Source organism: Saimiri boliviensis, chromosome 10 (genome assembly GCF_048565385.1).
Source record: "Saimiri boliviensis isolate mSaiBol1 chromosome 10, mSaiBol1.pri, whole genome shotgun sequence".
Lineage (NCBI taxonomy): Eukaryota > Metazoa > Chordata > Mammalia > Primates > Cebidae > Saimiri > Saimiri boliviensis.
The window spans coordinates 190312-470142 of NC_133458.1; the positions used below are offsets into that span (position 1 = coordinate 190312).

The window sequence follows — 279831 nt, forward strand, 5'->3', positions numbered from 1 at the left end:
ATTTTTCTGGAATCCACTTGTTTCACCTTGCCTGAAATCTATTTTCCTGGATTCGACTTGCCTTTCCTTTTTTGAAATCGACTTTTCTGGAATCGACCTGCCTTGCCTGAAATTGATTTTTTTTTTCGGAATCGACTTGTTTGGCCTTGCCTGAAATCGATGTCTCTGTAATCGACGTGCCTTGTCTGAAATCGACTTTTCTGAAATCGGCTTGCCTCCCCTTGTCTGAAATCAATTTTTCTGGAATTGACTTTCTTTGCCTTGCCTGAAATCAATTTCTCTGGAATCGACATGCCTTGTCTGAAATCGACTTTTCTGAAATCGACGTGCCTGGCCTTTCCTGAAATCCATTTTCATAAAGCACTTAAAGCGGGGACCATTTTAGCTGCCTATTCTTAAAAACTTTTCTAGCCCTTAAAGCACGGACAGTTTAAGCTGTGTATTTTCAAAAAGTTGTCTCTAAGTGCCATAGCTCATGAAGTCAAAATGAGTGATCTGTGTCCCCTTGAGTTGAGCTTTCTTTTAGTAATAACGGATTAAGTTATATTTGAATTCTTTAGAAATGATTCTCATCTTGTCAATCAATGTCAATTTTGTGTGTCAATTTCTAGCAGAGGTAATAGAGCTAATCCAAAACCATAGGTGTATTCAAGTCTACATTGACAAGTATACTCAACAAACCAGGCACTGGGCTGGAAGAGGGATCATTTCCCAGTGGGCCTTAAGGCCCACATAAATCCCTGTGCAGAAATCGAGAAACAGAGACAGAAAGTGTCTAGACTAAGGCTTGTCACTTGAAAGTGAGTGGCTAACTGACTGGCAGAGGGCTGGAAATCAAATCCAAATATTTGGACCTCTAATTCCAGAGGGTACACTGCCTCCCCCAGGCTCACTTAAATGGCTTAACGAGAGCTTTACTGGATTGAAGTCAACATGAAAAGACATTAGATTCCATCGGCTCAGTCTTTGGCCCCTTGTCTCTAATGAGAATTTGCCTGGTTCAAATTTTAACAAGTAAATAGAAACATGGCAAAGGAGTTGAACCAATCCTTCACAGAAGGAAAAAAATGTGGAGGAATGGATGATTAAAAACATGAAGAGGGTTTCAGCCTAACAGGGTGAGATACCAGCTGACACCCAGATGACTGGCAAAAATAGCACAATCAGTGCAAGTGTTGGGGAGAATGGAGAGCCACAGGAATGCTCAGCCACCACTAAGAATGATGGTGAATTATTTTTGCTATGCTTGCTTATGAAAGGGTGTCTGTTGTGGGTTATCAGGACAATTACATTTCTTACTGGGATGAAATTTTAAAAATTGAAAGCCACTGACCAGAAGAAACTGAAGTTGTGTACAAAAGAAATGCCCAAGAACCTTCACAGTAACACAGTCCTAGGGGCCCACCTGGCCAAACATTCATCAGCAGGAAAACAAAGACATTTCCCATGGTCCCATCCACCACTAGAGATCATGCAGCAATGAAAATGAATCAGGTTAGTGTGGACGGGTCTCAGGAAGAGAACAGAGGATGAAAATAGACATGGAGCAAATGCTCAGAGCCAGTACAGCAGAGAAGCAGCCACACAGGAGACTTCTTCACATCAAAGTTCAAAACTGCAGCCCAGGCAACAGACCAAGACCTGTCTCAAAAAGACAACAGAGTGTTCAGAAACCACATGCAGTATTGTTTGGGGATGCACACAAATGTGGGGAAAGAAACACACCATGAAGAAAAGTACAGGAATGATAAAGACTAAGGCAGAAAGTGCCTCCTTCTGAAGTAGAAGGGAAGGGACTGGGATTCAGGAGGGGCTTCCAGGGAGCATCCAAAGTTTGGTTTCTTCAGATTCTATTCCCTAAACTTGGTGGAGGTCCCGTGTGTCCAATGTGTGAACATTCTTTATACCTGACCCATATTATACAAGTGCTTATTTCCTATACAGTATTGAGAAGACAGTTATAAACAAGATGCGTTAAAGAGCAAGATGGCAGATGAGCATCAGGAAGGAACCTCAAGCACAGCCGAGACGTCCCACCCACAGAACCTCACCATGGATACCCTTGTGCTCACAGGCCTGGCTTCCCCTCAAAACACAGTCAGTTGTCGGAGATCAGAGGCCACACTCATCACAGCAAAGGGGCAGGATCAGCTGAGACAGGGTCCTTCTGTGATGCCCACTGCATCCCCAGCTGTGTGAAGCGACCCAGCTGCCAGGTCTCACAGAAGATCATCGTACACCGAAACCGCGTGGGGAAAATGGTCCATTCTCCATGTGTCCATCAGCAGCAACTCTCAGATTCACCTCTGTCCTTCACCCCTTCTCCATGAAACAACCTTATAGAGCTTTACTTGGACCTATTTTTCTATTTATTTTTATTTTACTAACTATTGAAAAGACATATTGTGTGTATGTGTGATTTTGTCTCTATCAGTCAAGGTAATCCTGGTTAAATTTCTACTATTATTATTATTGCCAACATCATTTAGTTTTTTTAAGCTTTTCAATTCCTGAGGATATTGATCTGGGTCTTTTTGTCGTGTCAGACGGAAAATAAATCCCAACTGTGTAGAAGAAAAAAGAAAGCATTAATACCAAGGACTGAGACACTCCCAGGCTTAGCTTGCTTGGTGTGCAGTTACATCTACAGTTTCAGGTGCCCTTCTGTGACTCTCTCTCTCCTTCCCAACTTTGGCTCCATGTTTAGCTCCAAGAACCTCAGACATAACAGCATCACTGACTCCTCCCAAGGATTCCAGCTAACCTGTCCTTACTCTACAACAGCAGCACTGGATTCTCTGGAATCTCTGACTCTAACTAAAGCAAAAACCGCTCCTGCCCCCTCGAACTAAAGTAAGAACCACTCCTGTCCTGGTACTCAACTGCACGGTCCTCAAACTAAAGAAAGAACTGCTCCTGCCCAAGTCTGAGGCTCCGCAGCCCTCAAACTAAAATAAGCACCACTCCTGCCCAGGTCCCCAGCTGTGCAGCCCTAAAACTAAAGAAAGAACCATTGCTGCCCAAGTCCCTAGCTGCCCAGCTCTCAAAATAAAGTAAGAACCCTCCTGCCCAAGTCCTCAGTTGTGCAGCCCTCAAACTAAAGTAAGAACTACTCCTGCCCAGGTATCCAGCTGTGGCCATCAACCTAAGGTGAGAACCACATCTGCACAGAACCCCATCTGCATGGACCAAAGTAAGATGCCTCCTGCCCAGGTCGGCAGCTGTGCGGCACTCAAACAACACAAAGAACTGCTCCTGCCAGGTGTACAGCTGTCAGGTTCTCTAAAGTAGTAACTGCTCCTGCCAAGACCCCCAGCTGTGTGGCTCTCAAACTGCAAAAAGAACTGCTCCCACCCAGGTCCACAGCTGTGTGGCCCCAAAGTAACGCAAGAACTGTTCCTGCCCAGGTCCACAGCTGTGTGGCCCTCAAACAAAAGTAAGAACTCCTCCTTCCCAGATCCCCAGCTCGGTGGTCCTCACAATGCAAAAACAACTGCTCCTGCTCAGATCCACAGCTGTGTGGCATTAAAGTAAACTAAGAAATGCTCCTGCCCAGTTCCACAACTGTGTGGCCCTCAAACTAAAGTAAGAACTCCTCCTGCCAAGGTCCCCAGCTGTGTGGTCCTCAAAATGCAAAAAGAACTGCTCCTGCCCAGGTGCACAACCGTGTGGCCCTCAAACAACAAAAATAATTGCTCCTGCCCAGGTCTGCAGCTGTGCAGCCCTCAAGCAACAAACAAAACTGCTCCTGCCCATGTCCACAGCTGCCTGGCCCTCAAAGGACAAAAAGAACTGCTCCTGCCAGATCCCCAGCTGCGTGGCCCTCAAACAACACAAAGAACTGCTCCTGCCCAGGTCCACAGCCGTCTGACCCCAAAGTAAAGTAAGAGCTGCTCCTGCCCAGGTACGTAGCTGCATCTCCCTCAAACTACAAAAAGAACTGCTCCTCCCCATGTCTCCACCTCCACGACCCTCAGGCTTAAACAACAGCCCCACCAGCTCCTCCTGGGTCTCCAGCTTCAGGACCTTCCTGAACAATCCCTTCTCATGGAATTCTGCAGTCAACAAAACCACAGCAAAAGTAAATGAATAAACGTTTTGCTTTCAAATTGATGTGTCTTTTATATTCTTGCAAGTCAGTTAACTTTTCTACTTTCCATGAACCTTGCAATCTACTTCTATCCAATGTCAGATGGAAATACACAATTTGAAATGACATTTTAAAATGTAGCTATATTTTTAATATGATCTAATCACAGCTATGGAAAGAACCTTCTTTCTCTCTATCTGCGTTAAAGTCTTATGAACATTCAAACTATGAATTTACTTTGCTGAGGTTCCCAGAGTACACATTAACCCCAAATGTGACTCCCCTCCTTAAAATCTTTCAGCTCATTCCCATCACCGGAGCACAAACAGCAGCTCCCATCACAGCCCACGTGCCCAGCGCGGCCCCACTCTCTGCCCTGGCCTCGTGGTCTCCCTTGGCTGTTTCTTTTCTGCTGGACTGGCCTCTGTCAGTTCCTCAAACCACGCAGGCTCAGGCCTGACTCTGGGCCTCTGCCCCTCTGTGCCTCTGCCTGGGCGCCTTTCCCAGGCTCCCATCCTCCTCTTGGCCTGCTCAGCTCCAGCCTGCTGGTCGCCCCTCGGGTGGATGAACACATGGTATACTCGCACCCCCGGGCCTTTCCACAGGCTGATCTCTGTGCCGAAAACACTTCCCCCCTCACCACCTGGGTTTCCTTTTCTAATCGCCATTTATGCTTGGCATCTCCACTGAAATATCCCTCCCTTGGACTAACCCTGGGTAGGTCGCCAACCACTATCTCCTGACTTCAGGAATCCAGACGCTATCCCAGCACTCGGAACTTCCCCACTGCCACGTTTTGCAGCCCTGTGATTATTCTATTAGTTGATGCAGAAGTCATCATGGGTTTTCCATTACTTTTAATGAACTGCAGCACCGGCTCCTCCCTGCTTTTTTTCCCCCATTGCTATTAACGGCAAAAACTGCAATGACTGCTGCACCAGCCAATAGAATAATTTACATGTATGCATCCATCCTCTGTCTGCCCCTCTGGAAAAGACACCCCTTGAAAGCAGGGAGCAAATCTACTCAAATCACTCCACCTCCCCAGCATGTTGTAGATAATTATTTCCCATCTGACTGACAGAGAAACACCTTCATTGTTGTTGGGTTGAGGTGCATCACAGGACACGCCCCTTTGAAAGTCAATGTCACAGGCAGTCAGCATTTGCTTTTCACTCCTGCACCTGCGGCTTGGCTTGGCTTAGGCTGATCTAGTCTGGGCTTGGCTCCGGGCTGAGAGTTGGAACCACGTGTGCTCCACATGCCTCTCCTCCTGCAGCTGGAGCCATGGTTCTCTGGGGCATGCCCATCTCATGGGAAAAATCAAGAGCATTAGAGGGCAGGCCTAGCAGGGCCCACACAGTTCAGGCATCTGCTTGTACCATGTCTGTTAAAGTCTCGTTGGCATAAGCAAGTCGCCCAGCCACAAGCAACACCTCTGGGATGGATAAGTCCATCTACCCTCCCTCGGGCCCTGGTGAGGATGCGGATGTGTCATGCTCTTCCAGGGGTGGGGAGGTGAAATACTGAGGCCCAACATTAAATCACCCACAGCAAGAAATGTTAGCCTCTGTACCCCCATGCTGGAATCATTCTTCAGCCACAGGCTCCCCTAAGCTGACTTCCTTTTGCAATGGTCCCTGCCCAGGCACCTATGGTGCAATTCTGTTCTCCATCAGGGGTCCCATGGATGGAGAGAGCCTCTCCTCTTTGTCCCTCTCACTCTACGTGGCTCTTCTGACCTTTCAGATGCCTGAATCACAAAGCCTTTCTCTCTCTCCAATGTAACTCTTCTCTTGCTCTATGCCCTCCCTGCCACACCCACCTACTCCCATTCCCCTGGTGTGACCTTGTCACCTCTCACCAGAGCAACTGGAACATGCCTGCTGAAGGGTTCCCCATGCCCCAGCTTCCATGTCCCACAAACACAGCCCCGCCACTGCCAGCCATGCCTTCGAAGCCAGGCCAGTCCCTGATGTCATGAGAAACTGCCATCCTGTGCTGGGGGATCTGCTCCTGGCTCAATGGACTGACACCCTGCCTGGCAACCCAGAAAATGAGGAACTCCAACCTCAAACAACAGATGACAGCCTGGAGGCCGCGGGGAGTGAGCAGAGCAGACAGATGTGGGGGCTGCAGGCTGAAGGGAGACCTCAGAGCTGTGCCCATGACAACCCATCTCCCTGACCCCACCCATGAGCCCAGCCAGGCCCAGGCGGCTCTCATGTGCACAAAGTGAAGGAGGGAACTTGGAATGTTGGAGGAAGTGGGGCAGCCCTTGGGGGATGTGGTCTGAGATGATCATTCTCCACCAGTGGTAAAATTGCTTTCACCTTGGGCTTCATGTGGCCATTCAGAAATGCAAGTGGCTGCACTTCCACTCCAATTCCTACAAAAATGCTCAAATGCACCGCAACCCAGGTGCTTCTCTAAAAGAGGCCAAAAATTCGCTGGAGCCCAGCAAGGAATCATGGACTAAGAAACTTGGAGCCGATTGAACCAACGTGAAGTCTCCTAACATACCAAGTGATATCAAGCAACAGACATCTCACACGATGGATTCTGTGTAAAACCCCATTCCGCCTCCAGCTGCAATACAGAGAGCATCATCCTAATTTTGTCCTTGCTTTTCACTCATAAAATAGGTGTGGGCACCGAAATAAGACAGTGGATATAATAGGTCCAGAGTGAGGAACCGGCACCCATAACTCAGCCTGAAGTTCAGCGCCGTGCAAAAGGTTAATAAGAACCCCAGCAACTGGAGGACTGAGTTACATCACTTCTCATCGGTCCCATTTCTTTCCTATTTTTTACAATTGATGCAGGAAATGCATGTTTTAAAGATGGTAAAACAATTTATTGAGGGCTCTTAAAGGAAATAATTTAACAATTATATGGAGGACAGATTAAGGAGCAGTGGCATGAGCCCAGCAAGGAAGGAAATCACAGGACATCCGAGTCCCTTTCCCACTCATTGCTGCGCCCAAGGACACAGTGAGGGCAAGCGGTGTACACTGCCGTCTTAAAAAGTATTACTGCTTCTCTGAATAGTCTGATGCCCCTCAACAGACTTCATATTCACACAGAAATAGATATGCATGTAGACGGGTTTCCTCATTTCTGCACTTTTGTCTCAGAAATTCCTGAACGTTTCTTCCCTTCTAAATCCTCCCATGGCCACGTGTTCAACCTGCTCTGTGCTGAAATGGAACCAGGATTTTGTCATATACTTTGTACCTGAAACTCTCCCACAATGAGACAGATCAATCTTGTCACACCTGTCTTGGGAAGATGGGATTTTCACACGCATCATGCATACTTGCAAATGAGGAATGAGTGATACTAGTACAACGTCAGCCACAGTATGCAGGTTTCAGAATTCTGACTCAGGAATCCTTACCTTTTTTTCATAACCGAACGTGTGATTTATTTTTGAAAGAAAGTAATTAATACTGAGGCTTTTTCCAAATAAAGGGGAGAAATAACCATAGTAGATCATACCCTGGTTACAGGCTAATTACCACATTCTATACAATGTGGATATGCTAAACATGTATTCAATGATAATATGAATAATAAACGTTTGCAATTTTAAAATCACAAATCATTTGCCAATGTTGTGAATTCATAAATGTTGAAATAAATACTTAGAAATAAGTATCTTTTAAAAACTTTAGTCTCATAGTCTTTATAGTTCAACCCAAATATTACATACAAATAATGCAGCAAATAAATGGACATTTCTGATAATTTCCACTTGATTTCTTCATAATACTGCTGCCTGGTGTTGCATTAGTGAAGACACTTCCCACAACTACATGGACACCCCAGAGACTATGACAAATCACTTTATAGCATTCAAGGTCATTGACAGAGAATCCTAAATGTCAGTAGCCTTCATCTGTCTCAAAAAGATTGTTGTTTGTATATTTGCCCAAAAAATGTCAAACCAGATGATGTGTCAGTAAAGTCAGCCCAATATCCCTCAGCTTGAAGAGCATAGCAAATTTCGTTGGCACCACTGTCTAAAAGAACTTCTTTCAATTGCTACTTCTTCGTTCTAACCAATCATATCATTCTTAGTTTTTTGTGTTACAGTCAGAATCATTAGTTTGCTATTAGCAACTTCTGGAAGCAGTGATTCAAAATCTCTTGCAGCAATTCTGGGCATATCTGTATTGCACACTCTACTCTGGCACTTTCAAAGTTTCTGTGCTGTTAATTTTGTGTTCAACAGGTGCCTCATTACCCTAAAATTCATTCACACGTTGTGCCATCACAAACCTGTCTTTCACCTGATAAAGATTCTGCTAGAATATCAGGCAAAGTTTTATGGACCAGGCTTTCTTCAGTGAACCAGTCCCATTGAGGTGACAATCAAAACCTATGTTCCCAGGAAGCTGGAACCTCTATGTTGAGGTCCAAATGGTCCCATAGTTTCATCAGGCCACAGTGTTTGAAAGTATGTATCTGGAAGTGCAGAGGCCACATGAGACTCTTCAGAACCCGATGATCCTGCAGTTGAAAAGTCTTTGCAGTTGACAACCCTTTTAACTAAAGAACAAATCGGCCGGGCGCGGTGGCTCAAGCCTGTAATCTCAGCACTTTGGGAGGCCGAGGCAGGTGGATCACAAGGTCAAGAGATCGAGACCATCATGGTCAACATGGTGAAACCCCATCTCTACTAAAAATACAAAAAATTAGCTGGGCATAGTGGCGCATGCCTGTAATCCCAGCTACTCAGGAGGCTGAGGCAGGAGAATTGCCTGAGCCCAGGAGGCAGAGGTTGCAGTGAGCTGAGATTGCGCCATTGCACTCCAGCCTGGGTAACGAGAGTGAAACTCCATCTCAAAAAAAAAAAAAAAAAAAAAAAAAAAAAAAAAAAAAAAAGAGCAAAATCCTGGGCAATAGGAAGCCAGTCTGGCACTGTTCGAAAGCATATTGGCCATCTCTACTGGAAAGGACCGTTCGCAAAACAGCTTCCCTTTGGAAAGTTATTCCAGTTACCACCACTGCCTCCAGCTGTCCCAGAACCTGACTCTTTTGCTGTTAAATAGTGGCCTGAATCCTTACTTTTTACTGAGAATTTTCAGGAAGGCATTTCAGTGCTTTTGTCACTAGAAGATGTATCTCCACTGAAGATGTTCCTGCCTCCAGAAAGCTCTGACATGGTGTAACTAAGTGGAGAACCTTTGGTCCTCTCTCTTCTTTGGGGTGCAAAAGAATGAGACAGACAGGCATGTGGGGGGTGCCAGGACATCCTGGCCAGTGGGAGGATGTCATACAGTGGTTGCCTGTGCCACACTGGCTGCTGAATACATGTCACCCTGGACACAGGCTCGCCAGTATGGGGTGGGACATGTGGCAATTACGGTCAGGAGCAAACATCATCAAGTTCTTTTCATTGGGGATGAAGAGAAGAAGAGGGGCTGGCAACACCCTTTAGGATACCCTCTAGGATCCAGAGGGAAAACAGACATCACTCCCTCCAAGGCACGGTCAAGAATCACTGCCCTAGTCAAGGGGGGGCCAGGAACTTAGTTGGGGCCTCTCTTATCTAGGGTGGACCAGCATCAATGCCATGGCAAGGGAGCATCTGGAAGTCTGAAAATAACCAGAACAGAGAAAGATAAGTAACAGAGAAGGTTACCAGCATGTATCATCCGTCTATGGTGGGCCAGGTACTCTGCTGAATGATGGATACTTAGCATCTTATTTAAGTCTCCCAACTGCATAGTGGTTAAGAGTATCTGCTTTGGTGAGAACCTAGCTTCAAACCCTCTTTCTGGTTGTATGATATTGAGCAAGCCATTTGACCTCTCTGAGCCTCAGTTTCCTTCCATGTAAAGCAGGGTAGTGTTTAGTATTACCAGGAGATAGAGTTTACAAAATAAGTATCTTTAGTATCATTGAGGAAGAAATGAGATAATTGCAAGTGCAATTATCAAACTGTCCAGAGCATACAAATTACTCAGAGGATTTGATGAGATGCCTATTCTTCTTCATTTAATCAGAATTTCTAAGTAATTTGGGGTATAGCCTGAGAGGCTACATTTCTTGCAAGCATCCAGGAAATAACAATGCTGCTGGCCCAAGAACCACATTTTGGGTAGTGAGGATAAAATGACTCATAACATTCAGTGATATTATTGGTGTTAATATTTTAACATGATCTTCCTAGCAAGAGCAGCAGAGCTGGTAAGTGGCACAACCAGGGTACAAATTCAGGAATAACTCTCTTCCTCCCTTATTTGCCTCTCAAAAGGAGCCAGATATGTTTGGAACGAGATAAACAATGCCTTCATGGCGCCATTTCTTCAGTTATCTACCTGTCCAGTGACTTCATGTGACATTTCAACCCTGACATCTCAAAATCTCCAGAAAGTATAGCAGAGATGTTATGGATTCACTGCATCCTCCATCATATACTCTTATACTGAGGACTTTCTGAGTTGCCAAGAAAACTTCTGTCAGCAAAGACAGATTCAATCAAAAGTGAAAACTGAGATTTAATTCAGCCTGAGCATGAAAGCGATCAACCAGGAGATGGGAGATTAACCCCCTGGGTCACATCCCAGGGACACAAATGGGCTGACTGTTCCATGTTCATTAGAATTAATTCACCACTGTCTGCCTTGGGAATCACAGGGAGGAGCTTCTCTTCTAAGATTGAAGAGGCCCTGAGACATGGGCAAGGGGCTTAAATCTCATTGCCTCTCAGTGAAGGGTTGGACCTGAATAAACAGATATTTGCCTTTAGAGAGGGTATAATAAGGTTTCCAAGATGAGCCTGCCATTATTATTTTATACTTATGATACTTTTGAGGCAAAACCACTTTGCATTTTTAAATTATCTTAAAAATGCAAGTAGTCGTGGGAAAAGAAAGCAGAGACCAATTCTGAGAAAGAGAAAAAAAGTGAGCGATCTTTACATCCATCACCCTGACATCAGACACTTTAGAAATTGTGTGCACTGGAGCTGAGTGTTGCTGCAGATACATCGGCAGCTAGTTGTGAAGGTTTGAGGCCAAGTGACATACTTGCAAGCACAGCTAGTTTAAAACGGCACTAATAAGAGTTATGACTGATAAAAGGTGCTGTTCCGTCCCAGGCACTGTGTTAAGCACTGTAAGTGCTTTGTCACAGTACTCTCTCCAATCATCTTACGGAAGACGGCTCAGTTCTCCCTTTCTTACCAAGAATTGGAGTGGTGGTAATGCTACAAACAAATATACTTGTTTACCTGAATTGAATCGTTTGGTAGGAATGAGAGATTCAGCTACGAATCAGAGCACAGAATTTGAGAGAGAATACAAGACAAAAGAGAACAGAAGAGTCTTGTTGTTATTGGTCAACATCAAAGCACTATCACTGGGTCTTTTTAAGTTACATAAACCACTCAACAGAACACATGCGAGCTTTACCAGTGGGCAGCATGCTGAGAGTCCAAACCACTCCTTGATGTGGGTATGGTTTCCTAACAACGGGTCTCTACTGTGTCTAATTATGGCCAAACCCATTTGGGGAAGACAGTGATGATGTGATGGAATTCTCACAGGGCGTGGCATCACAAAGCCTGAGTTTGCATCCGGGTAACAAATGTGTCCAGGGAACTTAGGGAAAGCAACTAACTTTTCTGACGCTGTATCCTCTTCTGTAAAATGAGGCAAATGCTACTTACTATACAGAACTCATAACCTTCAGTGATTATTATTGGTGCCAGTATGTTAACATAATCTCCCTAGCAAGAGCAGCAGAACTGGTAAGTGGCAGAACCAAGGTACAAAATCAGGACTAACTCTCCCCCTCTTCTAGTTATCTACCCGCCCAGTGACTTCCTGTGTGACATTTCAACCCTGACATCTCCAAGTCTCCAGAAAGCAATTCCAGCAGAGATGTAATGGATTCACTGCATCCCCCATTGCGTTATCTCATATTGAGGACTTTCTGGGTCACTCAGAAAACTGTCAGCCCTCTCTCATCACTCCTATTCAACATAGTATTGAAGTTCTGGCCCGGGCAATCAGGCAAGAAAAAGAAATAAAGGGCATTCGACTAGGAAAAGAGGAAGTCAAATTTTCTCTACTTGCAGATGACATAATTGTACATTTAGAAGACCTCATTGTCTCAGCCCAAAATCTCCTTAAGCTGCTAAGCAACTTCAGCGAAGTCTCAGGACACAAAGTCAATGTGTAAAAATCACAAGCATTCCTATACACCCGTAGTAGCCATCAGAGAGCGAAATCATGTGAACTCCCATTCACAATTGCTACTCAGAGAATAAAATACCTAGAAATACAACTAACAAGGGACGTGAAGGACCTCTACCAACCACTGCTCAAGCAGAGACAGATTCAATCAAAAACGAAACATAAAGTCTAATTCAGCCTGAGGATGAAAATGGGCAAACAAAATAATACTTGTGAAAATGACTTCACCCTGTGGTGCAAATATTAGGTGTTGTCCTTAGAGGAAAATAACCTTTTATCCTTTCCCCCTGAGAAATTCTGAGCCGCAAGCAGTGTTTAGTTTTTAGTTCTTATGCAAAAAAATGGCAAGTAATGCATGAATCATCAGAGCATTTGCTTTCTGCAGGGTCATTTTTTTTTCTCTTTCTCCCCTTTCCACTGGCAATGAGGCCTTTTGAAAACTAACAGTTCTCTAATCAGTTGGTTCTCCCCTTCATGCCTAACCGAGGTTTTTTAGAAAGCAAGGAAACATGTCTTCTTTCAGCACCTTGAGAAAGGAAAGCTGGCAAAGGTAACTCAGAATCACAGGCCACTCGCTTAACACTGTTATGTCTGGCTTTTGATCATAGGCTCACTTCAAACATTTCAGGAGCAAATCAAGCACATACTTCTGCACACATGCACACAAGACATGCACCCACAGTGTGATGAGAAATTCCTGCCCTACCCCTTGCTTCTTATTAAAGCAAGGTCTGTCACTAGCAGCTGGAGGACAAACAGAAAGAAATGCTTGGAGGGGACATTTACATATGGTCATGAAACCAAGGCCGCGTTGACAAAGCAAAAGTAGGGCTAAGAATGGACTGAAGTGTTACTGATGTAAGAGAAGGACTTTTTAAACACTGGAACTCCCCCACCCTTTCACTGCTAACCTGGTCTTGCCTCTGGGAGTATTGATCTCCACACTCTCTCGCAAAGTCTGTAAAAGAAACTGGCTAAAGAAAATGTGGCACATATACACCATGGAATACTATGCATCCATAACAAAGGAACCTCTTTAAAGAATATATCCAACTTCTTATCTTGCTATTCTGCCATTAATTTTTATTTAAAGCTCTTAACCTACCATTCATTTCTTTGCCAAGGAATTGCAAGCTTATTCACTAGTCTCATCATACTAGCTGCGAACAAGCCCACTGCATGTCACACTGGGTGGCCAGCATGTCTGTGAAGGGCAGAAATTGGGGCAGCCAAACAGCTAAGGCCAGCCAGTAAGTACCCGATGCCCACTCTATAGAGGACTCCACACTAAAAGACAAGGTTAGCAAATGCCAGGCTGCGTCACCAGTTATTCCCCCCAAAACAAAAAAGTAACCCCGCCAGGAAACATGTGTGAGTACACACCTAAGCACAGGCACACAGCTACATGCAAAGGGGAAAGGCTGGGAAGGAACCAAATCCACCTCTGAACACCACTTACTTCTGGGGAAAAGGCAGGTGAGGGCGACTACCAGCATTCCTCACCTTGTCAACTGGTGAGCTTGTGTCCGTTTTGGCTTTTTTTTTTTTTTTTTTTTTTTTTAAGGCAATTTGCACTCCTTGGGTGATCACACAGGTCCTGCAAAACTGAACCATCAACAACCACCTTCCCATGAGGCCAAACAATGGCTTCCCTCAAAGCTCGGCCCACCCGCCCACCTCCCAGTCCTGGTCCCATGCAGGGGGCTACTGGCCTCCAGGGGTACAGGAGTCGAGGCCAAACCCACACCACAGATTCCTGGTGAAACCAGCATGTATCCAAGGACCTTTCCCCGACCTGGGTCATGTGCCCACTGCACAAATATGCCTGTGCTTGCTCTCCTAGGACAGAGACTCCCTTTTATTACAGTTGCAATGAGGAATAGGGAGTTCTGGTGCTGTCCTATACAGGTTGGATGCTAATCTGATGCGGTGCTGTTGGAGAAGCTTGCCTGAGTCAGGTGCGTTCTCAGCACATGATGTATGCTCTCCCTTCAAGTTGCAGGAGTCCCAGAAGGTAAGTGCTGCTGCAACTCCCATTTCCTGGTGAGCAGAGGTCAGGTGATCTGCAGCCGCCCAAGCAGCCGCTAAGTGGCCCACAGGCCGGATCTGCATCTCACTTGCAGAGTCCCTTCCTGGCTGCTGGAGCTGCCCTGGAGACTCATCCTGCCTCCTCCTCCTCTTCCCTCCACAACTATGCCAGCTTCTATCCACAGCTGCACTCCAGGTGGGGAACACCTGTGGATGTACCAGGGTACAACTACGCAAAGACTCCAGCGTACAGAAGGGCCCCTGCTCCACGTCATTTCCATATCCAAGCCCAAGCTCATCTAGGGCTTCAGCAAATCCAAGCCTCCCTGAATTCCCTGCTGAAACCAAGCTGAGTCGTATGAGCCCCACTACACTGGTTAGCTGCCGGTTCCAGATGCTGCTCCCCTTGGCCTCTGTCTGTACAGTTCTGAAGTCCTACAAAAATATTGAGATCCTAAGCTGACTCTCACCCAAGGAAGTAAACAACTAGGGGCCAGAGGCCACCAGGGGTAGGGAACATACCCAGACAGGTACTGCTGCCTTCAGGCTTAACGTTCTTCCCCTGTTATTCGCCATGCTTGCCAGGCTGCAAGGGGGACTCCAGAAACTTTGGAAACCCAAACCTGTAGCTAGCATGTGGATACGATGCCTGAAAGAGCACCACTCCTATCCATAAAATCCTCAGATGGAACCAGGTAATTGGGAAACACGTGGGTACCAATCCCAACCCCTAGACTCAGGTGAGAATTGCAGTAGTGACTTGCCCCCCTGCCACTCTGGCTGTACCACTACTGCTACAGGAGGAAGGCGCATCTGACCCCATGCTTGAGTGCAGACACTAGGTGTGAGCAGGTTCCGGTGGTTGCTGCAGCTGAACCTTCCCAACTGGATCCATGCAAGGTCATCTCAAGTGGGTGTGTGCCTGGGCTGGGCAAGGATACCCCTCAAACGTGAAAGCCACTGAGGAGGGCTGTCAGAGAGGCCCTTTTTCCTGCTCCAAGAACAGGTTGGGGGAGCATGGGGGACCTCTCCCACCTCCCTGCTACTTCCAGGAGCCACTTCTTTCAAGATGAGGTACGATACTCTTTGCCTGCTCTCATTTGCCCCCAGTAGCCCATTGTCAACATTCAGACAATAAAAAGAGGAGCCTCGCCTGTTTTCCCTGACACGTCTGAGGCAGGTGGGTATATGCCCGGGAGACCTGGGGTGAATCCTGTACTTCTACCCACCCCCTGGCTATACTGGCTTTGTCCTGTCTGATATGAGTGGGTGGAGAACTACCAAGATGTCATCACACAGGCCATGGACAAGTTCTACAAGAGCCACATAGAAGAGCACTGTCCCGGCATGCTGCCCAGCACCCAGCTCATGCACACATCTTATTTGACAGCTTCCTCGAAGCAGGTCTTGAAGTCCAGGCTCCTGAGAAGCCTGGGGAAGATACTCTGCCGGGCTAAAGAACCCATCCCCAAAGGTGCCACCCTCACCAGTCTCATCCTGACAATCTTGGATTACTATTGCCCTGAAGTTTTGGAGTGGGGGACAGACAGGAGAACGCCCATTAGCCACCTTTCCAGGGAACATCAGCCCTGCAGACTGGGGCAGGTCAGACCTCCGTGCAGGCATTTGTTTCCTCACTGGTTGCCAGTGGGGAAAACGGCACTTGTGAGCACCTGCCTGTCTTCCCAGGCCCTGTTCAGAAACCCCGTCTGTGCCTTTGGAGAGAGACTACCCCAAGTATGCAGGCCAGCAACTGCACCCTACAGCCTTCAGGACCCAATCCCCTTCCATATGGGGTTCACTGCATGTGAGTAGATGATGGGGTTGATTCCTGCCCACTAGCCCCTGCTAGATACCCTGGCCCACCTCCTTAAGAGAATGAGGCCACAGACACACCCAGGCCACTATGGTGAGCGGGTGGCTGGAGCCCTACTTGCCCACCCTTCATTGCTGGTTCAGGGCCAACTATCTGACCACATTCCTACCCTGAGATGATATGTGGGGAACATCATCCACCAGGGTCACTAACCACTTACAAAATTCCAGAAACAGAGGCCCAGCTGGTTCCCTGGAAGTTTGGTAAATAGGATAAAACAAGGCTTGCCTTCAGAAACGGGTTTCCCACCAAGTAGCTGTCCAAGGTCAAGGCCGGCCCCAAGTTTCCATGAAGCCTGGCTGCCATGTCCACAGCCCATGCTGACCCCCTCTAGGAGCCACTGGACTGCTGGTTCCTGGGATGTGAGAAGCCCAAGACAGCTGCAGCCTTGCAGGACCACTATGCCCATCTGGAAGAAGTATGCCCATCTGGAAGCAGTACCCAGAGGGCCTATAGAAAGAAGTTGGAGGTGAAACCAGATGCTATGAAGATATTTTATTAGGTCAAACTACTTGCTATGAAAATGCTTTAAAATGCAGCAGAAGATGTAAAGACTCAGAGAAGTGCGTAGTGACAACGGCTATCAGAATACACTAAAAAAATCCACACTGCTTCCCCCTTTACCTAGAAAAGGAAGCTTCTAGGCTACCTCCTCCTCCTCAACATACTCCTCAAACTTCTCAGCTGTGGCATCTTGGTATTGCTGGTATTCCAACACCAAGTTATTAAGGTTGCTCTCAGCCTCGGTGAACTCCATCACATCCATGCCCTCACCCGTGTACCAGTGCAGGAAGGCCCTGCGCCTGAACATAGCTGTAAACTGCTCAGAGATGCGTTTGAAGAGCTCTTGGATCACTGTGTTGTTACCAATGAAGGTGGCCGACATTTTTAGCCCCCAGGGTGGGATGTCACAGATGGCTGTTTTCACGCTGTGAGGGAGCCATTCAGCAAAGTAGCTGCTGTTCTTATTTTGAATGTTGAACATTTTGCTCATCCACCTCCCTCATGGACATGCAACCTCTAAAAATGGCAGCCACAGTTAGGTAGCGGCCACGACGGGGGTCACAGGCGGCCATCATATTCTTAGCATCAAAGAGCTGCTGAGTGAGCTCAGCCACGGTCAAGGCCCGGTATTGCTGGCTGCCCCGGCTGGTCAGTGGGGCAAAGCCGGGCATGAAGAAGTGCAGCTGGGCAAATGGAACCATGTTCACGGCCAGCTTCCGCAGGTCAGCATTCAGCTGGCCCGGGAAGCGCAGGCACGTGGTGACCCCACTCATGGTAGCAGACACCAGGTGATTCAGGTCACCGTAGGTGGGTGTGGTCAGTTTTAAGGTCCTGGAAGAGATGTTATAGAGTGCTTCGTTATCACTGCAGAACGTCTCGTCTGCATTTTGTACGAGCTGGTGGACGGAGAGGGTGGCATTGTAGGGCTCCACCACGGTGTCTGACACCTTGGGTGAGGGCAGGACGCTGAATGTGTTTATGATCCTGTCTGGGTACTCCTCCCGAATTTTGCCCATGAGAAGGGTACCCATCCCAGACCCAGTCCCCCCACCCAGGGAGTGGGTCAGCTGGAAACCCTGCAGGCAATCACAGCTCTCAGCTTCTTTTCTCACAACATCCATCACCGACTCCATCAGCTCTGCGCCTTCTGTGTAGTAGCCCTTGGCCCAGTTGTTCCCGGCCCCACACTGACCTGTAAGGTAGTACAGTCAGTCACTTGATGGCCAGGTATATGGTCATCGGTGGTCACCACCACAATGCAAAAAGCACCATTCACCCTGCAGGTGGAGCAAGTTAAACCCTCTCCCCTAAAGTTACAGGACAGCAGCCTTGCCTGTTAGAACCTAGATCAGGAACCAAACCTGAGACAGCTGCCTGTTAGCACCTAGATCAGGAGCCAAACAAGAGACTCGCTGCAGGTGGCTCCTGCCCGTTCCCAGCGAAGGCCGTAGTCACCGCCCCAGCTCAGCTGCCTGCAGGGAGATCACATCAGCAGCTCCTCACGTTGAGGAGACAGCTGGGCCTTCCTCCCCCATAGCCCATTTAGGAGAGAGAGATTGAGTAATTCAGAGGATGGGAGGGTGTTCAAGGGCCCCGATTTCACAGTTCCCACAGAGACGACCTTGAGGCACTCGCTGACTTTGAGCTGCCCTGGCTAAGGAGCCTCACCCCAGTCCTCATCCACATCTCACCAAAGATGAAGTTGTCTGGCCTGAAGATCTGCCCGAAGGGCCCTGAGCACACAGAGTCCATGGTGCCCGGCTCCAGATCCACGAGCACAGCGCAGCCACCTACCTGCCACCTGAAGGGAACGGGAGGGCATCGGTGAGGAGAGGGCTGGCATTCCCAGGAGGGCGGTCGGGGAAAGACTGGGCTCTCACTGCTGGCCTCATTGTAGTACACATTGATGCGTTCCTGCTGCAGGTCACTGTCCCCGTGGTAGGTGCCAGCACGGTCGATGCCGTGTTCATCAGAGATCACCTCCCAGAACTGCGAGAGATGCAAGAGGCCAGACAGGCCAGGGCTGAGTCATGGAGCTCAGGGAGCTGGAGTTGCCCCAGTCCATCTCCCACTTCCACCCCCACCCTCAGGCCGCTGGGTCCCTTGGTGTTCACCCTGGCAGCCTCGCCAGCCACCCAGCTCTACTGTGTCCGAGGCAGGGAGCCCAGGGCTGGCCATGCAGAGGTACCACACCCTCCACTGCCAACATCACCGGCCACCCTGCAGGCACGAGCTGGGCCCTCAGAGCCCCAGCCGCCAACCTTTGCACCGATCTGGTTCCCACACTGTCCGATTTGGGTGAGCACGATCTCCCGCATAGCCAAGGCAGGACCAGGCCAGCAACAGAAACGCGAGACGGAAGACCAACCACACAATGACTCAGCCCGCCATCTGCCGATGCTTAAATAGCCCCGTGCCCACCTCCCCCAGCCTTGGATTGGGCTCCCAGAATAAGAAACAGCTTGACTTTTACACAGGTGTGCCCACCTGTGACTCCCTTGGAGGTTAATGGCTATTGGAGAGCTCAGGTGGCCTTGCTGTGGTCCTTTCCACGCTGGGGAGAGCTGGGCAGCTGAAGAACTTCCTCCCATGTCTTTAGTGAGACTAAATCCCTAGCTGAGCTGAAACTGAATTTTCCTCCCATGTGGGAGGGGAAGTCCTTTGTTTCCATATTCGCAGAGTGCCTTTGCACGTGTCCTATACTGATGACATACTTTTGTAATTGATGAGTCCTTTCATCTCTTAGGAGAGCTGTGGTTAGAAAAGGCTTTCTGTACGCTAACTCAACAGGACCTAATTATAAGTTTCCTTTGGAGCAGCTGAAACCCATAGTAAGCCATGGGTGTTAGAGATAGGCCTCTTGATTTCGCTAGAGTCTTCTTTAGAGTTTTATTAGTTCTTTCACGTTTCAAGAGGACTGCAGTCTCCACATAGAGTGAAGGTGGTATTTGATTCCTAAAGCTGCGAACAGGTGTTGGGATATGTCTGCTGTGAAAGATGGGCCATTGTCACTTTGCACGCTTTTAGATGATCCAAACTGAGGAATTATATCTTCTGGTAAACACATTTCAGTAGCATGGGGAATGCCTTGATCTAACCAGTGAAGGTATCAGTAAGTATTAGCAGATATTTAAAGGCACCTGAGTAAATCAGAGTTTTCAGTCCTCACCTGGAGAGGTTTCTCAATGTTGGACAGGTTAAACTAGAGGAGAAGAAAATTGCTGGCTATTTGGGTTATTTCAGGCACAGAGCTCAGGGCAGGTTCACCTGTTTTAGTGTCTTGAAAAGATTTATTGCCACAAACCAATGAGACATTGACGGAAACAAAGAATCCCTTCTAGGGTGAAAACAATCATGTAAGTACTTAACTATTTTCCTACGATTAGTATTTGGAATTGGTAATGCATTACCATGAATCAGCCAGCCAGAGGGTTCTGGACTAAACTGCAATCCCTGGCCCATTCTTCAGAGCCTTCTGGCCCAGCTCTAGGTATGCTGACCGGCATGCCCATCAGCTTCGGTGCAGTGACCTTGACTACTGTATTTGCAAGGGCATTTTCTTTTACACGGTCAATCTCTCTTTTGATGTCCTCTGCAATGAATTATAGTCACTTTTCTTTGGCAGCCAAGCAGCATTTTAACAAGCTCAAAATCTGAGTGATGTTGTATGGAAAAGCCCTTTGTGGTCAGGAGTCCGTGCCCATTCCAAATTGCAGCATAAGCATGAAGTACTAAAAAGTCATACTTAGAATCAGTGTAAATGTTAACTTTTAAATCCTTCCCCCACTGCAGGACTCTGGTAAGTTCAATTAACAGCTTTTTGAGCTGAGGTAGAGGTCAGCAAGGCATGTGACTTGATTAACTTGTGCTGACTAATCAGAGCATATCTAGCCCTCCTGTTATCCTGATGCATAAAACAACTTGCATCTATTAACCACTCTTCCTTGGGATGGTCGAGGAGCTCATTCTGGCCCGCTAGAATAAATTTGTTTCATAACCTGTGACATGATTTGGCTCTGTCTCCAGTCAAATCTTATCAATTATAGCTCTCATAATTCCCATGTGTCTTGGGAAGGACCCAGCTGGAGGTAACTGAATCGGGGAGTGGGGCGAGTCTTTCCCATGCTATTCTTGTGACAGTGAATAAGCCTCATGAGATCTGATGATTTTATTTTATTTTTATTTCATTTTATTTTTTGAGACATAGTCTTGCTCTGTTGCCCAGGCTGGAGTGCAGTGGCATGATGTCAGCTCACTGCAGCATCTGTCTCTTGGGTTCAAGGGATTTTCCTGTCTCTGCCTCTTGAGTAGCTGGGATTACAGGTACCCACCACCATGTTTGTATTTTTAGTACAGACATGGTTTCACCATATTGGCCAGGCTGGTCTCAAACTCCTGACTTCAGGTGATCCACCTGCTGCCTTGGCCTCCGAAAGTGCTGGGATCACTACCCTTTATAAAGCGTAGTTTTCCTACACAAGCTCTTTTGCCTGCTACCATGTAAGAGATGTAACTTTGCTCCTCATTTGCCTTATGCCATGATTGTGAGGCCCCACCAGCCATGTGGAACTGTGAGTCAATTAAACCTCTTTTATTTATAAATTACCCAGCCTCAGATATGTCTTTACTAGCAGCATGAGAACAGATGAATAACAACCTGTATGCTGGGAAGGCTGGGAGCACCTGTGTGCTCTAGCAGATAAGGAGCTGGGTTTATAGTTTGTCAGACTTCAAGGGTTATCTCTGGAGTGTCTAGCAATAAGGACTGATACTTTAATAAATGTTCTCCTGTCATCCACTAGTGCCCTTTAGCTTCTAGGACCACCTTTTATTAATGTGGGGTCAAAAAACCTTTAGGTGCTTTCCTAATGTTTATTAGCCTTGCTTACTAGAAAAGTTGTAGCAGCAACAGCACTAAGAAATCTAGGACACCCTGAGCCCACCTGGTCTGTCTGCTCAGAAAAGTCGGCTACTGGCCTTGGAATGTTTCCCAGTTTTGGGACAAGATTACCCAAGGCCTATGCCTTTCTTTTTGGCCACATAAAGAAAAAATGGTTCATCCAACTTGTGGATACCCAAGGCTGCAGCAGAGCCTAATTTCTCTTTGAAAGTATTGAAGGTTAGCTTGCAGTTCTAATTACACTGAAGGAGCTCTAATATTTTCCTTTTAGTGTTTTATATAAAGGCTTGGCTACATGTCCAAATCTGGGCACCCATAAGCTGCAGTACTCAACTGTCCCCTAAAAAGGCCCACAGCCATTTGTTTGACTAGGACTCTTGGATGACTAAAAAAACATTTTTTCCTTCAAAGGATGTCGATCAGTTCCAGAAGCTAAGACAGATTCCAAATATTTGAGTCTTTGAGTCATAATCTGAGCCTTGTATGGTGACACCCTATAGCTGCCATTTCCCAGAAAATGTATCAATTTAACAGTATTATTATCTGAGTCTTTTTTAGTCAGGCTAGCAATGAGCAAGTCATTTACATACTGAATAATTGTGCCCCTTTGCAATTGTGAATTTAAGTCCTTAGTTAGAACATTTTCAGATAATTGGGGCTAATTCAGAACTCTTCAGAGAGGACTGTCCAGGTTAGTTTGGAAGCTAAATGAGTATCTGGATCAGTCCATTCAAAGGCAAACATATGGTGAATCTGGATGCATTGAGATGCAGAAAAATGTGTCTTTCATATCTAAGAATGTAAACCGGCTTGCATTCCCCGAGACTTGGGTAAGAATTGGGGACAATGGGGTGTATGGAGACAAGAACTGCATTTATTAATGCTCTAAGGTTTCTGACAAATCTGTAGGCTTTTGATCTGGTAACATGGGAGCATCGTAAGGAGATTCTCATGGTCTTAATAAGTCATATGGCAAGAATTTGGCAATAAGGGGTTGAATTTCCTCTCATGCTCCCTGCCTTAAAGTGTATTGTCTTTTCTGAGGGTGAGGAGCATGAGGCTGAAGTTGGATTTGAATCGGGGTGGTCTTTAGTGTGTTTCCCAGAGCCTGTGTGGCCCAAACCTCAAGATTTACTTGAGACAACACCTCAGGTGGTAAATGTGACAGCTACCCTTAACTTCTTCTCCCACCCCCCAGGGGTCAGGAACAAAAGTAACATTTTATCTGCTTTATGAATACACCACTTATTTCTCAAAGACAGAGAAAGAATATTTCCTTCCATTTAGACATTATATATATATAAAATAAAGAATTATATTCTTTATAATATATATAGTGTATAATATATATTTATTATATATAATAAATTATATTTTATATATTATATATATCATTATATAGATATTATAAAGAATATATATACACCACCTATTTCTCAAAAACAGAGGAAGAATATTTCCTTCCATTTAGGCATTCCTAAACTGCTGCCCAGTGAACCGTAAGCTCTTGGAGGAGGCCAAGGCAGAGCAGACCCCTCAGGTCGCGGGTAACGCACTTGACCTTGAGGACATCAGGTGCCAGGTCCGCCAGTCCCCGCCGGCGCCCCAGCCGCCTCTGCAGCGTAGGCGTGGTGCCGGCAGCAAGTGGCTGGACACCCCAGACCAGGTCCGCGCCCCCAGCAGCAGGGATCCTGGGGCCGGGCGCCCAGGCGGCAAAGTCAGGCAGTCCCCGCAGCAGCCACTCCATCTCCTCGGTGTGGATGCAGAGTCCCAAGCGCAGGGGCCCAGGATGCGGAGAGGTTTCCAAGCGGAGCGCACCCTCAGGCCGGGCGCGCTGCGCGCCTGCGATCCTGCGCTCAAGGTCCTGGGGCCGTCAGGGCGAGACCAGGAGAAGCCGGAGCCCAGGGGCACCTGCCCAGAGCTGCGGCCCCACCCGCCTGCGTGCGCATGGGAGTGACTTCGGGAGCGGGGGCGAGGGGGGCGGGCGCGCGTAACGACTTCGCCCGGCTCGCTCGGTCTGAGAGGTTGGAGGCTGCCGGCTCGCTGCTGAAAGGCTGTGGTAGACCCGGCTGGATCGCGGATTCTGCGCTAGAAAGCAGATTTGCGGATTGGGGGTTGTATCGGGGATTTGGGGCGGGGGGGGGGCGGTGAAAAGGTGACAGGGAGCCGGGCGCGGTGGCTCAAGCCTGTAATCCCAGCACTTTGGGAGGCCGAGGCGGGTGGGTCACGAGGTCGAGAGATCGAGACCATCCTGGTGAACATGGTGAAACCCCGTCTCTACTAAAAATACAAAAAAAATTAGCTAGGCATGGTGGCGTGTGCCTGTAATCCCAGCTACTCAGGAGGCTGAGGCAGGATAATTGCCTGAACCCAGGAGGCGGAGGTTGCGGTGAGCCGAGATCGCGCCATTGCACTCCAGCCTGGGTAACAAGAGCGAAACTCTGTCTCGGAAAAAAAAAAAAAAAAAAAAAAAAAAGGTGACAGGGAACAGCCGCTGCTCAGTAGCGAGTGGTTGGAGATCATTAAGTCACCGCCATGAAGAAGTTCCTCCGCCTCGCAGACGCAGGGGCAGGCGGTGCTGGGCTCCACAGACCTGTCTACACTGCTTCCGCGCACCGAATTCGGGACGCGGAACCGCGGAAGATCCACAGGGCGGCTGCAGAGGTGGAGCCGCCCGGCACGCAGGAGCTGAGACCTGGACGCCGGGACAAGCCGCACAGGTAGGGGTGGGGGGTCTCGAGGCCCGGCTTCTCCGCAGCCCGTGGGACCGGCCCTTGGAGGGCGCCAAGCACCTTCGGAGCAGCGCAGCCAAACGGAGCCTCAGCTGCTTTTCTTTTTTTTTTTTTTTTTAAATATATTTTTTTAATATTATTATTTTTTTTATTTTTAAAGACGGGGTTTCACCATGTTGGTCAGTCTGGTCTTGAACTCCCGACCTCAGGTGATCCGCCCGCCTTGGCCTCCAGAGTGCTTGGTTTACAGGCGTGAGCCACCGCGCCCGGCCTCAGCTGCTCTCTATCCCTCCTAATTCCCGGGCTGCGGCACTTGGTGGAGAATGTGAACGATTTAACTCACTAAGTTAAGCATATGCAGTGTTTTGTTGTTGTTCTTAACCTTCACGTTTAAAACACGGTGTTTTATACATTATAGGAGGTGCCTAATGAGAGAACTCATTCCCCTATCAAAAATACCGGGAGTCATTTTCAGTAAGCGAAGAGTTCTCAGGTAAAACTGCCCATTTTACATAGATTATCCACCTGTGTAGATCGGTTCTTTACTGCAGGTTCTCAGAGGGAAACTTGGAAGTGGGAGTGGGTTCTGTGTTCTTCAATGGGAAGAACATGTTTCTCAAAATGTGAGCTCTTTCTGTGTTTATCAATTTTACATAAACCGAATGAAAGTATCAAGGTTTTAACATTGTTGCATGACATCTGCTGTCTTTTAGTATTCTGATGATATTTTTAAAAATTTCATGATGCAGTGAAAAACCACTTGCTTCTCTAGATATTAAAATGTGCTATTAATTTCTTCAATTAATTGTTTACTAACAGCTGGAAAGACATAAATGCATGGAATAGTACAGGAAATCCAGAAACACTGAAATTATATAAGCTATATATAAGAATTGATCATGTTAACAGTTATGAATGGAAAGGATTAATTATTGATGAAAACATGTCTGCTTTTTGAAGAAAACTAATAAAATTTTACGTCACAAACATGAGTTCCTGATGGAATACAGATTGAAATTTTTACATATGCAAGTTACAAAAATACCAGAAGAAAACACAAATGCTTATTTTACAGGTACATTTTATGTTGATAAAGGCCTTCCTAAGAATTACCTCACAGGCAGGCATTCTGAAGGTTGATTTAGCAAACTAAAGATTAAGACTGCCTGTGTATCAGAAAAAAAAAATAGAACACACTTGAAAAGTATTGACTATATTATATATATTCAGATGAAAAGTGTGTTTTCATTTTACAGGGAATTCGTTATATATAGTATAATATGTATATAGTACTGATATGTATAACATATAATACAGATATATATATATTAGTTATATATACAAATTAGTTAAAATTTATATATATACACTTTAGATGAAAACTGCATTTTCATTTTACAGGTAATTTTTTCAGATCAAAACTCTAAAAGTGGGCAAAATACTGTTTTTCAGATCTGTAAGTTACTTATGTACATAGGAAAAAATCCTTTGTGTCTCTGGTATAAGAATTTAAATTAAAAGAGGAATGAAACTGTTTTCTGTTCAATATGTGTGAGGATGTTTGGTACTGCTGCTTAAAGTTAAAGTTACTTGTTACTTTTCAAATAGATAATTGGTGGCAAGTACTACCTTAAAAAAATGTGTATACCCTTTACCCATCAATTCCATTGTTGAGAAATGTTAACTTGTTGAGAAATGCTAAGTGTATGAATATTGTGAAATGCTGAATGTATGATAAAATATATTGTTTGCTAGGAAGAAAGACGGCAAGGAAAACCTAGCTGCCTCCCCCACTCCGGGTGGAAGATGACTTGGGGCACTCAAAAGTGGCAGGACAATATATAAATATCACACACTGGTTAAAACAATTCTTTAAGTGTGGGACATCTGACCCTGCCCCATGGCTTCCTTGTGGAGAATGCTTTCAGTTTGCCTGTGGTCAGTGGTAAGTGGGCACCAGCTGCCTACTTGGCATATTTTTGTGTTATGAGAAAATACTGGACATCTGTTAATAATCATCACCTGTTCAGAGAGAATAATTGCATGGGTCAGGGTCTGCCTGAGGCCCACAGCCTGGAATGCTGTCAGCCCCCTGGGGCTGTCATCTCGGAAGGCTGCTGGTCCCTTGGATAGCTCACTTTGTTGTTCTCTCTGGGTGTTTGCTTCTCAATTCCTTCAGCGCCACCTCCGTCGGGGTCTCTATGGCCGAGCTAGTACTCAGTATTGCATTATACTAAAATACCCTTAGGAAGTAGAGATACATGTACTTTGTTTTTTGCAGCACTTATTTTAAAAAGAACACATAAATTTCTGCTGCATCCATAGGATGGAATAATATGTGACCACTGAATGTGACAATAGATATAGAAGTATGTTAATGTGCGAAGATGTATTTTGTTATAGCCAGCAAGGAGAAAAGAATCAGTTTGATTATACACACACAGAACATACCATGGTCTTGTGTTAGCAAGAAAGTGTATAAAATATAAAATTTGTAATTTCCGGGCCTTTGTATTTTAAGTAAAGTTATTTTTTTCCTTTTTCTTATCTGTGATTGCTACAGTGAGCATGTATAACACTTTTAGTAAGAGTTTATTAACGGAATAATCCTTGGGGAGAGAGGAATATGAATCTTGAACAGATAAAAATAATTTCTCACTTTATATTTTTTATCATTGTGTGTCATCATATTTGAACTTTTTTCCTCTTCAGAAATAAAAAGGGAATGTTTTTATCTGTTTCCAGATTTTATGTATATAATTATGTACATGTTTATATATATATATGGATTTACTCCATATATTGTAAACAATGAAAGATTAATCATTTCATTTTACTTGTGTTCTTTAAAAATAACAATAACAAATATAAAGTAATCATTATTGCAAAAATGCTGCTTTATAGAAAATATATTTATATTAAATGTATTTTATTTAAAATTATTGAACTCCCCATCTGTATTTATCCATTCTTTCATTCCATTTATTCATCAAATGTAACCTGAGTACCTATTATGTAGCAGACATATTCTACTATCTGTCAGGACCCTTCCATACTTAAAAACTTCATGTTTATCTGTGCTGCATGCACAAGCTGAGAGATTTAAAATGGGGATATTAGGACTTATTCTCATTTAAACTTTATCTCCCACCTTTCAAACAAATGAATTTCTGAAGTTATAAAATAGAAGATAACCTTTAACTGCCCCTTTAAACGTTTATCATTTAAAAATACTAATATTAATTAATGGAAAGTCTGATTTGCATATATTTTGTAAATATGAGTCATACCTATTCATTTGAATCATGAGATTCCTTTGACTTCAAATTGTTTGAAAATCAAATAAATTGTTTAGAAAATGTGTTACTGTTATTTCAATGCTCTTTCCACATAGTACCTTTAAGAACTAAAATGTATTAAGTGCCACTTATATGCCTAGAACTGCCCTAGACCTGCTGAGTATACCATATTCTACTTAACATAAGGTCTCATGGATTGTGTGATGCCCCATTATTTTATATATCAATAAAATAATTTTTTAATGCTACCAATTATAGTTCTAATAAATCATGAATTATAGGTGGCATTCCAATATTAGAGGTGTTAAAATGTCATCTATTTAAGTCATCCTACAAAGTAGGTATAATTGTATTATTTTACTTAATTAAAATGTCATTGTTAAGTAGTAGTAATAATAAGAATTATAACATCTGGCTGAGTGCAGTGGCTCACACCTGTAACCCCAGAACTCTGGGAGGCTGAGGTTGGAGGATAGCTTTAATGCCAGGAGTTTGAGACCAGCCTGAGCAACAAAGTGAGATTCTTACTCTACATAAAATTTTAAATTAGTAGCTGGACATACTGGTGCACATCGGTAGTCCCAGCTACTCAGGAGGCTGGGGATGGAGGATAGCTTGGGCCCAGGAGTTCTAGACTGCAGTGTGTATGATTACACCATTGCACTCCAGCCTGGGCAAAAGAGTGAGAACTTCTCAAAAAACAAAAATATAATGATTTTCGAGTTGTTGCTGTAGCAACTATTCTAAATACTACATAAGAGTTTCTCATTTAAGCATCATGATGTCCTATGAGGTAGCTATTATTGTTGTCTTTATTAATGAGGAAGTTGAGGCACAGAAAGGCGAAGCAATAGCTGGTAAAAATGAGAGTTTAAAGTATAACTCAAGCCCTACTTGAACTGAATCCAAAGACCAAGCTCTTTCTATTCAAATAAGCTGCTGTTTTTATTACAGTAGTGAGCAATAAGGACTAGTAAATACCGTACTTTCTTCAAGAAAAATGAAGTATTTGTTTTGAAGGAAGAGGAAAAATGTGCTATTCATTGTTTACAATCATGTGAATAACTCTATGTTTTAAGATATTGCACTACAATTTCCTAAAAAGTCCTATTACTCTCGTAGAACTGCTGCTCTACATTTGACCTGTGCCAGTGGCTATGTGGAACCAGTCACTCTCCTGGTGAACAGAAAATGCCCGGTTGACATTTGTAACAAACAAATCAGCATGCCTTTGATACAGGTATATAGCAGCCAACTCTTTCAGCATGATATGGGTTTGATTTGTATATGCAGAATTAAAATAAATTTATCTCATTTAAATATAACTAGTTAGTGAAACCTGTGGAATGTGTATTTTGAATTGTTAGAATTTACACTCTATTTCTTGATCTAATAGGGAAAGGCTGCACATTGCCAGGAAGAGACTCGTGCCATCATTTTGCTGATTATGCTGTGTATAATGAGAGTACATTACTGGCAGAAAAACTGCTTTCTTATGATGCAAATATTGAAGCACTGGACAAGGTATAGATCAATCAACTTTCTTTTCAAAATATTTGTTTTAACCTTAACATAGGTAAGGGTCAATTTTTTACATTCAGAAGCTCAAGCATTCCCCAAATGCAAGCAAATTAATAATTAGCCATTAAAAATGATGAGTTCCTGTCCTTTGTAGGGACATGGATGAACCTGGAAACCATCATTCTCAGCAAACTGACACAAGAGCAGAAAATCAAACACCGCATATTCTCACTCATAGGCAGGTGTTGAACAATGAGAACACATGGACACAGGGAGGGGAGCATCACACACTGGGGTCTGTCGGGGAAAATAGGGGCGGGACAGCAGGGGGTGGGGAGTTGGGGAGAGGTAGCATGGGGAGAAATGCCAGATACAGGTGATGGGGAGGAAGGCAGCAAATCACACTGCCATGTGTGTACCTATGCAACAGTCTTGCATGTTCTTCCCATGTAACCCCAAACCTAAAATGTACTAAAAAAATAATAATTTTGAAATAATTGTCTAAAATTGTATTTTAAATATTGATACTTAGAAGCATTACAGGGCACAGCTTTTTAAAATACTCTTTGGAAAATATTTGTGAATTTCTTAAAGGTAAAACCTTTTCAATTTTTTTTAAATGCAGGGTTTTTTTTTTTTCTAATTAATGTAAAACAACACAGGAAAGAAAATGTGCCCTGAAAATAGGCTTTATCTTAAAACTCAAACAAAACTAAAGCAACTTACCATACATGGAAAATTTGCTGCTGCTGCTGCAAAATTTTCACCTACAGTGAAACACTGTTTCTGGGGGCTGCAGGAGAGTAATTGGGTGGCTCCTGAAGTTACTTTCCTTAGAGGGTATTCATGGGGAAAAGTAAGTCTCTAATGTGGGGCCAGACACATCAGGTATAGAAAAGGCATTTGTTGAAATTTAACACCTATTCATTATTTTTTTTAAACCTACTTTAAAAATGTCCAATTTTCTATACGAAAATTTATATTACGAATCCTAATCTTACTAATTTTCCAAGCTCCAATCCAGTCTAAAATTCTTTTTTAATCTTTTTCTTGAGATCTGGCTTTAGAGATTGCAAACCCTATTATACTGCTACATATGACAATTTCAGTTTTGCCCTTACCCTTACTACATGGAGCTCACTGCTAGGGAGTGTCCCTTACTCCTAAGGCATGGCCTTTCTGGGGTTTCAACTGTATTCCAATGGGATTAAAGTTTCTATAGTCTGGCTGGGACCAAATTACCATGTCTTCACAGCATTTGGTGAGCTCTGAAATCTCTGCTCGGTAATCCCAGCTACTCAGGAGGCTGAGGCAGGAGAATAGCTTGAACCCAGGAGGCAGAGGTTGCAGTGAGCCCCTCCTAGCTGTTTTCTCAGTGTCAACCTCTCCTGGCTGTTTTCTCAGAGGATTATCAGACTCTTTCCTTGTGCACCTGCTACTTAGAGTAAGCCAAATGTAACAGGGGAGTTTTTACACAGACTTTTGGGCCCACTTCATTGCAGCTTCCTACTCTTAAATCCCAATGACCTTAGCATTCTTGAATTTCAGGCTTTGCTTCCTCTGCCCAGAGAGACTACTGTTCTCTGCTTGGGTCCCATTTCCTTATGCTGAGATTTAGAAGGAGAAAGCTGGGATGAATGTGAGGCTCATGTGTGCACTCTCTTCTCTTGAGGATCATAGCCCTACATTTGTTGTGAAATGCTTGCCAAGACTTGCTTTGCACATTTTCCTCAGGTTTTATGTTTGTTTATGGCAGGAGAATTAGCCCAATATCCACTAAACCATCACAAACAGAACATAAAGCAGCTCTTTTTTTATTGTGTGGAGGATGTTATATTTAAATCATTAAAATCCTAGGATTATATTGTTGTCTCTTAGAATTATTTTGCTGTCAAGTGCCAGGAGCCATAATAATTCAGTTTCAGGGGTTGAGTTGAATCACAGCTAGATGTTGGTTACCACAGCAGCCTGCGTCTACTTCCAGTTGCCCTGTACCAGCAGGATTTCTGGTTTTCCAACCTGAAGTGTGGGGCTCCTGAAGGATCACTCCCTGCTGGGCCCTGGATGCCAACATTTCCCCTGTAATCCAGGAAGCTGTCAATGTTTTGTCCAGGAGAAGAAAGGCTATAAGCACTGGGTGACTTCTCTCCATCTCTATATTCTTAGCATGACCCTGGGGCTCCTCAGCGTCCTTGGCATCCTGAAGCTTCATGCAGACATATACATCTGTCCAGTGTTTCCCCTTGACTTCAACCTGAGAGTTGGCCCAATTATCTACACCAGGGGTCAGCACATGTGTTTTGCAAAGGGCTTGATAGTAAACATTCTAGGATGTATGAAGCATTCAGTCTCCTTCAACCCCTGCCTTCTGCTGTTGGAGTGCAAAAGCAGCCATAAGCGATATGTGTGAGCACATGGCTGTGTTCCAGTAAGTCTTTATTTGCACACAAGCTATCAGGCCAGCTGTAGGCTGTGGGCCATAGTTTGCCAGCTCTTGATGTAGGTTGTTCCCAAGGCCTCACTTTTCAACTTGTCATCTTTTTTGATAAGAATTCACCACATATGAATTCCTGGAAGAATGAACCAAGCTATACATTTCTTTCTTTCTCTTTTATAAATAAAATAAATGTAATTGTTTTTATAAAGAAAATAGATTTAATTGGCTCACAGTTCTGCAGGCTATTGCTATACATTTCTGAGAATCATTCTCTAGCTAAGAATCAAGCTGAGCACAAGCTGTGTTTAATAAATGTTGTTAAATGTTAAGAGAGACAGGATTGGTCACAAGGGGCCACTGTCCGCTTTCTGGTGGAGCCTTGGCTGAGAAAAGTGTTGTACATGGGAAATTGTAGCTGATAATTTTCAAGGCAAGATGTTTTTCAAATTTCTTAAAAGATCAGGAAATAGAACTTCTCAAAGAGTAATTTTGTGCCTTAGCTTTTACTAAATTACCTGTAAGAGGAAAGAGTCGGCATTAAAATATATTACAAAGGTTGTCATCTGTCAAGTTTTGGAACACATATATTCAGCTATCTTCCTTCAGTTGTTTGAAGTTTATCACTTCTAGGAGTTATCTTGATTTTTCCCCAATCATGCAATAATTTCATCTTAAATCATGACATCAACTATATTTCTAAAGACTGGAATGCTTTCAGAATTACTTTATATGCATGAAGAATGGTTGTGCCTCTTTTCTTAGATAAACTCAGTGATAAAAAACAAAATGCTGAAAAAGACTTCAGAATAAAAATTGGAAAAAAAAAAGATACAGTAAACCTTTCTTGTGAAGTAAAAGAGCATTAATTTGCAACATGCAAAAATGGGCCAGATAAAGTAGGTAAAATTGATATCTCCCTGAATTTATTTCAAAAATTGAAAATAAACTGAGTCTCTAAACTCAACAAACTAGAAGAAAAATATAAATCAATTTAAAATAGAAGGAAAATATGACAGATGTAAATAATTAGGAAATTAATTAACAACAAGAAAAATAGAATTGTTGAATAAAACCAAAAACTGGTCTTTCAGAAGACAAAGCTTTAAGAAGTCTCACCAAGAAAAATAGAGAAACCATAAACATTAAGAATGAGCTGAGAGATTGCACACAGATATGGATGAAGTGAAAGCAATTGTCAGTTTGGGGGCAGAAAAGTGGAAAGTCCAGAGGAAATAGGTGACTTTTCTAGGAAAAAAGAGAAGTTATCAAAATTGATTCAAGAAGAGGTAAACACATGAGTAAACTAATGACCAGAGATATTCAAACAGCCATTACTAAAAAGGAACAAAGTAAACATGGTTTTAAAAGACAAATCTTATGTAATCTTCAAGTAATACTTAGTTCTTATACATTGTGCTATGATTTGACTGTGTCTCCTCCAAAATTCAGGTATTGATACTTGATGGCCCATGTGAAGATATTAAAGAGGTGGGGTCTTTAAGAGGTGATTAGGTCATGAGGGCTCTTCCTTTCCTGAATGAAATTAGGCCCCCTTATAAAAGGGCTTCATGGAGGGATTTTGCTCTGCTTGCCCTTCTGTTTTCTGCCATGTGAAGACACAGCGTTCCTACCCTCTGGAGGGAATACAGTAGTGAGATGTCATCTTAGCCCTCACCAGACTAAACCTGTTGGTGCCTTGATCTTGGACTTTCCAGCCTCGACTGTGAAAAAATACATTTCTGCCCTTTATAAATTAGCCAGTCTGTGATTTTCTGTGACAGCAGCACAAAACAGACTAAGACAAGATGTAAATGTATAATATAGTTTAAAATTATTACAGCTTTGAAGGTCTTGAATATACTTAACAAATTTAACAAGAAATGTACAAGATCGACATGAGGAAGATGACAAAACTAGTAAGGCAAAATAGTATCTGAATAGATGAAGACACTGCTTATCTGCTTGGGAAAACATGTACATATGTAAAATATATGAGAGAATATATGCTTTTTAATGCAAAATTTAAAACAAAATGTGTTGTTTCCTTAAAAAAATGTAAGCTCATCTGGAAGAATAAATAAATTTAAAATGCCAATTTTTCCCCCTTGATATACAGTCTTACTCTATTGTTCAGGATGGAAAACAGTTGTGTGAACGTGGCTCACTGTAGCCTTGACCTCCTGTCCTCAAGTGGTCCTCCTGCCTCAGCCTCCTGAGTAGCTGGGAACACAAGCATATGCCACTATGTTCAGCTAATTTTAAAAATTTTTGTTCAGATGAAGTCTTACCATAATGACCAGGTAGGCTTCCTGGGCTCAGGCTCTTTCCTCCTTTATCCTCTATCCTTCTTCCTCAGCCTTCCGAAGATTATAGGCACGTGACCCTCAAAAAAATTTTTAATAAGACAATTAGTACTCCATAAATATCAGAACACAGTATAAAGTTAAAGTGATCAAAACAGCATGATATTTGTTCAAGAACAAACAGACTAGGGGAAGAATTAGGTCCTGAAACAGACCGATGTATATATAGGTACTTAGAATCTGAGTAAGGTGGAGCAGGGCTAAAATGGCCAACTAGAAACAACAACTATCAGAGGCTCCTATCATAAAGAACCATAATTAGCATGTGAATCTTTCACCAGCAACCAAGTTATCTAGGTTTTCTCATCAGAACTGACTAGACAGCTGATATGATCCACAGAGAGGAAGGAAGAGCAGTGTGGTACCATGGCCCACCTAAAAGCCTCACCAGGCAGGAAAGGCCTCACCTCCCAGGCAAGAGAGGCAGTGAGTGAGCATGCTACCTAGCTAGGAAAAAGGTACTTTTTCCATGGAACTACGCAACCCATGGACTGGAAGATCCCACTTGTGAACCCATGCCACTGGGGCCTAGAGTTCCAACCCAGGAGCCATGCAGACTTTCAGCAGCCTCTCAGCTGGAATCTGCCTCAGCCTGCTGAGCTTCCAGCTGGAGAGGTGACCAGCACCACAGCTGCGGCTGCCTACTGCCTAAGCCATTTGAGCTCCTTGTGGGAGGGGCAGCAGCCAGCACTGGGACTCATAACTGCTTAACATGCTACGCTCCCTAGGTAAGGGAAGGGTGGCATCCATTTCTATGGTTCCAGGCCATGCTTTTCCCATTCTGGATGGCTTGTTCCACAAGAGGTGTCCCCTACAGCCCAACACACTGGTCGTGGCAGATTGTGGCCAGAGTACCTCTTCAGGCCTGTCCCTGACATATCCCTCCCCACTGGGCGGGGTTTCCCTCCAGGAGCTCCAAGTTCTTGGGCTCTGTCCCAGAGGCTCAGGGACAGAACCCAGATCTCCATAGGCCTGAACCCCCTAGGGGAAGGGTGGCCACAGTCTCTGCAGACCAGTAGACTTAACTTTTCTTCCTGTAGTTTTGAGGGATCCAGTAATCTCAGATGAGTGGATTTCCCCCCAGTGAAACACAACTCCTCCACCAAGGGACAATCAAAGTGCTTCATTAAACAGCTCCTATTCACTGTACCACCCAACTGGGGTTGTCAGATCCCCTATACAGAAGCAATCCTACTGCATTGGGTTGGTCCCCCTCGAGGTCAGAGATAATCAGAAGAAGGAGCAAGCACCCATCTTTGCTGTTCTCCAGCCTCCTTGAGAGACATCTTAGGTACAGGAGCAAACCAGATGAATAAGGCTTGAAGTGAACCCCCAGCAAACTGCAGCAGCCCTACAGAAGAGGGACCTGACCATTGAAAGAAAAACAAATGGAAAGCAACAATAGCATCAACAACAAACAAAATGTCCCACAAAAGCCCCACCTAATGGTCAGCAGCCTCAAATATTGAAAATAGACAAACTCATGAAGATGCGAAAGAATCAACAACAACAGCAAAAACCTTAAAGGCCAGTGTGCCTCTTCTCCTCCAAATGATTGCAATGCCTCTCCAGCAAGGGTGCAAAACTGGATGGAGGATGAGATGGACGAATTGACAGAAGTAGGCTTCAGAAGATGGGTAATTTAAAAAAATGCCACTGAGCTAAAGGAGCAGGTTCTAACCCATACAAAGAAGCTAAGAGACTTGGTAAAAGGTTATAGGAGCTGCTTACTAGAATAACCAGTTTAGAGAGGAACATAAATGAATTGATAGAGCTGAAAAACGGCACAAGAACTTCATGAAGCATACACAAGTATCAATAGCTGAATCAACCAAGCAGGAAAAAGGATATCAGAGTTTGAAGACAACCTTGCTGAAATAAGGCATGCAGACAAGATTGGAGAAAAAAGAATCAAAAAGAATGAACAAAGCCTTGTAGAAATATGGGACTTCATAAAAAGACCAGACCTATGATTGACTGGAGTATCAGATGGAGATGGGGAGAATGGAAACGAGCTGGAAAATACACTTCAGGATATTATCCGGGAGAACTTTCCCAACCCAGCAAGACAGGCTAACATGCAAATTCAAGAAATACAGAAAACACCACTAAGATATTCCATGAAAAGATCAACCCCAAGACACATACTCATCAGATTCTCCAAAGCTGAAATGAAGAAAAAATGCTAAGGTCGGCCAAAGAGAAAAGCCAGGTCACCTACAAAGGAAAGCCCATCCGACTAACAGCAGACCTCTCAGCAGATACTCTATAAGCCAGAAGAGATTGGGGGCAAATACTCATCATTCTTAAAAAAAAGAATTTTCAAACCAGAATTTCATATCCAGCCAAACTAAGTTTCATAAGAAAAGGAGAAATAAAATCCTTTCCAGACAAGCAAATGCTGAGGGATTTTGTTACCACCAGGCCTGCCTTGCAAGAGCTCCTGAAAGAAGCACCAAATATGGACAGCCACTGTAAAAACACACCAAAATATAAAGACCAATGACACTATGAAAAAACTGCATCAGTGAATGTGCAAAATAACCAGATAGCATCATAATGATGGAATCAAATTCATATATAACAATATTAACCTTAAATGTAAATAGGCTAAATGCCCCAATTAGAAGATACAGACTAGCAAATTGGATAAGGAGTCAAGAGCCATTGGTGTGCTGTATTCAGGAGACCCATCTCACATGCAAAGACATTCCTAGGCTCAAAATAAAGGGATCAAGGAAAATTTTCCAAGCAAATGGTAAGAAAAAAAAAAAGAAAGAGTTGCAACCCTAGTCTCTGACAAAACAGACATTAAATCAACAAAGATAAAAAAAAGACAAAGAAGGTCATTACATAATGGCAAAGGGATTGATGCAACAAGAAGAGCTAACTATTTTAAATATATATGCACCCAATACGGGAGCACCCAGATTCATAAAACAAGTTCTTTGAGACCTACAAAGAGACTTAGACTCACACAATAATAGTGGGAGACTTTAACACCTCACTGTCAATATTAGACAGATCAATGAGACAGAAAATTAGCAAGGATATTTAGGACTTGAACTCAGCTCTGGATCAAGTGGACCTAATAAACATCTATAGAACTCTCCACCCCAAATCAATAGAATATACATTCTTCTCAGTGCCACATGGCACTTATTCTAAAATCAATCACATAATTGGAAGTAAAACACTCTTGAGCAAATGCAAAAGAATGGAAATCATAACAAACAGTCTGTCAGACCACATTGCAATCATATTAAAACTCATGATTAAGAAACTCACTCAAAACCACACAATTTCATGAAAAATGAGCAACCTTCTCCTGAATGACTCCTGGATAAATAATGAAATTAGGGCAGAAATCAAGAAGTTCTTTGAAACCAACTAGAACACAGAGGCAACATACCAGAATCTCTGGGGTAGAGCTAAAGCAGCATTAAGAGGGAAATTTATAGTACTAAAGGCCCACATCAGAAAGCTAGAAAGATCTCAAATTGACACCCTAACATCACAATTAAAACAGCTAGAGAGGCAAGAGCAAACTAATCCAAAAGCTAACCAAAGACAAGAAATAGCTAAAATGAGAGCTGAACTGAAGGAGGTAGAAACACACACACACACACACACACACACACACACACACACACACCCCTACCAAAAAAAAAAAAGAATCTAGGAGCTGTTTTTTTTTTTTAAATTAACAAAATAGGTAGAACACTAGCTACTATCAACACCTTTATGCAAATAAATTAGAACATCTAGAAAAAAAATGGATAAATTCCTGGATGCATACACCCTCCCAAGACTAAACCAGGAAAAACGTGAATCCCTGAATAGACCAATAACATGTTCTGAAATTGGGGCAGTAATTAATAGACTACGAACCAAAAAAAAGCCAAGGACCAGATGTATCTACAGCTGGATTCTATCAGAGGTACAAAGAGGAGTTGGTACCATTCCTTCTGAAACAATTCCAAACAATTGAAATGAAGGGTCTCCTCGCTAACTCATTTTATGAAACCAGCATCATCCTGATACCAAAACTGGGCAGAGATACAACAACAACAACAACAAAAACTTAAGGCCAGTAAACCTGATGAACATCAATGCAAAAATCCATAATAAAATAATGGTAAACAGAATCCAGCAGCACGTCAAGAAACTTATCCACTATGATCAAGTCAGCTTCATCCCTAGGATGCAAGGCTGTTTCAATGTATGTAAATCAATAAATGCAATCCATCACATAAACAGAACCAAAGGAAAAAAACCACATGATTATCTCAATAGATGCAGAAAAGTCCTTTGACAAAATTCAACAGCCGTTTATGCTAAAAACTCTCAATAAACTAGGTATCAAAGGAACATATCTCAAAGTTGGGCTTGCGAAACAAAGAAATATGCAGCAGTCTTGAGGCTAGATCTGAAGAATTTGGATACAGTCAAGCCCACTCATGAATGTCTGTACTTACACTTTCCCACCTCCCTAGAAGCATGAGGTGATATAGTAAGACAGTTATTTTTTTTGAACTAAGTCACCGAGTGCTGATAAAAATGCAAATACCTTTGGAAGCAGGATACAGTCAATGAACTCCATAGCTTAATTGGGTGGTGAGACCCTTTCCACTGAGATAGCCACTGAAGCAAGCCTTAATGGACTTGAAATCTTAGTTATTACATTCACTGTGCATAAAACCCAGGGAAAATTTGGAAGAGCTTAAGCAACCCAGAAGCCTCTGGGGAAATGGAGGCTGGGTAGTGAAATAAAGTCCAAAGAAAAATGTCACCGATTTTAAAGTTTTGCTTAAGGTGGACCGTAATGAGAGAAGTGTATAAAATCACCCACAGAGAAGACAGGTTGGAGATCCAGCAACCAGACTTTGTCAAAATCTCTAAGGATCTAAAGTGACAAAAAATGTAATTTCTGGAATTAGCATATTTTCTGTATGGACAAGAGCAATGTGATACAGCAGATGAGGGATCAGTGCGTGAGGCTGGGAGTATCGAATGGAAAGGGCCCGTTCATTGTTACACAAGCACCCAGGGCCCTGCCTCTCCACGGCATTGCAGGGTGCTGCAGTTCTCTGACGACACTTATGATGATGATAGTGGTGGTGATAGCAGGAACCACGTATCAATAATTTATTAGATGCCCAACACTGTACTGGGCACTTTATACACATTATTTCATGTACTTTAATTGTAACAGTTCTATGTAACAGTTCTATGAAGTTATTGCCATTATTATATCCCCAGTTATAGGTAAGAAAAATAAGTTTTCAAAAGAAATGATATGGCTAAAATCAACCATTAGTGCCACAGCTAAGACCCAGGCCAGCCTATCTCTAAATCTTCAAAACCTCACGCAGGGAAGATCAGTGAGACTTGCAACAGTGTCTGATGGGAGAGGCTTTTCACTTTTTTTTTCTTTTTCCAGCATACCAAGGTGCTTTTGCTCTCTCATGACAAAAATATAAAACTGCATAGAAGAGCACTGGCTAACAGAAGCCCCAAAGTCCCTCTGGCTCAACAATATTATCAACTGCCCCAAATAACAATAATCAAGTACCCCTCCACCTTTCAGTTTAAAAGGAAAATTGGTCTTTGCCTTGTGTTTGGAAATCACTGACTCCCGATAGTATGTGCTATTGCCTCCCAAATAACTCTTCCTTTGTTATATATGTAAATAAATATTATATATAACCCAAACCAGGAGTTTGGGCACCATGCTGGTGTAATATTTACAGTTGACATATAATTTCAGTGCATCTTAGCTCACAGCACCTTATTTCTTAAACTGTAGGTGGCATAAATGAAAACATGCAATATAATAAAACAACTTTTGGAAGTAAAAAGTTCAGTCCCACTGTGCCAGCTATATGAAGCTCTATACTATTCCAGAAACTGTGGGGAAAGATGGTGATACAAACTATTTCCTTCAAGTGGTTCATGATCTCATTGGTGAGATACTACATACAGAAGAAAGCAGAAACACATTAATGAATGAATGCTGAGTGAGCACCATGGTAAGACCTGTGGGGATTGTCTTAGGTTGACTTCCTCAGAAGCTAACCTGAGAAATGAGTGCAGGCAATGCTGTCAGGAGATGTTCCCAGGAGGCCTGTGGGTAGTGAGATGTGGAAGAAAAGGGAGCCTGTAGAATAAACTCTTATTAAAGTAACAGGACTGAAGTCTCCTGGGGAACTTTGGGAGATGGTACACAGCAGGCTCCAAAGTCTCCCAAAGAAGGCTGCTGGAGACTCTACCCACGGACACATACACCAACTGGTCCGGGGCCACTCCCAGGACTGCAGGCCCACCCTCCACACCATCAAGTGGATTCCAGAAGCCAAAGGCTTCAGGTCATAGGTGTTTGCAGTTGGAAGCCTCCAGGCTGGTATGCAGAGGGAGGCTGGGGGAATCTACAGCATCCACCGTCAGGGTCCTAGAGAAGAAAAAACTCTTAGGGATTGGGTCTTCATGGAAGGCTCCATAGGGAAGTGAGTCTTGAAAAACAGACTCCAGGCAAAAAGGAGGGCAAAGGCAGCAGCAAGCGGGATGGCCTGGTGGGGCATAGAGGAAGCCTGGCGGTGCTGTCCTGCTGGCAAAGAGGGAGTTGAGGCTAGACAGGGAGAGACCTGGCTTGTACTTTTTAAAAGCAAATTGAAGACCAAAGCACGGTACCAGCTCCTGCATCTGAACACTGGCAAAGCTGCCGTTATGTCTTATCTAGGGACTAGATTATTTCTTCTATCCAGGGTCCATTTCAAAGCCCTGAATTGCTTTCAAAATTCTCTAGATGAAGGAGCAGATGATGGTCTTTCTGTCACTCTGTGGAGACACTAACTTCTTTTCAAAGGCATCAGACCACATGTTTGGGAAGTAGGTAGTTTTAAAACTTCAGATGTGCCTTTTAGTGTAATAGTAGTGTAATCGATGTATGCCTGAGAATTCAGAAATACCAGGGATTTTACAGCTTCAAGTTCATTTTAAGTATACTAGTAGCAGGCTGCTGTACTCTCTCCACAGCCCCTCTAGGGGTGAAAAGAGACAGGGCCAGGGCCAGGAGCTCCCCCAAGCCCCAATAACACTTCTCTCTGCTCCTGTCCCTTAGATCCAGGGATAAGCCCTCAGTTTCTCTACATTATCTTGTGTATTTGCAATATTTACTTTTTTCCTCGTAATCACCAGGTTGGCCACAGAGAACAGTTATTTCCCAAAATAGTGTAGAGTTTTGTTTGGAATCCATTCAGTAACTGAAAGTTTTCCAGCATCCAAACTAGGAAAAAAGATTCATTTCTTACTGCTGTTTTCTCTATTGTTAGATGGACCTGCAGAGGCCAGTCAGCCCACTAATTTAATTTATGTTCCTAACAACATGCTTCTCTTGGCTGCTTCTTCACACCGGGATGGAGTCATCCAGGTTCCCTGGTCTGCTCCAGGGTTCAGAAGTCAAGGTTCGGAACCCCATGGCCACAAGTAGGTTCCAGGGTTTAGGGTGGGGGTGGACAATGCTACAATTTTTAAAATGTCATTTCATGTTAGAGCACAGATTGCTGTAAGTAAAGTGGGGGTCAGAGATTGGTTAGCGTTAGTGGTTAGAGTTAGGGTTAGGGTGAGGATGAGGGTGAAGGCAAGGGTGCAGGTGAGGGTAAGGGTCAGGGTTACAGTTTGCATTATGACAAGGGTAAGTGTGAAGGTGAGGGTTAGGGTGTGCTTATGGGTACTACTCTTCAGGTTATGATTCGAGCAGAGATCAGTGATTTGGTCTCCAGCAAGCTCTCCCTGGATGCAGATTATGAGACAAAGATATTAGTGAGATGATTATTCAGTTATAATTCACATATTATCCATTGAATAAAGGAGAGAAGCCAAAATAGATGGAACAAGCAGGGTGAGGTGTTGGGAGAAGCACTGGAGCCCTGCCTGGGCTTGGGTGGCGTGGAGCTTGGGTCATAGTGCTTCAGCGTTGCATGGGATCAGAGTATATCCTAACTGCAGGCATAGAAAGTGGGTATTTTATCCTCCCTCAGACAGGGCTTGGCTTAGGTTGGGTAAACTCCCAGACACATTTACTCATTTTGGGTGAGTTGACCCCATATCCAGGAACAATTCTCTGATCCTGCAGCAACAATACACCCAGGTCTACAGACAAGCAGGACCCTTGGGGTTTGGGAGGGGCCCAGGACTGAAACCAACCCAGGCAACCTTAGATGGTCAGGGTTATAGATTGAAGAAGCTGAAAAGCAGTGTCTTTGTATTATAAGGGTTACCATAACCTAGTACCTGAGACTGCATGACTTATAAATTTACTTGACTCACAGTTCTACAGGCTGGGAAGCAGGAAAAGCAGGCATAGCACCTGCTTGGTTTCTGGTGAAGGCCACGTTCTGGGTGAAAACATGCCAAGAAGGGCCAGGGGGACTGGACACCTGCAAAGAGAGAGGCAAACGAAGAACATTCCGGCTTTATAACCACCCAGGCTTGTAAGGCCAGCTCCCTCGCAGAGGGTTAAACGTACACATCCATCTCTCTAACTGCGTCATCACCCAAGCTCGTTATCTGGCCTTGCCGCAGCTTACCCGCACCCGCCTCCACATACCAGACCCAAGCCCACATTCAGCCCTAAATTATGCATTCAACCCCCAGCCCGCTGTTGATAAACTGCAGGAAAGTTTTTTGAAGAAGCCCCATCAGACCCTGCCCAGTAGCAGTCTGCTCTGCATGCCTCTGGAAGGCCCGCCTACCCAAGGTCCCGCCCACCTACCCATAACCACTAGCTCCAGGCATTTCCTGCTTCTTAATAGCCAATAAGATTGCCTTCACTTTGTTTCCCCAACAGCTAATCAAGGCCCACTTACCCAAAGTCCCGCCTGCCTACCAATGGCAACTAGTTTCAAGTACTTCCTGCTTCCTAATAGCCAATAAAATTGCCTTTGCTCTGTTTCCCAATAGCCAATCAATCGCCTTCCCTTCCCATAAAACCCCATAACCGAAACAGCCTGGCAAGACTTCCTTGGCCCTCCTCTGGACCACAGAACCTCGCCCAGGAGCTGAATAAATTAGCTTCTCATTTTCTTATACTTGCCTCAGTTTCCTCATTTTACCTCGGCAATAAATCTTACAGTGCTCACAGGTACTAATATAGCATGGCCAGAGCAAGAACTCCCTACCATGAGAAGGTACCAAGGCGGTGATGAGGCTCCACTCTAGATTCAAACGCCTCCCGCTAGGCCCCACCTGTCAACACTGTCGTGCCTGGACCACATTTCAGCATGAGATCTGGGGAGGAGAAACAAACCCGATCCACACCGCAGGTCCTCTCCACCTGCCTTTTAAGTCATCCTTCCTACTTCTCCAGCCCCACTCTGGGTCCTCAGAGGCCAGCCTCTGGGAGCGTACCCGGGTCCTGTTCCAGGGTTCCAGCCAGAGGGAGGCACCGGCAGCCAGAGGCGGGGAGGGCGTTGGTTTCTTCTGCTTCTTTCCTTCCAGTAGTGGGTTTTCACAAAGGCTGGGTTTCTCTCTGATGTTTCTCAACCTCAGCTGTACTCGCATTTCCACTCAACCATTCTCTGTGCTGGGGCTGCCCTGCACATGGGTGTGTGTTGAGCAGCAGCCCTGCCTCCACCACAGGATGCCTTGCAGCACCCTGGCCTGAGCCCACAGTGTCAGGCAAAACAACCCCATGGAGAAACAGCCCTGCCAGATGGTAATTTCTAAGATCAGAGTCCTGGGAGTGTCCAGACAGCTCATTCTCTTCTCACCCTTTGGCCCTGGGGTGTTAGAGGGTTTCTGCTATTGCGAGTCTGGGAGCATTTTACAGGCTTTTATTGTTTCTTTTGACTTTGCCCATACCTCTGTAAATCAACCCTTGAGTTTGCCTTTTTTTTTTTTTTTTTTCATGTACTTGGATCTAACACAGCCTTTTCCTACAGAAAAATGTCTACATGTTAGAACAGATCTTAGAAATTACCCTCAACCAATCTTGTTTTAGAAAAAGAACTCATGACTGTCTAAGTTTTAAACATAATGACCAGAATTGAATTTGCAAATATTTCGATTCTAATATCTTGATAAAACACTAAAGCTATAAAATGCTGGCTGACCATGAAATTAACATGGGATGTCCAGTGGGGTGAAGCAGAAGAGTAAATAAGACCCTTGACCCTGGTGGGTTGTCAACAATAACCCTTGCTCTGCTACTTTCCCAGTATTTTAGGGGCCATAGGACAAAGGCTCTGGCAGGCACTTGGTGAAAACTGGAAAAAGCCGAAGAAATAAGCCTGTGCCTCCTTTTGCAGGCATGGGTCCTGCATCCACAGACTTAGATACTTAAGAGCATTTAATGGTCTGGCTGCTGGTTAAAGCTGTGGTCTAAATATTTTCAACCATGCAGTACTCTCAGTGAAAACAAAGCATGCATCCAGTAACTGTGCTTTCCCAAATTAATTTTTCTCCTCCTAGAAAATGGATTTTATTTTTCTTAACTTTTATTTTAGGCTCCAGGGTACATGTGCAGGTTTGTTTTATAGGCAAACTTGGGCCATGAGGGTTTGTTGTACAGATCACATCATTACCCAGGTATTAAGCCTAGAACTCAGCAGTTACGTTTCCTGATCCTCTCCCTCCTCCCACCCTCCACCCTCTGACAAGCCCAAGCGTCTGTTGTTCCCCTCTGTGTGTCCATGTGTTCTCATCATTTAGCTCCCACTTATGAGTGAGAACATGCGGTGTTTGGTTTTCTGTTTTGCTGAGGATAATAGCCCCCACCTCATCTATGTTCCCACAAAAGACATGACTTCATTCTGTTTTATAGCTCCTTCATATTCCACGGTTTATATGTACCACATTTTCTTTATCCAGTCTGGCACTGATGGGCATTGAGGTTGATTGCATGTCTCTGCTGTTGTGAATAGTGCTGCAATGAACATTCACATGCATCTTTATCACAGACTGTTTCTATTCCTCTGGGTATATACTCAGTAATGAAATTGATGGATTGAATGGTAGATCTGTTTTTAGGTTTTTGAGGAGTTACCATACTGCTTTCCACAATGGTTGAATTAATTTACACTTTCACCAACAGTGTACAAGTACTCTTTTTCCCTGTCACCTTGCCAGCACTTGTTATTTTTTGACTTTTCAATAATAGCCATCCTGACTGGTGAGAGATGGTGTCTCATATTGGTTTTGATTTACATTTCTCTAATGATCTGTGATGCTGAGCATTTTTCCTATGCTTTTTGGCTGCATGTGTCTTTAGAAAAGTGCCTGTTTATGTCCTCTGCCCACATTTTAATGGGGTTGTTCATTTTTTCTTGTAAATTTGTAAATTTTTTTATGGAAGCCTGATATTAGACCTTTGTCAGATCAATCTATTGCAAAAATATATTAATGTACAGCTATTCATATCAACAAGAATAAATCTCCAAAGCATAGCATTGAAGGGATAAAGCTAATAATGGAGGAATACATATAGTTGAAATAAATTACTTATGTTGTGTTCTAAAATATGTAATACTCTACAACTACAAGTCATCATTTAAGGATATATACATATATTGTAAAACTGTAAAGAAAAACAATGGAACTAAAAACACAAATCTGGCTATGGTTACTTCTAGGAAGAGGCAGGGAATGTGACCAGAAATTAGCCCACAGAAGGCTCAGATGCCGGAGGTGGGGTTTTGTTTGCAGACTCCTAACACAATGATACAAACGTCTGTTTATTCAGCTGGTTTGTCCTTAAATGCATTATGTAACCATGTGATATGTATCACATATATTCTTTAGTATTTTTCAAAGATTTCATATCCAAAGAATGAAAAACATTTGTGCCTGACCAAGACCTATCCCTAAGTGGTCTACATATTTTATAGGCAGAGAGGTCACAAAAACCTATAACATACAAGGCTTTGACCCAACTATGCTGCCAAACAGCTCCCATTAAATTTTTCCTGTGAATTATAACACTTTATCTGTAGGAATCCTGTTTTCATGTAAGATTTTTTTTCCTGAAGGGCTTTAGTACCTTTTTAATGTATTGTCTACTTCGCTGTATCATAAACTGCCACTATAACAGCCAAGAAAGGAAGTAATGAGAGGGCCACAAGTCCACCAAGTTAATAGAGATGGGAGGAAAGGGGCAGGGGTGGAATGTTATTCAGTGTGGGTGGACTGGGTCCTGAACTCACTGCAACCCCATTGCAGAAGCAGCAAACAAACATGCAAAAGACACAGGAAAGGAGAGATGGGAAAGTAACAAACCATTGCTGCCACCTTCACAGGCTGCCCTGCAGAAAATGTACAAGGCAATGCCCATTCTCATGTTGGGACATTTTTTGCTTGAAAGAAGCTGGCCAGGAACAACATTAAATGGGAAATAAGTTTAACAACTTAGCAGCAAGGTGAACTACATGTCACCTGCACTCATGGTGACAGCACCATCAGAACCCCAGGTACTAAGCCTCTCACCCCACCAGCCCTCACAAGGGTATGGAGACTTGGAATGGGTGCTGAAATGGGCTCCTACTCATTACTGAAGCCATGGACTCCTTCCAGGTCAATGGCCTCCCCAGTTGCAGGAGAATGGCTTTTTGCCAAGGGGAGAAAATGTTCTCCCAACTAGGACCTCAGACTCACAGCCTTCCCAGGGAGGAACAAAGAAATAGAAATGACAAGCCTGTAATCCCAGCACTTCGGGAGGCCGAGGCGGGTGGATCACGAGGTCGAGAGATCGAGACCATCCTGGTCAACATGGTGAAACCCCGTCTCTACTAAAAATACAAAAAATTAGCTGGGCATGGTGGCATGCGTCTGTAATCCCAGCTACTCAGGAGGCTGAGGCAGGAGAATTGCCTGAACCCAGGAGGCGGAGGTTGCGGTGAGCCAAGATCGCGCCATTGCACTCCAGCCTGGGTAACAAGAGCGAAACTCCGCCTCAAAAAAAAAAAAAAAAGAAAGAAATAGAAATGAGAATAAGTACATATTATGAATAATTATCTCCTCAACTAGAACATGTAAATAAGAATGATAAAATGTTTGTAAACACGGAGGCATGTTTGTACATTCTCAGTAACATTAATGTTTCTAAGAGGAAATCTAACACTATATAAAGTAAAACCATTTATGTCATTTGAACTGTATTGCACATACCAAAAAAATTAAAAGAAAACCCCAAAAGAAAGTTGTAAATAATTTATTAAAGTAAAAAGTAAAACTGCAGTGTTTGATATTAAAGAAATGCTGGCTGGGCATGGTAGCTCATACCTGTAATGTCAACACTTTGGGAAGCCCAGGCAGGCAGATCACTTGAGGTCAGGAGTTCACGATCAGCCTGGTCAACATGGTGAAGGCCCAATTCTATGAAAAATACAAAAATTTTCTGGGTGTGGTGGCAGGCACTTGTAATCCCAGCTACTTCAGAGGCTGAGGCAGGAAATAATAATAATTGTGTACATGCTGTATGAGATAATGTAAAGCAAAAAATTAACACAACAATGTAAATAGTAATGAATTGTATCTGTGCATTCATTATTCAACAATGGACAGAAGATAATATAGGGTGAAGGAGATATTTAATTTTTATTAGGTTTTTTTTACCATCTGTGAAAGGAAAATAAATCTTGAGTCTCCTAAATTATGAACCTAACAGAAGTCAAGTTGGGAACTGCTTAGGACGAACTTCTCCCCTTTCTATTCAAAGTCACCCCTCTGCTTACTGAGATAATACATATCTGATTGCTTCCTTTGGAGAGGCTAATCAGAAACTAAAACAAATGCAACCACCCATGACCTGGAAGTTCCTTCCCGGCTTCGAAGCCTCCTGCCTTTGCTTCAAGCTGTCCCGCCTTTCCAGACTGAACCTGTGTTTATCTTGCACGTGTTGATGGATATTTCATGTCTCCCTAAAATGTATAAAGCCAAACTGTGGTCTGACCACCCTCGGCACATGTCATCAGGATCTCCTGAAGCTGTGTCATGGCCACATATCCCAACCTTGGCAAAATAAACTTTCTCAATTAACTGAGGCCTGTTTCAGATATTTGGAGTTCATACTCCAAAAGTATTTAAATTCAGATTTTGTAAAAACACTAAGCTATAACTTTATTTTAGCCACAGTCTTTTATTTCTGTGATGTGCCTGTTATTTCTGTGAATGAAGAAGACAACATTGCCCTTTAATTTTCTCATCCCTTCTCACCTGTGGAACTATAGGTGACAGTTAATTTTAGGTGTCAATTTGGTTGGGTTAAGAGATGTCCAGATAACTGGTAAGGTGTTATTTCTGGGTGTGTCTGTGAGGGTGTTTCTGGCAGAGACTGGCATTTGAAGCAGTAAAACTCCACCCTCCCACAATGTGGGTGGCTCCATCCCATCCATCAAGACCCAGATAGGACCAAATGGCATAGGAAAGGCAAATTTGTTATCTCTCCTGGAGCTGGGCACCATCTTCTGCCCTTAGATATCACGACTCCGGGTTCTTAGGCCTTTCAGACTCTAGGACTTACATCAGTGGCCTCCAATGTCTCAGGCCTTTGGTCTCAAACCGTGACTTACACCATCAGCTTTCCTGGTTCTCAGGCCTTTGAACTTGGACTGAGCTGTAGCTGATGTATCACTAGCTTCCCTGGATCTCCCGTTTTCAGACAGCACATCATGGAACTTCTCAGCCTTTACAATGTGTGTGAGTCAATTCCAATTAAACTGAGAGAGGGCCAGGGAATTCAAGCAGTTCTCCAAAGTGGGGGAGTCAGTGCCCTTTCCATGCTTGGTGTATGGGCTTTGTCCTTGTCAAAGTTTCTTGTGCAGAACTCATACCCTCAGCGTCACCTTACAGAGGCAGTGGGCTGCCTCCTGGGCTCTCGGACTGCATCTTACCTCACACTTGGCCCACACTTCCTGCCTTAGACTTCTCTGAGGCCTGCCCTGCACTCATGCGAGCACAGACAGAAATGGCGGGGAGTCTTTGCTCCATGACTCGTTTCTCAACCACTGGGAGTGGGTTGAGAGAGACTTGCTCTCATCTTCCCCCTGCTAGCAGATAATTCTGAGAAGTGTTTTATATGCCCCTAGAAGGTCCTGGCAACCAGCAGATCATGCCTTCCTGTGTCAGTTTTCCCCTCTTTTCCATTTCACTTCCTCTGCTCTTTCATTCCTGCTCTCTGGAATAGCTTTCCAGAAAACTGCATGCACACAAGTCCTTGCCTTCGGTTCTGATTTTGAGGGGAGTCCAGACTGAGACAGTCAGGCCCTTAGGATGAGGTTCTGAAGCAAGATCTGATGGCAGTGATGCCCACATTGTTAGTAAGTGTCATGCGTTGGCATCAGAGCTACTGAGCCCTTATCCGTGGAGAATTTGAATGGAAAGAGTTGTAATGTGTAGTCATTGGTCTGTGTGATAGCCCTGATTTAAGGGCAAACTAATAATTAAAATTATTTTAACGATTGCGGACTTAGTTGGCTTTTAAGTGCTTTGGATGCCTTGAAAACACAGTGGCAGGCTTAGGATTAAGCATCGTGGCAAGAACTGGTCCTCGTGGGCTGCTGAGATGGCCCCAGGACACCGTGTGTCCTCAGCAAATGGACAGGGACAGCAGAACTGCCTGGGCAAGATGTTGAGGGAGGGTCAGGAGGCTCAGAGAGGATGAGAGGGGGTTTCTCTTGTGACACTGATATACTCTGCTGGGAGGCCCTAGAGAACATGCCCCCGATAAGACTATTGAAGAGTTTCCTGAAGAGCAGACACTGTTTGTAACTGAGAAGTGTGGGGCGTTGGCCCTTGGAAGCTGAAGCTAGCAGTGAGAAATGCAGCCACAGAACTGGGTTCCTGGTATCAGTTGGGACTGCAGGGTTCTGGAATGGCAGCAGCCAGTTGTTACCAAACTGCTAGGAGCAGGGTGGGCAACAGCAACACAGCCATAAACAGCAAGAAGGAAACCAGGGGAGGTATGTGCCTGGAGCCCCAGGGGTCAGGATGGTGGCAAGTCACTCAAGTTGTGGAGAGACAGGTAGACAGCCCATGCTGACTGAGGGTGTTGCTTGAATTGCAAAACAAACAAACAAAAAATCAAGTTGCTGAGATGTTTGTATTGTGCTGTTAAAAGGTCACTTGGTATTGCAAAAGATAGGAAATAAGTATCCTACCTGCTAGGCTGTGGTCCAGGTTAGCAGGATAGGAACTAAGGAGAGTAGATGGACAGGGTCTGTTCAGAGGCTCTGGAAATTGCTGACAGATTAAACGTGGGGCAGGTTTGGAAGGAGAATCGATGATAATGCTTGTGTTTTAACTTAAGCAGTTTGGTGGACAGTGGTGCCAAGAATGCCAGGGCAGAACAGAAAGAGGAGCCAGCTATAGAGGAGCTGAGAGTTCTCCTTAGGACAGGCAACATCTGAGGTATCTGCTAGACACCCAAGGGGAAAGCCTGAGAGGCCATCAGATCCAGGAGTCTAAGGCTCCACAGAGATACAGACTTGGCTAAGACTGGCACTTCCCTCACCACTGTGTGAGAACACCTGGAGAGACAGTTTGGACAGAGTCAATAGAGAGCCAGTGGTATGTCCTGGTGCATGCTCGTGTTTAATTCTGGTAGAGGGGCAGGTTCTAGCACAGGAAGCAGAGCAGGCACAGCCAGGGAGGCTGCAGGAAGCCTAGCAGACTGTGGAATCGAGAAGTTGAGAAGAAAGTATTTGAAGGAGGAGGACATATAAAAGAACAGTGTGACCAACTGTTTTGAATCCTGCTGAGAGTTCAAATAACAGCTAAGGACAGAGGAGTAACTGGTGACAAGGTGGAGGACTGAGATGAGGGCACAATCAAGGATGGAAATGGTGCAAGCTGGAGGTCAGTGATGATGGAGAAACGGAGGACAGTGATGACGGTGAACTGGAGAGCATTGCTGGCGGCAAAGTGGGGGGCAGTGATGACGCTGGCAAAAGCCAGATCAATCGAGTGGGACACACTAGCCTTTCGGGAAAGGATTGAGGAGAACCTGGTGCTACCACTCACGGTCACGGTGTGGAACAGGAAACACATGGGCTTTCAAATTTGCAAGTCTTTATGTTCATTACAAAGAGAGACCAACCATATTTTTAAAAACATTCTGCTACATTTGTTACCTTAAAATACTTAGAAAAAAAAATTGATCTGACTTCCTAAAGAGACAGGGTGGTTCAATAGAGGACCTACTTTGTAGGAAATAGAAGTCTCACATGAGTACTGAGAAGTTCCCAGATTGAACTGTGTTTCTCTATTTTGAGAGTGGAAATTCATAAAGGTTGTAAAGAGTAAACAAAACAGATTGGATATAGATCTGGAGGATAGAAAAATGGATGGCAAGCCATGAGTGTCCAGGAAGAGATGGAGCTAAGGCCAAGAAGCTGCTCCAAGTCCACCAAGAAAGGGAAAGAAGATACAGCTGGATGGAGCCTAACACATTTGGCAATATGAATGACACATTATTTGAACTGGTAATATTTTAGTTCACTTTTATTTTTACTATTCAATTTTGAAATGAAAGTAGAAGTCATAAAATATACTAGTAATAAAGATTTACATTTGTGTAGATAAAATGTGTGTGTGGGTTAGGCATTACACACTGATCCCTTCATCACTGAAGTCTCAACACAACTTGTGTGTCATGCCTCACCACCCACCATTATTCACTGTGCTGCACCTACATGAATTATCGCCATTACAGCTGGGATGGTATGAAAAGATGAAACACAAATGCTCCTTTAAGATTCCATTTTCTAGCCATGAGTATATGGAGTGGAAATAAATAACATGTGTTCAGCGAAGTTCAAGTCTGTTCACTTGGAAAAGCTTTATTTGTAGCTCCACCACTACTCACCCTTACAAGAATTTTAAGAGCAGGCAACATTCATTGCCAATCTTAGTTGTAGTCAGTCATGAACCTTTAAAGGCCAAAAGATGCCTTGGAATACTGGGAATTTTGTTAATGATATTTTGGGAGGCTAGAATTTTTTTATACCTTCTAGGTAAGGATGCTCTAAGTCTTCAACAGAATGAAAGTAAGTTCTTAGCCTCAAATCAGGCTGTCTGGTTTCCATCTAACTTACCATAGACTGACTAGAATGGGAATATTTCATCTGACCTGGGTTTCTCTGCCGCGTTAATGATTATCCCAGGAGAATGTTATTTTTCCAGAGCAGATCCTGTTTCATTTTTGGTCTAGCTACATTTGGTGTCTTTGAACCATAAACTTCAAACCCATGAGAGGGAATGCTGTATTGGCTGATTGTGTGTGAAGCTGCAATTGAAGTTGAGTTCACAAGAAATTCCACATGTAGGTTTAATTATTCTACAGCTCTGCTGGAATACTTTTCCCTTGTGTTTGCCAACTACAACTTGCATTGAAAATTGATGTCTATAGTGGTAATAAAAAGCTAGAAAATCTATCACTTTTGACTTCCACATTTTCATCTGTTTAAGTAAAATTCTGTCTTTAGTAAATAAAAACAAATTTTGAATTACCAAAATCCTGTTTTTATACTAGAAGTGAGGCTTGGCTAACATGTAAGTGCTAATTTATCAAAGGAAAAGACCACAATGAAAACACTTGTAAACTGAATAATTAAAATGGTTTTCTGTGTGGTTCTTCACTGTTGCTAATATTCACTGTCTCTGTTTTTCTAAATAAGTGGATGTAGAGAATGCATTAAGCCACCTACCCTAGGCTTCCTCAGATTTGTAAACAATCCATGAATACACAAGATGAAGATATCCTATAGTGTGATCCTGAGCTATGATTTATCTTATAAAGAAAACACATGACATGAACTGATATTGAATCTCTTGGGGAAAATTGGGTCTTGCCTCCAGTTCCCACAGACAATGTTGATGTTTTCTGGGAGCACCGTTTGTGTGGTCACCACTTCCTCTCATGTGCCAGGAACACAGAGCAGCCAAGGATCTGGGGTCCGGCAGCCAGATCCTCAGAATCTTTGGGTTGGCTATTCAAATTTTTCCATTTCTGTCTCTGAGAAGTCAACTGAATTATAGGATTATGTGCAACTTTCCGACGTATCTCTATCTGGCACCTGGAAAGTCCATGCTTCTTGGAATTTGCTGAACAGAATGATCTGAAGCCACCTAACTTTCTCTTTGAATATGTTCACTATGGCAAGTTCGTTTTGAGTATGTGTAATGTAGCATATAGTAAACACCACTGCAGGATCCACTTCAGGATTACACAAAGTCAGAATAAACCCTTTCTTTGAGCCACCAGAACTGAAATTGTCTCAATTTGTTCCCTGAAAGTTAATATGTGCTTTGAGTAGAGTTCAACCAAAAATGGCCTGAGTGCATCCCAGAAATGTATAGAAATTAGAATAGTGTATAATTTTTTTCTTAAATGAGTAATTTCTCCATCTGCAAGCTGGTAATAAGCATGTTACTTGCCTCTTGGGATTATTGTGAGGATTAGATGAGAGGAGACAAGCCGCTCCATGCAGTAGGCTATTGAGCTCCAATCTGAAAACAAAGACAGGTACAGATCATCTTGAAACAAAATGGTATTCAGTAAGTGCTTTCCTTCGAACAGAACTCATTTACTATGTAACACATTTCAGTGAAAGTTAGAATGCTTGAATAGAGTTTCCAGAGATCTGAACTGGACATAGAATGGCTAGATTTTTTCTTAATAATGGTTTCTTATCTATTTTTCTTTTATATACTTTTAAAATTGTTTATTACTTTTTAAATTTATTTTTTGTTTTTAATTGACAAACCAAATTGTGTATATTTATGGAGTACAATGGATGTTATGGCACATGTACACAATGTAGAATGGCTACATCAAGCTGATCAGCATATATATCACCTCATATACTAATCATTTTTGTGGTGATAACATTTGAAGTTTACTCAATTAGCAATTTTGAAATGTGCAATACATTATTATTAACTAGGGTCACCATGTTTGCAGCAGATCTTAAAAACTGATCTCTCTTGTCTAAATGAAAGTTGACCCCTTTAACCAACACCTCCTCAATTCCCACCCCCAGCCCTAGGTAAACACCACTCTGTTCCTCTGTTCTCTGCTTCCGAGTTTGACTATTTTAAGCCCCAGGTATAAGTGAGATTACAAACTATTTGTCTTTCTGCAACTGGTTTTTTCTATTAGCATATGTCCTGCAGGCTTATCCATGTTGTTGGATGTGACAGAATTTCCTTCTTTTTTAAAGCTAGATAGTATTCCATTGTTAAAAACACACACATACCACCTTTTCTTTATCCATTCACCTGTTGATGGACACAGGTTTGTTCCATATCTTGACTATTTTGCATAGTGCTGCAATGAACATGAAAGTGGAGCCATCTCTTCAACACATCGATTTCAATCTCTTTGACTATATGGCCAGACATGGGATTGCTGGATCATATGGTATTTCTATTTTTGTTTTTCTAAGGAAACTTTATACAGTTTTTCATAATGGCTATACTAATTTCCATCTATAACATTCAAGAGTTCCCTTTTCTCCACATCCTCACCAACACTTATCTTTCGTCTTTTTGATAATAGCCATTCTAACAGGTGTGATGTACTTTATTGTAGTTTTAATTTGCTCTTCACGGAGGCAAATAATTTTTTTAAGCTATCAGTTTAATATTTTCAAAATATTAATGTGTAACACATATGGCTGTGTTTTATAAATTATAAAGCTTGTATAAATAGAAGTGGTATAAATATGATTAGTAATTACTTGAAGAAATTGAAAGTGAGAAGAAAAATGTTACAGACATTGCCTTTTGTCCAAGTCAGCCACCATTGTGCTCTGGGCCCAATAAGGACAGCAGAGGATCCGAGCCCATCCTCCAGTCTCTGCAAAGATCCTACAAGGGTGGCGGCTGGCCAGGAGGGTTGGCGATCCTGTGGGTCCACTGCCAACCAGGGATAGGATGCTTCTCTATATCGTAACTGTTGTTATGAACTTCCCACCGCAGGCCTAAGGTCTGCCAAGGATTGGCTGCACACTTCTGTTCTGAGAGGTCCACACTGAAGTCAGAATCAGCCTCTCTGTCCCTTGTTTATCATGAAAACAAAGTGTTTCTCCCTGTCATGGGAGCCTCCTCCTGAGCCTGATTCGTCCTTGGCACTGCGTCTCACTACAGAAGCCAGAAATTCTAATGGTCAAACAAAACAGAGATTTGGGCCAAAATATCCTGTAAAGTCAAGACTCAAGTTCCTGAAAAAGTAGATATATTTTACTAAAATTAGCGTCTTTCCAAATTAGATTATGATCTGTAGAGCATGGGCTATCACAGCCTAAGCCTGAATTTGGGATGCTTGGTGAGAGGTAGTCAGCACTTCTCAAACACCTACTGAAGTGTTGTAGCAGGATGGGGTTTTGGGGTCAGCAAATCCTTATGTCGACCTTCTCCTCATAATGCACTCCTAAAAAAGAAGACTCGGAAAGTTCTCAAGCACAGTCTTAATCAGCACTCAAGTGCAGCCACCGCCTACAGTTCAGCCACCCTTTAAACAGTGACTCGACGTGCACCGTGTTTGAGTGGGTGCCAGGCGGCCCCCTAGGGAATGCTAACCTGAGTGAGGCAGGACCTCTTCTCCGAACGTCCACATCTGACCCTAAACAGAGACATGCATTTCCAAGAGTTAAGTGCTCTAATAGAGGGAAGCGCAGGGACTCTGGACCCGGCTCCCGGGACCCTGCTCCCACGGCTTTTATATAGCACTGAGGACAAAAACCCATGTTGAACTCAACTTCCACAGAAAAAATCATCTCATTGACTTTATCCATCTCAATCCAATACAAATTCCAGGAGTACATGAAGTTCAGCTAACATGGAGCACTTTCTTTATTTAGTGTTTTATCTGAGTGGACATTCTCACCTCTGGCTCTGCCCTCTATTTTTGGAACACATGGACAAATTTTAGAAATTTGTGTTAGTCAAACAAATTATACTCAGGGATTGAATTCCAAGGCTGGTGGCCCCCTCTAATGATGCGTCCCCCTGAGGAATCATTAGAACTGCCCCTTTCTCCAGGGAGCTCATGAAAACCTCCTCAGGGTCACAGCTTCTCTTACCATGACCACTAGCAAAATTCTAAAAACTCAGCAGCCACTCTTGCCATTCAAACGTCTGCTTTACCTCAGAAAACAGCAGGTGAAGAAGCGTCTCACAGACATGTCTCTGTCACAGTCTGCTGAGGGAAACCCTGCGCCTGCAATGCCCTTAGGTGGAGACCCCAGGCCCTTTGCACGTCTCTCCATGGAGGTGACCGGCACAGCCACATTAACGTGACACCTCAAAGCTGGAGGAGAGAAGGAGAAGGCTGCTCCGACCACGATGAGCCCAGGCCTCTTTCAGCACTGGCCGGTGTCAGATGGATTGTCAGGGTGTCTTCCTCCAGGCCATCCATGATCAGGAGCAGAGAGTTCTGTGTTTACCTCTGTCCTCTCCAAACACCTGAGGAACTGACCTCCTTTCCCATCTGCTCCCATAGTGACTACACCAGGCGTCCCCAAACTTTTTACACAGGGGGCCAGTTCACTGTCCCTCAGACTGTTGGAGGGCCACCACATACTGTGCTCCTCTCACTGACCACCAATGAAAGAGGTGCCCCTTCCTGAAGCGCAGAGGGGGGCTGGATAAATGGCCTCAGGGGGCCGCATGCGGCCCATAGCAGTAGTTTGGGGACGCCTGGACTAGATCAATTGTGAAGAAATTAAGAGGGAGCCTGGGAAGCCTGAAGAAAGCTGCAAACAGCCCCTCACTCTGGGCCAGGCCTGCTCCAAATCTCATGCTGGCATGTGTGTGTCTTCAAAGCCCTCTAATTGTCAATCCGTTATATACTTAACATAAACTGTTATTCTGTACTGTGTACAGTATACAGATACAAAATCCTAAGTCATATTAAACCACAAGTCACTAGCAAATGCCTGTGCAGCTGTCACACACACACATGGAGTGGGACTGTCCTTGCAGCTGGCAGACACTTCCAGGATGAGTGCCATCACCCTCCTGGCTTCTGCCCTTCCCAGGGCACCCGTTTCTCAAGTGATGGCCCAGCCCTTGCCTGGTTGTCCTCAGAACATCCTGCCCTGCTTCCCTAACACAGCAGAAATCCTATTTCCTCCTTCTGAAGCTGGAGGAAATAAATCACATGCAAATTCTAGAACACTCCAAGTTCCAACTCTTTACAAGTCTTGCAGAAAATTTTATACCTGACTCATTCTTGTAAACTTATGACTTATCAGGAATTGGAAATTAACTGCTGCGAAGTATGAGGGGTTAGGAACAGGAATCAGAGGCTCCTGTGGAGATGGGATAAGGGGACAGGGGTGCATTAGCAGCTGATGGGAGGAAGCTCAGCCAGGAAGAGGGAGGAGGTAACTGAAATCAGGCATTCCAACAGCGGAGCAGAGACTCAGAGGCAGGAGGCCTTGGGAGTTCTAGGTACAGGTAGCAGAGGTCAGTCATTGACCTGGGGAAGGCCAGACATCCTGGCAGGGACCCAGCGAACTAGATAGAGGTGAAGATTCAGCCGAGGAGGAAAGCTGCCAGCACCAGTAAGGTCTGAGCTGGTAAAGATTACTTGGCTCACCTCTGAGTCAACTAGGACAGACTCTTGAGTTCTTCAAGCTCTCCAACTCTCAGCCTCATTCCCAGGTCTCAGAGCAGAACACAGACTGAAGGTAAACTCAAGGACTGCCAGCTGTGTGCAAAGTGGCCTTCAGATCAGGGAATGGGGCTGGTCATGACAGTTTTACGATGTTTTGCTTGCTGCAAGAATTCACAGTGTGTCATTAATGTCAGACACCAAAATGGGGTCTCCCTTGCTGTGTACTGCAATAAGGACAATTCTCATCTCTCTAAATTTGCTGTTAATAAGCATTAGTGAATGCTAGATGGCAGTTGACATCATAGCAGACACTTTTAGGTAGGTAAATTATGTTTGAATTATGTTTCAAGATAACATTTTAAAGGAGTTTAAAACTTAACTCAGAAAACAGAATTAAATAGGGATGGAGCATGTTTTTCTCTGTGATAATTGAGAGGAGTTCCCAGTGGCTCAGAGGTGCTGGCAAGTTTAGGTCAACAGGGAGAAGCAACAGCAGCATCCTCCTCACAGAAAACCATCGTGCAAATCAAGGCACCAGGATGATGCATGAGCACTTAACACATTTTATAATGAAAATGTTAAGACAGGAGAGAGATCCAAGATGGCTGATCACTAGCAGCTCGGGATTGTAGCTCCCACTGAAAGCGCAAAGAAGGAGAGGACGCCACACCTTCACATGAATTCTTGTTGCTCACGCACCAGGAGATTCCCAGCGGAGGAGCCCCACGGGTCGCCAGCGCGACTCTTGTGACCGGCGAGGCGGTTTTGCCGGCGCCTTGGAGCGTCGGTTCTCGGTGCAGAGTCGGAAAAGCACCCTCAATCTTAACGCCGCTGATTTAGTCGGTGCAGTGGGTTGCTCGGATTTCGGCGCTGAGAATCAGTAAGTTGGACGTCCACTCAGAAACCCAATTACAAAGACGGTAATTCTAAAGACCACAGATGGATGGATCTACAACGAAGGGAAGAAAACGGTCAAAAAAGGCTGAGAATACCCAAGATCAGAACGCCTCTCCCTCAGCAGGGGATCCCAGTTCCTCATCAGCAACGAAACAAGGCTTGATGGAGAACGAGTGGGTTCCAATTACAGAAGCAGGCTTCAAAACGTGGATAATAAGAAACTTCTGTGAATTAAAAGAACTTGTTATAACACAATCTAAAGAAACTAAGAACTTTGAAAAAAGGTTTGACGAAATGTCAACAAGAATACAAAATTTAGAGAGGAATATAAGTGAATTGATGGAGCTGAAAAACACAATACGAGAACTACGTGAAGTATGCACAAGTTTTAACAGCCGAATTGATCAAGCAGAAGAAAGGATATCAGAGGTCGAAGATCAACTCAATGAAATAAAACAAGAAGACAAGACGAGAGAAAAAAGGATAAAAAGGAACGAGCAAAGTCTCCAAGAAATATGGGACTATGTGAAAAGACCTAATCTACGCTTGATAGGTGTACCTGAATGTGACGAAGAGAATGAATCCAAGCTGGAAAATACGCTTCAGGACATTATTCAGGAAAATTTTCCCAGCCTAGTAAGGCAGGATAATATTCAACTCCAGGTAATACAGAGAACACCACAGAGATATTCCTCAAGAAGAGCAACTCCAAGGCACATAATCGTCAGATTCACCCGGGTTGAAATGAAGGAGAAAATACTAAGGGCAGCCAGAGAGAAAGGTCAGGTTACCCACAAAGGGAAGCCTATCAGACTTACAGCAGATCTCTCAGCAGAAACCCTACAAGCCAGAAGAGAGTGGGGGCCAATATTCAACATCCTTAAAGAAAAGAACTTTCAACCCAGAATTTCACATCCAGCCAAGCTAAGCTTCACATGTGAAGGAAAAATAAAGTTTTTTGTGAATAAGCAAGCACTCAGAGATTTCATCACCACCAGGCCTGCTTTGCAAGAGCTTCTGAAAGAACCACTACACATATGAAAGGAACAAACAGTATCAGCCTTTCTAAAAAAATTATCAAAAAGAGCATCAATATAATGAAGAATTTACATCAACTAATGGACAAAATAGCCAGCTAATGACAGTATTAAACTCACATATATTATTATTAATTCTAAATTTAAATTGACTAAATCCCCCAATCCAAAGACAGGCAATTTGAATAAAAAACTAAAACCCATCAGTATGCTGCATCCAGATCCATCTCACATTCAAGGATACACAAAGACTCTAAACAAGGGATGGAGAAAGATTTACCAACCAACCAGAGAGCTAAAATAAATAAATAAAAAGCAGAAGTTACAATTAAGCAACAAAGATCAAAAGAAGCAAAGAAGGACATTATATAATGATAAAAGGATCAATGCAACAACAAGAAGAGCTAAAGATCCTAAATATATACGCACCCAATACAGGAATACCTAGACATACAGGACTTATAAAGAGACTTAGACTCCCACATAATAATAGTGGGAGACTTCAACATTAATATTAGACAGATCAATGAGACAGAAAATTAACAACGATATTCAGGTCTTGAACTCAGATCTGGAACAAGTAAATGTAATTAACATTTATAGAACTCTCCACTTTAAATATACAAAATATACACTCTTATCAGTACCACATCATATTAATTTAGAAGTTTAAATGAAATCTTGGTTGGCTCCTTGTTTGTTATTCTCTTCCCTCATTTTCTTTCATGTCTCCATTATTAAGGACAATTATAGGCATACCCATATTTAGACTGCACTCTAGCCTGGGCAATAAAGCAATACCCCCATCCTCTCTCCCTCTTCCTCTTTCTCTTTCTTCCTCTTCTTTAAAAAAAAAAAAAAAAAAAAAAGAAAATGTTAAGACATAGAAAATAGCATAAGGATAACAACAACAGAAACCAGGTGACCATCACTCAGGATAAGAAGTATTAATGAATAGCTGGATCGTCCTGTGGCCCTGGGCATCTCTCTCCTGTGCCATTTCACTTATCCTGGCCAAGCCTGTGGGGAAAACTGTCTATTGTGTGCCCAGAACTAATTCTTGATGCCAGGACCAAAAATATTAGTGATCAGTGCTTCCCTCTCAAAGAGCTGCATCCTTTATAATATTTTATAATGTGATATTTTTGCAGGAAATATTACTATTCCAAAGGGGAGCAGTGGCTCTCTAGCTAAAGAGAGGGTCAGAACCACCAGGAAAGCCAGTTAAAATGCAGATGGCTGGGAAAATACCCTGAGTTTCTGATTCAGTAGGTCAGGTTGGAGAACTTGGGCATGGGCCCGAGTGATGCTGGTGCTGCTGGTTGAGGGACTACCCTTTGAAAACCTGTGCTGTGTGCAGAGTGGGTGGGAAAAATGAGAAAGGTAGACAAGCCACCTGAGGACGCAGCTGTGGACAGAGGCCAGCCTGGGCTGCTCTCTGGAGAACCCCCCCTCCAGCTCAGCTGCCTGGACGGAGGGTTCAAGAGGTACATGGACATTCTATTTCTCCACTCATTGTCCACTCATGCCTTGAAGTTGGAAAGGGATAAATTCAGTGGAAATAAAGACCTGAGGACTGTTGACCTATCAAATAAATTACATCAAGAAAAATCAGATGTTAACTACGTACACAGACCCAGAAAATTAGAATACACTCATGAATGACAGACTCCCAGCAGAATAGTAAGGGAATCTAGACTGTTTCATCAACAAATCTAGCCTTCAAAATTATTGTAAGAAGAATATCTGTCTGTCCATAGTGTGTCTTATGGGGAAACGTATGCAGTCAAGATGCTGGGCTGGATGCACAACTGATCAGACTGAATGTGACCATCATGGTCTTAAATATTCATCAAATTGTCTGCAAGAACTAAAATATACTAGTATCCTGGATGCTTTGATGAAAAGAACATAATCACTTTCCTGTATTTTGGAATAGACCGAGCAGGAACTTTACGTATCTTAATCCCTTAAATTTTTGTTTGTTTTGTTTTTCTTGTTTGTTTGCTTGTTTTTGATTCAGGACCTCACTATGTTGCCCAGGCTGGTCTTGAACTCCTAGAGTCAAGCAATCCTCCCACTTCAGACTTTCAAGTAGCTGAGACCATAGGCATGAGCCACAGCTCCCAGCTTGTATTAGTCCCTGTTTTGTCGAACTACCGGCCACATAGAATGCACTTTATGTATACTTTAAATATATACTTTGGTCTATAGTTTTCTTATGATGTTTTTGTCTGTTTTTAGTATTGGGGTAATACTGCCTCATAGAAAGAGTTAGGAAGTTTTCCTTCCTCTTCTGTTTTCTGAAGAATGTGTAAAGAGTTAATATTAATTCCTATTTCAATGTTTGGCAGAATTTATCAAGAAAACCATCTGGGCTTGTACTTTTCTTTGTGGTAAGTGTTTTGATTACTAACTCAATTTCTTGTTATAGGCTAATGCAGATTTTTCTATTTCTTCTTAAGTGACTTTTGGTAGTTCGTTTTTATTTCCAAAAAGTAATTTTCTATTTCATCTGTTATCTAATTTGTTGGCGTATAATTAATTATAGTCTTACTTTATAATCCTTTTTTTTATTTCTGGGTAAAGTTAGTAGTAATATATCCTGTTTCACTCTTGATTTTAATAATTTGAGACTTCTTTCTTTTTCTCCTGTTCAGTCTTACTAAAAATGTGTCAATTTTCTTGATCATTTCAAAGAACCAACTGTTGGTTTCATTGGCCTTCTCTATTGCTATTCTAGCCTCTAATTACTTTTGCTCTAATATTAATTATTCTGTTTTCTGCACTTATTTTTTTATGATTTCTTTATATCAAATGTGGGCTCATTGATTTGGCCTTCCTTCATTTTTTAAAATTTATTTTTATTTTCTTATTTTTTAAAAAAGATGGGGTTGCACTATCTTGGCCAGGCTGGTCTTGAACTCCTGACCTCGTGATCTACCTGCCTCAGCCTCCTGAAGTGCTGGGATTACAGGCATGAGCCACCACGCCCAGTCATTTTTTTTTAACCTTCCTTCATTTTTAACATAGATGTTTAACAGTTATGTTTCCATCTAAGCACTGCCTTAACCACATTCCGTAAATTCTGAATTATCACTTTGACTAAATTAATGACTGTCATTTTACAGAGACCTATGATCTCATTTTGCTCAAGTATTATAAATATTTCTTATTTTAATATCAGATGTTTTAAACCTTTGATATTTGAAGTAAACTTTAAAGAGGAGAGGAAGGAGAGATTGACTTGATTAGGTCTTTTGATCGTTTGGAAAACTGAATCACCACTCTACCAAAAAGTAAAAGTTCATGCTTTTTAAATTGTTTGATTTATCACTTTGACTAAATGAATGACTATTATTTTACAGTGACCTATGTGTTATGTTCTGTTTTAACTTATACTGTCTTTGCTAGATGTTTTATGGTCATAAACTATTGCTTCTATAGTGTTTTTACAGAAGCAAAAATACGGATTCATCTGTAAGCTAAAGCTATAAGGTCTGCCTGTGCCTGCAATGCCTTGCATGTATTGTACTGAGAGCTCATGTCTTTGGTTTGAGCCTTTAGAATCTGGGGTCTGGACAAATGGCCATGGTGAGGACTGGGAACATAAGTGTGGCCACAATGCTCAGCTCCATCCTCCCTGCCCTAACTGTGCCTCCTGGCCGTGCTGGAGGGGCCAGACCCTCCAGGCATTCATAGTTCTGTCCTCCTTCCCAGGCTCCACATCTTGTACATAACAATCAAAATTAGCAACACCCTAAAAATAGGGTTATTAACGTTAACATTATAATTAATGTATGTAATTAAAACTAATAAATAAAAGAGAAATCCTTTAGTATGCAAAGTGTGCAAGGAAATAGGATGTGTTTTTGGTAAGGATGGTTAAAAGAAAGGCATGAGAATGTGGGTTTTTTTGAGAAAAAAATGATTTGATTTAGTTTAGAATTTATTTAAATGTTTCAAATTGAACTGGAAATGATATAGATAAAAGTAAATAAATATAGAAAGTTGGGGAAAAATTTAATGGGTTGTAAAAGGTTTATGAAAATCTGATGTATTCAAAAGCTGACTGGGATTTAATTGGTTCGTTTATAAGTTTTTACTAAAATTAGTTTTAGTATTAATAATACACTGATGCAATGGTAAAATTTGGTTTTCTCTTTTGAACAAGATTTTCATGTAGTAAAAGATTTTTACTCACCTTTTGAGTAAACTTTAAAGAGGAGGGGAAGGAAAGATTGACTTGATTGGGTCTTTTGCTTGCTTGGAAAACTGAATCACTTGGAAAATTTTACTCTTTGATAGAGTACAATTTTATACTTTTTAAATTTGTTGAACTATCACTTTGACCAAATGAATGACTATTATTTTACAGTGACCTATAATCTCATTTTGGTCAAGTATTGTAAATCTTTCTTATTTTAATATCAGATGTTTTAAACCTTTGATATTTTACAAACCTCAGAATAAAATTTCTAAATTTAGTCTTTTTGACCTCAAACTTACATTTTGAACATTAGAGCCCTGGAAATCCAGAAGAGACACATTAAACTTACTTGGTATATTAAAATTATACAGAAAATATTGTCAAATAAGTGATGCTTAACTTTCTTTGAGTTATATTTGTATAAATGTGTGGTTAATACATTCCAGAATTGTATGAGATTTCTAAATTTCTGATGTCTTATTATATGTTATTAATGATAATTATGGTTGTTATATTAAATTATTGTAGGTCACAGAAATAACCAAAATTTATTGTCACTTGTGCCTTTAACCATGACCATATTAAGTCTTGTCCACAATTACTTAATTCTCACATATTTTTCTGAAAGCTCTTTTTAAGCAATTACAATCCGAAAGTGTTGTGTCTTCAAGGAAGTTCACAAAAAGGATGGAAACGATAAGCACCATTGAACACCAGTTTCCGGTAACTTTCAAACAGTATTATTTGGACTGGGTAAGAATTCTCAGAACTCTAATAAAGTAACTAACTGCTTTATAAAACTATTAACCCAAGCCGGACAATAATTAATTGAATTCCAAGAAAATACTTTGCCAGATTTTCATGTTAAATCAGTCAGTACTGATATTGTTTAAGATGTACAATTTGAATATGCTTTATGGTCCAAATCAAATTACCTGTAATAACCCAACTAATAAACAGTACCACGCACTTGCATTGGAGTAACAAAATTGATACTTAAGACAATACAAATCCAAGATTAAGCATGGGCTCATGGAGAGCCTGGATAGCCACCTGGTTCTTCCTGAGTCTTTAAAAATTTTATTGTTAAAAGCTCAATACTCCATAACTTGTCATGGAAGAGATAAAATGATCTAAACAGAAAATATATGTATGTATTAGTGTGGTGGCTTCTAAATTCCTAAAATGGTTTATAATCAATGTTTGCTTTGTCAAATCTATAGTCCTGAGAAAACAATACAAAATCCAGGTAAATTTTTGCTGCCTGATACGTCATTTGAACACTTAAAGAGAGGGATTTCCTTTAATTGCCATTTCAGTGCATGTTGACTGGTTATATAGAAACCTTTGCACGCAAGAAAGCTGATACTTCAGTAACTAAAAGCTTACTAGTAAATGTGTTTCCTTTATGGGGCATTCCTGGATAAATATTTAGTGATAGAAGTATTTGTTTCACTGGATGAGTTGTAAAGCAGTTAGATAACGTATTACAGACACAATAAGATCAGGCAAAACTAACTGAGTCAACTGGATTACCTTGGTTAAAGGTATTACCAGTTGGTGACAATCAGGCCCCTTTCTAGTAGAAAACACAAGTTGACCCCTTAGGAAGTAGTCATTGGAAGACCTGTGCCACTAATAATAAAATCTCATATTTTTTGCTCCTAAACTCTGATTTGTCTAAATGCAGTTAAACTTTCATGCATATGCCAAAGTATATTTTCACCAGATGAAGGAAACTTTTTATGGTCCACTGATGGAGAATAATCAAATCCTGATCTAGAACCTGGAGATTGGGTCTTCAAATATGACATCAGAGAAAGACTGTATGTGCCATCCACACTGCCTCAAAAGCACTGAGAGGTCAAACGCTGGGTCTGTAATCTTACAACTCAGAAGGTCCCCTTCCAACTCTTGAAACAGTACACCCATTGTTGATTTTATGGTAGAGATAACCAGAGAAGTTTCTCTCCTGAAGTAGACAGCATTCTAGATGTGGGCAGCTTTCCCAAAGTCATGGATCAAGACTCCTCTGCCATCAGGAAACTTACTCCTCTTTTTTTTTCCTGATGCCTCTGTGAACAATGGAACTTGGAATGGGGTATTGTGTGTACCCACAGGATATTTTATTTGTGGTAGATTTCACAACTAGCCTCAAACATGGGCAAATTTATACCTTGATGGATGGAAGATGAAGGGCTAATGCATCTTTTTATTTGGAATTTTAATGGTACTTTTGTTGCTCTAGTCAGACAGAAGCAGAGCATTGGTCCACTCCTCTTAATCTACATCATATGTCAAAAGGAGCACTGCCAGGAGCCATCCTCTGTCTGGCTGAGCATCATTTTTAAGTCTCCCTTTCCATATTTTAAAGTAAATGAGGTAATAATTAGAAATTTATCCCTCATCAATAGGCTCTGGCAGATTCTGCTACAAAGGCTATGATTGTACAATAGACTTGTTTAAATCCTCTTTTTGACTATAATCCTTCTTCTTATACTTCTTCTAAGGAAACTAAAATCATAGTATTTCAAAGACTACAGCTCATTCAACAAGTGCCAGCAGCTACATAGATCAATGACTTGATTGCGGTTCGTTTTTTTTTTTTTTTTTTTTGGCCACTCTGTGATGCCATCCCAAGGTGGCCTTTGGGTGCTCTTAAAATTCCTCACTGAGACGTATTCTCTTTCTTCCCAATGTTGACAAGGCTATTTGAGAATAAGCCTTCCCATAAACAAGGATACCTTGACACTCAGACTTTGATTATTGATGCTGTCAAGAAAAAAAGGCTTTTGATCAAAGAAGGAAAATGAAAATATGTGGGGGGTGTGTGTGTGTGTGTATTTATATGCGTGTGTATGTGTACATACATACTTTTTATCTGAGGAATATGTGCCCTTTTACACTATTAGGCCCAGAGAGGCATTAAAGTGAGCCAGCAGTCACGTCCCGTTTCCCCCATCCCTTGAGCTGTATAATCTTCTACTGAAACTGTTTGTATTGCCACATATGACTATCAATTAAACTAACGGTGTCACATGCCAGATACCATAACCCACATCCTATAGCTCAACAATGTAAAGCCAATCACTAATCAATATTATTTCTGTAAACCAGTAAGAATTCCTGACAAAAACTGTATCAGCTCGCTCCTTGTCCCCCTTTTTGCCTTTAAAAATCTGCTTGTAACAAAGACCGAATGAAGCACTCCCCAAGGCAACTTGAAAGTGTGTCCCGTGGCCCAAATTAACTCTCCGTATTAATTTTGCCTCAGCTTCTTCCTTCAGGTCAACAGCTAATATACTGAATTTTTTATTTCTGTCATTCTGTTCATCAATTTCAAAAGTTTTATTTGGCTCTATTTTATAATTTCTATCTGTTTGTTAATACTCTCTATTTGATGAGACATAATTCTTTTATTTTTCTTTAGTTCTTCACACCTGGTTTACCTTAGTTCTTGGACGTATTTATAATAGCTGATTTAATGCCTTTCTCTACTAAATCCAGTATTTCTTTCTGCAGAGAGTTTCCATTGACTATGTTTTTCTGCTTTGGGCCAAATTTTCTTTTTATTTGGAAGTCTCTTAAGTTTTGTTGAAAACTCAGCATTTTAAATAATATAATGTAGCAACTCTAGAAATCAGAACACTCCCTTCTTCACAGAGGCTGTTCTCGCTGTTTGCTATTTGTTTCGTGACTTCCTGGGCTAATTCTGTGGAGCCTGCGTTCTCTGTTGTCAGTGGCCACTGGAGTCTCAGTTGGATTGGAGGTCAGCTAATCACGGAACATAGATTTCCTTCAATGAGCTGAGTCTTCCCGCTGCTGCCATGGGCTCTGTGTGATGGGGGTGGTATTTCCTTACCCGCCTGGCAGGATGTTTACAGCCCTGTCCTCTGCATCGCTTCTTGCATGAGGCAATCACCAGGTACGAGACTGGGACCCATGTGGCATTCTCCTAGGCCTATACAACCCTGCATCTGTACAGGACTTTATTCCAGGGAATAGCTTGAAACTTTTCAAAGCCCCTTCTGGGCATCTCAGTCTTCAGACTTCAGATTGTCCTTTTTTTTCTTCTCAGCCTTTTTGTTTGTCTGGCCCTAATGCTGGTGTTGCCTCCGGCAACTGTGGTATCCCTGATTTTTTTTCCAATAAATGCCCCAAGGGAAAAGCTATGCACACTGAGTGAGCTCTGAGTCAGGTCAGTAAAGACAAGCCCTTGAGTGGAGGTTTCTAGGGAACTTCCAGGCATGTCTGTGTAAGGAAAATAAAATCTTGGGACCCCAAACTCACTATGCCGAAGGGAACGATGGGTGTGGGTGCTGAGCCATGTGAAAAGAAAACTGCTTTCCTTTTGTTCTCAAGTAGATGGCGGCAACATCAAAGGCTGCGTAGCTCCCCAGGCGGCCTCCCTCACAAACTGCTCACAAGAAAACTCCTTGGGGCCCCCAAATCTTTCATAATATGTATTCCCCTATAAATGAACCATAAAACAGAGTTGTATTAAATCTCACCGTGACAATGTAAATTAACAGCTTACCTCACAGGTATGAGGCAAAGACAAGACTAGAAATTATTCCCCCACCCGCCCTGATATAAGCGTGTATTTCAGGTCTTCCTTACCTTGGGCTTACTTCATCCTATGCAAAATGTCGACCCACGGACCAAGAGATAAACGCATAGTTGACTTTCTCCGCACTCCTCTCTTTCCACACGGAAAACGTGGACTCGGCCGGCACTAATCCGAGCCTCACACGAATCCAACTGCTCACCGCACAGTCCAACTCCGGCTCCTTTTTGCTGACTTTCTTTCCCTCCTGACCACTCTTTCCCCCTTAAACTCTCTTTGGAAAAAGCACTGGCCACAGATCCTTCGCTAACTTGCGTTCCTTCTTCCTAGGCATGCCCTCAACTGCGGCAAAATAAACGTCCAAATCTACTGACATCTGTCTCAGACATCTTTTAGTTCACATATCCGACGTCCAATCCCACAGAGTTACTGGGGGACAGGAGTCGGGGCGCTCCGACCCGTGCTGCTTGCTCTGGTGGCCACCAGGCTGCTCATTTCCACAGCAATCATAATTGTGCAGCTGTTTTTCAAGGCTACGGCAGAGCTGATGGAAGAAGACTCCGGCAGGAAAAGTTAAAGTGCTCTTAGGAAGATTCAGCATTTCTCTTGAATAAAAGCTCTTTGGATTGTTGCAAGAGTGGTTAATTTCTAGAGTCTTGAAAAAGCTTATTTTGACAATGTTTCCACTGTTCATATTGCCTTCGTGGAAGAACGTATTTTTGAGGTCCTTACTCTACCATTCTAGAAATGCTGTTTAATCTGCAAGTGGATGTCTTAAAACAGAGTGCTTACCTAGTAAAAGGTGCCTAACTACTCAAAATGTCTAGTAGTTAGAGACTACTAAATTAGCATAGAAGTAACAAATACGGAAAGCCTGAAGGGGAATGAAAAAGGCAGAAACTATTAGCTTGAAAGAGACCCTCCCACCACAAGGCTGAGATACGAATCTCTCAGAAAAGGTGTGGCTTCTCCAGGCGGTGAGGACCCTTGCTGCGGGCGTAGACTACGGAGAGTCAGAAGCAGGCCCTGTCATGCTTCTGCCGAGCCATCCACTAGAAACCACACTGAAAGCACACCAGATGTGATGCCCCTTCCTCTTGCTGGGGCATTTGCAGTCCTGCTAGCACTCAGTATTGACAAATCCTCACATTACCAGCTGGCAAAACAGATGTTTACACTGTCCAGCTCCAGCATCACAAAACAAAGCCAAGGAAAGTGAATTTGGAGCATAAAGGCAACGTGCTGATGGAAATGCAATCCTTTGTAATGCATCCAGCTCCAGGCCCCTGCCACCATGCAGAGGCCGGCAATCTGTAGGCATCCCCAAAAGGAAAGCTTCTTTATTCAAATGAAGTCAAGTCTTATCAAGACACAAGTCCATTTGATCCAGGAAGCCTTCATCCTATTAGTAGACTGTCATATTTTCTTATGCTCAGCTGGTAGGTTCTTTGAATGTGTCAATTTGTATTTGTTAGTATTCTGTATCTTAAATCTGAATAGCTGGTGGCCTAAAGTTGGTGAGGTTTAAATTCAAAAACAGAATTTGCCACTTTAGTGAAGCATATTCTACAGTCTTGGAGATTGAATCAGACTGGTTATATTTGGGTGGTATGACTAAGTCCTTGAGCCGCTGTCTTCAGTTCCAAAATGTAACCAAGTTACCAGCTGTTCTTCCTTACAGCAGAAACGAGCTCCAGCGCACAGTCAGGGCCGCATGGCAGCCGCAGACAGCGATGCCCCGTCCTGCGTGCTCACCACAGCTGGCTCCCAGGGTGTCCCGCAGGAAATCTCCTGTACGAATTTTTTAATAACTGTTTATTTGAGAAGTCATCTTCCAAAATGGCTGCCTAACTACAGGTTTATTTATAAAACAAAGAACTGATTTGGGGAAAACATGACAACTAAAAACAGTTGGCCATTGGACACTGTAAAGGATGGTCATTCGAACAATTTCTCCTGCGGGAGTTTGGCTGCTTCAGAGCGTTCGCTTTCCTCAGAAGTGATGTGCTGTGAATGTCCTTGTCGTCCTGGTGGTTTTGCTGTGGTTTCCCCTTATTCTCCACCTAGGAATATGATGGAAGTCGCCCTGAAGTTCATCTGCATTGGAATTTAAGGATGAAAAGTATTATAAAGTGTAATTTTCTGGAATGTGAAATGCCAGCAACAGGGTGAAGAGGGAGCAGAAATCGGCCTTCTTATTAGAAAGTCATTTCAGAGCACAGGCACTAACCCAGACCAGCGGGAGCCACGTCCACGTGTGTTTTCATTAGCTGGGAACCTCCGCTTTTGAGGAAGAAATCGTCAGTCTTGCTGGGGCTGTAGACGGGGCATAAGAAGGGAAAGCCAAGATTTGAAATGATAGAACATGGCATTTCTCCAATGGCCAAGATTACTCTGTAACCAGAGTCTGAGGTCTTCCAGGGAAATATACCTCTTTGAGGACTTGGCAGGAGATTATTTTCACCCTTAAGGTAGAATTACAGACAGAAACTTTTGTTCCATAATGTCAGTAGCTGAGGCAGCTGCGACCCCACTTCCCTGGGCATAGTCTCCCACAGAGGCCCCGAGTCCCTCTGCCTGTCTCATTTCCAGCAGTGGGTGTTGGGCAAGTGGGTGTCTCACAGCTCACAGGTCAGCACGCTGTGTCCCTCCAGAACAGTTTGCAAGTTTCCATATGGTGCTAACCACTGAGAACATTGGATGCCTGGCAGAGAAATTTTAAAAAGAAGAAGCATGGACCATGAAATTTTTCTAAGATTGAAAACCACTGGTCTCAGTTGGGGTCCTGATATTATCCCCTCTTAAAAAGAGGATATCATCATCTCTGGACTTTTGTTTCCTTATCTGCTCGAAAGAGGGGTGGATTAGGGATAGGCCAAGGGTCCGTAACTGCCCATGACTAAAGCCAGCTTGCTTTTCCCTTTACAAACCGTGGCCTAGGACAGTTTCATACAAACGTCAATGCGGGCAACACAGGCCTGATCACCGTCAGCATCTTACTTCATGGACAGCTGCCTTTCGAATAGTCCCATATTCCTTACCTTTTTAGCAGGCAGGCTCCACGCCCTGTTATGGCTCCCTGCTGGGAAACGCCCCTACCTATTGCTCCATCGGTACAACCTGGTGTGTGGATGAGCAAAGACCTCTCAGAAGAGCAGAGTTCTGAGCACAGTCTGCATTTCGTCATCCATGCTTGCTTTATGTGCCTCACCTCAAAGTTGAAACGGCTCCCTGCAGATCCCACCGGGCTTCCTTTGAGTCTTCTCCCCCCATGGACATTAAACTCTCTATGGAAAATACGTTCTGCAAAAACCGTATCTTCTCACTTTTAAAATTAGCTGAGAAGTAGAAATAATAGCTTTCTATTGTTATTCTTCAAAGGGACATAGCACTTGTACAATTCAAGGATAGAATTTCTCTCTTAATTGCTTTTTGGGGCTTAGGGTAACTTAAAATTGAGACTATCCTCAAACACATGTGGGCTTAGGAATCAAAAATTATTTTGTTTTTGGCAGTCACCACTTCTGAGCAAATTCAGCTCTTTAACCAGGTCTAATGCCAAAGGACTATACAGTCCATTGGGAAATCACATCTTTTAAGTGTCTGAAGAGTATTAATGCCTAAATTACTAATAATTACGCTCAACTTCCTCTGAAGCAAAGACGTTGAATGCAGAGAAGAGAAAACATGCTATAAGGCTGAACCATCTTTGCACTTGGCTCCTTATCTGGTTTAAGAAAAGTGTCTCAGGTCAACCGAATCTCTGATTGGAAAGAGAAATTTTAGGATACAATAGCAGTGTGGGTTGCCTATGGGCTGTTGGCTCCTTCATGGATCTGAGTGTCAAGCTGCACACACCCTTATGAGTTACATTCACATCACCATGTGACACCCACAGAGTCACTTCCCTCACACAGACTGATAAAAATTTCACATTGGGCCACTTTTTAATCTGTACCCTGTAAATTCAAATGCCATGTGTAGTTTGGCTTAATACAACCAGCGCACCTCATGGCTCTCTTTGGCCAGTCAACCCCACTGGCTTCCAGAGAATTCCCACAAATCTTCCCAAGGCAGGAGCTTCCATCCCCAGCCCCACCAGCAACCGCTTCTGCCCAACTCGAGCCACTGCTTCTCCTTTCTGATAGTCCTTCTAGTTGTTAACATCAGAGAGGTCCTGCTCAGCACTACAATCTCGGGGTTCTTTCTTTGAGGCTTATGCCATTCTAGGTTCATTACAGGGAAAACAATTAAACCAATGTAGTTATCCAGATTTCAAGGGCTGTGGTTGGGGCGGGTGAGAGGTAGTCATGGGAAACAGCACCTGCCTGTCTGCTCAGCTTCCAGGGCAGTCCTACAGCTTAAAATCACTTTCATGTGCCATTTGGTATTCTTCAGGACTGACATTTGATTTTAAAAGTTTAGTTCCTTTCAATTAACATTACACCTCCTTAGAGAGATTATTTTTTGCAAATATACACCATAATTTTGTTCTCCTAAGCTTACTTTAAAACTAAATTAAAAAGACAATCAACTAACAGGTATTTATTAAAAATTCATTTTCTGGGAAGTATGGCTATTCTGGGGCTGAGAGATACATATAGCAAAACTCTTTCTGGAAGAATGTGTGAGAGAGTGAGCAGAGTAACCAGGAGTTAAATCAGCAAGAAATTAGTTCACAGCAATGTGGATGTCCACAGAAGCCCCTGGCAAGGTGGGGTGAGCTGTGAGTCCTATGGCAGCCCCTGCCCAGAGCCACGGCTTCAGAGCCTGGGTCGGCTTATGCCTGAGGTCCTCTGCTGGATGCACAGAGTCCCTGAGTCCAATTACACCAGCACACTGTGCTGCCAACTGCCCCATGCTGAGGGATTTACTCTCACCCCTTCTCTGAGCATATTTTGTAAATACCTTTGTTATGTAACTTACTGCTTCAACACAATATAAACTTTTAATTGCTGAAATCATTCATTTTTTTTTTACTCCCAAGTCACAGCATCTGCCAAACACAGAATAGATCTTCAGTAAGTGATGAATCGAGTTGGCACTATTTTGTGAATTACATTAACTGAAAATGTTTTCACAAAGGTGGTAAGATTCCAACCGAGCATTTAGGATTTGGGATGAAATTTGGCCAGTTGAAAGCTGTAGCAAGCATGTTCCAGTGCATGGGACCATGAGAATACAGGAGGGGGAAATACAGGAGAGGGATCTAAGAAAAGGCGACTGTGAGAACAGGACCCTGGAAACAAGTAGACGTGCCCCCACTCTAGCTGGTAGCTACTGGGGGCACCTGGGTCTTCTGAGTGGGACTGGGGCATGCAGATGAGGGAAAGCAATTCTCATAGCAGCCAAGTGTGACAATGATGACTGACTTTCCCAGACTTACCCAAGCCAGGAGGCAAGGGCCTGGGATGAAAGATACAGAGACCAGCATTAGGAGAGACTAATCAAATATGAGAAGGATTGGCCTGGCAGGTTAGAAATAAATGATTTAATAGAGCTGCCTTTAACTGATGTTTGAATTTATCTCCCCATGACTAAGAAATTACTCAGAATCTCTCTTGGTTCTTGGAGACATGAGAATCCTTGACTAAAGGAGCTGTAAGCTTCCCTTGCCTGCCCCGGTTCCCTGGGCAACACAGCAGCAACACCCAGCCAAGCTTGTGCCCAGCACAGCCAGAATTAGACATAGCCCACAGGTGAGCACAAGTGGTAGCCTTGGAGAGAGGCCAGGGTCCGCATCAGAGGAGCAGCGTGACCATCAGACTCGGCGCCCGTGGGAGCTGCAAGCAGGTGAGCCCAAGTCCAGGCACCAGGAACACAGAGCAAGACACACAGTTGAGACGCATTGCAGCAGGTGATGTTGGCGCCAGTGTCCTGGGCAGTGGCATCGTGAAGACAGGACGTCTGTCCTCCTCCCTGCTCCACTGCTCCCGCCCCGGGCTCCTGCTCAGGGAACATGGCTGTTGTCAGAGCCAGGTTCATGTGCTGGTCTCTCAGAAACTCCAGCAGAAAGGAGGGATTTCCACTTTCCTATAATCCTGTCCAAACCAGGAATTATATTTTATTGACTCCACTAGGGACACAAGCCCATCCCCGAACTAACTGTGGTAGCCAGAGGGGATGCAAAACCCATAGGGCCAGGTGTGCCGTGGCCGCTCCTGGGAATACGGAGAACGGATGATTCCCCCAGGAAAATCCAGGTGCTATCATCCTAGGAAGAATGACTGGATGCAGGGCAGACTGAGAGAGAGAGAGAGAGAGAGAGAGAGAGAGAGAGAGAGAGAGAGAGAGAGAGAGAGAGATGCTCACTGCAGGAGGAAGGGGCCTTGCAGTAAGCACAGTTCCCACTGGGTGCTGGTTCATGACCCAGCTGGGGACCCCCACTCAAAGTTTCTAAAGGGCTTTGGGGAATCCAAAGAAAAGGAAGATAGTAGTTTTTCTTTTTCTATTATTATACTTTAAGTTCTGAGGTACATGTGCAGAACGTGCAGGTTTGTTACAAACGTATACACATGCCATGGTGGTTTGCCACATTCATCATCTCATCATCTACATTAGTTATTTTTCCAATGCCATCCCTCCCCTAGCCCCCCACCACCCTGCTATCCCACCCTAACCCCCTGAAAAATGGTGGCCCTGTAGACTTGGAAGTAGAGGAACTGAAATGACTGCCCTCCCAGTGCTTGCACCTCTCTAGCCCCTGATTTTCCAGTCACATTTAAACCAAGCTGATTATACTTACTCTGCACCAAATTAATTTATCATTTTATCATTTCTTCTGGAATTAACCTCTGGAAACATGCCATAGAAGAAATGGACTGTTAAGTTTCTCTGGATGAAAACACACAGTCAGGATTTAGCTTTTTCCATCAGCAATGCTTTGCTATCAAATCATACTGTATTGTATGCCTGCCATTGTACGGGAATGCGTGCCAAAATCATTTACGCTCAGGATTATACACAAATCCATTATTCAATGATCTTCTAATGACTTTTAGTACTAGTTTATACAGTAGTTGAATTTGTTAAAGTTTTGTTTGTATAAGAGATATCAATGATGGCTATATTTTCGTAATTCTGAAAAAATAAGTAAAGTAGCCTGGAAAGAGTTATTCTTAGTGAATCCAGAGTCACTGAGTTCCCACGATACTATTCAACTCTTGAAGCAGAGGCCATATTTTTCTTTCATTTTCTTTATTTTACAGTCATGAAATATTAAACTAAGAATTACATATGCAGAAGCAAAAACAACGCATGTCTCAAATTAGAGGGCTCAGACTATTGCTGTCATGAGTAGGGGTATCTGGGCTCCTTCAGGTCTGTGAAATATAGTGTGACATTGGGTTCTGGGCACCATAAATTGAAAGGCCCACTGAAAGGTCTAGAATGGCCCATGGGAAAGGGATATAGCTCACTAAAGTGAACATACAAGGGAAAAATAATACCTGAAGTTCCATGATGTGGAGGAGGTATTTTATCTGTTCTAGAAGACTCCCAAGGTAAGGGGACAGCCAAGGAAATAGAATCTCAGGGGGAGGTTTTGGCTCATTCAGAACTGTTCAAAGCTGATCTGGCTGGCCATTGGTTGAAGACATGGAGGGATTTCTTAGCCCTGAATGTGTTCAAGAGAAATGTGCATGACCACAAGATAATCATGTCATTAAAAAGAATTCTACTATGCAAAACTAAATTCTTTACCTGTGCCTGGGACTCCGTTCTTCTAAAGGATTTTGATCAGCCAATCAGTTTTAACATCTATTTCTCCATCAGCCAATCAGCTTCAATACCTATTTCTCCATCAGCTCCTCTCATTATGATGTACGTTTCTGCTTCTTAAAAATGAGCATAAACCAAAACCTGGCACTTTCAGTATCTCCTTCAGCTGCCAACCTTTCTCGTGCCGCTTACAGCCCCATTTTCCGTATGCTTGTCTAGATGCAGTGTGGATCATTTCACTGACCTGAACACACTTCACAAACCACTCAGCCTGTGTACCTGTCCTCTGAGTGTGACCTTGCCAAGGTCATTCATGATGTTCATGTCAATGAATCCACTGGACACACGTCAGTCCTCAGGGTGAATGATCTCTCACGATGACTCAAAACATCCATATTCCTGGTGCTCCCGTGACATTTTCCTGGTGTTCTTACCATCTCCCTGACCCCCGCTTCTCAATCCCATTGGTTACATCTTCCTCTTCTACCCACTCCTCAAATCAGAAGCCCAAGAACATGAATTTTAAGGATCCCAAGTGATCTGATGCCATGGTTCAGGGGTCACACATGAAGGAACGCTGCCATACCTGGGGCTGTTCAGGGGCCACATGCGGAGGATGCTGCTGTACATGGTGGTGTTCAGGGCCACACAGGAGGATGCTGCTGTACACGGTGGTATTCAGGGCCACACTGGGGGATGCTGCTGTACACGGTGGTGCTCAGGGCCCCACTGGGGGATGCTGCCATATGTGGTGGTGTTCAGGGCCACACTGGGGGATGCTGCTGTATGTGGTGTTCAGGGCCACACTGGGGGATGCTGCTGTACGTGGTGGTGTTCAGGGCCACACTGGGGGATGCTGCTGTATGTGGTGCTCAGGGCCACACTGGGGGATGCTGCTGTACGTGGTGGTGTTCAGGGCCACACTGGGGGATGCTGCTGTATGTGGTGTTCAGGGCCACACTGGGGGATGCTGCTGTACACAGTAGTGTTCAGGGCCACACTGGGGGGTGCTGCTGTACATGATTGTGTTTGGGGGTCACATGTGGAAGATGCTGCTGTTTATGGTGGTGCTCCCTAGCCTGCTTTCTGACTCTGCCTCCTGTACCACACATTCACTTGGTTTCAAGACATATAAGGTAAGGATTTCCAGAGGTTTCCCCCTTGGGGCCCTAAGCTGTAAATAGAACTGGCTTCTCAACATCTTCTCTTTGACCTGAGTAAACACATCCAAACTTCTCATCTTCATCTCCCAACCTCCGCTTCTTCCATATTCTCTGTCTCAGGCCAACCTCTTGGGGCATAGATGAGGTGAAACGGATCCTGGAGTGGAACAGAAAATAACTGGCGTAATCTACCTACCATTCCTCTAGTTGTTCATGCCAGAAACTTGGAAAACAGCCTTCGCAGATCCTCACCCTCACCATCTGACAGGCAGAGACTCACCAGGTTCTATGGGCTCTACAGGGAATCTCCTGGATGCTACACTGATCTACCCACTTCCTGCCAGGCTCATTGCCACCACCCTCATCCAAACCACCATCATTTCCCTCCTGGACTATGTAAAGGAAAATAAAATCTCAGGACCCTCAAACTCCTTATGCCAAAGGGAAAGTTAAGCCTGGAAGCTGAGTAGACCACACAGCCATCCTCGCCCCAGATGAATAGCTGTTATTTCAAAACCTTGTATCAAAACATTATACATTGGCCAGGCCCCCACAGAAAGGCAAAAGGCCTCAGTCGTCTCAAGATGACTGCCCCGACAAAATCACATTAAGCATATTCTTTGCCAGACTGTAAACTTTAAAAATGTGTATTCTCCCATAAAACATGAACCTGTCAGCTGTAGCTCTACATCTCCAATCTAATAAAGCCTGTTCGCCTCCACAGCGGTCATGTAGATTGGTAACTTACCTTCACAGGTGCACGATGAGATCGGTCGTTCCTCCACCTACAGAGGAATGTCTGCACAATCGATTCTTCCTTTACTCTGCCTTCTTCAAGTTCATCTTATGCAAAACATAGATTTACTGGACACTAAGTAAACTTTCACAGGAATCTAACCATTTGCTTCACTGCCTTCCCCCCAATTTTTTAAGGAAAATGTACAAATATTAAACATTCTGAAAACATCTTCTGAAAAAACAGCCATAGATGCATCTGTAATTAACGTTTTTTCCTGGGCATGCTCTCAAGCTGGCACAATAAATCTCAACTGAGACACCTGCCTCAGCCACTCATTTTGGTTAACAGCGACCACCTCCTCCTGCCTGGTACCCCTTCTTCAGAGGCGCCTGGTCGCCCTCTGAGCAGCATCCACATTCTCCATCTTCTTCTCCAAGGCCGTCCCCTATCACTCTCCTTTGCACCGTGTTCCAGCCGCCAGGGCCACTTTTTGGGCATCAGTGCATATGTTCTTCTCCTACAGCCTTCAGCACGTGTCGTACAATTTTTCTTTCTGGAACAATCTTTGTCTAAGTCCCAATCATTATTTGGGTCTCAGCTTGAAGGTTGATTCCTCTAGAAACCCTTTCCCAAACTCGTGAAAAATGCATTAGCCTCTGTGGTGGCCCTGACCAAACGATTTCCTATTTACCTTCACAGGTGAACCATAAGCTCCCTGAGGGCATGGCTACGTGTGTGTTCCCACCACAGAAAGTTGTAGTTTGGATCAGGCCTCAGAAGTTCTTCAGGCTGCAGAGAGAGAAAGGTGTGCGTGTTTGCCGTTGTCTCGTCTGGCCTTGGGCAGGTGCATGTCTGCCTTGTGTTCCCATCGTCTCTGAGTGGGCCCCAGCAGAGTCCAAGGGATGCCCTGTGTGCAGCGCCCGCATCACCTGCCATGCGGGCTGCCTCCTCCCCACCAGGCCCCTTTCCTTCTGCTGGGAGTAGTTCTACCACTGCCTTTGTCCTGGCTCCATCCACAGCAGCCCCCTTCTCCGCCATGGCCAATCTCGAATCTGGAACTGGACAATCTGGGTGAGGGGATGGAGGTCTTTGGTGCCTTGCATCGAATTCTGTGATCCTTTCTCCTTTGCTTTCCTTGGAACCCACATCTTCCATGATAAAGTCTACATTTGACAGAGCTTTGTGAAATGGTCACAGGAGTTGGGAAATCCAGGATATGCATGGCCTGCTCATTGTCTCTGAAGCCCCAGTGTTGAAAATGTTTCCACTGCTCCCTGTGCAATAATCTTCCAGGTAAGTAGACAATTACAATTACATTTAAGCAGCCAGGCTTGAGACCCATTAGACCCAAGACACAAAGGGACATTGAAAGACTCGGGAATATACATCTTTTATGACTCAATTATTCTAGGTCTCTCTGTCAATTCACTCCATGTCAGGATCTCTGTAAACCTCAAAGAAAAATATTAATAATGAAAAAAGCCTTGGAAGTGCACCCAAAGTGTGGGTAACTTGAGGTCCTCTGCCAGGAGGCATTAAAGTGAGAGAATCTCATTATAAACGAACGGGAAGGACCAGCCAGTGCAGGCTCCACATGGACAGTTGACCTCACATCATGTTTATGTGGAGCTGAATGTGAATGCTGCCCTCTGGGTATGTCAGAGGCCTCAGAAGGACTGGCCCATCAGGCTATGCTGAGCAATAGCTTCAGGCCTTTGTGGTGACACATGTGATCCATCTGTCCTGGCTTCTCCTTGGCACACTCTCTTGTGGCTTCCTGCCCCTGAAGCAGGGGCCCCAGCTGCTCCAACAGTTAGTGAGTGTGAGCCCAGGGACCACATTAAGGCTGGTGTTTCTCTCATGGATGGCGGAGGGTTGCCCTAGGGCCTCAGTGTCTAGGGGCATCCAAGGGAGAAATGTGTTGTTATATGAGCACGATTTGTTGCTATAAGGATGGCTGCTCAGAGAAAGGCCATTGATAATCTCACTGAAATTGATGTGGAGAAATGCTTTTTAATGATAACCTTTAAAAGGCAGATTTGTGTGAACTAATTCAGTTCAACGGAGAAAACACAGGCCTGGTTACTGGAGACCTGGATGGAGTTTCGGCCCTGATACCACTTGTGTGACTTGAAAAAGTCTCTTGACCCATGAGATGCAGGGCTCATGAGCTCACGCCAAATAGCTTCCAACTGTAAAGATTTGAAAGTCTTTCCCAGCTCACGATGCTGGAACTCTATGACTGTTCTTTCTAAAATCATATCAAACATGCTTCTAAACGTCTACTCTAATTTGTTACCTCTAAGCACTTGTTAAAAGTTTAATCCAAACCCTGACCTCATGGAAGTTCTGATTACAGATGACTTTTTTTCAGTTTTGTTTTCACTGCAAAACAAGCATTTAGAGCCAAGAAATAAACCCTCAAATAATCACAGCTGCATGCAGTCTCCCCAGAATTGTTCCTGGGGATGTACTACCAAGAGAAATGATGGAGAGAGAGGAGCCGGGAGCCTCCACCCACGGTGAGGAGTGACTAGAATTCTTTCCTCCAAGCAGCATGCAGCTGCCGCCATTTTCAGCCTACATGTGGCTCTATCTCCTGACGTATCTCCACATTTCTCTGCAGGATAAAAGGATCATCATTCATCTCAGAGGTCAAATTTCTAAAGAAAATCAGTTAACACTAGTAAAATGGACACTGATTTGAACATGAAAATGTTGTAGGATGTAGTCAGGACCTAGGGGGATATCGTATTCTTTAAGTACCTCCTTAGACTACACCTCCCGTCCACTTCCCACCTCCACAAACTCAGCAGTGGTGGTCCCAGGCCGTCTCCTCAGGCACAGTGTATCCTGGTTCCAGGCATCTCCTCAGGCTCAGGTCATCCTCATCCCAGGCTGTCCCCTCAAGTTCAGAGCGCCCTGGTCCCAGGCCATCTCCTCAGGCACAGGGCGCCCTGGTCCCAGGGCATATCCTCAGACACAGGTCACCTGGTTCAGAACTTTCTTTCTGTCCAGTTTCGTCAGAGTGTGGGAGATTAGGTACAATCTGCACTGAACCCCAGAAATCCCCAAGCTCAAAGCCCTTCTTCTCCATGTCTTGGCAATTCTCTGCCAGCAATTTATTTCATGTACTCTGTCTCTTTCTTAAAAGTTAAGTAAAGACCGTTTCTTTAAACTGCTGAATGGTTAGACTCTGATAAAAACAGGAACTTCCTTGTATTGTTTGACAGCTACATTTACTAAATATTAGGCCTGACTCTCCTTATTGCCACCCCAAGGATATTTTCATAAGTCTTGCCTCAAGAGCCTTCAAACTGCCCTGGGCACCTGCTCACCATACAGGGGACCAGCTGCATGGAGACATGCTCATGAGGAGCTTCCTGACTGCTTCCTCGCCCATCTGTGTGGAAGACTTGACTATGTTTAATTTCCAAGTCATTACAAACACACACTAATAAAATACCACAAAAATAAATTAATTTTAAAATATAATTTTAAAAGATATACAAAAGCAAGCCTAGGTTTTTATTAGATTTTAAACATGTAAAATTATGTTTCAATAAATATAATCAGAACATAGTATAGAACAATTATCAAAAATGCACAATTGTTCATTGAAAAGTGTACATATCAGTACAGGCATAACTTTTGGTCCTTTTGCAATCATAGCTAAATACAAACTTATGTACAAAACAGCCAACTTTCATGTCGTGCTTTGAAAGCATATTGCAAACATCAGTAATGGGTCTTTGATGAGACGTATTTCTTCTCTGCTCATTTGTCTAATCCGTGTGGGAGAGCTGGAGAGACACTTCACCCAGGGAGAAGCTCACCCACCCTGTTTCCATGTTTTATCTTTGGAAGCTCAGAAACCATCCTGATAGAGGTGTGTTGATGACATGGAAGAAGAGAGGTTGAATAATTTCATCAGGTTTAAAATTTTTATTTTGTGCTGGGTGAAGGGGCTCCCGCTGTAATCCTAGCACCTTGGGAGGCCAAGAGAGGATCCCTTGAGCCCAGGAGTTCAAGAACAGCCTGGGTAACATAGTGAGACTCCCATCTTTACAAAAAAAAAAATTTATTTCAATTAGTCTGGCATTCTGGTGTATGCCTGCAGTCCCAGCTACACAGCAGACTGAGGTGGGAGGATCGCTTGAGCTAGGGAGATCAAGGCCTCAGTGAGTCCTGATAGTGTCACTCCCACTCTAGCCTGGGCAACAGAGCAAGACTCTCAAAAAAAAGAAGAAAGAAAGAAAAAAAGATGTGATGCCTTCAGTCCCTCCACAGCAGTTATACTATGCATTCTGTAAAATTATAATTAATCTTAAATTATTTTTCAAGAAGAGATGTGGATTCTGGTTTTTATATGTTTCTGTTACAGCTGACAAGCTGGTCCTGAAACACCAGCAGTGGAATGTGGACAGCAGTAGCGGCAGCGTCCACTCACTGTGTGAGTCCTGCAGGACCCAGGCCAGACTCTGCCTGGTCACTTGGGTGACAGTGGGGTGCCACTGCCTAGTGGCTGGAAAGCCTCTAATGCCTCACTGCAGACCTCTGTTCTCCTCTGTCCATGGCTCTAACCAACCTTCGAGCAGCCCCGAGTCCTCTTCACTCCTGGAACTCGCCTGGAAAGGGCTGGTGGCTCCTTCACCCTGGCACTTCAGTGGATTTGAAATGGCCCTGATGGGAGAGTGTCCTGCATGTGAGACTTCTGCACATGCCTGTGTTTTGCATGTGTGCATGTGACAATGTGTGCATGTGTGCACAGGCATGCACATATGTGTGAAGCATGTGAAACTGAAGAGCAACACAGTAGATGCTGTTCGGTCTCCACTCTGCAGCTCCCTTGGCAGCAGTGTTCACCCACACCCACCGTTTTTTATGCAGCAGATGTTTTCACACAAAACTGCCCACAGACATGCACTGCATGAATCAGACAAAAGCCGAGCCGCTTGCTGCACAAGCATGGAGAGAAGAGAGACCCACTCCTGCTAGGCAGCCTCTGGCCACCTTCTCAAATCCCTCACCGAGCAGGGTTTGAACCCCCTTCCAGTTAGAAGGTGAGGAAAAGTGAGAGGGGAGTGTCCCGCTCTCAGCTATGGCCACTGTCTCCATGCTCAGTCATGCTTGGGAAGAACCCCACAACACCAGCTCCCCCAAGCCCGAGGTCCTCCTGGGGGCCCGTCCCGAACTTCACCAGGGACATATTCATTAGGACTTAGGTCTCAATGACAAATAATCAGTGACTTAAAGTCTATTGATATTTTAAGGGGATCAAAAGTGAGTGAAGGAGCTGCCCTCCGGAGGCCTCCTCAGCTCTCTCACACTCACTGGGGCCCACCTCCTCTAGCATAGGAACAGCCAGAGCTCAAAATATTTAACAAGGGAAGGAAGGAAAAGAGGAATAAATAAAGGAATGGAGGTAAGGAGAGAAGGGAGGTGAGAAGGAGACCAGAACCTTGTAAAATGCCCCCTTGCTGGCGACATTGAGGGGCCACCCTCCGAGCCACATGCACCTTGCAGGTTTGCATTTGTGCTGAATGGACTAGGCCCAGCGGCTGAGCCGGGAGGCTGAGGCTATCTTCTGCCCGTCACGTGTGATAACAAAAGTGCTGTGCAAACACAGGGTGTAAGAATGAGAGAAATTTATCATTCTCCCATTCTGCGATGAAATGAGTGAGAAGTGCTAAGTGACAGGACTGATAAGTGATATGACTTGCATTAAAACACATCCTCATGAACTCAGGGGACCTGCAGCCTCTCACTCATCTGTCCACGTGTCCAACGCATATTCCTGGAGCTTCTCCTGCAGGCCAGCATGGGAAGTTTGCGATGAAAACATGGCTTCTGTCTTCAGGGAGCTTGTGATTTCCCCAGGGACAACGAGGCAAACAGGTCATGAAGTCGCACAGTAACTGCTGAGGTGAGCAGGTACCGGGGTCTAAATAAACACACCTGGGAGAAGCCTCTAACTGGGGAGCTTTTCCTGGGAGGAGTCCGGTGAGCTGAGCCCTCAGGGACCAGAGGAAGTTAGCCGCATGGAGGGGCGAGGGAGGCCTGGGGAGGCTGTTCCTAAGCAGGGAGCAGAACACACAAAGCCCCCAAGGCCCATGAACTCTGTGGCTCTGTGGGCTCACAGCCCGCCCAAGCCTGGGTGGGCACTATGGGGCTGGCTCCAGCCTCCCTCAGTTCCACCACCCTGTCTGCAAGGAGCGAATAAACCTCAAAGCGCTTTGTCATCTCAGTAAACACAACAGGTGACTCAGGGCATTGCACCTTTGATTATGATAATTTGTAAAAGTAATACAAGCACATTTGAGAAAATGTTGAAAATAAAAGAGGAAAAATATGTACCTTGAATCTTGTCACTGAGCATGGTGAACATAACCCTTTAGATATATTTCCTTGTATCCTTTTGTATATGCAAAAGAGTTAATCATAGTTTATGCAGAATTTTATAATCGGATATTTCACTAACTTGTATACTGTAATCACTGGTGTATTTTACACTTGGCAGCCAGCACCATGGCATGAAACCTGGGCTCAGCGTCATCTTCCCAGACGTAGTGCCATGAGGGACCCCTGGGATTTGACGTGGAGGCAGGGGCGTCCTTCAGTCTTGCAACCCGCTCACTGAACATGTGCCAGGCCTGAGCCAGGAAGTAGCAAGAAAGACTCATGATGCCCCAGTGGCTCTGACATTTCAGCATGGAGACAGACAAATCAGGTCTTAAATAGTGACAGAAACCAAGCAAGATGGTTATTACAACATGCAATTTGCGTTGCGAAGAAACTATCACAAGATTTTATCAAATGAGATGATAAAGGTTTTATAAATTTGAAAGCCAAATAGAAAATTAATATTAAAGTGATTTTTATTAATGATATAGTTCATTTCTAAGATAATTGATATGTTTAGACTAAAATTTTCATAAGAAATATTTAATATTAATGGAAATGATAGTGTTTATTACAGAAGTAAAAGGGAGCAGGCTGGGTGACCTTTCCTGCTGATTTATTACCTTGTAAAGATTCCAGGAAGTATTTTTAAAAACACCATTTTCTGGTCTCTTTAAAACACATACACCGGGAAAGTGGCCAGGATGCAAAGTTGTAAGCTCTTGGAGGATTTCAAATATATCCCCTCACCAGGAGGTTAAAAAAAAAATGAAAATGAAAAATGGCACAGTCTGCCTTTGATCCCAAAGAGGAGACAAAGTTGTTTTATAAAAATTGCTTCTCTGGAATTTCACCAGAGTAAAGTGCCCTTGTCAAGGCTGGTTCAGCAAAACAGCGGAGCAGGCCAAGTTTGCACTCACACAGATTACCCCTCTTCCTGAGGCTTTCTGGTTGTCACACTCTTTTCTCACTTTCTGATAAGCTTTCCTAGGCTCAGTGGCTTCTGGCTTCAAGCACATGGCCACTTCCTGTTTGTTTCCTTTAACGGAAACTTTCTTTTACATACTCTCATCATTGTTCATGCAAAGCCTGCTTTTAAAAATTAATTTATTTAAACAACTCAGTAATTACCTACAAAAGTACCACCCTAAATGAAAAGCAGGGCATCAGGGAAGAACCTACCTGCCTGAATGCTCCCATCCCACCCTCTCCCTATATGGCTGATGCCTGTGTCTGGGCTTCCTGCACATATATGTCTATTTTGTAAATATGTCCATAAAAATCATGTGGCTTCAGTCTTAGTTGTGTTTTTTAAATATTTTGGGATTTTCACTTTCCAGGCAAAATTAAATTGTTAAAATTTATACATCTGATTGCATGTAGCTGTATTCTTCACTTGGAGTGCTGTAAAATAATGTATTGTTTGAATGTGCAACAATTTATCCATTTTCCTATTAGAAGGCATTTGCATTGTTTCCAGATTTTTGCTTTCACAAGAATGAAACATTGTTGCTCATGCCTTTGGTGCCCACAGGGAACAGGAACCTGCAGCTCCAGCACAGGGACAAGCTGCCGTCCAGCAGCAGCTCCAGCTTTATCCCCCAGGAATGTGCATGCTGTCCAGGCCGTCAGTGTCTGTCCCTGCGCTTGGCACCATCAGATGTCACCATGATTTCCCACTTGAATGGGAGTAAAACGGTATCTCTGTGATTTGGACTTGCATTTTCCTGATCACTAAGGTTGTTCAGCCTCTGCATAATTTGTTGGTTAGATGTTCCATTTTCTGTGAATCATGTGCTGCCTTTTGGACACTTGTAATTGAATTATCAGTCCTTTTCTTGTTGATTTATAATAGTTCTTTGGATTATAGACACTAATCCTTTGTACATTTTGTGCTGAACGTATCTATTTCCATGTTGTAATATGTTTCCAATTTCTTTAAGGTAATTTGATTTTCTGTTATTGATAACACTTGTTGGGCTTAAGAAATCTTTTTTTACTTCAAAGTCTAGAAGATTTTCACCTATGTTTCCTATTGTCTTCATTCCTCCTAATGAAATGGAGCAGTGTCAACGCATGCACAATTTCTGCTGCCTTCTCAGGTTGTGCCGAGCAGCAGCTTGGAACTGGTGTGCTAGCTTTACTGAGGCCATATGCTTTTAAGGCTTTTTACCTAACACGGAATGAAAGATCTGGATCCTTAATTGTGTGATTTAAGGTATCAACATAAATGGAAAGCATATTGTAGAGAGCTCCTCCCAATGTCTTTCTGTTTACTTAAAAGTGCCTAATTCCTTAGAATGGGGACTCCCAAAATGTCCAGGGCCCTCTGGGCTCCTACAGGATGTCATTGGAACAGTTGATATAGACTCATTCCTCTTTCATGAGAAACCTTTTCTTGGAGTGACTAAAACAGCATAAGACTTGGGGTCATCCTGCTCTGACTGCTCTTGCTCCAAAATCAGCAAAATTCCTTCTCGCTGTGAAGAGATTTTGAAAATATCAGTTACAAGTCATCACTGTGATTCATCCTAAAAGCAAAATTACTCTGCAGTAGATGCATGCCTAACTTTGATAATAAGTATATTGCAACCAGGAAAAGAAAATAAAATCTCAGACCCCAAACTCACTATGCCAGAAGGGAAAGGCGAGCTTGGGAACTGAGTCACAAATGAACAACTCCCTTTCCTTCTGTTAAACAGAGACCTCCCTGGGTGGCCTCTCTTACCCTGACAGTGTAAATCAACAGCTCATCTTTGTGGGTGCAGGACCAGAAATCATCACACTGCCACCCTGAGATGAATGCATGTTTGACCTCTTCCATCCTGTGTATATTTTATCTTGTTCCAGTGCAGATTCACTGAGAGAGGCAGCCACATACTCAGCTGTTCCTCTCCCTCCTTTCACGTGCAGCTTGTGGATTCAGTGAGCACTAATCAAAGCCTCACGAGAATGCAACTGCTTGTCTGATTTTTCCTACCCTCTCTTTTTTTCCTTTCCTCCTTCCTCTCCTGCCTGCTTTTTCCCTTTAGATACTGAGGCCCTCAGAACTCTCTTTGGAAAAAGTGTGGGCCACAGGTCCTACTGCCGTTGGTGTCTCTTTTTCCTGAGTACATGCTCAACCTTGGCAAAATAAATCTCTCCATTGATTGAGACCCGTCTCAGGCACTCTTTTTGGTTTACACAACATCCAGGCAACATGCACTATGATTCGAAAAAAATAATGTTTGTGTCAGCTATGCAAAGCCTTCCACTCTAAAAATGGCACACACGTTACTTTAGTCATTTCGAGCAGACAAAAAGAAAGGAGTCCAATTTACTGACTAAAAAAAATGAAAGCAGATGGATTGCACCTGGCTAAAGTATTCCTTGACTAACAAACCAGGAAATTCCAGGCTGTGTTAACATCCACAAGACCTAAGCAAGAGTTCAGACCCAGCCTGCTGCCCAGATCGCAGGAGACTTCTTTCGAATGTTTTCACATTTTTTGAAGTTTAACACAAGAAAATGTCCAAAGCGTAAACACAAAGCATTCATTCATGTCGTCACCACCCTGGTAAAAGCATGGAACGTTTGCAGGCAGAACCTGTGCCTACCTGACCAACACTCTTGCCAGCAGTAGTCTAGCTTTACCTGGCTCTGAACTTCATGGAATGAAAGGGAACAGAGTGCTTCTTTGTGACCTGGCTTCTTTATTAGCCCGTGCTGCAGATGCTGTAATGATCCACTCAGACCCCTCTGGGTTCTTGCAGCTGCTGGAAGTATGGACAGCAGGGGGCCTGCAGCTGCCCACTCCCCTGAGGGATTGCTTGGCAGGACTGTGCTGCCTTACCCAAGGCCACACCCTTTGTCCAGGGCTCCCTACATCCATTGGCCCACTCTGGGTGGGGTGAAAGGCCCACATTAAGGACCACGCGGGAGGGTCATTGCAGCTTCAGAGTTTCTGCAGGTCAGCTGAGGCCTCTGTTGAGACTGCATCCCAGGCAGATTCTTCCTTTGCCCAACTGTACTTCCCTCCCACAGGTGCACTCCTAAACAAACCTCCGGCATAACACTGTCTTCCCAGGAGCCAAGTCTGTGAAGCCCACACCAGCAGCGGTAAAAGAGAACAAACACTGGGATGCGATCTTGGAGCTGAATCACCTGCCACTAGAGACAGGTGCTACTGCAAGGCCAAGCAGCGAATGCCCCTGGAACAAGGAGCCATGCCAGCGTCAAAACTTGGACCAGAGGTCAGTGGGGATCACAAACCAGCAGGTGTGATACAAAAGACATTTGAGAAATATGGGGAAATAATAATTAGCAGAACCCAGAATCTCATGGGTGCCATCAACTCTGATAAACACTTTGAAGAAGTAAGTGATTAGTCAGCAACTAAAAGCTGAGTGTGAACCTTAGAGGGTTCCCAGGAGCATTAAAAGGGCTCTCAGACCCGGCGCAGTGGCTCATGCCTGTAATCCCAGCCTTTGTGAGGCTGGGAAGAGGGGATCACCTGAGGTCAGGAGTTTGAGACCAGCCTGACCAACATGGAGAAACCGCATCTCTATTAAAAATACAAAAATTAGCTGGGTGTGGTGACACATACCTGTCATCCCAGCTACTCGGGAGGCTGAGGCAGGAGAATCGCTTGAACCCAGGAGGCAGAGGTTGCAGTGAGCCAAGACTGTGCAAGATCATGCCATTGCTCTCCAGCCTGGGCAAAAGCAAAACTCCATCTCAACAACAAAAAGGCTCTCAATTTAAAAAACAAAAAAACAGCTCTCATCTCCTACAGGTGGAAATCATGATCCAGCTCAGGACTGGATCTCAAAAGTTGCAGCTCCCAAGAAGGGCAAACCCTCAACCTCACTGGATTTGTTGTGTCAAAGCCAGGCCCACAGATGAGGGAGAATTTGTCAGCTTGGAAGCACTCTCATGGAATGTAGGAGGGGACCCTAGGCAACAGTGAAACCCTGCTGGGCTGAGCCCTACGAGTGAGTGCTGAAAGCGTGAAGCTCTGCAGTGAGTGAGGTGTAAATTCTGTGCCAGAGCTTTCCTAGAGTGTGCTGATGTTAGGGGGCTCACAGGCTCAGGGAAGTGGGCGGGGGCAGACAAGCAGCTGGAGGACTGTGACCCCAGCATCTCCATCACCTCAGGCTGCTGTCAGACGCCACGGACTTGGTGGCCTCAACAGCAAACATTTATTTCCCAGAGTTCTGGGGGCCAGCAGCTCTGGTGTCTGCTGTGGGTGTCTTCTCCCTGTGGCAGAGGGAGGTCGAGAGAAAGGCAGCAAGAGCACTGGTCTCTTCCTCTTCTTCTAAGGGTGCTAACCCCATCATGGGGCCAAACCCTTATGATCTCATCTAAACCTAATTACCTCCAAAATGTTCCACCCCGAAATATCATTTATGCTGGGGATTAGGGCTTCAACCTGTGAATATGGGGAAGATACAGACATCTGGACCATCGCACATGGGAAGCCCCAGGGGAATGTGTGGGCGGCAGGAGAAATGGTGGCTCCCATGCAAGCTGGGCTGTCAGCAGCAGAGCCATCACCGAAGGAGGCTTTCTGACAGCTGTGGGGCAAAAGGACCCTGAACAATCTAGACTAGATGGCTGCACATCACCTTCAGGAGCCTGGTGGATGCAGTTATCTTCATCCGTGACAAAGCTGGAGTGGCCTTGAGGGAACCTGACCCACAGAGGGTTAACAGAACAGAGTCCCTGGATGCAAAACAGATGGGCAGTGAAAAGAGGCACTAGAAAAAGGCACTACACAGTGTGTGCAATGCAAAGAAATCAAGGAGGAAAATGAAACAGGCCATGGTCACCCCAGCACAACTCAGGGACTCAACCGGTTTCCAGACTCACGCCAGTGAGGGGACAATTTGAGGGAGCCACCAGGTCCACAAGAGAAAGGAGCTTGATCCAGGATGGTGAGTCCACATTGCACTAATTCCCTCAGTCCTTCCTGACCCACGATGGCAAGTACTCATGGTGCTGACTCCTCAGTCCTTCCTGACTTACAATGGTGAGTGCTCATGATGTTGACTCCTCAGTCCTTCCTGACCCTCAATGGCGAGTGCTCATGGTGCTGACTCCTCAGTCCTTCCTGACCCACAATGGTGAATGCTCATGGTGCTGATTCTTCAGTCCTTCCTGATCCTCAATGGTGAGTGCTCATGGTGCTGACTCCCACAGTCCTTTCATATGCAGGTGACTGCACCAGAGCAAAGGGGTAATACCCAGACTTTTCAAAGACCCTTTAGCACAAGTCAAGTTGACATTGATATCCAGTGGTCTAAAATGTCATCATGGCCCTTCTGTAATAGACCCTGCCTCAGGTTCAGGTCACAATGAGTCCACTGAATGCAGAGGTCACTTGGTCACCATCTCCTAGGTCCCCAAAGGTATAGTTAGAATATATGTGCTTGGCAGGTAACATAATCTCCATGTTGCTTCCTTCTCTGTCCAACCCTGCTCCCTCTCCTCTCCACTTCTGTTGATCCAACGAGCTTTTCCTAACAACGCCAGCATCTCCACCTCCAGTTTTTAATTACAGATTAAATTTATTTGGGAACCCTAGGGCTACTCAGGCTTTCTATTTCTCCTTGGGTTGTATTCGCTTAGTTGTACATTTCCAGTGACAGGTCCATTCTACCTAAGCTATCATATGTTAATCTGTTTTATTATTTCTAGTAGCTTCTTTTGTAAATTCTGTGGTATTTTCTATCTACACCATTATGATTACTGAAAGTAGTGCCAGGTTTTTTTTCCTATACAACCTATATGCCTTTTATTTATATTTATTCCTTTTTTCACTTACTAGGACTCCCAGTACAATGTTAAATTGGAGAGTACAAATGGACATATATCATGAGTGCACGTTGATTTTTATCAAATATATTTCAGCCTCTATTGGTCATATTGTTTTTCTTCTTTGTCTGTAATATGCTACGTTATACCATTTGTAGCATTACTATGTTTTATTATAATACGATGCATTACACTGTTTGATTTTCAACTTGAATAAGCCTCATATTCCTGAGATAAAACACTTGGCTTTCATGCATCTCCCTTTTAAAATATAGATTCAATTTACTAATATTTTGCTGAGGATTTTTGCCCCTCTATTCATGAGGAATATGGTCTATAGTTTTATTTTCTTGCCTTTTTCTGGTTTTGGCATCAAGAGAATGCTGGTCTTACTAAATTAATTTGGAAGAGTTTTCTTTCCTTTCTGTATTTTCAGGAAAAGAATGTGTAGAGTTAGTATTTTTTTTCTTTGAATACATGGTATTATTTCTTAGTATAATAATCTGAGCCTGGAGTTTTCTTTGTTGGAAAATTAACTACAAATTTTATTTCCTTAGTGATACAGTTATTCAGATTATCTTTGTTTTCCTGGATGAGATTCAATAATTGATATCTTTCAGGAAATTTGTCTATTTAATCTTAATTATCAAATTCATGGGCGTAAATTTTTCATAGTAACCCCTTATTTTACTTTTAATTTATGTAGGGCCTGTAGTGATATCCCTTTATTTAGTTCTGATAATGGTAATCTGTGTCTTCTCTCACTGTTTATGGGCCAGTATTGCTAGAGGTTTACCAATTTCAGCGACCTTTTCAAATTTTCTTCTAGTCATTGCTTCAGCTAGATCCCACAAGTTTTGACATGTTTCGTTTTTGTTTTTATTTAGTTCAAAATAGTTACTAATTTATCTTGATAGTTCCTTACTAATCCATAGGTAACTCAAAGGTATATTATTTAATTTCCAAATATTTGAGGATTTTTCATCAGTCTTAATATTATTCATCTCTAGTTAAATTCCCTCATTGTCAAAGCATATGCATTTTGTATGACTTCAATTAAACTCATTTTAAATTCATTTAAGGATTGCTTTATGCTCCAGAATGTGGCCTGTCTTGATGAATGTCTCATCTGTGCTTGAGAATATGCACTGGAGGCATCTTGAGACACCTATTCTGCTATTAGGTCATATTGTTTGATTGTGTTGGTCAGACATATAGATCATTACTGATTTTTTCTCTACTTTTTCAATTGATTACTGAGAGACAAGTATTGAAATCTCCAAATACAGTTGTGGATTACATCTCACTTCTATTAGTACCTGCTTCATGTATTTTCAAGCTCTGTTGTTAGGTGCATAAACACTTAGAATTATTATGTTTTCTTGATGAATTGAAAAAATACATTAATGTCCCATTTTTACCTTTTGGTTTCCCTCCTTCTGCAGACTACTTTGTCTGTCATTAATATAGCCACTACAGCTTTCTTTTGATTGATTAGTGTCTGCATGGCATATTATAACCCAGCATGTAGTTAGTCAGTATTTATTTACACAAATGGACAATCTTTGTCTTTTAATTGGTGTATTTAGACCAGGCATCCCCAAACTATGGCCCACGGGCGGCATGCGGCCCCCTGAGGCCATTTATCTGACTCCCCGCCACACTTCAGGAAGGGGCATCTCTTTCATTGGTGGTCAGTGAGAGGAGCACAGTATGTGGTGGCCCTCCAACCGTCTGAGGGACAGTGAAATGGCCCCCTGTGTAAAAAGTTTGGGGATGCCTGATTAGACCATTTACAGTTAATGTAAGTATTAAGATACCTGGATTTATTTATACTATTTTATTACTTCCTTCTTTGTTTCCCTTCCTGAATTCTATAGGGTCACTTAAGTATTATTAGTATTCTGCTTCAACTTATCTATCTCTTTATAATTTTTTAAGTGTTTGTGCTAGAGATTATTAAATCCCTACATAGTCAACTTAGAGTTAATATTGCACCACTTCAAGTAAAATGTAGAAATATTGCAGCTATCTTGGTCCTTTTACCCTCCCCCATTTATGTTACATTTTAAAAATATATTACATCTACATATACCAACATTCCCTGAAATTCTTTAAATTTTGCTTTCATTAACAGTATATGTTTTAAAAATCTTCAGATAAGAAAAATTGTTGTATTTTCCCATGTTTAGTCTTGAAGTTCCAGGTTTTCTTCTTTTTCTTTTCTACAGACTGAAGAGCTTCTTTTAGCATATCTATATTTCATTGAATATAAAATTCTAGGTAGCCAATCTTTTCCTTTGGCACTTTAAAGATGTTATTCTACAGTCTTTGGTTCTATAGTTTCTGATAAGAAATTCACAGTCATTCAAATTGCTACTTCTCTATATGTAAAGTGTCATTTGTTTTCTCAGCTGCTTTCAAAATTTTTACTTATCAGTTTAAGAAGCTTCTGGGCTGAGGTTAAGAAGTTTCCTACATTTGTTAATTTGTATATGTTGAACCAACCTTGCATCCCAGAGATAAAGCCTACTTGACTGTGGTGGATAAGCTTTTTCACGTGCTTCTGGATTCAGCTTGCCATTAGTTTGTTGAGGATTTTCGTACCACTGTTCATTAAGGATATTGGCTTGAAATTTTCTTTTTGTCATGTCTTTAACATGTTTTGATATCAGGATGATACTGGCCTCATAGAATGAGTTTGAAAAGAGTCCCTCTTCCTCAATTTTTTGAAGTAGTTTTAGTAGGAATGGTACCAGCTCTTCTTTACACATCTGGTAGAATTCAGGTGTGAATCCATCTCGTTCTGGATTTTTTTTGGTGGAGTGGGGTTGGTAGGCTATTATTGCCTCAATTTCAGAGCTTGTTATTGGTCTGTTCCAGGATTCAATTTCTTCCTGGTTCACTATGAGAGAGTGTACGTGTCCAGGAATTTATCAGTTTCTTCTAGGTTTTCTAGTTTATGTGCATAGAGGTGATCGTCATAGTCTCTGATGGTTGTTTGTATTTCTGTGGGGTCAGTGGTAATGTCCCCCTTGTCATTTCTGATTGTGTTTGTTTGACTTATCTCTCTTTTTTATTAGTTTAGCTAGCAGGCTATTGTATTAATTTTTTCAAAAATCAGCTCCTGGATTCATTGATCTTTTGAATGTTTTTTGTGTGTCTCAGTCTCCTTCAGTTAAGCTCTGATTTTGCTTATTTTTTGTCTTCTGCTAGTTTTGGGATTTGTTTGCTCTTGGCTCTTTAGTTATTTTAGTTGTGATATTAAGTTTTTATATTCATGTTAGGTTGTTAAGCTTCTTAAGCAGATAAAGAACTTCAGCAAAGTCTCAGGATATAAAATCAATGTGCAAAAATCACTAGCATTTCTATACACTAACAACAGTGAAGCCAAGAGCCAACTCATGAATAAAGTCCCATTCACAACTACCACAAAAAGAATAAAATACCAAGGAATACAGCTAACTCGGGTGGTGAAAGTTCTCTACAAGGAGAACTACAAACCACTGCTCAAGAAATCAGAGATGACATAAAGAAACAGAAAAACATTCCATGCTCATGAATAGGAACATCACTAACATAGCCATTCTGCCCAAAACAATTTATAAATTCAACTCTATTCTTGTTAAACTATCATTGAGATTCTTTACAGAACTAGAAAAAAAAATTTTTTTTAATTCAAATGGAACCGAAAAAGAGCCCAAATAGCCAAGGCAATCCTTAGCAGAAAGAACAAAGCTGGAGGCATCATGCTACCCAACTCTGAACTATTAATGTATTACAGGGCTACAGTAACCAAAATAGCATGATACTGGTACAAAAACAGACACGTAGACCAATGGAATGGAATAGAGAACTCAGAAATAAGACTGCACACCTCAACTATCTGACCTTTGACAACCTCGCAAAAATAAGCAATGGAGAAAGCATTCCCCTCTCAATAAATGGTGCTGAGATAAATGACTGACCATATGCAGAAGATTAAACTGGACCCCTTCTTCATGCTGTATACAAGAATGGACTCAAAATGGATTAAAGACTTAAATGTAAAATCCAAAACTATAAAAACCCTGGGAGACAAGATACCCAATACCATTCAGGATGTAGGCACAGGCAAAGATTTCATGAGGAAGATGCTAAAAACAATTGCAACGAAAGCAAAAATTGGCAAATGCTGTTATTAAAAAGTCAAAAAAATAACACATGGGTGGGGTGTGGTGGCTCACACCTGTAATCCCAGCACTTTGGGAGACCAAGGTGGGCAGAGCACCTGAGATCAGTAGTTTGAGTCCCACCTGGCCAACATGGCAAAACCCTGTCTCTACTAAAAATACCAAAAAAAATTAGCCAGGTGTGGTGGCACATGCCTATAATCCCAGCTACTCAGGAGGCTGAGGCAGGAGAATTGCTTGAACATGGGAGACAGAGGGTGCAGTGAGCTGAAATTGCACCACTGCACTCCAGCCCGGGTGACAAAGTGAGACTCTATATCAAAAAAAGTTTTTAAAAAATAACAGATGCTGATGAGGTTGTGGAGAGAAAAGAATGCTTATACACTGTTGGTGAGAGTGTAAGTTAGTTCAACTATTGTGGAAGACAGTATGGTGATTTCTCAAAGGCCTAAAGACAAAAATACCATCCAACCCAGCAATCCCACTACTGAAGGAGTATACATTGTTCTATTATAAAGATACATGCATGCAGATGTTTACTACAGTACTATTCCTAATAAAAAGACATGGTTTCAACCTAAATGTCTATCAATGATAGACTGAATAAAGACATGTGGTACATATACACCATGGAATACTATGCAGCCATGAAAAAGAATGAGATCACATCCTCTCCAGGGTCATGGATGGAGTAAACTAATACAGACACAGAAAACCAAATACCCCATGTTCTCATTTATAAGTGGGAGCTTAATGATGAGAACACGTGGACACACAGAGGGAAACAACACACACTGGCGCCTATTGGAGGGTGGACAATGAAAGAAGGGAGAAGGTCGGGGAAAATAACTAGCGGGTACTAGGATTAATACCTGGGTGATGAACTAATCTGTAAAACAACCCCCATAATACAAGTTTATCTATGTAACAAACCTGCACATGTATCCCTGAACTTAGAGGTTTTAAAAAGAAAAAAAAAAACCTTAAAAATTTTTTTTTATTTATCTTTGATTTCCAGCAGTTTAATTGTAACATATCAAGATGCAATTTGTTTTTAGTTTATCCTAGCTGGAGTTCACTATGTATTTTATCAAATTTAAAACACATGCTTTAAGGTTTCAGTCATAATTTTCTCTATCATTTTTTTCTTCACCAATCTATTTCTTTTCTCCTTTTGGGACTCCAATTTCGCTTTGATATTATACTTTTTGATATAGTCTAACAGCTATATCACACATTCATTATTTTAAGTATATTTTTTTCTCTCTGTGGATAAATTCTATTGCTCTATCTTCAAGTTCACTGTCATTTCCCTTTTTTAAAATCGCCATTCTTCTATTAAGCCTGTCCAATAAGGTTGTTTTTTATAATGATGATGATGATTATTTTATTCTCATTGTTATTTCAAATTTTGTAGTTTTCGGTTCTAAAATACCCAACTGGTTCTTTCTTCTAGTTCTATCTCTCTGCTGTGAATTTCCATACTTTCATCCTTTCAAAAGTATTAATCTTTATCTCATAGAGCATGTTCACAATAGCTGCCTCAAAGTCTGTCTTTGAATTCCAACATCTGAGTCATCTTAGGGGTGGCATCTGTTGATTATCAATTCCATTGAGAATTTGACATATTTTTGGTTCCTAGTACAATGGAGTAATTTCTAATGGTATCCTTGGCATATCGCCTATTATGTTTTGAGAGTGTGTGTTCTGTCAAATCCTCTGCAGATACTGACATTTTGTTTTATCAGGCAATCAACTTAATTAAGTTTAGACTAAAAATTTTCTCTCACTTTACATAGGTGGTAATTACAATATCAGCTCAATTGTCAAATCTTTTGCTATGCTTATTAGGTATACATATGAAATGTTTTCATAAATAGTATTTTCATTATTTTTCAGTTCCTAGTATATTCTAATTTCTCTTTTGATTTGTTTTTATCCATCACTTATATAAAAGTGTTTTTACCTGTTATCACAGATATTTTGAGAAATATACAAAAGGAGAGAAAATAGAAAAGAAAGCTACCATACACTTTCACTCACCTCAATAATTATCAACTTAGGATCAATCTCATTTTATCTGTACACTCACACATTTTACTGGATGATTTTGAAACCATTCCAGTAATGAAATAATTTTATCCATAATTATTTCAGTGTGTGTCTCTAAAAGATAAGAACTCTTTTATAAACATAACCGCAATTACATATTACACATTAAAAATTAAAGTCATTCATTAGAATCAAAAAGTATCCAGTTAGTGCAGAAGTAGATTTCTTAATTTATAAACAAAAAGGATTTTTCTAATTATGTCTTTCCTCCTTTTATTTTACCAAATGTATTTGAATTGTGATAAAAATATTTTACATAATTTCAGCCCTTAAAATCTGTCCTGACATGCTTTATGGTTCAATAGATATCATTTGTTGGTTAATGTTTCTTGTGTACTCAAAAAATATGTATTTTGATGTTTTGGGGAATATTTTTCCATAATGTTGATTACTTCTAATTTATTTAACTGTATTCTGATATGTTTAAATTGCCTGTTCTATCAGGTAGTGAGACAGAGAGCTAGCTTGCTTTCTTTTCATCATGTGGAAGATACAATGAGAAGTGAGTAGTCTGCAACCTGAAAGAGAGCCCTCATCAGAACCCAACTGTGCCAGCACCCAGATCTTGAACTTTCAGAACTGTGAGAAAAAATTTATGTTGTTGATAAGCCAGCTAGTTCATGGTTTGTTGTTATAGCAGCCCAAACTGACTAAGATACTATTTTTATCATGTACGTCTATTTTGAACCTCTCCAGACATCGTCATCAATGTTGTGTAAAGTTCACCTTTATTTGGATCAACCACAAATACTCACTTTTTTATTGTTATTTATTTCTCCCTGGATTTCTGAGATTCTATCATCCAATATTACTGTCCCTCTGGCTTAAAGTATTTAAGCAGAATTTATTTATTTTCTTTAGCAAATTAGCCCTTATTGTGACAAATTTTCTGTTTTATTTGTCAAGAATGTTCTAATGTTTCAATTTATTCATCAATGAAGATTTTCACTAGATATAAAATTTCATGTTGTCCTTATTTCTTATGGCATTTAGCAGTACCATTCTATTTTCTTCCTTTAAAAAATCCTGGTTTTTTTTCCTGTAAAATATCTTCTAACTATTGCTTCATTTAATAATCATCTTTTCCTTTTGACCACTAGAGAGATTTTCTCTTTATTATTACTTTCAGCAAGTTATACTATGGTGTGTTTTAATGTAACTTTGAATTTATTTTTGGGGTGATGCATAGTAACTCTTGAATCTGATATTTAACATCATTTACTTTTTCAAGTTGCTGTTTTTCCAAATAGTTTTTCTAACTTATTCTCTCTCCCCTCTCCTTCCGCAGTTACAATTGTAGCCATTTCATACTTTTTTTCACTGTATCTTTTATTCCTCTTAATCTCTTTTTACTATATTCTTTTTGTTCATCCTTCGTTCTGTGTATATTTTTTCTGAACTATCTTCCAATTCCACTAATTGTCTCTTTAGCGCTGTCTAAATTGCTGTTAACCTCATCCACTGAGTTCCTAGTTCCATTTATTTTACTATTCAGTTCTAGAATTTTTAGTTTGTTCTTTTATCTTGTCTCAATTTATCCATCAAAATTTTCAGTTTTGTCTTTTATTATCTTCATTTTATTATAAAGTATTTTCTGATATTTTCACTGATCTTGTGGATCTGTTTCTATTTTTTATTATTTAATTTTTTCAATCACATGTCTTATCTCCTTGAAAGAAGGGATTTTTAAGTTTAGGAATGTATATTTCATATATTAAAAAATACAGGAGTGTTTAAGGCCTAGGATGATGGTATTTTTCTTCAGAGAGAATTTATGTTTATTTTTAACCGACAGCTAGGTTAATAGGATTAGCAATCCCAGATCACCTTAATTCATCCTGAGGATTGAGAGGATTTTAATCTGGCTTTGGCCTTTGCAAGGACTGATCTATTTCTGAATCATCCTTTATATTAAGCAAGTCACTCATTTTCTCGGCAGACCCTAGGGTCCAGTTTTCATCCCAGAGGGGTCTACAAAGCCTCATCACCAGAACAAAGGTTCGGCTAAACTTCCCCATCTCTTATTTGCCTTTGCTTTTCCAAGAGTCAGAAAGCATCTCCATAGATAAGCATTACTGGGCTTCTTTCTTTTCCTGGATCTTGGCTCCATATCCTTGGTGGCTCTGAGTCCTTCAAGGAAACATTTTTATCTTTGTCCAGATTTTTTCTAGTTGTTCTCATAAGACAAATTACCTAATTACCACTAACAAAAGGGGAATTCCCCCAAAATAACTTTTAGATTTAACTCAGGAAGTTTCTAAATGCATTACATGCTGATTGTATTCGATAAAAAGACTGTGCACTAATCACACTGCAGCAGGGAAAAAACAAAATAGATCTTGCCCTTTGTGACAGAAATGGCCAACATATCTTTTCCCTTCATTTTCAGAAATAGAACATCTGGTTTGGTTTGGTTTCAATTTTGTTTTGTTTTGTTTTGTTTTGTTTGTTATTTTTTTTACTGGGCATATGGTCACCTACAATAGAGCCTTATTTTTCAACTTCTTTTATAGCTAGGTGTGGCTAAGTAGAGTCTGGTCAACGGGATGTATGTGCAATTTCTAGGCAGTGTCCTTAAAACGAAGAGCGTACCTTTCTTCATTTCTTCTGCCACATTTCTTCCTGGAATGGAGACACAGTGGCAGAACTCCAGCTCCTTACAGCCACCTTGGACAATAAGATCTTGGCAGTGGGAGCCCTGCATGACAATATGACAGGATGTGAGGGCCTGGATCCCTGATGCTAGGACTCTTTATGCCGATCTTGGGATATTACAGAGAAACAAAGGTCTATGTTATTTAATTCTCTATGGCTTTCTGTTACTTAGGGCAAAATATCCTCAAATTGTTTATAAAGATGACACATGGATTAATTTAAAGGACATCTAACACATGACAACACTTGGTAAGTGCCAGATGAGTGACATAAATCATACGTAGCAGGCAGAGTCCCGTAAGTTCCTTGAAGATTTAATCAGAGAGGAAAAATGAGTTTCACCTTCAAAGATTGATAGCATATACAAATGCAAAAAAGGAATGAATGTAGCAATGAGCAGAGGTTTAAAAAACTAAAGCCAAGTTCATTTTCAGGAAGCTGACCAAACTGGTGGAACCTATGAAAGCATTCTGGGGAAGAATAATCAAAAACAGGACTACAGGAGCTGGCTGGTGTATGATTGGAGAGGCCCTGAAATAAACCAAAATGACTGGATTATATTTGTTGAAAACATATAGACAAAGAATGAAGCTGAGAATATCTATTATGAGAACTGAAGTCACCCAAGGACTGATCAAAGCCATGAAATACAGTCCAACTTACCTTATATTAGTGGTTTTCCATTAAAGGATTTTCAGTTCCTGAAATGGAAAAATTGCTCAAAAAAATAATGAGAAAAACTTAGCTAGTGAAACCTATCACCTTAGAGGAATTGAAAATCCAAGCCAGAAATGTTGATGCTCTAAACATTTTAAAATCCTTCCAGCAGGTTTTATTATTACAGTGTAAGACGGAAAAGGCATTTGCCACCAAGTGTGGCTCTTCTTTAAGAAGGAAGAGGGGCAGCCTAGCATGCAAGATGAACAAATCTCTACTTATAAATTCTGCTACTGGAGATAACTCTGAAAAACAGGGCCAGAAGGAAGCCAACTGTCTACATAGGATGTGGTAAAGCATTTCTACACATCAGTATCCTGCAGATATTTACATTTTTTTAACCTGTTAGGAAGAAGTGGCAGGTTTGTTGTGAAAAAGAAAGAGAGAAAGAGAGAGAGAGAGAGAGAAAGAAGAAAGGAAAGAAAGAGAGAAAGAAAGAAAAGAAAAAAGAAAGGAAGGAAAAGAAAGAGAAGAAAGAAAGAAAGAAAAGAAAAAAAAGAAAGAAAGAAAAGAAAGAAAGAAAGAAAGACTGGTATATGTGAAAGGGCCTATTCTGGAAATCATCACTTTAACAATTTCATCATTTCAACTAATTATATTGTTTTCTTTCTCTTAAATGACTGCATTACTACTTTATACCTAGACCTGTGGGTGTTTGTGTATTGTGGTGTATGTGTGTATAAAGGAATAACAGAGACAACTTTTATTCTCATGGAATTCTTGACAAATATAAAAACATTTATTTAGGTTATAAAAGGAATCTACTTTTGAGCTTCATTGTGAAGAGAGCTGAATTTTGAGGCAAACATAAACACTGTGTCTTAAACTCATTGCTAATTCCTTCAACAAACCTAACAAGAGCCTTAAGTTGAGACAAAAAGTCCATGTCCACCAAAATTCTCCCCAACTTTCATTTTATAAAATGGAACTGAGTGCAGAGCTGTCTAGTTAGACTCCATTTTCCAGATTCCCTTGCAGTTAGGTGTGGCCATTTACGAAGCATATGCCAGCCAAAATGAGCAGAAGTGACATGCACAGTGTTGGCATGTGGGTCTTAGTGCTGCCTGTGCATCGTTCCCTCTAACCCAGCTGACGGCTTTGTTAGTATGTTCTCACACTGCTATAAGGAAATACCTGAGACTGGGTAATTTACAAGGGAAAGAGGTTTAATTGACTCATCATTGCATAGCTGGGAGGCCTCAGGAAATTTACAATCATGGTAGACAGTGAAGGGGAAGCAGGTGTGTCTAACATGGTGGCGGGAGAGAGAGCACAGGGAAACTGCCATTTTTAAACCATCAAGAACTCATGAGAACTCTCTCACTATCATGAGAACAACATGGGGGAAACTGCTCAATTCGAGATGAGATTTGGGTGAGGACACAGAGCCAAACCATACCATGGCTGCGTAACGTATCAATTCCATGCTTCCTGTTGTTGAGCCTCTCAATGATTCCCACTTGGCCTTCTAAGATCTTGCTGACCAGTGTGGGGGAGGGAGGAAGATTTCTTCCCAGGGGTAGGCAGTTCCAGGCTTCTCTTATTACACCTACCACATGGGAAAAGAGACACATTTAAACGGCTGGGCCTGCAAAGACCTCTTAACTGAATCAGACACTCAACCTTACCCTTCAGTGCGTAGGGGTCTTCAGAATCATGGCAATCTCCCTCCTCCTGCTGGGAGAAGTACTAGAGGCCACAAAATGGGAAGGTCCAACACAACAGAAAGTGGCTTAATTTTCTGAGTAGTAGTCAATTTTTTTCACAAATAAATTCAACCAACATTATGTTCTATGTTCTCTAGGTGCTGTGTTGAATACTGACAATGTATGTATGCAGTCAAGCTCAAGGAAGCTCAGAAGAGTAGGAAAGACAGATCACGACACTGTCATAAACCCAAGAGAAAAAGAATGCACATGGTGTGGACATAGTTCAAGGTAATGTCTTAGGTAGCATGAGCCAATGGATTTCTGATGATAATCCTGAATCCACCTGTTTTGAGGGATAAATAAGTGTTTGCTTGGTGGGCAGTGGTGAGGGACTCACTCCTGCGGTGTGAGATGTGAACCCACTAACTTTGAAGGATACTGGATTGCTGAGCTGTTTGGGTTTTACATGATGATGATTAGAAGCTGTTGTAGGGTTGAGACGAAGGAGACATAGGATAGGAATGTTGGTTTTGAAGGCAGACTGTGGTGGCAGAAGGAGTTAGAACCTAATAAACCAGAGTCAGGAGCCCCACTAGGAATTCAGTGAGAGGAGGCATATTGGTCTCTGAGATCAGACGGCAGAGGTACAGAACTAGGATCCAGTCTGGAGACAGAAGTGGCAGAACTCGGCGCTTGTCTGCAGACTAACTGAGGAGAGAGATGGATCTGGGACAACTCCAGCTTTCTGGCTCAAGTGACCTCCAGGCTGTGATGCCAGTAACAAACGCAGGGAATCCACTTGCACATTTAGTTTTGAATGAGGTAGAACTGGACATGCTGGTGAATGCACAAATAGCAGCAGTTGTAAGACACATGTGGTCTCTGCCTGGTGCGGTATGTATATCACCTTCACAGCTATTGCATCGCAGGTATGTTATTGTCTTTGCTTTGTAGATGGAGAGACTGATGAGGATGGGTAATGTGTCCAGGCAGAACTGAATGTAAACACAGACTGCTGAGCTCCAGAGCCTGCACTCCCAATCACTACACACAGCACCTCTATCATACACAGGCAAGACTTCAGGTGAAAGACATGAGCCCAGCTCAGGTTCTAAAGTCACTGAGTTATAAATGGTCACTACAGTCACAGGAGTGCATAAAACTTATTCTGAGGCCAACCAGCTGTTAGTGAGCACCTGCCTATGTACAGGGAAGGTCTTGAGTTGCCACTGAAGATTCAGAGCCATGACACACAACTTTCCTTCACATAGTTCCAATTGAACGACTTGATTTGGGGAAAACAGACAGGAAAACAACAATCATATTATAGCATGATAGTGCCAAAATAAAATGTTTATATATCTCAAAGAAACAGGTAAAAGGAATGTATAGGGAATTAGTTTAGAATAAGGAGAAGAGGGAATTCCAGAAACGCTGACACTTTAGGAGATAGTGGGAAAACAGGCCACATAAAAAGTGATTAAGTAAACTGGTCCAAGGCAAAGAGGGGGAGCCAAGGGTGAATGGCAAAAGATGCCAACACAGGAGCACCTTGAGCAGGGCTGGCCCCATGCCAAAAGCCACCGAGAAGCAGGCTGACCAAGGCTGACCCTTGAGATTGGACAACCCGGAGTCCACAGTGGAACTTGCCCACATGGTTTTTGTGGCATGTCAAAGAAGCCAGCAGAACTGCAGTGGAGAGAGAATAAGGTGTGCGATGAGGAAGAGATGGCAGTGAGCCTCGCTTACTCTTCAGAAAGCTTTGTGGAGACGCTAAGGAGAGAGCTTGAGAAGCATTTAGGTTGAGAATGCATTTGAGAATGTTTTACGTTTATATGAGTTGTTTTTTTTCCTCCTGGAATATGACAGATTTGGGCATATTACCAGTCTATGCTAAAGAGCTAACAGAGAAAGAAATGTTGAAGTCTTAAGAGAAAAGGGTAAATAGATGGAGAGGGTCACAGAGGAAACGGGGAGGTTATGAGTAAGTCAAGATCTCCTGCTGAAGCTGAGCACTCTTAATCTTCTGTAGTTCTTTGGAGGACTCAATGAGCCAGACACCTGTAAGTCCTATAAACGTATAACCCTTATGAAAATTCTAAAAATGTGAAAATAAAGAAGCTTAAAAAAAAAGGTACTCTTTCAAGTTTAATATCTGTTGATCTCTTCAGTGGTTTCTACTGCCAATAAGTTGGAGTAGGTTAGCATAGGTAACAAATAGCAGTTTAAGTCTAAATCAGCTTCTTTCTTGAGAGTTTCATTCTTGTTGCCCAGGCTGGAGTGCAATAGCGTGATCTCAGCTCATCTCAACCTCTGCTTCCCAAGTTCAAGTGATTCTCCTGCCTCAGCCTCCTGAGTAGCTGGGATTACAAGCATGTGCCATCATGCTCAACTAATTTTGTATTTTTTTTTAGTAGAGACAGGGTTTCTCCATGTTGGTCAGGTTGGTCTCGAACTCCCGACTTCAGGTGATCCACCCACCTTGGCCTCCCAAAGTGCTGGGATTACAGGCATGATCCACCACACCCAGTTTAGCTATGCTTTTAAAAACTCAAAAGCAAATGAAACATTTATGAAACTCCTGTTTCAAAAATAAATTCTTGCTCACTGTGTTCCTCCTAGAACCCCTTTTTAGAGGAGAGCAACCTGGACAACCCCTACCCACAGAATGCAACTTAGGAGGAGAAGGGTTGTCAGAAGATGTCAGTGACCCTGGCACTGAAAGGAGAGTCAGAATCTGCCCTACTGTGCCAAATAACCTCCTCTGAATTAGATCTGCTGAAAAGCACTTGTGTTTCATTCAATTTTCCTAACATAAATCTGTCAGGAGATCTGTTCTCATTTCACTTCAGACCATATGGTTTAGATATAGACTCCTGCTTTTCTTCTACCTTTCCATCTAAATATGATTCTATTTTTACTCAAGGGAAAATGCACTCGTAATCAAAGTGTGTCTGCTTTAAAGATGCAGTTCATTGCCAAAGAGATTCCCTGGGTGGTCTCACCCTTCCAGTGATGTATTCATTGCCTGCCGGTGTAGAAATGTGGGATTTCTACTGAGGTCTCTGATCTCACCAATGTTAGTTTGAGTCAGACTTTATGAGTTATTTCTTTTAAACAATTAGAGAACAGGAGGTCTTTGGTTAACAAAACAAAATATTCGGACAACCTGCTTTATTGGATTTATGTTAATATCTTTGTTTTCTGGTTCAGCCATACAGTATTTACATCAGCAAAAATGTTATTTTTTCAACTCAACAGAAATGTCCTGCCTTCTCTGCCTTTGCATGTTTTCAGAGTAAGTTCAAGGTAATACATAAATAAGTTTTAGCTTTGTTTTTTTCATTATCAAATCTAAATTTTGAACTCAATTTCATCAAAGTTAGATGTAGAATATTTCAATATGGCAATTTCTTTAGTTATGAAACAAGACTTCGTGGTCTTTATTATGATTAAATTTTATAACATCATTAAGTTTCCTTCTCTTTAAATGAAGACTCATTTGCTTAGCAATCCAATAATGGGTGCCTTAGGAAGTGTTTAGGATTAGCCAGTTTTAAGGAAAAGCAACTGAAATTTTCACCCCAAATTGGCAGGAAAGAAGTTACTTAAAATATTAAATATGGCTTTTTGACCAATTTTTCCTGAAGTATAGATTTTTTTTAATGTAGAAAAGCAATTTATTCCATTTTAAGCACTTACACAGTTAGTCATGGAGAGTAACAGGCCTGCTGGTGAAACAGGTCACCCAAAATGGAGATAGCACCAAGTTAGTGGTCAAGGACTAACTCCTAAAAAAAAAAAGAGAGAGAGAGAGAAAAGCAACTTTTATCAAGGATTAATTTAAGTTTTAAAGCAAATACAATCTCAACTTGATAGTCTACCTGTGGTATAACTGTCAGGTAAAATATACATCTTTACAACTTGGTGGTCCCAAGCTAAACAAACAAACAAAAAAAACCATTTCACAGAAAGGAAAGAAACAACATGAAAACAGCTCAAGAAATACACCATCAAGCAAAAATATTTAGGGAAAGAGGAACGTTTAGTTTTGACTTAACTGAAGAAACCAAGAGGAAACTGGTCTACATATTGAAAATGTGCATCCTGCAAAGTCAGGTGTCAATATTTGAGGAAGAATCCATATGACTTGAATCTCCCTTATTTCCTGAATAAAAGTGACATCTTTCAGTATTTATTCTTCGTGGCTCACACACCTACTTCATTTGGCTCTATTCCTTACTCACTCTAGCCTTTACTTAAATGAGTCTGAAAAACCTGGGGATATAGCATAAGAAAAATAATCACACACAGAATGGGAAAAAAATTTTGCAATCTCCCCATCTGACAAAGCGCTAATATCCAGAATCTACAAAGAACTGAAACAGATTTACAAGAAAAAAACAAACAAACCCATCCAAAAGTGGGTGAAGGATATGAACAGACACTTTTCAAAAGAAGACATATGAAGCCAACAAACATATGAAAAAATGCTCATCATCATCACTGGTCATTACAGAAATGCAAATCACATTGAGATACCATCTCATGCCAGTTAGAAAGGTGATCTTTAAAAAATCTGGAAACAGGCCAGGCACGGTGGCTCACACCTGTAATCCCAGCACTTTGGGAGGCTGAGGCAGGCAGATCACGAGGTCAAGAGATTGAGACCATCCTGGCCAACATGGTGAAACCCCATCTCTACTAAAATACAAAAATTAGCTAGGTATGGTGGCGCATGCCTGTAGTCCCAGCTACTCGGGAGGCTGAGACAGGAGAATTGCTTGAACCCAGGAGGCAGAGGTTGCAGTTAGCCGAGATTGTGCCACTGCACTCCAGCCTAGTGCCTGGCGACAGAGCAAGACTTTGTCTCAAAAAAAAAAAAAAAAAAAAAAAAAAATCTGGAGACAACAGATGCTGGAGAGGATGTGGAGAAATAGGAACAATTTCACACTGTTGATGGGAGTGTAAATTAGTTCAACCATTGTGGAAGACAGTGTGGTGATTCCTCAAGGATCTAGAAATAGAGATTCCATTATACCCAGCAATCCCATTACTGGGTATATACCCAAAGGACTATAAATCATTCTATTATAAAGACACGTGCACATGCATGTTCATTGCAGCACTGTTTACAATAGCAAAGACCTGGAACCAACCCAAATGACTATCAATGATAGACTGGGCAAAGAAAATGTGGCACATATACACCATGGAATACTATGCAGCCATAAAAAATGATGAGTTCGTGTCCTTTGTAGGGACATGGCTGAACCTGGAAACCTGCATTCTCAGCAAACTGACACAAGAACAGAAAATCAAACACCACATGTTCTTACTCACAGGCAGGTGTTGAACAATGAGAATACTTGGACACAAAGAGGGGAGCATCACACACTGGGGTCTGTTGGGGGGACTATGGGAGGGATAGTGGGAGGGAGGGTGGGGGAGGGATAACGTGGGCAGAAATATCAGGTATAGGTGATGGGGGGATGGTGGCAGCAAACTACCTTGGCATGAATGTACCTATGCAACAATCTTGTATAATCTGCCCATGTACCCCAGAATCTAAAGTACAACAAAAAAAGAAAAAAGAAAAAAATCACACATAATATTCCCCTTTCTGTAGCTACTTTAGACCTGGCTTTGTTACTAGAAAATTCCTGAAGAATTGCTTGTAGCAACCTTGCATCAAGCAAGGCTATCGGTGCCATTTTTCCAACAGCCTGTGCTTACTTTGTGTTTCTGTGTCACATTTTGATAATTCCCATAATATTCCAATCTTTTTCATTATTATTACAAATGTTATGGTAATCTGTGATGGTTGGTCTTTAATGTTACTATTATAATGATTTTGAGGTACCATGAACCATGCCCATATGAGACGGCCAACTTAATAAATGTTGTATGTTCCAACGGCCCCACCAACCAACCTTTTCTTCATCTCTCTCCCTCTCCTTGGGCCTCCCTATTTCCTGAGACTCAGCAATATTTAAATTTGGCAAGTTAGTAGCCCTACAATGGCCTCTAAGTGCTCACATGAAAGAAAAAGCCATACCTCTCTCACTCTAAATCAAAAGCTAGAAATGATTAAGCTTAGTGAGGAAGCCATGTTAAAAGCCATGACAGACTGAAAGTGAAGACTTATGAAAAAGGGTTAGCCACGTTGTGAATGCAAAGGAAGTGTTCTTGAAAGAAAGCAAAAGTACTGCTCCAGTGAACAAAGAAACGATAAGAAAGCAAAACAGCCTAGTCCAGAGGTGATAGGCCAAACTCTCTTCAATTCTGTGAAATCTAAGCGAGGAAAGGAAGCTGCAGCAGAAAGGTTGGAAGCTTGCAGAGGTTGGTTCATGCGGTTTGAGTAAAGAAGCCATCTTCAAAACATAAAAGTGCAAAGCAAAGCTGTAGTAAGTTATCCAGAAGATGTAGCTAAGATCAGTGATGAAGGAGGCTACACTAGATAACAGATTTTCAATGTAGATGAAACAGACTTCTTTTGGAACAAGATGCCATCTGGGACTTTCATAGCTATAGAGGAGAAGCCAATGTCTGGCTTCACAGCTTCAAAGGACAGGCTGACTCTTGTGAGGGGCTAATGCAGCTGGTGAGTTCATGTTGAAGTTAATGCTCACTTACTATTCCAAAAATAACTAGGGCCTTTAGGAATGATACTAAATCTACTCTACCTGTGCTCTATAAATGGAACAACAAAGCCTGGATGGTAGCACATCTGTATACAGCATGGTTTACTGAATATTTTAAGTCCACTGTTGAGACCTACTGCCCCAAAAAAATTCCTTTCAAAATATTACTGCTCATTGACAATGCACCTGGTCACCCAAGAGTTCTGATGGAGAATGAATGTTGTTCTTCTGCCAGCTGACACAACAACCATTCTTCAGTCCAAGGAGTAATCTAAACTTTTGAGTCTTATCATTCAAGAGATACATTTCATAAGTCTATAACATAGATAGTAATTCCTAAGCAAGATCTTGGCAAAGTAAATTGAAAACCTTTCAGAAAAAAAATTCATCACTCTAGATGTCATTAAGAACATTTGGGATTCACAAGAGGAGGTCAAAATATCAACATTCACAGGAGTTTGGAAGAAGTTGATTTCAACTCTCATGGAGGACTATGAGGGATTCAAAACTTTAGCAGAGGAAGGAACCACAGATATGGTGGAAATAGCAAGAGAACCAGAGTTAGAAGTGGAGCATGAAGATGGGACTGAGTTGCTGCAATCTCATCATCAAATTTACCTGGATAAAAAGATGCTTCTTATGAGTAAGTAAAGAAAATGACTTCTTAAGATGGAATCTACTCCATGTGAAAATGCTGTGAACATTGTTGAAATGACAACAGAAGATTCTGAATATTAAATAAACCTAGCTGATAAAGCAGCAGCAGGGGTTAGGAGGTTGATTCTAATTTTGAAAGAAGTTCTACTGTGGATAAAATGTCATCAAACAGCATCATGATAGAGAAATGTTTTGTGAAAGGAAGAGTCAATCAATGCAGCAACTTCATTGTTTTATTTTAAGAAATTGCCACAACCATCCCCAGCCTTCAGCAACCCCCACCCTGATCAGTCAGCAGCCATCAACATCAAGGCAAGACTCCTTCATTAGCAAAGAGATTTCAACTTGCTGACAGCTCAGATATCATTAGCATTTTTAGCAATAGTCTTTTAATTAAGGTATGTACAATGTTTCTTAGACATAAAGCCAGTGCACACCTAAAAGACTACAATATAGCATAAAAATAACTTTTATGTGCATTAGAAAACCAAAAAACTTGTGCAACTTGCTTTATTGTGATCTTCATTTTATTACGGTGGTCCGGAACTAGATCTGCAATATCTCTAAGGTATGCTGTATGAAAAAAACCTCAAATATCTAACAGGACTTCTCACCAGCTATCTGTAAAATTAGGATTGCTTATTTTTTCAGTTACCCAACTATGAGTAAATTTTATAGCCAACAGATGAAGCTATAATATATTCCTACAAAGAAAACTGAAAACAAAGCCCTTGAGGGTGGTAAAAACTTTTAAATCATTATGACCTTTGCCAACTGAAGAGCAATCAGGATGCACAATATTTTGTCATTATCAAAGTTTGTGCCTCAATCACGACTGTTTTGATGGGTAATTTTTGACAGGACACACACAGACAGAAAGGTGCTAAGTGCAGGCGGCGGTTCCTCCAGGGACACAACTCCTCATAGTGTGGGCCAGGGGCAGCTAAGTGTTCACACGAGGGACCCGGACAGCTCAAAAAGGAAAAAGCTCAAGTCACATGACCTGCTTCAAACTTGAACTCATGAGTAACTCTGAAATACATTATAATTCCCTGCATTCTTGAACGACAAGTTTGCAAATGTTAGGAAAATAGAATTTCTTCTGTCTGGAAAACAAAATAATAAATCCTGCTCCTACAGGTCAATCCACCCACAGGAAATTCGGAAGCATGTTCTTCTGGCTTGGTGTGTAGGAGCTTCTGGTTTAGCTGAGGATTCCAGGAAAATACTGCTTTTCAAGGACTCCCAATTATTCAAGAAGAAGGAAAAGTCAAGGCCCAAGAACAAAATGCAGCCTGCCAGGCTCGCCTCAGGTGTGGGGGCGTTTCAGATGCTGGCCCAATGCCGTGTCCATCAAACAGCATCATGATAGATGTCCAGCCTGCGGTCTGCCACATAGGGGAGAGGGAGGAGACTCTGCGCAGCCGGAAACGGAGCTGTGGCCACAAAGCCTGAAAGCTGAAGTGTTTGCTTTTCAGTAGAAGTTGCATTGCACACAGGACCGGCTGATTTGTGAGAGAGGTTTCCTAAGATGTGAAATCACCAAGATCAAGGAAAAGCTTTAAAGCATCACACACCAGTGTTACGCTCATGTGATCCTCAGAGCAACCTGTCAGTGATGCTGATTGTCCATGTGTTTCTGCTCACACGATCCTCATGGCAGCCTTGTCAGTGACGCTATGATTTTCTTCACCCTCCAGTGAGGTCCGGGGCCCTCTGAAGACTGCGTCACCTGTGCAGAGTGACAGGAAGGATGAGGCGGTACTGGGATGGAACCCAGCTTATGCCCTCCATCACTGCTTTCACTGACAAAGCCCGGGTGTGTGGAGAGAGAAGCCTGGAAATGGCTGTGGCCTTGCAAGCTAGGTGTTTTCCCCATCGCCAACTCTGTCAACTCCTGTATCCCGGGACAACCTTGATAAAGGATCAGAGCCTCCCAAATTACAGCCAGTACCGTGGGAAGGGTGTGGTGGAGGAGCAAGTGGTGTTGTGAGTCGTCTTTGCCACAGGAGACGTGGACTGCGCCCTTTCACTTGGGAGGTGGAATGGAGCTGCTCATGTTCCCTCAAAGTTCACCCTAGGATGCAACAGCGCTATCCAGGAACAGGCCCAGCAGGAACGCCCAGGGCCTGGACCTCTCCAGGCACACCTTTTGGATGCCCTGTGGACGTCGGCACTCACTCGTGCTCCCTGGCCTCCTGGTCTACCCATGGCATGCATGTGGCGTCTGAACTGAGCTTGGGCTGTAGAAACAAAGAGAGAAAATTTGAAATCATTTGAAGTATCTCCCTGTACTGGGAATATGTGGCCCTGAGCTTGTGAGAGGAACAGAAGCTGTAAGTGGGAGGAAGACCCTGAGGAGGGGTGAAGGCAACGACCTGTACATGAGCCCTTCAGGAGAGGATCGTTTCTTCATTACCGTTATAACACTTCCAATTGACACATTGCAATTGCGTTACATTTCTGAGGTAGGATTTCATGTTACAATATATATACAACATGGAATGATTGAATGGAGCTAGTTAACATCACTTCAAATACTTGATCGTCATTTCGTGGTGAAAGCATTTGAAGTTAAGAGAATTGCTCTCCTATCAGTTTTGAAACATATGCAGGCATCCCTTGGTATCCATCGGAGATTGGTTCCAGGATTTCTGAGATACCAAAATCTTACACTCCAGTCCTGCAGTTGGCCCTGTGGAATCCACAAATACCAAAAGTCAGATCTCCACATGCACGGGTTTCACATCCCTCAAGTACCGTTAACGCCAGTCTGTGTTTGTCTGTGGACGAGGAACCTGCCCGTGCAGACCCAACTGTGTGGACCTGTGCAGCTCAAGCCACATTATTCACAGGTCAGCTGGCATTAGCTACAGTCACCCTGCTGTGCAGTAGATCACTAGAACGTATTCCTCCTAACCAAAGCTTTGCAGCCTTTGACTAACATCTCCCCATCCCCCTTCCCTCTCCCCCTGCCCCAGCCCCTGGTAACCACCATCCCACCCTCTGCTTCTATGAGTTCAGCCCTCTCCGATTCCACGAGTGAGGTCATGCAGTATTTGCCTCTCTGTGCCTGAGTTATTTAAGTAAATGTCCTCCAAGTTCATCCATGTTGTAATCAGTGACAGAATTTTCTCCTTTTTAAGGCTGAATAATATTCCATCATTTGATACCACATTTATTTTAGCCATTTGTCCACTGATGGACACAGGGTGCTTCCACATCTTGACTATTGTGAGTAGTGCTGCAGTAAACATGGGGGTGCAGGTATCTGTGTGACATACTGATTCCATTTCATTTGGCTGTAAACCCAGTGGTAGGATTGCCAGAAACTCTGGTAGTACTATTTTTAGTGTTTTGGGAAACCTCACACCATTGTCCATAATGGCTGAACTAATTTACGTTTTCTCTAACAGGGTGCAAGGATTCCCTTTTCACCACATCCCCACCAACATTTATGTTTTGTCTTTTTGAGAATAACCATTCCAACAGGTGTGATGTGATAGCTCATTATGATTTTGATTTGCATTTCTCTAATGATTAGTCACATTGAGCATTTTTTTATGAACCTGTTGGCCACATGTATGTCTTCTTTTGAAAAATGACTATTCAGGTCTTTTGCCCATTTTCAAAATCAGGTTGTTTTCTTGCTGTTGGGTTGTTTGAGTTCCTTATGTATTTTGGGCATTAACCTCTCATTCGATGTATGGTTTGTAACCATACATGCTATGGGTTCTCAATTTAATGAGGAGGAAATAATTTCAATTGAACCAACATCTCTTACTAATTTGTATCAAGAATAAGGATGCTTTGTCTGAAATAGTTGAATCACTTTCTTAATGTCATTTTAGTATTAAACACCAAATTTGTGATTGAAGAAAAGGTGTTGAAGGAAAGGGGGCATGTATTTTGACTTTCACCTGTGACTTCGAAACAATGACACTCTGAGTACTCAGTGGGTGGGAAGTGCTGTCCTGCCCACAGCCCCTCAGCATTCCCCTCAGGACGCACCTTGCTCAGCAACCCCAACTTTCCACCTGCATCTCTGGTGGGGCCTTGTTGCCCCAGAAGCAGCCAGTGGCAGGTGAGAGAGGGTGGTGAGTGGCTTGGCATTCATGGCCCTCAGAGGGATGGTACTGGGGCACATTTTACATCATTTCCCAGAGAGGCTGGCAAGAGTGAACCCAGCTGCCACTCAGCGACTTATTGAGGCACCCTCCCCAAGCCCCTCGATCAGAGATAGTGCCAGCAGCCCAGGTCACAGGGTCCCCAGCAGTGGCCTGGGTGCCCTCCATGTGATTCGCCCTTCAAATGCTTGGCCAATGGCATCACGGAGGCATGAGCCCAGGAGGGAAGTGTCTCGAGGAGCAGGTGTCTTGGCAGCTGTTATTGACCGAGTGATCCCAAGAGCCACCATCATTTGTGACATAGAAAGAAACTGCAGTTTCCTGCTGACAGAACCAAGAGCAGTGTCTTTAAGCAATAGTGTCTGCAGCTTTTTCAAGGCATATTTCTGTTTGGCTTTCAGTTTTGTAGCATTTTGCTGTCCCTTGAAGCCACATGAAACGTGTAAAGTTTACAAGAAAATCCACCAACTGGCTAGAGGAATCCAAGTTAAATGTTAGAGTTCTCAGTCTTTCTCCAATGAACTCAAGTGTACAAAATTATGGGCTTCTATGTGAAGGCGTTTTCCTGTGACAACAAAAGTGTGTGTCTGAAAATACTGAGAAAATGAATGCACTTAACGTGAACAAACCTTAAGTATGTAACTCGATGATTTTATGTGCACAACACACACAGTACACATCACATACAAAACACACACCACACACTACACACATACACAACCACACACACCATATAGCAAACGCACCACAGATATACCACATACAACACACACCCCCACACCCCCACACTCCCCACAACACATACATACACACACCACACACATACACACCACACATAACACATACACACCACACACACCAAATAGTATACACCACGCAGACATATCACAGACTACACACACCCCCACAGACCACACACAACACACACACATACACACCACACATACACATACACACCACACACACACCAAATAGTATACACCACACAGACACATCACAGACTACATACACCACACACACAGACCACACACACACACACATCACTAGCATACCCACCACACATACCACACACTACACACACACACCACACATACACCACACACCACATATACACACACCACACATGCCACATAGCATACACACCACACAGACATACCACACACTACACACACCACACCCTACACATACACCACACACAGACCACACACATACACCACATACATACCACATAGCATACACACCAGACATACCACATACTATGCAACACACACACAAAACACACCACACATATACACACTACACACACACCACACACACTATACAACACAAATATACACATACTACACACACCACAGATACCACTCACTACACACACATATCACACCCCACAGACACACCACACACATACACACACACCACACACCACACACCATATAACATACATGCCACACATATACACAATATACATCACACATATACATACTACATATGCCAAAGGCATACACACACACTCCACATAGCATACACACCACACAGATATAACACATGCTACACACACACACCACACACACCCTGACACACACAAGCCACACCCTCATGATCAACATATAGAACATTTCTGACACCCAGAAATAGTCTGCAGTACCTCTTCCCAATCATCACCCCAGCCCCAGAGATAATCACTGTTCTGACTACTACCACAACAGAGACATTGTGTCTGCCCTCACACCCTCTGTGACTGGGCTCCTGCTTTGAAGACTTACGTGTCTGGCTTCCCTCCAGTTCATTATGTCTGTGATATCACCATGTTGTTGTTCTGTGTGCATCTGTTCTCTTCTGCCACAAAGGAACCCAAGATATGACCACAGCACAGGCTAACTGTCTACTGTTCCGTCAATGCATGTCTGGGTTGTTTGTACTTATTGGGTACTATGAATAAAATATAAGATCACTATTACATGTATATGCTGGTGGACACACACACACACATTTGTCTTGGGCTTGTACCTAGCAGGGGAATCTTTAGGTCATCAGTACATATGTCTAGTTTTTAGTACCTACTGCCAAATGGTTTTCCAAAATGATTGAACATATTTATGCCCTGATCAACAATGTGAGTGTAGTTGCTCCATATCATTGCCAAGACTGTACATGATCAGCCTTTCTGATCTTAGCCACTACACTGAGTGTCTAAGGCACTTCCCCAACAAATAATAAGAAATCATTTCATTGTGCACATGTGTATATTCTTATAGGCACATTGGTATCCTCTTTTGATACTACCTAAAAAACAGATGTTTTTAATTCAAAATAAAATAGTATTTAATAATATTATACCATAAACAAAGATAGTCTTTAGAAACCACAATGTTCTAAGTTAAACACATGAAGCACATCTGATACTACTAGATTGGCTATTTTAAAGTGAATTTAAAAGGAAACAGACATCAAAAATCTCTGGGCTGACACTGGGTGTTCTACAGGAACTGGCCTGGGTCCAGTTGGAAACCTCAGGCAAGAAAAATGTGAGAAAAACAAGGAATTGTGGGTTCGTCAGAATCCATGGAGTCTGGGACACCCCATCTGGAACTCCAGGTAATTTTATGTTCAGAAACTACAGACCCAGAGCCCGTGCCTTTCTAGAGAAATGGGTGCAGCTCAGGAGGATGGCTGAGATACAGGGGCCACAGTGGGAAGTTTATTCCAGATGAAATCATTCACCTATGGGCACATTGAAGAAAAGGAATCCTGAGTGCCTACAAAACCATGCAATACATTTTTCGATTGGTATACAGATTGATTTTAGACAGAATGACTCCAAAATTATAGCCTCTCCAAGGGAATTTCTACAGCATGCTACTATTATTTTGAATCTACTAATATTTGATTTCTTACCTTTTTCATGTGAAGAGTCTGAAAACCAACTTTCTTACAAATTAAATCCTCAGCTGAGCCTGGGGCCTCTGTAACAACTAACTCAGATTTTGACCTTGCTCACACCCCTGAGCTTATAAAAGCAAGGGGAGAAGGACTCCTCAACAGACAGGTGTCTCCTGGCCACTCCATAAACACGGCCTGCAGTACCAACAATACTGACCCCGACAACATGCAACTCTGCACGACTCCTTTCTGGGAAAACTTACTGTCCTTTGTCCCTGCCTTAGAGTTGTTGAAAGCTTTAAAATGCAGCATCAGGGAAATGACTCATCAGAAGGGAGAAGAAATGGGAACATTATAAAAAAAAAAAAACTGGCAAATGGAAAATCTTAAAAGTCCTTTTCATATGTATTAACAAAAGGCTTTGGCCATCCGAACAGGTAACTTTATCTGCCAAGAATACAATTTGGACCGACCAGTGAGTTTTATATTATTGTACCTGGCACAGGGCTACAATTAGAGAACAGAGCCAGCAATCTCTGCATCTGTCTGTTTGGTTATTACATCCATATATATGTATGTTGTTTACATGTTACAGCATTCTACCTCTGGATGCTATTATTAGAAATATTAAAAGAGCTCTATTTTACTGGCCTAAAGAAAAAAGTGCTTATATAAATTATTTTCTCAGAAGCAAAGGAATTAACCCAAATCATTTTCAAGGTGACAAAACTTGAGTAATCATTTTGTTTTCATTTTTCAGAGAGTCTTACTCTGTTGCTCAGGCTGAAGTGCAGTGGTGTGATCATAGCTCACTGCAACCTCAGTCTTCTGGGCTCAAACAATCTTCTCACCTCAGCCTCCCAAGTAGCTGGGACTGCAGGTGTGCACCACCACACCCAGCTAATTTTTAATGTTTTTTGTAGAGACAGGGCTCTCACTATGTTGGCCAGGCTGATCTCAAACTCCTGACCCCAAGCAATCCTTTGGCCTTCCAAAGTGCTGGGATTGCAGGCATGAGCCACCATGCCCAGTGAGTCATTTTTAATAAATGAGAATACTGACAATTTAGTAGAAATGGATATTCTTCTACCTAGTTGTAATGGTCAAATAAGCTTACATAATTTCTATTACAAAATTTGTCAACAAGAAAAACATCCTGAAATGACAAGGAGTTATGTCTGCCTACAAAGTTTCCAAAATACTTTTGAAAATTTGAAACCCTAAAATTATACCAATTTAAATTAAATAACAGTTATTAAGTATCTAGATCATGCCCAGAGATAAGATAAACTATTAAAACATTAAGTTTAATGTTTCATAAAATAAACTAAAGCTTAAGTGTTTTTTGGCATATTATGGAGGAGCTGGAGCTGCCTGGGTCTGCCCGTAAGCGTGTCCCGTGCTGCGGAGGCACATGCCACTTAATAACTACGGCATCATGTACTTCCTAATTTACAGCGGATATGAATGTCACTAAGGATTAAGAACTTGAATTAACATGTGCAATTAAAACCACTAGAAATAAAGATGAAGCAAACAACTGTATATGAAAAATGTGCAGAAAAAAATAGGATGTGCTTTTAATGAGAAAAAAATATACGAGGTCTGTGTTTAAGGAAAAAAAGAGATTTTGTCCTAAAGCAAGATAACGGACTGTTCCAGAATAAAGAAGAAAATGAGTAAGACAAAAATTTAATGTGTATAGAAAGTTGTAGAAGGTTAGAATTTGGCTTTCTCTCTGCTAAAAAGAGTTCTCTTGGAGTTGGTCTGCTCTTGATTATGAAAAGCTTTTTGGCCTTTTAAGCAATTGGCCTAGGAAACAATGATTTTATGTTTTACTGGATTAATTTCTTATGCTTCATGTTGTCTGTTATTAGGTCTTTGATTGTTTAAGAAAATAGTCTTTTCAATACTAAAAAAAGTTAAGTTTTTTTTTTTAATGCAAAGTTTTTTTTATTTCTATGGGGAGGGAGTAGGATAAATAGAACTGTTTTCCAATTTGCTCTCCACTGTATACACACATACCTACACACATACATAAACATACATATACCAAAAATACCCCAAACAAAGAAACAAAAAAACCAGGAATCAAAAACCAAAACACCCTCAAACTGCACCAATACTTCATATTTTGACCAAAAAAAAATATCCTGGGAGGAAGTGCAAAATGCAAAATCAAATGACCAAAAAATGCTGAACAGCATTATTAATATACAAAATATTTATATTACTGAACTAGTAACTAGTAACAGGTGATGTTCTCCGTGCCTGTAAAACTTTGGAACCACATAGCTGATTTGTTAAACCTAGTCCATGCCAGCTTCCAAAAACCAAAATTTTAGCTAGCTTCATTCTTTGATGCCTCATCAAAATTTTCTACAAGATCTGGAACATCATCATCCTCCTCATCAATGTCTTCTGGTTTTGGTGCTTTACTGTCTAAGACTTGCCATGGGAACTGTTCAGCTAACTTCCTAAGGCTTGCTACGCTGTCAGCACCAAGCTGACTTAATATTCCAGGAAGCATTTCTGTGATCAGGTTGGCTTCTGTATGACCAGTAATTGCAAAGGTGTTAGCAGAAAGGGAATCTTGGACTTTGAGATTGTTGAAATGAATAACTGTCCCATCATCTTTCATCGTGTTCACCTCTTCAATACCAGCTCTATTATTCACAGCCAGTTTTTTTTAGAGAACTCTGAAGCTTTTTGTTATCAGCTGTAGCTGTTCTATGTACCACCTTCTTCTTTCTGCGAGCTGTACCCTTGCCCCCTATCCGGACCTGAGCCTGAAGTTTGGCTCACTTTTCTTGATTCATGCTGTTGGTAAATCTGAAGCAGGGAGGGTCCTCCAACACCAGCACGCGGCAAGAGAAAGAGCAAGTTCATTTTTTTTCTTACAACTACGCAGCTTTCTGTATTTGCCTTTAAAACCTTTTGGCAGTCTGGCATTTTTCCACAGTGGCCTGTGGTCCTGCCTGAGTGTCTTAAGCCACTTGACATTTTTGACAGCATCCCCAAATCACTGTCACATAGAATCTTAGGTTAGACTTACATGGATATATATTTTTCATAAGAATGTTTTAAAAATCACATGAAATTTCTAAAAATCTGATATGCTCTGGTATAACATTAGTCATAACTCTGATTATGTTCTTAAAATGTGGTATGTCACCCAATCAACAAAATTTTCTTGTCAGTTGCTTGATACAACATTACAGGAGAGTCATGAGAAGAACTCTAACAAGTACTTGTTTTTGATAACTTTAAGATCATACTATTGAATAAGGATTTCCAGAACTTTAATGATAAACTGATGGATTCATTAAACTGCTAAGCAATGATTGAACAAAACAAAATTGAGTACCATTAATTATATGGTACTGAATCAACTATTAGAATAATTATAACTTTCATGACTTGTTTGAAACGTTGTTGGCTCTTCAATGTCTTATTTTTCAGATTTAAGGAAACCTCTTTTTTATTAATCTGTCTACAACTTGCAGTCGTTTGATAAACTATGCTTTTGTTAAAACAAAAAAAAAAAGTGGAATATGTATCTTTTTCTCCCAAACCCTGCTAACTGAAGCTGGATGACTTTAAACTTAAGAAAAATCCCTGCAGCAGACCACGGATGGACAAGGTCCATGCCTGCTGCCATGTCACTCAGGGTTCACCAGAACAGCTGATGACCTCACCAGGGACGTGCCAGCTGCAAACCAGGGAGGTCTGTCAGATCTCACCTGCCATCTGCATTCTACCATATCAAGATGCTTCAAACTCAAATCTGGAATCTTCCTGACAGTGGTTCTCTGGACTCAACCACTAAGATCATCATTCGCTCCAAATAACCTTAACCTTCGTTTTTCTTGTTTTCATAAAACAATGTCTTGAATTCCCTTCAAGCAATACAATCTGAAATGAACACTTTATCCTCAGTGGTACTCTAAAGTAAACATTCTTGACACCTTTACAGGTTAGTAAGGAGGAATTTGTGCTCTTATTGATCTAAAAAAAAAAATTGTTTCTACATTAATAAATTAGAAAGTGTTACCCAAAATTTAAAGGCTCTTAGGAAAACAAACACGAGGCTCTCATCAAACAGGTGCTGCGTCCTCCACTGGTGGATTTCACCGGTTAAGTCTCAGCTCATTGGGGTCTCCACTCCGGGGAATTGGTCAGTCCTTGGCTATGGCTTCTTACTGTCATGGCACTTTTATCCCTAGTGTATTGTATCTGCTCAGGGATTTCAGTGCCTTCCAGCAGGCACTCACACATCCCATGCTTGCCATCAGGATCAGACAACACGGAGAGACGACGACCCGACCCCCAAGCCTTCAACGCCCAGGCAACAGTGTGACTGCGGACAGTGAATCCTCCACGGGTCGCTCCCTCCCAGGGACTGTGCCATCGTGCCTGCTGAGAGCAGCTGCACTGCCGGGTCACCCTCCTGGTTTGCTGAGACTTGTTAAATTAAAACATTGGGCCTCGGTTTACATTTTTAACAGCTAAAAGTTTTAAAAATGAATTTCCTTACTCAATAAGGTCATCCTGGAAATAAGCTGACATCATAACAGTCCTCATGGGATCACTGAGTTCCAATCGGTGAGGGTTTGGTAAAAATGGAACAGAATGGGCTCGACGGGTTGAGAACGGTACAGTGTTGGCCTCCCTCCTGCTCTGCCACTTACTAGCTGTGCAGCTGGGCAAGGCCCTGGAGCTTTCTGCATGCAGGGTCTACATTTTCAGAAGTCCACAGTTCATGGCTGAAGTGCTGGCTTTCCAGAGGGACCTGGGCCTCCAGGGGCAAAAGGGCAGTGACGTCATCTTCTGTTCTCATTCTGCCCAACGGCTTTTCGCAACAACGTCCATGGGCATTTCCACAGTGCTCTGCTCTCCAACCCAGCCCCAATCACATTTGGTTTTATGTTCACAGGAGCCTTAGAGACAGGCGCAACGGACATTGTCACCATTGCAAAGGAGAAGTGACAACAGTTTCCTGGCCAGGCAGAGCTGATGATGAGTCTTTGTCCCAGAGCAGGGGTGAGACCTCCTGGAAAATGGGAGCACCACATTCTCTCCCCCACTGGCAGTTCCAGCGTCTGCCACTCCACATTCTCCTCTGCAGCGTCTTCGGGCTGCTCCCTCAGGAGAGACTCTTGTTTCCTCATCCCTTACACCTGGGCAGGACTCGCAGTTCTGACTGAGGGCCAGAGGTTTGATGCTGACTGCTGCAGGCACAGCCCTGACCTGGCCTGCAGCTGATGTCACTTGGCTTCGGGAGCCACCAAACGTGAGCAGCACAGCCACACTGGTCCCACACACGTGGGCAGCCCCAGCCACACAGGGAGCCCATGTGGAGAGACAGAGAGGCCACGCAACTAGAAAAGTTGCCAAGATTTCCACTCTAAGGTCCAGCTGAGAGTGCGGCCGCTGGGCCAGACGGGCTGGGGTGAGTCCTGCCCACGGAGTGGCACAGCTTTGCTTCACCCCACACCTGCACTCATGACTCCCCACCTCGAAGTGAAGAGAAGGTGGCATTCGCCTCCCATGGGGGTAAACGCTTTCACACCCAGACAGTGAAGCACCTGGAACAGGTGGCTTCCTTGCAGCTGCACCCACCCTTACTGTTCCCAGGCTGCATCTGGACACAGAGGCGTGTGAGCCTGCAATGAAGGTCTTAGACTCTGTGACCCGAGTTCACCTGGAAGCTCTCAGCCTTTGTGACTGTGGCCAGGGCTAGGGTCACCTCAAGGCCCTGTTTCATCCGGACGCTTTCAGGCCTGAGAGTCAGCTGAGGTAGGTGTAGCATTGATGGCGCTCTCCACGCAGCTGCAAGACATTTGACCTCATTCGGGACCTGCATCGGCTTTGCTGCTGTGGAACAAATCAGGATTTAGCAGCTTCAAACACGCATTTTATTTTTGTGTGTCGGAAACAAAATTGTGTGTGTCAGAAACTTGGTAAGTGTTCAAAAGCAGTTCCCACGTGATCATTCATGTTGCTGTGGCCAGCCCCAGGTTGGACGCCATGTGGCCCAGGCACACACACACCTGGCCAGGGGCTCACGTCTCTGCTCAGCCCCTCAGCATGGCAGGCTCCCTATTGAGGGTCCCAGGTGAATTGGGTGGAGGGCCCATGACAGTCTCACTTTTAATAAGTAGAAACTTATGGAATTGACTTTTAAGGATGAATTAGCAGACAATTTAAAAATAAAGCTAATAAAATAATTTAAAAATAAAAATCAGTTTATGAACTTTAACTTCAAAAATAAATAACAGGTCTGGCAGGGTGGCTCACACCTGTAATCCTAGCACTTTGGGAGGCCAAAGCAGGTGGATCACCTGAGGTCAGGAGTTTGAGACCAGCCTGGCCAACATGGTGAAATCCCATCTTTACTAAAGATACAAAAATTAGCCAGATGTGGTGGCACAGCTACTTGGTAGCCCAGCTACTCAGGAGACTGAGGCAGGAGAATCGCTTGAATTTGGGAGATGGAGATTGCAGTGAGCCGAGATCATGCCACTGTACTCCAGCCTGGGCAACAGAGTGAGGCTTTGACTCAAAAAATAAATAAATAACAATTTCATTGGCTTTGTGAAATTTCCCATGACATTTCTTCTTCCTCTGAAACTCGCTGTTAAGTGGGTCACTTCACTGGAATTATGATTTTACAAGTATGTAGCTGGTGGGGAAGGGAACAGAAGCAATTGATATGGGTGGGTGCAGTCGTGGAAGGGGTGATTTGTGGTATTGCTAAGGAGAGAATGGCCTGCAAAGAAAGATGGGGAAGAATCCCACGGCGGGAAATGGCTCCTGAGGAGTCACTGTGTGGGGAGCGAGCTGTTCTTACTTGGTGTGAGCAGTGTCTAGATTGGATGTTGACAAAAATGAGTAATTTAGAGTCGATGTCAGGAAAAGTCTGTCACCACAAGGCTGTTCCTGCACCAAGAGGTGTGGCTCTGGGAAGCCTCTTAGGGGGACGCCAAGCCCGGCTTCCCGAGGGTCCCCGGCCACACCCACAGCAAAGCCCAGAGCCCACCTCTGTGATCTTAGGCTGGTGACTCAGAACACTCCATTTTTCCAGTTTCTCAGGAATTAAATTCCTAGATTGCATTAAAATAGTATGTTCAAAGGAGCATTTCATGAACAGAAGTGTAAGGAAATGGAAATATCAGAAGGAATATTCTCTTGTTCAAAGCAGCATGTGAGGCTGTGAAGCGGGAGAACTGCACCGGGTTTCGGTGGGTGTCCAGTCTCTAGTCTGCAATCTGGCTGAGCAGCTCCGATGACCCCCCGGAAACCAGGTGGTTTGCTCCACACCGGCTTGTCCTTTCGCGTTTCTGTACACTTCAGTAATAAAATCAATGACTTAAAAATAATAATAATCATTTTCTTCCATTAAAAAAAATGAGTCCACAATGTCTGCCCAGTGGCTAGGCTGAACTTTGTCTCCAAGGGAGCAAATGACATTTTGTTAAGGCAGGTGTCCCCAAACTACGCGGCCCCCTGAGGCCATCTATCCGGCCCCCCGCCGCACTTCAGGAAGGGGCACCTCTTTCATTGGTGGTCAGTGAGAGGAGCACAGTATGTGGCAGCCCTCCGACAGTCTGAGGGACAGTGAACTGGCCCCCTGTGTAAAAAGTTTGGGGACGCCTGTGTTAAGGCATAACAATTGTCTCTGAGAACTGATGTTTTCTTCTAGTGAAAACAAAGATCTCGGAATCACAGAGTCGGGGAGACCTGCTCCCCCACGGCAGGTGGAGGCACCGAGCCTGTTGGTTGCAGGTGCCAGGCTGGGCACCATCATCTGCTCCCTCCCTGCTCATCTGTAAGCATTTGCCCAAAGTCTGCTGTGACAGTCAGCTCCTCTCTGGGATCCAGAGCTTCATGCTGGGCAGTGAGAGGGCAGAGATGAACCTGGGCTGGCTGCTGAGTCATTGAGAGAAGCTTGACTGTCATCACGGCACCTCATGCTGGGATGAAGGAGCAAAGAACCCTGCATGGACACAGCAGCCAGCCCTGGCTTCTCCAGCTGACCACGAGGCCTTCAGCAGGCATGCTGCCACCTGCACACGGAGGCACGGGCTCTGAGCTCCACGCAGCTGTGGACGTGCGGTGGTGCTTATGAAAACGCCGCTGCCACAAGGTTCCAGGGAATAAGTCCCGCGTGGACCCACCTCACATAAGCTGCACACAACAGCACCAGGCAACAAAACAAATTACCTTTCCCAACACTCTCTGCCCCACACGATGGAGTGGGGAAATCAACACGGGTAAAGCTGATCGTCCCCTCTGCATTTTGCTTTTGAGTATCCTCTTCATGTTCCTCACATTCTATTTGTCTTATCACAGCATCTTTTATGATCTGGAGGGAGGGTATACTGCATAAAGAAAATCAAAGTAGAACATAAATGCAGAGGAATGAAACACTTTAATACAGCTACAGTGCCCAAATTATAAGAACATTCTTCAGGAGAAATGTGGGCTGATTTGAGGGCTTACCAGATCTTCATTTTCTGCCATTACACAGTTCGGTGCCAGCAAGCAGCATCGTGTGGAAAGCACCCCCTTAGGCACCCCTGGGGCAAGAGAGACGCAGGTCCAAGGCCCTGCACTCCGCAAGTCTGCAACCTAGCTGAGGCGCAGACACACAAAACAGTCAGAGGTCACAAAAGTCAGCCTGTGGTTGCCCGTCAGAATGAGCAGCACGAGCACCAGTCACAGTCCTGGGCCAAGTGATCCATCGCCCACATTCCCACACTGCCCTGGTTGCAGTTTTGAAATAAAGGCACGGCTGTGCCAGGCGGCGGAGATGGTCTCATGACCAAGAGGTGGGGCGAGGCAGCCCTGTGCCCTCGGGTTTTCTGGATCTTCATTCAAGGAGTAGTTCCACAAGTGTCGGCCACTGTAAAACTCTCTGGTCACCCCCTTAGGAACTGTACACTTTACTGTGTGTGACTTAAGCCTCAACTTAAAAATCAAAGAGGAAAATTATTTTAACTACAGCCAGGCACACGTTTAGTTGAGTCTGGAAACTTCTGTGTTTCTGGCACACCAAGCATCATCTGGCACATAGAATTATTGTGTAGTGGAGAAGACTGCTAAAGACAGAAGATTCGAAAGTACATCACGACTTGCTTCTTGATGGAAAAGCATCGACAGTTGACCCTTGGTGGGTTTTAACCTTCTTCCAGTAGAAGCATGCACATCCCTGGTGCCTCACACAGTTCGAGGCTCTGAGAGGAGCACTGTGCCTGTGGATGTTGTATCCTAGAGTCCTACACAAATCTCAGCAGAAATATGGGGGACAAAATGTCCCAGCTCTTCTCAGCGAGACACGTACATGTGTGCGTGTGTGATGGTTAATTTTAGGCGTCGACTTGACTGGTTGGAACACCTGCATAGCTGGTGAAGCCCGATTTCTGGGTGTCTCTGGGAAGATGGGTGCGTGGGTGGGTGGACGGAGCAGGGCAGATGTGCCCTCACCATGGGCCAGCGCTGCCCAGTCGGCTGGAGACGCAGATGGAACACAAAGGTGGAGGGAGAATTCTCTCTCTTCCAGAGCCGGGACACTGCTTCTGCCCATGGGTGTCAGAGGTCCAGGCTCTCCGGCCTTTGGACCCCAGAGCTTGGGGATTTGCCCTGGTAGCCCCCGGACTCCCAGGCCCTCAGCCTAGGACTGAGAATTACACCATGGGACCCTCGGCTCCTGGGCCTTTGGACTGAATTGCACCACCAGCCTCCCAGGCGCTCCAGCCGGCAGACGCGGCAGCCTCTGTAACTGTGAGAGCCAGTTTACTCCCCCAGTAAACCCCCTCTCACATGCCCATATCTGCACCCTGTCCTGTGGCTCTGGCTCTGGAGAACTCTGACTAACACACTGTGATGGCTTTTCCTAGAACGTTCTGCTGGTCCCCAGTGTCAGTGCCCCCAAGACAGGAAGTTATTCAGAGTTCCTGGTAACTGGCTTGGTCCCCGGCACAGTACACGTGCTCTAAAATACATCCATATTTATCACATTTAATATAAATAGAGATTACAGAAAAAGTTAAATGGAAAAATATATTTCCACGGGTATGCATTATTCTATTAAAGACTTCAGAAGTAACAAGTACCTTTCATGAAACTGAGCTCCATTGAAAGTAAAGTCACAGAAAAATTCTGAGGTTGACAAATTTACCCTGAGAATCTCTATCCCTGGCCCCCCTTTTTTGTGGCTCATTCGCCCTCATTTCCCCACCCCACTGCCCTCTGTTCTCCCATGGGAAGGGCTCCCCTCTGCAGAGGCAAGTGCGCTGAAACGCTGACCACAGCCCTGGGCTAGATGCTCCATCTGTGATGATGGAATTCCAGGCACGTCTGTGGAGTCTGAAAGGACTGAGGAATGGGGGTGATCAGGGCAGCCACGTGGTCAGCAGGTCACACAGCCTTTGGAAGAGACAGGGCCCCACTGCCGGAGGTGGCCAGGCTCAGGGTCTAAGCCTGACCTCAGCTCCGGGCGGTGGGGCCTTTAAGCCCTCCCTGTCAGACAGCAGACTCCTCCTGGCTTTCCTAGGACTGGGCTGTTACACATGTCCCAGGTCTTGGCAATGTTTAGACAGCAACTTTCCTGGAAAAGTAATCTTTTGATGAGTGAGCCGTCACTGTAATACCTTTCTCCTTCAGATGAGGAACCGATCCTCTGGGGTGAGGACGGAATCCCACAGTGCAGGCAAGACACAGCCCTGACCACAGGAGTGCTCCTGATTCCAGTTGTGCAAACATTCCAGGGCTTCTGTCTTCTAAAGACACAAAAAAAGAAACTGTAAGTGGTTTTATTTCTGGTTTTGACAGCATAGGGGGATAGGAGGTAAAACGCCTCATAATGTAGGTTTTATTAAAGACTCCAAATGAATAAGAAAATGAATCTAAAATTTACTTTTAAATGTCACTTAGTTTGCGGTTGAGAGTGCTAGGGGTCACTGAAATAGTCTACCAGCGTTCAGTGGGTTCCTCTTACAAATGCAGAGATTTGTGTCCTGCACAAATCAGATAACACCTCCCGGCCGAGCTGCACACCTGGGCCTCTGGGTGCCCAGGGCTCTTTTGATTACCCAGAGGTTGAAAATAAAGGTGAAGACCCTGCTCCTCACACCGGGCCACTGGGAAAGGTGCAGGTGCTGATGCCAGTGAGGCGGATGTGAATTAGCCACTGTTGGTGTTATGTCTTGGGAAAGCATTGCCTAGTAATTGCAGTAAATAACATTTTGAAAACTCTTTTGTTGAGGGAATATCTCCACCATCCGCCCACCCTCATCTGCCTATCCCATCCCCTTCCAAAGGGCATTCAGAATCGGGGAAAGGACCTAGTTAAACAGGGTAGAAAATGGGAAAAAAGATTAAGAACAAAAAAATCAGTATTTTAATGAAAATACGAGGACAAAACTTCTTGATATTGTAAAAACTCTGGTTTTTGTGGGTAAAAATAGTAACTGAGAACAATTAGACATAGAAAATCCCTCACTTTCATGTGATGCTTTAATTACTCCCAGGAGAACATTGTTAATTATTTAAAAGGCCCTGTGAGTCATTAATTATCCTTTCCTGTTCATTTCTAAGCAAACTTTTAAACTTAGTCTCATTCGCCAATTTACTCTTCAATTAGATTTCTATTTCTGCTTCATATGCAGCTAAAAATAGTTCTCTATTTTGTTCATTTAATGTTTGTTTTCTTCTCTTCTCCCTAAAAAGCAAGCCACTTGGAAAGGTGACATGGCTGTCAAACCGGACTCTGCTTCTCTCTGAAGATCCAGGACCCTCTGGCCTGGAATCATGGGCCTCTCGGCCCTGCAGGGTCTCCCTGTCACTCCCAGGACCCTCCTTTCACCCTTTCTCCCCTTCCCCATGCTCCCTGGATCCCCCACACCCTCAGAATTGTGGCACATGACAAATTCGTGGCTAATGCTGCAGATGATGGCTGGGGAGGCTCAGCTGACAGACTTCTCCCTTCTCGCACCAGGCCCCACCTGGGCCTCACCTCTTAAAAAAGAACATTCTGGTTTACCAATTCACGCACAAGTGCTAGCAATTTAACACCGTTTGCTTCTCCTTTGAAAGGGAATCGGAGAGAAGAGCACAACCCAGAAAACGAGGAGGCCCCGGCAGAGGGGCAGGGTCTGGAGGGCAGCCCTGCTGGCCTGCTCCCAGCCTGTGGAGCAAAGCGTGAGCTCTGGGCTGGGCTCGAGGGCGAGTGCTCAGGGAGCGGCCTGCTGTCTTGGCAGCCGCTGGCCGAAGCCTCCCAGACTGGAGTGAGTGTAACCGGGAGTCACTCACACATCTGCCCACTTGCTCGTCCACAAACAGGAAACTGTGCAAATCCCCAATGCTGAGCAGTCAGTGGAGGGGCAGACACCAAATAATCTCTCTAAATATTGTATCACATTATATTAATTATATTAAGCCCTGAATGGTTCTCTAAGAAAATGGCAACACCTCCTTGTAAAGGGGAATTTAGAGAACTCTGAGTCTGGCTGATCTGAGAAACTGGAAGATGGCAACAGTCAGGGCCCCAGGAGAGGAGAAAGAGACACCTCCTGGAAGAACTGCTCACGGTCAGAAGGCAGAGGCCGGCAGCCTGCCTCTGTGAGTCCCACCATCCTGGGGTGGGAGGGGGGACCCGGCCAGGGCTGTGCCATGTGCTGGTGTGTGGCCAGCTCTTGGACAAACCGTCCAAGGTGTTCTTCCAGCAGCTCCCGGACCCCTGAGGTTCCTCCTCAAAATTCCACAGCTTGGAGTGAAAAAAAAAAAAAAAAGATTAAAGCTGATGATGTTTTCCAACATCCTGGGCTTTTTATTAAGAGGGTGAAGAAAGCAATGTTTTTCAGTCTAATATTTAGGTTTTAAAGGATACAAAAAGAGGGACACAGGCAAATGATGAGTTTCTTCACAGCACAAGCTAAAAACGGCCTGGCTGGGGCACACCTGAGGTCAGCATCGTCCTCTGGAGTGCCCATCTCCTTTATATAGGCAAATGTGGTCTCTAGAACTCATCTGGATGTGGCAGAGACACCAGAAGGATCTCAGAGAGTCGTGTTTCTGCGAAGCGTCGTTCTTCTTTTTGGAAAAGCATGCAGTACTAGCATGGCGCCTTTTTTAAAGTGATTAAACGGGTGCATCTTTCACTCTGTTCTAATCATGAAGCCCGAAGTCTTCCCCCTGATGTGTCACTGGGTTTCAAGCTTCTGCTTCATGAGGAAAACACACAAGTAGCTGCCAGTTTCCGCCAGTTTCTGCCAGAGATTTGATTCTCCCATCAGAGCTCAGCCTGGAAAAGCCAGGGCAGCTGCCAGTGTGGGAAGCAGCAGGGAAGTGGGTGACCTTGGAGGGGGTGTCCAGGGGGCAGGAAGAGAAACTGAAAAGCACCTCAGGGGGCCCAGCCCCTCCAGAATGCCCCAGGACAGAGGCAGGTGGAGGTGCAAGGGAAAGAAGGCGTGGCACAAACAGACCTGGTTATGGGGAGAAGAGACCCTGGTGGGAGCAGGAGGCAGAACCCAGGCATGAGCTCAGTCAGGGGCGGACCACGCCTGAGGCCCAGACCAAAGACCACAGCGCTGGGAGTCAGGCACCAGCAGAGGCCGGGAAAGGGAGCCTTCTCTGCCCTGAGGACACAGGGGCTCTGGGAGGAGGAAGTGTACACCATCCTGAAGGAGAGGGCATTTGTCCAACAGAGTTGGAGTGATCTTTGACACACGTAAGTACGAGCCATCCCAGTGTCTGTGGGAATTCTGAGCAGGTTAGGAGCAGTCGGAACAGGAGGAGCCTCTTGTGATGCATTCTGTTTTGTAGGGTGAACGTTACTCCCAGTGTGTATGCCTTCCACTGCATCAGAGCCTCCAGGACTGGCCCTGTCTCCCCACCACCATCCCCTAAACTCCTGGCACAATAAGTGCTCTCAGCTCTTCTCCCCAAGATGTCCCATCTGCGGGAAAGGCTCCATACCCCACACTCGGCCACACACTCTCACTCCCTCACACACTCACACTCCCCTCCAATGCACAAGTAGCTCCAAGTTTATGGCTTTCCCAGGGTGGAACCGGGAGGAGAAGATGCATTTATGGAAGGAACCCAGCGGCACAAGCTTTCTTCATAAGCCAAGCAGTCGCCTGAGGCCCAGGTCTCCCTCTCCATCCGTTTCCCATTAGATACACGTGGATGAAGCCGGAGAGATAACAGGTAAAGGACAGATGACAGGCAGACAGATCACAGATATGACAGATCCCAGATAAATGACAGATAGATGGATGATAGATGACAGATAATAGATAGATGATAGATCACAGACCATAGATAGGAAGATGATAGATGATGTAAAGGTACATGATACATGGATACATCATAGATAAATGACAGGTAGAGGCAGATAACAAATAGGTAGATGGTAGTTATAGATGTTAAACAGATGATAGGTAGATTGTAGGTGATTGGTACATGACAGATAGATCATAGATAAATGACAGATGATAGATGATAAACAGGTAGATGAAAGGTTACAGCTAGATGATAAGTAGATGACAAATGATAGGCGAATAATAGATGATAGGTACATAACAGATGAATAGACGATAGATAATAGGTGACAGGTAGGTGATAGGTAATAGGTAGATAATGATTTTAAGTAGGTACATGATAGGTGCGTGATGGATAGATGATAGGCAGATGACAGATGATGTGGATGATAAACATCAGATGATAGAAAAATCGGTATCTGTGAATACGGGGTATCAGAGAGAAGCAAATAAGCCCAACGAGGTCGATGTTAATGACTGAATCCAGATAAAGGGTAAAAGGAGTTCTTTGTACTATTCTTATTCTTCTAATTTTTGTGTACGTTTGAAATTATTTCCAAATAAAAAAACAACACAAAATTAGCTTTCGTCTCTCATTTCCAGTGCCTTCCCCTTGCTGGGGAACGGCTGCTCTCCTGGGCTGGCCCTGCGGGCTCCTCGGGAGGCGGCCCCGGCGGCCCCGCGTGAGTCCCGCCCCGCGCTCCCCACCCGGCGCTGCGTGTGCGGGGAGAGGACGACTCCCCGCGCTGCGAACGCGGGACACAAACCAGCAGCCGCGCTGAGGTCGGGGCGCCCCTGCCCCTCCCTCTGCGTTTTTCTGCAGCTTTCTGTCCAACCTGACTTCCTCCGCTGAGGCTGTTCCCCGGTCCCCACCGAAACGCACTCTAATGTTCTCCGTTTTCAGACGTCTCAACGCTGCCCCACTGGCTACAGAGACAGCGCACCCACCCTGGACGGGTTTCTGGGCGCTTTCTCGGGCTACTGCAGTTATTTAGCGAGGCAGGTGCAGGCAACGAGCGGCAAAGGCCTCGCTCCTTCCGAGCGCGCACACCTGGCCGGGTCCTCCTTCCGCGCCCCGCGCGGCCGCTCTGCCGGGTTCTTTCCACCCCGGGCCGGGCGCGCACCCAGCATCCCCTTCCCCGCCCTTCCGCCCGCAGAACCCGGGAGGCGCGGCCGGGAGAGGAGCGCGGAGCGGGGGTCTCGGGGAGGAGGGAGCCGGGATCGTGGACGGGAGCGCGGGGCGGGGACAGGGCGCGGGGCGGGGCGGGGGCCGGCGGGCGTGGCGGGCGCTCCAGCGCCGGGTGAGGGGCGGCCCACGCGCTCGGGACTCCCCGCTGCAGCTGCGGAACGCGCGCGGGCTTCGGCGGCCGGATCCTGGGGTGCTGGGGGCCGCGGTCTCCGCGGACTCGGGGCCAGCCCATCCTGGAGGCGGCGGAGCCGCGGGGACTCCGGACGGAGGCGGCCGGCGCTGGGTGACCCCGACAAGCTGAGCTCGGGATGCGGGCGCTGCTGCCGCCCGCGCTGCTGACCTGCTGGCTGCTCGCCCCCGTGAGTGCGCCTGCGATCCCCGCGCCCTGCACCCCAAGCCGGGGCTCCCCTTCTGAGAAGGGCGCTCCTCCCGCCGGGCTTCGCCTTCCTCCCGGGTCCTGGCGCGGGGGTGGGGACGCCCCTTGCCTGCCCGGGGTGCCGGGTCCGAGGTCCGGGAGAGGGAGTGGGGTCGCTCGGGGTCCGCTGAGCTCCGGCCCGGCCAGGCTGTGGGACCCGGGTTGGGAGGCTGCCTTCGCCTCTCCCTGCGCCCTGCATTTCGGGGTTTGCTGGAAACGGGACGTTTCTTCCTGGACGCGTCCACGATGAGCTCGTTCAGGGCCGTCCCGGGAGCTCGGAGCTTCGGGCACCTGAGCGTTTCGCGGGGATCGGGGTTGGCGTTGGCGGCAGATCCTCGGCTACCTCCCTGTACTTACTGGTCTGTGTTTTAGCGTCGGGGGGGACGTGGTGTTGGCTAGGCAAAGTTTCCTTTTGGAAATAGTTGCTTTTCTTCCCAAGAGCACGGGAGGAGATAACTGCGCATAAGTTTGTTGAATGAGTGCCTTCACACACGGCGTTCTGAATTACTCACTCTGTGAACCTTTACAAAAAAGAAAGAAAGAACATCCGAGGCTTGTTTCTTGCTTTCCTGTTGGAGACCGCAGCGGGTTTGCAGTGCGCGCGGTTTTGCTGGCGTCGCGGCCAAGGTGGGTCTGGATGGACACGCGGCCCCTCTGCCCCCTCTGCCGCCGCCAACAGGACGCGGTTGTTTCCGGGGACCCGGTGCTCGGCGGGGCACGAGCTGCACTCCCTGGCCTTGTGCAGAGGCGCAGCCAGGCTTTCCCACTCCAGGGTGGGCGCTTTACGGAGCGAGTCCTTATCAAGGTGATTTATCGTTGCATCCTTTATCGTTGCTAAAATGTCCTCAGAGGAGTGATTGCTCTGCATTTTCCAGGAGCATCAGGTATTGTAATGTCATTTATACCTTTACAGAGTTTTTTTCTTTTTACGTCAATATAATTTCCTTAATTCTGAAATTTAAGCCACTGACTTTCCCTGCATGAAAACAGAGGACCTGGAGCCCAGAGTCTGGCCTGCTGCTGCTTCAGTCATGAGCTAGAAGCAAGCTAGGCTTGCTCTTTTGAATGGGGCCAAAGGCGGCAAAAGGTCCAGCGTTGTTTCCCCCTTAATTCTTTAGGAAATTGTGTTCGTGGTTGGGACTCTCACTGACCATTTCAGTCGTAAGGTAACTGGACAGCCATGGCCATAATACACCCAAGAGTATGACTCTCCTTAGTTATTTCTTTAGTACGAGTAGAATTTTAGTCGGTGCGGGGGAGGGGGAAGATCAAGACCAGAAGGATGGGCGGGTAGAGCCCTTCTTAAGTCCCCAGGGCTGCTTGGCAGGCCTGGTGCTGACTCGGGGTGGGCGTGAAATGCGAGCCAGTTGATCTTGGTAGAAACCGCGCCTTCTGAGAGGAATCGTTATGCGGTTCTGTCTTCTCGCGGTCGCAGGCAGCTTGATTACCATCTTTGCAGCATCTTGGGCTCCCCTGATGGAGCCGGCCTGGAAATCCCCCCTTTTTTTCCTGAGGCCACAATGATGTGACTCCCCCACCTCTGCCTCCCTCCTCATCTTGCTGATCTTGAAAATCTCTTCCACTGCAAATTCTAGTCAAAATGACTGCAGTTTTATCTGTAGTTATAGGGTTAAGCTTTGAAAGTGTACCAAAGTATTTGAACAGAAAGCCCTTCTCTCCAGCTCTCTGCCTGGTGGCGGCTGTCTGAAGAAAGCTGCACAGTCCACAGGCATCCATCCACTTAAACCAAACCAAAGGCTGTGAAACGGAGGACCCGGGTGTCCAGGGATTCGTGGAGTAAAGGGCTCTATTGCTTCCAAATTAGTACTGAGCAACATGCAAGGTATTATGTTAGCAAATTTATTTTCCTGCTCAGAAAAAAAAAATCTATTAGATTTTGTGCTTGTTGTAAAATACCTTTACAAAGTAAATAGTGAAGTTTAAGAAAAGCCAGAAAAATGAAGGTGATTGGTTTTAAATGAATTTTAGTTTGGAAGTGGTTTAAAACTGTGAGGTTTTTGGGTGTTTTTGTAGAAGTTTTGCTTGCTTTTCCTCTTATTGTGGAATTTTTAGTTATTAATATTTCTTTTAACCTTGAACAGGTGAACAGCATTCACCCAGAATGCCGATTTCATCTGGAAATACAGGAGGAAGAAACAAAATGTGCAGAGCTTCTGAGGTCTCAAACAGAAAAATCCAAAGGTAAGGCAGAGAGCTTGTGAGAAAGAACTCCAGTGGCATTCTAACCGGGGAATATGCACACTCAGCTGTGGTTCAGGGTCACCACCTGCATCTTAAAAAAGAAAGAAAGAAAGAAAGGTCACTTCCCATTGCTTGTTACTGAACTACCGGAGCTAAAACTCAAGGAGTGTTGGATAGGTAGGGTCTTCACACACCTTAGAAAACCTGAATCCTTAACAGTAACAGTTTCCATGGTTTGAGATGATAGCGACAGTTACTAAAACAATTTCTTCAAAGGCTTTGTTATGCTTTACAGAAGCAGCTCCAGTTTTCCAGGGGATAAGCATTTATCTGAATTACTGCTTTTAAATTCTTAGTTATAGCACAGATGATGTTGATCTGGTCGAGGATGGTGGATACTTGGCAGAAAGCAAACAGAAAAATGAGTCTTTTGTTGTGCTGAAGATGGGCCTGCGGTGAACACTGTCTTCTCCGGTTTGACAGAGGCATGCTGCGCCATCATGCCCCAGACCCAGCCTGCTAACAACCTGTTTATAGACTCTGTGCCCTGGGATAGCACCCGGCCTATAAATAGTAGCAAGGCCTTTGTCCGTCAGCTTTCTCTGCTCTTTGTCATGATTTTCTCCTCTTCAAGAAAGAAATTAAATCTGTGTTCAAACAGTCTGGTGTCCTGTAGAAGGCCTCAGATGGTAGGCTTTATTCAAGAATAGCCCTGCCCAGCAGAAATAGAATGCAAGCCACATTACAATAAGTAAAAAGAAGCATGAGAGATTAATTTTAATAGTATCCTTTGTTTACCTGAATAAATCTGAATCTTTAATATTTTGACATATAATCAACCTAAAATTATCAATTTTACATTCTTATTTTATGCTAAGTCTTAGAAGTCCGGTGTGCTTTTTGTGCTTACAGCACAACACAACGTGGACCCCATTTCAAGGTTCAGGAGCCACAGGCAGCCAGTGGTCTCCACGCGGGATGTAGGGCTGTAGATCGTCACTAAACAGGTGTCCCCGTTTCCCATTCCCCTCTGAGCCACCATTTCCCAGTCTGAAATATGCGGCCCTGCCTCTAGGGCTGCTTCTGGCTTTGAAGATATGTGATTCTGTGGTGCATGCATAGTTCTGGCCACATCTTCCACATTGTCTGGTTGAACTCTGTCCAGAGAAAGGCAAATAAAGTAACTTGGCTGAAACCATGGGGAGAGTCTCTCCTGTGAAAGGCGGATGCGGCCGAGGAGATGTGGATGGATGAGGCAGCCAGGGCGCCACAGCAGAAGCAGCTGTGTGGCCACGGAGGGTTGTTCTTCCCAGTGAAAAATCCAAGTTAGGAAAAGTAGTCCTAAGGAGAGATGGGCTTTTAGGATTACCTGGTTCCCTGCGGGCCTGGGGGCCTCGACAGCCCTCCTCACCTCCAGGTCCCAAATTGCCCAGCCTCATGTTTTCATAAATGCAGATTTATATAAAACATTCTACTTTCTTAAAGCTTGTAAACAATACATTTAAAAAATATATTTTGAGGGAGCCAGAGCCATCTGATGGCTCTCTGCATAGTACCTGGACCGTAGCTTATCCCCAGGTTGGAGACGCCTCCTGAGGCACCCTCACCAAAAGCCAGGTCAGCACATTTAAACTGTTCACAGGGGCTCCTCCTCAGTGGGTGATCTGTGTGTGAGCCACATTGGACGCCAGGGGCCAGAGGTCCCAGGGAGTCATTCAGCCCCACACCAGCTTGAGTGGGTTCAGATGCAGGCCCAAGAAATGGGCCTTGAATATTTGATTGGGTCATAAAGGCTCCACCCTCATAAGGTTTAATCCACTAATAGACTAGTGGGTTAATGAATTTTCATGGGAGCTGGTGGCTTTATGAAAAGAGGTAGAGAGACCTGGGTCGACACGCTCGGCCCCTCACTACCTCATGCCCTGTACCACCTGGGGACCCTGAAGAGTCCCCACCAGCAAGAAAGCCCTCACCACTGTGGCCACTCAACCCTGGACTTCTCCAGGCTCGTAACTGTAAGAAATAAATGCCTTTTCTTTACAGCTTACCCAGTTTCAGGTATGTTCTTATAAGCAACAGAGGCAAACTTAGACACTTGAGCAGACTGCAGCTCTTCCTGAAGGGGACGTGGATTGAACCTCTTTGATGGCAAGGATTTGTAGCGTTTTCTGGGTCAATAACCAGTTCCAGTGATGCTCCAAAGGCTTCATGGCCAGGGCCTGTATGCTTGAGGGTTGTCTCATGTCATGGGATGAATGGAAATGAAACCATCTTGCTGACGTTTGCTGATGCACTGGTTGATCATTTCATTTATTTATTTATTTATTTTCTGAGATAGAGTTTCACTTGTTGCCCAGACTGGAGTGCAATGGTGTGATCTTGGCTCAATGCAACCTCTGCCTCCCAGGTTCAAGCAATTCTCCTGCCTCAGCCTCACAAGTAGCTGGGATTACAGGCGCCTGCCACCACGCCTGGCTAATTTATTTTTTTATTTTTAGTAGACACAGGGTTTTGCCATGTTGGCCAGGTTAGTTTCAAACTCCTGACCTCAGGTGATCCACCGCCCTGATCTCCCAAAGTGCTGGAATTACAGGCCTGAGCCACTGTGCCCAGCCTTCTCTCATTTATTAACATTTTTCAGCAGGCTTTTATGGAATAGATACCAGATTGTAAAAAAGAACTTTCTTTTTTATATATTATTTTTATTTTATTATTTTATTTTATTTATTTTTTAAGATGGAGTCTCACTCTGTCGCCCAGACTGGACTACAGAGGTACAATCTCACCTCACTGCAACCTTCGCCTCCTGGGTTCAAGTGATTCTCCTGCCTCAGCCTCCCAAGTAGCTGGGATTACTGGCATGTGCTGCCATGCCCAAATAATTTTTTGTATTTTTGGTAGAGATGGGGTTTCACCATGTTGGCCAGGCTGGTCTTGAACTCCTCAAGTGATCTGCCTGCCTCAGCCTCCCAAAGTGCTGAGATTACAGGTGCAAGTCACTGCAGTTGGACCTTTTTTAATATTAAAGACTCACTTTTCTTAACTAATCAAAGACTCAAGTTATCCTGACAAAATACAAAATTATCGTTTTCTCGGCCATTTTCTTAAAATGAAAAAAAAAATCTTTCATAAGTAAGAGAAGACCAATATTTAAGAAAATATTTCCTATTAACAGAGGCAAAATAAACTTTGTGTCAGTACTTTACTAAGCTTTAAAAAAAACGTACAAACAAAATTCTAATCTTAGTAGTTTGGCCACACATAAAATTTCTTTTGTCAGACTCCTACAACTGTGTATACCCACTCAGTTTTTGCCTTACTCATTTTCTTCATTTTTTGCTAGAATAATCAGTCATCTTGCTTTAAGATAACATTATTCTCTTTTTTCTTAAAATACAGACCTTGTATACTTTTCCTTACTAAAAACACATCCTACTTTCTCTGTACATTTTTCATATACAATTGTTAGCTTTCATCTTTATTTCTAGTAGTTTTAATTGCACATGTTAATTCAAATTCTTAATCCTTAGTGACATTCATATCCACTGTAAATTAGGAAGTACATGATGCCGTAGTTATTAAGTGGCATGTGCCTCCGCAGCACGGGACACGCTTACGGGCAGACCCAGGCAGCTCCAGCTCCTCCATAATACGCCAAAAATAATTAAGTTTAAACTTCTTTTTAGGAATTAGTGTTTTAGTAGTTTATTTTATTTGGGCATGATCTAGATATGTAGTAAATATCATTTAATTTAACAGTGTAATTTCAGAGTTTCAAGTTTTCAAAAATATTTTGGAAACTGTTTTTAAACAGACACATAATATCAAACTATCTGTCATCTCAGGTTATTTTTCTTGTTGACAAATTTTTTAACAGGAATAATGAGCTTATTTGACTAGCTCAGCTAGGTAGAATGTTCATTTCTACTAAATCATCAATATTCTTATTTATTAAAGATTATTCAAGTCATATGAACTTAAAACCACTGGGTTCCTTTTTTTCTGACAAAATATTGAATTTATACAAGTACCTAATTTTTTCTAGGCCGGTAAAGCAGAGCTCTTTTCACATTATTTCTAATAATAGCATCCAGAGGTAGAATGCTGTAACATGTAAATAACATACATATATGTGGATGTAATAACCAAACAGACAGATGCAGAGATTGCTGGCTCTGTTCTCTAATTGTAGCCCTGTGCCAGGTACAATAATATAAAACTCACCGGTCGGTCCAAATTGTACTCTTGGCAGATAAAGTTACCTGTTCGGATGGCCAAAGCCTTTTGTTAATACATATGAAAAGGACTTTTAAGATTTTCCATTTGCCAGTTTTTTTTTTTTTATAATGTTCCCATTTCTTCTCCCTTCTGATGAGTCATTTCCCTGATGCTGCATTTTAAAGCTTTCAACAACTCTAAGGCAGGGACAAAGGACAGTAAGTTTTCCCAGAAAGGAGTCATGCAGAGTTGCATGTTGTCGGGGTCAGTATTGTTGGTACTGCAGGCCGTGTTTACGGAGTGGCCAGGAGACACCTGTCTGTTGAGGAGTCCTTCTCCCCTTGCTTTTATAAAAGCTCAGGGGTGTGAGCAAGGTCAAAATCTGAGTTAGTTGTTACAGAGGCCCCAGGCTCAGCTGAGGATTTAATTTGTAAGAAAGTTGGTTTTCAGACTCTTCACATGAAAAAGGTAAGAAATCAAATATTAGTAGATTCAAAATAATATTAGTATGCTGTAGAAATTCCCTTGGAGAGGCTATAATTTTGGAGTCGTTCTGTCTAAAATCAATCTGTATACCAATCGAAAAATGTATTGCATGGTTTTGTAGGCACTCAGGATTCCTTTTCTTCAATGTGCCCATAGGTGAATGATTTCATCTGGAATAAACTTCCCACTGTGGCCCCTGTATCTCAGCCATCCTCCTGAGCTGCACCCATTTCTCTAGAAAGGCACGGGCTCTGGGTCTGTAGTTTCTGAACATAAAATTACCTGGAGTTCCAGATGGGGTGTCCCAGACTCCATGGATTCTGATGAACCCACAATTCCTTGTTTTTCTCACATTTTTCTTACCTGAGATCTCCAACTGGACCCAGGCCAGTTCCTGTAGAACACCCAGTTTGCCTCTGGATCCCAATCCAGGTTCCAGTGCAGTCTCTGTCAGACCCAGGCTGACCTCTGGAATAAAAGTTGCTCCCATGGAGTCGGAGAGCTCAGGATGCAAGTTGTGGAGCTAGACCTCCTAGAGGGACTTACCCTGTGGCCACCAAATGCAGCTAGAGAGCAGTGAGCACAGTGGCCCGGAGGCTGCCCGCGCCTGGTTACTTGCTGCTCCTGGGGGTCATCAAGGGTCTCCTTCAGATCCACTTCTGACACTGGACTGTCAAAAAGGTAAACTGAGGCACAGCAACATGTTTCAAGAGTTCATTTGGGCAAGCAACAATTCATGAATTGGGCAACTCCAAACCAGAGGTGGTTCAGGAACTCCCCTGAGGCAATGCCTCAGGCTTTTATATACAGGCAACACAGAAGTAAAGCCAAGAGTGCTGGCTTGGTTACACTTGCACAGATGCCTTATTTGTTGAGTCCCATTGGAAAGTCCCACGTTGATATGGCTATTAAAAGTTCGTTGGCTACTTCTGATTGTTGAGCTTATGTTCTATTCTTCTTTAACATGGGAATTTACAAGAAATGGCTCAAGTTTCGCTTATATCTGCAAATCAATCAAAGTTGAGGTTATTTGAGACCTGACTGGTTGTGTCTGCTCAGGGATTTTTCAAGTGTTGTCTCCATTTTAACTGACTTTGAAAACTTAAGCCACTTCCAACAAAACCAAAATGAGTAATTGAGGCATGGATTTCAATGAAGAGGTTTATTAAGCCAGCTTTACAGCACATCTGGAAAAAAACGTGAGTCACAGACACACCTGTGACTATTTTTTCTGAAGAGGTCTTCAGTAGGGTTAGTGTTTTTACTTTTCCTTAAAGCAGCAAAGTCCTGTCAGGAGAGGGGTAAGGAGGTAGTAAGACAAATGCCTACATGCTGAGACTGTAGTTATTACTCAGAGAATCTGTGTTTTACGTCAGACCAGATGAACGTTTGAAGGGAAAAAAGAGGGTAAAGGAAGCATCAGTTGTGCAGGTATCTCTGGGTAGGTGGAGGAAATGACTGATCTCATCTTGTCATCCTGCTCCTGGGAAAACAAGCTTGTAACATATTCAGTGTGGAATGGAACAGAATTTGGTCTTAGGAGCTAGCCTTAGGTTGCAGACCTAAAGTCAATAATTGGATTGTCTTTGTTTATGAGAGGCCAGTAAATAATTCATTTACGAGTGATCCCTGAGGGTCGTCATTCAGAGACACCTGAGGCCATTTGCCTTTTGAGGGCTGATACACGATGCTGGTCACAGCAGTTCATTTGGAAGAGGGTTTTGAGTGACTCACCTCCATCCTTAACTTTACCTTTGGCGTAAAGAGTTTGGGAGTCCTGAGATTTTTCTATTTGCCTTTACACTGGAAATAAGGTTTTCCGTGTGTTCACCATCCACTTTGTGGAATCAGCGTTTTCTCTTCTCTGGTGTATGTTGATTCTTTGAAGTTTGAGGGCAGGGCCCCACGTTCTTCTTTCTAACATTTGATGACCCCCTCCTCATTCCACTGGCCAGAGTCTCCCCTATCACAGCCCTGGCACAGACCACCCCATTCTCTGCCTTTCTGTGTACAGATGGACTGGTCAGAGGCAGCGTGTTCTGTCTGGAAGAGGGGACTGGGCCTTGGCAGCCATGTCCAGAGCAAGCTCAGATGTCTGCAGCCACTTAAGTATCCTGCTGTTGGCTGTGCTTCTGTAGCTCAGAATTAACAGTTAATTTCAAGGCAAACTTCCTCCATCCCAGATTACTAACAGAGCTTTCCAAAGGAACTGTAACTTACCTGTAGCTCTTTCCTTGCCAGTGGAGAACATAACCACCCGATGGGTTCGTCCTGCCCACTGCATAAACAAAATCAATTCACATCATTTCAGTAAAGAAAGAATTTAATTGACATGATGCTGGCCATGGGTGGGAGACAGAGTTGTTACTCAATTCAGCCTCATCAAAGGCTCAGAGGCTAGGGTTTTTCAAAGATGGTTCGGGATATGGGGGACTAGGCAATGGGGCTTGCTGCTGACTTGTTGGGGTACCATCATAGGGGTGTAAGAAATGGTCCTCTGTGGGCTGAATCGCTTCTGGGTGGGGCTACAGGAGTGGTTGGTGGGTCCAGTTGGAGCTGTGGTGTCAGACATGCAAAAACCCTGAAAAGACAATTCAAAAGGCAAATCTTAGGTTCCACAATAGTGATGTCATCTGCAGGAGTAATTGGGAAAGTTGCCTATCTTATGACGTCCAGAATAATGGTTGGCAATAATTCGTATCTGTGCCTTAGCAGAATTCAGGCTCCTCTCCTTCCCCTAGCCTGGTGGTCTCTCAGCTTTACAAAGGTGGTTGAGTTTTGGGGGAAGGGCTCTTATCACTTAAACCATAACCTAAAAGTCTCCAAGAGTTAGCTTGACCTAAGCCCAGGAATAATTGAGGGCTTCTAGAGGCAAGATGGCGGGGGTGGTTAATCAGATCTCTTTCACTGCCATCATTGTCTCACTGTTATAATTTTTGTGAAGGCAGTTTCATGAGGGAAGAACAGAGGCCAGTTTGAGGGGACAGAGTGTGAAGCTGGTCACCTGGCCCTGTCCCCCCAGGTGGGTGGTGATGGATTCTTCTTACAGCTGCACACAGGCATGCCATTGCCCCCAGGACCATTGTCTCCTGGCACCAGAATGTGCTGTGGGAGCTCACAGGAGAGAGAGGGTGTATTTACACTGGGGCTCAGGCTGGCTTTGCCATGGAGCTTGAAGGGTGGTGGGCTTTGGCGTGTAGCAGGTGGAAGAAGCCTATGTCAGGTCTGAGCTTAGCTACAGGGAGGAGAGGAGGGTGTACTTGAGGGAGGTGAGCAGGAGCATGCCCAACCTGCAGAGCTGAGACCACTGAAGGCTCCTGAGAGGTGGGATTTGTGCGTGAGCTGTGTTTCAAGAAGGTCCACAGAGCAGTCATTTCTGGAAGGAATCAGGGCATTCCTGGAAGTGAGGAAACTCACTGATGGAGTTTCTCCAGGTGGGAGATAAAGATGTCCTGTGGCAAGTGTGGGAAGGGCAGCTCCAGGAGCCGCCTCTGAAGATCCAAGGAGCCAGAGCCAGGCCGCAGGACAGCAGTGCATACCCCCCACCCCCCAGAAATTTCACGGAGAACAAAGAAGGCAGGGTCAGAGGCAAGGAAAGTGCCTCCGGTGGGGACTGCCTAGGCTGCTGGAAAGAGGGCGAAGGGGTCCCAGCACGCAGGTGGGAGACCTGGAGGCAGAAGGGGAGTGGCCAGAGCAGTGCAGAGGTTTCTACTTAGTTGTCAGGACCTCAGTCATCTGGGGGACGGAAGGGAAGTCCTGGTGTGAACAGAGGCACAAGGAGGCCACTGCAGGCTCAGAACCACTCCAGGGCAGTCGGGTTGGGGGAGGGTTGGGCTGTGAGGTCATAAGAGCTGGGTCCAGGGTATGGATGGGGCAGACATCCCAGGCCCGGCAGCTGCTCACACCATGACCGGCTGGCCTATGGGCCCTGGACACAGCTGCTGGCCCTGACTAAGCTGGGGTGGTGGCCCCCTGTCACATCCTGCAGGGGCAGAGGCAGCAGCAGCCTGAAGGAGAGACCAGTACCAGGTGTCCTCACCTGGCTCCATTCCTGCCGAGACCCCAGTCGGGTCCTGCTGCAAGGTGGGTGTAGGTGGCTCGTCCTGGCACTGTGGATGTGTGTTCTGGGATGATCCGGGAAGTGACTCAAGTCCTGATCATAATCTATGGAAGATTGTCCTTGGAATAGCATGGCAGAACTCCCCATGCTCTGAGGCCTTGAACGTTCACCCTCTCCAAGGCAGGCCTCGCATGGCCCTAGCTCTAGAGCCCCTGCGGCCCCAGCAGCATCCTGAATGGCAGGAGTTCAGGGGAAGGGTTTGAGAATATTTGATGTGGAAGGAAGCACTGGTTGTCTCTGAAGGTAATAACAGCAAACATCTTAGGCATTTTGCAGACGATTTAGCACACACTTCTGATTTCCTGATCCCCGTATGTACTCAGTGCCCCTTCGCTGTGAAGCTGAGAGCCCGAGAACGCTGCAGGCGTGGGTGAGACTCTCATCTTCGAGGTGTTTGCAATGATTCTTTCTCTTTAGGCAGCGATGGCTGGGCAGGGATCCCAACCACATGTATTGGACTGACTCAAGGCTCAATCTGGAGCACACTTAGATGTTTGGGTTTTATTGGATTCAGCGCATTCTTAAAAATACAAAGGTTCTGTCTGGACTTTATATACGTTACTTTGAAAAACCAACCCGTTTATTTTCTTGTTTTGGTTATTTCTGGGGTTGGAGTTGTGGGTTTAATGTTCATTCAGGTACCAGAATGTGCCCCCTGCCTGTGGAGCCCACCTGAACCCCAACCCATCATCAAACTGCTGTTTCTCAAATTCAGAATTCAGCTGCGAGCCAGTTTCCAGGTGCCATCTAAGGGCAGTGTTCCAGGAGATGGTGTTCCCCAACACACAATCTGTAGCTCACCATCTGGCTGTTGAGGGTGGGATGCGTGCAGCACGCTCATTAGACAGAATGTCAGTGTATCTGAGTCGAATGAAAAAAATCTGGCTCGCTGTAAAATATTCTCTGCAGCATTCTAAACGCATTTGGAGACCTTGCTCTGCTGCTGGGCACTCTCTCCTCCTGCTTAGCTGTTTCTCTTAGGGACCAGGAGCAGACACTTCCCAGCCAGGGGGATGCCAGGAGAAAAATCTCCACATTGAGGCTGTGTTTGCAGGGCTAAACTTTGCTGTCCTTTCTGGCAGGAAGAGCCCTGGTCAGGGAGCCCCAGACAGTGGCAGGTGATCCTGCCATAGTACGGTGCCTGGCAGTGCCGCAGATGCTCAGTAAACATTTGCCGGAGAAATGAATGCTCATTACTGCCAAGTATAAGGAGCTTGTCTAAAAACTGTGCTAAGTCATCAAGAGCAGCCTATTGGTTGGACGGTGTATTGCCTAGTTTCTGCCTCTGTGGACGGTTGGGTCACTGTTGCACCCAGAGCCCCTTCTCTGATCATCTCTGCAGTCTCTCAGCTCTTGGCTGCAGCTAACGCCCTTCCCAGCATGTGGTCATCTGACACCTCCGCCGATTGTCTCCTGAGAAGAGCACATTCTCATATCTGTACTCCATGCTTTCCAGGGTATGCTCCTTTTATTAGTTTTGACAGGTAATTGCTTTGGGTATTTCCCTCCAAAGGCTCTTCCCTCTCTGTTTCTGCCAAAAGCAATTATTGTCATCGTTCTTAATTGCAGCATTTCTAAAATGGCATTTGGCATCATACCCAGCTTAGCGAATGCATAGATGTAGCTTTCCTTATCTCAGTTGCAAATATTTTAAGAAGAAATGATGTAAATGTGCATCTTTAGAACAAAAAGAAAGAAAATCTGTCATTTGGTAGATTTGTATAATCAGTGTGTGTTAGAATAACTGGGATTCTGTAGGACTGAGAGTAACAGGATATTTTGTAATTGGTCACCCGAACAGGCAGCATTCAAAGATGTCACTGACAGAGAGATTTGAGGAGCCTGGCAGTGTGGGCTACCGTTTCAGAATCTCCAGATGTAGTGGAAGATTTGTTTACTAGACCCCTCAAGTTCATGTCCCACAGGGTTGTGAAATCTGGACCTGGGTGATGTCACATCTAGCTTCCTGCATTGTTTCATCAGCTTCACACTGGAGCTTTGTTTACCATAAACACTAAGGCAAGAAAGTTCTGGAATGCAGCTACTAGAACACTGAGGGTCTCTGTACTGCTGCTCCCTGATGGGGCGGGCAGGATCACTGGCATTGGCTCTGCGAAAACATCCACCTCTCAACTACGAGCCCCTGAGCTCTGGTCGTGGACACTGTGGGGTCCATGCTCTGCATGGCCAGCAGGGCAGCTGGGAAGTGATGGCCCTGAGTGTCCAGGCTGACACCAGGTATCCAGGAATGGTGTTATTTTGAAGGGTCTCTGAGTAGAAAGTCAAAGTAAGGCAGGGATGGAAATCATGCCAAACTGCAGCTTGTCATAACTGCAGTGGCCCCTTGAAGGCCCCAGAAAGCAGAACTAGGGCCGGGGTAAAAATCACAAGTAGGCCGATTTGGGCCCTAGGACATACTGGAGAATTTTCTAGTGAACCGAGGTGGGCAGCTGCTGTAGGAGGTGCTGATTTCCCAGACTCTGAGAGTAACCAGAGGGTTGGGCTGCCCTGGACCAGCTCTGTGGCCTTTCCAGGCCTGGGCATCCACAGGTCCAGCCTAAAGTGAGGAAAGAACCACAGTTCCTGGTGTCCTCCTCACCCAGGGACCGTGTGGACTGGCCAAGAATATCTTACACTGCAGGAAAGCCTGTGTCCTCCCTGTTGGCATGGATGCCAATTGGCTTTGCAAGGTCAGCAAGTAGGGGTCAGTTTGTCTGGTCTGGGATGATTCAGGTCAGAGCAAATGGCCATGGTTCACAGAGGACAAAGCATTTTTTTAAAAATGATTTTCAGATGCCCTCTCTCACCACTCCTATTTAACATGCTATTGGAAGTCCTAGTCAGAGCTATCAGGCCAAAGAAAAAATAAGGCGCATCCAAATAGGAAGAGAGGAAGTCAACCTATGCCCATTTGCAGACAACGTTCTGTATCTAGAAAACCTCACAGTCTCACCACAAAAGCTCCTTCATCTGATAAACAGCTTTAGCAAAGTTTTAGGATACAAAATTCACATACAGAAATTACTAGCATCCCTATACACCAACAACAGCCAAACTAAAAGCCAAACCAGGAAAGGCAGTCCCATTTACAATTGCCAAAAAATGAATAAAATACTTAGAAATACAGCTAACCAGGGAGGTAAAAGATATTTACAGTGAGAATTAGAAAACACTGCTCAAAGTAATCAGAGATGACACAAAGCAAATGGGAAAACATCCCATGCTCATGGACAGGAAGAATCAATATCATTAAAATGGCCATACTGCCCAAAGCAATGTACAGATTCAGTGCTATTCCTATTAAACAACTAATGGCATTCTTCATAGAACTAGAAAAAAACTAAGTTAAAATTCATATGGGACCAAAAAAAGAGCCCAAATAGCTAAGGCAATCCTAAGCAAAAAGAAGAAAGCTGGAGGAATCACATTACCGTACCTCAGACTATACTACAGGGCTACCATAACCAAAACAGCATGGTAGTGGTACAAAAACAGGCACATAGACCAATTAAACAGAAGAGAGAACCCAGAAATAAGGCTGCACACCTATGACCATCTGATCTTCAACAAAGCTGACAAAAATAAGCCATAGAGAAAAGACTCCCTATTCAATAAATGGTACTAAGATAACTGTGTAGTCATATGTGGAAGATTGAAGCTGGACTCCTTCCTTACACCATATACAAAAATCAACTCAAGATGGATTAAAGACTTCAATGGAAAACCCCAAACTATAAAAGCCCTGTAAGACAACCTAGGCAATACCATCCTGAACATAGGAATGGACAAAGATTTCATGAAATAATGAGAACTCATGAACGCAAAGAAGGAAACAGACACGGGGGTCTTTTTCTTTTCTTTTCTTTTCTTTTTTTTTGAGATGGAATCTTGCTCTGTCATCAGGCTGGAGTGCAATAGTGTGATCTCGACTCACTGCAAACTCCACCTCCTCGGTTCAAGCGATTCTCCTGCCTCAGCCTCCTGAGTAGCTGGAACCTCAGGCACCCACCACCATGCCCAGCTAATTGTTGTATTTTGGGTAGAGACGGGGTTTTACCATGTTGGCCAGGATGGTCTCAATCTCTTGACCTAGTGATCTGCCCACCTGAGCCTCTCAAAGTCCTGGCATTACAGGCATGAGCCACCATACTTGGCCAACACTGGGATCTTCCCCCGTTGGAGGGAGAGGAGCAGAAAAGATAACTTGAATACTAGGTTTAATACCTGGGCGATGAAATAGTCTGTAAAACAAACGCCCATGACATGAGTTTACCTATGTAACAAATCTGCCTATGTACCCTAGAACTTAAAATAAAAGTTAAAAAAAAAAAGATATTCCCAGTTCAACCAGTTAATCACTCCATCAAGCTGTTAGTCCTTTAAACTGATAATAGTCACAGACGATCAATGGCTTTGATGGGCAAAATGAAAATAGTTGGTTTTTCTAGAAATTCTGTTACATCTGCATTTTAGAGCTCATATGGAAACCTCCTTGCTCAGCAGTTGTTTTTCCGGAGAAGACACAAAGGCCCACAGGTGTGCCCTGCACCTGTATGTGACCCTGTGCTTTCTCGTTAGTGGCAGGGACTCAGAAACACTGTCAGCACCCTCCAGACCCACCCCGTGGCAGAAAGTGAGGTGAGAGTGTCCACTCTGCTTTGTTGTTGGGCCTGTTTTTATCCAGTTCAGTCTCTTCCCTGGGGAGCAGGTGGCTCAGGAGATGACTTCCAGACCCCAAAGAGAGATTCCGATGGGAGCACACTTGCCCCTTGCAGCCTCCTCTCTGCCACCAGCCAGGCACTGCCTCTGTTCTGTTTGTGTGGCCTTTGGTGCATGACCTCAGGGCCTCCATGGGAGGAGCCAGCAGCTTCCCTTCACAGCCTCCCCAGGTGCCTTGCTCACTCAAGGACTCAGGATTCCATGCGCTCCTGCTTTTCTAGGGCCAGGCCGAACTCTGCAGGTAAAGGAATCCTGGACTTCATTCTCACCTTAATAAGCAGTTTTCCAACATGGAAATGCTGTCTTCTTTCTGAATGTTTGAAAGTTTTTGCAATCGTGGTGTTGGAAGGATATGCGGAATACTCTCGCATTCCACAGCCCGGATTGAGCAGCATTTTGCCGCATTTTCTCCGACTGTGTTTACAGATTCTAGAGGGCATATTTTGGGGAACAGTGTGAGTGCAGCTACAGATCTGTGACTCTTAGAGGTCCAAGACACTTGGGCCTGAGCCTCCTGACAAGGCATTTTAACAGGCAGGTCTGTCCCCTAACCAGCCCACATTCTGTCACAGCATTTGCTTTTGGTGTTGAATTCTTCCTCTGTTCTCTGTGGGTCTTTTGAACTAGAATTTAGTGCTAAAGGCTTGATTAGATTCGGGTCCAAGACTTTGGGAGGAAGACATCTGGGGACGCTGTGAACGTGCTGGTGCATCTCCCAGCACACAATCCTGCTGCCCATCGTGCCCTTGATCTCCTGTTATGTTCTTTGTCACTTGATCAGGAAGTGACCTCCAGAACTCCATACAGAAAAGCATTCTCTTTCCCTTCACAGGGAGTCAAAATGGGGCTGGCGAGTCACCTGTGAGGTTGCTAGCACAGTGGCGTGAGCTCTGGTTCAACAACTTTTTATGTCAGCTTTAGTATCTGTCAATGTTTCGTACCCAATCAGTTGTCTTTGGAGGTTAACCATGTTGACTTTTCAAATTTTAATTATTCTCCACACATTATTAATTAGCATTTGCAGTAAAGAAGGGCTTTCCTCATTGATTGGGAAAGAACCACAATTCCTTTTAAAATGACAGGATAAAAGTTCAAGCATTTTTGGCCCTTATTAAACACTGAATAATTAGATTTCCTATCAGACAATTATTTTATTGCCATTTGTTTATATCATAAATATAGTGGATATTGATGATTACAAATGGGGCATTTAACTGTGCTGTGGAATATTATACAGCCTTAAAAATGATGGTGTTGTATATGAACAGCATGAAAATATGCATGATATTCATGATAAGTGGGAAAGCAAGGACGATTTCCATATGTATAATATCCTATTTTTGTAAAAAGAAATCATATGTAACTTCTGTGTATCGCATGCACATGCACCTAAGCATGTAACAGTGTCAAAATGAACTCCTGGAGTCTCAGATTCATTATGGCCTTAAGCAGGCAGGGTCCTCTTCCCAAGCAAGTCCCTGATGTTGCTGGACTCAGAAGTGGTGTCCTGATAGTGACTTCTGCTCTCAGAACGCCATAACCGCCTCCTTCCCCTGTGGAGGGAGAAGACCTGCAGGAAAACCCCCCCTAGGAAAATGGAGCCCTGGGAGCCACCTCTGTGCAGAGGGAGCTGGCCTGGGGGCATGTTAGAGTCTGCCCAGCAGGATGAGGAAGGAGGAACCAGAACAGCAGCCTGGAAGGAGGGAGATGACCACCCAGGTCTCCCGATTGGGTCAGCAGGAGCCCCACAACGCCAGGGGCAGTCTCCCACCCTGCCCTCCAGCACCTCACGCCCTGGGCATGAGAGGGAGAGGCTTCCTCTCTTCCCATGCAGGTTTCTGCCCCAAAGCTTATTTAATACATTTAGCTGCAAACTTTAAGTCCAAGCTTAAAAATCAGGCAAGGGTGCCTGGTACAGAGGGTTGGCCAGGAGATGACAAAGTCGGGCTGGGTGGCCCCTGTTGAAGTCCAAGCTTAAATGTTAAAATTTGGAGCTAAACATATTAAATGAGGAAACCAAATCATATCTTAGACTAGGGTGGTTAGAAAATGCATTTTCAGAGTGGCCAGAAATACTAGGGACAAAGGCACCTGCCCACAGAGGTGAGAAGCGACAAGGCCCAGCCTCTTAGCCAGCATAAATAGGGTGCCGGGGGGAACACAGAGATGGGGCCTGCACAGCTGCACCTGCTGCCAGGCTGCACACTAGCCTGTTGCTACACAGTGGTGCCAACGTGAGGCCTTCACTCTTCTGCCTGTGCTGTGTTGTGTTGGAACATGCTCCCAGCGGGCAGAGATTACCTTCCTAATTTGAAAATTTACACCTGGAAAAATGTTTGGAATCTTAAAGAAATATTTAAGTGAGCCATGTGTATTGTCACCTTAGAAATGAAAAGTTCTAGGCTGTTTCCTGTAAAAGAATCCTGGTAGCCCAGGACAGCCTGGTGTGACTGGACTTGGTGGTGACCCCTCTGTCCCTGCCTTCGTGACCTGGGAGGGGTCCAGGTACAGTGGGCAGCTCCTCCTTGGTGACACTTCAGGTGGGGCCATCCAGCCCTGCTTTGCTGCCTCCTGGACGACCTTCTGCACCAGGCACCTGTGCCTGCTTTTCTCCCTGGTAGAAGGCTGCTCCCTATTTAAGAGACAGATGAGGAGGATGACAAATGCAGTGAGAAAAACACATTTTTTCCCATTCAGGGATGTTGGGTAATTAGTTTGGCATGAACCACCCCAGACCAAAATACAGAACATAGGCACAGCTGTGGTGAGAGGGCCTCCCTGTCCCTGCCCGTATCCCACCCAGGTAGGCCACAATGACCCCCAGCAGGTGCAGGAAGCTCAGGAGACACCCTTGCAGAAGTCAACGGCCCACGATGGGAGATGCCACCAGAAACAAGCTCAGAGCTGGGGGTGGCCCCAGCATGCTGTCCCCTCTCCAAGGGGGACAGGCATTTCTTCCAGCCACACCCACCAGGCTTCATGGGTCTCTGGAAGGCTCTGAGTGGGCGTGCCTTGCCAGGTGCGCTTCCTGAGGCCAGGCCCTCCTGCCAACACTACCCCACCCTGGAGGATGCTGTGTGGGGGCTGGGGAGAGGCACCCGCTGGCTGCTTCACCTCAGGCACTACACATGTGGGAGATGGGACTGGTGGTGCCCCCTGCCCTTGGGCTTCTGGTGATGAACAAGTTCCCATGTCAGAGCGTTGGGGAGGGGTTTGCCTTGGCCTCTGCGTCACACCGCTGCCTCCACAGCCCCCTGTGCAGCAGGCTGTTCTGGGCATCTGTGTCTGGGCTCCTGAAGGTACAGGGGGAGCAGCAAGCATGAGTCCGAGTCTGGAGACACAGGCCATGTGTCGTCCTGCAGGAGCTCTGAGTGCTACTGCCTTGCACCCAGCTCTGCCTTGCAGTACTTGTGATCACCTCCTGCCTGCTGTCATATCCATTCTGCAGAAGAGCAAACTGAGGCCTAGGGTTAGCAGCATGCTCAGGGGCATCCAGGAGCTGTGCCTGACCCCTGCGTGCCTGACCCCATCCTTCCTATCTCCTGTCTCCACCTGGGGAGCTGTAGCCCATTGTCAGAATTGCTGGGGGCCTGTTTAAATGGATGACTAGGGACCACGCTGCACAGTGACCCCATTCCAGCCTCCACATTCCAAGGCTGGGCCTCGGCCCGGGGTATGCTTGGAACCATGAAGAATCTTGAAAAAATAAAAACACTCTCCAGGCAAATTAAATGAGAACCCCTGGGGTGTGGGTACTGACAGCAGTTTGGGAGGAGTGGGGCTTCCGGCAGGGGGCGGGTGTGCAGTCCATGAGTATCAGGCAGGGAGGTTCTGCCACAGCCTGGAGGGACCCAGCGCTGCATTTTAGGAGGGGTGTCCAGTCACCCTCTGCCCTGCCTCCACCCGACTCTGCTCCCACATCCTCAGATGTCCACATCCAAAATGTGGGATCTTGCTGGGGACTTTCCTCTGAAGTGTGGGTCTGCAGGAGTGCACAGAGTGCTGTGCAGCACACCTGGGCCTCGGTTCTGTGCACTCAGGACAGCAGAGCCTGTGCCGGTGACAGCATCCAGGAGTAGCTCTGTGCACTGGTGCCAAGTGACCATGGGAGCCATGTTGTTCTGGTCACAGCAGATTTTATACATAGAATTACCAGGGTACAAGAAGTGCTATTGTTCTGGTTTCTCTTAAGGTAAGAAAAAACAGTCACTTTCTATAATAAAAGAACTTGGACCTGATCATGCATCTCCGTCTGGGCTGGAAGAGAAGGGCCAGCGGAGCTGGGCTCACGCCTGCCATTGAATGGCGACTACGTTTCTGTTTCTCTCTTCCTTTCGCTCCATCTGCTTATCCACGGTAGAAACCCACTGAATCTGGAAGCACTGCAAAGAGGCAGAATCAGGAGGCAAGGGAGGTGGGATGCTGATTATGCTGTTCTCCCGCCTTGGTCTTGCTGCATCGGGACCCATGTTTTAAGCTCGTTCCCCGAGATGGACTGGGCGGACTGCTTTCACCTGCAGCTCCGAGGCACAGAAAATGGTATCCAGCAGCACACTCCATCACACCAGTCAATCGGAACTCCTCCTGCAGGCCTTTTCCTCGTGGCTGCCTCCAGAAAGAATCCTGGCTCTTACCATTTGGGGCAGAAGTGGTGAGGATTGCAGAGAACTCAGCCACTCAGACACGTGGCTGGTATTAAACACCCACCTTTGGAAGGAGTGGTCACAAGGACTTCAGCAGCCCCCCTTGCAGAAAAAGAGAGTCTCATCCCTCAGCCCGTTATTTGCCATGAAAGAGGAGTGTTCAATGACTGTGATGGCCCCAAACTCTCTGAGCTTCCTGTGAGAACCAGCTAGGCTTCCTGCTCTGCCCAGATTCTGGGGGAAGTTTTGTGGCTGTCACTTGAGACATAAATCAAGCTTTCTTGAATGGAGGATGTGATTGAAAATATTTGCTCCTAAATGTATTGGAGGCAAGCTGTGATCTAAGCCAATGGCCAATCTCAGGAGGCTTCGCTTCTCAGCTCTTCTTTCCCTACTTGCTAGTTCCTAGAGCTGCTCCCAGCCCTATAGGGATGGAGCAGCTCCAGCCCTCATGCCCCTTGTCCCGGTCCTGCTGACACTTGGTGGTCACTGATGACAGCAGCAGGACGGCCTCCCATGAGCTAGGCCTCCCGGGCCACCCACCCTCGGCTGCCGCTCTCTGTGGAGTTGCATGCGGTTTAGGGGCAGGTGACTCTGAGATGGAAGGAGGGTGTGGAGAAAACATGGGAAGATCTAGGGCACCACCTCCCAGAGCTGCCCGTTGTCCAAAGAGAGCATGAGCCGCAGCAAGCGTGATGCAGGTGACGGCTGCAGTTGTACCTCTCTGTGTCCATGTCTCAGGAGAGCAGGTGCAGCCCCCACCTCCAACATGATGCCCTGCATTGCCTTTGCGTGGTACCGCACCATGGGTGACATGCTCACTGTTACCCCATCTGTTCACAGGCCATGCAAAGGGGTTCATCTCCATTCACGCCAGAGGCTTCAAGAGGATCCTAGACCCACATACCTACCCTTTGGCTCCATGACCAGTGCTTTTATAATTACAAAACCGTGGAGAGATTAAGTCGCAGGAAGCTTGTGTGGTATACACTGGTGATAAAGCAAGTCCCATGAGGTTTGGGACAGCAGGTGACTTTCTAGGGAAAGGGCAGTGACCCAGGAGCCCAACCTGCTGGGCCAGCTCCCACACTCCATCCTGTGGCTCGGAGCACGTTTCCTCCCCTCTGTGAACCTGGTCCCCTCCCCACTGTGAGGACAGGGGCTCTCACCTCACTCAGGGAGCTGCTGGGAGGACAAAATGGAATATTTGTAAAAGTCATTTCCTAGATAAAGGGAAGCATGTCGTGTGAGAGTCTCTTGATATTTAATTGATGTTTATGTCATTGAAATTGAAATAATGAGAAAATAAATCCAAATCCACAACTCAAAATAACACTTTTAATGTCATCTGTAAGAGCCAGGTCTTCCTAGGGAGCCTTTGGAGAGAACATAGCCTCTGATACGATGAGATTGCAGGTTCCTGCAGGTTCCTGCCCACTGGATGCACTCTCCCGTTTGGCTGGAAGGTGTTACATAAATGAGTTACTGCTGTGTTCCTCAGAATTGCACCTGGAGGAATTCCCAGCATACTGATAAGAACCTGTTCTAGCCGAAGCCTTTCCCAAACCCTGTGTATTCCACTGAAAATACTGAAAAGCCTCAGAAATGTTGGGAGGCTGCACCATCGCCAGATCAGTTTTTCTAAACCATTTAGTCTAGAATGTTGTTTTTGGGAGACGAAGCTGATTTTCAGGCAAAAAGTTAGGAAGTCACCAGTGGCAGTCTACATCAAAAAGTCACTCATTGCCTGGAGGCTTCCAGCCTCCTGACCGGCCCCTGTGACTGAGCACCTGTCACTGCCCACTTGCTTCCCTGAACGCACCAACCACGCTGGCACTGACCATGCCAGCACCAACCCGGTGTGGGGCACCCTAGAGGGCCCATGTGACTGCTCCGCCAGCTGTGTGCTTCCCAGGAAGGTTTGCTCCTGGTTAGTTATGTGTGGCTATGGCACAAATTTCCTGAAATTTGGCTTCAAAATTAGTTGGCCCCTCCCAGGGCTCTGAGGTCGGCCCGGAAGGTTCTGCCCACATCCCCTGGGCCGTTCCTTCCCTACACTCAGCAGGTGCCTAAGCCTCACTTCTCCCTGCAGCCTCTCTAGCCAGGGTTCCCACCAACTGCTCTAACCCTTCCAAGATGACTACCTTCCAGAAGGAAGCAGAGCCTGTCAGTCTGAGTGGTCATCACAGGTCACAAGGCCACATAGCAGGGTGGGGACAAGATCCCACGTCCAATGGGTGGAGCTGGTGTGTATGGGATAGAAGGAGCTCACAGTAGCCCTGGGAGACCTCGCTGTTTACAAACAAATCGATGCCTCCCACCTGCTGCCTGACTACTTAGCTAAACGTAGCCTAAGCTGGTATCATATGAAAGGAAGCATGTGGCTCCAGGAAGCTGACTTGTGTGCTCAGGAAAGACTGGAAGCAGCAGCAGAATCAGAGGTGAGAAGGGCAGCTATAGGGTGTCGGGCAGCTTGGACACCAGCTTTGCCAGCCTGAGTGCACTCCACTCCCAGTGCCCTGAGCTTGGAGGTTCCAGGCAGCACGTCAGGGGCATGACCCTCAAAGGCCAAGGGTGACCCAGCCAGCAAACCTGAGCTCGGGGGCTTTGGTGATGCATTCTAAGCGCTAGTGGTGACACACCTTGCTGTGTTCTAATTAAGGTGAAACGTCCAAAGCAGACAGATTGCAGTCCTGTTTCAGCCAGGCTTGCCCACCAAGTCCAGGCTATCACTTTGGAGGAAGGGCTGCTGATTATCAGAGAAGGCTCCTTCTCCACCCCTCTGCCAGGTTTTGAAAGATGAAGATTGGGGTGATATGTGAAATAACTTCCTCATTTATATTGATTCATGGATATTTTGGATTATTTATATGGGACTTTTAAGCTGAAGAGCAATGACCCAGAGAAGTGGCTCCTCTGAGCTTCTGCCTCGGTGTGCAAACTGATGGGTATCATCGCTCTTTTCTCTTTTTGCTTCTTGATTGGTGAGACACATTTGCTGGATTTACATTGCATTTGTCTAACTCTGGCCCTAAACATTGCTGTCCAGTAGAATTTCCCATGGTAGTGGAAGTGCCGGTGTGATGGCTACCAGCCGTGTTCCAGTGTGGAGTTTAAATGTGTTGGTTGCAACTGAGAAACCAAACCTTTAACTGCATTTCATTTTAATTAGCTTTCATTTAAATGGCCACATGAGGCTAGTGGTTGCTACACAGAAAGTCCAGTTCTAGGGTTTTTTCTCTGCTTTTTACCAATTTATACCTCAGTTCGTTTTCTTTTATCTGCTGTTTTAGCTGAAATTTATGACGCGTTGTTGAATAATAACGGATTGCAAGTACCCAACCTGGCTCCTCAGTTGTACAATTGTGTTTAACCATGTCTAATAATATTTGCTCTTTCTTTCTCTTTCTTATTCCCTTCCCTCCCCTCTTCCTCCCTCCCTTCCTTCATTTCTCTCTCTTTCTTTCCTCTTATTTCTTTTATTTTCTTTTTTCTTTTTGTACTTAACAGAGACAGGAAGGAATAAGGGAAGAAAATAACAAACAAACAGCCAACCAATATTTTATTTAAGTCTGTGAGATGCCATGCAAATACTGAAGAGTAATGTACTTCCAGTTATGTAGTCACTTTCAGAATAGGTATAATATGATACTGTGAAAAATGTATGTTCTGTGGACCTGGGGTGGAGAATTCTATAAATATTCCCTGAGTTTACTTATTCCAGGTCTAAATTCAAATCATAGATGTCCCTATTAATTTTCTATCTGAGTGATCCATTGAATATTAACAATGCGATGTCAAAATCTCCCGCTATTATTGTGCAGGAGTCCAGATCTCTTTATAAGTCAGTAAGAACTTGTCTTATGTATCTGGGCACTCCTATATTGGGTACATATATATTTATGATCATTAACTCCTGTTGTTGCATGATCCTTTTACCGTTTTATGTCCTTCTTTGTTTCTTTTGGTCTTTGTTACTATTAAAGTCTATTTCGTCTGAGACAAAAGTTACAACTCCTATTTTTTTTTTCCTCTCCATTTAATTGGTAAATCTTCCTCCATCCCTTTATTTTGAGTCTTTGTGTGTCCTCGTGAGTTAGATCTGGATACAACGTACCAATAGATTTTAACTTTTTATTCCATTTGCTTGTCTGTGTCTTTAATTGGGGCATTTAATCCATTTAAATTTAAGATTAATGTTAATATTTGTGAGTTCAATATTGTAATTTAATACTAGCTGGCTATTTTGCCCATTAGTTGACGTAAATCCTTCATTATGGAGACACGCTTTACGTTTTGGTAAATTTTTGGGATGACTGATACTGGTTGTTCCTTTCTGTTTGTAGTGCTTCTTTCAGAAGGTCTTGCAAAGAAGGCCTAGTGGTGATAAAATCTCTGAGTGCTTGTTTGTTGGTGAAAATTTTTATTTTTCCTTCATTTATGAAGCTTAGTTTGGCTGGATATGAGATTCTGGGTTGAAAATTCTTTTCTTTGAGGATATTGAATATTGAGCCCCACTCTCTTCTAGATTGCAGGGTTTCTGCTGCGAGGTCTGCTGTAAGTCTGATCGGCTTCCCTTTATGGGTAACCTGACCTTTCTCTCTAGCTGCCCTCAGAATTTTCTCCTTTATTTCAACCCTAGTGAATCTAGTGATTATGTGTCTTGGAGTTGCTCTACTTGAGGAATATCTTTGTGGTGTTCTCTGTATTACCTGGAGTTGAGTATTGTCCTGCCTTACTAGGTTAGGAAAGTTTTCCTGAATAATATCCTGAAGAATATTTTCCAACTTGGATTAATTCTCTTCAAGACATTCAGGTACACCTATCAGTTGTAAATTAGGTCTTTTCACATAGTTCCATATTTCTTGGAGACTTTGCTCATTCCTTTTTACTCTTTCTTCTCGAATCTTGTCTTCTCGTTTCATTTCATTAAGTAGGTCTTCAACCTCTGATATCCTTTCTTCTGCTTGATCAATTCGACTGTTAAAACCTGTGCATACTTTGCAAAGTTCTCATATTGTATTCTTCAGTTCCATTAATTCACTTATTTTTGTTTCTAAATTGTCTATTCTCATTAGCATTTCATCAAACCTTTTTTCAAAGTTCTTAGTTTCTTTACATTGGGTTAGAACATGTTCTTTTAGCTCACAAAAGTTCCTTATTATCCATCTTCTGAAGCCTAAATCTGTTAATGGAGTGCACTCGTTCTCCTGACCTTCTCCACTTCAGCCTCCTGAGAAGCTGGAACTGCAGGCCTGCACTGCTACCTCCAGCTAATTTTAAAATATTTTCTGTAGAGACAGAGTCTTGCTGTGTTGTCCAGGCTGGTCTCAAAGTCTTGGGCTCAAGGGATCCTCCTGCCTTGACCTGCCAAAGTGTTGGGATTACAAATATGAGTCACCACACCCAGCCTATTATTTTAAAATAACAATATTATATAATTGTTACTATCGTCAAGGCAGAAATTTGTCATTTTGTGGTGAAGAGTTGAACCTTCAAAATAACCAGCCACAAAACTGTCAGAGCTTGCTGTTTTATAGGAGAGGCACAAAACTTTGCTGATCATGTGCAGAGTCTTCACTGGAGGCCTAGACATCTTCACTTTCCTCTCCACCTTGTTCACTCTCTGCTGGGAACTCTATCCTGATACCTCTCCACCACCTCCCCTATACACCAGCATTAGAGGTGCTTGGTTTACGAGCTTAGCACTTAAATCACTCTACAACTTAGACTCTAAGCACCCTTACATGGGGGCTCATGCCTGGTGAGCCCAAGGCACATCTGGAGTTTCTAGTGATGCCTTTAAAATGTTCACTTGTTTTGAACATTCTAAAAGAAAACCAACATTTTCTTTAAATATGTTAACATTAATGTAATATAAATTTATGGATCTATTAAATATTCATATGTAATTTTATTTTATAATAAATATATTTTCACTTTTATTGAAAGTACTTAGAAAGTATTTTCATCTGCAAAACTTATCTCGTGCCCAGCTTTTCAGAGATGTTTCTGTATTCTTGAAAGTAAAACACTTCTGTGTTCACACCAAAGCTCTGTGTTCTCCGTGAGTGTATTCCTGCAGTTATTGCACAAGTCTGGGTGGCATGTGTCTGAGAGTTTGTCTGTTGGTTTTTACCTAGGCTAGCACATTGCTTTTCCAATATTGAGGTGTAAGTAAAAGATAAAATTTTAAAGGTCTCAAATATAGTATAAATACCATGGACATGTAAGAAAAAGTCCTGGGTTTAAACGGATTCTGTTGTTGTTGTGCAATAGCGCAATATTGGAAAATTATTAAATGCTTCGAAACTTAGTGCTTTGCATCTGGAAGATAATGCAATATTTTTATGACTTACCTTCACCAAGTGGTTAAGACCAAATACGAGGTCTAAAAATGTTTAAGCTATGCATTATGCAAATTATTTGATAACTCCATTAAGGTAACCTAAGATTTTGTTGCTAATAAGGCATCTTGAGAGGACCAAACTCTTACCAAATACTTCAGTTTGCAAATAATCAGTGATGTCAGATTCCCCAGAAGCACAACCATACTTTCCCCGGGAGTATTCCTCCCCCACTGGCCCAAGTCTCCAAGACTTACGCTAATACCCAGTGGTGCCCATTTCATCACACTGGGAAATGCTGATCACAAGAAATATTAAAAATTCAGAAAGTACATAGTATAGATTGAATTACTCAAATGCTTTCTGTCACCATGTGATTATTCCTCCAAAGCTAATTGAGATGAATCCACAAGCTAACTATAGTCTCAATAATTGTGTTGGTGTGTGTTTCACAGCAAAGGAGTTTGTGAGGCAGTTATCTCAGTAATGGCTTTCCATTTGTGACACTTCTGTCACCTTGCGCCTGCCTCATTCTGCTTCTCTCCTTTCCAGCCTGCAGTGGCGTCTGGGACAACATCACTTGCTGGCGGCCTGCCAATGTGGGAGAGACAGTCACGGTGCCCTGCCCAAAAGTCTTCAGCAATTTTTACAGCAAAGCAGGTACTGTCTGTGGGTTGAGTTCCTTCGCTCTCCCAGGTTGTTTGCGTCTGAGCGTCCATTTTTTCCATCCAAGAAGCAGGAACATCATTTTCCTTCAGGCCACTCCTGCTACTCTGGGGGTCAGGGAACAGCTGTGGCACATTGGGGTGAGTGCCCGTCTTAGGGAGCAGGAGGGCATTACCTACCTTCAGCCAAACCCCAGAGAGCAGGGCAACTGCAGGGAAAGAACCAGGGGACACAGGAGCCAAATGGAAACCAAAGCATGAAAAAGGGCGTGAGAGGGGAGGGAAGGCAAGGGGGTTATAAAGGAAGCTCCCCTCCTCCTGCTGAGTTGGTCTGTGAACCCCAGAGAACATGCTCTGGAAGGTTCTGGGAAGTGGGAAAGTGTGGACCCAGAGCTTCCATGCTCAGGAGAGAGGCCCCAGGATGCACCTAGTTTACTGAACCCACTCCCCCGACATCCTTGTTGCCTCACAGGTTTGATGCTGCCTGGAATTTGCGGTTTCTCTGGGGTTCCAGTCTCCTTCTCTGTGTCCAGGGCATGCTCCATATGTGGTGCTGCAAATATCTCTTGGCTGAATCCTTGCAGAAGGTTTTGATTATTTTTGTGAGTGATTCAGATTTTCATAATGTGAAGAAATCTATTTAGAAAAATAGAAAACATAAAAAACATCTGGAAACAGAAAGCCTAATATTTTGGAGTGCTGTGGAGAATTTGCTTTTATCTTGGACAGAGGTTAAAGGGTAAAGACGCTGGGAAGTAATAACGTTGAAGTGTTAAAGCAAAGTATTAGAACAGAGATTGGGGAAAGGAAAAGCAGATTCTGAAAGGAAGATTTTTTATTTCCTCACCCCAAGTTGCCAGCAGAGCAGTCTAAAGGTGGGGACCATGCTTGTGTCAGCATCATTGGCCACCCCCAAGTTAGAACCTATGTCACTTTAGAGGACCTGACCTTGAAGAACTGCCCCTCCGGTCAGTAGCATTTCTACTGATCAGCTTGGGCTACATCCATTCTCCCAGAGATCTGGAGTGAATTGGCATGAACTCCAGCTTTTCCTAGTCAATGGCGTGGTTCTGAGGCTTCCAGAAAGCACCCAGCAGCCTGGTGGTTTCCACATTGGCAAACACCAGAATGCAAACTCCTGCCCTGCAGAGTGAGCACCTGGGATGCAAGCCGTCTCCCAACCCGAGCTAGACTTTATCCCTCTCCCACCTGGGCTGGACTTCACCGCTGGTGCTTGGGGAAAGCTGTGAGGATTAGGTGCTTCTGGCATTTCCTGTCCCCATCCCCTCCAGGAGGCAATGAGCCAACTGTCTGCATAGAGGGGAACAAAGGAAGCAGAGAGCTGGGCGAGAGGCAAGAGGACTCACCACGGGGTGACAGCCTTCCATGAGCAGCTCCTGCTCATGCCCCTTGCTCAGCGCCCGGGAGGCAGCTCTGACAGCTGTTTGCTGGCTTTTCTCCCTTGACTTGCTCTCCATGTTTCCAGTTGCTCCTGGTGCCCACCTGCCAGTTCTGCATGGTGCTATTGTAGCCAGACCCAGGGCAGCAGCTCAGCCCCCTCTAGCACAGATGTAGGTCCAGGTGCAGTTCTGAGTCTTTAAAGGGGCATCAGCGCAGCCCTGAGTGGCGGATGATGTAGGCTCATGGGGCTTGGAATAGTCGCTGAGAAGCACTGAAGCCCTAAGGGAGGCCTTCAGGTATTCTTTGTCTGGCAAGTGGGCAAGAGTGTGGCGCCCGCGCCCCCCCCCCGCCCCCACCAACCTTTCTTTGCATCTTCCTGGCCTCTCTGTACCTGGAGCGCCTCTCTGCCCCTCCCGGGCATCTCTGCACCTCCCTGATCTCTCTGTAGGTTGCCATCTCAGGCATTTCATATCCTTCTACATCTGCCCCAAGTGTCTCAGGAGTGAGAAGTCAGAAAGGATGAAGAACCTGTGAGAGAATCTGTACTTCATAGAATGACTTACTGGCTTAGTTTTCTGAGTTTTATTTAAGCATCTTCTTTGGATTGGTCAACACTGATGTCCTGTAGGAAGGAAAAGGGGCTGCACCTTGCAGAGGATGAGTGACAGGCTTAGCTCCCACCCGAGTCCTGGCTCCAGGCTCAGGAGAGGACCTGCAGGTGCCCTGCTCAGTTGAGAGCCAGGCTGTTGGGTGTGGCACTTGGCCCGTAGCTCACCAGCAGTGTGACTTTGGGCAAGTGGCACAACTTCCCTCGGCCTCGGCCATCTGTCTCTGAGGTTAATTAGAGAGCTGCCTCCTGTGGTTGTCGGGATTAGCTGCGCTGTTGCAAGCACAGAGCCCAGCGTTCCTGAGAGCTCGGTGAGTCATAGCTGCCACTACCGTGTGACTACCATCATTATAACAACCATTACGAGTGCTGTTCCTGAGTCTGCTGTGAGCACATCATTTGTGTTTGTGGGCCTGTCTCCTTGTCCATAAATCAGGGCAGTGGGACCAGACCTCTAGGAGTATTGCCCCCTTCAGGGCTCTGTTTTGCCTCCACCGTGTATGGGGGTCTCTGCAGCTAAGCAGCCCCCAGAACCCCATGGAGCTCACTGTGTAAGGTGTGGGTCTTGTAGTCAGAGCCCTTAGTTGGTGACAGTGTCGGGGTGCCAATGGGTAGGACCAGCCCTGGGACCTTGCTGAGACCAGCCTCCCACCCACTCCTCCCTGGTAGAGTCAGGGCCTGGCCGGGCCCTCTCTCTGCCTCTTGCCACTACATGACAAGAATTGCACATGCATCCCACTCAGACTACTAAGTCCTCAAAGCCTGTTTTCCTCTTCGGTAAAATGGGAACAGCAATGCCCACCAAGTCTGTCTTGCAAGGTTGTCTTGAAATTAAAAAGTCATGAGAGTGAATATATTGGCTAACTCCAAAGCCCCAGGCCCTTCCAGTCCCCCAGGCAGGGAGACAGGTGCCCCACTCTGGCCACACCAGGCTCAGGGGTGCATGGAGGGGTCCGGCCTCGTGGGCCCTGTGGTGGGGTGATCCTGAGGCCATGCAGCCATGCTCGGGGCAAGGCTGGCATGGGGTTCAGTGCCTGGTTTCATTCTTATGCCTTGGACACCCTTGAGAGCTTTATCACTGTTCTGTGTAGCCCCATCTGCTAAGGACACACACAAATAAAAAGAACATTGAATTTCTGAGCTTACATATGATTTTAGTTCCTTAGGAGAAAACGATGAGATTGCAAGGGCATCATTTCCTTGGTTTCATGTGATTAAACTCTCATTCCTCCACCCTTTCTTCCAATACCAGTGGCCAAGTGGAGCCTGCCCTACTGGGTCAGGGTTGGTGGTGAGGGCCTAGCGGGGAGGAGGGAGGGTGCTGTCAGGACCCAGGGCAGGTGAGGCGCCTGGCTCCAGGATGGTCAGTGCTTGGCTGCAAATATCACTTATGGTGGCAGAACGTAAGAATCTATTAAGAATTTTCATTCTGACCCAAAAGAGCTGCACTTCCAGCTGTGGTAGTGATGATTTATGACACAGTGCATTCTCTCACATCTCAGGCCCCCGAGACCTGGCCTGCTGGTCAGGTCACATGGACGAGGAGGCCAAGGAAGATTTTTTGAGGGGCAGCCTTGTCTCCTAGCTGACCCCTGGGCTTGGGAAGCATTTTAAGACAGCACAGGCTCAGCACAGACCAAATGGTGCCTTCTAAGGCCAGTTTTCATGGACTTGCAGATAAAATATCTGAACTTCACTTTCCAGGAAACATAAGCAAAAACTGTACGAGTGATGGGTGGTCGGAGACTTTCCCGGATTTCATAGATGCCTGTGGCTACAGCGACCCGGAGGATGAGGGCAAGGTAGGCTCCCGTGTGGTGCTGTGGCGGTCGGGTTCCGTGTCCTCACACTACAGCAGCAGCCCCTCCCGCCTGGCAAGAATTATTCAGATGTTTCCCCTAAGCCATCCTCTGAGTACCAACACTACTTCCATTTTCCAAATTAAGCAACGACCCTGTTTCCGTTCTGCTGTCAGCACTTGGAATTGTTGGGTTGTTCATCGTTTTGCAGGCAGGGAAAGGCAGGTTTTCTTGATCTGTTGTCTGCGTGTCTGGAAGATGGTGAAGAGAACCTGAGAGTGGTCCCACCTGCCTGAAAGTGACTGTTCAGATGGGTCCTGGAGAGCGCGTCCTTTCTGCATTTGGATTTCCTGTCCCGTTTAAGATTTTGCCACATTCTGGGACATCGAGCAGCCAGTGCCCTGGTTTCTTAGCCCTGAGCCCAGAGCAGGAGATGTGACCACAGCTAGGGTGTCTTTTCAAGCTGAGAGACCTGGTTTGTCCTCGGCTAAGAGGCATCTGGGGGCCGGAGGCCCAGAATGTGTTGGGGACACCCAATCAGGGCTGCACAAACTTGCCACAGTGTTCTGGGGCTCTCAGTATGATGTTCACTGTGAACCCTTCTGCAGGGCTGTGATCTTTCAGTAATGAGGATGTTTTTCCTGAATGTGGGATGTGTGGCCTTAAGCTCTGCTCCTGTCCATCAGCAAACTTCCCCAGCCCCGCCTCAGGCGGCTGCTCCTCCTGAGGGTTCACTCCGCTGCAACGTCCACCTGTGGTTTGTTTTATCACCAGACAGACCGCCGTCCTCCCCTGCAGCCCTGGCAGCACCGTGTGGGTGGCGGGCGCCATACCAACCTGCAGCCAGAGGTGTGTGCAGAGCGTGGCCCCTGCACAGGGCAAGACAGGGGCCAGGGATGTGTTGGAGGCTGCTCTAAGGAGCCCTGGAAAGTATCGCACTCCCCACATGCAGATGTTCTACAAGCCCACAGAATTCCCAGCAAAACCATCAGCTCCTGGCTGAATCACCTCCTGCCCTGCCCCTGCTCCGCCTGCCCCTCCTGGAGGTGTGGCTTCTGCCCTCTGGGTCCCCAGGGGACAGCGATGCTGCCTGGCTGCCTCTTGGGGGCATGAGCCTGACTTCTGTCTCACAGAGGCTTCCTTTGCTCACTTCTCTAAGACTCACAACTCTAAGCCAACTCTTTCTCCACCAGATTATTAAATCCTAGGAAAGGCAGTGAGTAGTGCTGGCTTCAGTAGCACGTATACTAAAATTGGACCTAAGTAGCCAATATCCCAACAATTGAAAGATAAAACTCCTAACCCATGGAATATTAGTTCGTTTTCACACTGCTGATAAAGATGTACACAAGACTGAGTAAGTTATAAAGAAAAAGAGGTTTGATAGACTCACAGTTCCAAGTGGCTAGAGAGGCCTCATAATTATGGCAGAAGGTAAAAGGCACGTCTTATGTGGCAGCAGACAAGAGAGAGAATGAGAGCCAAGCAAAAAGGGAAACTCCTTATCAAACCATCAGATCTCATGAGACTTATTCACTACCTTGAGAACAGTATGGGGAACCGCCTCATGACTCAGTGATCTCCTACTGGACCCTCCCACCACACATCAGAATTATGGGAGCTACAATTCAGGATGAGATTTGGGTAAGGACATAGGCAAACCATATCATGTAGCCGGTGGATAAGGGTGGTGGTAGCGGTGGCTGACATTGGCAGGTGTTACTGTGAGCCTGCTGTCATCACGTTACTTCAGTTAGGCTTGAAAAGAACCCACTGCATAAATGGAGAAGCTGAGGCTTAGGGGAGTGGTGAGGTGTGCTCCCCACTCAAGAGCAGTCACAGCCAGGGCCCCGTCGGTCTGATTCCCATGCAGTCTGCTTGTTGCCATCTGGTTGGGGTAGCTCCTGGCCCCACTGCCTTCCCTGCATGGGTTGAAGGCACTTGCAGGAGCTGCCTGGCTGGGACTACATTGACCTGCGGACTGTCTAAGATGCGCTCTCCCCCGTAGCATCCAGTTGAGTTGAGAGAAGACTGAGTTGAATGTTGGGGTCCCAGCTCTGTCACGCATGGAGCCCTTGAGGAAGGCCCTTCTCTGGGAGGGTCCCCAGGTGCATAGCTGCACCAGCCCAGCCAGGAAGAAGGGGAACACTGTGGCCTCTGTCATTACACACCATGGCTGACAACTGGCTGTGGTGTGTGAAATCACAGCAGTGACAATCCCGTCTGCCCCAGGCTTCCATAGGAAAGGGAGCGGCCAGGCGTCTCGGACACTTCTATAGCCTGGGTGGGATTCCAAGGTCCAGGTGGGATCCCAGGTGAGTTGAGGGCACCAACTCTCAGTCTTCATCTTCATCTGCACCTGGCCAGCAGCCATGTCTGGGAGACATTAGGACAGAGTGCTGGTGAAGAGCAGAGACCAAGACCCCCAGCAGCGTCGCCCCGAGCCCCGTATGAGCAGGCTCCTTCAGAAGGCCCGGGCCTGATGCTCCTTCATTTATTCTCCCTTCTTTATTCACTCCATGAATAAGCATTCCCTGGGAACCGCTATTCTGAGCCCTGGCCTGGCTTATAAAGAGTGACGTGGATCTCGGAGGCAGTGACAGCCACCACCTACTCTGGCAATGTCAGCTCACAGAAGTCATGCAAAAGCTCCTCATCTCCTGTCTCGCCCTGGCACACTCTGGGAGGCATCCCAGGGACCCGTGGAAAGCTCTTCCGGGTCTGCTGGTCCTTCAGAAAGGCCTGCAACCAAATCCTGCCTGCATGAGCTGTTATCCCCTCAGGCCTTGCTGTTTAGTCTAAAGAATTATTTTTCTTGTTAATTAAACATTTTAGAGATTCTGCGAATATTATGAATGCATATTCACTGCTAAGGGATTAGAAAGTCTAAATATTTTAAAGTGAGAAAGCAAAGAAAAGGAGGCACAAAACCAAAATGAATAATTTTTCTTCCTGTTGCAGTTTCTGCTCTTTGAATACTTTGAATACTTGGTTGGTTTAGGGACTCGTTTCCAAGATGAAGCGATAGCACATAGCGCAGGGCGTTCCAGAGGCTGCAAGCGCCAGGACAGGTCCTAGGCAGCCACAGGACGGCCACGCACTGCCCAGGGCCGGGTCGGCCCATCGGTGAACACAGAGTTGCCTGGGAGCCAAGCCCAACGGGTTTCTCCTGCCTGGAGCTTCATCCCGTCAGTGCCCACTTGCTTCCCAGATTCACACTTTTAGTTGTGTTTCCTGCTTGCACAGAGCCAAAGTCTGCAATAATTATTGTTCATTGTTTTCAAAATTAATTAAATTCAAGAAAAAATTTAGTCTCCACAAAAGCTACAGACTTGGCTATGTGTGTGAGGGAATCAGCAGAAATGTGGGTGTGGGAGCCCCTGGGAGGATAAGGGCTCTGAGGACCAGAGGGCCCTGGGGCCGCCCTGGATGCTGCTGAGCAGCTGCCTCCCATCCAGACCTGGAGCCCGAGGGGCCGCACAGGCCATGGTCTGGGCCTCTGTTTGGGGTCTCACCTGCCGCGGGCAGACCCTGAAGCAGGTGTGCTGACCAGGGTTCAGCCTCTCCATCTGAGGCCTTCCTGTCTATGTCTCCTCCTGCCAAGACCGGCTTTTAAGCCTGGGGGAAGAACATTTCCATTTTAGGCCTTGAGTCTTCACTGAGTAAAGGGTTCCATCCCACAGTGTACCAAGGGGCGGCAGCTGCGGCCCTCGCACTCCGTAGCTGCTCCTCTCCCCTTTCCCAGCCGTGTTCCCTGTAAGCCATGGTTCTCGAGCAACACCACCACCAGATTGAGGGCTCAGGATCACCAAACGTGGGGGGTTCCCCGAGCCATGTGCTGGGGCCCAACCACCCTGCCCTGCCCTTCACCCCATCACACCCCTCTTTGCTGATAGGTGGGGCTGGGGTTCCCATTGCGTGGAATACAGAACAAGAACCACCAAAGGCAACAGAACAGCTCAGGCAGAGGATGGGAGCTGCAGCAACCAGGCTGGTGTGAGGCTGGGGATTCTGCTAGCCCAGGCAGGGCTCAGGCTTCCAAGAGGCCACGAGAACCCCTGGGACTTGGACTCGCAGGCTCTGGCCCAGTGGGTCTGTGTGGGGCCTGAGACCCACCCTGCCTTTCGAGCATGTTTCTGGCTGATGCCAGTCAGAGTCAGAGCCTGGAGTCCTGAGATGAGAGTCTAGAATTCTTGGCCTCAGCAGTCTAGGCCTGAGAATCCGCCCAGCCGTCATTCACCGATGGCTGAGCGACTTCGCACAAAGCCCTGTGCCCACCCTGTCCTGCTCCTGGGATCAGGCCTAGAAATCTCTGCCTGTGCATCTGGAATAGCTAGAATTGCTTCTCAGCTTCTGAAAGGTGCCTCTTCAAGCCTGGGTTTCTTGAAACAGGGAAGCATACTTTGTATTAAAAACCCAAGGGAGTGGGAATTCTCCTTCGTGATTTGGATTTCATCTCGAGCACTGCCGAAAGAGTGCGGAGTGGGGGGCTCCCTGTTGAGTCAGGGGCAGGCAGGGCTAAGGCAGTTGAATCTCTAAGACCCTGGGCTCTCGCAGCCCCTGCCATTGCTTCTGCAGCGGAGGTGGCTGGGGCAGAGTGCGGGGTCCCCAGGAGTGGCCCCAGCAGCACGCCATGGTGGGCACGCAAGGCAGCGGCTCTCTTAAGTCTTTTGTGTTACATACTTGTTAACTCCGTTCTTAAATAAAGAACACTTCTGCTAAATTTAGCCAAGAGAACTGTTTGGCATTTCAGCCTTCCCATGCTTCAAGTGTACACATTTCTTCCGTGTGACGGCACATCCCTAAAAATAAGCCTGTGCCCTCCTCCGACACTCAGACCACTGTGGTGACTTGTTCCCACTGACAACAAACTTCACTCCCCAGGCTCCCATCCCTGACGACAAAGATCACAGCAGCTGGCCCTGCAGGCACCTCTGTGGGAAGCACCATCTGATCATCCCGCCAACCCTCCAGCAGCCCCACGAGAACACGAGCCTCCCAGGGTACCAGGAGGAGTCTGGCAGAGACCCCCAGAGCAGCCTGCCCCAAATCGCCTCTGAGAGGAGGAGCGTTTCAGAAGGAAGCTTCCCCTCATGGTCCTCAGGCTCAGCAGGTGCCAAGCTGGGGACCAGCCACGGGGTTGTGGGCTCGTTGAGTGACGAGAATAGGGACAGCAAGGCAGCCCCAGACAGGGTGGGCTCGGCCGTGAACACGGTACCACAGAAGCATCCACAGGTGGGTCAAGATGAGAGCTGGACCTGCGGCTGCTGCAGAGCCCACAAGACTGACCTCAGGCAGGGGCAGAGATCATTTGGCAGTCACCTGGCACAACCAGACAGGATTATGAGCACATTTCTGCTGTTCAGTTTTAACTGAACCTGTGCAAGTGATGCTTAATACTTTCCAAACAAATGGATGTGTCTTTTCCTGGCCAAAGGAGATATAGGACCAGGGAGGGAGGTTAGGAAGGAGATGCATGGAAACCCTGGTGTCCAGGGACGGCGACTGGGTCTCCAGTTTCTTTAAGTTCCAAAGGAATCCACTAGGGAAGATTCTCCTAAAGGGAGGGAGATGAAGGCGAAGAAATTAAAGGTCCACATGGTCAGAAAGATGGAAGGATGGAGGAGCACACCGGCATCATATCCGGCACGGGACGGGGAACCCCAGAGAAACAGCAGCACCGGGGCCATGACGGCACCCCAGGCGCTTCTGGTCATGGAGCTGGCCAATGCCAGAGGAGGGGAGGTGCATGCCTGGCACAGGATGAACCATCCGAGGCAGGGGGTCTGCACACCAGGCTCTGCATGAAGGAGTGTGTGGCTGGGGCACATGGAGATGGGGCCTGTCTTTGGGCTTGGGCAGCCTTGGGCAGGACCCCCGCAGTTATGCTCTGGGGAATGGTCCAGCCTACCTGCTGCTCCCCTTAAGGGGAGGCCTGTATGTGGGCAGATGTTCAGCTTGGGCACCCAGCAGGTGGCTCTTGGGCCCCACAGACGAGCGGGACAGGGGCACTGGATCTGAAAAGTCTGCGCCCTGCAGCTGTTGCCAAGAGCCTCCCAATGCTCACCGGACACTGCACCGGCCCCCAGGATGCACACACAAGCACACATTCCGGGACAAAGAAAGTGTGGAAACCCAAAATTTGGGGTACTAGGGAGGTCTGTTAAAGACTTAAAAAAGAGAGAGAAGAAAGTTTTGAAGGGATTCACCTACTGCCTGTCAGGCTGGCACCACCTGTCACGTCAGAGTGATTTGCAACCCGAACAGGAGCAGGGGGCTCGTGGAGACCACCGTGGGGGGCATAGTGGCTGCGGGGGCAGAACAGCAGGGCCTTGAGCCTGGGGCTCCCAGTAACACTCATGTTCTCTCTCTCAAAAGCCCTCTTGCTCTATTTTCTGCTGTTTCAAAATATTTACAAAAATCAACTTTTAAGTACTAAAAAACCACTTAAATCTATACCATGTTTGCCTTTGAGCCACGGACTTTGTCAGGTCACTGAGGAAACAGCTGTCACATTCTCTCTCCACTGTATCTTTCCTAAAAGCTGTTTTGAAGTTAGTTGTGAGAACAAGGCCAGGTTCCCTGATTGTGAGCCCTGTCAGCGGCTGTGAGCGTTGCCCGCCCCTCACATTGGGTGTGTGTAGCACACAGTCATTTGAGGGTGTGTTGCACACACGCACCTCTTCACCCCTTAAATGTTAGGGGAATCCCCTAGAAGCAGGACTAGTCTCTTAAATCACTTCAGTAGTGTTATCAAATTTAGGAACAGTCCCACTTTCACTAATGCTGTCATCTGATACGCTGTCTAGGGTCCTATCTCCAGGCCAGGATGACACGCTGGGTGTGGTTGTGGCGGCTCTCCACTTTAACCTGGAGCACTCTCCAGCCCCGCTCCATCTTTGCGGCCATGATGCCCTCACAGGTTCCAGCCCTCTCATTTCATGAAGCAGCTTTGCTGGGGTCTTTCTGATCTGTCTGACGTCTTCTTGGGATTAGGTTCAGGAGAGCTGCAGGCACATGTTTCAGAGCAAAGTACGAATATTTGGTAGCAAAGCAACGGCCCCCAATTCCAAGGCCAGTTGCCTTCTTTAATCCCAAACTCTATGCGTGAACTAGGTCTCAATGGGACAAAAAGCTCCAAATGTCTCTGGCTGTTTCTGTACTTCAGAAATGTCATGTTTGGATTTTAAAGGAAAATCAGTTCTCCCTGTAACTTAGACACACCACAAAGGAAACATGTTGCTTAAACTAAGGTGTGTGGCTCGGCACGGAGTCACGGTGACTGTGGGCTGTCCGCCTAACAGCCCTGTGCGCACAGGATCTTCCTCCTCAAAATGTCACCACCAGAACCGGATGCCACCCCGTGAAGAAGCTGCGAAATCACACTGCAATTATCACTGCAGGCTCAGCGTTCACGTGTCCTCACTTAGGGTAACAGCGGAGCACTCTTCCTTCCCTGGGAAACCAGCCCTTATTCAGGAGGAACAGGACACCACTCTTCTCCCAAGGATGTCTCTGCTTCTCCTCCAGGAGTGCACACGGCTGCACCGGGGACTCCCAGCAGCTCCAGCTCCTGAGAGCCAGCCATGTCCAGTGGGTCAGAGGTTCCAAGGGCTCCTAAGGGCTGAGCTCAGCTGATGGCCAATGTCAGAAGCAGCCACGGGCACAACTCTCTGTGATCCTCGGGCACTCTCTGGCCTGTGTCTAATGATGTCCCCACTCCTCAGGCAGAAAGATACGAGGGGCGAGTTCCCACATGCTCATAGGAGACCCCGATGGCCTCTTCCTCTGCTGAGTCTGGAAGTGAAGCCACAGTTTCCACATCCCAGATGGCAGCCGCGAGGCCCTGGCTCCCCTGGGCGTGGAGCGGAGGGGAGGAGCCTCCCCTGTGAAGAACGAGACCAGGCCTGCAGTGAGAGAAACCATCCCACCCTCTGCAGCTCTCCTCTTGAGGCCTCTTAAATGATTTGGAAATCATTCCCCTAAAAATCGAGCCTTTCCTTAAGAGGTCAAGGCAGGCTTTCCCGTCACAGATATGAGCATGATTCCCCTCCTACCCTTCACCTTCCTGCTCCCTTTCCATCACCCAGACCTGACCACCTGCCCTGAAAGGGACAGCAACCAGCACCAGGGCGTGCATCAGCACCAGGCATGTGATGGCCACTGTCCAGGAGACCCAGGGATGCTTTAGGACCTCTCCCTTCTCCAGACCCACTCCAGACCCACTCCTGATTCCAGACACTGTGGGATCTCCCACATCCAGACCCAGGGACACTGCAGGCTGTCCCCTCTCCAGACCCAGAGATGCTGCAGGATCTCCCCTCTTCAGACTTGGGGATGCCGTGGGCTCTTCCCTCTCCAGATCAGGCCCCTTGGGCTGGATTGCAGCCATCTAGCCTGAGAGAACCTGCCTGTTGTGAGTGGAACACCTCCTTATTCCCATCTCGGATCCTGAGCCCCCTGTCTGCACTGGCACACTCCAGGGGAGCCTTTGGCCCAGGGAATTGGTTATTTTTGTGAGAAATAAGACTTTAAAAATCTCCCCGAATGAGGTAGAGAGGCTCCTCACTTCCAGCAAGACTTTCCCAAGACCATGTCAGCCCCGACCGAGACGCCACTACATGAGGTCGATGCCCATGGGGTGGCCCAGGGGCTCCTCACTGCAGCAGAGCCAGGGTCTATAGTGGGACTGAGCCCCAGCCACATCCACCAGCACCCTCAAACATCAGCAAGGAGCCACAGTGCCTGGTGTGACTTCTGCTAACGGGCACTTCTTAAATCACGGTTGGTCTGAGTTTCCCGCTTCCCTCAAGGTTGACCTCTGAGAAGACTGACAAGACAAGCCTCCTGTGTTGACGTTTTCAGTCTCAACGTAAGGAAAAGTAAATGTGCACACAAAGCTGTCAAAGTCTATAGTGTTTTTAGATATAAATAAAATTACGTTTGCCTCTCGCCTTCCTCCAGTAACTGCCAGTGTCTTGAAGAAACATGTTCTGCTCCCACCATCAGGACTGTGCTTCTCAGCTTGGGAGCAGCATCTCTGCTGCTTGGACAGGTTTTCCAAGTGGACAGCACCAACGTGGACGTGGATGGCTGTTCCACCTGCCTTGACTCCCCCGGGCTACCCGCTCTCCCCGGAGAGGCTGCAGCATACTCTCATGCTTGTGTGGGTGACAAGTCACAGCCTGTGCTCCCAACGTCTAGGTCTTGCGAACAGAAGGGAGGCAGCTCTTGGTGGCAGCCCCATGCCACTGCCCAGCCCGTGAGATGCCCAGGTCCCAGGACTCCAAGACACTGAGCCACAGGCCTTCCAAGCAGAAAGCCACATTGCAAACACCGAACACGTCCCTCTGGCAGACACGAAAATCCCGGTGAAAACAGCCTCCTGCCAAAAAGAATCCTGAAATTGCTCATGGAAGGAGGTTATTTTGGTGATTTGGTTCAAGTTATTTTGATACCGGAGGCTGTGCAATCTGGAATGAGTCAAGGCTCTTCGGTTTAAAATAGGAAAGGAAATGAATATTTGAAGGTAAATATCTCAAAGGGCAGTGACAGACCAGAACCCAGAAACCCTCCTCACCCTGTCATCTTGAGGAGGAAATCCCAGAGGAGAGGGTACATAGGGTACGCAGTTCACCGTCTCCTCCCTCTGACCTCAGATTGGAACATGGTGGCTGGGCCTGTCTGGAGGGGACAGGTTAAGATCTGCTCCTGTTGCGCCAGCGCTCTCAGCTTCGTGAGCGTCAGATTCGCCGATTTCACTCTGGGCCCCGGCCATTCACTGCTGCGTCCTTTTGCTTAAAACGGGCTCAGCCTGCAGCGTCCACAGCTCAGGCTGTGCAGGTGGGAAGACCTCGTGTCCGCATCTGACTCTGTCTTCACAGGAAAGCCCTGGGAGGTTCTCACCTCTGTTTTCTGAGAGACTAACTGCTGCCCAGGAGTGCAGTGGTGCCATCTCGGCTCACTGCAACCTCTGCTTCCCAGGTTCAAGTGATTCTCGTGCCTCAGCCTCCCAAGTAGCTAGGACTACAGATGTATGCCACCAGCACGGCCAACTTTTGTGTTTTTAGTAGAGACTCCTGGCCTCAGGTAATCCACCCACCTCAGCCTCCCAAAGTGCTGGGATTACAAATGTGATCCCCCGCCGTTGGCCCAGGTGGCTTCTCTAACTGCAGTTGCTCAGGCTCATGGAACAAGGACAGGGCCATATTTCACATCCCTTCCATTATAAAAATGCCTTTCATCATCATATCAAACCAAATAGCATAAATTATTGAGCATTCACGGAGCACCTGGCGCCATGCTGAACTCTGTATGGACCATCTCATTCACTCCCCCAGCAATCCCATGACCACGCTTTACCATATGGGGACACAGCTCAGAAGGGGCAGCCACAGACTCATCCGTGAGCAGGGGATTTGCACCAGCAGGTGACACATCAGCCCTTATCTTCTGTGTCGTGTGCAAAGCCCCCTGTTAACCTCACTTGTGTTGCTCCAGTTCCACCAACCACAATTTTGCTTCTGTGGAGCTCCTGGGATGAAGCGGATTCCCAGGTATCCAGGCTTTACCGGTTTGGTAAAATGGTCATAGGAGGGGGCCTCTGTGCATGTGTGCGTGGTTCCAGCATGTCTGTGCTGGGGTCACCAGGGATTGCGATGGCCATAGGAGGTGGTCTCTGCGTGTGGCCCCAGCGTGTCTGTGCTGGGGTCACCAGGGATTGCGATGGCCACAGGAGGTGGTCTCTGCGTGTGGCCCCAGCGTGTCTGTGCTGGGGTCACCAGGGATTGCGATGGCCACAGGAGGTGGTCTCTGCGTGTGGCCCCAGCGTGTCTGTGCTGGGGTCACTAGGGATTGCGATGGCCACAGGAGGTGGTCTCTGCGTGTGGCCCCAGCGTGTCTGTGCTGGGGTCACCAGGGATTGCGATGGCCACAGGAGGTGGTCTCTGCGTGTGGCCCCAGCGTGTGTGTGCTGGGGTCACCAGGGATTGCGATGGCCACAGGAGGTGGTCTCTGCGTGTGGCCCCAGCGTGTCTGTGCTGGGGTCACCAGGGATTGCGATGGCCACAGGAGGTGGTCTCTGCGTGTGGCCCCAGCGTGTCTGTGCTGGGTGTCTCCTTTGGGACCTGTCCCCTTTTGTGCACAGTAATTTCTCAAGTCCTGATTTGCTCTGCCTTTCTTTCCACGAGTAGCTTCTCCCTTCACCAGAGCAATCCTTGCTGATCACAGCGTCCTGTAGGTATGGAATGCCTTGCCCTCACAGAAATGCAGCCTCACACTGTCATCTGCTATGTAGTGTACAGCTAGTGAAGTATTCGTTGTTAGGGTCCCATGCACTTTTTGAGATAGTGGGACAGGGTTTTGCTGTTGTTGTTTTACAGATGGAGAACCCTGAGTTATAAAGCATATAAAAACTTGTCTCAGGTTTCCTTGCTGACAAAAATCACTCATAAGTATTGAACATCTATAATATGCTAATAATATTAGTTATTAATAATAATAGTTGTTATTAAGGGCTTACTGTGTTCTAAGCACTTTACATGAAATTCTAAATTTAATGCACAAGACTGCCAGATAGGACTATTCCCATTCCACAGGTGAAGAACTGAGGCCTGGAGGCACCAGGATTGTGCTCCCAGCAGTGTTTCCAGGTTGACAGGAGGAGCTGAATGGACTCCAGAGCTCACTGCTTTCACTCTGGGTACAGTCTGTCCCACTGTCATTGTGTGATTCCCTCTCCAGCTCCGACGGTAGCTTCTCCAAGAAATCCTATTCAGGTCAGGACTTAGTCCAACTTGGGAGGCACTGTCCTGTCCACTCGCTCACCATGATGTGAATAACTTGGTGGGACTGTCTTATCTCTTTGCAGGTGTCCAGCTGTGCTGCAGCAGGTGTGCAGGTGTATAGGCATGTTGTTGCAGGTGTGTGGGTGTGCTACAGCAGTTGTGTTGTATGCGGCTGTACAGATATGCTGCTGCAGGTGTGCAAGTGTACAGCTGTGCTGCAGCAGGTATGCAGGTATACAGCTCTACTGCAGTGCATGTGTGGAGGTACAGGTGTGCTGCAGCATGTGTGTGCTGTACAGGTGTGCTGCAGTGGGTGAGCAGGTGTACAGGTGTGCTGCAGTAGGTGTGCAGATGTACAGGTGTGCTGCACACGTGTGTAGTGTATGGGTGTGCTGCAGCAGGAGTACAGGTGTACAGATGTGCTGCACATGTGTGTGGTGTATGGTTGTGCTGCAGCAGGTGTGCATGTATACAAGAGTGCTGCAGTAGGTGTGTGGTATACAGATGTGTTGCAGCATGTGTGTGGTATGCAGCTGTGCTGCAGCAGATGTGCAGGTGTACAGGTGTGCTGCAGCGGGTGTTCCGATGTACAGGTGTGCTGAAGCATGTGTGTGGTATACAGCTGTGATGCAACAGGTGTACAGGTGTACAGCTGTGCTGCAGTGGGAGTGCAGGTATACAGGTGTGCTGCAGTAGATGTGTGGATGTACAGGTGTGCTGTGCTTGTGTGTGGTGTAGGGTTGTGCTGCAGCAGCAGGTGTACAGCTGTGCTGCAGCGGGTATGCAGGTGTACAGGTATGCCGCAGTGGGTGTGCAGATGTACAGGTATGCCGCAGTGGGTGTGCAGATGTACAGGTGTGCTGCACATGTGTGTGCTGTACGGATGTGCTGCAGTGGGTGTGCAGATGTACAGGTGTGCTGCAGCATGTGTGTGGTATATGGGTGTGCTGCAGTGGGTGTGCAAATGTACAGGTGTGATGCACATGTGTGTGGTGTATATGTGTTCTCCAGTTGAGTGTGCAGATGTGCTGCACATGTGTGTGCTGTATGGGTGTGTGCAGGAGGTGTGCAGGTGTACAGCTGTGCTGCAGTGGGAGTGTGGATGTACAGCTGTGATGCTGTAGATGCTGGCTCCTCTGTAGGTTCTGTCAGGATAGGGCAACAGTCAAGGCTGATGGATGCCGTGCTCTAGTAGGTAGAGGAAGGATGATTCTTGACTGTCAGAAGACTCTCAGGCTCATTGCTGGCTTCCCCTGAAAAAGACCCTCAGGCTCATCACAGGCTGTGCCTTCAGGGGTTTGGTGAGCACTGCCTGTGACCCCCAGCCAGCCACAGTCACCACCCAGTACTCGCTGTACCCTGGATTATGGGAGCAGCGGGAAGAGGATAAGAAGCACCCCCGCCTGAGTTTTGTTTGTTCAGCAATCTGTATCTCATTATCAGAATCCTGGCAGAGTGTGGCTTTCTTGACAAGGACGTGAGTTGTCACTAGACCATTTGAGGTGAAAGCTGATGTTTTATTCACAGAATCTGAAGACGAACTGGTGGTGTCACAACCAGGCTCCAAGACCCACTTTTCCCACTTCAGAGAAATGTGTCACTTTCATGTTTATTACATGGGTATCAGCTACTCACTGATGAGTTATGGCTTTGTGCCAGGCCATCGGGTGGGAAGTGAGCACTGTCAGCTGAGGGTCCTGGCCAAGGCACTCAGAGGCAAGCAGACCCATCAGGACCAGCTCCTGGGCATGACGCCTGGCCATGGAGAATCAGCGCAAATGCCACACCCAAGTGGTGTGTGTAAAGAGAAAGAGTGTCCCTCAAAAGAAACTTCACACTGACATGCCCCAGGTTGAGAGCTTCTCTCTCGCCTTCCTGTAGTCTCAGCAGAACCATGCCAGCTCCACCCTCAGCTCTTCCTGGGGACAGAATCTATGTGGCAGGTTTCAGCCATGCAGCCGTGGTACAAGATCCAGGCTGCCACAACCTTTGCTTTGGGAAGGCCTCTCCAGCGCACCTTGGATTCCATGATGCCACAGTGCTCAACATCAGTCAGAACAGGGCACCTTCCTACAACCCAGCTCAGCGTGGTCTGATTTTCATGGGACTCCACAGGTGAAACAAGTCAAGATCATGCCTGTGCTTTACCTTGCTGTTGGAAAAACAGTCGTCAGCCTTCCACCCCAGTGAACGCCAGAGCACACATTCTTAAGATGGAACCACCCCCAGGCCTCTTTACGTTTTCCACTAGACGTACCAGCTCCTGCTTTTCCAAGCTAAGTGACTCTTTAGAGCAGTTTTATGGTGACATAAGAATTAAGCAGAAAGTACGGGGGTTCTCATGCAGTCTGCACTGCCCAGTGCCTCTTATTACGTTTTGTTAATGTTGTACATTTGCTACAACTGATGGCTTTGGTATAATATGGACACCTTATTGTTAACTGAAGTCCCTGGTTTACTTGGGGTTCACTCCTGGTGCTTTGCATTCTGTGGTTTTGGACAAATGCCGAATGACAAGGACCCACCATCACAGCATCGCACAGGGAGGTCTCACGGCTCTGAAACTCCCCGGTGCTCTACCTCTTCATCCCTCCCTCCCCAGCCCCTGGCAACCACTGATCTTTGCCCTGGCTCCATAGCTCTACCTTCCCAGAATGTCATGGGCTGGAATCTGCAGCATGTGGCCTTTTCAGATGGAATCACCAGTTACTTCTAAAGAAAAAATATCTGAAACAAAAGAGTAGCTCTGGATTCTTGCTGTGCGAGGCTTCCTCCAGTGACACGGTGTCATGAGATTTGATTCTGGTGTCAGCTTCAGCATGAGAGCTGTGCTCTTAAACTCACCACGTGTCTCGCTGGGGCTCGTGCTCCTCATCTGTGTAATGAGAGTGGAGCAGTGAGGCTCAATCTGGTGCCTTCACAAGGTGTTGCCAGAACTGAATGAATTCATTTTATAAACTGGAAAACAGTTATGATGGTTCTGACAGTCTCCTAAGCAGAGTGACTTGTAGAATCGGTCTGGTGCTTTGCATCAGACTATTTGCCAAAGGATATATCCTTTGGCAAACAGTGAATGTCCTCAAAGGATATTTTGCCAGTAACTTGAAAGAAGAAAAATTCTACTTGCTAATGCTTTTACACAGTGCAGTGTTCTCATCTTGAATCTTGAGACAGCACCTCAATTTTGGGAAGAAGCTTCCTTGGGTCATGATGCCCTTGGAAAATATTGCAGTGGAATCTTGTAGAACATTTCCCTCAAAAATAGGTTGTGGTTTCCGACAGTATCTAAAACATTTGAGAAGCAAAAGAAAGTTCCACCCTTCGATTTTTAAGACAAGAACAGGCACCTCCTACCTCTGAGATGCAACTGGCAGCCTGCAGTGAGGGGTGGAGTCCATGCCCTGAAATCCTCCCTGTGGCCCACTCTGTGCCAGCACAAGGCAGAGACCCCCCCAACAGGCAGGATGCTCCGGGGTCTTATGCGAGATGCACACAATCCCTGCACTTTCTGCAGCATGAGGCCATGCCTCCAGGAGCCCTGCAGTCACTGACCAGGCGCTGACCTTGCCGCTCCACAGGCAGGGTGCCTGAATCCTGGGCCCAAGGCCCTCTCTGCAGGAGCCTGGATCCTGGCAGAGGGAACAGGGGTGCATTGTGCCACTCTGGGAGGGAGAGGCCAAGGGAGGGTTCTGCCACTTGGCATGAAATGCCACCCCAGGGCCCCCACGTCCTGTCTCCTGCCTCATGCTGTTCCTGCCCCACCTGGCAGCACTGCCCTCCAGGTGCCCAGCCGCCTGCCCCATCACCCGCTACTTCCCTTCACCCACTGAGCGCTCCCAGGGTCCCTGCCCCGAACACTCTTCTCCTCCCCGCCCACGCCTTGTGCAGTCCTGCTGAGAGTCTCCTGCCTGCCTTCAGAACCCAGAGGCACAGCCTCTGCCCCTCTGGCCTGGTGCACATCGGTCTTGTTTACCAAGGACAGGACAGAAGCTGTCAGAGTACTGATGCAGCTTAGCCTTCTGCACTCCCACAGCACCCTCTGCAAGGTGGCATTGGTTCATACGTTCATCATTACACAAAGGGTCTGGAAGAAGCGGTTTCCCAGACAGAGATGTGTGTGATGGAGGCTGAAGTGGGCTGGGAAGCTGAGACTTTGTCAGAGCCCATCCCGTGAGGATATATTCACTAAGGGGAAAGAAGGTTTCTATCTGAGGGTTTCCCAAGAACGTTCACATGCACAGGCCCTGCCACTGCCTGCAGCAGACCCAGGCTCCCGCACAGCCAGCCATGGAGTCAGGAGCCCCCTGGCCTAGCCCAAGACTTGTTTCGAGTTTGCCTGAGACTCTCAGTTAGGGATATGGTTCACACTGTGATGCAGTGCAGACACCTCACAAGCCCACAGGTTCTGTGCTGTCCTCTTCCAAATGTTGGTTGTCACCCACCAAACTGGATACCTCCCAAATGGGTTATGAATGCAGTGACAATAAATGTATCCACCAGACCTGGCTTCTCTTAAGAGAACAGGGCTGTGTGTGATTGCCCAGGACAGCAGGTGAGAAGCAGGCCTGGCCCAGCTAGTGGGTGTTAGCTGCCCGGAATGTGGCTCAAGCTGTTGAGCTCATGTGCCGTGAGAGGGACTCTGTCATTGTCACTCAAGGCAGATATTCATGGAAAGGTGGAGCTGGAAGAGGACTCAGACCCACCTTGACCAACACGTTCACTTAGGGATGAGAAGACTGCTCCCAGAAGGGGAACTATGTGAGGTCACTGCTTTAGGGAGGAAAGGGGGGCTGGGCGCCAATTGAGGTAGCTTGCAAATGGGACTGCAATGGAAGCACTTTCTCCATGATGGCCACAAGTTTCCAGATGAAGCCGGGGAGACTCCCTCATGCAGACAAAGATGAGGGGAAGGGGCTTTGCAGAGCAGTGGGGAGGGCTTGGGATCCTTGCCGACTAAGGAGGCTTGGGAAGGCTGCTCTGGGGTGGACAATGGGATTAGTGTGTGTGGCAAGCAGGTGGAGGTAGGGCAAGGGCAGGTAGGACGGGTGCTTCAGGAAGACTTGGAGGTGTGGCCACCAAGATCCAGTATTAGACCACTGAAGCTCTTGCCTTTCTGTTCTATTCTTGAAGCCAATCACAACTGAAACAAATATAACACCATATGTAATTATGTGAGGATGATGATTAGCCCTATCTGCATGCAATTAGGAAGGATGTAATCATTGTTCATCATGCATTTCGTGACCCATTGATACACTGGGAATGGCCTTGAGCCACACTTCATGATAGCTGCCTCTCTGTCCACCTGTGAGCAGGTCTGCCTGCTTGTCTGTCTCCCTGCTTGCCTGTCTGTCTGCAGGTCTATCTGGCTCTCTGCCTATCTGTCTGTCTGTCTGACTGTCTATTTTTAGCACAGCCTATTCTACTGCCTTAGAAACCCAAATGAAATGGGTGAACAGGTAATTAGGATTAATTCAGAATGTTTGCTTTCTCATAGAAACATTTTTAAAAGTGGCATATGCATCAAAAACACAGCAAGCACTTGTTTTCATTTGCATTATTCAAACCTACATTGTTTTATTATTTTTAAAACTTTATATCCAAAATGAATATGATGGCTCTAGAGGAAATTCCACCAGGGTTGAGTGGAACTCACTAAGGTAGACTGAATCTGAAGCCCGTTCTTATTGCCCTGTGCACACTATAATTTGGCATACAGTTACAGGTCTTCTGTTAGATTATGGTGAAAAACTTACTTGGACTGCAGGAAAAAAGCAAAATGTGCATCCAATAACAGATTCCCTCCATTTTTTAACCCCATAACATTACAGCATACTCTGAATGTATACAGTAAGTAGGGTAGGGGTGTCCAAAGAAATGTCAGAGAGATTTGCTTGATATGAGAATTTTCTCGAACAGAAAACAAACTGTTCTTAAACAGAGAGACTTTAAACCCATAAGGGATAAGAGGCTTGTCTCATGGAGGCTACAGGAAGGTTTAGGTTCTGTAAGGAGGAAGTGCACAGTGAGTCCTGCTTGCCGGCTGGCTGGGTGGGCAGGTTGCTGGCACCCCCCTGCCATGTGCCAAGTCTGCTGACTTCACAGCGGATAAAGGGGCTCTGTGAATCTCACTGAGCTGCTGGGGCTGTGGCTGGTGCGAAAGTCTGTCCCCACCTGCATTTCTGTTTTTATTTGACAATTCTTCCCTTTTGGTCTTTCTCTGAGTGGAACTGAGAGTGCAGCCCTTCAGCATTCCTCTCTGTCATCGCCTGTCTCTCCTCCATGGACATTGAAGCCTGCAAAGTGGGAGCTCAGTGGGCTCTCCAGGTTGTTGCTTGGTTCTCACGGAGACCATTTGCTGAGTCAGTGGGCACTGGAGTGAACACAACGCCCAAGAGCAGTGGTGGATATTACTCTCAGGAGAATAACACCAGTATCCAGAAATGCCACTTGCCCAGATTTAACCAGCCAAAAAAATAAAATGAGTCACAGTCAGATTCAGATTGCATGTTTCCAAGCCCATCTGCATTGTCCTGGATAACGCGTAATCGGGTTTCCATTTTTCCTGAGTTACTTCGGTAGACACAATATCATGCAACACGTGCTCTTCCTCAGCCGTGAATAGTCTGAGGCTCTGTGATTATCTAATACAAATCTGGCTCAACAATCTATAGATTTTTTGCTATAACTGTAAATATTTTGCAGAAGATACCTTCCAACAGGCTCAAATGCAGTCTTCCATTGGTATCTTTTCCAAAAAACTAAGTCTCCCAGTTCTAATGTAAGGGGCACATTGCCTTCTTTTGGAAGCAGATCACAGAAAACTTCTTAGATCTGGTGGAAATTAGCTTTTGAATATTGCATTCGTGCCTTACAGTGTTGAACCATGTCATGATTACCTGAGACAAGATCAACATGAGGATGTCTCATTTCAGGAGGCAGTGTTACAGGTGAGCTTCCTCCCAAATGGGATGTCTCATTTCAGGAGTCAGTGTTACAGGTGAGCTTCCTCCTAAATCAGGCTTCTACATGGTGTGAGCAATCGGGTATTTGTAAAGAGGCATTTCTATGGAAACAAACTAACAAAAAAAACAAAGGTTAAAAGTTGGAACGGATTATAAACTCAGTCTCTCAGTTCAAAGGGAAGCCAGTTGAGATTTGTAGATTTGAGTTCAAATTATCTTTAGAGGGTAAATTGAGGGTGGGGATTTCAGTGTGAACTATTTTCCTGATTTTCGGTTTGAATGCCCAAGCAATATTACCAGACGTTCCAATGAGCTCTCTAAGTGCCCCACATGGCAACAGGCATGAACATTGTCCATACATGAACTGTGGCAGTGAGTTCTCTGAAGTTTATATCAGATTGTCCAGTTTCAACTTGCAGGGTGTGAGGAAAAGGCCAGTTTTGTGTCTGGTGATTCCAGGTGAGAAGAGTGGGGAAAATTGGAAATGCTTAGTTGGAAAATCATAGCCAGACATTGGAGGAAAAATGAAAAACTCAAGTTTCAGTCCCAGGTCAGAGGTACACAACAAACCTCAAAGACACTGAACAGGGTCCAATCCGATAATAGGTACATTGTAGTTTTCTACTAAAACACAACTTTTATCTCTTCAATCACCCTCATTCCTACCAGAGATAATCAGACTAAGACTAATCTGTTTGCAGAATAAGTCAGGTCTCATTAAACTTGAACTGATCATTTATGTAACTGCATCAAGGATAGTGATTCAATGCACATTCTCAAATGTGACATTCCAGTCAAAGTTTTGGTAATAACAAAGTGGGGTTATTGGCTCCGTAAAGTCAATCACCACTCATTAAAACTCTCTGGTAATAAGGAATCTCAGATTAGACTGTTAAAAGCCTCTCCAGGCTAAGCAGCCAAGCCATCGACTTACACAATTGTTTCCTGTTACAAGGAGAACAGGTTCTTACTGAATTTATATAAATAGCTATGTTGCCATGAAAATAAGAATACACAGTAAGAGTTTCTGAATTCTGGAGGATTCAGGTAGAGAGAAAAAAGATGAATGTGGGCCGGGCGTGGTGGCTCACGCCTGTAATCCCAGCACTTTGGGAGGCCAAGGCGGGCCGATCACGAGGTCAAGAGATTGAGACGATCCTGGCCAACATGTTGAAACCCCGTCTCTACTAAAAATACAAAAATTAGCTGGGCATGGTGGCACGCACCTGTAGTCCCAGCTACTCAGGAGGCTGAGGTAGGAGAATTACTTGAACCTGGGAGGCAGAGGTTGCAGTGAGCCAAGATCGTGCCACTGCACTCCAGCCTGGGGACAGAGTGAGACTCTGTCTCAAAAAAAAAAAAAAAAAAAAAAAGATGAATGTTTCATTTTTGTTTACAAAAGTATACTTAACCAAATTACTTTGTTATAGATAACATAGGAAAAAAAGCCGAAAGAGGTTCTTTAAATCTAGAAAACAAAACATTAAAGAACCAGCAAAATTTCAAAAGAAGTCATAAAAATTATAATCATCCTTGTCAGTTCATTCAGAGAACTTGACAATTTGATACAAACTTCAGAGAACTTCAGAGAATTAATTACGTAATTAATTCTTGTTCTGCTTGATCTTGGGTTAGCAGTTTTATGAATCTGTCAATTTGACATTAGGGTTCTGGAAATTCTTACCCAGTTCAGTGGTATGATCTTAAAGTTACCAGAAAGCTCTCTGTTATTCTTTTCCATGAATTCTTTCCATTTTGCATTATAGCTGCTTGCAAAAGTTTTCTGGAAAACAGAATAAATATAAGAACTAACTATGAATGACAAAAGACTTAAAATGGTCATTGTTAAAAATTGGATGAGGAGGAGTGCAGTGGCTCAAGCCTGTAATACTAGCACTTTGGGAGGCTGAGGTGGGTGGATCGCTTGAGCCCAGGAGTTCAAGTTCAGTCTGGGCAACATGGTGAGACCCCATCTCAAAAAAAAAACAAATAAATAAAATAATTTTAAAAGATAAAAAATTTGATGAGAGTTTATTGTTAACATTTTAAGATAGTAACTGAAATTATGACTAACAATATCATGCTAGGACATATCAGATTTCCAGTAATTTTATACAATTATGAGAACACTTAATCACATATATCCAACATAAAGAAGATTAATCATCACCTTTATTTGACAATGCTTCTCATGCAATTTAACATGTAAAATAAACCTGAATAATTGTACCTTTGACAATTCTTTGCATGCAAATAAGCCTGATTATTTTAATGTCTTTTTATAAGGACAGAGAATAAATTTTTTTTTGATTTTCTAGAGGACCTCTAGAAAATCCAAAAGTTTGCCTGAGACCAAAAAAGACCTAATTTAGAATTTGATTTTGGAAAGTTTGTGAAAAATGTCAAAAAAGTTAAAACACTTGATTAGAATCACAGATTGTTATCTGCTATGGTTTAAATATCTCTCAAATTTTATGTTTAGAAATGTAACCCACATATGCACATGTGTTGGTGACATTTGGCGATGGGGCCTTTAGGAGGTAATCAGGATTAGATAAGGTCATTAGGATCTGATGTCCATGATGGGACCAGTGTCTTTATAGGAAGAGGAAGGAAGACTTGAGCTGGCATGCCCTCTCACCATGTGATGACCTCTGCCATATTATGACATAGTGAGAAGGCCCACATCAGATGCAGCTCTTTGACCTTGGACTTTTCCAGCCTCCATCACTATAAAAAATAAATGTTTTTCTTTATACGTTACCCAGTCCCGGGTATTCAGGTATAACAGCAGAAAATGAACTAAGACATATATCCATTTAACAAAAGTGACAGAGGTTTCAAAAACAAATACAGAAAGTTACATCATAGTATTAAAAAAAAACTTAAATTTTTTTATACAAGAGCTTAAATAGTCAAATTACTTTGATAAAACATAGTATCTTTGTTTCCTAGGCAGATTACTCAAAACACAGAGAAAAACCTTTCACAATCTCTTATCAAGAGCAGATCAGTACTCTAAGATAATTTTTTTTTAACAGAGAGAAGACTAAATCCTAGCTTTGCAGCTGTGTATTTTTGACATTAATGCTCATTTTTTAAAACTCTTATAATTCAATTTTAGCTAGCTTGACCACGCAAGATTCACTCCTTCTCTCTTCCTCTCACTAGCTTTCTATATGTATTGATTAACCATCTGTCACACCAGCATTTTGTAGATTGGCAAATCCACGAATATAATTTGTCTATGTGGCACAGGACATATTTACTAACAGGCACAAATATCTTCAGTTTCTGTCCAAAAGTAGATAAACTTATGTTGAGCAATTAATGTTTTAATATTTTGTCTTATTTGGATGTTCATCAGTTTAATTCATTTTTTTTTATCTTTCTTGCCTGGAAACTTTGTAAAATGGAAACAATTTGACTAGTAATAAAAGTTGTATGTCTGCATTGTGACTAATATTGATAACTCTGAAGGTATATCCTTTTCTTGTTTTTAAAAACTAAACCAACAATATTCTTGCTTACCAAAGATTATCTGTGTCCTGTGAACTTAAAAAGCATTGAGTAAATTCCTATTTTTCTGAGAGTTTTAGGAATACTTATATAAGTGCTTATTTTTCTTTAAGCCAATTAAATAGAGCTCTTTTACAAATTAATTTTGGCACTGCCATCCATAGGTTAAAAAAATACTACATTTCATAAACATATAGACAGACACAGATCTTATAGCTTCCATTTAAAAATTTTACTCATATGTCAGGTACAATAATACAAAACTTGCTAGTTTATAAAAGAATAGCTGGATCCAAATTGTGTTTCTGGTAGATAAAATAAGTTAAAGTTATTTGCTCAAATGGCTAAAGACTTTTACTAAAGATTTTTCATTTGTGTACTGTAAAGATTCTTTTGGAGAATTATTTTATCTTTTAGAAGCTTCTGCATAACAAAGAATGCATTTCACTGTCTCTGAAAAGATGACAATCCCTGTTTTTAATGGTAACCCTAAGCTGATCTATCTTACTTAAGTTAAAATTTCCCCAAAATGGCCATGGCAGTCCCAAATTATCCTTTTTTAAGTTTATCCATTTTTCCAAAAAGGCACAAGATCCTGGTACACAGAGGATTTTGGACCAGGTGGAACCCATCTTTGCCTTAAATTACCCAGACATGAACAGCTGTTCCAAAACAGTTCAGCTGTTTCCTCCACTTCTGTACAGAACAGGGTGACCTACCAAGAAGGTTCAATGAAGATTGCTCAACAAAATGGGCAAGCTCAACACAAAGGGCTGGAGATTGGATCCTAGAGAACTACCCTAGACCTTAGTGGCCCATGAGAAAGCAGTAAGTGCAGTAGGTCTGTGGGTGCCAGCACTGGGCTGTTATTCACTGGCCTCAGGGCTCATCAGGGATCTTCTTTGGGTTCCCACCCCCAATACCAAAAAGCTATCAAAAGAAAGTTTAGAGAACTTCTACTTGATATGAACATTTTATTGAGTGAGTAAAAAAGTGTTTGCAAATAGGGAGACTTCTAAACCAAAAGCGGTAAGAAGATTGTCTCATGGTTACAGTAAGGGTTATATCTATGAAAGAGGAAGTTCACGAGCTTGATTCTCATTGGTTAGGTTGAGTGAATTACTTGGGTCACTAATTGACTACAATGTGCTGAGGCGTTCCAACAAAGAAATAAAGCTCAAAATTGGTTTATAGTATAAGTAGATAAATGGACATCTGTAGATTTTGCTGAGCTGAGTGTAGGCCATTGGCTCACAGGAAAAGGTCAGCTCTAGCTGCCTTTTTTTTTTTTTTTTTTTTTGTATTTAACAGCAGTAATGGGAGGATCCTAAACTTTTCAAAAGGACCTGCAAAGGCCACATGTAGTCTAAGGCTAAAATAGAATAAGAAGCTTTTTATAGTGTAAACTGTATTTGACCACCGCCTGTCTTTACTCCAGAAGCCAAGCCATTTAAATATCAGCTAAATAATGTATTCATTGAGGTCACTTTTTATAGACATAGAGATGCTCCAATCCCAAGTTACCTGTCTCATGGCACATCAAGCATAATGGGTACCCAGTTTTTCCTACATGTTCTTTGGTCTCTTTCTAGTGGCTTAAGAAAAATGAGTTCTTTTTTTATCTGGGTTTTTGTTTGTTTGTTTGTTTGTTTGTGACAGTCTCACTGAGTTGAGCAGGCTGGTCTCACACTCCTATCCTCAAGCAATCCTCCCACCTCAGCTTCCCAAAGTGTGGGGATTACAGGCATAAGCCACCATTCTCAGCCAGAAAAACAAGTTCTTATAGATTTCTAGTAATAAGAACAATTTTTAATAGTATATTATCTTAGTCTATTCAGGTGCTATAACCAAATACCATAGGCTGGGTGGCTTATAAAAAATGGAAATGTATTTTTCAAGCTTTGGAGGCTATGAAGTCCCAGATCAGGGTGCAGCAGATTCCTTGTTTGGTGAGGCCGTGTTTCCTCTTACGATGCTCCCATGCGGTAGAGAGGCAAAGGGCTCTAACTGTGTTCATGAGGGCTCCACCCTCATGACCCAGTCACCTTCCAGAGGCCCCACCTCTTGATACCGTCACCACAATTAACATAGGAAATGATGTCCTTAGCAAGCCTAGTCTTTCATACCAAAATGGGTCTGTCTCCCTTTTATTTGGATTTCTCTGCTGTTGTTTGGAGAAATGCTTCAATGTCCTCACCTTGGGCTCAGAACACTTTCTGCTCAGTTTATTCCTGTTTTACCCTTACGCAGCTCTTTTGAATGAGGCCTGATTAAATTTACTTGATAGTTTTACTGACTATTTCTGTTGACTTTGTCTTATTTTTCTGAGTATGGACTTACCCGATCCACAAGCAACACTTTTGTTTTTTCTTTTCTAATGTGTAAAAAAATTTCATTTTGCATGTTTTATTTTATTGGTTAAAATTTGAAAAACATTTTTTGGTAGAAGCAGGAGTGGACACTGCTAATGTTAACAGAGAAATGTCTAGTCAGGGCTCTGATTCCATCAGTCCCCGGAATTGTGTGAATGGTTGTTTGTCTGTGCACACAATTTTCTTCCTGTAGAAACAAGGTTCCAAGTCTCCTTAGATAAGCAGACACCTCCACAGCCCAGAAGAGGTGGAGTTCTGCCCTGGGGCTCCCCCACTCCGGGTGACGCTGCCTGCACCTGAAAGGAATTGTTCTAACTAATGAGGCCCAAATAATTATAATTATATTCAATTTTTTTTTTTTTTTAAGATAGGCTAAGCATGGTGGCTCATGCCTGAAATCCTAGCACTTTGGGAGGCCGAAGCAGGCAGATTGCCTGAGCTCAGAAGTTCAAGACCAGCCTGGGTAACATGGCAAAAACCCGTCTCTACTAAAATTACAAAAATTAGCTGGGCGTGGTGGCACACACCTGTAATTTCAGCTACTCAGGAAGCTGAGGCACGAGAATCACTTGAACCTGGGAGGTGGAGGCTGCAGTGAGCCAAGATCAGGCCACTTCACTCCAGCCTGGGTGACAGGGCAAGACTCTTGTCACCAATAAACAAGTAAACAAGGACAAATGAATGTCAACTGAGATAAGCATCATTGACATAGGGATGCAATATATCGCACTAATTGTAATCGTGTGTCATCTTTGCATCCTGGGGAAAATCTACTTGACTGAGGTGTGTGTGTGTTTAATATACTTCTAAATTGATCTTTTTTATCCTCGACATGTTGATATTTTTCCTTTTGTATTTATAAGTGAAACTAGTCTGTAGTTATTACTGTTTGTTTCAGTATATTGTCTGCTTTTGACATCCAACTTACGCTAACTTTAAAAATAAAATGTTATGGTTTTCCTTTATTTGTTGCTATGTTCTGGAACAATTTTTATATCCTAGGACTAATGTATACCTTAGAAGATAAAAAGAACTCACCTGTGAAAAATCCTAGGTTCACTGACATTTTTACAACTTATATTTCACCAACTTTTAAAAAATATCTCTTCTGGTTATTGGTGTTTTTAGGGTTTCCTTATATCTGTTCTGGAAATGTTTACAGCCCCAGAATATTACCATTTCACTGAAGTCTTTACTTTGTTAGCACAGAGTTGTGCATCACACTTTAATTAAAATGTATAAAATACATTTCTCAATATTTTGTTTTGATATTTCATAAATATATCTACTCTTTAGGCTATACTAAAAAAGTGGATTATTGTACATCTGACCAGTGTTCTTTAAAATTTACTCTCTTTAGTAAATATTTGCTGGGTATTCCTGCATGCCAAGCACTATTCTGGGCATTTTGGATATACATCAATAATTACAAAACCAAGGCCCAGGACCTCACGGGCTTGTCTTCCAAGAAGGAGCTAACTTTCTGTGTCTTTCATTTTTGTGCTCTTACTATCATTTCCTTCTTCTTGCTTTCCTTGACTTGTTTTATCACTTTTCTGGCTTCTTTAGTTGAATGCTTTATTTTCTTAGTTATTAACAAAGGTATTTAATGATCTAATTATGCTACAGAATATCGTTTTGACAATGTTTTGAAATGTTACCATTTTCTCTTTTTCAGATGTTTACTGTTTTTCTAGTTTTAATTTTATTTTTTGAGTTTATTTGGAAAATAAGTTGACTTAATTTTCTTGCTCTTTAAAATTTTATAATCATGTGTCATTCCGCAAGCTTTAGAGACCCAGGACTCTGGATTTTGTCGCTATTCTAGTGATGTGTATTTTCTTACCTGCCAATACCATCCTGCTTTCTTCCAGCAGATAGTGCAGGGTTCCCAGCTGTGCTCTGTGCAGTGTAACTGCACTTTTCGTGGCTATTTTTGTATATTACAAATTTCAGTTTACCAGAAGTCTCCTCTGGATCTAAAGTTAAACCCTCTCCACCTGTTCTCCTGTGAACAATCTTTCTCATATGGACGGGTTCACTCATTACCGCTGAACCAAACTCCTGTTCTAGACAAGGAGGAGGCCTGGGCCTTGGGATGAGGCTGGGTGGGGCTGTGGGTCCAAGCTCCAGGCACAACTGAGGAACCACGAAGCACAGAACACAGTGCCCATGGAAAAGCCAGAGGCAGGGAGATGCTCAGAGCCAAGATTCTCTCTGAAGGCCCCAAATGAGGGCAGGCACTCTCTGAGGGGTCCAAGGCCAAGGGTCTGCCTGAGGACCCTGGAGGAAGAAAGCCAAGATAGGAGACTGAGCCAGGGAAGGTTCTGGAGTCCAGAGGCAGAGGCCTCCTAGGAAAAGACCCTCTGTGCAGGTCTTGAAACTGCCGAGCTGGATTAGCCACCTCTAATGAAGATAAACTTAACCTCGCATTGAAGATGGAAAAGCGTGCACAGTTCCTCATGATGACCATGTTCTAAACATTGGTTCTTATTACAGAAGTTTGAACAAATGTTTGTGCAACCCAGAAAAACCCCATAAGTTGCTCGTCCTACCTCCTGCAACAGAGTGGCCTGGTGGTCTTCTTGTGAGTCGCCTCATGTTTTTAAAACATACTACGAGAAGGATTCCTTGCCCATAATGACCTGCGTGGTGAAGCCACAGTCAGCCGGTCTTTGGGCGTGCCGTTTCGCGCACTGCTGGGCCGTGCTGCCAAGGCTCTGATGGGGCCTTCCCACCTGCATGGGCTTCCACCGTCTGCTTTGCTTTCCCAAGGCCTTAATAGAGGCATTTTTGCAAGAAACCAAATAAGCCTTCTTAAATGATTGAAAGCACAGAATGTGTAAAATCAAAACCAGCTTTAAGCAATCTAATGTAATTTGAAATGTAGGCCTTTCTATTCTTCTAGTGAAGACAAACACAAATTTTAATTCATATCCATTTTACTTTCTAGCTCATAAACTGTCTTCTGGGACAGTTCCCAAAACAAAGTTGGTGTGGTAAAGTATGGGCTGAGTGACTTGTTGGGCCCTTCTGTTAGTCATTGCTGTGTTTCCCACAGTGCCTTACATGGTATCTGCATCTTATTAAGTGTCCATGAATGTCCTGGATAGAATGAGTTAAGTTAACCAAGGATACCAAACACATTCAGCAAGAAACACAAATCTTATATTAGAAACTCGGGATAAACAACTCCCACCACAAATCATCCCAAAATGCTAAATAAGACATAACAATTATCCTTTAAAATGTGTAGCTGGGATTTCAAGTAAGTAAGAAAATCTAAAACAAAAACAGCTGAGAACCAGTGAGCGTGGTGGCGGTGCTGGGCCCTGGGGTGTGTGCTGAGTCCTCAGTGTAGCCCTGGATGCAGGGGCGGCTGATTGGAATCTGACCCCAGGACAGCAGGGAAAGTTGCCTTATATGCCTTTGCTTTCAGCTAGAAAGATTTTTAAAGTCCTTCCCAGGAATCTCACCACGGGCATGGCCTCCTAAAGGGCAAGTTCCTATTTATCTTACCCTCAGTACAGAAGCTCTGCGCTGAGACCTTGGCATTGGCTGTTGCTGAGTGGGCAGCATAGTGGGGCACCTGGCAGAGCCAACAGGTTCTCTCTGGAAGGAAATGCCTACCAGGCCTCACGGTAAACTCCAAATATCAGCTCATATTCCAGGTCCACAAACTACAGAAGGAAAAGGCACCATGAACAAGAATCAGCCAACGACAGTAAAATTACACCCAGTCTTCAGCTCATGAAATCATCAGGCACCAAAAGAAAATAAATGCATTTAAAATGGTTTTTAAAAGGGGGACCGGGAGGGTGAAAGTGTGAACCAGAAACAAGATACTCTAAAAAGTGTGGGTTCGATGAGTTTCCCTTTGGGGGGGAAATGGAGTAGGTGCAATAAACAGCATATTGGACATGATGCAAAGAGGGTTCTGGACCGGGAAGGATCCGTACAAAGAAACCACTCCAGGTGCAGGCAGGGAGAGGGCAGGAAACAACAGGGTCGGAGACCGGGACGGCCCGAGGCCAGTCACAGGCTTAATGGCGTTTTCCAGAGTTTTGTGAGGCTCCAGTCCTCAGATTCAGAAAGCCTGAAGACCCAAAGTACAGTGAATAAAAAAATCTCCAGCCAGACAATTGTGGTGGGTCTGGAAAGTTCCGGAAACAAGAGGTGGATTCCGCATATATGAGGAGGAGTGCAGCAGGTGCGATGTTGTCCGGGGCCTACAGCCACTTGTTCCCAGGAGCGCATACCCAGCCCTACAGCATGCGGGTTCCAGAAAGCAGGACTGGCAGGGTCCCCAGCCAGCAGCCCTCACTCGAAGTGCCTGGAGAACGTAGTTCAGGGGAAAGTGGACACAGTGGGAAGAACTGAGACACAGAAGAAGAAGTGAGCAGGAGAAAGGCCCCATGGGAGCCCTGAGCACAGTCACTGTTTGAGGCAGGAGTGAAACTGGAGAGGGGCTGCTGCGAGACAGGCAGAGTGGACACTGCACAGCCAGGAACCAGTGGGGAGATGGAAGCCCTGCAAGGAGTGGGTGCCCTTCTGTTAGATTAAGTCTGCTCAGTGCGGTTCAGGAATTGGAGTGGTTCACGCAGCTCAGTGAAGCCTGAGGCCATGGTGCTGCACAGACCAAGGGCAGGGGCCTGCTGGCACCTTAAGGTTTTACTCCCTTGCAGTTCTTTTTCTGCTGTTTGTTAGTAGCTGCGTGTCTTCCTGATGTTGTTTTCTATACTTTTGGTAAGTTTGAAATATACTGTTTCCTGACTGTTTAATCTGAACTCTGATCACAAGATAACTGGTGGAGTGGCTGTTCTGCTCTGGTCCCTGTGGGAATGTCTCACTCAGAAAGGAAATTAGAAAGGGGACAGTGGCCTCAGTCACAGCTGTGGAGATACCTTTGGAACCCTCCCTGGCCCCTGCATTCTTTTCAAGGCCGTGCTGTTGCGCCCACCGTCCAGAAGTGTGCCACTCCTGCGACAAATGTCACGGCGGCGGGACTGCTGTCTCCCACGCACTCAGGCCCGCCTTGGCCCTGGCAGGCTTTGTCGTGGGTACCAGGGCTGTCTGCACTGACTTAATAAACAAACAAAAGAACAGAGAACCCACTCTAAACACATACACTGTGGAACACAGAAGGCTAGCTATGTGGGAGCCCTATTCTTGGGCTGCACCCTCGCTGGTGGCTAATTAGAAATGGGTCATGGCTGCTGACCGTGTTCCAGGGGAAAGAGTGCTGAGTTTGGGGTCAGATGGCTTTGCCATTAACACTCAGCGTGCATGATTTCTCTGAAAGATTTTAATCAGTTCTATTCCCCTTAAAGGAAAAGCATGTGAAAAGAGAGCAGCTGTTTTTTTAAAAGGGCCCTTTTAAAAGGTTCTTACAGGAGCAAGAACCCTGGGGCTGGGCTGACTCTCCCCTCTCGGAAGTGAGGACATGCTGCTTTGGGTCTTAGCGCACTGTCTACATGCTGGGGTCGGGGAGTGGGGTTAGTAATACTCATATCGAAGGCCAGGTCCTCGGACGTGCTTGATATTTTCAGTGAACACACCGTTGGCCTCAGTGTTTTCTAATTTCTGAGCCAGTTGCTGTTCACTTCTGGAGTTGTGTGGGCAGCTCCCCTGTGGTTAGCATACACTAACTGTAGCCTGGCATGCTCAAGAAGGACCTCTGCAGAGAGGGGCTGGTGGCGCCTGCAGCACCTGCCCTTCCTGCCCAGCCACAAACCATTGCAAATGATAGCAGTAAAGCACCTGCTTCCTTTTGGCAAGCCCAAATGATAGCCTTGAATTTATGAGAGTATCTTTTGCCCTTCTCCTTGGCATTGACAGGATCTTGGGTCAAGGGGAAGAACGTCAAGGTCTTGCAAATCCTTCTTTCCAAAGTCAGTGCTGGAGTTAACTTCTGCTGTGACTGAGCTGCTCCCTGGAGTTGCAGCTGTTAGATTAGGCCCTTTCTGACCAGAAACACTTCCTGCTGGACTATTCTTTCTTTCTAGTATGAAATCATGGTGCTTTTAGAATCCTGTAATGATCAGAGCTATTGTGCATTCTTGAGATTTAAAATACTCACATTGAGCGGAGCATTTTTTTGTTGAGGGGAAATTTGAAGGCACTGAGCTCATGGGATGAGTGTAGCTCCCAGGTGTCAGGCTGGCCTCAGCTCCTCATGCACACTGGGTTCTGGGCCATGGGTGGAAAGGCTGGTGCTGTTCAAACAGATCTGCTTTATAAGTTCCGGGCATTGCCCACAGACCTGCCCCCACACACCTGGAATCCAGAGGCTCTGTCTTGGGAATAAATCCTACTGCTACACAACAGAGGTGATGACTTTCAAATGGGTAAGAACATGTGCTTTTCCGCCCCATATGTGAGACTGGATAATACACACATGCAAATGTTGATTAACAACGTGAAGGTGCTCCTGTGGGTGAATAGTGGTTGTATGGTCTCTGTGCCAACAGAACTGTCTACGCTGATGGTAACGTTCTTTATCTGCTTTGTTCAGTATGGCAGCCACTGGCGACATGTGGCCTTGAGCACTGAAATATGGCTGGTGCTACTGAGTAACTGGCGTGTCAATTTTATATAAGTTTAATTAACTTAGATCTCAGTATCTGCACATGGCAGGCATGTGTTGGAGAGCACCAGTGCCCACTCACAGGGCAGTTCCACTCAGCGTGGGTCTTGGTTTTTCTACTGAGGTTTAACAAGGCAAAAAATCCCCTTTCTAAAACTATTCATACATTAGTTTCCCAGATCAAAATTCATGTCAACCTTGATTACCTGAACTATTTGAGGAGTTACACTAATGAATTTAGTTTTCTTGTTAAGTATTTATCAGTATTGTCTTTTTAAAATGTGTTAGCCCATGATTGAGGCTTTGCAAGTAGTAATGAGCATAGGGAAACTTTGCTTGAAACATCATCACTGAGCTCTAGTTGTCACACCATGAAGAAAGATGCAGGGAGTGAATTGTGAGAGCAGCAGACAAGTCGGCTTGGTCCACCGAGCCGCCCCAGAGCAGAGGCTGGCTGACTGGGCCGAGTGGCCTCCAAAAATGCCATAGAAGGGTTTTGAAGCAATTTTCCTGGAATCCATGGGATGGTGCCCTGAATCCCACAGAATGCTGCAGGAGCAGACATCCTGGAATCCCACAGATGGTGTGGAAGCAGGCATCCTGCAATCCCATGGACAGTGCAGGCGCAGGCATCCTGGAATCCCACAGACACTGAGGGAGCAGGCATCCTGGAATCCCACAGACAGTGCAGGAGCAGGCATCCTGGAATCTCACAGATGCTGCGGGAGCAGGACACTAAAGGAAAACCTGCCCTAGCATCCTTCTTTTAATATCTAACAGATGTTGGGTTAAATGAGTTTACTTCACCCGCATTTTCTGTTGTCTCAGAGGAGGTCAAACCTCACAGCCCTGTGCTCTACGTGGCTTCTTTCACTGAATAAACACAATGTGTGGGTCAGCCCTGAGCATTCTGTCGTGGACACTGTGGTCATGAACATAACCACAGGTGGACCAGGGGCACCACAGAGAAACCAGGGTATTTTCTGGGTGGGGGGCTTCTGAGGCAGGAAGGGCAAAAGCACTTTCAAGAACTGTGTCCCTGATGTCTTCTTGTTTCTTGTGTGATCTCAAGTTCTAAAACCTGGGTGTTGAAAAATTTTCCTGGTCAATTTGATGGTCTTTTTATGGGGATTCGAGTTCATAAAAAATGTTATTGTGTGTGCAAGGAACAGTGTGTCGATTCAGGGTTCAAACAGGACACTGCTGTCACATGCCAAGATAAAACTGAAAAGTGCCTAAATGCAGAGAATCCTTACAGAGGTCTGGGCAGGCAAGAAGCCCTGTGAGAACTGTGCAGCCTCCACTCACCAGCCACAGGAAGCCAGAACCCTGGCCAGAGGGGCAGGGAAGGGACCCGAGATACCAGGGCGTGGCAAGAGTAGTATTTTGAGCAGCCACAGAGGGCCAGAGCCTGGGATGGAGGCAATAAGCACCCCCCACCCTCCTGCCCCCATCTCCTGCAGATGCCTCCTGCAGCAGCCACTGCAGGGGAGGGGAGGGAGGGAGATGGGTGGGCAGAGGGAGCAGCAGCATAACACTGTCCAGGGCTTTCTAAGTCCAGTAAGTGAGGTCCTAGAACAACTTAGAAGCACAGACACATCCGGACACTTCTCTCTCAGCTCTCAGATCTTCCACTCTCCAGAGATCAGGCCTTTAGGAGAGCCAAGAAAGTCTTAGTTTAGGAGGAATCGTGTGGGGTTCCGACACCAGATTGATTTCCGCCCTCCCAGCTTTCAGGGCCCGGTGCGGTGGGCCCACCATGGCTCCAAGGCCCACGGTATTCCCCCCGCCTACTTCTGTAAGGTCGGCAGGTTGTCGGTATAGGTGGCAATGCAGAATCTACATGGGGAACATCAGGCCCCTGCGGAGCTGGCACAGGAGCTTCTTCCACACCTCATCAAAGCCTGTCTTGCCAGGCAGAGAGCCCAGGCCTCCAGGCGAAACCTCCGCAGGGACTGAGGAAAGGAGGGTTGGTGCCCCCAGCACAGCTGTGCACAAGCAGCCCCAGGGGCCACGCGGTGCCAGAGCTGAGGTCAGTAAAGGTGGGGCCGGCAGAGGACCCTGGTTCTGCCGCAGGACTGGATGCTGACCTGACAAGACCCACTCAGTGCCACTGCGCTCGGGACCTAACCCGGGCCTGTGCGCTCCTGCTGCTGCTGCTGCCCTCGAAGCCCCGCGCGACAGCACGTGGCCGCTTCCACCCGCAGCCCAGCACACAGCTCGCTGCCACCACGGAGACCACAGTTCCGGTCCCGTCCATCTTCACCCCACCGAAATGCCCACCCGTAGCAAACCCAGACACCATCAACTCGGGAGCCGCCGGTTCCACTCAGTTTCCGCCCCGTCCTGCATCCCTCCTCGCACGGTCCCGTCCCGAAGGGCTCTGCACGCAGGGGGCAGCTGGGGGTCCTCCGTGGACCCACTCGAGCCACGGGGCCCAGGACCCAGCGGCTCCCGGACAGAGGACCCCGGCGTGGGGCCGCCTTTCTCCCCGACCCAGCCTCGCCGGCCGCCTCGCCTCCATCGCCTCCTTTCTGCTCCCCGCGCGCTCACCCGCTATGGACGCGCTAATTGTTTCTGTTTCTGTGCTAATTGGCTTAGGATGATGGTCTCCAGCTGCATCCATGGTGCTTTAAAGGACGTGATTTCAGTCTTTATGGCTGTGTAATATTCCACGCTGTGTATGTACCACATATTCTTTATCCAGCCCACTGTAGATGGGCACATATTGATTCCATGTCTTTGCTCTGTGAATGGGGCTCTGATGGGCATGTCGTTTTGGTAGGATGATTTCTATTCCTTTGGGTTTATACCCAGTAATGGTATTGCCAGGTTGAATGGTAGTTCTAAGTTCTTTGAGAAATCAGCAAGTGAAGGTGGTGGTTACGTGATGTGAGGGTGGCTGTTAGGTGAGGTGAGAGTGGGTTAGGTAAGGTGCAGGTTGTGGTTAGGTGAAGTGAATAGGGATTAGATGAGTTCAGAGTGGTGGTTAGGCGAAGTGAGGGTGGTGGTTTGGTGAGGTGAGTTTAGTGGTTAGGTGAGGTGAGGTTAGTGGTTAGGTGAGGTGAATATGGGTTAAGTGAGGTGAGGGTGGTGGGTAATTGAAGTGACTATGGGTTGGATGAGTTAAGAGGGGTGGCTAGAGAAGCTGAGAAAAGTATTTAGGTGAAGCGGAGGTGGTTGTTAGGTGATGTGAGGGTGACTGGTAAGGTAAGAATTATGGCTACGTGAGGTGAATATGGCTTAGATGAATTGAGAGTGGTGGTTGGGTGAGGCGAGGCTGCTGGTAGGTGAGGTGAGAGTGGTGGTTAAGTGAAATGAGTATGTGTTAAATGAGTTGAGAATGGTGGTTAGGTGAGGGGAAATGGTTAGATGAGTTGAGAGTGGTGGTTAGGTGAGGTGAGAGGAGTGGTTAGGTGAAGTGAAGGTGGTTGTTAGGTGAAGTGAGATGGTGGTTAGTGAGGGGAGATGGTTAGATGAGTTGAGAATGGTGGTTAGATGAGTGAGGGTCATGTGAAATGAGTGTGGGTTAGATGAGACTTGTGGCTAGGTGAGGTAAGGAAAGTGGTTAGGCGAAGTGGATATGGGTTAGGTGAGGTGAGGGTGGTGGTTGGGTGAAGTGAGGATGGTGGCTAGGTGAGGTAAGGGGGGTAGTTAGGTGAAGTGAGTATAGGTTAGGTGAGTTGAGAGTGGTGGTTAGGTGAGGTGAGGATGGTGGTTAATGACATGTTCTCAGGACTGGAGTCAGGAAGGATGAGGAGTAGCGAGGAGGAGGGATCTAGCCAGGACTACTTTAGGCTCTTTTCTGAGCAGTGCTAAGTAAGCAGGGTCAAGGTTACCAAGAAGAGATTCCTACAATGCAAAATAAATGGGTTAATACGTTCTAAATAATGATTAAACAGTAAAATTGTAATTAAGAGTCAAACTAATAAGAACGTAACTTTTTGAATTTTGCCTTAAATTTTATATTGTAAGGTAAAGGTGAGGTTCCGTTTTATCTATACAGATTCAGGACCTCTTGGCAAAAATAAAATTCATCATATAAGCACACATGGATTGTTTACCTCTTTATTTTATAGGAATTAGCTTTATCAAGAAAAATGCAGATCAGGAAGTGGCTTTGGGAGTGGTGGGAGCGGTGGTGATGCCCTGCACGTGTTGCTGGTTTTATCAAACCGGCACTGGTTTTCCTTCTAGAGGACCCAGTTCTGTCTGTGTAGGATTCCTATTGTAAGCGATTCTGCCACTGTGATGATCATGAATCCCTCCTGTGCCTGATGACTTTGTGGAGATTAAAAGTATTAAGCCTTGAAGCTTGCTAAACCAAGAAATGTTAATGAAATAAAATTTCCAAGATACTGCAGTTCAGCAGCTGGCTGTGGCTTAGGCAACTCCCTCTGTCTGGAGCACCTTGCCCTGTGCCTGGAGGTCATAGCGTTTAACATACTCAGACTTGTGTGTCCACCTGAAGTATCAGAAGGCTGGATGTGCTGCCTCGGGGACAGACTGAGCTTTCTTTGTGAACTTAGCTCAGTGCTTCTTCCTTTGCTTTCCCTGATGGTGGTGGGTCGTGTTCCCTCCAGACAGAGGTGCTTTACGGGAACCATCCAAAGTCATTCATGATGAAATACAAGAAAAAAGAGGATGTTCTGAGTGGTGGGTGTCATTTTTTGGTTCAAGATGGAGGTAGAATTATAAAGTGAGACTGTCTCATGCCTTCCAGGCAGGCAAGAGTCATTCATGGCCAGAGCATAGGGCTGGATGTTGGAACCGTTCCCATTGTCTGGTGCTGCTGCTGGTCACCATCAGCTTACAGATCCATTTTCTTTCTTTGTAGATCACGTTTTATATTCTGGTGAAGGCCATTTACACCCTGGGCTACAGTGTCTCTCTGATGTCCCTTGCAACAGGAAGCATAATTCTGTGCCTCTTCAGGTAAGGAGTAGAAATTAGTAAGTCTGCAAAGAATACAAGACAAGAAAAGTTTCCATTTCGGCCTTCTAGGCGCTGCCCAGCCTGGAGCCCTCTGTGTGCTAAGCCAATTGAACTCCCTTGGAGAATGCTGCCATGAGATACGATGTTAACATTGACATTTTTATTCACATGCTCTGTATTTGTCATGTAAAGAGATAATACTGACCTTGGATAAGAATTCAACTCAACTATCATTTATTAAATACTTAGCCATTATGTAAATGCATGGAAAATAGAGAAGAAATATGATCTCGCTCTTGCCATCCAGAAGCTCCTGTGTTTTGGCTGCAGGTGCTCTATTAGCAAGATGCTGCAATGTGTTAAGAGTATGAAGGTGGAGTCAGGCTGTCTGGGCTCAAATTCTGGGTCAGTCTCTTAGCAGCTGTGTGACCTTGGGCAAAGTACTTAACCTGTCTGTGCTTCTGTTTTGTGTGGAGACTAAGAAGCCCCCTTCAGAGGGCCGTTGTGAGGACTTAACGTGTTGGCAGATGTGAAGTGCTTAGCGTGACATGTGGGGTGGTGATGACGGCTTATTAAATGCTGTCCACTCTTCCCTGGAAGTGAGGTGAGACAGCCCCTGCCCACCTACATCTTTAGTGGGTCTCTTGGTAACTAATGATGACATTTTACAGATGATTTGACAAATCAAATTGTTGTTTGATTTGAGTTGGGGGGTAGCGGTTTTGGTCCCAGAACAGCAATTTCTCTATAGGAAGAGCTCATTACTGTATTAGGATTAAATCTGTCCTCCGTATCATTAGCACTAAGTAAAATGGATGCTATTCAGCTTATTCTAATAGTATATCGATCATTGCATATTTTATTTCTCTCTGCTAAAATGTAATCCAGATGTTTGCCAGAATGTCAGATAAGATCAATGATATAACAAATGGAATATTTCTAGACCCTAACAACAGTCCATTAGGAGATCCATACTTGGAAGTAAAATAAACAAGTTAGTTGTTGAGAATCCAGCTAAGAAACACAGCAAATGTAATTGAGTTGTGTTTTTTATTGTTCAGGTATCTCAACTATGGTTGGCAATTCTCAGAAAGAATAAGTCTACCTTTCATACAGGGTTGCACTTTGAAAAGTGTGAGGAAGGCCTATCATATTCTAGTTATTTCAAAAAGCTGGTACAATATTAATATTTGTTCTATTATACTCTATATTTTATTATAAATGTTTAAATTTTCAAGTTGCTAAAGAGAAGAAAGAGAGGAAAAATTTAAGGAGGTAAGCTGACCCAAGGTAATTAAGTCTGAAATGTTTATCTTATTTTCCTATACTGAACAATCCTTATTTTTTATACACAGCAGTTTCCTTCATGTGTGTACAGCGATTTTCCTATATTGAACAATCCCTATTTTTTATACACATCAGTTTCCTTCATGTGTGTACAGTGTGACATATTTATTAGGCAACCCAAGAGCATCAGGAATTATCCCACCTATGAACACTGATCCTTTAGGGCACAGAGCACACTCCTCCATCTGTGGGCATTGTTAGTCACCTGCCTGTGGCACTTCTGAGCTGAAAAAAGGATACATCTGTGTGAGATGTCATTCTGCTGGTGGCCGAGTGTGTGATGTTTGCCAGAAAAAGCATCCAGAGCTGGTGTGCTGTTGTAGGATTGGGGCTCATCCCACATCCTTCCGTCAGAAGCAGGGTCCAGTGTCACTTCCTGAGAGCTGTGTGAGTGTGTCGATTCTAAAGTCCATATTATAAAAATAATGCACTCCATTGTCTCAGTAATTATACCCAGGAAGCAGAATGCTTTGTGGGCATTGAACATTTCTCCTCCAGAATAGCCCCATAAGCCAAGAAAGCCTTCAGCAGCCATGTTCTTACTTTACACACAGGGAAATGGAGCTACTTATTTCTTAGAACAAGTCCCAAAATGCAATGATGACTCTCACAACAAATATAAGACCAGCTTTGTGTAGGAGTCGTCCTGTGACAGCTGCCCCTGTGACCCAGGGGCCAACAGAGACAGCTCCAGTTCGTGCCAGTCCAGCAGGGACAACACAGTTGCTCCTCAAAAAACACGGGTTTCAACTGCATGGTCCACTTCTCTGAGAATTTTTTTCATTATGGTCAGCCCTCTGTATCGAGGTATTCAACCACAGATCAGAAACACGGCCTGTTCTCAGGATGAGAAGCCTGCAGATACGGAGGGCCAGCTTCATGTATCCACGGGTCCTGAAAGGCCAACTGTGGGACTTAGACATTCATGGATTTTGGCATGGGGCAAGGAGGGCAAGGTCGGGGGTGGGGATTAGACCCAATCCCCTATGGACACCAAGGGACAACTGTAACTGTTCACATGCACCATGCCAAGTATTTTACACACGTTAACGTCACCCGGTAAGTACTGCCACTGACCCAGTTTCACCAGGCAGAGAGTGCAGCCCCAGGAAGTTCGCTGGACATTTCAGGGTTGCTGAGCTGGTACATGCAAAGCCCAGAATCTCTCATCAATGCAGCTTACACCTCCGTCACTATCAGACGAATGTGGCCTCCAAAATCCTTTCCCAACAGAGCTGATGAGCAGTCTCCAGACCCCCTTTCCAGAAGCCACACTTTCCGCTACTTCCATTGCCCATTGGCAGAAGTATACGTGGAAGTGAAAATTTTAAATGAGCAGTGAGTAATGAAGAATATCATCAAGAAACCCAGCAAACATGAGTTTGGATGGCTTACTAACTGGACCAAAAGCGTGCTTATGTCTGAGCAATGGCTGTAAGTGCCAACCTCACTCCACAGAAAGACATGGGGTGGGAGAGAGAGGGAAGGAGAAAAAGAAAATAAGAAAGGGAAAAAGGTGGTTGGGAGAGATGAACGCAGCCATTGTGAGAATCAGTGGGAAGCGAAATGGCACCAGTAGGGGACGTTTGCCTTCTGAGGATGGGAACTGAGGAGAAGCCAGAGGGAGGGGCGCTGGTTGGTGCACCTGGCGTAGTGGCCGCACCGTGTCTATGCAGCTTCAGAAATGCTCCCAAGACACCAAGAAAATTCAGAGCATATTTATAATTCTTCGCTTACTAAGGCTTGGTGGCAGTTACATATGTTAAAATAAACATTTGCTAATGCAGTACACATTCAGAATGCATGTTTACCGAGTGAACACAGCACCAGATCCAGATGCAAGACACGGCTCTCACCAGGGATGCTGCAACCACGCTGCATCCACCCCACTTCCCTCCTGAGAAGCAGTCTTTATTCAGAGTTCTTGCACCAGAGATAACTTTTCTCTCCTTTTGAAAATGTTATTTTGGAATCCTACAAAAGGAACTCCTGATCTCTGGGTTCTTTCACTCAGCGTTTTGCAAGGAGTCTCATCCATGTTGTTGCATGTAGTTGCCATGTTTTATTTTCTTGCCGTACAGTATTCCACTCAAAAAAAAATACAATTTATTTATCCGATCAACTGTTCATGGACATATGGGTTACTCAGCTGGAGGCATAACAAATAATGCTGCTGCTATACTCTTAGTCATCATCTCGTGCACATAGGCATATGTTACTTCAGGTATGTGTGTTTATGTGTATACACATTTATATTTACATTTATGTTTATCTTGTATTTACTGGTCATAGGCTATATGTAGAGATAGTCTTTCTCGACACTGCCAGTAGATACACTAATACCCTGACGGGATCATCATACAACAGAGACATGTATCAAAGCACCAAAGTGTACCCCACAGATATATACAATTACCATGTGTCCATTAAAAATAAATACATTTATTGAAAATGAATGAAGGCCACCAAGTAATTTCCAAAGTGGTTACCAGTGTCCACACCCACCAGCAGGGCATGAGGCTTCCATTCGCACTGCATCCTTGGCTCCATTCGGTATTGTCCGTTTTTAAGCCTCCAGCCATTCTTGTGGGTCTATCAGAGCATAGAATGGTGCTTTAATTTACATTTCCCTGATTTCCCTGGTGGAAAATGAGTTCGTATGTTTCAAAATCTTGCTTTTATAGTGCCATTTCAAAATGAGTTTGCTCATTTATTTATCGGATCTCTCTCTCTATTTAAATCAATATTTAGGAGTCTCAGAGTCTTTCATTAGGTATGAGTATTACGGATTTTGTCTCCAGCTCTGTGATTGGGTTTAAGACTCTTCGTGGTCTTCGGATAAACAGAAGCTCTTAACTTTAATGGAGCTCATTTGCTGTTTGTTTCTTTATGCCATTGTTTCTTGAGTCCTCTTAAGAAATCTTTTCCATATTCTTTTTTATCATCTAGAGATTTTATTATTTTAACTTTTCATGTTTCTGGCCGTAATCTACCTGTGATTTATTTCTGCTATGCTGTGACGTGGGGTGAAGTTTTGTTAGGGTTCAGCTTGTCATCCTACTGTCCAGCAGGTATGAGAAGGAGCTTCTGTGGCCTGCACTGCTTCCCTGTCACCGAGCAGGCAGTGGCACGTGTGGGGACCTAGAGTCTCAGTTCTGCTCTTTTGGCCTTCTGTCTGTCACTGCACTGTTTCCGTTTATTAGAATTACCCTGCCTTTAATAAGTCTTTATTCCTAGGAGTCCCAAGTCCATCAACTCTTTTTTTTTTTTTTTTAAATTAGGAAGAGCTTGGCCATTTGTACTTACATGTGAATTTTTTAAATTAACTTTTAATAACAATTGCCATTTTAAAAAAATCAGGCTGGATGGAGTGGCTCACACCTGTGATCCTGGCACTTTGGGAGGCCAAGGCAGGATGATTGCTTGTGCTCAGGAGTTTGAGACAAACCTGGGCAACATAGGGAGACCCCATCTCTATGGTCTCTACAACAAAATTTAAAATTAGCTGGGTGTGGTGGTGCATGCCTATAGTCCCTGCTACTTAGGAGGTAAGGGGTCGAGGCTGCAGTGAGCCATGATCATACCACTGCACTCCACCCTGGGCAACAGAGCACGACCCTTTCTCTCAAAAAACAAAAGTTATATTGCAATTTCATTTGGAATTGCATTATATCTATAGATCAGCTTGAATAAACAGGACATCTTTCTAATTTTGAGTCATCCAACCCGTGATCATAGTAGATCCTTCCATTTGTTTTGGTTTTCTTTAGTTTCTGTCCGTGTTTTATGATTTTCTGAGTGGAAGTCTTATACATAATTTAATAGTCATTCCTAAGTATTTGTTTATGCTTATGTTTAATACAAATATTAAATTCCATTTCTAATTGTTTCTTGAGATATTAGTATATTAATCTTGCTTCAAAGGTTAGGCACAGTGACTCATGCCTATAATCCTAGCACTTTTGGAGGTCAAGGCAGGAGAATCACTTGAGCCCAGGAGTTTGAGACCAGCCTGGGCAACAGAGTGAGACCCTGTCTCAGAAGGAAAAAAAATCTTGCTTCAGCTACCTCACTAAATTCGTTTATGAATTCTTTAATTAATGCATAAATTCACTTGGATTTTTCTGTGTAACTCATGCTGTTTGTGAAGTACAATGTTGAATAGAAGTGGTGATAGCAGACAACATTTTCTTATTTCTGAACTCAGAGTGAAAGCTTTCCATACTTCACTATAAGCACGATATTTGCTATAGATATTTTGAAGATACCTTTTGCCAGATGAAGAAAATTCTTCTCAATTCCCAGTTTTCTGAGAGTTTTTAGTCATAAATGGCTTTTGAATTTTATCATGATTTTTATGTACATACATATGGTTTTTTATCATTTGTTCATTTAATTTTAAATATTACATGGATAGATTTTTCTAATGTTAAATCTACCTCTCATTCTTAAATTAACCCTATGTGGTTTTGATATATTTTGTTTTTAATGTATAGCTGAACTCAGCTTGCTAATATTTTGTTGAGGATTTTTGCATCTACATTCATGAAATTGATCTATTGCTTTCCTTTCCCATGAGTCTGGTAAGGTTTGATGTTGGCCCATAAAGTAAAGAGGAAAGTGTTTCCTCTTTTCTATTTTTTGGAGTAGTTTGGGTTAGATAAGATGTTATATCTTCTTTAAATGTTTGGAAGAAGTCACCAGAAAAGCCATCAGGGCAGAGAGTTTTCTTGTGAAAAGGTTTTCTTCTTGGGGTCCAAAATTTCTATAACAGATATAGAACTATTCAGACTCTCTGTTTCTTTTTATGTTAGTTCTGCTAAGTTGTACTTTTCAAGGAATCTGTCCATTTCATCAATGTTTTCAATGTTCTGCTACGTTTTTAATGTATGTAAGATCTATACAGATCCCTGCTTCTTCAGTCCTGGTATTGTCAATTTGTGTTTTCTTTATTTTTATGTTGATGAGTCTTATTGAATAAAATGTTAGCAGTTTTATCAGTGTTTTCCCAGAACCAACTTTCAATCCTCTGTAGTTTATTGAGACGTGCTTTATGATCCAGGCTGCCACCTCTTTTTGTAAAAGTTTCATTTTCTTTTCAAAATAACTTAAATTCTGCAGTTCTTGATATGCTACATATGTCATTCACATCGTTTTTCAATGTTACTTAATTATTCCATATCTTTACTGATCTTTTTAACTGCTTTTTCTACCAGAACTGAAAGACATGTATTGTTTTACCGGTACTGAAAGACGTTTATTAAAATTTCCAAATATAATTGTTGGCTTGTCTATTTGTCCCTTTAATTCTTTCACTGTTTGCCATCTATATTTTAATGTGTCATTAGAAGTATATCAGTTTAAAATGGCCATGTGTAGCAATGTCCCTGACCTTAAAAATCTGCTTTGTCTGATATTTAAGATAGTTACATTAGCTTTATTTTGTGTTTGCAAGGTATCTTGTTTTCTGTGCTTTCATTTTCTACTTCCCTGTGTTTTATACTAAATGTAGGTATTTTATAAGCTCCATTTAATTGGAATTTGCTTTTTGTCTCCAATCTTTATTTTCAAATGCACCGTTTTCGTACTCACATACAGTCTGCTTATAACAACTCTAAATTCTAATCTACCTTTCATTTCCTTGCTTTCTAATAGTCTCAACTGTTCTTTGTCATTTTTGCACATATTCTTGTTTCTTTTGAATCGATCAAGTGTTTGTATTATTCCAGTTTTCTCCTCTTCTGGATTGTTAGTTATACATTGCTATTATTCTTCTAGTTGTCACCCCAGATTCGCAACAGGCATCCTTTTCCCATGAGTTAACCTCCAGTGACTACCTTTCCCCACTTTCCAGTCAATTCAAGAATTTTACAACATTTTAACTCCACTTACCTCTCATGTGTTTTGTGTTTTTGTCATGTATTTTAATTCCATATATATCTTAAATCCCGTAAGACATAACTACTGCTATTGTCGTGTTAAAAGTCATATTTACGTAGCGCTCCCCGGCATTTCTTTCTGGTGCTCTTCATTCTCCTGCATTTCATGTTTCCATCTGGGATCATTTTCCTGCTACAGGAAGCTTTCCCTGTGGTGTTTCTCAGCACAGTTCCACCAGCAGTGAATTCTTATGAATTTTGGTTGCTAGAAATCATTTTAATATTGCCTTCATTTTTGAGACGATTTTGGGGAGTATTAATTTCAGGGGTTTTTTAAGTTTTTGGTTTTTTGAGATGGAGTTTCGCTCTTGTTACCCAGGCTGGAGTGCAATGGCACGATCTCGGCTCACCGCAACCTCCGCCTCCTGGGTTCAAGCGATTCTCCTGCCTCAGCCTCCTGAGTAGCTGGGATTACAGGCACGCGCCACCATGCCCAGCTAATTTTTGTATTTTTAATGGAGACAGTGTTTCACCACATTGGCCAGGCTGGTCTCAAACCCCTGATCTCAAGTGATCCACCCGCCTCGGCCTCCCAAAGTGCTGGGATTATAGGCATGAGCCACTGGGCCCCGCCAGTGTTGTTTTTTTCTTTTTTTTTTTAACTTGGCTTTTGATTACTTAGTCCTGTTTCTGGAATACCTAATAATTCTTATTGAATTTACAAATACTTAAATTGCAGAGGCTTCAGGTGATATGAGGAGACCAGCCTGGGCTGTCGGGGCCACGTGGGTTTGGAGCTGGTTTGGGAGCTGCAAAAGGCAGCTTTTTAGGGTCACCCTGGTCCTTTCCTGAGGGATTCTCCTTCACGGCCACAAGCGGAGGTCCTTTTTAGTGTGTGTTCCAATTAAGTCTTCTCTGAAGAGAGTTATAAACAAAATGTTCTGAATACTTTTTAGAAAAGCAAGATGTCACATAAAGTTAAGCCCCAAAAAAGGTTCCTGTTGACATTTCATGAGGGTCTTGCTGGAAGAAGAGAATTCCAAGAGAGAAAGTTTTATGGGAGTGCGTGCTTGGCAATAGGCATGCTCAGAATAAGAATGCTCAGATGACCCACGGAGGTCACCACACAGTTAGGTGCAGGAACAGGGTGGCATCTTGATAGGAAAAATAAAAATAAGGTTCAGGAAACAAGGCTAAGAATGAGGAACCTTTTGAGTGGGAAAGAAGGGTCCTCCATGCCCTGAACAAGTGGACCCAGCAGAGGTTTGTGGAAGGAACTAGAGAAAAGCCCCTGGAGCTGTGCAGGACACTGGGGAGGGCTGAGCTGGAGTGCACGGTGGCTGTGGAGGAGTTCAACAGGAGCCAGGGCAAGGGAGAGCAGAAGAAGCTGTCAGGGTCAGCAGTGCCTAACTGAAACGTGAGTAAAGCCACTAGCACAATTGTAAGAGTTCTAGTATCCTCATTTTAACATTTTATTTTAAAAATAAAAAGAAACCAGTAAAATTAATTTTAATAATACATTTTATTAAAGTTGTTAAATCCAAAATATTACTCCAACATGTCATCAATATAAAAGGATGTTAATGAGCTATTTACATTCGTATGTTCAGAGTAAGTCTTCAAAATCCACTTTGTAGTTCACACAGCATAGTTCAATTTTGTCACTGATTTGTATTGGAAATACTTGATCTGCCTTTACAGTTTTTTAAAATTTGCAGTTGAAAAGTTGTTCAAACATACCTAGCTGTCCAAACATACGTAAATTCTCCAGCAAGTCACTCAGGTACCAGGAGTCATTTCCCTTTACTATTCATATCCACATTAACAAAACTAGGTCACCATTTTTAGAGAAGTTGATTTAACTTTGAAGCAAAAGCACCTTTGTTTGCAAATTATGTTTTCTCAAGTTAAATAAGTTTACCCTTGTAGCAGTGTAACTAGTGTCAAATTCAAAGGAGCAACACATAAATTGGCAAACAACTCTAAATTCATTGATATGAAAAAGTGTTCCTCAAATTTATATGGTAGTTTTCTGCCAGTTTACGGAGTTTTCTTTATTGCAATGAAAATATTCTGCATATTTATTCATGTTAGAAAAACATGAAATCATTAGTTACGATTTATATTATGGAAAGTATTTATTTCCACATAATTTTTCATACCTAGCTATGTCACAAATGAGCTTTCCTTTCTTCAGGTTTCAAAGTCAACAAGATAGCAGTGAGAAACCATAAATTATATTGTCATTTTGCCTTTGATTATTGAATATTTGGAAAGCACTTATTGTTTGAGGAAAATCTTGACTTGTAGTTACCAATGGAGTGAATATTGTAAAATTCTTCCACAACTCACCTAAGCATTGGCAAAGAACACAAGATCATTAAGTTCATTGTCTTCTTTCTTTCTTCTTACTGTTGTGTAAACTCTCTACAATTCAAAGCATTTGCACATAAATATTGAAAGATTTTAACAACTACATTCTTGGTGATTTTTCTAGTCTGCTTCATAAAATGGAACACAGATACTTTCAATAATATTATACAGTGGAATGAAGCAATAATGGAAATATCTGTCCCTTATTTTAAATTCTAAATGAATTGCAATAAATTCAGATTTTTGACCCACCATAGCTGGAGCAGTGTTTGTCATAATAGAAACTAAGTTTTGTAGATGTAATTGAATTCTTTGACAAATAGAAACTATGAAATGAAAAAAACTTACCCTATTAATTTCTAATTTTTAGGCCATCAATTGACATTTATTTATAAATTTGGAATTCCCCTGAAATTAAAGTATTCAAAGTATTAATTGTCCACTGAGTTTCTCTTAAACCACACAACTCATCAAAATCAAAGAAAACTACTTGCAACTTTTCAAGTTTTAAGTTAAAGGATCCTTTATAATTTTTTTTCTTTTTTTGAGACAAAGTTTCACTCTTGTTGCCCAGGCTGGAGTGCAATGGTGCAATCTCAGCTCACCGCAACCTCCGCCTCCTGGGTTCAAGCGATTCTCCTGCCTCAGCCTCTCGAGTAGCTGGGATTACAGGCACCCGCCACCATGCCCAGCTAATTTTTGTATTTTAAGTAGAGACGAGATTTCCCCATGCAGGTCAGGCTGGTCTTGAACTCCTGACCATGGTGATCCACCCGCCTCAGCCTCCCAAAGTGCTGGGATTACAGGTGTGAGCCATCGTGGCCGGTCCATGATCTTTAATAATGTTAGAAAGGGCTTGTATTCTGTGGGTAATACTTTGGCTTAATTGAAATTTTTCACTTTTTGTAAAATATTTTTCTTAGTCTGTTCTTTATATTTCTCTAACAATGTTTACATAAATGAGATAAAAATTTCTTTTAACATCTTTTTGGGTAAAAATTATTTTTATGCAAGAATTCAGATTGTTTTACAGCTGGCCATAATCATTTAAAAATTTGAAGGGGAGGGTAGATTTTCAAAATTTATGGTAAAATACCCATAACATAAAATTTACCATTTGAGCCATCTTAAGGTATACAATTCCTTGGCATTAAGCACCTTCATAGTGTTGCATAACTATCACGATCGTCTCATTCCCGAACTTCCTATCATTTCAAAAGGAAGCCCCCTACACATTAGGCAGTCACTCCATTCCCCCCAGCTCCTGGAAACCAGAATCTGCCTTCTCTCTCTATGGAACTGCCAACTCTGGATGCATCACACAGTATGTGGCCTTTTGTGACTGGTGTCTTTACTTAGCATAATGTTTTCAAGTTCCAGCCACATCAATACTCCATGCCTCTTTATGGCTGAATAATATTTAGTTGTACGGATATGCCACGTTTTCTTTTTCCATTCATCTGCTCATGGACATTTAAACTGTTTCACCATTTGCCTATTGTGAATAGAGCTGCTGTGAAATTCATGGACACATTTTGTTTGAATACATGTTTCCAGCTCTTTGGGGCATATACCTACAAGTGGAATTCTGGAACATATTATAATTCTGTGTTGAAAAACCACCAAACTACTTTCCACAATGACTGTACCATTTTACATTTCCCCTAGCAATATATGAGGGTTTCAGTTTCTTCACATCCCATCCAATACTTTTTATTTTCTCTTTTTTTTTAATTTATTATTATTATTATTGCTATTGCCCTCTTAGTGGGTATGCAATGATACATTGTGGTTTTATGTGCTTATTGACCATTTGTATAGCTTCTATGGAGAAATCTATAGTCAAGTTTTTGCCCATTTTCTAATTGGGTTTTGTGGTTTAGTTTTAAGAGTTCTTTATATATTTCCTTATCAAATATATAATTTACAGACGTTTCTCCCATTCTGTAGGTTTTCTTTGAACTCTCTTAGTAATGTCCTTTAATGCATAAAAGTTTTTAATGTTGATGAAGTCCACTTTATCTGTTGTTTTCTTGCTATGCTTTTGATATCATACATAAGAGCATAAGAAATTCAACAGAGCCTAATAAACTTGTGGTTGACACCTCAGGTACACAAGAAATGCAAAGGTTATGAAGATTTGCTCCTATGTTTTTTCAAAGGAGTTTTACAGTTTTAGCTCTTACATTTAGGTCATTGATTCATTCTGAGTAATTTATAATGTGCTGTGAAGGTAGGGGTCCAGCTGTATTCTTTTACATATGGACATCTGCTTGTCACAGCACCATTCGTTAAAAAGACTATTCTTTCCCTATTGAATGCCCTTGGTACCCTTGTCAAAAACCAAACAGCCATAGATGTGTAGGTTTATTTCTGGACTCTCAGTTCTGTACCATTGATCGATAAGCAGTGCCACACTATTTGGTAGTCTGTAGTAAGTTTAGAAATTGAGACGGTTCATTCTTCCGCTTTGTTCTTTCTAAGATTGCTTTGGCTGTTCAGGATTCTTTGTAATTCTGTATGATTTGAGAATTTTGGCACTCCCGCATGCATGTGCTGGTGCACTTGACGGAGCTCCACAAGCCTCTTAGGTTCTTGGGCTCTCTTCATTTTCCTTCATTCTTTGTTTTCTTTCTGCTCCTCAAACTGGATCAGTTCATTTTACCTCTCTGCAAGTTCACAGATAATTTCTTTTGCCTGCTCAAATCTAGGCCACTGAAGTGACTCACGCCTGTAATCCCAGCACTTTGGGAGGCCAAGGCAGGCAGATCACTTAAGGTCAGAAGTTTGAGACCAACATGGTGAAATCCCATCTCTAATAAAAATACAAAAATTAAGGCCGGGCACGGTGGCTCAAGCCTGTAATCCCAGCACTTTGGGAGGCTGAGATGGGTTGATCACGAGGTCAAGAGATCGAGACCATCCTGGTCAACATGGTGAAACCCCGTCTCTAATAAAAATACAAAAAATTAGCTGGGCATGGTGGCGTGTGCCTGTAATCCCAGCTACTCAGGAGGCTGAGGCAGGAGAATTGCCTGAACCCGGGAGGCGGAGGTTGCGGTGAGCCGAGATCGCGCCATTGTACTCCAGCCTGGACAACAAGAGTGAAACTCCGTCTCAAAAAAAAAACAAAAACAAAAACAAAAATTAGCTAGGCATGGTGACAGGCACCTGTAATCCCAGCTACTCAAGAGGCTGAGGCAGGAGAATTGCTTGAATCTGGGAGGCAGTGGTTGCAGTGAGCCAAGATCACGCCATTGCACTCAAGCCTGGGTGACAGCGAGACTTCATCTCAAAAAAAAAAAAAAAAAACAAAGAAATCTGCTTTGACCTTCTCTGGTGAATTTTTTAGTTCAAGTGTGCATTTCAGCTCCAAAATTTCTATTTGGTTAGTTTTTGTAATTTCTGTCTCTTTATTGATATTGTCTATGTGTTGAGACATTATTCTCCTGGTTTCCTTTTTTTTCATGGTGTTTTGTTTTTTGATTTTTGTTTTCTCTTTAAGCATATTTAAGATAGTTTATTAAAGTTGCTGCCTATGAATCATGTGATGCCTCAGGGACAATTTTTTTTAATTCACTTTCTCCTGTAAATGGGCCATATTTTCTTATTTCTTTTTGTGCTTTACATTTTTTTGTTGGAATTGGGCATTTTGAATATTCTAATGTGGTGACTCTGTAATGACATTCTCCCCCCTCTAGAATTTGTCGCTTCTTGCTGCAGGTTGTAGTTGTTTATTTGGGGACTTTAGTCTAAACTATTTTTATAAAGACTCTTGGTCTTTGCTGGTCTCTGAAGCCTCTATACTTTTAGCTCCGTCGTCAGCTGGTTGTTTGACAGAGATTTCCACAAACACCTGGAGCAAAAGAGATAAAAAAACTGAAATAAAAAAAAGTGCCCTCACCAGCCCTTTGCAGGCTGGCTCTGTGTTGGAAGCACTCTTTCAGTGCTTAACCAGACTCTTTCCAGCTCTGCCTTAGCCCTCGCTGCCTGCTTGTGCTGAGCCCAAAGAGCAGCCTGAGAGAAGAGCTTGCGGGATTCTCTGGTCCTTTCTGTCCTGAATGTGTGCCTGGATTCTAGGTTCCCCACTTCATGTAAGAGCTTCTTGAAGCCCTTATTCTCTGGGATTCTCACCCCCAGCTTTTCCTCGCAGGCTATCAGACAGCCTGTTGTTTGCCTCAACTGCTAAGTGCTTCCTGAGCTGGCAGCAGCTCATACATTCAGCTTCCAGCATGTCTGCAAAACCACTTCTCAGCCTGAAAAATCTGAGTCTTTTGCCCAGAACCCACAGAAAGGTCAAGGCTAAGGGTTCACTTGGTTGCCATAAGCCTTTGAGTATCTTCCAGGGCTCTGGGCTCTGGTTGATTCCAGCAGTTTTTCCTGGGTTTTTTAGTGTTTCCTTAATGGTCCCTATGCCACATTTTCACTGACCTCCTTCATTAGGATTTTAACCATTTTTTTAAATTGTTGATAGGAAACTTCTCGAATTCAATATGTATTTGCTAAAAACATTTCTTCATCTCATCCACTTTATTATCTCAAAAAAAAATCTTGACAGAGCTTTTTCTTTTTCTTTTTTTTTTTTTTTTTTTAGAAGAGGAAGAAAGAGAAAGAGGAAGAGGGAGAGAGGATGGGGGTATTGCTTTATTGCCTGGGCTAGAATGCAGTCTAAATATGGGTATGCCTATAATTGTCCTTAATAATGGAGACATGAAAGAAAATGAGGGAAGAGAATAGCAAACAAGGAGCCAACCAAGATTTCTTTTAAACTTCTAAGTTGATATGATGTGGTACTGATAAGAGTGTATATTTTGTATATTTAAAATGGAGAGTTCTATAAATGTTAATTACATTTATTTGTTCCAGATCTGAGTTCAAGTCCTGAATATCGTTAATTTTCTGTCTCATTGATCTGTCTAATATTAATGTTGAAGTCTCCCAATATTATTATGTGGGAGTCTAAGTCTCTTTATAAGTCTTGTATGTCTGCGTATTCCTGTATTGGGTGCGTATATATTTAGGATCTTTAGCTCTTCTTGTTGTTGCATTGATCCTTTTATCATTATATAATGTCCTTCTTTGCTTCTTTTGATCTTTGTTGCTTAATTGTAACTTCTGCTTTTTATTTATTTATTTTAGCTCTCTGTTTGGTTGGTAAATCTTTCTCCATCCCTTGTTTGGAGTCTTTGTGTATCCTTGAATGTGAGATGGATCTGGATGCAGCATACTGATGGATTTTGGTTTTTTATTCAAATTGCCTGTCTTTGGATTGGGGGATTTAGTCAATTTAAATTTAGAATTAATAATAATATATGTGAGTTTAATACTGCCATTAGCTGGCTATTTTGTCCATTAGTTGATGTAAATTCTTCATTATATTGATGCTCTTTTTGATAATTTTTTTAGAAAGGCTGATACTGTTTGTTCCTTTCATATGTGTAGTGGTTCTTTCAGAAGCTCTTGTAAAGCAGGCCTGGTGGTGATGAAATCTCTGAGTGCTTATTCACAAAAAACTTTATTTTTCCTTCATTTGTGAAGCTTAGTTTGGCTGGATGTGAAATTCTGGGTTGAAAGTTCTTTTCTTTAAGGATGTTGAATATTGGCCCCCACTCTCTTCTGGCTTGTAGGGTTTCTGCTGAGAGATCTGCTGTAAGTCTGATAGGCTTCCCTTTGTGGGTAACCTGACCTTTCTCTCTGGCTGCCCTTAGTATTTTCTCCTTCATTTCAACCCTGGTGAATTTCACGATTATGTGCCTTGGAGTTGCTCTTCTTGAGGAATATCTCTGTGGTGTTCTCTGTATTACCTGGAGTTGAATATTATCCTGCCTTACTAGGCTGGGAAAATTTTCCTGAATAATGTCCTGAAGCGTATTTTCCAGCTTGGATTCATTCTCTTTGTCACATTCAGGTACACCTATCAAGCGTAGATTAGGTCTTTTCACATAGTCCCATATTTCTTGGAGACTTTGCTCGTTCCTTTTTATCCTTTTTTGTCTAATCTTGACTTCTTGTTTTATTTCATTGAGTTGGTCTTCGACCTCTGATATCCTTTCTTCTGCTTGATCAATTCGGCTGTTAAAACTTGTGCATACTTCACGAAGTTCTCGTATTGTGTTTTTCAGCTCCATCAATTCACTTATATTCCTCTCTAAATTGTGTATTCTTGTTAACATTTCGTCAAACCTTTTTTCAAAGTTCTTAGTTGCTTTAGATTGGGTTAAAACAAGTTCTTTTAATTCGCAGAAGTTTCTCATTATCCACATTTTGAAGCCTGCTTCTGTAATTGGAACACACTCGTTCTCCATCAAGCCTTGTTCCGTTGCTGATGAGGAACTGGGATCCCCCGCTGAGGGAGAGGCGTTCTGGTTTTGGGCATTCTCAGCCTTTTTTGGCCGTTTTCCTCCCTTCGTTATAAATTTATCCATCTGTGCTCTTTGAATTCACCGTCTTTGTAATTAGGTTTCTGAGTGGACGTCCAACTTACTGATTCTCAGCGCCGAAATCTGAGCAACCCACTGCACCGACCAAATCAGCGGCGTTAAGACTGATGGTGCTTTTCCAACTCTGCACCAAGAACCATCGCTCCAAGGCGCCGGCAAAACCGCCTCGCCGGTCACAAGAGTCGCGCTGGCGACCCGTGGGGCTCCTCCGCTGGGAATCTCCTAGTGCGTGAGCAACAAGAATTCATGTGAAGGTGTGGCGTCCTCTCATTCTTTGCGCTTTCAGTGGGAGCTACAATCCCGAGCTGTTAGTGATCAGCCATCTTGGATCTCTCTCTTAACAGAGCTTTTTCATTTTTCTCTGTCTCAGCGAAGTGTGGTTCCCATTCAGGCCCTCAACTCTTTTATTTCCCTCTGTTTCTCTGGTCATAGGATGTGTTTCTCATCTCTACCTGGTTCTGCACCAGTAGTATGCCTTCATTTTTAATTTTAAAATTTGCCCACAGTCATTTCTTAAACTAGAAAAATAAGTATTCTAATTAAAATAACAAGTGTTTCCATTTTATAAGTATGATTTACACAAGTATCACTATAATTCATGCTGCCTCCGTAAGTATTCGTGTTACAGTGTTCCATTCATGTAGAGAAAAAAATCATTCAACTCAGTCTGTCACTATCAGTTAGACCCGTGGCATATGAGGTAAAGTGCTAGGCAGAGCACATGCCCCCGCAACACACACAACACAGCGCCATGCGTGACGCAGCAGCTACGGCGAGAGACGGTGCCCCCAACACCAGTGTAACGGAAACAGAGCTTACACTGCTTCCATTTTAAAATTTAATTAAAAGTAAAGAAAATGTTAAACGCAGCCCTTAGGTTCTTGGTTGAACTCGCCCCACTGCAGTCTCCATTGCTCTGTGTAGCTCAGGGAACTTGACTGGAGCGCACAGGTCAAGAGGCACGAAGAGCTGAGAGTCACTGTGGTGGGAGCAGGGGAGGCACCGGCCTGTGGTCTGACCCGCGCCAAGCATCCGTCATGAGGGCCAGCAGGGGTGATGTGCAGAGTCCAGGCAGGGCCAGGAGGCCAAGTGTCGGTCCAGGGCCAGAGACGGGCTCTCAGGTGATCCCAGAAGGTTTGCTGTGGGGCCTGCCTTCCACAGCATTCGTGTGACTAGGAGAAAATCAGCTTTTAGAAAAGGCAGCTTTTCCCACCTAACAAAGGAGTTATGCATCAAGTGGAGTAAGACCTTCGAGGGCCAGGTATTAATTGGTTAGCTGAGGACAGGCTGATGCTGCTTCCTCGCTCAAGGTGGAAGAGTCAGAGCAAAAAGGTGACTTAGGGATGGAACAGGAGAAGCAGGAGAGAAGCAGTTCTGAGCCTGAGGGCCTGGAGCCCAAGCCCCCGAACGCCAGACGTACTGGCCACTCAGCCTCCATACCTGTGGCATGGGCCCCTGCCCTGGCAGGCCCCGGGCACATAAGCTGCGTTCCACTTGACTTATGCTTTTACTGTAAAATCCTCTTCTAGGAATCTATCCTAAGGAAATAGTACAAGATAAGGGAAAAGATGTATGTGCAAAAATATTTATCATTTATTATTTTTTACTTTTAAATTCTTTTTTAGAGACAGGGCCTTGCTCTGTGGCCCAGGCCGGAGTGCAGCAGCACCATCATAGCTCACTACAGCCTCAAGTTCCTGGGCTCAAGTGATCCTCCTGCCTCAGCCTCCCAAAGTTCTGGAATTAAAACTATTTATCACAGTGCAAAACTAGAAACTTAAAGATACAATGATAGAGGAATAAATAAATGATTCACTTCCATAAAAAGAAAACATCTTTAAGATTAAAACCACCTAGGTGATTATTAGGGTGTTTCCAAAGTCAGTGTTGATTCTCTCTCTGTGCCTCCCTCCCTTCCCCCCAATCCCTTTCTCCCCGCTCCTCCACTTCAGGAAGCTGCACTGCACCAGGAACTACATCCACCTGAACCTGTTCCTGTCCTTCATCCTGAGAGCCATCTCAGTGCTGGTCAAGGACGACGTACTCTACTCCAGCTCGGGCACATTGCACTGCCCCGACCAGCCGTCCTCCTGGGTGAGGCTACCCCCACCGCAGGGTCCCACCGTCTTGTCCCTTTGTCTCTGTTCCCCCTTCTCACGATGATGATGTCTCAGTGCTGGCACAGGGTCACAGCTGAGAAACAGAGAGATTGGCAGAGAGGCTGGGGCCAGAGCAGGCCCCGTCGGCAGCTGAGACATGGAGGTGGTGCTGAGGCAGGGAGTGTGGGGGGTCCCAGGTGCCATCAGGGCTGCGAAATGAAAGGGCCCTGAGCGCTGGCCCCCACAGCCCTAGCCTGAAGAAAGCCACACCCTTCCTCACGCACATCTGGGTTGGGAAATCTTGGCACAGATGAACACACACAACGCCGTTGCTTTCTGTCTGAATCTCCTGGATTCTGAGCGGTAAATGCTCTGTGTCACAGGTAAATTCCATGCAAAGCCTGGTTGCGCAGCCAGCTGCAGGTCTGTCAATGTCTTGGGTCCAGCTCTTGGATAGGAGGATAATCTTAATTATTAGTGCCTGTAAATGCAGTACAGGGTGTTTCACTCCACCCAGGCCCTTCTCCCTTGGCTGTATTTGTGGTGGCTGTTGGTGGTTATTTAGCACCTAATCAAGTCAGTTTCTTACAGCAAGTGCTGTTGAGTGCCTGCTACATGCAGGCCATTCTACCAAGCACATCCCTGCTGGCCCAGAGCGCTCCACATACTCGGCATCTCTGAAGGAGTCATACCCCTGGTACCTCACTCTTGATCTAAAACCCTTGCTACCAAGTTCTTCTGAAGGAGCCAGGAGTGCTGAACTCTCCTTCCACATTCCACGCAGATAGGCCCGTAAGCTGGCACAGTTGCTCAGTCTGAACAGACTTAAATTAACTTAGTTTTAAGATAGTAAAGCCCTTTATAACTGCACAGACATCAGCTGTTTCGTAGGCTGTTGTCTTCATGCAGAAAATGTGGTTCTGGGGATAACGCGGTGCATGATGCATGTGAATCAGATTTGCTGTGATAACAAAATGAAAAACAAGATTTTTCACCTGGCAAACCCTGTGCCCCGGTGGAGCTGGGGCCCTGGAGTTCCTGTGCTGGGACAAGGGCCTCCCTCCATGTGTAACCGTGGTAAAAGCCCGTAAGAAGTATTAAGACGGTCAGATTCTCTCTCACCGAGAGGGTTTCAAGCTTCACTCTGCAGATCTCCCTGCCCTTAGCTCTTCATGAAGAAAGCAGTCACCCTTGACAGATGCTTGACAGACACTCAGAGGACCACTGGGACCCACGACAGACCCTCGATGGACCCGTGACATCGAAAGCAGTGACCCGTGACAGACCCTTGGGACCTGTGACATGGAAAGCAGTGACCCGCAACCGACCCTTGACAGACCCTCAGGACCCCCGACAGACCATCAGGACCCATGACGAGCCCTCAGTGGACCCTGATGGATCCTGGAGGACCTGCAACATAGAAACTGGTGGCCCTTGACAGACTCTCAGGACCTGCAACGGACCCTCAGCAGACCCAGCAACATGGAAAGCAATGGCCCTCAACAGACCCTCCGGACCCGTGATGGACCCTCAGCAGACCCTCAGTGTAGAAAGCAGTGACCCATGACAGACCCTCAGGACATCTGACAGACCCACAGGTCCCGCAACAGACCCTCAGTGGACCCCAACAGACCCTGGAGGACCCCAACAGACCCCAGAGGGCCTGCGACGTAGAAAGTGGGACTGGGAGCTCTGCTCTGGAGCTCTCTGCTCTCTACTCTCCCTGCCGCTTCAACCCGAGAGGAGCGCCTGGAATCTCCAAGCCAGGGCAGGTTTGAGCCAGTGTGGCTGCCCCGGTGGGAGGGGCTGGACCCCTGTCTGTGGCGTGGAGCCTTCTCTGAAGGCCAGGCTGTTTCTGTGGACACCGTGGCTGAACACTCATTCGCCTTTGAAAGAGCAGTTGCCCCATTTCACCGATGAGGCAACGGAGCCGAGGGAAACCCAGCAACCGGCCCAGAGCCTCGGGCTCCAAAGCCCAGGAGCACGTGGGGCCCCACGACATCCAGCAGCGTGGGTCCCGGCTCCTGGAGTTGAGCTCTGTGAGGACAGAGGGAGGTGCTTCGCCGCTTGTGCCAGGTGCCCCGCGATTCCTGTACCAGCAAGGGGGAAATGGAGGCAAAGGGAAGGTGTGCGAGCAGACACAGGAGGGAGGGGAGGCGCCTGAGGCCAGTTGGAAGGTGAGCTGGGTCTTCCCTCTCGCTGTCCCCTAAGAACCCTCAGACTTTGAGTGAACAAGTCAGCCAGCAATATAGTCAGACCTCGGCATAAGGAAAGGGAAAAGTATCTTTCCTTCCAGTTGCATTTTTTGGATTTTTTTTGTTCCCCGCTGGCTTCACTAAACCACGATTATTCTCCCAAGCAGAACACCTGGGGCAGCCCCCCCAAAATAGGTTCAGGGTCTTTTTCTCAGGACATTAGGATCAGCCAAAAACATGAAAAGTTTTCCTCCTGACCCCTTCCACGTGGTCTAGACAGAGACACAGTTTCCTCTAGGGTCCTGGGCTGCCCGGGGCTTGGAGCAGACCTGCTGTTTAGTCTCACAGTGGCCACGGCAGGTTCTATGGGACTCCTAGAAGGTTCTATGGGTTCTATGGGACTGCCTGACATGCATGTGTGCACCTGCGTGTACTCACACTCACACAGAGGCTCCCCACAAGGCCACAGGGCTGAGGAGGGACCAGCTGCTGACCGGGCACCGGGCCTTGGTGCGCCTCCTGGCCAGGTGTTCTCACATCAACGCCAGGGTGGCAGCTGGCCCTGGAGGACCCCTTGTGGCCTGCCGGGCCCCTCCTGCTGCGCTCCAGAGCCTGTGTGATGTGGTTTGAAGGTCACGCTGTGGAAGATGAAGTCCCTAGAGGCCTTGCCACTCCCCAGACCGCCAGTGCTCACAGAATGTGCTTGTTTGGTGAATGGGCACATGGGAAAAATGCAGAGATGTTTTTCTTCCCATTTTAGAAAGAAAATGGAAACTTCACACTCTTTCTGCATCATCTTTGCCATGTCAGCAGGACGTCCCAGAGCCCCTCAGGCTGGTGCCTACTGTCAGGCAGGACACTGCCCCTCGTGTGGCCTGACGTCCCCCATGTAGCCCTTCCCCAGCACGGGGCCTGCTCTGCACTTGATTTTTCTCTTTTGCCACTGCAGACATCATTGCACATGTGTCTTTATGGACTCGTGTTCTTATTTCTGCCAGGTGGGGCTCACCGGTGAGGCTGTCGGCACAGGGTGTCTTGGTCCGGGCATGCTGCTGTCATAGATGGCAGACATTTACTTCTCGGTTCTGGAGGCCCAGCGTGGAGGCATGACCAGATTCGGGTCTGACTCCTCTCTGTGTCCTCACGTGGTAGAAGGGGTGACGGAGATTTGGGTCACACTCACATGGTGGAAGGGGCAAGGGATATTGCTGGGGTCCCTTTACAAGGGCACTAATGGCATCACAAAGCTCCACCCCCACGACAAGGCCCCACCCACTAACGCATCCCACAGCAGGTGAGGCTTCAACACATTATTTTTTTGTTTTGTTTCTTTTGTTTTTGAGACAGACCCTCACTCTGTTGCCCAGGCTGGAGTGCGGTGGCACGATCTCAGCTCACTGCAACCTCCGCCTCCCAGGTTCAAGTGATTCTCATGTTTCAGCCTCCCAAGTACCTGGGATCACAGGCAGGTGCCACCACACCCAGCTAATTTTTTTTTTTTTTTAAAGAAGGGGCTTCACCATGATGGCCAGGCTGATCTTGAACTCCTGGCCTCAGGTGAGCCACCCACCTCAGCCTCCCAAAGTGCTAGGATTATAGGCGTGAGCCACCGCGCCCGGCCTGGCTAATTTTTTTTGTATTTTTAGTAGAGATGGGGTTTCACTATGTTGGCCAAGCTGGTCTCGAACTCCTGACCTCAAGTGACCCATCCGCCTTGGCCTCCCAAGGTTTGGGGATTACAGGCATGAGCCACCGCGCCTGGCTGCATGTGTATTTTTACATTGTAGTAAATACATTTTGCTAGATTGCTTTCCAAAAGGCTGAGACAGCTGACAGCTGCACTTAGGATCACAGCAGAGCCCGGAGACCTGACTGGTTTTGCCGTTTTGCCTGTCTAGCAGGCATTGGCACTGCCTCTGTGGCTCTCACACTCACTCTGGGGCAGGGCACTTGCTGAGAACTGGCATCTTTCCACAAGCTGGTCCGGCACTCTAAATACCACATTCATCTGTAATATCAGTGTTGTAAAAATTAACCATTTGTCACTTCCATTGTCAATATGTTTCCAAATTCATCATTTGTCAATTGTATTTTTATGGTATTTTTGCCATCTAAACGTTTTTAAAGTTTATGTAACCAAAAATTGCCTTCTATCCTTTTAGCATTTCTTGTTTTCCTTTCGGATTTCCCATCTTGATTAAGAGGTTTCTATTCTAAGATTGTTCATTTGTATCTTGGTTCATCTGCAATTTACTCCTCCTTGTGTTTAAGATCAAGTCTTTTACCTAATGAAAAGACAAGTTGCATTCAGATGAGTCACCACATCCCAGAATCCCACCGCCCAGAGATTTTAAAACTTGATTTCATTTTATTCAAATGAGCGGCAATGAGTTACAAGTTGACCTGCTGTGGCTCTCTTGTGTTCATGGCTGTGTCATCACGTGTGTCTTTCATGTAAGAGGCTCTGTCCTGATGCCCAGGGCAGAACTTGCTGGGACCTGAGTGTCCATTCAGCAGGTATTGACACTTGAGATCTGCGTGCAGGCACTCGGCTTGCCCTGGTGGCACAGACGATCAATAAGGGTAACTCTCACCTGTGCACTGCTTCAGACAATGAAGCACCTACCCTGTCATGCTTAGGAAAAGGAAAAGGCAGAGGAAGGCAAGGAAGATCCAGAGCACCGGGGCGGTCAGGGGCAGCCTGCAGGGCTCAGCGGCTCTCAGGACCCTGGAGGCCAAATTGAAAGCCCACCACATGAGTGTATAAGTATATCCACCCATATATGTGTATAAGTATATCCACCCATATATGTGTATAAGTATATCCACCCTTATATAAGTATATCCACCCATATGTATGTATAAGTATATCCACCCCTACGTATGTATAAGTATAATCCACCCATATATATCCACCCACATATATGTATGAGTATATCCATCCATATATAAGTATAATCCACCCATATATAAGTATATCCACCCATATATATAAAAGTATATTCACCCATATGTATGTATAGGGATAGCCATCTGATGTATGTGTATATATATCCATCTGTATGTGTGTATATTCACCCATATATATAAGTATATTCACCCACAAATATGTATAGGTATATCTATCTGACATATATATATATATAGCACATCTACCTGTACATATGTGCTTCCTACATATGACTCTATCTATGGATATATATGAACATAAATGGAAATGAAAATACTATCCTTTTTCAGCACACTTTATATAAGCTCAGTGATTAAACATAGCAGTTTCATGTTTGCTCATAAGGCTGAAATGCCTGGTACATTTAGTTAGATGCAGGTCTGAGAGATTAAAATAGATTTATTTTATTTGTTCTTTCCCAGTGAAAATCCTTTTTAAAACCTCCTCGGAAAATATTTTATTTGGCAGATTTCTCTTGTTTTCCCCCTTTTTAAGGTTTAATTGGGTTACCTAACATTAAAACCAGTTTTTTACAATTGAGGAACTTACAGGGTTGTCAAAAATTTAAAAGAAAATTTGGGGGCCTGATGTGGGTCCATTGTTTTCTCTTCCCAAGCGCTGCTCACATGAGCTGCTAGTGAGGGAAGCTGGGAGGTGCTGCACCCTCCACCTGCACTCGAGCTCGAGGGCGAGGGGCTGCACCCTAAGACCCTCCAGCAGTGAGTGAGCTCCTCTCAGGGAGGGCTGTTCACAATTGCCTACGCCGAGTTTATCTTTCAGTGATCGCGCCCTGGAGTCGCGTACGTACAGGGCCTGGTGCTAACAGAAGGCGTTCCAGGCCAGCGCCCTGGCCACTGTGTTAATCCCTTCCCTATAGCACCCGGTGTCTCCTCCTTCCTTGGACGGATACCAAGAGCCCTGTATCCTGGAGTGGCTTGCTGTGAACTGGTGTCACCTAACTGGGTCCTGCTCTCCTCTGTTTGTGGTTTCCAGGTGGGCTGCAAGCTGAGCCTGGTCTTCCTGCAGTACTGCATCATGGCCAACTTCTTCTGGCTGCTGGTGGAGGGGCTCTACCTCCACACCCTCCTGGTGGCGATGCTCCCCCCAGGAAGGTGCTTCCTGGCCTACCTCCTGATTGGATGGGGTAAGCGTGCCCCTTCCCACCCACAAACCCCGCAAGTTCCTAATTCCCATCCCATCTGACCAAACAATGCGAACTTTTTCAGCTCAGAAAAATGCTTTGCTGCCCCCATAGAATGTATGTCAGGGTCATGTTATGAAGAGTTTTTCTAGGACGACTGGAGGCTCCTATGAACAACATGTTAATATTTCTGGTAACCAGGAACCTAGTCTAAAATGCTCCCATTCATGGCCCCTTTGACCCCAATTCAAATGGGCTGCTAACAAGTCACAAAACAATTTCCTCCTCCCATCTCTACCCGGTTCAGCTTTCACTGAGGGTGGGGATCAGAGAGGAGAGAAGTTAACCACACGAGGTAGTGGAAGTCTTGCCTTGCCCAGGGTTGGAAAGGGGTACAATCTGGGACATCCTCGTGGAGGGGATGAGGCAGATGCAGCCAACAGTTACTTGGGTGGCCACAAAATCAGTGAATGTATCTCCTCCGTGACACATTTACCTCCGTGGCCTCCAGTAATAACACTTCTGTACAGAATGGCAAGTCTCAAAGTGTCGGATTCTCAGCTCTCAAGCATGTGTGTAATTATCTTCACTGCTTACGAAGGCATGAGCATAAACTTGTAAATATTTACAAAGACTTTAACAAGAGATTGCACTCCGTATTCCCGGGAGAAAGCATGTCCTTGAGGGTTCTGCTGGTGAGGGCACCCATCTGTGTGCATGCGTGGCTCCGCTCTGCCTGTGTAACCAGGCGTCTCTCTGCAGGCCTCCCCACCGTCTGCATCGGGGCGTGGACTGTGGCCAGGCTCTACTTAGAAGACACCGGGTGAGTCCATGCCCAGACCATGGCTTCAAAAACGGGCAGGGCAGCATCTGGCAACATGAAGTCTTTTGGAAGCCAGAAGGTTACCTGGTTGGAAGGACAGGGAGCGTCTGCGGGAAGCATCTGGGAGATTCTTGGGGAGGAATGCTGGGAGGTTGGAGTGTTTGAAGGGAGCCCATGTGGGAGACAGAAAGTGAGCCAGGTTTTACAGCACAGTTGAGATTGGGATCAGCCAGGCAGAGACTGGGGCAGCCCCTTTGGTGGGCACAGCAACGTCCACAGAAGAAAACCAAGTGCCCTGCAGGTTGTTTAAAGTATGGAAGGTCAAGTGATGGTGCTGAGGGCACCCTGCACGCTATTTGAAGTGCGGAAGGTCAGGTGACGGTGCTGAGGGCACCCGGCACTCCCTGCAAGTTGTTTGAAGGTCAGGTGATGGTGCTTAGAGCACCCGGCACTTCCTGCACGCTGTTTGAAGTGTGCAAGGTCAGGTATCGGTGCTAAGAGCACCAGGCACTTCCTAAGGGCTGGTCTTGGCTCATGCAGCCCAGAGCGCTTCTGCCCTGTACTCACCCTGAGTGAGACCATGGCCCAGATACCGGCACACGTGACTCCAGCACAAATCTCCTGCCTCATAAAGGGCCTCAGTGTGTATCAGTTATCCACTGCTAGTAACAAATCACTCCAACATTTGGTGGTTTGAAACACCCACCTAGTCTAGTTACTGTGTGATTCTGTACCTGAGGACCTGGGAGGACTCAGCAGGGGCACTTCTAGCCTTGGGGACTGCCCCCCAACCCGGTCCCCTTCGGCCGGCTGCAGGCTTGGGCCCCTTGTTCCTCTTCAGGCCGGTCTGAGATTGCACCAGCTGGAAGACTTCTGCCCTCAGCCTCCGAGGGAGCTCAGAGCCCAGGCCTGTGATGGAGACTCTGCTCTGTGGGAGGGCTGCAGACTCTCAGGACAGGGTGTGGACCCTGTGGGGGAATCACTGAGGCATTTTACCAGCCAGGGTCACAGCTACCCCATGTGCTACGAGATGGAGAGCCGGCAGCTCGCCCACTTCGGTCATTCTAAGGACATTTTGAACCGTTTGCCACACACATGCACACCACTCACGAGGTGGAGGGAAGCTAACTTTCAGGAGGAAGGTTCTTTGCTCATGACATTGGCTGGATGGAGCCAACACACGCACTCATGCTCAGAGAGGACGGCTTCAGCGCCGTCCTGCCTGGTCCCGGCTTCTGGGACCGAGCCTGTGTCCTTCCTCCCTATAAGTAGACTATCATTTTGAGGTACATAAAATGAAACACAATCACTCACTGGGACAGACTCCTGTACGATCTGTCAGTGTAGAGAAATGACGCTTCCGTGGTGCGGGGGGCAGGCACACTGGGAGGGGCACCCGGTCCCCCAGGCGGGTGCAGGTGTGAAGCAGCCCTCATTTTCCTGCGCCCCTCTTATGAGAGCGGTCGGCGGTAACCTGATTTCCCATCCCTCTCACACAGTTGCTGGGATACGAACGACCACAGCGTGCCCTGGTGGGTCATACGCATACCGATTTTAATCTCCATCATTGTAAGTAGCCCCTGTTGAAACGTGGATTGTCTGTGCAGTCACACAGCTGGGCAGACAGCAGGCCCCCTATCCTTTATTAAATAGACATGACCCGTTCCATTCAGCCATCCCAGAAAAGGACCTCTCGAGGCTGCGGACCCCCAGAGGCAATTCCCAGGAAGGAGGGAGGGACTGCGGGAGGAGGGGAGGTTGGAAATCAGGTGGACTTCAGGGAAATTAGGTCTCTGTGAGTCCGTTTCACAAACTTTTTATCTCTTTTGTGCAGGTCAATTTTGTCCTTTTCATCAGTATCATAAGAATTTTGCTGCAGAAGTTAACGTCACCAGATGTCAGCGGCAATGACCAGTCACAGTACAAGTGAGTGTGTGTCCCCGGCCTGGCCGCCCTGGTGGGGATGCTGTGCGGAAACCCCCCAGCGCTGCCAGGAAGCCCTTGGAAACCCCAGCCCCAGGAAGCCCTGCGTAGTCACCATGGTGACTAAGCCTCCGCCTCCACCATGCCTCACCTCGAGGCTGGGCCCCAGGGCTCTGCTCCTGCCCAAAGCTCAGAGAGGCCCTGGGCAGCATTTCCCTGGTGACTGTGAAAGCTGCCACCCTTTCTTTTATTTCAAGGCCAGTAGAAAGTCCTCTTTAGTGAGCTGGCTTGTTTAAGCTTCCGCCCATTCGCATGTTATACAATCCGTCTCTCCTTGGCCACACAGTATTTTGATTTTACATTTAATTCTGTCTTCCTGCTCGGACCACATAGTCCATGTCCATGTGTCTACTGCCAGCCCTAATACCAGGCCTTGTAGTCAATAATTCAGAATGTGTTTCCTCCCTGTGTGATTACATGAGATGGCATCGTGATTGCCCTTCAGTAGATGAAGACAGGGCAGACGTTTCACCCCCAGTCATCCAGCTAATTCATGATGATCTGGGAAATCTCTAAAGTAATGCAAAGACTCCATAAATTTATATCAACATTTATAAAGAAAAGGTAAAATCCAAAAATTCAAGTATAAACGAAACACTGGCTTGGTGTGAAAGTGGCTGGCCCAGCCAGAAGGCACCTCGGGCTCAGACTGACTGGGGCTGGAAGGGCGGCTGTGCTCAGAGCTCCTCTGTGGCAGGACCCCTGCTACCCAGGTCAGGAGGGCGCCTGGTCTGCGTTTCCCTTTACTCCCGCCTTAGAAAATAGGATGGATTTGGGGAGGGACAGTTAGGCAGGAGCATGGCCAAGAGCCCCAAGGCTGGGTGCAGATACTACTGGTGCCTGAGGGAAGTAACTTTGCCACTCTGTGCCTCAGTTTCCTCATCTGTAAAATGGAAATCATAATGTCACTGACAGAGTCCATGTTTGCTGGATATTTGCTGCCTGGCACCAGAATATCGTGAAAGAGTTTAGTCAACCAGAGAATCTAATTCTGCCATGTGGCATCTAAATCCAGGGAGTGTGTATCTCTGCCTGCCCACCTGAGGGATGGGATTCCACATCAGACCCTGCGTGGCAGTGTGACCTCGTCGTCCCTGCTCTGGGGAGGCTGATGGTGCCTGCCATGGCAGAGAAGCAGGAACAAGATCGTTGCTGGCCTTCAGGCAGAGCTTTGATTTCCTGTGAATCTTGTGTAGTTTCTTCTTTAGTTCCTTCGTATTGATTCTCTGGGAGTGTTTGTTAAACACGCTTGGAGATGGGTGCTTTTATTTTGGAAACAGAATTAAGTAGGAACAATAAAATCTGTTCTCGGTCCAGGACAACAGAAAAGGCCGAGACACCCATGCAGCCACCAGAGGTCTTTCTGTGTAACTCTCTGGTCACAGAAGTAGCAAAACCTCCCTGGACAGGGCCAGGAGCTCAGCCACAGGGAGGCCTCTTTTCCAGCAAACTGCAGAAGAGTTAATAGTGGGAATTAGGCTGGTTCTCTACTGCTGACTGAAAAGCCTGGCTCCCATGGAGCCCAGCTGTTATGAGCCGCGGACCCAGGAGCAGGCATCAGCCTAATCATTTAAACGTTCACGTGGCCACGATGGAAGCTGGCCTTCTCGTCCCATGTGGCACCCTCACAGGCCTCGGGATGGGCTGGGCACCCAGGCAAGGCCCCTGCAGGCCATGGGTCACTCACAAGGAATCTTGCCCCTGGTAGCCATGAACCCTGGGGCACAGCATGTGTCGTTGTGGGGGAATTTGGGAGAAATGAACACTTTCTGGAATGTGTGTTCCCGGGTCCTGAGTGCTGGATCTGCACAGGGCCTCAGACATAAGCATAAAGGAGCGGTGGCTTTTCCTGCTAGCCGGTGACGCCAGCGGTGGCGAGGGGGTGTGGGACCCCCCTCCACGCCCAGCTGCCCGGTCCTAAGCAAGACCCTGCCAGGCATGAGGAGGGTCCGTAGTCCAGCGGCTGAGCTGGCTCCTCTCCTTCTGTGCAGGAGGCTGGCCAAGTCCACGCTCCTGCTCATCCCACTGTTTGGCGTCCACTACATGGTGTTTGCCGTGTTTCCCATCAGCATCTCCTCCAAATACCAGATTCTGTTTGAACTGTGCCTTGGGTCGTTCCAGGTAGGTGTGAGGAGGCGGCGGCCCCCCCACAACAAAGGGGGTCCTGCCTGACCACCCCTTCTCGTTGCAGGGCCTGGTGGTGGCTGTCCTCTACTGTTTCCTGAACAGTGAGGTAAGTCCGCGGCCACCTTGGAACCAGGCACAGGTACTCGGTTGGTTCCTGAAATGCTGCCCAACCCCGGCTGTGGCCCCCACGTGCGCCTGTCTTCTGTGGACCAGTCCCACTGCCCAGGCCCCCACACTCTCTGTGTCCCCATCAGAGCCCACAGCGACACAGGCAAGCCCACTTTCTGGGCCCAGCTTCCAAACCCCCTCGCCCCGTCCTTCCGTCCACCCCGAGCACCATCGACTGCTGTCCTCTCAGAGCCTCCCGGGAAAGCTCCCGGCCGGGTTTAGACAGAATCTGTTTTTTCCCCGGTCAGCATCTTGCCTGTGAGTCCCAGAAAGCCGGGGCCTGGACTGGGGTTGGGGCTGCACAGCATTTCGTGAGTCTCTGTTGACAGAGCTGGGAGCTGAGCAGCGTCCCCCTGGCCCTCACCTGGCCATTCAGCTCCCACTCCCTCCAGCGTCTCTTCCCCAAACCATTTCTGTTTCTGTCCATCTGACGAGGACACGATGTAGCCCCACCATCCACACAGGGTGAGGCAGGAGGGGAAGCCGGAGGTTCGTGGGCCGTGCTCCTCAGAGCACACACACCCCCCTGCCCGGGCTCACAGGTGCTCCTGGTGCCCTCACCTCCCCAGGTGCAGTGCGAGCTGAAGCGAAAATGGCGCAGCCAGTGCCCGACCCCGTCCTCCAGCCGGGATTACAGGGTCTGTGGCTCTTCCATCTCCCGCAACGGCTCGGAGGGCGCCTTGCGGTTCCACCGAGGCTCCCACACCCAGTCCTTCCTGCAGACGGAGACCTCTGTCATCTAGCCCGAGCCCCTCCTGTCGGGCGCAGCGGGAGCCCAAGGTCCCGGGGCTGAGGCAAGGCTGACGCGGGCTTCCCCCTTCCAGAAGCCCGGGCACCCTGTCGGGCAGGTCAGCCCAGTCCTCATGCAGTCAAGCTGGTTGTCCGCCAAACCCCACACGTGGAACTGGGGTCCTGTTGTCATTGACTCGATTTAGACTCCAGCATTTAGGTAACTTTGTTCAGCATGCGTTTCAGCCATGTAGTTGGATCCATTTCGAAGAGAACAGGGAAGCCAAGGAGGAAGTGTGGAAATGCAGTTGCATGGCTCAGCACGGGCCTGGGCGACCACAGGTGACGTCCATGCCATCTCAGGGCGGCCTCCCAGGTCCCACAGGGCAGCCCCCTCGTCTGCAGGATAGAGGGAAGCCGGTCAGGGCCCCCCTGACATTAAGACCAGGATAAATCAATGCGAGGGCAACCTGCCTCCCTCCTGGGGTTCCCACCTGGCCTGCCAGAGCCCTTCCCCACCCAACTCTTCCCACAGGGCCCAGCACAGCCTCCCCCACAGGGCTGTTCCGCCTCCCTATGGAAAGTGGGCTGAGAAGACCACCAGATCCAGAGAGCAGGTCATGAAGGAGAGGCGCCCTCCACGTAGGTGTTGAGAGGCCCCTCAGCAGCCCGGGCTCTGCCTTGGGAGGTCACTTTCCACCCTGTGAGGGCCATAGAGCCCAGCACTCAGCCTCAGGCCAGCCACAGCCAGGCCTGCAGCCCCTGGTGATGGGGTCAGGTGGGGCACGAGAAATAGCTGAGTGGTAACCGAAAACCTATTATCTTTTTAACAAAAATAATCTTAGAATCATTTCTGTCCGAATGGAGAATTATTTTAACAACATATACAACTATTTCAAGGCCTCCTCCCCAGAGCTGTTCCTCCAGGCGAAGGGTGACGTGCAGACTTGGAGAGGGTGTCTGGAGACGTTGCTGAGCTGGCTGCAGAAGGGCAGGGACATCTGGGCGCAGTCTCCATGCCTGTGACGTGCCCTGGTCCCCGCAGTGCCTGGCAGACCTCAGCAGGCCACCCACTCCTAGTCCAGGGGCCTCAACAGCGGGGCTGGGCTGTTTTGAGTGCATCTGACTCTGCTTTTCCCCTTAAAAATGAATGTCTTTTTCCCATGCGTTGGTGCCATCACAGACCCCAGCTGGAGTGAGGTGCCAAAGGTCAGGACAGCTGTGCTGGGAGGCGGCCACAGGGAAGTTCACGCATCCTGACGGCATCACCCCAGTAAAATGAGGCCGGACACAGGGGCTGTTAGGATGGCAAACCAGCAGTGTCCAGAGACCCCTCAATCCCCGATGGTCAGCGCTCCATCCTGCATGCCCTGGGCCTCACCAGCCATGCCCCATCCTATATGCCCTGGGCCACACCAGCCACGCCCCATCCTGCACTCCCCAGGCCATGCTGGCCATACCACTCTATTGCAATGGACTCATCCTTGAACTTCTGAGGAGAATGAGCCCAAGGTTAGTTCGGAGACGCAGGTGAGGCGGTCAGAAGATCTAGAGAACAACTAACCCACCAATTCTGGGGGCTGCAGAGGCTCCATCAGGGACTGGTGTTGAGGAGCAAATGACCCAGGGCAGGTGGCCAGGAAAGGATGGTGGAGTTTGTGGAGTGCAGTGAGAGGCTGCAGACCCCTAGTTCAGTCCCACCCATCAGCTCCACCCCGCCCCGCTGCTGCTTCTCCCTGTAGGGTTTGGGAGACCCACCCCCAGCCTTCCCTGGCTTTAAAAGGACAAAGAGGGCATCCCCCACCCACTCAGGGTTTTGAGGAAACAAAGATTTGTGGTAACTGAAGGTATTGGGTCAGTGACCAGGTGTGGACACTGAGCTGTGACCCAGAGGGGACGCGGAGGAAGTGGGCATGGCGATCGTGGTCAGGCGGTCACCGGGCACTGGTTGTGTGGCTGACCATCAGGTGGTTGGATGTGGGTGGTCATCATTCTTCAGGTAGGTGCAGGGGACAGTGTTCAGCAGAGCTGAGGACCGGTTCCTCCTGCCTGGTAGAGGGACAGGCTGCCCGCTGTTCCTGGCAGATACCTGGTGAGCAGGGGATGCAAGACCTAGCAGTCAGCAGGTGTCTTTAACTGTAATCTTCTGTAGAATGTCAGACTCCTCCACGTGGCAGGAATGAGCTGTGTAAATACTTCAATAAAATCTGACTTCACATCTGCACGCTGAGTAAGAATTTGCTCTGACCAGACCTGATGCCCTGGGACACAGAGGACATGTTGGCCATGTTCATTGTGGCTGCTGCATTCAGCTGAAAACAGAGCCTGGATCAGGAGGGAGAGGGTGGGCAGGGTCCCGCCAGCCACAGTGCACCAGGGAGGATGCTGGAAACAGCCACCCATCCCTCAAGACAGTCACGAGCCCCTGTCAGAGCATCGCCGTTGGGGAACCTCCATCTGGCAGCTGACAGGTGAGCAGCACCCTGGGTAGGAGGCTCCTGCACACTCAGCCTTGTCCCACCATGCCCGACATAGCCTCTGTCAGCTCTACAGAGCCAAAAACCTGTTAATAGAGCAGGACTGAATGCAGGAGTGTGTGTGCATGCGTTCAAACAGTCCACATGCGTGTGGGGATGTGTGGGGGGTTGGGTGTGCACGCCTGTGTGTGGGTGTCTGCATGTGTGTGGGGGTGTGCACTTATGTGTGTAGGTGTCTGCAGGTGTGTGTGAGCATCTGCATGTGTGTGGGGGTGTGCACATATGTGTGTAGGTGTCTGCATGTGTATGTGAGCGTCTGCATGTGTGTGGGGGTGTGCACACTTGTGTATGGGTGTCTGCATGTGTTTGGGGGGTGTCTACACGTATGGGGTGGAGTTTACACATGTGTATGGGTGTCTGCATGTGTTGGGGGTGTACACATGTGTGTGCCTGTATGCACACACATATGTGAATCTCTGTGTGCCGAGCCTTAGTCACATTTATGCTACAGGCAAATAAAATCTATTTCTAATGAACTCCATGCTCCACCAAATGGCTACATTGTCAGGAGGAATACAGCACTTGGCTAAAAGTCATGTCCCCAAGGAGTCAAACCTAGAGTGTGCCAGATCAACCAGCCTTTGCTGACTTTCCTAAGAGCAGAGCAGGTGGGAAGGGGGAAGGGGCTTGGCACACAGCCCTCCAAGGAGCACACACCCGTCCAGAGAGCACACACCACTCCAGGGAGCACACACCCCTCCAGGGAGTACACACCCCTCCAGGGAGCTCACGGCCCTCCAGGGAGCACACACCCCTCCAGGGAGCACATATCCCTCCAGGGAGCTCACAGCTCTCCAGGGAGCACACACCCCTCCAGGGAGCACATGGCCCTCCAGGGAGCACATGGCCATCCAGGGAGTCAGTTTTGTCTGACTCTGAGGGGCTTAGTACCCATTTGCCTGAGGTGGAAAAATATTCCAGCCACTGGAGGAGACTCAGCCCTGATGGGAGGGCAGAGGTGCAGGCCAGGAGCCACACTGAAGAAGCCCCTCCTCCATCCACAAGAATAGATTCATTCTTTCTCATCACAAATGGCAGCTTTTTAATTGGCTATTTTTTTTTCAGGCTTTCAGATGACAGAAATCATATAGGATAGTTATAAAACTTCAAACTCTGTGCAAAGATTACACAGAAAATGAATTCCTCCGCCTGCCTCTCCCCTCTCTGGGGAACACTCATGTCCGCCCGAAGCAGGGTCCCAGTGCCTTCCTCCATCTGACAAACCATCTCCCTCCTGCCCTTTCTTTGGTTTCTTTGTGGGAATCAGGTTAAATTGTGTAAAGGTTCTGCAGCTTTCTGGCGCTGAGACAGCTCCTGTCCGTCTTTCCCATGTGAATGTGCACATCTCCTGAGATTTAACTGCTGCATAATATTCCACAGCCTGGCCTTGGTAGAATCAAATCCCTGCTGGTGAGCGTGTGAGTCGTTCCATGTTTACCCGTGTATTCCCTCACCGTGCACTCCTGAAAGGGGAGAGGTTAAAGGGCACGCAAATTTGCCTCAGGATGATGTTTGCTCTTCGGCTCCCCTACCCTCACCAAGCACCCTGTGGGGTGGGGTACATAGGAATCACTCACTTCCATTTACGTGTCTTGAATAGTTTCTTCAGAGGTTTTTTCTTTAACTCTGATTTAAAGCTGAGCCTCTGCCTGACATACTCACATCGCAGCTGCCTACGTCTCCAAGGGCCGCCTGGCACGTCTGTCCACGTGCCAGTTCACAAAGTCACTCCCGTTCCTGGGACCCAGGTTAAGGACGGGAGCTGGCAGCTCCCAGAGCCCAGGTGTTGTCTGCAGGTGGCAGAGGCCGGCAGAGGCGTTGCTTTGCTTGTGGGCCGACATCACAAAGGATTTAGGGCACCTTTTATACTGAAAAGTGTTCTTTGGAAGATGGAGAGAAAAAGGGCTCTCAGCTCCTTTGTGTTCTCTGAAGGTTTAATGAGGAGAGAGGAGCAGGCGGCAAGGGCGGCGGGGGGCCCACTTGTTCCAACTGTGGAAACAGACCCTTCCCAGGACACCCGCAGGCCCGTGAAGCGGGTGCCCCAGGGCTGTTACCGGGATGTTTTCTAAGCTGCTATTCAGTGCCTGGAACTGAAGAAGCAATAGGGAAAATCAACTATTAAAATATAATACAGAACAATGAGACCTGGTGGGACCAAGCTCTCCCTTTGAGATTCAGGGCGCTACACAGCCTGATGCATGCAGTTCCATGTGATAAAGTCTAAGAGAGCCATGAACAGGGCACCTCAGAAGCACAAGCTGTCATGATTTAAAAGCTGCAACTATGAATTCAGATGTTAAATGTGTGACTTCCCAATCACTAAATAGTTACTGTCCCTTCGGATTTAAAAGCACGCAAACCATGAAGCCCCACCGTCCCACGGCTCACAGTTGTGCAAATTTTCAAACGGCTTAGACAGATCACACTCTCCCAAACCTGTCAGCATGTGGTGGAGACCTGAGTGTTCATTCCCAACTCTGGAGAAGCTGGAGACGCTGGCATGAGCCCCGGGCCTCCAGTCTCTGTTGGAATTATGAAGAGTACCAGGGAAGGGGATAAGAAGGAAGCCATGAGAGGACAGGACTTCCCTCGGCCGGGTGGCGAGGGCAGGTTCAGTACAACAGGAGGGAGTAGAGTGGAGCCCCAAGCAGAAGGCAAAGGGGAAAGGTCACCAGGAGCACCCAGGACCCAGGCATGGCCTCCAAGCTGTGCAGAAGACAGCGGGAAGGGGTTGGACCTGCAGTCTCTCTTGATGCATTCGTTCTTTTGATCACACCACTGCCCTGGGAATGAGGCCGGCGGCCTGTGGCTCCAGGAGCCCCTGTGGTGGTCAGCCACACCCCGTCTGCCCTGCATCCCCTCGTCCATCCATCCGTCTGGCCACATGTGAGCACTGCAGAAACAGCGAGGAACGTTCAGCAGGCATGCTGCCTCTCAGCAGGGGAGAGATGAAGAAGAGAATTAATGCAAACCTAAGTCCACGTGCAGGGCTGTGCACAGTGAGTGCTGTGTACCCAGGGGCATGCTCAGTTCCGTGGGGAGAAGCAGGAACTGCAGTGGCACCCTCAAGGTCACCCTGGAAGGGTACGTGGCACCCTGTCTGTTGGAAGAGAAATGGTTTTCTTCAGAGAAATGGGAGCTCTTAAGGCTTTACAGCTGGGAAATGACATGGTCCAAGCAGTGTTTTAGGGTTAACTTGGCGACAGCTTAGCAGTTGGGAAGAGGAGACACCTATGGGTGTGGTCTGAAGGGGGTCCCAGAGTAGAGACAGTTTGTGAAGAGCCAATAAAGGGGTCACAGGACGCTGGAGTTGCCTGGCACCTGATGGCCGTGCGCCCTGCCGAAGTGAGACCACTGCTTGCCACCGACTGCCCAAACACCCGATGGGTGCCACAGCACACTAGAAAGTGGACTTTGTCCTTCATGCTGACACTTCTCAATGGCATTGCCAGGCGTTTGGGTAGTGGGTGGGCACGCAGCCATCTCATGTCAGAGGGCACAGCAGCACTTTACGGGCAGCCACAGCGGCCTCACAGTGGTACAGCTCGGGGTGCCTGGCAGCAGCAGGGACAGCCACCTTCAGGCACTGCACAGCTCAACCTTGGGCCTGGCTGAGCTCCTGGAGCCCACTGGGCACTCCAGCCTGGGTCTAGCTGAACAGGTTTTATGTGAGCCAAACCCTACATCTCTGCCAGAATTCTATTCAGGGCACTTACAGGACATGCAGGGCCGTGAGCAGCCTCAGAAGGGAGGCGTCTGTCCAGCAGAATGGCCCTGAGTGCCGGTGATAAGGTTAAGGCCGCACGACCAGGCCCAGGTTCGGGGCAGGAGAGCAGAGCGGACGACAGGGCAGCCAGAAGGTGAGGGTCAGGGGGCGGCGGCGGCAGCCACACGGCAGCAGAGCACGGTGGCCGGGCGCGCAGAGCAGCATCACAGAGAGAGGGTGCTGGGTTGTCAGCTCGGTCCCATGAACCAAACCTGCTGCATGCTCTGTGTGGACAGAAACAGAGAGGCCAGTGCTGGCACAGCGTGTGAGAACCCGCAGCTGGTGATATCCTCCAGGTGTGACTGTGGGCACAGCCAGAGGCAGGCATGGTGAGGTGGGTCAGGAGCAGTATCTGCATGGGGTGGGATTGTGGGCAAAACCAGAGGCCTGGCATGATGAGGTGGGTCAGGGGCAGCATCTGCATGGTGCATTTCCCCAGCTGGGCTCTGTCTTTGGAGCCAATGCAGATTATTAGCGGCGGCAATGAAGATCACGCCTCCAGACCCTGTGAGGCCATCCCTGGGTCCAACTATGCTGGACATTGGCCCAGTGGCCTCCCCAGCAAAGTCACATCTGATGACAGCCTTGCAGCAGCATGGAGAGTGCCCTTCACTCAGGCCATGATGTGAATGTGCCCCGGAGGTAGGCGATGTCAGGGCCCCCAGACCACCTTGTGTCCTAAAGATGGACATCATGGGGGCCTGACCCCAACTGCCCAGGGACCACCGTGTGCTCTGGAAATGGACACCATGAGGCATTTGACTATCAGTTCATCTGCACAAAACTCTCTATAGGCCAAAGGCCACCACCCGTCCTCTACCGCCCTCCTTTGCCTCTTAATACACTGAAGGTGCAGGCCTCGACGGAGTCTGTCAATGTCCCCCCTGCCCCAGCTCTCACGCAGGCCTGTGGACCCCTTTAAGCTGGCTGGACACCAGGCCCTGGACAGTGACTGTGAGCTCCGACCCAAAGTGTGAGACCCAATGTCATCAAGAGCCGGGTCCTGTAGGTGCCTAGACCCTCCCAAATGCCCCCTGGGCTGTTGTTGGCCAAGTCTGTCTCACAAAGAACCCTCCCTGATGATGCAGCCTATGGCTACGTCCTGACTCAAGAACACTGGGAAATGCATATTTATTTGAATTTTTCAAAAAATTCCACAAATGGGGAGATAATACAGAGTTTGACGCCCTAACTTGGCTGAAGAATCAACCAAAACACTTTTTCGGTCTAGATGTTTTTAAAGTTCCAGGAATACTTGTCGTACTCTGCAGGCACTGTCAGTGCAGGTACACCGTGCCAGACGGAACCCCGGAGTTTACACACGTGATGGGCTCCAGCCTCCCAGCCCCGCTAGGACTGATGCTGAGTCAGCAATTCCCAGGTGTGAACTCCAAGCCCTGCTCCACACTCGGGACCTCCAGGCAAGACCCTCCTCAGGGTAGGACCCTCCAGCCACCACGCTGTGAGGACAGATGGGCAGCCCTGGAGCCAGGCCTGGCACCACAAGGGCCCAGCAGGTCTCCACTCTACTTATTTCTTCTTAGGGGGAGAAATTCTAATCTCCCCACAGGAGCTTAAGTCAATGAGAAAAATAACACTTAGAACACTGGCAAATGGACACAAACAGCTGATGTACACAAGACTATAGAAAGCAAAAAGAATAAGGGGGAATTACATTCTCCAATAAGCAAAAGAAAACTAAAACTGGGGACCATAATTGCCTTTAAAAATGACACTCATCCCACGATAAGGAGGGTGAGTTTACAGTTGTATTATGTGGTGCGATATTATAAGTTTGGATTTCATGGTTTTACTGTATCATAGTGTTGTAATACAATATAAAACTCACTTCTGGCTGGGTGCAGTGGCTCATGCCTGTGATCCCAGCACTTTAGGAGGCCAAGGCAGGCAGATTACCTGAGATCAGAAGTTTTAGACCAGCCAGGCCAACATGGTAAAACTGTCTCTACTAAAAATACAAAAATTAGCCAGGCATGTTGGCGGATGCCTGTAATCCCAGCTACTCAGGAGGCTGAGGCAGGAGAATTGATCGAGCCCAGGAGATGGAGGTTGCGGTGAGCCGAGATCATGCCACTGCACTCCAGCCTGGCTGACAGAGCAAGACTCTGTCTCAAAAAACAAAAACAAAAACAAACTCACTTCTATAGCTTATTATTGTGCCATATTTATTTACTCTGTAAGTTTTTAATGTATTATAAACTTAGAATGTTCATTCCATTCAACACAGTAATTTCATTGCTAGGAACTTTTCCTAGTTAAATATTCAGCATTATGTATAGTGATTTGTGTATGAGAATGATCATCATGGTGTTATTTGTAATATCAAAGAATTGAAAAGCAAAATTCTTTTCAATTATTAGTGACTGACTAAATAAACTGTAATTGGGAATACAGAGGCCGACGGGCTTGGAGGGGCCTCTAAAGGAGAGTATGTCCTGGCCATCGCTGTTTACAAGGTGCACTCACTCAGCAAGTGCAGGCATGAGGCCGACAGTCGGGTGGAAAAGAGTGGGTCCCCAGTGCAGCCCAACTTCAGGCCGGGGAAGACCTGAAGGCTGGGGGCCAGCCGCCAGCCCCGTGGACCACAGGGGGAGCTTGTTCTTTTTCCTGGGCCCATGCATGGCCACCCATGGACCAATCAGCATGCACTTCCTCCCCTCTGAGGCCCATAAACACCCTAGACTCATCCAGAGTCCTGGGGGTGGGGGCAAGGGGAACCAGATGACTGGCCTGCAGAGAGGAGTTACTGAATGAAGTCAGAATGATGGGAAAGAGTGAGCCAGAAGCAGAAGAAACCGTGAACTACACGGTGTGATCTGAGAGGCATGCGCCAGCCTCAAAGTAGCACCGTTGGAGCAGGCAACCAGGAATTGTTGTGCATTCCTTGTAGTGATTAACTTTGCCAAGCACACCGCTAATAATGCAGCACAAATTATGTGATCCAATTACTCACCTAACAAGGATATTAAGTGATGATGCTGCTTTTTGATCTTAACTGTGGAAAGGGGAAGTTCAGCTCATCTAACATGGGTGGTTTAATTATAACGCAAAGGGCTGACACACCTTGACTCCCAGCTGGTCTCTCCTGTCCTTAGACATCTTCCCCAGGATATCCCACTCTGGATCAGCATCTTCTTCCCCTTGCATAATGAAAGGTCAGTTCATCAGGAAAGCATAACAATCCCAAACATGCATGCACCTAGTAACAGCGCTTCAAGATACTCGCAGCAAAATTAACTGAAAAGAAATAGACAAATCCACATGGTTAGAGGTTTTAATGCACTTTTCTCTGTGTAATTGATCAAGTAGGCAGACTAAGAAAATATGTAAGAATATAAATCATTCAAACAATATTATTATTTAACAATATTAACAAACTTGATGTTATCAGCATACACAGAACATTTTACCCAACAACTGCAGAGTGCATATTTTTTTCAAGAGCACATGCAACATTTGCCAAAATGGACCATATACTAGACCATAAGGCAAGTCTTGATAAATTCCAAAGGAATGAAATAATACAGAGTAGGTTTTCTGACCATAATGAAATGGAACTAGCAATTAATAGCAAAAAATACCAAATATTTGAAGTTAAGCAATGCATGTCTAAATACATCAAAGAAGAAATAACAAGAGAAATTTCAAAATATGTTGAGCTGAATGATAAGAAAACCACAACACAGTAAAATTTGTAGGATGCAACTAAAGGAATCCTCAGAGAAAAATTTATAGCTCAAAATATAGATATTAGAAAAGAAAAAAATTGGAAAAATTAGTGATCAAAGCCTGTACTTCATAAAAAGAACAACCGCCTCCCCAATCTGTTTTTCCTCTCGTGTTTTCAAGCCAGAAGCATTGGAATCATCCTAAGTCCTCTTCCTCATCCAGTCCCTCAGGGCCCGTTTGTCAATTAGTCTCACCAGTTCTGCCTCAGTCTCTGTCTCCTGGCACCTGTGAGTGGTCCAGTCATCTCCTCTGTTTACATCTTCATCACTTTGCAAGTGATTATACCAACGGCTTCTTAACTGGTCACTCTGCTAATCCTGTTTCTTCCAATATTTCCCCAAATTATCTGTTAGAGTGGCCTTTCCAAGATGCAGTCTTGGCTGTGCTGTTGGTCACTGCACCCCGTTGACAGGAAAAGAGGGAGGAGAGCCTTTGGCCAGTCTGATTCTTTCTGTTCTGAAATAGCAGCATCATGACTTTCAGCATCTGTCATGAGGTGGGTAACTCCTAGCTTTGGCCAGATTCTTTGAATATTTGAGCTCCTTCTCACCTTCTGTTTGATGTGGAGCCCCCAACATGGATGGCTACATCATGCTCTCACCCTCCCTGTGGGGTACATCACGCTCTCACCCACTCTGGGGGGTGCCTCACACTCTCGCCCACTCTGGGGGGTGCCTCACGCTCTCGCCCACTGTGGGGGTGCCTCTTGTTCTCACCCACCCTGTGGGGTGCCTCATGCTCTCACCCACTCTGGGGTTGCCTCATGCTCTCACCCACTCTGGGAGGCTCCTCTGCACATGCTCCACTCCAGCTGCACCAACTGCATGACCCGACTCCACCGCTGGGGCAGCCATGGCTAGCCCGGCCTCGGCCAGAACGCCACACGCTTTGTCCACACGCCAGTGAGACACACCAATCAGACACTCCGATCAATTCCTTCACTCCAAACTCCCACCATCTGGGAGGTCTGCCTTCAGGCTGCCCAGCTCTATGAGCCACTACCCTGGGGCGTCCCCTGCCCCTGACATCCTCTGCACCTCTTGATAATAAGCTTTGATCATGGCCTTTCCAGTTCCCCTTTTCCACTAGAACAAAGAAGGATATCTTGTTCACCTGTGTCCTCGGTACTGAGAAAAGTCACTTGTGGAAGGTAAATCCGTGTTGTCTTCCTCCATGTTAACTTACTGATGACGTTTGAAGCACATGCTACGTAGAGATGTGTGGAGGAATCTGGCCAAAGCTAGTAATTTCCCCATCATGACAGAAGTGTAAAATCACAATGTTGATATTTCAGATACAAAGGAACAGACTGGCAAAGGCTCTCCTGCCCCTTCTACTGTCAGTGAAGAGCAGTGACCAAAGGCCAGGCAGCCATGCCCCACACAAAAGGGCAAACCTCACCCTAGAGTGGTCAGGGAGAGCAGAAGAGGCTGGCCAGACCCCGCATAGAGCCACTGGGGGGGTCACGTCACCCTAGAGTGGTCAGGGAGAGCGGGAGAGGCCGACCAGGCCCTGCACAGAGCTGCTGGGGGGTTGTGTCACCCTAGAGTGGTCAGGGAGAGCAGGAGAGGCCGACCAGGCCCTGCACAGAGCTGCTGGGGGGTTGTGTCACCCTAGAGTGGTCAGGGAGAGCGGGAGAGGCCGGCCAGGCCCTGGACAGAGCTGCTGGGATGGTTGAGTCAATTTTCCATCCTTCCTCAATGCAAGTGGGCAGCAAATGGCATAAAGAGTTGGTGGTGCAGGTGGCATGCATTGCTTAGGAGCAACAGTCAGGGGTTTATGAACACTCACTGAGCCCTTAGGAGAGAAAAGCAAGGTCTCAGAAAGGCTCTAGATTCTCACTGAAATTTTCCATAATAGTGGAATAAATCAGAGAAAGGCGAAGGGGCGCAGGGAAGGGTGACCATTTCCTTGGGGAGCACCAGGAGGAAGAAGCTCCACAGGCAGCCAGCTTGGCCCACAGGAGGCTCCTTGTGGTTGAACAGGCCAAGAATACACAGGCCTTCCATTCATTTTGTTGGAAATACATTTGAAAACATTTAATTCCATGAGAAAAAAAAACTTAATTAATTATTTATTTTTATTTATTTATTGAGATGAAGTCTCATTCTGATGCCCAGGCTGGAGTGCAGTAGCACGATCTCAGCTCACTGCTGCCTCTGCCTCCCAGGTTCAAGTGGTTCTCGTGCCTCTCAGCCTTCCTAGTAACTGAGATTACAGGTGCATGTCACCACGCCTGGTTAATTTTTGTATTTTTTGTACAGATTGGGTTTTGCCATGTTGTCCAGGCTGGTCTTGAACTCCTGACTTCAAGTGATCCACCCGCCTCAATGTCCCAAAGTGCTGGGATTACAGGTGTGAGCTACTGCGCCCGACCACGAAACCTAATTTAAACGGTGATCTGTTCTTCAGTCAGGTCGCTGGGCTCCTTCTGTCTGCCATCACATAAGATGCCTGTTGCTGTAGCAACCACAGGGAAGGAGAAATAGTAACTGAGGGCTCTTCCATGGAGGAAAATTTTCAGGTTTTGTTTTTAGGAGCTGTTTTCTTTTAGATCATTCTGTTCTGAAACGGCATACAGATCTGGTTTGACGACAATGTTAAATGAAGCAAGTGTTTCCTATCCATGGTCTGCCCATGCTCACTCTTTGTTGGTGAGAACATGGACTCACTGTTCCCAGAGTCAGGAGCAGACCTCAAAGCCCAAGATCTTCACGATGGTGCCACAGGGATTGGAGTTCTGTGGGGACCCAGGGAATCATGCTTTCTTCATGGGTCACTCACCTCTGCAGATGCTCTAGTCCAGGCGTCCCCAAACTACGGCCCACAGGCCGCATGCGGCCCCCTGAGGCCATTTATCCGGCCCCCCGCCGCACTTCAGGAAGGGGCACCTCTTTCATTGGTGGTCAGTGAGAGGAGCACAGTATGTGGCGGCCCTCCAACAGTCTGAGGGACAGTGAACTGGCGCCCTGTGTAAAAAGTTTGGGGACGCCTGCTCTAGTCAGTAAAAGCCAACCATGGGACCCCACATACGTATTGAAAAAGTAAAGACAGAGACACAATCGGGTGACAAAACTGAGATACAATCAGGAAATGAGACCTAGACACAACGGGGGGTGGTGAGGCTGACAAATGTAAGAGATGAGAAACAATGTGGGGTGAAGAGGCAGATATAGCGGGGGGAAAGAGAGACACGGGGGGGTGAAACTGAGACACAATGGGGAGGCGAGACTGAGACAAATGTGAGAGTGAGACCGAGAAACAATGTGGGGTGAAGAGGCAGATATAGCGGGGGGAAAGAGAGACACGGGGGGTGTGAAACTGAGACACAATGGGGAGGCGAGACAGAGACAAATGTGAGAGTGAGACGGAGAAACAATGTGGGGGGAAGAGGCAGACACAATGGGAGGAAAGAGACACAATGCGGGGGTGAGATTGAGACGCAATGGGGAGGTGAGACTGAGACAAATGTGAGAGTGAGACCGAGAAACAATGTGGGGGGAAGAGGCAGACACAATGGAGGGGAAGAGACAGACACAATCGGGGGGAAGAGAGACACAATGGGGGGGTGAGACTGAGACACAATGGCAGGATGAGACAGACACAATGGGGGAGGTAAAGCTGAGATGTACTGAAGGGATGACACAGACACAGGGAAGGGTTGAGCCTGAAGTGTGGAGGGCCTGAAACTGAGACATACTGGGTGGGGGCTGGGACTAGACACAAATGCAGAGGACGGTGAGACTGAGAAACCGTATCAGAAACCACACGCTAAACTAAAAGGGAAACAATAATATGGAAAAATAAATGCAAGAAATATAAAAGGAGTCAATATTCCTATGGTTCAATGAATAAGAGAAACACCAAGAGTCTAACAGAAAATAAACAAATCACATAAAAAGTCAATTTTAAAAAGCACAAGTAAAAATGCTTAAGAATATTCAAAAAGTGTTCAGCGTCACAAATAGGTAATACATTTGTATTTTTATTCTACAATGCTTAAAATGATTTGTAAAATTAAATAATATTGTATTCTAGCCATGTGCAGAGCGTTACTAATCAAAGTTAAATTGACCCAAAATTTCAGGAAATCAGCTTGGTAAAATACAGCAATAATTTTTTAAATGTTCATGTACTTTTAAATAGATAATTTCACCTAAAAATCTACCATAAGCAAATAATCCCACTTTTAAACAAATATGTATGCACAGAAATGCACATCCTAGCTAAAGCTGAATACAGTAGGACTACATCACTGTATGTTCATTTCCTGGGATATAATTTGACCATTACAGAGAAGTTTATGAATTTTTATGACAAAAGTTAATACATAGGGGATTAACTGCAAAAAACCAGAACATTAACTTCATGTAAGAATCCTTTATTCAAATAAAATGCATTAAAATACTAAAAATACAAAAAATATTAAAGTGGTTATTTGGTCGGGCACGGTGGCTCAAGCCTGTAATCCCAGCACTTTGGGAGGTTGAGGCGGGTGGATCACGAGGTCAGGAGATCGAGACCATCCTGGTCAACATGGTGAAACCCCGTCTCTAATAAAAATACAAAAAATCAGCTGGGCATGGTGGCGCGTTCCTGTAATCCCAGCGACTCGGGAGGCTGAGGCAGGAGAATTGCCTGAACCCAGGAGGCAGAGGTTGTGGTGAGCCAAGATCGCGCCATTGCACTCCAGCCTGGGTAACAAGAGCGAAACTCCGTCTAAAAAATAAAAAATAAAGTGGTTATTTGTAGGGGGCAAGAACTATGCATTCATTTTCATGAATTCATTCTTTCTTTCTCTAACTAACAAGTGCTAAGTACCATCTCCTACCAGAAAGGCCCCTGGGGCACTGGGCATCTGAAAGTCAGCAGAGCAAAACCCTGCCTCTGTGCAGCTCACACTCCAATCAGGGAAAACAAACAGTAAAATGTCAATGAACACAGACAGTAATGCAGGAAGGGAAGTGCTGTAAACATCTTTTAAAATGAGAGACACAAGGACATTTACGGCAGGAAAATGGAGGTCCCCCAACACTGATTAGAATCCAAAGGAAAAAATGCAATGAATAGAGTGGAAATAGAAATGTTTCGGAGTCTGTCCTACATACAATCCCTTATCAGATAAAGAATACAGCTGCTGAGAAATGAAGTTCCTGCCTTTTGTGGTGGATTGATGCCATGATGAATCTTTTCTCTTCTGTAAGACACCACTGCCTACCCCAAGGTGCTAATCTAACAATTAGAATAATGACTACAAACATTTGTCACAATTATTAATCAGCATGTGTGTTTGATACATTATAGCCACCAGCACACTTTTAAATGGAAGTAAAATCATATCATTTTAATGTGATCAAAATAGTTTGCCTCTTATGAAGTTACTCCCAAACAAGAGTTGACTTTCAGACTTCAGCTTTATTTCGACCAAATTTGAGGCTTCGCTCGGACAGCACCCGTCTATCACGTCCTCCCCTGGAATAAGCACAATCGTGGGGAGAGGCTGTGGTTAGGGCTGTCATCCTTCAATTCTGCCCATTTGTGCTTCAATCATTTTGATGGTCTTGTTTATAATTGTGTATCTTTTTTGCTGTATTGAAACTTTAAATAGTACATTATGTCTTTCTTTATCTCTCGTAACCTTTTTTGATTTCAAGTCTACTTTGTCTGGAATTAGGATTGCTGCTCCTGCTCTCTTTTGGTAACTGTGTGGAACATCTTTTTCCACACTTACACTTTCAACTTATATATGTGTTTGGATCTAATGTGGGTCTCTTATAGACAGCATATAGTTGGATCATGATTTTTCTGATCTGTTCTGCCAACCTCTATCTTTTGATTGGAGAGTTTAATCCATTTACATTTAAAGTAGTTATTGATAAGAAAGGACTTACTTCTCTCAATATAATGTTTCAATAGGTTAATTTATCTGTTAAAGGACAAATCTCAGATTGGGTCTAAAAACAAAATCCAACCATGTGCTACTTGTAAAAGCTACATCTAAAATAAATGACACCAAAATACCAGCACATAAATTTTATATAGAATCCTTTATTCAAACAAAATGCATTAAAGTTTTTTTCTGGAAGGGTGGTAAATTTATATATTTATTTATAAATTGGTATAATGGCAAAGCATACAGGCAAATGCAGTGAAAAGAAATTCAAGGATTTTATTATAAGAGTAGGACTGAATTCTTAAAGTATTTTGTTTGACAATGAAGATTTTTTTACATTGACAAAGGCCACAATTCCTAATGAAGATTTAAAAAAAGAAAGGGAAGTGCTTTACAAATGCAGTAAGTAAACAGTACAAGCCTGCCAAAACAGGAAATATTCAGCCACCTGATCTGCAGGATCTGGCCCCCCAGAGCTCACAAGCTGGGGGTGCAGAATCACGGGGCCACGTCAGAGCCCAGGCACGGGTAGAGTCTGGAAGGGAACCTGGCCGCTTGTTCTTCAAGGGCTGAGCAGCAAAGTAGAAACAGCCAATGCTGACGGGGAACAGTTAAGAGGGGTTTATTTTTCCAGTTTTGTTTTAGAATGGGAAAGACCTGTACATATTCATACGACATTGTTGAGAGACACAGACCAACAGGGAGACAGAAGTGGAAGACGGGAAAGGAAAACAGACCCAGAAGAAGCGCAGGTATGCAGGGCCAGGTTGAGCAGTAGCAGCAGGCATCCCCACAGAGTGAGGCAACCATGACCCACATAGGGGACCAGCAGTGTAGCCCTGCAAGGTGCAGTGGGTTCCCTAACACCAGATGTACCCTGGTCTTAACCAGGGATGCACAGCAACCAGGGATGCACAGCAGGTCAGCTGGTAGTCAGCCAGAGCCCACACTCCAGAAATGAGCCTTATCAATGCCACTAAGGGTCTGAGCACCCTCACAGCTTCCTGATCAGCATGAAGAATGCTGGATATGAGCGCTGCTGCCAAAAATCATGGTATTCAAGACCTGTGTCAAGGCTAATAGTTGCTCAGCTTTTCCTCCTACATAAGAATCTAGGAGGCTGGGCATGGCAGCTCACAACTATAACCCCAGCACACTGGGAGGCAAAAGCAGGAGGATCACCTTAGCCCAGGAGTTTGAGGCCAGCCTGGGGAACACAGCCACACTCCGTCTCTACAAAAAAATTTTTAAACTTAGCCGGGCATGGTGGCATGCACTTGTAGTCCCAGCGACTCGGGAGGCTGAGGTGAGAGGACCACCTGAGCCCCGGAGGTCGAGGCTGCAGTGAGCTGTGTTCAAACCACCAGGTGGCCTGTGTGACAGAGTGAGATCCTAGCTCTGAAGAATAAATGAGTGAATAAACAAGAATCTAGGGAAGCATCTGTGTCTCTGTTAGGAAAGTCACACCACACCTAAACCCTATATCCAACTGTGAATTCAGGGAATCCTGGTGCTGGGTGGGAGAATCAGTGAGCACGACCCCCAGAACATTGTCACAGGAATTTTGACAAACCTTCGTCGCAGGGTGCAGCCAGGACGCGTAGGAGGACGGGGAGCTAGGGGTCCCGGCAACCCCGAGGGAGCCTGTGCCTGGTGACTACTGCTTCCAACATGTCAGTGCATGCGCAGAAGCTGGCCTGAGCCCCCTGTCACCCAGTGTGCTCGCGGGAGGGTAGGAAATGGTCACCCGCCCCAGCTTCCCCACACTGTGCTGTGGACCCAAGACACAGGACTTGCCCTGGGCTGCCTGGACAGCTGGGGAGTTGGGGACAGCACATGTCTGCTGGGACATTTTCCAGGTGCGCCCTCTGAGCCTCGTGTCCCACAGGTGGAGGAAAGGGACTTGAGTGAGACCCTCTCAGGGTCTGGCCTCAGGGCATGTTGGACATGAACTTCCTCCTTGGCCCAGCACCAGCCCCGTGGGTCTCTCTGGGCCCCTCCCACATCCTTTGTTCTTTTTTGTAAAACTGATCCCAGCCAGAGCACTAATAAAAACTGCATGGGGCCGGGCGCGGTGGCTCAAGCCTGTAATCCCAGCACTTTGGGAGGCCGAGGCCGGCGGATCACGAGGTCAAGAGATCGAGACCATCCTGGTCAACATGGTGAAACCCCGTCTCTACTAAAAATACAAAAAATTAGCTGGGCATGGTGGCGCGTGCCTGTAATCCCAGCTACTCAGGAGGCTGAGGCAGGAGAATTGCCTGAACCCAGGAGGCGGAGGTTGCGGTGAGCCGAGATCGCGCCATTGCACTCCAGCCTGGGTAACGAGAGCGAAACTCTGTCTCAAAAAAATAAATAAATAAATAAATAAATTAAATAAAATAAACTGCATGGTTCGACCCGAGCGCTGCGTGCAGCCAGTGGAGAAAGTACTCACAGCAGCACAGAAGCCGGGGCTGGTTTCTGCAGTGCCTGCCCCACTTCACCAGCTGACAGCGTGAGAACGCAGCCACTGCTGAGAGCCGGGAAAGGCCAGAAAACGTTTCTGTGTGGAGACTCAATTAATTGGTGTTTTATTTTTCCACTTAAGTATCTAATGATTATTAATTTTTATTGAACAATTACAAACGATAGCTTCTCAGACATGTGCTTTCGGAGCAGGAGGGATTACAGCTTCAGTCTGTGCGCCTCGTCTACCAACGTCGCAGAGCGGAGTCCAGTGAGAACCCACGTTCTCGTGCCAGCCGCTGCAGCCCCGCGTTCCCTGAGACGACAAAGTTCAACGCCTGGGGTTTGAGGAACTGCTGGGGAGGAGGGAGAAGGCTGCGCCGCCTCCATCCCGGGATCTGGTGAAAGTCGGAGCCCCCCAGGGCACAGCAGGGCCGGCGTGGGTGGAGGCTCCGCTCCTGGGAGGGTCTCCGAGCAGCTTCAGTGCTGCAGGACTCCCCACTGGCTGTTGGCTTCATCGTCTTTGTGTTTCCCTAGAAAAGCTGCTCACAGCTAAACGAGGGGCATCTCAGGACGTCGCCCCTCAGGAAGCTCTGAGGGCTCCCAGCGCAGCTGGCCCTCATCGCCCACCAGTGACAGCAGCCTCCTCTCACAAAGCCAGTTTACAAAAGAATAGAGAAAAAAGGAGTCGTAAAAGGAAGAAAGGGAGGAGGGAGGGGAGGGGAGGGGAGGGAGGGAGGGAGGCGGGAGATAGGAGAGAAAGAAGGGAAGGTCTTCACTTTTAAAAAACCTCTTATTCACGACTCAGCTTACTCATAAAATAATTATTTTATTGGTAAAGCCACCAAAGCACGAGATCCGAGAGGCAAGGGCTTGCTCTTTACCCTGTGTCGTGAGTGCGGACACAGGAGACCCTCCAGGGCATCTGCTGAATTAATTGCACATCTGAAGAGTGGAAGTGCAGAGAGGAGAGGAAGTCTCCCCTGCCTGAATCTCTCGCTCTAAAAGCCCCTGGGCGTCTCTCCTGTATCTCCCTTGGAAATCCTTGTGACTCAAGCACGCACCTCTGTGGCCTGCCAGGTTCTGAAGGACCCGCAGCCTGGGGGAGGAGAGAGCCGGGGAGCACCCGGTCCTGGTCCTGTTCTCTCTGACCCTCCAGGACACAGGGTGGGCCCCGACCTGAACTTGGCCTAACTTGGCCAATCACGGAGCTGCACAGCCCATAGTCCTGCAGAAGGGCCCTGGGGCTGGCCATGCGCTGGAACCAAGAGGAAACCCAGCTCCCGCCCCTGGATGTCCTGCTTGGTCGGGCTGGGCCCAGCATTGGCATCAGAATGCCCAAGCTCTCCAGGCTGATTCTCTCATGTGGTCAGAACCAGGTTCCACAGGCCACCACTCTCAGGATGACCTCTTGTGTAGAACACACAGACATCCACCTGAGGGGAACCGTGTGAAACCCAGGTTAAAGAAGGGAGCTGCTCCCTCCACTGACCTTGCTGTGGGGAAACGAGGGAGGTACCCAGCCCATCCTGACCTAGGTAACCTCCTTCAAACTCACTTTCTTCTTATCTTAGGAGATCCTGGCACCTAAAAGTAAGTAATCTCTATTCTGGTCAAATATTATTCAAATACTTTCCTAGAATTTTGTGCTGTTGATTTTCAGATTAATGTGTCCCATTCTGGGAACGATAAATCACTGTTGATCCCACAGAAATAATTATAAAACAATTATCTCGTGAAGCGTTTGGCCTGTATTAATGGCTGTGCAATCTCTGTTCCTGTAGAACACTTTCTGGAACAGCCTGTTTCATAGAATAAATCTCAGAGGCGCAACGCAGGGGAGACACAGCTCTTACTCCCACAGAGCTCATTTCTTGGGTATCTGGAGGCACCGTCAACAGAAAGGGTGACCCCATCTTACTCCCACGTTGCTGTTCCAAATGCACTGTTTAATCGTCAGTTGCCACCTTAACAAATGAGGCGAGCCCTGAAAGTCAGAAGACTGGCTCCGGGTCACACAGTTGTGACAGGAGGCTCCAACCCCAAGCTCAGCTTCAGACTCCCAAGTCAGCGGCCGCTCCTCTGACTGAAGGGCCTCTCTGCTGATGCACTGGGGAAGTCCAGCTTATCAAAGCAAACCATAAAAACTGTGTAAATCCTTTAGTTTTATGCACAGGTGACTTCCAGTTTACTTGCCCACTATCTACAGAATGTTTTTAAAGTTACGACATTTTCACTGTTTGCTGTGTATGCACTGCAGTCCTCCTGTGCAGAAACAGAAGCAGTAGGCAACAGAGATAGAAAGAGTTACGAGTAAGCAGGTGCAGGTGCAGACATGGAATAGATACAGCCTAGAGAGAGGGAGAGCGAGAGCTATGAGCACACAGGCATAGATGCAGGCATGGAGTAGATACAGGCTAGACAGAAGGAGAGCCAGACCTATGAGCACACGGGTATAAATGTAGACATGGAATAGATACAGGATAGTGAGAGAAAGAATTTTTTGAAGGAATTGGCTCATGTAATTATAGCCCTAACAAGTCTAGCCTCTTGGGCTCGGCCACAGGCTGGACACCATGGCAGGACACCTATCATCTTGAGGCCGAATTCCTTGACCTTCAGAAAAACTTCAGTGTGAGCGTAAGATCCCTCTGCTGATTGGACGAGGTCACCTGTGATCATGGAGAATGTCTCTTTCACTGAAAATGAGCAGATGGAGGTGCAAGCCACACCCACCACATGCCTGCCCAGCACCGGCAGGCCGAGTGTGCAGCCAGGCAGTGTAGCCTGACACACAAAGGCTTCTATCCACGCTGTCCACGCAGGACAGAACTGATCTCACTTGACAATAATGCTGTTATAGACTCAGCTTCAGAGTGAAGGGAGCCCTGGGGACTGCCAACTCCAGACCAGAAATCTGAGGCCCAAAGGCTGGCGCCCTGCGCCCCAGTCTCCTTGGCCTTCGATGCTTTGACTTCCTCTGGTTTCTGGGGTCATCTGTGTTTCCCTCCACCATGCTGGTCCCACTGCAGTATTTCCCGTGTTTGTGTCTCAGTCTGGGAAGTGGAACCCAGGCGGTAAAACCCGTGACAGGGACACAAGAATCAACACATCCCCGTGGTGCCTGTGACGCCATGATCATGTCCTCCCCTGAGGGAAGCCTCAGTTCATTCTGGGCACGAGGGAGATGCTCTGATGGCTGAGCAGGCAGCCTCCGCCCTGGCATGCCGTGACCCCCTAACAAGCCAGGCCTGGCCAGCTCCCGACCTGCGGCTGATGCTACACTGGCCACTTTAACTGTCAGCTCCCCAAAAAGAAAGTATCGGCTCATGATCTCTGTTTCAGCACTCATAGTAACTGGATTTCCTTTGAATTGACAGAACTGGGAACCCTGGAGTCAGAGGACACCCAGCCCTTGCACAGGCTGCCTGGCGTTTTTCCCAGCCTCTCGCTGGCATCACCCAGGGGGACGGGCTCAGCTTGCCTTGGACCCCTCCCTCCACCACCTCAAAGCAGCAGGCAGCTGAGGGCGGGAGGCACGTCCACCCTTGGGACGACCCAGGGCACCCTCTTCCTCCTCCCTCATCAGAGGCAGGGCTAGGGGAGCCTCCAGCCACTGAGCAGGTGCGCCCTAAATCCAGCTCCTCCTGTGACTGTTCTCACTCGTGTTGGTGCAAAAATAAGTAAATTTTAGATCAATAAATGAAGAAACAAACACTCAGTTCCGTTTGACAAATCGGTCAACAGTCTGAGAAACTCCATGAGATTTTCCTGCTTTCCTGTATTTCTTGTTCTTTTCCAGTTACCTTTTCCAGACCAAGGGACCATGTAGAAGCATAATCGCCCTTCGGTCTGGGCCTCCCCAGCTGTGCCTCTTGCTGATGGCTCCCACGCGTATCTGCCCCAAAGCGCTCTCAGAGAGACACCAGCTCTGCGGGCCAGAAACATCCTTCGCATTCCCACCGCAGGGCAGAAGCCCCGATCTTCTCCATCGGGAAGCCACACGGGCAGCAGGCTGGACGCTCAGTCCACCTGCATCAGTGCCATTGCCAGGGAGGCCGAGAGCCTGTAGCTCACGCTGCCTGGGACCCTGCACCCTGGCCCCAACACAGCTCCCACGAGGGCAGGTCCAGGCCCCCCCACACCGGCCCCTGGCAGCCCCTGACCCCTCCGGAATCTCCACCCAATAAAAAACCAGCCCTGGAGAAACCACATGACACTCTGTCATATCCCAGTAAATAACTGAGTAGTGTGGTTAGTCCAGGGCCCAAATGGTGCTCCAGACCGTGACGGTGCACCTGCAAATTCCCTTTGGAGGAGGCCCTGAGGGCCCCGGGCTGGGACCTTCCACATATGCCCATCAGTCCTGCAGGCTTCACGGGAAGACACCCAAACTTGAAGGCCAGTGGCAGGAACCTTGTTCCAAATCTTATCGAGACCAAGAGGTGCGCAGAGAGATGTTGTTTCACAGGGTTTGTGCTCACCTCTGAGGCCACCATGAGGCGTGGGACCTGACAAGGGCAGGTGGTCTTGCCAGACCCCATACCGAGCCAGCAGACTGTCCAGCCCAGCGAGGATCTCAGCCCATTGCAGGCCCCGAGCCGGCTGCTACCAGCTCCTGATAGGGCAGGGATGCAGACAAACGCCTCCTTGGTCTTCAAAGGTGAGAACCTTGTATCATTAATCCAGCCAACTCTTTCCTCAGCAGAAGGGAGAAGCAGAAATTCTGGATGCAAAATCATTTCAGACAAACCAAGGAACCGTCCCAGGATAGTCCAGCTGCGGCAGGAGCTGCACACAGAAGATGCAGAGTCTAGAATGAGAGCCAGTTTCGTGCCACATCTTCTCAAACCTGCGGTTGTGGCAGATTTTGTATTGTTTGTCTCGCAGGACATGCAGCATTTGCCATCTGAAGAGTGGCCTCTTGGGAAGGCAGGAGGGCCCAGTTAAATTGGATGCACTTCCTGGGTCCTGCCCCAGGCCTCCCCACCAGGTGGGGTGACCCACCTCCTGAGGACAACTTCCTCCCACACCGAGGCACTGGTCTCAAGGGAGGTGCCCAGGACATCCACCAGGCAGAAGGGTGGGAGCGTCCCTCCTCACCGGTCCGTGGAGGCGATGACTCGGTATTTGTGTGACCGGCACCTACACTCAGCAGAGCAGCCAGGAGGCCCCGGAAGAAACTGCCGAGGGCAGCTTCTGCACAGGCGAACCCCAGGAGGGAAAGGCCTGCAGCGAGCTGTCCAGTGACCTGGCACCTCAGCTCTTTAGAAAGAGGTCCACCAGCTCCCCACAGGGATGCTTGTCCCCCTCAGTCATTCCCATGGGGTTTTCATTGTCCTCAACCACTGGGACAATTAATGACATCTCACATCTTGCAAATTCCTGAGTTGGGCACGCTGTGGACCTTGCAGAAAAACTGCTGGGCTGAAAGTCAAAAGGCTGGGATTCTGTTACCAGTGCGTTTCCTTTTTTTCAGGGAATCGTGAAATCCACAACCAAATTAGGTTTAATTTGTAAACAGTAAACTTGTTCATTGAGCAAGGAATTTCAGAATTCTTTAGGGTCATGCTGATTTGGTTTGGGAGATGAGGTGACTATAGCTAGAGCCTGGTCCTGACCTTGTGTCAAGGGAGACCCTAAGCAAATCATCAGAACGTGCCTCAGTTTACTGAGCCATTAAACAGCAGCACTGCCACTTCCTGATCTATTTAATTGAACTCAAACATGAGGGAAATACAGTCGCTATTCTCAAAACTCAAGTTTTTATTTGTTGCCCAGATGCATAATAAAGGGACCAGCCTAATTTTTACAGATGGCCGGGTTCTGAGACAGTCAGATGTCCCCTACACTGGCTAGAAGGGGGATCCCAGAGCCCACAGGGGTGCAGCAGCCCCTGGGTTGGCCACTGCACACAACCCAGGCAGGCTGTCAGGCCCAGGGCCGCCCACCAGAGCAGGGAGCACAGCCTTAAGGTCCCTGGGTAGCCAGAAGTTTTCACTCAGCACCAGCTCAAAAACCCCACAGTGTCCTGACATGTAAATTGGGATGGGTCCACTCATCCCGCACAGGAAGACCAACGTCCACTCTGAGGTCTATGGCCATAGAAGGGGGCATGCATTTATTTGCAGAGCGCCAAGCAGGGGCAGCTCCACCCAAGCCTGACCTCCTCACTGGCTGCAGACAAGGGGTCTAGAGGCAGGGACGAGTTTCAGGAAAGCAGAAGCCACAGGCAAAGTCGTAAATCCGGTACACGTGGGTTTTGGCCTAAAAGGGTGGGAGATCTGGAGGTGGGGGTTTACACGTCATCGGAGGATTCAAAGGTTTCCCTAAGTTGCAGTTGGTTACAGAAGGGAAGCTCTGTTTAAAACTTGAGGTTAACAGGAAAAATTGTCAACCAGCTCAGGTGTGTGGCTCCCTCTAAGCCCCTCAAGAAGAAATTGAGACCCAAAGAACAGTGGTCAAAGGTCATCCTTCCCCTCCTTCATCCAAGGTCTATTCGCGGGGTCTTTGGCAGGGTCTGGGCCTCTGAAAGGCAGCTGGGGCCGTGTGTGAAGATGGTGTCTAGTGTTTACAAGGAAACAAACGTCTCTGAACTCACTCCCCTGGCTGTGACTTGGGCTGCTGTTACCTTCTTGCTTATCAAGTCACTCATTTACTTTCCAGGGCAGGCTGGGTGCCTGGAAGTAGCCTTGAGGAAATTCTTTGTAGAGGGATGGGGGGGCCAGGCCTCTAAAAAGGGAGTCCCTGCTCCATCTCAAAACGAACCCCTCGATCCCTGGAGGGACTGTGAACTTCAGCGCCCACACTCATGAGCTGGCTCTGCAGACCTCAGGGCATCCAGAGACAACCACCCCCACAACCGTCGGGGGCCGGCCCCTCCTCCGCACCCAGCCAGAAAGAACGTGGTGGATGCCATCATCCTCAACACATGGCTCGGGTGAAGGAATTGAAATGGAGAGTTTTCAAGAAATGTTTTTAATAAAATAAACCTTGAGGTCAGAGACCGGTCATGTTGGCCCCAGGGCAGGGACGATTTACAGTCTTTGGAGCCTAAAGAAAGGTCAGAAAAATTCCAGGGCTGGCCTCCCCTCCGCAGGAGGTCAAGTTTCATTGCCAAGGAGACCCCTTCTGCGGCCTGTGGGCCCTTTAAAGACCACATCCCTGCCTGTGCCTGCGTCTGAGCCCCGATTCCCACTCTGCCCCCACTGGCTGCTGCCCTCGGACCTGGCACTCTCCCCAGGAATGCCTGTGCACCATGCTGTCAGCTCCTCTCACTGGGTTTCTAGTCAGAAAGGCTGGTGTGCAGGGGCTCAGAGACCACCCGTGCTATTTAAATGCCACAGTCAACTCCCTTTTCCTGTTCCCATAGAAAACAAGATTTAATACTCATTTCCTCCTTCTAAAATACACAAAGTGACATTGTAGGTCGCATATACTACATACTCAGTGTTTGCACACATAAGCATGGCTGGTCACTGACCGCGAATACTATGTACTCAGTGTGCACGCGTGAGCACGGCTGGTCACTGACCCCGTATACTACATACTCTGTGTGTGCAGGAGTGAGCATGACTGGTCACTGACTACATATAGTACATATTCTGCATGTGCACACATGAGCATGGCTGGTCACTGACTGTATATACTACATATTCTGTGTGTACACACATGAGCATGGCTGGTCACTGACCGCATATACTACATATTCTGCATGTGCACACATGAGCATGGCTGGTCACTGAGGCACAAAGCATTTACCAAGGACCTGCTCAGACCCTGCTCATAGTGGGGTCAGAGCTGGGGGCCAGTTCATAGCAGTCCCACCCAGCAGTGACAGCCAACTAGTGCCCAGATTTCTGAGTCTCACAGACATGAGAAGTCTCAAAGGATTGCCCACTGTTTTATTTTGACTGGTAAAGTCTCAAAATAGGAATGGCCAGCTTTTATCAACAATATTTCAAAAGGATTTTTTTTTAAGGACTCTGTTGAAAACATATCTGTTTAGGGCTAGAGAGTCTCTGTCTAGAATTATCTCATCCTCTGAGAATAAGAAGCAGCTGCTGGCAGAAACTGCAGACCCTGCCAAGGGTCTGCTGTACCCACCACAGGCATGGCATATCGTGCACTTTTTTGTGGGGTGCCCAACAGGGACAAGGCTGTCAACTCTGGGCCACATTCAATCAGCCTCCCATGGCACACGTACAGGGAGCTGTCCCAGTTCCAGCGGCTGGACCTGTCCTACCTCTGGATCTACTCTGACCCCTATCAATTATGTTCTGGAGTATGGGCGGACTTGAAGATCTGGAGAAGTATAGAAAAGATCAGCTCTGACCCCCGAGCCTCTGTTAACACAAACCCCCCAGCACAAAGCTCCTGGCAGAGGTGCAGACAGGGGCTCTCCGGGCCGACAGCTACTTTGTGTCCACACATGACACCACCTCACTGCGGGTGTCCTGAGGAACACAGCATCCTTGGAGGGCTCCCTGAGGTTGGTGTGGCCACAAAGGACAGCTTACCAGCGACCCTCCCTCAACCCCGGGGAGTGGTCATAATGACTTGAGAATTATAAACACTTGGAAATCCACCAGATTAGCTGTTCCAGAGCCAAGCATTAGGAGGATTTGGCTGGGAGAAAGCATGGAGGCTGTCACGGCAGGCATGGGTGGGGGTGTCGGGAGCACAGCCCAGGAAGAAGTCCCGTCCTGAGGCAGCCTCCCACTCGGGGAAGCCAGCACCTGCCCATGCCCTCTGACCTCTACAGAGGAGCCCAGCGGCTTCCCTCCCTCCACGGCCCCTCCTTCCCAAGACACTTCCCACATGTGATGTGACTCTGACCTCAGTCTCCCAGGAGTCCCCTGCGTTCATCTGAGCAGGGCATGGGGAGGTGCTGGCTTCCACCCCAGTCTGACCCTAGCCCCAACCCCGACCTCAACCCTGACCCACGGAAGGGTAAGGCCGCTGCCCTCCTCACAGCAGAGCCAGGGTCCTCCAACCACAGCCTCCTCTGAACTCTCCTGGGGACTAGCCAGGTCCTGCCATGGTGAGGATTTACAAAAACCCAGCCAGTGCATGTCAGAAGCAGCCTAAGAGAAACCGCAGGAAAAAGCCCATTCCTCGCCTTCTGCCGTGAGCCCTCTGTGGTTTTAGGAGTGGGAGAATTCAGAGGACATTGGTGAAAGGGAGTTCCATGGGGCTCTGTTCTGTGAAGGAGCCCCTGGTTGCTGCCAGCTTGCAATTGTGACCAATGCTGTGGCCAACAGGAAATACGGGAGTCTGCAGCTGAACTCAACCCTTCCTCATAAGCTTCACTGCATGAACATACATTCAGGATTCTGGATTCTCTGCTAATTCGGAAATGGGCAACACATAGATGGGGCTAGGCCGAAGTTTGTCTTTGAAATAAAGAAAAGTTTGTTTAAAAAATAAGCAGCATCAATAAAATTGCAACAATACCACTTGTGGAAGATAAGGCTAAGATTTACTTTAAGATCTGACCATTCTGCTGAGTAACAGCTGTGTTCCAGGGATGGCATGATCTAGTTTGTGTAACTGCTACCGACGAGTTCTGGCAATAGTCAAATGTAACTCATGTGACCTGCTAATCAGAAATCTTTTCTATATCACAGAGGACATGCCCCTAGGAATCACATTAGTGGATCAATTTGAATTTCTGCATGAGACCAGAAGTAACGGAAGTACATTTTACCTAACAGATTGTTAATCCAGATTTCCTTTATTTTGCATCAGACTCTTTTCTGAGTAGGAGCAATGATGTTTTGTATGCAAGCAAACACACACAGCTTGCTAATAGTAATGCACAATGAGCATAATTTCCAGAGCCAGAGACGCTCCCAACACACACATGACTCTTAATGTAATTACAATACTAAAGAAAGTAAATTACCAAAGACATAGCTAGAGACATTTTTGAAGATGTTTATTATTTTAACCAACCTTGAGTTTCTTGGGGCAGAGAAAGAGATTAATGCCATGATGCTTAAGGATCTCGTTCATTAGAAACAGACGGCGGACGCTGGACACAGTGTGCTCTGTCCACTCTTCTTTCAAAACGGAGCTTCAAGAACAACCCTCTGCGTTATAGACCCTCTGCCTCTTATCTTTGACTGAATACCAGATCTCGTATCGGACACAAGACAATTTTACAAAGAAGCCGTCTTCCAAACACTTCACAGTCGGCTTCCTCCTCTGAAGACTCTGCATTTCACTTCCTGACACTGCACTTGCCGGTCTCTAATTCAGCTTTCACGTCGCTCGCCTTGCTTTCTCTCCTCTGCTAAGGACTGTTCTTCTGGCTCGGGAGCTGCGTGGGTAAAGCCCGTGCGCTATGGGTGCTGAAAGCACCTCCTTCCTCTGCTCTGTGGTCCTGGCTCTTCCCCCCTCCCTGCCCCTCGGGCAGCACAGACCAGCAGCCTCTGCATCTGTCCTTCTGGGATCGATCGCCCTGACCTGGTTGTGGGCCTCTAAACATACTCTGAAGGCCCAGGCTGCTCCTTCCTCCTCCTCCCACAGAGCTGCCAAGCGAGCCTCACAGCAAACCCCTTGCCGTCCACTTCCTAAACACACATTTGTACCAATCCACACTCTTGGGTCCGACCTCTCTTTCAAGTGACCTTTTACATCCCTGCAGCCACCTTGTGACTTCTCCTCTGCCCTGGCCAAGCTGATGCCCATCTTTCACAGTCTGGGTGCAATTCCACCTCCTGAACACACGACCCCTTCCTGGTGTCTTCCACACACTGCCCTCCACACCAAAATGCCCTCCTACACCTCCCCTGCATTTCAGCCAATGCTCCTCTCTCTCCTCTAGGGAGTTTTTCCTCATCAGTCACCAGCTGTGAACATTCCACTCATCTGGGCTTGGCTCTTTATCCATTCATCTTCCTGACTTGCCTCTCACTGAGGTCATACTGACAACCTCCACTCATCGTGTGCTTTTTGTGGGATTAGGTTATCAGGCCATCATGCAGACATGGGCCAGGAGTGCTGAGTGTTCAGGGAGAAAGCATTCCAGCCACAGGGGTCTGTCCATCTTGTTGGGAAAACTTAAATACCAAGATATGGGAAAAGTTAAATACCAAGTCAAGAAATAAGTAGTATTTTTATCATCTTTGCTGACACTCTTGTTTAATATTTTTTATAACTGTGCATTAAGCATAGTCCTGGGAGCAAGAGAAGCAACAGGAACCTAACCAGACAACAGTCCTGCTCTCTGTAGTAGGTGGTGAGTACAAGAAATAATTGAGTGTGCAGCAGCATTGCACCAACGGAAACAAGAGGACCCAGGGAAGAGACGTGGGGGGTGGGGGTGCAATTCCAGGTGCGCTGTCAGGGAAGGGGGTGCAGGGCCAGCGGAGGGGAAGGGGCCAAAAGCATGTTGGGCAGGAACAGGCTTCCAGGCCTCAGCCTCTGCTTCCCACTGCGCAGTGCAGGACAGGGGTGTAAAGTGACCGGCTCGTGGCTCACATCATCCTGGTGCTGTCCCCAAGACGAGAAGGAGCCGAAGCAGACAGATTGTTGGGTTCAACCCCAACAATCCAATGAAAAATGGTGGCATTGGAAGTGGGAGCAGTGGGACTGGTCAGAGTTTGGATGTAGAAGTGACCTAAGCCATTGTTATTAACGTTTGCGTGTAGAGTGTAGATAACACAGCTGTAAATTTGGAGGACAGAAATTACTGAGCTGGTGGATTAGGCAGGCTTCAAAGTAAGAAGCAAAGAAGTCAGGTCTCTGAGAAGGCATAAGTGTGGCCAGGCAAGGGAAGCGGGAGGCCGTGGGAGCCTGGCTGGCTCACTGTCCCGAATGCATCAGCTTCATGCTGTTAGTATGCTGGCAACAGCCACATCAGCGCGCACCCAGAACAGTGTGATAGGACCCCCACTCCCACAAAGGGTAATTCCTGTAACTGGGGAAGTTTAGACAGGAAAGAAAAGACCCCTCAGTGTTTTCAGGGGAGAGAATGAGGAGCAGATCGTATTAACTATTCAAGTATGTTGAAAAGTTGTTACTATGGAGAGATTATTATTGTCCTTGTCCCATAACCAGAGGAAGAATTAGGACCTGTGGATACAAACTGCAGGGAGAGAGGTTTCAGTGTAAAACACAGAAGCCGTTTCTTGCAATCAGAGCTGAACAGAAATAAATGGCTACTCAGGAAGTGAGCTCTCCATCACTGGAGATGCCATGCCACAACAGGAGGCACAGGAAGGCGCATCGCTGCATCAGCCCGAAGGCCAAGCATCCACGTATCACACAGAGACCCAGGTCATCTCCAGAACTCTCCCTGCCCGCGATGTCGTGAAACGTGGCCCTCTCAACCCCACTGCCAATCATCGCCAGCCGTCCACTTGGTAGCACGTCTACAGCCACCAGAGTCTTCACACAGAACCCGTGACACCATGAGCCTCACGGCTTGAGAATACTGATAAGAGCACACCAGAATGACCTTTTCTGTTGTTTTCCCTAAATATGATGGGGTTAAGGAAATAGCAGGTTTCTGGGGTCAGCCCTTCTCATGGTAGCTTTTCTCCCTCCACTAGCATGGATCTGACTCAGGGAGGAGAGTGACTTCTCTTCTGAAAATCAAGAACGTTTTTAAAGTAAGCCTTTGTAAGAAAAACTGCAGCTGCCCAGTCTACGGTTTGTTTAATACACAGACTCCAGGAGGCTGATGCCAGGCTGGGAAGTGTAATCACGATTACGGAGGGCGTCAGGCATCCTCTGCCGCTGGGTAGGATGAGGTCCTCATTAGACAGAAAGCCAAGTTGTTGGCTGAATGGAGTAAAAGAAGCCTTCATCTCCCACCACAAAGGTCTCCAGCCTTCACTTTCTGGGCAGGAAATAATCATTCCTGCCTCCTTCAAAGTTATTTTTGAAATATTGGTTTGATGTTTTAAAGCAGTAACTGGCATCTTCTGAAATGTATTTCTGGTCTTTCAGGACTTTATCATTTTTCCTGTGAAGCTTGACCTTTCAAATCCAGTGAGCGGACGTCCTGAGGTTTGTAGTGCATCACAACTGGGACAGTTTGTCACCCATCAACACTCACAGGGTGGCATGTTCCGAGTTTGCCTGATTTCTGAAGACTATGAGGATGACAGGTTCAGCTCCTAGCTTCTCACCCTATGTGATCAAAAGAAAAGCTGCAATATCATTTCAGCTCCTTTAGATGAGTCATGAGCTGCAGCTCTTCAGGCTCTCCAAGCCAAGAGCTGGCTGCACAGCTGGTGGCACCAACGGCTATGGAGAGCTAGAGCTGGATGCCTGGGGAAGGATGTCCTGGGACAGTCCCTCCCCGGTGGAGGTGGGAAAAGAAGTGAAAGAGTCCATCCCCTGCGAGAACAAAGGCTCAGAGACTGAGGAACCCTGGGATGCAGCAGCCCAGGGAGCGGCTGCCTCTGACCCACCAGCTCCCTCCAGGAGCACTTCAGAGGGGCGTCCTGGACCCATCTCTCCTTCCAGCAGACACTCCACAGGGTGTCCTGGACCCACCTCTTCCTCCAGCAGACACTCCACAGGGCCATGCAGGTCCTGGAAACCCCCACGTGCCAACTACTATCCAATTTCAGCAACTTCTCTTCCATGTCCCAGATTCTAACACAACATTAAAAAACAAAAATTATCACTCCCTTGTCCTCTTAGGAGACCCCTAGAAAGCTCTGAACAGGCCAAGGCTGAGCAGCAAAGTGGGGAAGAAGAGACATTAACAGCCGGACAAACAAATCTGCTAACAAGCACCAGAGTTGCAGGCTCAGAGCCAGGTGGCCTTGGAGACCTTCCTAGCAGTTTTCAGGCTGATAGAACATTTTGTTCAAATAGAACTGAATGTGGATCGCTGTTTGTAGAATAGATTTGTTGGCTGATTGATGGAGGGTGAAAGCCCCCAACCCAGCACAGCCCATCCCAGCAGGGAGACCCTCAGAAAGAAATTCAAAACAACTGCATCCCATCCACCCTCTTTTACTTCAAAGAAATGGCCCCAGGAGGCCCTGGGACCTGCTGAGCGTGAAGTCTGGCAGGTCACATAGGCTTCACAGGGCAGGTCTGCGGACCCCTGCCCCCAGCAGACGGAAACAGCACATCCACTGTGTCAGTTTCTGGGCTGTCAGTCAAGGAAGCTGTTCCCTGACGATTACTAATTACGAGCTTGAGTTTTCTCACTAGCTGGTTATGCAGCAATCATTATGGCGCCCGCCTCACAGGGCCTTACAAGGATCAAAACGAGTATGTGTATGAACTCCAGAGGGGAAGCCATAGAAAGCCGCCCTGTCAGTCCTTGGCCCCTCGGCACCCACCCTCCAGCTGGGTCCCCGGTCTCTGCACCCACCCTCCCTGGCGTGGCTGGGTCCTCCATCTCTGCACCTGCTTGGACCTTTCTCTCCTCGGGCTTCCCATTGTCTCGTCTCATCTTTCCCATCCTTCTCTTTCTCATGTCTGTTGTATGTTTGTTCCATTTACCATATATCTATCTTCCACTGTTCATCAGTTTTAAATGCAAATCACATTTTCTCTCCTTAAAACATTTAAATGTCACTGTTTTACATTTAAGTGAACACAATCTATCCACCACCGTGGTCAAGGTCGTTCAGAAGCAAACTCTGTTCCTCCCACTTGGCCTCTCACTTGAGGGTCCCTGTGCCTGACCCTGTGGCGCTTTTTCCCCGGCCCCCTGAGCAGGCTGCACGTGAGGCTGACTTTCCAGCCGCCCTAGACACGTGCATGCCCGGAGGCCACCTGCCCCGACCACCTGACCCACACCACACGGCCCACAGAAGTGGCAACGCTCCTTTCCTCCATTTGATCTAACTTGGTTTTTCCTTGTCTTCCTGTGAAAAATGAGGACAAAACCAGTCGCCACCAATCTCCCTCTGTGGCAGGAAGAGTCACCAGGCCGGTGTGAGGACACTCCGAGCAGCGCCTCAGGAACCCAAAGCAAAGCAGACAGCGCGCACGCCATCCTCTGTCTCTGCCGCAGGCTCCAGAGCGTGGACCGTCCTCTCACCTCAGCCGCAGTCCCCAGAGCTTAAAGTACAATTTTAAAAAATAAGCTAAGTGAAAAATATACAGAGTTCTGAAAATTGATTTTTAATACTTTTTAAACTATTATATGGTAAGATTGACTTTTTTGGTGTAGAGCCCTACGTATTTTAGCAAGGCACATGCTAACTAACACATTCAAAGTGAAAATGCTACTTCTGAAATGACGAAGTGGGCACCTCACCCTTTTAAGCTCAACTCCTTCATAACCAGTGCAGGAACAACTAACTAGTTAGCCAGGTGGAAAACTAAATTAGATTCCCACCCTATGCAGGAAGAAACTTAAAATGAATTAGAGACGCAAATGTAAAAAAAGAAATCATTCAAGTCCCAGGAGAAATGTGGGTGAATTCCTCTTTAATCATGGGAAATGATTGCTAACTACGGTCAAAATCCAAGGGCATGAAAGAAAATATTTACAGATTTGCCTACAAAAAATGTTTAACCGAATGATTAAAGCATTATTAAAAACACCATAGACAAAGTTAAAATGCAATTGACAACTCAGAAAAAAACAGTCACAACACATCCCACAGATAAAGAGCTAATGTACCTAACATATCAAAAATTCTTAAATATGGAGGACCAAAGAGCCAGAAAAACCCCAACAGAACCATAGGAGAAGGCAAACAATTCACCAAGAAGACATTAAAATGCTCCTCAGTCATATTTTTTGAAGTATGATGACACCTTCTCGTGGTGAAGTTGAGGAGACCAGACTGGTGGGAGTCAGAACTGGGACCACCCTTCAGCCGTGGCTTTGCCAACACCTGATACAACTACGCACACTCACCTTTGACCCAGCAATCCCACTTCTCAGGATACACCAGAAAACATACCTCCAAGGACACAGAAATGTGTGTGCAGGGATGCGTCACTGAAGCCTTGTTTGAACTGCAAAGGAGCTGAGTGCTCACCCACGTGGGGCCCAGACAGACAGAGGAGCACGAGCTCGGTGTGAGAAGGTTGCCTCTGGAGGATGCTTTAAAGGACACTGATTTAGCCTATGCATGAAATATAAGGCAAACCCAAACAGACACCTGCAAAACACCAGACCAGTACTATTCAAAATCACCAAGATCATGAACATAAGGCAAGACCAAGGAATCGAGACATAACAACAGCGTAAGGCTTGGGACTGGCTCCTTCACGAAGACGGGGATTCCTAGAAAAACCGGCGCCATTCAAACAGGTGTATCGTTCTGTTAATAATGTTGAACCAGTATGGCTTCTGGATTTGATGACTGTGCAATGGTTCTGCAAGGAGTTAACATTCTAGGAAGCTGGGCGAAGGGTGCTCACGAACTCTGTACTCTTTCTGCAACTTTTTTGTAAATCTGAAATTATTTCAAAGTTTTTTTTAACTATCTGCTCCTCCAGAGACCTGTGGAAAAGAAGAAATAAAGAAAACTTTAAAAAGCAGAACCTGGGCCGGGCGCGGTGGCTCAAGCCTGTAATCCCAGCACTTTGGGAGGCCGAGGCGGGTGGATCACGAGATCGAGACCATCCTGGTCAACATGGTGAAACCCCGTCTCTACTAAAAATACAAAAAACTAGCTGGACATGGTGGCGTGTGCCTATAATCCTAGCTACTTAAGAGGCTGAGGTAGGAGAATTGCCTGAGCCCAGGAGGCGGAGGTTGCGGTGAGCCGAGATCGCGCCATTGCACTCCAGCCTGGGTAACAAGAGCGAAACTCCATCTCAAAAAAAAAAAAAAAGCAGAACCTGGTTTCCTCACTGCTGGTGTCTGTTCCAGTCCTCCTGGTCATCTTGTTGAACGGGACATGGGAGCCATGAACAGAACCTGTCAGTACTGGCCTTGGAGTCATAAGACTCTGACTAGCTTTTCCTCTGTATTTGCTTTAAATTTTGTTTGGTGATTCAAATCTCTTCAAAACAAAAGTAGTAATTTTTAAAGTAATAGAATGTGTGCATATTTTAAAGCAGAGTATGAACGAAAAGAGCAGGTGTCCCTCTCTCCCTCCATCAAGAACCCTGCCAAGGGGTTGGTTCATGAGGCTTAAGGGAAAAGTCACCTGTAAAGCATGAAGCAGAGGTGCAGCAATGAGTGCTGATGGAGAAGCTGCAGCAGCTCCCTGGAAGATCCAGCTAAGCTCATCAGGAAAGGTGGCTGCGCTAAACAACAGACCTTCCATGTAGACGAAACAGCCTTCTGTTGTAAGAAGATGCCATCTAGGACTTTCGTAGCTGAGGAAGAGGAGCCAATGCTGATTTCAAAGCTTCAAGGTTATGCTGACTCTCTCATTAGGAGCTAATGCAGCTGGTGACTTGAAGTTGAAGGCCGTGCTCATTTACCAAAAACTCTTGGGCCCTTAAGAATGATGTCAAACTTACTCTGCCTATTATTTTAAGCCCACTGTTAAGATATACTGCTCAGAAAAGATTTCTTTCAAACTATTACTGCTCATTACGCAGGAGCTCTGATGCAGATGTACAAGATGAATGTTGTTTTCATAACTGCTGACACATCCATTCTGCAGCCCAGAGATCATGGAGAAATTTCAGCTTTCGAGTCTTATTTAATAAGTACATTTTGTAATACAATAACTGCCACAGAGAGTGATTCCTCTGATGGATCTGGGCAAAGTAAGTCAAAAACCTCCTGGAAAGGAGTCACCACCCTAGATGCCATTGAGAACACTTGCGATTCATGGGAAGAGGACAAAATATGAACATTAACAGGACTTTGGAAGAAGTTGATTCCAACTCTCATGGATGACTTTGAGGGGTTCAAGACTAGGGGAAGAAGGAACTGCAGGTGGAATGGAAATAGCGAGAGAACTCTAGTTAGAAGTAGAGCCTGAAGATGGGACTGAATTGCTGCAGTCTCAGGATCAAAAGAACAAAAACAGACCTTATTTGGATATGACAAGAGGTGCAGTCCCTTTCAGAAGCAAACGAGAGAACCTGCGCCAGGAAGGATGCCGCGTTTGCTGAGTGGCTGAAACCTGTCAGGGTCGGGGCATACAGAAGACATCCTGTCATTCACTTCTCAGAACAGACCTGTGAGTAAAGAGCCACATTTCACAGATAAAGAAATAGCCCTGGAGAGCCTCGGTGACGTGAACAAGGCCCCCAGCTCTACGATGGGTGAGCCTGCTCCAAGCACCAGCTTCCCTGGCTGCGCTTCCTAGAGGGACGAATTTGGAGATGAGAAGGAAGTGAGATCCCGGCGGGGTCTCTCAGGTTTTCATTTTGTGTCTTCGTGGCTAATTTGAGAAATTGTAAAGGATGATTTTACTCTGATAAGTTCTAGAGGCAGTCACTGGGAAGCGACCCCTGCATTTTCCTCCTGACAAGGTCTCGGCTGGCAGTGGTCTCCCACCTTCTCAACCAAGTTACCCGGTGACACTGCTATAGGAGAGAAAACCACAGGTTAGCACTCCCCGCTATGCGCATTCCAAACCCAGCCCATCGTGATCTAAAAGCCAGCTGGACAATGGCAGGTGCCACCTTTTACTGGGGGGTGTTACTTCCTCTACACAGACCAGCAGGTGACACTGAGAACACTGTATAGCCTTAACCCATGATAACGAGAAAGAGAGAAAATAAAGAGGCTGGACAGGGTGGCTCACACCTGTAATCCCAGCACTTCAGGAGGCCGAGATGGGAGGATTTCTTGAGCCCAGAGGTCCGAGACCAGCCTGGGCAACAGAACAAGACCATAGCTCTTTTAAAATAACTAAAAGGGTGTAATTGTATTGTTTGTAACACAAAAGATAAATGCTTGAGGATGGATGCCCCATTGTGCATGATGTTATTAGCATACAGTGCATGCCTGTATCAAAGAATCTCATGTACCCCATAACTATATTCACCTACTATATACCCACAAAAATTAAAAATTAAAATTTTTTAAAGACAGAAAAGAAAACCCACACGTGACCAGCACAGATTCCAGCTGTCTCTGGTGCACCCACGTGGATGCTGGCATTTCATCCTAGTCTCAGAGGAAGCAGCTGGTCCCACCTCCACCCACAGTCTGTGGAGCGGTTTGGACTCTTAGCATCTTGGCTACACTGGCACTCTTTCCTGCTCAGAGAGCCAGCCATTCCAACCCTCTTCTAAGAAGACCTAACCATGGATGGCATCGTGATTGCCAGGCCGTCCTCTGTTCTTTCAACCCTCTCGGTACCTGCAATCCCACCTCACTTCCTTATTGTGTCTGCTCACAGTGCCAGTCACATGGCAAGTCCTCAACAAATGTTTGCAAAATGGAGAAATACATTGTGTGAAGGAAAAATCAGAAAATACCACCTCCAAAGACTGGAAATCAGAACTAACAAGAATCCAAGTGAGACATTTGAGCTCAGTAGGAGATTTCCCAGGAGTCGTGTTCTCTGTGAAAATGTGACTCACGAAGCTGCTGGGTGAGGAGCGGAGGGACTTTTAAATATCATCTGGGAATGCAAAATGATCAGTAACCTTAGCAACAATCCACTCAATACTGAGCCAGGACAACAAAAGGTTTTGGTGGCTGATGAGAAACAAAAGCTCAGGAACGCCAGGTAGAATGGAGCTGACCACCCACTGCTGTCTGGCAGTGAGGACAGGTGTTATCCTCACAGGCCCAAGGGGAGGAGCCAGCATGGGGCAGTTTGAGGAGGGAAGGTGGGGCCGAGCCCAGGGACAGCCTGGCACATTGGGCCTATGTAGGGCTGATGGCCCACAGGGTCATGGGGTGTCCCTTATGCTGTACTGAGGTACAGGATCCGAGAAACAAAGACAGGACACAGAAGTACAAGGAAAACACAGCTGGGCTCGAGGGGCCACGCCACCTATGAGCAGAGTCAGGCGAGGCCCCGAACGTGCAGAAGCATGTGTATTTATTGTGTATAGGTTAGGGGGCAGGGCAGCGAGTGAAGTCATCTTTAAGGATAGTGATAGAGTCATGAGAAGTAAAACAAGGGGTCCACCCCCTTAGGTCACCTAGGCTAGGAAGTGGACAGTACAAGCAAGGGGTCCGCCCCCATTAGGTCACTGAGGCATGGAGGCGGACCATGCGCAGTGAAGAGGGTGCAGTGTGCAATACTTCTATCTATGGGCAAGCTACTAAGATTTATAGGAGGATGCTTTAAGTCACACAGCATAGACAGAGCTGTCAGGGTCTACGCCACCTGCTGGCAGCTTCCAGTGAGTTCTGTGGGAAGATGCTTTCCGAGCAGCACAGTAGCAAGAGCTGATAAAGTTCACAGTCACCAAGGTGGATTGCCGTTCTGAGGGCAGCCTTCCACAAGAACTGGAGCAAGGTCCTACAACTCCTTTATCAGGAGGAGTCGCTCTCGCCCCACGCCTGCCATACAGTGGGTATCTTTACGATACTGAACGCTGCCGTCTGGGCCACGGATTCTTGTCCTGGTGTAACTGTTTTTCCCTTGAATCATGCTCTGCACTGTGTCTGATGTAGGCATTCCTCCAATTATAAGCTGCTTATTCCTTGATTCATGCTCCGTACTGTCTCTACTCTAGGCATTCCTCCAATTATAAACTAAGATATATAGTTATGTATATATATGGAAATAACTGGATGGTAAGATATTCTTTAGGCACTCATTCTATGAACTAATATATGATTATATATAGAGGATTGTATAAAGGGAAATAACTGAGTAATAATGCTATAAACTGAGATATTCTCCAAGCCCTAATTCTATGAACTAATATATGATTATATAAAGGATTATACAAAAGGAAATAACTGAGTAGTAACACTATAAACTGAGATATTCTTCAGGCCTTAGTTGCGTCAGGATTCTTAGCTCTCCTTCCTCAGTACCTATATGAGGGGTTACCCACAGGCGTAGGGACTGTGATCCCACAGCCTGTGTCTTAGCACCATGCAGCCTCACCCTTCATTTGCTTCCAACTGTGCATGGAAATAGAGCATGAACCCACGAAGGCAGACGCCAAGTCTCTCCACCCTGAGACTCGCATAGCACGGAGAGCTGCGGAGGGCATGCAGATGAGCCACCAGCCTGAGTAGGAGCCTCTGTCAGGACAGAGGGCAACTGTCCACACCTGCCTGCCGTCAGAAGTCCTGGGCCAAAGAATTCTCTTTTTATGTTTATATGTTGAGAGAATTTCAGACTCCCAAGCAAGCAGTTTCGACTGTTTCTTCAAATACCTAGGGAATTTGTTCTTTCTTTATTAGCAGAAAGCCAAGTTTTAAGGATTAAATTTTTTCATAAGAACTTAAGGGAAATGTGGGGAAACAAATGCCTTCTGTTGGTCGAGGAAATACTGAGTGTCTTCAACGTCAGGGTCTCCTGGAGGCCTCGTGCGAGCCCACACAGTGACCCGAGACAGGACCTCAGCTGCCTCTTGAAGGCAGAGTGGAGGCTGTACATTTTTCAGAGGATCTGGATGGTGTTAGATGCTACAAATAAGAGCCAAGGAAAAGATGTTAAGCATCTGGAGCGTGAGCGGAATCACAGCTTCCTGATCCATTCATTATCTCTCTGTAGGAAATGGCCCTGGGTGGAAAGCAAGCCCCTGAGGAGAGTGGCGTGTGGACGCACGTGGAGAGGCTGGAGGTGGAGTCCCCACACTGGAATTTCCAACTGGACTCAGCATTCCAAGCTTCACCCACTGGCCTTCGCACTCCTCAGGAGGTCCCCAAATCAAAGTCACGAGAGGCTGATATGCAGAAGCTAGGTTGTGGGTGCACAGCTGGCAGCTAATACACAGAAGCTATGCCATGGGTGGGCAGCTGGCAGCGAGCGTGGGCAGAGCCCTGCGTGTCAGTCAGAGTGAACCCAGGAAGGCAGAGGGGACCAGTACATGGGACCCCGAGTGGAGGGGATGGATGATGGGTGGCCTCTCTTCTGTGGACTGTGCAAGGCACCACTCTCACTTCTTTGTCTCAGCTTAACTGCTGCAAGGCCCTGCTCCTCACCCCTCTGCCCGATGAGCCTTTCTGGCAGATGGTCACATATTCACTCTTCATCAAGGTACAGTTACATTTTTGCCCAGGGGCATTTTGTCGGTAAAGTCGCTTTCCATATTTCTGCTCTGATTCCCAGTAAGACGGGTTTCCAGTTAAATCTCAGAGGCCCAGCAAGAGGGATGCTTTGCCCCAGTGACCCAAATGTCAATACTCGAGAGGTGTGTGCTGTGGAGATGAATGGGCACTAAGTGGTAGGAGCCCCTGTAATTGTGGGCAGAAGAAAGTCTTAAAGACCAGCCAGAGCTACCCAGAGGAAGAAGGAAAGGGGTCCCAGGAGGACCCCACAGCAGGAGCTCCCAGCAGTGCGTGGGAAGCTCCACCTGTGGCTGGGATGCCCCTTGGGGCAGGGATAGTCTGTGTATGATGCTGTCATGCTGTGTGTGAGGCACCTGGCTCCTGAAAGGTGCTGCGTGTTGAACGATGGATCCTAGAGTCGAAAATGAAGACGCAAATACGCCCAGGACCTGTTCATGGGGCAGCTTCTTTCACCAGCCGCGGAGTCTGGGTTTTGTGCTGAGAACTGCGGGAGGTTTTAAGTGAGGAGAGTAACAGAATTGAAGGCTGCTCCCTGGTCAGCAGGCGGCCCAAGCTCAGCCACGCAGCGGAGAGGAGGGCACAGGGTGCAGGAGTGTGAAGAGTGGAGCCGCAAGTCCTGGCGTGGGGAAGAGACAGGAAGCAGCTGAAGACGGTTCCTTCCCTTGGATTTGGACGGCGGTGCTGGGAGCGCCATTCACCATCTTCCAAGCAAGAGCCCAAGACTGAGAGGATGCCAGGCTCTTCCTGGACCCGCTGAGCTTGAACAGTGTGAGCCGCACTCAGTGAAATTCTCCAGCAGGTGATGGAAACTCTAGGTCTGGAACTTGGGAGAGCAACGGAGGGTGGGAGCAGCCTGCATCCAACGAAGGAGGGAGACCCCGCGGGCCTGCACTAGCTACGTCCGTGGGTGCAACCCCTCAATCAATGGACTCACAAGCCATGTGGAAGCCTGTCTCTGAAAACAGGGCTACAGTTCTTAACTGCTGGGGCAGAGGCCATCATGGAGCCCGGCCCCGTATTCCTCATGCCCAGTCCCTCTGGGGTCAGATCCTATGGACCCTGACTGGCCAGGAGGCCCCAGGGCCACTCTCGCAGCCCTGGCTGTCTCAGCCACCCACAGGGCTCAAGTGGACAAGGCCAGAGGTGGCAAAGCCCCCCTGAAGCAAAGCCCAGTGTGAGTGGCGCCAATGTCCTCCCAGTGGGGGACATTCCAGGAAAGACGGGGAGACCAGGGCCAGGACATTAGGAAATGCAGGGAGGCCAGGGCTGTGGGGTACACACCAGGGTGTGTCTGACACAGGAAATCACATTCGTGCCAGAGTCAGCCACGGTCGGGTTCCCAACTCCAGCACTTGGGCTGAAGACTCGAGGCCGTGACAATCCCTTGGCAAGTGACCCTCCTGGGACTGAGGACAGCATGTGCTTTCAGGTGCGGCCAGGAATGGTGGTCAGCAGCAGAGGACAGCCGAGGAGCACGTGGGATGGGGACGCGGACCAGGGAAGTCCTCCGCGTGGTGGGGTCTGCCGCGGCCTCCCCCCTGCCTCCTTGCAGGAGTCAGTGCCCATCACTCTGGCCTCAGCACCTCGTTCTGTAGTGAGTGACCCTGGGCCACCCGGCCCTTCTTTGTGCTCACTGTCCCCAGCAGGCCCTAAATGCGGCGTTGCCTGGCAGCTTACCTTTGTCTCACCTTGGAGTGGCGAGGAAAGCAGAAGCCGGAGCTTTAACCAAGCCTTTCTCCAGAGCACGTTTCTACCTCCAACCCACTGTGTTCCCGCTAGGGCATGTTGTGGGAGGGGGAGCGTGGGGGGGAGGAGCCGGCACGTGGTGGGAGGGGGAGTGTGTGTGGGGGGAGGAGCCGGCACGTTGTGGGAGGGGGAGTGGGGGGGAGGAGCCGGCACGTGGTGGGAGGGGGGTGTGTGTGGGGGGAGGACCCGGCATGTTGTGGGAGGGGGAGTGTGGGGGGGAGGAGCCGGCACGTTGTGGGAGGGGGAGTGTGTGTGGGGGGAGGAGCCGGCACGTTGTGGGAGGGGGAGTGGGGGGGAGGAGCCGGCACGTGGTGGGAGGGGGAGTGTGGGGGGGGAGGAGCCGGCACGTGGTGGGAGGGGGAGTGTAGGGGGCAGGAGCCGGCACGTGGTGGGAGGGGAGTGTAGGGGGGAGGAGCCGGCACGTGGTGGGCCGGGGAGTGTAGGGGGGGAGGAGCCGGCACGTGGTGGGCCGGGGAGTGTAGGGGGGAGGAGCCGGCACGTTGTGGGAGGGGGAGTGTCGGGGGGGAGCCGGCACGTTGTGGGAGGGGGAGTGTGGGGGGGGAGCCGGCACGTTGTGGGAGGGGGAGTGTGGGGGGGGAGCCGGCACGTTGTGGGAGGGGGAGTGTGGGGGGGGAGCCGGCACGTTGTGGGAGGGGGAGTGTAGGGGGGAGGAGCCGGCACGTTGTGGGAGGGGGAGTGTGGGGGGAGGAGCCGGCACGTTGTGGGAGGGGGAGTGTGGGGGGGGAGGAGCTGGCACGTGGTGGGAGGGGGAGTGTAGGGGGGAGGAGCCGGCACGTTGTGGGAGGGGGAGGAGCCGGCACGTGGTGGGAGGGGGAGTGTAGGGGGGGAGCCGGCACGTGGTGGGAGTGTAGGGGGCGAGCGGGCACGTTGCAGCTCCAGCCCTGCTGTTGTCGTTTTCCACCTCCCAAAGCCTCCAGGAAAATGCAATTCATAACAAACTGTAATTGACATAACAAGTAATGCCTCCACCAATAATAAAATAATTTCTTTCAATCCGAACATCTCGGCAGGGCATGGTGACTCACACCTGTAATCCCAGCACTTTGGGAGGTCAAGGTGGGTGGATCACCTGAAGTCGGGAGTTTAAGACCAGCTCGACCAACATGGAGAAAGCCCGTCTCTACTAAAAATACAAAAAAAAATTAGCTGGGCCTTGTGGCGCGTGCCTGAAATCCTAGGCAGGAGAATCGCTTGAACTTGGGAGGCAGAGGTTACCCGTGAGCTGAGGTCACGCCATTGCACTCCAGCCTGGGCAAGAAAAGCGAAACTCCATCTCAAAAATAAAAATAAAAAAAATCCGAATATTCTTTTTGACTTTCTATATTTTGCATGCTTTTTTTTTTTTAACTTGTAAGTTCAGTAGTACACATGTAGGTTTATTATGCAGGTAAATTGCGTGTCACAGGGGTTTGGTGCACAGATTATTTTGTCACCCGAGTGATAAGCACAGCTCTGGGTCCTCGCCCTCCTCCCACCTCCACCCCAAGTGGTACCGGCGTCGGTTGGCTCCTTCCTTGTGTCCATGTGTTCTCAATGCTTAGCTCCCACTGTAAGTGAGCACATGCGGTGTTTGGTTTTCCATTCCTGAGTTAGTGTGCTGAGGATAATGGCCTCTGGCTGCATCCATGCTGCTGCAAAGGACATCATCTTGTTATTTTTTATGGCTGCATAGTATCCCATGGTGTATATGGCACATTTTCTTTATCGGGTCTGCCACTGATGGGCATTTAGATTGATTCCACGTCTTTGGTATTGTGAATAGTGCTGCGATTAACATACACATGCATGTATCTTTATGGTAGAATGATTTATATTCCTTTGAGTATATACCCAGGGATTGCTGGGTGGAATGGTAGTTCTGTTTTATGTTCTTTGAGAAACCACCAAACTGCTTTTCACAATGGCTGAACTAATGCACTCACACCAGCAGCGTGTGAGCATTCCCTTTTCTCTATAACCTCTCCAGCATCTGTTATTTTCTGACTTTTTAATAATGGCCATTCTGACTGGTATGAGGTGGTTTTGATTTGCATTTCTCTTACAATTAATGATGTAGAGCATTTTTTCATGTGCTTGTTGGCTGTATGTCTCTTTTTGAGAAGTGTCTGTTCATGTCCTTTGCCCTCTTTTTAATGGAGTTGCTTTTTTGCTTGTTGATTTGTTTAAGTGTCTTATAGATGCTGAATATTAGACCTTTGATGGATGCATAGCTTGCAAGTATTTCTCCCATTCTGCAGGTTGTCTGTTACCTCGTTGATAGCTGCAACTGCTTTTGGCGTCTTCATCATGAAATCTTTGCCAGGGCCTATGTTCACAGTGGCATTTCCTAGTTTTTTTCTAGGGTTTTTATTGTTTTCGATTTTTACATTGAAGTCTTTAATCCATCCATTTTTTATGTGGTGTAAGGAAGGATTCCAGTTTCAATCTTCTGCATATGGCTAGCCAGTGTTTTACTATATATAGCCACGGTCCCCAAACTTTTTGACACCAGAGATCTGTTTTGTGGAAGACAATTTTTCCATAGACTGAGGGCAGGGGTGGGGTGGCTTGAGATGAAACTGTTCCACCTGAGATTATCAAGCATTAGAGTCTCCTAAGAAGTGCACAACCTAGATCCCTCATATGTACAGTTCACAATAGGGCTTGAGCTCCTTTGAGAATCTAATGCCACCACCGCCACTAATTTGACAGGAGGCAGAGCTCAGGTGGTAATGCTCACTTGCCTGCCACTTACCTCCTGCTGTGGATCCAGCAGGTGTGCAGAGCAGAAGGGATGGAAGTCTGGGGATGTGGAAGGGTTGAGAGCAGCCAGGACTCAGACGTGGCGGGAGCTCCAGGACTCCGGGAGACATGGTGGGAGCCCCTGGGAGGGGGCAAGAAGAACCCGAGAGCCTCTTTGTGCTCCCCCCATAAAATGTCAACAGAACCACCTTCTGAGCACAAAGCCAGCAGATAGAAAGCACTTGATAAAATAGCCACCAAATAAAATGAATGCACAGCTTTTAAAATCAGTAGATTCTTCTAGTTCACAGTTTTCTTACAGCAAATAATTGATGAAGGCACATCATTTGAGTAAAAAAAGCAAAGGCTCGAGGTGTTCGTTTGAGCTGCATGTACAACTGAAACAGATCCAAGAAGGCCAACATGATTCCGTGTGGATGTTTCCTATTCGTGAAACTGTTAAGACATTTCTCCTACTGAAAACAAGAAGTCTTCCTCCTTGGTGTACGGTGAGGATTGTGGAGGAGAGGGTGGCATTTCCAGCAAGAGGGCAACGGTAGCACCAAGGCTTCCTTTGACTTAAAAAAAAAAATTCTTAATACACCAATTTGGCCAGAAAGTGGAACACAAATATCCTCTAAATTGAGACACATCAACTTCCTTGCAACCGCCCTGTGCACGCACCATCAGGAAAGGAAGGGAGGAAGGGGACGGTCTGTGTCCATGGCAGCACAGCCACACTTCTCAGCCCTCAGCACTGTCCCCCATGATGAAGAAGCTGCCCCAGCACTGCCAGCGACCTGCATGGGCACCATCCTGGGCAGTTCCTGACACGTGAGCTCTGTAAACCCAACAGGGGAAACACAGTTGCTGCGAAGAGAACAGCTTCTCTTCAAAATACAACTCAAATCCACCCCTTCCAGGCCACTCTGTCCCAGGATGTGAGACTCAAAGGGCCAGGGTGAGGCCCGAGAGACAGGCTCAGTGGGGGGACCCAAGGGGACTTTGGAATCTACACAGGTGGTGTGGGTGTGACGCGTAAGACGCTTAAGTTGTGTGAGCAACTATTTCTCCTGAGAATTAAAATAGTTACACAATTTCTACAGCCAGAGACACCCCCAATACACATGCACACACATATAACTTTATGTAAATCAAATTATGTTATGATGCTGGGTTTTAAAAATAAACTTTGTTTTTGGACTAGTTTTAAGTGAGGAAGATACAGACTTCCTGTATGCCCACGGTCTGCGCACACAGCCTCAGCCACTTCCAACATCCCTCACCACGGCGGCGTCTCCAGCCGCCCCTCCCGCCTCTCCCCCGGCTCCAGCAGCCATTGCTCTTGTTACTGCCTCCGTAGTTTCGTCTTTTCCAGAATGTCACAGAGTTGGAATCATACATGTGGCCTTTTCAGATTGACTCCTTTCACCTGGTAATATACATTTAAGGTTCCTCCATGTCTTTTCATAGCTTGACAGGTCAATTCTCCTTTAGCAACAAATCATATTCCATGGTCTGGATGCACTGTAGTTTGTTAGCCATTCACCCACTGAGGGACAGCTTGGCTACTTCTAAGTTTGGTCGATTGTAAATGAAGCCGCTATAAATGTGCATGTGCAGATTTCTGTGGGCACGTAAGATTTCAACTTTTCGGGTAAATACAAAGAAGGATGATTGCTGGATCACATGGTTATCATATAGTGGGTTAAATTTTATTTTAAAGACCTCCAGGCCATCCTCCACAATGGCTGTAGCATTTTGCACTCCCACCAGCAATGAATGAGAGTTCCTGTTGCTCCACAGCCTTGCCTGCATTTGGTGTTCCAGACTTTGGTCATTTTATTTTTTTATTTATTTATTTGAGACAAAGTCTCATTCTGTTGCCTGGGTTGGAGTGCAGTGATGTAATCTCAGCCCACTGCAACCTCCACCTCCTGGGTTCAAGCGATTCTCCTGCCTCAGCCTCCTGAGTAGCTGGAACTACAGGTGTGTGCCACCATGCCCAGCTAATTTTGTATTTTTAGTACAGACAGATTTTTACCTTTTTGGTCAGTCTGGTCTTGAACTCCTGACCTCAGGTGATCCACCCACCTTGGTCTCCCAAAGAGTTGGGATTAAAGGCATGAGCCACCGTGCCCGGCCAACTTTGGCCATTCTAATGGGTGTACAGTGGCATCTGATCGTTGATTTAATTTGTGTTTCCTTGAAATGCAATTTGGTGCATCTTTTCCATGTGCTTGTTTGCCATCGGTAGATCTTCAGCAAGTGTCTGTTAGGGTCTTTACATCATTTTTAGTAGGGTTGTTAGTTTTCTTATAGTTGGGTCTTAAGAGTTCTTTGCGTATTTCAGATGTCAGTCCTTTATCAGATGTGAGTTCTGCAAACACTTCCTCCCTGTCATCTCATCCACTTGATGCATTCTGGGTTTTTTAATGAAAACTTTGTCCTCTTTTTCTTCTTTTCTACTCAACTCTGCTTCACATTTCTATGACTGCCTCCAGGGAGTGTGTTCACAACCACGTGTGTCTTTCCACGTTGCATCCGTGTTCACAGAATTGTATACAAATGTATATCAATGTACATATACATAGACATATATAAAATTAAATATACATATGTAGAGACATGTTGTCATTTTTGCTTTATAAAAATAGAATCACATTATAAATGTGTCCTTGCATCTTATCTTTCTTCTTCAATAATGCCTCATGGAAATCCCTGCAAATTAATTGGTATAGACCATTTCATTTTCCTAATGGCAGCTCCTGTATCCATTGGCCCTCCTATATCCATGGCACAAATTCCCAGGAGTGCAACTGATATGTTGAAAATGTGTGTATTCTTTATCCTGATGTTGCCATATCACTTCCAAAGAGAGTCTAACAGTATATCTTACCACATGTGAGTGAGACAATGCCTCTCTCTACTTGCTGAGACCACCAGCTCTTTCTAGCCACCCTGGCTGGCTCTCTTTTTCTGATAAAAAGAACTCCAACCCCTTTAGGAAGCCCTCCAAGGCCCTACAATTGACATCTGCCTTTACTTCTCTCTTACTTCCCATTCTATTTTTTCTTTTTTTGAGATGGAGTCTCTCTCTGTGGCCCAAGCTGGAGTGCAGTGGCATGATCTCAGCTCACTACAACCTCTGCCTCTAGGGCTCAAGAGATTCTCTTGCCTCAGTCTCCCAAGTAGCTGAGACTACAGGCATGCAAAACCATGCCTGGCTAATTTCTGTATTTTTAGTAGAGATGGGGTTTTGCCATGTTGGCCAGGTTGGTCTCAAACTCCTGACCTCTGGTGATCCGCCCACCTTGGCCCTGCAAAGTGCTGGGATGACAGGCGTGAGCCACCACACCCAGCCTATTTCCCACTCTTCTTTGTGAACCCAGTTCCATCCACCTGCCAGCTCTGTTCATCAATAGATTTCTACATGTTAACATTTCTGTGCTTATGCTGCTCAGTGGGAATGTCCTGGTCTCACTCCCTATTTCGTGAGTTCCATTATGCTTCAGTCCCAAAGTCTCATCATCATCACCAAGTCCTGATCCATGCTGGGGGCATGGATTCTGTGGAACACAGAGCCCATCAGCCTAATCATTGCATCCACACTTGGAGATGCAGGGAGGGTGAATGGCTGCTCAGAGTCATGGATAGGAGGTGGTGGGAGGTGGCAGAGCCCACTTGACTGTGCCTTGGATTTGGAGACAGTGTGACTGTTCCCTGCTCAGTGTGATCTAACACCAAATTCTGAGATGAGGAAGTTTTCCTAAGTGCCCAGCGCCTGCTTTCCCTTTGTTTATTCTAACCCATTTCTCCAGGGAAAGCCATTCCTCTAAGAAGATACCCACTGCCTGAGGTTCATGGCTTAGGTGTCCTCTGGGTGGTCTTCTCTGACCCCAGCCACACTGTTTACTTACATTCCCCATTACCTTCACCAGCTAGCACTTTCTATATTTCACTTATCTTGACTCTTACATAACACTAACTACTAGAGGCAAGGTCCATGAAAGCAGAATTCCATCCTCTTGGGTTACTGCTGCCTCAATAAATGTTTGTGAGATGGATGGATGGATTCATGCATGCATGAATCATGTACAGATGCAGGAATGGAAGCATGAAAGGACAGATGGATGAAAGGATTCATGGATGGATAGATGGGTAAATGCATGGATGATGAATGAATGGATGGATACATGAATGAATGGATTCATTAATGGATTAATGGATGGGTCGTTCCATGGATGGATGAATGAATGAATGCATGGTGAATGGATTGTTGGATGGATGGGTGTGTGCATACATGAATAAATGGATGGATGATGCATGGATACATGTATGCATGGATGAGTGCATGGATGGATGGCTGGATGGATAGAAAGATGGATGGATACTTGGATGGATGAATGGATACATGGATGGATGGATGAATGCATAGATGGATGCACAAATAGATGGATGCACAGATGTATGGAGGCACAGATGGATAAATGCATGGATGGATGGATGAATGGATGCATGGATGGATGCATGGGTGATGGATGGATGGAAGGATGGATAGATGGATGATGCATAGATGGATGGATGAATGCACATATGGATGCATGGATAATGGATG

The 279831-nt window shown here is 45.8% G+C and overlaps 1 protein-coding gene, 1 long non-coding RNA gene and 3 pseudogenes across 3 annotated transcripts; 2 read left to right on the forward strand and 3 right to left on the reverse strand.

Moving 5' to 3' along the window:
* Positions 1-8169: 8169 nt before the first annotated feature.
* On the reverse strand, positions 8170-9039 carry LOC120363170 (cobalamin trafficking protein CblD pseudogene; annotated as a pseudogene).
* Positions 9040-16844: 7805 nt separating this feature from the next.
* Positions 16845-19026, reverse strand: LOC141580160 (tubulin beta-8 chain-like; annotated as a pseudogene).
* Positions 19027-28766: 9740 nt separating this feature from the next.
* Positions 28767-43045, forward strand: LOC141579994 (uncharacterized). Of its 2 annotated transcripts, XR_012511970.1 has the most exons (4): positions 28767-28879; positions 29036-29163; positions 39770-39992; positions 40766-43045. It is a non-coding gene; the product is annotated as an uncharacterized LOC141579994 (long non-coding RNA). The 2 variants fall into 2 exon arrangements; XR_012511969.1 differs by having other exon boundaries at positions 39770-43045.
* A 75974-nt stretch (positions 43046-119019) lies between these two features.
* On the reverse strand, positions 119020-119588 carry LOC101032388 (transcription factor BTF3 homolog 4 pseudogene; annotated as a pseudogene).
* A 12714-nt stretch (positions 119589-132302) lies between these two features.
* Positions 132303-233617, forward strand: VIPR2 (vasoactive intestinal peptide receptor 2). The gene is made up of 13 exons (XM_003941846.4): positions 132303-132591; positions 134750-134849; positions 159935-160042; positions 163760-163857; positions 199920-200017; positions 218009-218150; positions 224294-224444; positions 225204-225264; positions 226764-226833; positions 227099-227190; positions 229239-229368; positions 229439-229480; positions 230112-233617. Exons 1-13 carry the CDS (start codon positions 132541-132543, stop codon positions 230283-230285), a joined length of 1317 nt encoding a protein of 438 aa, XP_003941895.1. The 5' UTR covers positions 132303-132540; the 3' UTR covers positions 230286-233617.
* The last annotated feature ends 46214 nt before the right edge of the window (positions 233618-279831 follow it).

Coding starts and splice junctions, on each gene's coding strand:
- VIPR2 (XM_003941846.4), top strand. CDS start 132,541: ATGCGGGCGCTGCTGCCGCCCGCGCTGCTGACCTGCTGGCTGCTCGCC. Junction 200,018..218,008: donor ATAATTCTGTGCCTCTTCAG/GTAAGGAGTAGA, acceptor CCTCCACTTCAG/GAAGCTGCACTGCACCAGGA. Junction 229,481..230,111: donor ACTGTTTCCTGAACAGTGAG/GTAAGTCCGCGG, acceptor TCACCTCCCCAG/GTGCAGTGCGAGCTGAAGCG.